This window comes from Cupressus sempervirens, chromosome 9 (assembly GCF_028749045.1).
Source record: "Cupressus sempervirens isolate cs-2001-9-10 chromosome 9, ASM2874904v1, whole genome shotgun sequence".
Taxonomy (NCBI): domain Eukaryota; kingdom Viridiplantae; phylum Streptophyta; class Pinopsida; order Cupressales; family Cupressaceae; genus Cupressus; species Cupressus sempervirens.
The window spans coordinates 821,078,091-821,349,788 of NC_143126.1; the positions used below are offsets into that span (position 1 = coordinate 821,078,091).

A 271,698-nucleotide genomic window follows, 5' to 3' on the forward strand; every position below is an offset into this window, starting at 1 on the left:
ATACTTCAAAGGGGAAAACATTTCACTAGCAGGTAGCATAGACCAAGTCTTATGACAATAGGCAACCATTAGACCAAGTGCCATTTGGCTACATAGCCCTTTGGATAACTTAGGAATAGAGACACATGGTTGAGGATAAATAGGGTAATTCTAAAATAAAATACAATATTTTTTTAGCCTAGGGTGAAGTGGCACATGATTTGGAAGCATAGACCTAGTCATGTGATAAGAGGGAAAAAGAAAATGTAAATAACTCAATAAAGGTAAACTAGAGAAATTAAGTTTAGAAGAATAAGATAAAGTATATTAGCTAAATAAATTGAATAACTTTTTTAGTAATATTAATATTTAATTAATTTCTTGAGTCAATTTTTAATGTATACATTTTTCCCATCTTTGAATAATGCACTTGTCACATTGGTTTTAAGAAAATTATGGCTCAACACCTATCCCCTACCTTGTCTTGTCAACAGAAGGGTTTTTTGGATGAACAATTAATCTTACACAAAAATGAAGCCAATCAAAGGAAAAAAAGGTAAAATATGGCTTATGGAAGTTCCAAGCTTAGAAAAACAACATATATGGTCAAATAGGGCATCATGGGCTATAAAGCCATCAAGAGGGGAGCATTTGTGCATTGTGAATAGTGGAGAGTGGAAAAAGAGAAAGACACTTAAAAGCTAGAGAAAATGTCATTTTTGCTTCACAAACACCACTTTGAAGGTGTTTGATACTTTGAAGTTTGTTTTCATATGTGGAGATGATACGTAGATGTGCTTTCCTATGATTTTTATTAATTTTTTAACCTTGTTCGTCCATAATTGTATACACATACCTTACTAGATTTAGATTTTGGATGCAAAAAAATTGTGCAATTCAAACGTCTAACGATAGGATTTAAACACTAACCCACTAATTAGCTTAAAAAATCCATTGAAAATGATGACTTAATGAAAAATGTAGTAGTAGTTAAAATATGTTTTTTACCTTCATACCTACTTGTATTATGGTAAGTCCTTTTCAATATTGGCCAACTCGTACTCATATATTTGATGGATTCATCTTTCTTTTCTTTATAGAGCCACTAATTTTCATTTTTATCCTTTACATCATCCAATAATGTGGCCCCACTAATAAAAGTGCAATGAAGTGTCTTGAGAGGGATATTTTAATGTTGGTTAAATATACATGATCTTCCATCTGACTTTAGTGAATAAGATAATTTAGTTATGAAAAATGTTTATCTTATAAAATATTCTCCCATGCTTTATTCTTTAATGTCAATATTTATACTAAAGTATAATGATGTGGATGTTATGCTACCAAGGTCAATAGTAGACATGGAGGATGAGACTCTTCTATGGACTACAAGAAACTATGGTGTGGGATTAATTTTGGTAAAATACTAGAATGAATTGTGGGTCCCTTTGATTGTAAACTTCTATCTATTATAGGAGAACTTTAAGCACTAATGATATGTTGATGGTATTTCTTGTGTTTAATGAGTCAATAACTTTCCCAAAATAATATTGTAATGAAAGCTACATGTATAACACTTGGAAAAGGACATATTTGACCATGAGGCCAAGTCTGATTGGTAAGATAACAAAACCTTTGGATTCTCTCCCTTCTTCATCATAGACTTGTATTCAAGATTTCTTCATGAGATAGACTATATTCTTCCAAAAATCCAAAGGAAGGACTAATTTCAAAGTAAATATATTCAAACCAACTTCTCCATCTATAAGGACCCTTTTGATTTTATGGTCTTGAATAAGGACCTCTATATAAAGTGGAACATTTTGAGGCTAGCTTATCGCAAGGTCATCATTGTCAATGAATGATAGATAATGTCAAGTGTTAAGATATCTGACCATACCTTGTAATTTTCACTGGTCAAGTTCTATGGGTACATTATTCCAATAGAATCTTTTCTAGACTGTAGTTATGGGTTGGTGAAAGACATAGACTCTCTAGTATGGAAATTTGGGTTTTTGTTTTCTTCTACTGTTTCAAGATATTATATTGACTTGAGACACTTGATGTAGACTTAGGGACATAAGTAGACTTAATTTGAGAATAAAGATATTTGAAGGATACATCTTGAAGGGTAACTTTACCTTGATTGTGTGTTGTGACATTAACAGGCTATACTCTTATTTTTTCTTAATAATTATCACATTAGATTCTTGAAGCTTGTATATATCTCATTGAATGTATGTTCTTCAACCATTATTTCCACTTTTTTAATTAAAACTTGGATCGCATTTTTTAATCTTTAGCAATCATTGGTCTTGCGTCCCTTACTTCTAGGATAATTTTAATAATAATTGTCTTTCAACCAAGATAGTTTCACCTCAAGTTAACAGTTTTTTACTTTGAAAATGATTTTCTTGGTAATTAGCTTCCACAAAGAAAATTCAAGTTATTCTCCCAAGGTGGTGAATGTTCTTCTTCTTGGAACATATGATTATCTTGAAGGTTAGTCTCATTTTTTGATGGAGGAGTATCGGTCTTAATTTTTAAGTTTAAAGTTGGTTGTACTTGTTTAACATTTTTATTGTCCATAATTCTATCATTGACAATGTTTTAACTTCTTCTTCTTCTTTTTTGTTCCAAAATTTGGCTTTTTCATTGTTTTGATATTGCTATTAAGATTCAACTACGTATTTTTTTGAGTCAAACTCATTGACCCATGTTTCATGAGTAGTGATTCAAGTGAATCCATCTCTCATGATAATGAATGGAACACTTAGCTCTCGTTGGATCTAGGTGATGGTCACGAAGGCAAAGCACCAAGACTTCTTGGGAGGTCACCCATCCTAGTATTACTCTAGCTTGAGAATGCTTAACTACAAACATTCCTTCATAGTTAAGCCCACTCTTGTTACAATCTCATATGTAAGACATTTACCAAGTGTTGTGCCTTATGAACCATTCTTTATAAATTCCCTTAACCTTATCAATTGATAAGTAGGATATATGTTTCTACAACAAGTGAAATTATGATATTGCTATTAGGATTGAAATATGTAATTATTTTAATCAAACTCGTTGACCAATGTTTCATGAGTAGTGGTTCACATGAATCTATCACTCATGAGAATCAACGGAACACTTAGCCCTCATTGGAGTTATACATGGTAACTCATCTCTTTATTTAGATTGTGCACAAACATATCCATTTTCTCTCGTTTATTTTGTGGATATTTGGAAAAGAATTGTCTCCATCTGTTGGCAATTTGGCTAGAAGGACATGTAAAGATGATATAGATTTTCTATTTATGGCAACATATACCTTCTATGAAGAAGGAAAAACATAATACTAAGTTTTGGATACTTGGACTTAGAAAATTGTCTAAGTATAATTCAAGAAAATAATGAACAGTCAAAGTATTTTCTTTTGTGTAGTTTATTAGAGGCACTTGAGCTTATGCACGGTTAAGGGAAGAAAGCACGAGATGTAATATGCACATGGTTAAGAGTGCTTAAGAATATTCATAGTACAAAAAATGAAGGGCTAGGAAAATAAAGGATAGGTGAATGGCTAGGATAGAAAAGCCTCTTATGGATGCATGTTCTCTCAATCCTCTTTCTTCATTGGTTGGTTTGATTTTTTCCATTAGTAGTAGGTGACGAATTCTAGATGTTGGTGTTTTTACACTACCAAGAAACAAAATACTTGATACCAAGATAGTGAAGATCAATTTAGCCTAAGGAGTAGCTATTTCCTATACTCAACTAAGAGGTCTTCAAATTTGGACCCAACTTCAACAAAATCATAAAGATTTTCTACTCTTTAAGCTTTGTAAAACCAAGGCGGGTACACTTGAGGGATAAAAAGATTCAAAACTTGATACTATCCACACAATTCATTCATTCAATGACATTTTATCACAATACTCATCCCTTACAATAGATTTGTCATAATTCTTCTCTGATTTACAAGTAACCTAGGGTACAATAGCTAATTAAAACATAGAAATTATATGCAAAAAACTATTGATCAGCTATGATACTCTTCATACATTTAAAATAAAATTGATTTAGATTTTTTGATTTTTCTTGATGCTTATATATGGTCCCTTCATATGCAAACTGAAATAATTGATCAGTGCCTCATCCATTGGGTTTCAGAGTCTATCCAACTATTTTGACCTAATTGATTGCATTACAATCAATATCATCTACAATTCTCCCTAAAACCCATTCTTATGCATATCCTTATTACTGCTTGGATATCCTATCATATCACTAAAGAAATTACTCAATTCATTGAATCAAAGAAATAGTGAATTGACATACAACCTATCCTAGTTGCATTAAATTGAACAAGATTGGCCCATACAATCTTAGAACAACCAATCAATAAAAATGGAGACAAGATTCAAATAAAAAAGATATGGTGAAATTTTATCTTTGCATTAATTCTCTTTGAAAATATGTAACATTAGAATAGAACTCAAAACAACTCAAGACTAGACAACTGAATCCTTTAAAGCTAATGTATCTTTAAATTTGTAGAGAAAATACATCATATAATTTTCACATCAAAGAAAATTGGACCGAATAAAACTAGCAAGAATAAAAGTTATACAATAGTTTGGACCCTTTCTCTAGCCTTGGAATCTAACTTATATGGTATGAGATGCAACAAGCTTAAAGCCTAGAGAGTACTGAAAATTGTCCTTAAGATAGAAAGATATTTACAAAGTTACTATCATAAAAGATAAAAATTGGTGCAACAGAATTATTTTCATCATGAATATTCTTTTGTGGGACCACTTCTGCTACACTTCTTTGTTGTCGAGGAGTTCATGATTGTATTTTTTGTTGTTGTCATTCCTGAGAGGGTGTAACTATTGGACTTGGATATGATGGGACCTATTCTAATACCAGAAAGTTGAGCTAATCTAGGGGTTCTCCATCCATTTCATCTTGTAATAAAAAATTTATAGGCACATTTGATTGTCCTATTGCCAAGTCATTAGTTTGAACATTTGTATTTGTCTCTATAGTTGGTTGTGTACCTTTGTCTTCTTCTATTCTAACTAAGGCATCTATTGTTTGGGAATCATCTTGCTCTATTTCATCATCATTAGTTTCACCAAGTTCTAACTACTTTGCATGTACAAAATCTGCCATCCACTTTTCAAAAAGTGTGTCATTTGGCCAATTGAAACTCAAAATCTCATGTTTTTTCTTCATCACATACTCTCCCAATTTATCTATTTCAATAAAATATTCTCTTAAAGAATCATAAAATATTTGCATTTTTATGACTTCTTCAATTGTATTTTCCCACCATGTGTTTCCCTTTTCATTTATGACCCTATTCATCCTAAGGAATAATAGATCATATAATTCCTGGGCTTGTTCCTCTGTATTTTTTAATTTATCCTTTTTAGCTAGGGCATGGGGAAATAGTTCAACTTTTTTACTCTTATACTTTACAAGATAGTTAATGATTCTCCCTTGTAATTGAATTCTCTTATTATCAAACTCTGAGAGATTATTAGTCAAGTCAAAAGTATTTTCTATCTGTTCACATGACAAATTGATAACTAAAAAACACAACAGAGTGGCATCCTTGTTGCTATTATTCCATTTATAAACAATTGGCTTTAAGGCTTCCTCATTTTCTTTGAACTCATTCCACATGTTTATTATGTTTTCCAATTATTCATAGAATGTAGGCCAACCAAATATATAATTTCTTTCCTCAACCTATCTTCATATTGAATATCAAGTTCCACATGTAATGCCCATAGTTTTTTTTTCTTGCTCAAACTCCTCTAAAGTATAATATTGAAGTCTTTGTGGTGTGTCTGGAATTTCTATAAGAGGAGTGGATTTAAAAGGCTCTACTGGTGGATGAGGATAAGTAATTCTAGGCCTATTAGGTCATCCTATCATCTTAGTCTCCAGCTCTATTCTTTTTTTGCACTTCCTTATTATAAGCTTCTAGGACCTTCTCATATTTCTCTTGCAATTCTAATTTTTGTAATTTCTCCTTCTTGGCTATGGCTAGGGTGAGGCTAGATGTTTCAACATTTATCTCTGTAGCCTCCTCATTTGGAGTATGCTCAACCCTTTTCACAATTAAGTTTCCAATTATATCAATTATATCAATATCATCAGGCTATGAGGAGTTGGCTATGGATCCTTTTCTCATAGACCAGATGACTAGGACAGCATGATATTCACTAAATTTGGCACCTTTCAACTTATTTTTTCTCTTTTCATCTACATTTAACTTCTTGGTCACAAAGTTAAAAACCATTGCATCTGCAATGTCCCAATTTAGCAAGAGCAAAACCCTAAATGATCTTTATCATTTTTCTTCCTTCTTCAGGGGTCAAGTTCTTAAACTCTTGCATCATTTCCTCTTTTATTTGATTTTTTAAGGATGCCTCTACCATCTCAAGATGCTCTACTTTCATCTTATTACACCTTTCCTCAAATAGTTCAATATTTGTCCTCCATGCAAACTGGTAGAAAGCTCTAGATTTGACTTAGTTGTCACTAGAGGGGAAACTCTTGACTAGCTTGTTCTACCATAGGGTCTAATTCCCTTCCTCTATAATTAGCAATAGTTAAGTCCAAGCTAGGCATGGGAGGCTCTTGAGGATTCCCCTCTTCTAATTTTGAAACAGTGATAAAAACTCCCCATTGGGATCCTAATTGTTCCATTTTCTCCTTGGTGAGTTGTTCATCTCCTATATGCAATGGTGACTAATTGGGTGAGTACTCCTCTATTTGGGGCACCTATTTCTCCTCTATCTTTTGCCTCTTGGGCTTTGGCTCATCAGGCCTATCCTCCATAATAGCACTAGTTGATCCAACTATCTATTTTTTCTTGTCAATTGCATGTGCTTTGTTCTTAATGATATTGTAGCCAAGTCTCCTCTGAATTACCGGCTGCCCTGATCCTACTGTAGGGGTAAAAGATAATTTTTTCATCACCTCTCTGGCCTTTTCAGGATAAGAATTAATAAAGAATATTTTATTTTCATTCATAGCCTCCATGATCTTTGGAAAAGTGATCATAAATTTATTTATTTTATCGGCCTTTGTCTTGGCATCTTTCAGAAGCTTGTAATCTTTATCAAAATAATTAATGAATTCTAGAACCCTAGAGTAAACTCTCCATTTTTCCTTCTTGATATCTTTCTCCTAGAGAGAGAATTCATTTCTTATTATATCTTTAGGGAAGTAGGGTTGATGTCTCTTGGCACTAGTCTTAGCCCTCTATCTGAAAATATCAAACAATCCTTCATTATCATGAGAAACAACCATTTTATATTGGTCTAAAAATTTATATAGAAACAACCAACCACCCTTGATGATTATGAACAGTTGGGCAATAGTACAAGATGGGAAAATTGAACCTCTAGACTGACCAGTTAATTGTGCTTCCTTTAATCCAGCTATCTATCATAGCATTTCATCTATTCCCACCTTCAAAGGTACCTGGTAGGGAAATACATGTGGAGTTCCTTGGAATCCATACAAGGTATGGTATGATATCTGCCCAATTATTGGACACCTTCAAACTAGCAGGGTTATCCATAAGCCTGATGAAATCCAGCAGTGCCTTATGTATTTTGGGATTGTCCCTTAATAAAAGGCTCCTCAACCTAGATTCAAAGTATCTATCAAATCTCACAAAGATGGCCTCTTTTGCATCCCAGGTCATATATGTACTCCATAATTGGACTAGCATATATTCTTCCTCATACTCTCTATTTAATACCATTTCTTTTTTGAATAAAGTAACACCTTTATACAAGAACACATGCATCAATAAGGAATAGAGGCCAAATGTTTTATTCAATTTTTTCCTTTGCAATTCCAGTTAGACCTACATGAATCTCCTCTACTAAATAAGATGAAAAATCAAAAATAATATCCACAAGAAAAGACGAAATCTATGTCATCATATACTTGAACTTTGTTGGCATAAAATCTGGTTCATCTTCACCAAAAATCCTACATAAAATCATGTAAATGTCTATGTCCCTAGTATTGAAAAACTATTTCTTGAAAGGCTCTTTAGTTGATGTTGTAACAAAGGTCAAATTACCAATTGTGGCTAGGTGTCCTCTCATGCACCTTGTCTGATTTGATCTTTTTGAGACAAATGTTCCTTTTCCACCCCTAAAAGTCAATGACCTCATGATATTTTGTGGTTGGCTCCAATGCAAAAACCTCATGAATTTATTCCATAGTGATTTTCAACAAACACTCCCCATCTATTCTTCTCACCATCCTAGTGACTAAGTCATAATTTAGGGCTACAGCTATGAGAAGGTCTAAATCCATGAAAACCCCAGGGACTCCTAGCTTACCTAAATTAAAATTCCAAACATTCCCATGGGGGAAAACAATTTTCTTTATCAGAACCATTTCTTGAATAATTGGAGCCATGTTTTGGAAGTTATGGCATCCCTATTCCAATTCACCTTATCAAACAAACCATCTGCAATCTAGAGCCTAGGGTTTATATGAACTATCTTATTGATTTGGGCTGATTCATTTGTGGATTCACTTAATTGTTCAAGAAAATTGTCATAGATATTCTTACTAGCATATTCTACTTTCCCTGAGAAACCCTTCCTTTGAGGCATATTTGATAATAATGAAGAGAAAACAAAATTCCTTGAGTTATATTCAGATTGAGGTAATTACTTAGCTCTCTTTTTTCTTCTTTCTAAATTCTATAGTGAATCATTGATATAGAAAGTTCTTCACAATTTAACCAGGTGGGAAAATAGATCTTCCATAGGTTATGGCTCTTAAAAAAATAGAAATACATTTGCATGAAGAAATTCTTGACTATCTGCACTATATTCTTGGTTTTATTTTGCACGAGGAGCTTTAACTCTCATAAATAGATTGTAGAGAATAGAGTGTCATCACACGTCAAATTTGAAAACAGGTCATCAATTTTTTGAAAAATTTGGCAATTTAAGAATAAAACATTTTATGACTTGGCTTCAACCTTCCTAATTAGCAGTCAATTTCCAATTGAATCCTTCCACATGAACCTTTTCTTTCACTTCTAGTTACTTACATTGGACCCACTTACACCTCCAGACACTTGTCATGTTCTCGCTATGTCACCAAGGGTAAACTTCAAGAAACCCCCTTTGGCAACAAAGTGATTGTCATTGATCATCCTTGCATCAAATGATAGAGCTTTGTGATTATTTCATTATACATGATGTAGGCCAGTGAGATTTACTTCTGGTCACTATGTCACCAAGGATAAAGTTCTTGCAACTTCCATTAGTGACAAGGTGACCACCGTCGATCTTGATAAGATCAACAACATCGATTAATGTTTCTTTTTCTTCAATGTGAATACCTCATGGCATCTACCAGTCTGAGAAATTTGACAACCTAACAAGTTGTTAATAATATGCAACTTACGATGCCATATTCAAGGGTTGGTCCCACCACATATCCACATGGCAGGCTTTCACTATGTCACCAAGGATAAAAACCTTGTAACTCCTGATGGCGACAAAGTGACCATCATTGATCTTGAGAAGATCTGACGGTGTAGGCCTTTTTTCTTATAACCTCGTTCCTTCATGATTGAGTCCTAGGGATAAGTACTACTTGATCGCTATGTTGCCAAGAATAAATAACAGGTAATTTCCTTTTGTGACAAAGCGACAACCCTTGACCTTAAGGAAGATCAAGGGCTATCATTACTCAATCACTTTTTTCAAATAAAGACATAAACTTGTGGTAAATTAAAATGAAAGCTTAGGTTATGGTTATTTTTAGAGACTTGGGATAATGTTTAGACAACACAAATGAATTTCAAAAGGTACCCAGGAAGAAATAAAAAGAGCATTTAAAAGGCTTTTTCCTGCATAGTTTTCTTTTGAAAAGGCATGCTATGAAACATAATCCAAATCTTTCTAGGGATATATTTAGAAAAAAAATTAGGGTTATTCTAAGGTTATCCAAAATTAAAACACAAAACCCTCATGTTTTACAAAGGGGATGGGAACACTCTCTTGGATATGCATCAAAATAAATTTCATGTTAAAACCAAACCAATAGTGACTCTATCAGGGGACAATGAATATGCATATTCATACGAGGGCTTAAAATCCCTAGAACCAGTAGACCACATACTTGCAAAAAATTTATGACAACTCTAAGAGAGCAACAACATAGGAAGGAAAAGCTATATAGGGATAGACAAAGAATTTACACGGATTTACAAAATATACAAGAAAAAACCCTAAACTACTATTCATGGAACATAAGTATTTTCAGAAAAAATACCTCTTCAAGAACTATCCATGAACTGGAAGTTCAATAATATTGCTTGATAAATATTTTAGAATATAAGAATCTTCTTTCCATGTAGCTTCAACCAGATAAGGACCTAGCCATATGGGATCAAACTTGTCATGCGTCCCTTTATCTTCAGTCCTAGCATTCCAAATGAGAACTAGGTCTTCAATTTCAAACTTCTTACTCACTAGATTTCTATCATATAATATTTTGACTTGTAACTACAATTTTGCATTTCTGAGAGAAACTTCTTTTCTAGTCTCAGTTAATCCTACCAATTCATCCATTATTTCTTTCATATCATCAATGATATCTTCATTATACATCTGAATGTAATTGTATTGGCCTATTAAATCATTTTGGGGAATTCTTGACTGGATTCCATATACAATATAAAAAGATGCTACACCTATTGCTTTCTTTATTGTTACCCTATTAGCCCATATTGCCAACTGTAATTTGGAATCGTATGCCTTTTTGTTATCATCCAGAGTTCTTTTTATAACTTTTAACAAGCTTTTCTTGGTAGATTCAGCTTACCCATTTCCTTGTGGATGATATGGTGAAGATGTTGACCTAATTATGCCATACTTATTGTAAAATTTTATGAATTCTTCTAACCTAAAACACATTGCATTATCGGTTACAATCCTCTGAGGCCATCCAAATCTTATAATGATATTGTTCAAGAGAAAATTGTTCACCACTTTGTTGGTAGCATTTCTTGTGGGAATGGCTTTCACACATTCTATAAAATAATCTGTAGCTACTAAGATCCATGAATAACTAGTACTTGATTTAGGGGAAATTTCACCTATAAAATCCATGCACCATTGCTGGAAAGGTGCCTGAACTTCAACAAGTTTTAGAGGAGTATTTCTAGAAATTTTTGGCTTACCTACAAATCTCTAACATGCATCACATTTCCTAACAAGTAACTATGCATCTTTGAAAAGAGTAGGCCACCAAAATCCAACTCTCATTACCTTATGAGAAGTAGTTTTAGCTATGTAATATCCTCTACATATTCCTAAATGCATTTCATTTAATATCTCCATAGATTTTTCTTGATCAATGCACTTCAGTAATACTCCTCCAAAGTTTCTCTACCACAGACTATTTCTAACAATAATGTATCTTATTACATGCATTTTTGTGCTTCTCTTTTCATTATCTATCAAATGGGGTGGAGCTTCCATGTGTTTCAAATAGTAAATAACATTGGTGTACCATTCACAATGATCCATATCATATAAATCTGACCTCAAATCATCTGCTACCACATTTATTTGATTGGTGTCCAAGTTTGATTGAGCCATGAGTTTTGCTAATCCTTGACCTCTTACTAATTTGGTAATCTAGATGTCAATATTAAACTCCTAAATTCTATTGATCCATTTGCACCTCCTACCAAATACTTCTTGCTAATAAAATATGTCCTTAGCAGCTACATTTGGTACAAATGCTATAACAATGACACCTACAAGGTAACACCTGAAAGATTTGATAGCCTTTACTAAGGCATAAGCCTATTTCTCATTTATCTCATATTTTAGTTCAATAGGTTGAAGGGACATGCTAAAAAATGCAATAGGTTGCTCATACCCTTCTTCATTTTTCTACAATAGAACTACTACTACAATATGAAAAGATGCAAATGAAAATATGTGGATTGGTTTTGTATAATTAGGAGTCTTAAGGATTGGGGCATTTTTTATAGCAGTCTTAATGTCTTGAAAGGCTTCTGAAGGTTCATCATCCCAACTGATATCAACTCCCTTTTTTACCATTTTAGATATTGCTCTACTAATCTCAACAAAAGTAGTAACAAATCTTCTTAAAAAGCTTATCTGCCCAAAAAATGATTATATTCCTTTTACATTCTTTGGCTTGGGAACTTTATCAATGACAAGTACTCTTTCAGGGTCAATTTTTAGACCATCCTTTGACACTATTTGACCTAACAATCTTCCCTTTGTTATTTCAAATGTACATTTCTTTGGGCTCAAGGATACTCCATATTCCAAAGCTTTAATGAAAATTTTCTCCGAATGTTTACAATGGTCTTCAATTTTTTCAGAATATGTTATAAGTTCATCTTGATACACTACCATAAACTTATCAATATACTCATGAAAAGCTACATCCATAGCTCTCTAAAAAGTTGGTCCTGCATTAATTAACCCAAATGGCATTCTTACATAGACATATATGCCTCATAGAGTGGTAAAGGTTTTCCTAAACTATACAAGGACCTAGTTGTAACCTAAAAATCCATCCATCATAGACATCAATTTTGAACTGGTCACTCGTTGCAGCATGGCTTCCATATTGGGCAAACCATAGTTGTCCTTCAAGAAAGCAATATTTAGGTTCTTGAAATCCACACCAAGCCTTATGTCTCCATTTTTCTTTCTAACAGACACTAAGTTTGATACCCAAGTAGAATGAATAATTGGTTTAATTATCCTTCCATCCCTTAGCTTTATTAATTATTCTTGCATTTTAGGAGCTAAGGTGGGGTTTATTGGTCTCTACTTTTGTCTAAAAGGTTTAACATTCTCCATGAGTGGTATGAAATGCTAAAACAAATCTTCTCTATAGGCATTTAGGTCATCATATGACCAAGAAAAACATGTCTATACTTTCTTAATAAATCAATTAGAAGCTTCCTTATTTCAGCAGATAGATTCTAACCAATATAGACCTTCTTTGGGGCTTCAGAGGTACCAAGATTTATCTCTTCAAGTTCTTGTGGTTTGTGATCCCTAACCCTTGATTTCACTCTATCTTGGTTATCAAAAATGCTTTCTAAAACTACCAATCCTTTAGGTACTTTATTATTTTTCAACTATAAAATTTCTTGGCCAAAGATCATCTCCTTGCCATTTTTTGTTTCAATTAGAGCACTGCAATCTAGTCCTTGGCCATGATATTTATCTTCACTTGAAAAGAAGCTTAGAATATCTTTATCATCTTCAAAAACTTTCCAGTGTTCTATATTATTAGGGATTGAGGGCTGGTTTTGTACTTCAATCTATGAAATCCCAAAAAATGATATATCCTTAGGTTTAATAGCCACATTTTCTAAGAGATCAAACATCTTGTTATGACTCCTCTCCATCCAAGAGATACCAAATACATCAAACATTTCAATTTGGTCTCATAAAACATTTATTTATTGCTTCAATCTCTTGTTCTTAGATGCATAAGTTTCTCTCACTTGGGAGATTACTAATTTAGAATCACCAATAACATGTAGCTTTTTTATTCCATGGTTAGTTGCAACTCTTAATCCTAGTAAGAGTGCTTCATATTCAGTTATGTTATTAATATATGAAAAGTTGAGGGTGAATGAATATCTGAAAGTGGTCTTCTTTGGAGATATAAAAACTACTCTTACTCCTGAACCTTCTTTAGAAATTTCCCCATCAAAATACATGGTTAACAAAATTTATGAATCCATGCAACACTCTACCTCATGTGTAATTATACTAGGGAGTTTCTCAACTTCTTGGATAATAAAATTTTCTCTAAATGCATTTACACTAGTATCTAAAAGTCAAGTGGAGTCTTTATCAACATCATCCCCAAAAATATGGTTAACCCTTGGCTCCTTGTCTACCCTAAGAGCCTTATCACCTATTTGAAAAGTGGCATAAGATAATTCACATTGTAGGCTACCTTCCATAGCAACACTCCATTTTCTAGATAGCAACAGTCCATAATGTGGAGGAATATCAACTACAAGGACTAACATTATCAATTCTACATCAGGGTATGCAGCTAATTTGAAAGGTAATACATTGATAGTACTTATAACATGCACTTCCCTAGTAGCCATACCTCTGCATCTACCTTTTTTGGTGTCTACTTGTAAACCTAGGGCTCCCATGACTTTGAAAGGCATAATAGTATTTAAAGTTGCTGAGTCTATCATGTAGTTCTTTAGATTTCTTCCTTTTATAACCAAACTAAGAAAAAATGGGTCATTATTCTACAAATAAGCAATAGATGAATCATCTAAGAACATCTGGAATTTGTGACATAATCCCACTATCTTCAACTACCATTGGGGTTTTTTGTATGATATTTTTTTCAGTAGTATTATTACTATTAGCTATTCCACCCAACCATGATAAAGTTTTACTCTTATGATCATCTATTCTAAATAATTTAGATAAAGGCACTTTTACAGTTGTTTGAGACAATGTAGATATCATGTCAATTGGATCGCATACAATAGATTTTAGAAGAATACCTGGAGCTAAGATCTTTTAAACAGTAGGAACCACTATTTGCTTAGCAACGTTAGATTCTAATTTATTTTCTTGTATATTTGTCTTAATTATCTCATTTGTCTAAAATTGAACCTTCTTTTTGGGCTCCAACTTCTTGGTCTTACTTTCTTTGACCTTTGCTATTTTTGAATTATTTTTCTTACTATCATCATTTATCTTATGAGTAATATCTTTTATGAATATACCATTAGGTTTATCAGCTTCATTGTTAACCATTCTACTTCTCAAGTTATAAATACTATGAACTTGAGAGATCATTTATGTTGTAATTTTTTCAATCTCCTCATTAGAAGGTATTCTCAGATTTATATGACCAACATCCAAGGATATAGTACATACCTTATCTTCATCATAATCTTCATTATCTGAAAATACTTGTTGATGGTGTAATTGGTAAACAGTTCTCTGATCAATAATGTCATTTGCATGCTCTTCTAGATCATAATCTTCATAGTCATCACACATATTGACCATATTATAGCTTAAACCATCATGATTCTTTCCTTCTTCTTCCTCCTCATTCTACACATTCTAATATGCAAAAATTGATTGGGTTACTACACAATATTCTAAGGAGTGAGGTGATTGGCATATGATGCACCATGGCACATCATCATTTATGTTGACAAAAAATTTCAGCAGAGGATTTGGAGTACCCTTGTCTTTCACATTTTGAGTTTGATTAAGAATATATTTACCATCTTTCCATTGAATAGTGTACATGTAGGTTTGCATTCTTGCTTGCCTATTAAAATGATTGTTTTTCACTAGGGCCTTTTCACCACCATTAGATTTGTGTATTAAAAATTAGTGGGTTCATCTTTTTCAATAAATCCAACACATGAACCATTGTATCCTCCTCAAGCTTCTTACCTGCAGGAGATTTATCATTTTCCTTCTTATTGTTCTTAGGGTTGAATAATTTTGAATAATTTTGGGTAGCTTACTGGATGCTTTCCTATTTTTTTTCAATATTCACAGCTATCTTGTAAGCATCCCTTAAGGCTTTGGGATCTTTGTCTCTCAAATGATAAGTCATTTTACTATCAAAGGCATTGAATTATATAGTGAGACATGCATCTTTATTTAACCTCATTACCTAAAATAGCTTATACATTCCCTTATGAAACCTTACATTAAAATCAAAGGTAGATTCATTAGGCTTATTTTTAATGTTGTTGAAATCATTCAACATAAAGCCAACATTAGTGTTATCTCCATACTATTCTTTGAATAACTTCTCCAAATCACTCCATGAACTAACGTTCATCAGGTAGTCTTCTAAACTAGTCCCTTGCATATTCAATTAATGAGTGCACAAAAAACTTCATCAAAACATCCTCATGCTCTACTTCAAAATCATTCAACATGTCTATGAAAATTATAAAATGTTCCTCACTGATAGCAACATTATTCCCTAAAAACTTCACAACCTTTTCTCTTAAGTCAAATGATATTGGATGTGGGAAACTAGGAATGCCTAAGAATGACATTTGTTTGTATTTCTCCATGTATATAGGCTTCTTTTGAAAACCAACAACATTTGATGTGCTTGTTGCATTGTTCTGGTTATGGACAATACTTTGAGATTGTTGTATTTGAACAACATGGATTTGGGTACTAGTAGTAGATGATGAAGCATAGGCAGTTTGAGACATATTTTGGCTAGGGAGTACGGGTCCACAAGCAGGTACAAAAATTGTGGCTTGGGTGGATAGATTAGGCCATGAGGCTAAGGTAGAGTTGGATTTGATGAACTAAATCTTTCTCCTAGTTTCTGTTGCCTAGGCTTCATTTTCAACCTTCTCAAGTTCTTTTGCTAGATCCTCCTTCTCCTTGCTAGCATTTTCTAAATCTAGATCTAACTTAGACATAGGAGGGTTTGTATACTTATTTAGTATAGCTTGAGGTTCATTTATCTAGATCCCTACAACCTTACCCTTTCCTTTATCTATTGGTTTCACAATGGGCTCTACACGGTCTTGTTGAACAGGTTTATAGGGTTGAACTTGAGATATGATGGGTTATTGTATCTGGCTTATATTTTTTTCTTATTCTAGCACCTTGGCTCTCAAGCTATCTACATCTCCAAAAACATCAGCATGAAGAACTGAAGTTCTTTTTTCCAATTTTTTGTTTTGCTCTTTAGGTTGTAATTATTCTAAGCAAATTATCTCTCTCAATGAGAGCATTCAAAGTGGCTTTTTCTCTTTCCTTCTCCAAATGAGCATGTTTGGCTTCTTCTTTTGCAACCCATTTATTTAAGACTCCTATTTTTGAGTATACCTATTTTGGATTTGCAGAAGTTGCTTCTAGATCAGCAGGGTCATCAAGATCTATAAGGTTTATTTCCACATATGGAACTACTCTAAGATTAAAAGGATCTTCTATGACATTCTTATATCCCCACCTATGATTCATTTCTTCTATCACATCTGGTCTACACAATGCATCTCCAATTGAAGACATATTTTTATCTTGATAGGCTCTATCTTCTTGCAATGGGGTACTAAACATCCCTCCTAAGAGTCTTGTGGTTTCTAATTCAGAGCTTAATGAAGAAGATTCTCTCCCTACCACAAGTTGGTATTGAGAATTTACTGATACACTACCCCTTGGTTTCCAAGTAGGATTTAAATCCTACTTTTTGTGTTTTAGTTCTTCCTACCACCTAGGAATAAGTCAATATACAATGGTACTTGTGGATTGGCTCTTATATAAGCTCATGTACTTTTCCTCTTGTCTACCATTTATGGGGATTACTTCTTTGTAAGCACTAGCTTCAAAACCTTGACTAAGTCACCATCATATTATAGGGAAATATAACATGAAATAACTTTTGACTCAGGGAAAATATCACAAAATAATATGAGAAAACTTGACACACAAAGAAACCAATCACAAAAGACATGGGACTGCAACTCTTGCTTGATAGATAAGACACTTTTATAAGGGTTGTATAGACCACTCTGCACTGGTGGTACTGGGGACTTTCTCCTCTTTTAAATTCTCAAGGTTTGTCACTAGAAAAGTCCAAAATAACCACAAGCAATTACTACAAGAGACTAACAAACACATACACAGGCAAGATAAAAAACTGTAGTACTTTTCACACATAAACATATGTTAAACAACTCCCTAGTAGAGTTTCCATTTTGTTGTTGTTTTTACACTACCAAGAAACAAAATACTTGATACCAAGATAGTGAAGAGCAATTTATCCTAAGAAGTAGCTATTTCCTATACTCAACTAAGAGGTCTTCAAATCTAGACCTAATGTCAACAAAATCATAAAGATTTTTCTACTCTTTACGCTCTGTAAAAGCAAGGTGGGTGCACCTAAGGGATAAAAAGATTCAAAACTTGATACTATCTACACAATTCATTCATTCAATGACATTTTATTACAATACTCATCCCTTACAATGGATTGGTCATAATTCTTCTTTGATTTACAAGTAACTCTGGGTACTGTAGACACCTAAATTTGATTACACTGCTTTAGTAATCCTATTTAGTTATCTCTAAAAGAATCATTAATTAAATTTTTATTTAATTAATCCTTTTCCATCCCTAGTTGATTAATTTAATTAATCATCTATAGTTCTAATTGATAAATCAAATAACCTATTATTTATGAATTAAATCCTATTCTTCTATCTAATTTCAAAAATCCTCATTTATTAAATAAATCTATTTGATAAATAAAATCCTCAAATCTAAAAACCCCTAACTTATCCCTAATCTTTCATTTAGCCTAATCCACCCCATCCACCCATGCTAACCTAGCTTAGCCACTAACTCACCCACCCTCATTAATGCCATCCACTTGCACATCTCTAACATCCTTAATCTAATCCTAAACCCAAGCCTAATCCACCCCCTAATGTTGTCACATTTCCTAAACAAGTTTAAGTCTTTCCTAAACCAAACCAAAGTCTCTCCTCAAAAATTCCAACCACCAAGTCATGACTGCTCTTACAAACCATAAAAGACTCTTACAAGCCCACTCATGACTCTTACATCCATCTTCCACACTCTTCCCTCTTCCACACTCATTCCTCTTACATCTCTCTTACATACTCAACCCCACTCATCATGCCTTTAACCAACCCTTTACCCTACCCTCTCACACTCATCCTCTTTGTGACAAGTGTCACCTTCCCATTGGTGCTAAACAAGCACAATCCATGTGCTCTCCTTTGAGTGCATCCTAGCCCTCCTTAACCATCTCCCCATCCTTGCATCTAAGCCCTCCATCCCTGTACCCCTTGGCCTATAAATTGAATCTCATCCCAAGCCATTTCATCAACAATCTTTGAGCTAAAGTTACAATGCTATTTTGAGAACCAAAGCCATCAATCTTACCCTTCTAATGCCAAATTGAGAGCTCACAAAGCTACCGATTTTCCATTACCCACCTCCGTTGAAGCAGCTTTGAGCATCTTGAGAATACATCCACATCAAAGGACACATCTACAAAATCAAGAAAGCAAATGAAGTGCTTCATCCTTTGAGGTTTGCATCTCTTGTTTGTTTTCTTTGTCTAAGCATATATGTGAATTTAGTTTTGGTTTGTGAATGTTTACTTTATTGTTAATATTCTTTGCATACTAGATCTTGTTCTACATTTTGGCACGCCCGGTGGGACCCCGCTATGGGTCATTTTTTCATCTATTTCAATCTATGTGTTGCTTTTAAGAACTAACAATCTAATGGTTTGTTGTTGTTTGAGTTGTTGCAAATTGTGTTTGCTTATTTTTGTAGGTTGAAGGACACACTAAAGAGAAGGACACACCTTTTAAAATCCGAAAATAATCAAAAAAATAAAAAAATTTAAAAAAAACCCGCGCCCGTCGGTTCCCTTCGCGCAATGTCATCTCCGCCTGTCGTCTCTGCAGCTTGGCGTCTCTACCTATTGTCTCTGAAAAATGTCGTCTGTGCAAACTCAACCGTCATCTCCGCAAGCTCAACCGTCGTCTGCGAAAGATAAACTGTCATCTGCACCTGCACAACCGTCGTCTACGCGAGCTCAACCGCTGTCTTCAAAAGCCTAAACTGTTGTCTGCGAATTTTGGCGTCTCTGCCTGGATTCTATCATCTCCGCCTGGAAACTATCGTCTTCGCTGTCGCCAAAAGTCAAACTGTTGTCTCCGCTGTCATAATCTACCAACTATCATCTCCGATGCCACCAGCTACCTTCTTCATCAGACTATCGTCTGCGCATATCATCGTCTGCGTACATCAGCGTCTACGCAAATTGGCGTCTCCGCCTGTTGTATTATTTTCTAAGATTTGTCACCTAGTTTTTGGTTGTCTTGTCCAAGTCATTATCTTTGCATGCTTTCAAAACTCTAACAAATGAACCTATAGTTTTTCAAAAAAAAAAAGTATAAATCAAAATTTGACTTTTAGTGGTTCCGTAGGATTTAGACCATTCTAAGCAATTTTACGCGTAGGAAAAACAGCAAAAAAAATTTTTTTAAATTTCTCATAGTTAAGCTTTCATTTTGGAAGATTTTGGGTAACTAATCAAATTGTTTTTTTGTCTTATTGCAGGTCGGAGCAACGAACTTAATCATGTTTCTTAGGTTTTCTTTGGAATGAACTTGAATGTTTAAGCATTTTTCTTTGAATGAATGTTGTTCAAAAACACACTCTTGAATGCCATGGATAAAAATCAACCTTTTATTGGAATGCATGCTTAAAACAAACAAACTCAATCTTGAATGCAAAGAATCAATGAATCATTGCAATATCTCACACTTCCAATTTGGGCTTAAAACACTCTAACACAATCTTGAATGCCTAACAATCAATGAACATTGCATGGTTTTGACGCATCTCAATGACGCTCGCATTTTTTATGTTGACGATCTCTTAATTTCTATTATGTTGACGACGCTGTCAAGTTGGAATAAACATTGTATGCCATAATCACAAGTGTCTTCAATCATAGCTTACAAAATCTAAATCATCAATTGGAAAAGAACTCTGCTTTTTAGCCCAAGGTCATCCAAGTCTTCTCTCCCCTTGTCGTCTTTCGAGGCCATCTTGGGTGCATAATATTAGGATCCAAAATCTTGTTTCCTTTTTTAGGAGGCCTGCTTGGGGATTTCATCACCCCTTGGGATGACCTCAACTCCAGCGTTCTGACGGAGTATAAGAATTGGGAGGTGAATCGAAAGACACCTCTCTTGGGATCAAGATTTTTTCACTCGGGCTAAGCCTCAAGGAACTTTATACCCTTGAGAAGTGAAAGAGAAGTGGGTTACCGTTCCTCTCGGCTGTGTGACATCTTTTTGATTTCATCTATGGATATGGGCCTCACGTACCTTGCATATATCGAGGACTCCCTAGCTAAACCAAATTTCATCCTTGTAGAAAGCTTCCTAGGATGTTGGTATGTTTGACGTGCTTGCTCCAAAATTTTGTCTACTTGTTTGTTCATAGCCTCTGAATAAATGTTTGCCAACTTTGGTCAAAATCTCAGAAAAGCAAAAATCTTCCAGCTCAAGGCATACTTAGCATAGTCACTACCTCATCAGAAGATCATCCAAGCTCCCTTAGTTCTTTGCTTTAGAACAATCTCAAATCCAAAGTACATCCAAATCATCCCACCCAGCCAGCTAGCAACCCAATCCAAAATCACACCCAAGCCTTTAAAGAGTTGTTGTCACTCTGCTAGAATTTGCTATCCAATCAATCCTACCAATCAACCAATCTCACCAAGGTTATCCCTCTGACAGAGCATTGTCTAGGGTAATCCAGCTTTGTCACTTGTATCCCTCATCACCTCGAGCTAAAGGTTGGGATCCACAACTGGTCAATCTCGTGTCATGTCCATAGGATCATTAATCTATCCTTAAGTTGACACAATCTCCACCAATCCTGCACATAGGAAAGCAAAACCCTCACTTTTTGACAGCATACCCTTGAAAGTCTTCCATTCACAGGAAAGCCAAAAATCCCCAGCCAATCCTCCTTAGGTCTGTCATACAGCTTTGACTCTCCCTAGGAAATCTTTCATCAACCAATCCAAAATCTGAGCTTAATCCAAATCCGACCATGAGCTTCCGTGTTCATCCATATGCAAGACCCCATCCCCATCAAACTCATCGTCAAAGCATGAAGTACCAATCCTATCATGATATATTCGGTCATATTGTCCTTGCTCCTACCACCTCCTATTCCAATGATGATGAAGATCTTGTTGACTATGAAGGGTATCTTGAGAGCCTTAGAAACATTCCACCAACCATCCCCCAAAATCCAAGAGTTATTCCAAACTATCTAGTCATGCCATTTGATATCCCAGCTTCTTCTCCATCACCCAATCAACCAAGCTTCCAATCTTCCACCCCCATCACACTAGCTATTCCTATCAATTCACCTCCACCTTCGACACACAAGTCTCCAAGGAATCTCCCAGAGGAAATACAAGAAAAGTAGCCTCCAACAGTCGATAAGCCATGTCATCTAACCCAACCATGTGAAGTAGTCATTAATGAAGCTTCCCCATCCATAATATCGTCTCCATCTCCCATAGCTATCATCCCCATACAATCCATCAAATTGCTTAAAATCCTTCCACTTCCCACAAGCATCAAAATCCCAAAACCTATCAAATCCCTTCAAATCCTATCCACATCACCTCCAAGCATTTCCCAAATCTTCCGTAATGACCCTTATCCATCCATCTTCTACTCACCCATCTCCACTACCGAATCTCCCATCTATCCATCCGCTGCCTTTGAAGAATCCATCCCTTCACCTCCTATCACATCGTCTACTCCAATCCAATCCTATCAAGATCCTGCCCAAAAGCATGTTGACATCCCCCAAATCATAAACGAAGATATCATCGTACCATGTCTTCCATCCATAGTGCAGTCACCATCCCCTCCATCTCCAAAACCTCAAGCCATACCTCCTCTACTGCAAGATATCTTTGCATCCCATCAGCTAAATCAAGATCCTATCCTACCATCTCCTCTGCTCCATGCTTCCATCTTATCACCTATCCAAGCTATTCCACCATCTATAATCTATCCTCTTGGTTCACTTACGTTCATCCATGGTGGCCTCCTCTTAGCGGAAGAATTAAGAACAGTATCTCCCCATTGCAGTACATCTGATAAAGCACTTCCACCATTTTTCACAAGCAAAAAGTATCCTCAGCTAGTTCAAATGCTCAATCAATGGCATTATCAAGGTCAAGGTTTAGGACCACAAGAGAAAGGAATCAAAATGCCTATTATTGCACAAAAGAATTTGGGATTTCATGGTCTTGGATATGTATCCAAAGGCTCACCCTCTAAAGGTGTTGGTACACCACACCCCCAAAACAAGCCTATCTCCAAACCCACCATACCAGCCTCCCATCACTCCTTCAAGAAATCTTATGCCATCCCCCCTCCACCATCCTTGCAACCCAAAACAACCTACCATATCCCCCCTTCATCCGCTAAATCCATTTTGGGTCCCTATGTCCCAAAATCTACCATCCTCCATCCTCCTATCAGCCATCATTCAAATCCTATTCCATCCATTCCTATGCAAGATCAATAAAGGCACATATCAGGGCACATCATCCATCATCATCCCCCTACATGCTCTTCCATATCCTCTTCATCTCACAAAGCTTCTCCTAACCATCTTCCCAAATCTTACCACAGCAATGTGAATGCCAACTTCAAAATGCATAAAGCTAAAAATCCACATCCTAGGCAATCATATGTCTATTTTAAAAGACATACTCCAAAAAGGAAAAATCCAATCAAAGAATGCAAAACAATGCAAAAGCCTATGAAAAGAAAATCCAAAACCATGTGGATCCCAAAGAAAAAAGTTGAAACCCAATGCATAATGGCATCCACCATTGCTAATCCCCCATCCGGTGACTCATGTCCCCCATCTCCTAACTCCATCTTGGGTGCATATATGCCCAAGTGCGCTTCCACAAATCCTCCATCAAGCCCACATCTACCATCTATCCCCCATATGCTCTTTTCACACCTGTCCCAACATGTGCCAATGTTGATCATGCAAGCATCCCCATCTCATGCTCCTTTCTATCCTTTTCATCCCTCCATCTCCTACCATCAATCCCATCTAACCCAATCTATTGCATAAATCACACATCTGGTGTACCAATAGCTAGCAACAAAATTGAACATTCCAACAGCTAGTGAAAAATCCCAAGGAAAAAGCCAAAAATAGCTAAAGAAAGCCAAAATCATTCCAGCTAAGTCCAAAGTCAAAAAGTCAAAAAAATAAAGAAAAATAAAGCGTCCACTGGTGAAAACTTGGCAATTCAAGCGCCTTGGACAAGTACCATGATGAAAACTTGGCAAACAAGCATCATGCGTAATCCAGCCATCCCCAGCTTAGCCTATCATCCTCATGCTTTTGGTCACATCTTGACATCCAACTCCATCTTCCAATCTATCTATCTATCCTCCACCCTCCAGCTTCCATCTCACACCATCCACTTATCTCCTGCAGCTTCAGCCAACCATCACAGCTATCATCCATCTCTCTAGCGCCTTCAACTTTTCCATCCTAGCTTCAATCCTATCACATCCATTGTAAGGCCTCCTTCCACATGTCATCTTCTAACTAGGGGCATTGTATTCCTTGGAGATCTTGTCTTTTCTATCCTCCCTTGTCATTGGTATCTCGCTCTAGGCTATCCTTATGCAAACCCAATGTCATCTCTTTATATCCATCATAATCCTAGCTATCTACCATCCTATCTAGCCATCTCATCCTACTCCTCTAGCTATCCTTGGTCACAAAATCTCTCATCATCATTGGGATGCATCCTCCCCAAATCCATATCTTCTGCTATCACCTCATCCTTAGCTTCTGCATCTTGCACCAACATCGAACCATCCCACTATCCTATCATCCTGAGCTTTTGCCTACTTGTAACTATCTTGGTTAGCTTCAGCTTGTAAATATCTTGGTTAGCCAGCTTGTACATCCTCTTTAGCTTAGTACCATTGTATCTATCCAGCTTTCGTGTCAATTCATCCTTGGTCAACATCTTGCACACATCGCACAACCCTTGGTTAGCTATTCCAATGCATCCTTTATCTAGATCTCCTGTCACCAAAGTGTTATCCTTCTTAGTTTAGCTTTCCAGACGCATCACTCATCCAAATCCACCAGCTTAGGTGCTCTCCGATAGGTCCTTGCAATCTCCTTGTTCCCTCCTTAAGGTTGCCATGTTCTTCCATATCGTGGTATGTTGCAAATGGGGCAATCAGAGCGTAAGGTCTTGATCATGTCTTTTGCTTGTTTTCTTTTCTGCTTGTGGGTTACCTAGTGTCATTTCCACGCTGCTTCCTCTAGGATTCATGTGTGATATTGGGGCAATCTTTGTGTGTTTGTTTCGAGTTAGTTCGTCAGTCCTCTGGACGGTTGGTGAAAAGGCTTTGATGTTCTTGGTAACCTTGGCAATTAACAAACAGTCCTATAACAAATCTAGTGCTCAACTACATGGTGTTACTTCTCTTTGAAGTATCCCCCTGCTCAAAAAGCTTCAATGGATTTCCTTCATCTCCATTATCCCCCATCCATATCCTGCATATGTCCCTCCTACCCCAGCTTATGCATCAGTATCTCTTTGAATCACTCCTCGCGCTTAGCTTTAGGGATCCACAATCCTAGTCTTAGGGATCCACCAATCAAATCAATCCACCAAGCCTCATCTTTCGAGATCCACAATCCTAGTCCTAGGGATCTCTGAAACCCATCTTCCACCAATCTGACTCTTTGAAATCCTGTTGCATCAGCTTTATCATTCTATCATCCATCTCCCTACCACAGATTCCTTTTATAGTGCTTCGCTCCTCCATCCTCCCCCCCCCAATCCTGGAAAGTCTTAAGCTTGCTTTACTTTTGTGCCTCTGATTTCCCTTTATCATTCTCCCGTAGTGAGAGTTTGAGCTAATTCAGGCCCTTCTCTTCACCAACCTGCGTCTCAGCTCATCTTAATTTCTTGTACTTTTCAAGAAGTCCTCGAGCCTCATTTCTCTCCTCGCCACCTTCTTGAGGGGGCATCATCTAAGTCTAGTCTCTCCTCTTCTTATCTGAGACTGTAGCAAAATCGTCTTCATTCAAACTTCTTTGAAATAGTGTTGTCTCAACACTATGTCAAAGAGGGGCAAAATGTAGACACCTAAATTTGATTACATTGCTTTAGTAATCCTATTTAGTTATCTCTAAAGGCATCATTAATTAAATTTTTATTTAATTAATCCTTTTCCATACCTAGTTGATTAATTTAATTAATCATCTATAGTCCTAATTGATAAATCAAATAACCTATTATTTATCAATTAAATCCTATTCTTCTATCTAATTCCAAAAATCCCCATTTATTAAATAAATCTATTTGATAAATAAAATCCTCAAATCTAAAAACCCCTAACTTATCCCTAATCCTTCATTTAGCCTAATCCACCCCATCCACCCATGCTAACCTAGCTTAGCCACTAACTCACCCACCCTCATTAATGCCATCCACTTGCACATCTCTAACATCCTTAATCTAATCCTAAACCCAAGCCTAATCCACCCCCTAATGTTGTCACATTCCCTAAACAAGTTTAAGACTTTCCTAAACCAAACCAAAGTCTCCCCTCAAAAATCTCAACCACCAAGTCATGAGTGCTCTTAAAAACCATAAAAGACTCTTACAAGCCCACTCATGACTCTTACATCCGTCTTCCACACTCTTCCCTCTTCCACACTCATTCCTCTTACATCTCTCTTACATACTCAACCCCACTCATCATGCCTTTAACCAACCCTTTACCCTACCCTCTCACACTCATCCTCCTTGTGACAAGTGTCACCTTCCCATTGGTGCTAAACAAGCACAATCCATGTGCTCTCCTTTGAGTGCATCCTAGCCCTCCTTAACCATCTCCCCATCCTTGCATCTAAGCCCTCCATCCCTCTACCCCTTGGCCTATAAATTGAATCCCATCCCAAGCCATTTCATCAAAAATCTTTGAGCTAAAGTTACCATGCTATTTTGAGAACCAAAGCCATCAATCTTACCCTTATAATTCCAAATTGAGAGCTCACAAAGCTACCAATTTTCCATTACCCACCTCCATTGAAGCAGCTTTGAGCATCTTGAGCATACATCCACATCAAAGGACACATCTACAAAATCAAGAAAGCAAATGAAGTGCTTCATCCTTTGAGGTTTGCATCTCTTGTTTGTTTTCTTTGTCTAAGCATATATGTGAATTTAGTTTTGGTTTGTGAATGTTTACTTTATTGTTAATGTTCTTTGCATACTAGATCTTGTTCTACAGGTACAACAGCTAACTAGAACACATAAATTATATGCAAACATGTATTGACCAACTATGATACTCTTCATACATTTAAAATAAAATTGATTTAGATTTTAAAATTTAGCTTGATTCTTATCTATGGTCCCTTCATATGCAAATTGAAATAATTGATTAGTACCTCATCCATTGGGATTCACAGTCTATCCAACTATTTTGACCTAACTAATTACATTACAATCAATATCATCTACAATTCTCCCTAAAACCCATTCTTATGTATATCCTTATTACTGCCTGGAGGTCCTATCATATCACTGAAGTCAATTCATTGAATGAAAAAAATAGTGAATTGACATACAACCTATCCTAGTTGCATTAAATTGAACAAGCTTTGCCCATACAATCTCAAAACAACTAGTCAATAACAATGGAGACAATATTCAGCGAAAAAAGATATGGTGACAGTTCATCTTTGCATTAATTTTCTTTGAAAATTAGGTAACATTAGAATAGAACTCAAAACAACTCAAGACTAGACAATCTAATCCTTCAAAGCTAATGTATCTTCAAATTTGTAGAGAAAATACATCATAGAATTTTGACATCAATGAAAACTAGAATGAATAAAACTATCAAAACTAAAAGTTATACAATAGTACAGACCCTTTCTCTAGCCTTGGAATCTCACTTATATAGTGTGAGATGCAACAAGATTTAGGCCTGGAGATTAATAACAACTATCCTTAAGACAAAAAGATATTTACAAAGTTGCTATCATAAAAGACAAAAATTGGTGCAACGGAATGATTTTCATCATGAACGTTCTTTTGTGGGACCACTTCTATTGCACTTCTTTGTTACCAACACATTTGATTATCCTATTGCCAGGTCATCAGTTTTGACATCTGTATTTGTCTCTACAATTGGTTGTGTGCCTTTGTCTTCTTCTATTCTAATCAAGAAATCAATTGTTTGAGAATCATCTTGCTCCATTTCATCATCATCAATTTCACCAAGTTCTAACTACTTTGCATGTATGAAATCTACCATCCACTTGTCAAAAAGTGTGTCATCTAGCCAATTGAAACTCAAAATCTTGTGTTGTTTCTTCATCACATACTCTCCTAATTTATCTATTTCAATAAAATCTTCTCTTAAAGGATCATAAAATATTTACACTTTTATAACTTCTTTAGTTGTATTTTCCCACCATGTGTTTCCCTCTTCATTTATGACCCTATTCATCCTAAGGCATAATAGATCATCTAATTCCTGGGCTCATTCTCTTTATTTTTTAATTTATCCTTTCTATCTAGGGCATGGGGAAATAGTTCAAAGGTTTTACTCTTATACTTTGCAAGATAGTTAATGAATCTTCCTTGTAATGCAATTCTCTTATTATCAAAATCTTAGAGATCATTAGTCATGTCAAAAGTCTTTTCTATCTATTCACATGACAAACTAGTAACTGAAAAACACAACATAGTGACATCCTGGTCCCTATTATTCCATTTATTAACAATTAGTTTTAAGACTTCCTCATTTCCTTTTAACCCATTCCATATGTTTATTACCTCTGCCAATTTTTCATAGAATGGAGGCCAACCAATTTTATCAACCAAATATATAATTGTTTTCCTCAACCTATCCTCATATTGAATATCCAATTCCACATGCAATGCCCACAATTTTCTTTTTTATTCTTCAAAATCCTCTACAGTATAATATTGAGGTCTTTATGGTGTGTCTAGAATTTCTATAAGAGGAGTGGATTTAAAAGGTTCCATTGGTGGACAAAGATAAGTAATTATTGGCCTGCTAGGTGATCCTATCATCATAGTCTCCAGCTCTATTCTTTTTTGCACTCCTTTATTATAAGCTTCTAGGACAATCTCATATTTCTCTTGCAATTCTAATTTTTGTAATTTCTCCTTCCTAGTTGTGGCTAGGGTGAGGCTAGTTGTTTCAACATTTAGCGTTGTGGCCTCCTCATTTGGAGTATCCTCTACCCTTTTCACAATTAAGTTTCCAATTCTACTAATATCATCAGGCTGTGAGGAGTTGGTTCTAGATCCTTTTCTCATAGACCAAATGACTAAGGCAACATGATCTTCTCTAAATTTCACACCTTTCAACTCCTTTTTCATCTTTTCATCTACATTTAACTTCTTGGTCATAGAGTTAAAAACCATTGTGTCTGCAATGTCCTAATTTTGCAAGAGCAGAATCCTAGATGATCTTATCATTTGTCTCCCTTCTTCAGGGGTCAAGTTCTTAAACTCTTACATCATTTCCTCTTTTATTTGATTTTGTAGGGATGCCTCTTCCATCTCAGGATGCTTTTCTTTCATCTTATTACACCTTTCCTCAAAAAGTTCAATATTTGTCCTCTATGCAAATTGGTAGAAAGTTCTAGATTTGACAAAGCTGTCATCAAAAAGAAACTCTTGACTAGCTTTTTCTACAATAGGGTCCAATCCCCTTCCTCTTTAATTAGCAATAGTTAACTCCAAGCTAGGCATGGGAGGCTCTTTAGGATTCCCCTCTTCTAATTCTAAAACAGTGATAAAAACTCCCTCTTGGGATCCTAATTCTTCCATTTTCTCCTTGGTGAGTTGTTCATCTCCTATATGCAATGGGGACTGAGAGGGTGAGTACTCCTCTATTTGGGGCACCTGTTTCCCTTCTATCTTTTGCCTCTTGGGCTTTAGCTCATTAGGCCTCTCCTCCATAATAGCACTGGTTGATCTAACTATATGTTTGCCCTTGTCAACTACATGTGCTTTGTTCTTAATGATATTGTAGCCAAGTCTCCTCTGAATAACCAGCTACCCCAATCCTACTGCAGGGGTAAAATATAATTTTTCCATGACCTCTTTGGCCTTGTCAGGATAAGAATTAATAAAGAATGTTTTCTTTTCATTTATAGCCTCCATGATCTCTAGAAAAGTGATCATCAATTTATTTATTTTATCTACCTCTGCCTTGGCATCTTCCATAGGCTTGTAATCTTTATCAAAACAATTAATAAATTCTAGAACCTTGGAATAAACTCTCCATTTTTCCTTCTTGATCTCTTTCTCTTGGAGAGAGAATTCATTTCTTATTATATCTTTAGGGAAGTAGGGTTGATGTCTCTTAGCACCCATCTTAGCCCTCTATCTGAAAATATCAAAGAATCCTTCACTATCATTGAAGCAATCATGAGAAACATCCATTTTATATTGGTCTAAAAATTTATATAGAAACAACCAACCACCCTTGGTGATTATGAACTGATGGGAAACCATACAAGATGGGAAAATTGAACCTCTAGACCGACCATTTAGTTGTGCTTCTTCTAATCCACCTATCTACCATAGCATTTCAACTATTCCCACCTTCAGAGGTACCTGGTAAGGAAGTACATGTGGATTTCCTTGGAATCCATACACTCTAAATAATGTAAACATAGGGTATGGTATGATATCCACCCAATTATGGGACACCTTCAAACTAGCAGGGTTATCCATAGGCCTAATGAAATCCAACAGTGCCTTAGGTATTTTGGGATTGTTCCTTAATAAAAGGCTCCATAACCTAGATGCAAAGTATCTATCAAATCTCACAAAGCTGGTGTCTTCTGCATCCCATGTCATATTTGCACTACATAATTGGACTAGCAGATATTCTCCCTCATACTCTTTGTTTAATACCATTTCTTTTTCAAACAAAGTAACACCTTTATACAAGAACATATGCATCAATAAGGAATAGTAGCCAAATGTTATTTTCAATTTTGCCCTTTGCAATTCCAATTAGACCTACGTGAATTTCCTTTGCTAAATAAGATGCAAAATCAAAAATAATATCCACACCAAAAGAAGAAATTTGTGTCATCATATACATGAACTTTATTGGCATAAAATATTTTTCATCTTCACCAAAAACCCTACATAAAGTCATGTAAATGTCTATGGCCCTAGTATTGAAAAACTATTTCTTGAAAGGCTCTTTAGTTGATGCTGTAACAAAGGGAAAATTACCAATTATGGCTAGGTCTCCTCTCAATGCACCTTGTCTGATTTGATCTTTTTGATACAAATATTCCTTTTCCAACCCCTGAAATTCAATGACCTCATGATAGTTTATGGTTGGCTCCAATCCAAAAACCTCCTAAATTTCTTCTGCAATGATTTTCATCAAACACTCCCCATCTATTCTTCTCACCATCCTAGTGACTGAGTCATAATTTAGGGCTATAGTTGTGGGTAAGTCTGAATCCATGAAAACCCCAGGGACCACTTGCTTACCTAAATCAAATTTCTAAATATTCCCATGGGGGGCAAACAATTTTCTTTCTAAGAACCATTTCTTGAGCAATTGGAGCTTTGTTTTGGAAGTTATGGCATCCCTAGTCCAATTCCCCTTATCAAACAAACCATCTACAATTCGAAGCCTAGGGTTTACAGGAACTATCTTCTTGATTTGGGCTAATTCATTTGTCGATTCACTTAATTATTTGAGAAAATCATCATGGATATTCCTACTAGCATATTCTACTTTCCCCAAGAAACCCTTCTTTGGAGCCATATTTGATAATAATGAAGAGAAAACAAAATTCCTTGAATTATATTAGAACTGAGGTACTTACTTGGCTCTCTTGTTTCTTCTTTCTGAATCTTGCAGTGAATTGTGGACATAGAAAGTTCTTCACAATTTAACTAGGCGAGAAAATAACTCTTCAGCATGTTCTAGCTCTTAGAAAATCAAAAATACATTTGCATGAAGAAATTCTTGATTGTCTGCACTATATTCTTGGTTTTATTTTGCATGAGGAGCTTTAGCTCTCATAAATGGATCACAAAGAACACACTATCATCACCTTTCAAATTTGAAAACATGTCAATTTTTTAAAAATTCCAACGATTTAAGAATAAAAAAATTTATGACTTGTCTTCAACCTTCCTAATTGTTAGTCAATTTTCAATTGAATCCTTCCACATGAGCCTTTTCTTTCACTGTTGGCCACTTACATTGAACTGACTTACACCTCTAGACACTTTTCATGTTCTCGCTATGTCACCTAGGGTAAACTTTGAGTAACTCCCTTTGGTGAAAAAGTGATCGTCGTTGATCATCCTTGCATCGAATAGTAGAAACTTATAATTATTTCATTATACACAATGTGGGCCCACAGTATTTCCTTCTGGTCACTATGTTGCCAAGGATAAAGTTCTTGCAACTTTTGTTAGTGACAAGGTGACCACTGTCAATCTTGAGAAATCTGATGACGTTGATTAACATTTCTTTTCCTTCAATGTGAATCGCTCATGGCATCTGACACTCTGACAAATCTAACAACCTAACAAGTTGTTAATGACATGGAACTTACGACGCCATCTTCAAGGGTTGGTCTTGCCACATATCCACGTGGTAGGTTGTCGCTATATCACCAAGGGTAAAAACCTTACAACTCCTGATGGTGACAATGCGACCACGGTTGATCTTGAGAAGATTTGACGGTGCAGGCCTTTTGTCTTATAACCTCATCCTTCATGACTAGGTCTCGCGGATAAGTACTACTTGGTCACTATGTCACCAGGAATAAATACAAGGTAATTGCCTTTGGCAATAAAGCAACAACCCTTGATCTTAAGGAAGATCAAGGGTTATCATTACTCAATCACTTTTTTCAAATAAAGACATAAACCTGCAAAAAAATAAAAAGAAAGCTTAGGTTAAGGTTATTTTTAGAGACTTCGAATAATGTTTGACAATACAAACAAATTTTAAAAGGTACTCGAGAAGAAATAATAAGGGCATTTAAAAAGCTTTTTTCCCATGCATTTTTCTTTTGAAAAGGGATGCTATGAAACATAATCCAAAGCTATGTAGGGAAATACTTAGTGAAACGAAAATTAGGGTTATTCTAGGGTTAGCCAAAATTAAAACACAAACCCTAATTTTTTACAAAGGGGATTAGAACACTCACTTAGATATGCATCAGGATAAATTTCAAGTGAAAACAAGACCAACTCTAGGATTTATCAATTCAAACAATGACTTTATTTAGCCATGTATTTGTTTGAAATGGGTCAGGTTTGATTATTTGATTGACCTATATAATTAATTTATTAAATCAATTACATAATGATTTGATTGTTGCATTTAGTTGATCGAGATGACTTAAATTTAATTAATTAATAATTTTACCTTGTCAATTTTAAGGTATATATATTTAATAATCAATATAAATATCTTACCAGCACCAAAATGTTCTACTAAACCACTACTGTATATTTTTGCATTCAAATTCTCTCTCATTGGACTCTTAGGAATACATATAAGCTCACCCTTAAATAATAGTTCTTCTTGGACTACATACAACTACCTTGTACTAGTTTATTTTTAGCACCAATCTGACACAAATGTTTTAGTTTTACTAAACCAATAATTTGAGTTTGCATTTTCATCAACACATTATGTTTTTTGTTGAACACATTTGTAACTCTATTACACTTTCCTCTTATGTACACTTCAATATAAGTAAGTAACTTTGTAGAAATTGACCATTGTCATGCTTTAAACATCAACTTCTTCAGACCAATTAAGTATTACAATTCTACTTCAGTACAAATAAGTAACTTTGTAGAAATTGAGACCATTGACATGTTTTCTACATCAATTTTTTTGGACCAATTAAGCATTACAATTCTTGATGGTTAGCAAGCATTGCCACCATTTCTTTAATGCATGTACAATTGCTTAAATATAGTGATCATGGAATTTAAATTATTTTTTAGATATTATTTAAATTTAAGAGCTATCATATTTGCAAAATTCATTTGAGTGTTGCACAAATAAATTTTTGGATTTTTATTGTGTATATGTTTTAGCATCAATCTTTTGAATCACACTGTGTGATCTATCATCTTACATTTTCCTTATCATGCATTCTCTTTCATCTGGATGATGGATCACAAAGTGTGATATGAAATATTGATGCTAAAAACACATATGCAATCAAAATCAAAAGTCTATTTATGCAAATACTCAAATGGATTGTGGAAATCTAATTAATTTAATCCATATGAATGTTAAGACAATTTTTTAATTTGATCATGTAGAGAATTTTGTATCGTCAACGTTTTGGATCACACTGCATGATCCATCATCAAGATGGAAGAGAGCATGAGGAGAGGGGAAACAAATGTAGATTGCAAACCTAGAGCAAAATAAGTAGAGCCAAGGGGACATGGGAAAGAAAGTAGACCACACACAACACGAGGTTGACGAGACATTGATAATAAAAAATTCTCTACACAATCAATCTAAAAAGTATCTTAACATTATTTAAATTTGCATTCGAATGCCTAATAGATCTTTGTTCTCGACTTATTAAAGCTCTAATTTTATTCCTACTACTTTCGAACATGCTAAAATAAATTATCAAAATTAGAAATAAATCTTTTATCTACCATAATAGTCCATTACAATATACTTTTACCATTCCTCTACATAAATTTCACTTATATCCAATTCTAAAAGTATGCTTACATACTAAATCTAAATAACATATTAACCTTGTTTTTAACATTTATTATTTGGCTTTCCCTCTATACTGACCTAAGTAATGAAATCATCTTAACTAAATGGTTTTTCAGGACAACTAAACTTAGCTATCATTGCACTCCTTTACCCAAGGTGGGTCAGTATTACGATCGCACATGTTTGAATATGATGTCATCCTAATGATAACGAAACGTTACAAGTTTTGATCAAATGCCAATTTTGGCACAAAAATCCTCCATTACGACTTCGACTTGAAAAATACATGCAAAACAAATTTAATTTCCCCTCGTACCATTATTGTATTTCACGACTCATTGAGATGTGACAACAAACAAAGTTGCCTTATCCGATCTCTTCGAAACTGCCCACCACCACACACGTGGCAAGAGTTAACACAATGAAGGAGACATGGTTATAATGGCGTGGGGCTCATTCTTGAGTTGAGGCGCCCATTAAATATGCTTCCAAAACAAAGGGGTCATCAATTTAAAAAAAGGGAAAATAATAAGTATTAATATTATTAAAATGTAATTAATTTTTTTTAAAAATTAAAGATTAGGTTGTGTTGTGATGTGTCACAAAAATTATCAATAATTTGGATTACATTTGAGCATCTATCATCAAGGGTAATTCATATGGATAAATTTCAATTATATTTGTGATCAATTTCAAAAAGCTTACATTGAAAGCAATATTTTATGGAGTGTGAAACATCTTATCGCTTAGGTGACTAACCCTCACCAATTCTATTGTAAATTGAACATTGGAAAAAGTCAAAAGAAGTTTAGGAAGAGTTTTTTTTTACAATTTTAGAAAAGAAAATTTTGAAAAACATTTAATTTTAGAGAGTAATGCCTACAAAGATAACCAAGACAAAATTGTTAATATCTTAATTGCTAGCTCGTGGAATAATTTATTTAGCAAGGAGTGCATTGAGAAGTTGGGGGTCTCTTTTATCATTTTTTATAGGAAAATATTTGATTTATAAAAGTCAATTCGATTGAGTAGGTTGTCACATACGCTATGTTTAGCCTCAAATATTCTTCTTCTTCTTCTTAGAAGTTTTTTTTATCAATATGTTGTCCCAGAGGAATCATTCCTTTTGTTCTCTTCATTTGAATGATGGATTGTAGAATGTGATCCAAAACATTAATTTTAAAATCTTGCACACAATTCAATCTAGAAATTTTAATACCTTGATATCATGAATCATGGAAATTCCTTATCATTGATTATGTATAACTAATTCAAAATAGTATTATGTAAAGAAATATATGTATATGTATATAGATAATTAACAGTATAATTTTGTATTAATTTAGATTTACTTATATATGTATGTATGTACATACACTTCCATGCATTGAACCTTTAATTTATTATTATATGCATATTGCCTCTCTCTCTCTCTCTCTCTCTCTCTCTCTCTCTCTCTCTCTCTCTCTCTCTCTCTCCTTCATTTTCTAATGTAGGAGCATCTAATGTTGTAAGGGCAATCCTATATCACCCAAAAATATGCTTAGTGTTAGTTTCTCTTTAATGTGTTTGTATTTCTAGAGACCCATTGGGCCAAATAGAGACTCCAACTCTCATAGTTCCACTACTAGTTTTATGGGTTAGCATTTTTTAGCACCTCGAGATACACGTTAGTGTGCAAAATGGGTTATATTGTAATTGAGTCATAATTATGATGATTCTATTGGAAATTTGGCTAAGGCAGATATTGAATGTTGTCATTTATTTTAACATATCTTCAATATGAAGAAGATAAACCTTGAAGATGAAGTTATGGCATTCATACTTAGAAAATTGTCTAAGTATCAGTTAGTTTATCTGGTAGAGAGATACAATTTTGATATGCACAGTTGAATGGGGAATTATTGGCACATGCGCAGTTAGGTATGGACAAGACAGAGTGTCAAGATGGCATGTTCAAGTGCGTAAGTCAGTACAATCAGTACAAAAAGAGATATAATTGATCAAAATTGAATTAACATATTCTATTAAATCATATATTTTAATTAATTCATGTCTTTAATTAATTCTAGTGACTTTTCACTTTGGAATTGTCCATTCGATTGAAAATGAAGATGTAGATAAAGCGACCTTTCAACTTCCATGAAGATGTATAAAGAGGGTCAAGTCAAATTCAACAAGGCAAAATGATATGTAGAGACAACTCGTTTGTTGAGGTTGCCAATTTGTATCAATATGGAGTTCATGGGCAAACATCTCAACCACAGGATTGCCCAACTCCTATAGAGTTCATGGGCATACATCTCATGCACGAGATAGCCCAACTTATATTAGCTCAAACACACAACTCCTCCACGAGTTTGTCCAAACTTGATTGATTTGCAGGCATACATCTCACTTACGAGATTGTCCATAATTGCATGAAATTTTATTTTATGAATAAATTGGTTTCTTGATATTGTTTATTATGTATTCACAATACCATTATTTTTTCCTTTGGTATTGTCCTCTAAATTGACAAAATGATTTAGATTAGTGGTATCATTTCCAAATTTAGGTTCCTCTTCTAGCTATAGTTTTCAAATTTGGTTTCCTCCTCCATTCCATAGGTTTCTTTGCCTATGGTCATAACAGATTTCTAAAAATATCAGTATCACTGTCAATTCCAAAAGCATGGTGAACTAAATTAGAGGCCACCTTTAGAAGAGTGTATATCCTTACAACAAGATCGATGACGGTGTCCCCAGGTCTAGTAAATTTTGAAGAAAGGAATTGTCAAATACTGGCATCCCTCTCTGCTCCACCTCTCCACAATATTTGGTCTTTCTTTAAAACCAAATCATGGTGATCCACTTTCTCTTGAATTACATTTCTAGTTGTTGTGTCTAGCGGAAGATGAGGTGGTTAGAGATCATGGTGAAGCTGCCCCTTCAATGAAAGATCTTTGTGTCAGCTTCCTTCTCCACTAGTTTGTCATGCTACTCTACAGAAATTCATTATTCACATTTTTCTTTTCCTCTTTCCACAATTCTATATCCAAGATAGGATGACGCTTTCACTTCATATCCGTCTTGCACTCAGTGTTCAAAGTTTTCCTTTTGTTGTTCTCTTCAAGAACATATATTAAATTGATCTCAATTTCCAAGTTGTCGGACACTCTAAAGGAAGATTTGATATCAGGCACTTGTAGATTTGAAGCATAAACTAAAGGCGAAGGAAAATGTTGGGATTCATTGTTCCCATTTCCATGCAATTTTGGCTTTTGTTTCTTTATACTTTCTCCAGTCTATAAGTACCACAATACATCAGGCTTAGATCAAAATTGGTGGCCAAAAATAGGGTCAATATAATACTTATCCCTTGTCCCTATTGTTGAGCCAATTTCATAGCATTTTATTTCTATCCATCCTTCCGAAAGCCAATTGAGAGAATTGACTATAGTTGCATTACCACTGTGTTTATTGACCTTTGAGAGTCTTTATTAATTTAAATTTGAGGAGTTTTTTGAATCCTTTCCAGGAACTAGATTTAGAGCCTTCTCTTCATGTGGACATCGTTACTTCATTTGGAAGATGATGGGGCAATGCGGCCCATTGCCTCATAAGGAAGGATGAATGATCATAATTGAATTAGCATATTATATTAATTCATATATTTTAACTAATTCTGGTCTTTAATTAATTCTAGTGATTTTTCAATTTGGAATTGTCCATTCAATTTCTAATGAAGATGTAGATAAAGCAACCTTTCAACTTCCATGAAGATGTATAAAGAGGCTCAAGTCAAATTCAACAAGGCAGAATGATATGTAGAGACAACTCATTTGTTGAGGTTGCCAATTTGTATCAATATGGAGTTCATGGGAAGACATCTCAACCATGGGATTTGTCCAACTCCTATAGAGTTCACGGGCATACATCTCATTCATGGGATAGCCCAACTTTTGTGAGCTTGGACACACAACTCCTCCACGAGTTTGTCCAAACTTGATTGATTTACAGGCATACATCTCACTTATGAGATTGTCCACAATTGTATGAAATTTTATTTTATGAATAAATTGGTTTCTTGATATTGTTTATTATGTATTCACAATACCATTATTTCTTCCATTATTTCTTCCTTTGGCATTGTCCTTTGAATTGACAAAATGATTCAGATTAGTGGTATTAGAGCCAGGTTCAAGTTCCTCTTCTAGCTATAGTTTCAAATTTGGTTTCCTCCTACATTCCATATGCTTCTTTGCATACAGTGATAACAGATTTCTAAAAATATCAGTATCACTCTCAACACCAAAAGCATGGTGAACTAAATTAGAGGCCACCTTTAGAAGAGTGCATATCCCTGCAACAAGATTGATGATGGTGTCTCCAGGTCTAGTAAATTTTGAAGAAAGGAATTGTCAAATACTAGCATTCCTCTCTACTCTACCTCTCCACTACATTTGGTCTTCCTTTAAAACAAAATCATGGCGATCCACTTTCTCCTAAATTACATTTGTGGTTGTTGCATCTAGCAAAAGATGAGGTGGTTAGAGATCATGGTGAAGCTTCTCCGTTAATGAAAGCTCTTTGTGTTGACTTCCTTCTCCACCAACTTGTCATGCTACTCTATTGCAATTCATGATTCACATTTTCCTTTTCATCTTTGCACGATTCTATATCCAAGATAGGGTGATGCTTTCACTTCATATCCATCTTGCACTCAATGTTCAAAGTTTTCCTTTAGTTGTTCTCTTCAGGAACATATATTAAATTGATCTCAATTTCCAAGTTTTCGGGCACTCCAAAGGAAGAGTTGATATCAGGCACCTGTAGATTTGAAGCATCAATTGAAGGTAGAGGAAAATGTTGGGATTCACTATTCCCATTTCCATGCAATTTTGACTTTTGTTTCCTTTTAATTTCTCCAGTCGATAAGTACTACAATACATCAATCTTAGATCAAAATCAGTGGCTAGAAATAGGGTCAATATAATACTTATCCATTGTCCCTGCTATTGAGCCAATTTCACAGCATTTCATTTCTGTTATCCATCCTTTCAGAAGCCAATTGGGAGAATTGACTACAGTTGCATCAGCCACTATGTTTTACTAACCTTTGAGGGTCTTTATTAATTTAAATTTGAGGAGAGTTTTTGAATCCTTTCGAAGAACTAGATTCAGAGCCTTCTCTTCATGCAGACATCGTTACTTCATTTGGAAGATGATGGGGCAATGGGGCCCATTGCCTCATAAGGAAGGAGGAATGATCATAATTGAATTAACATATTATATTAAATCATATGTTTTAGTTAATTCTTGTCTTTAATTAATTCTAGTGACTTTTCAATTTGGAATTGTCCATTCAATTTCTAATGAAGATGTAGATAAAGTGACCTTTCAACTTCCATGAAGATGTATAAAGAGGCTCAAGTCAAATTCAACAAGGTAGAATGATATGTAGAGACAACTAGTTTGTTGAGGTTGCCAATTTGTATCAATATGAAGTTCATGGGTAGACATCTCAACCACGAGATTGCCCAACTCCTATAGAGTTCATGGACATACATCTCATTCATGGGATAGCCCAACTTTTATGAGCTCAGACACACAAATCCTCCATGAGTTTGTCCAAACTTGATTTGATTTGCAGGCATTCATCTCACTTATGAGATTTTCCACAATTGTATGAAATTTTATATTATGAATAAATTGGTTTCTTGATATTGTTTATTATGTATTTATAATACCTTTATTTCTTCCTTTGGTATTGTCCTCTGAATTGACAAAATGATTCAGATCAGAGGTATCAGAGCCAAGTTTAGGTTCCTCTTCTAGCTATAGTTTTCAAATTTGGTTTCCTCCTCCATTCCATAGGCTACTTTGCATATGGTTGTAATAGATTTTTAAAAATATCACTATTGCTCTAAATTCAAAAAGCATGGTGAACTAAATTAGAGGTGATGTAGGAGCATCTTGGGTTTACTCGGTGAATACTTTGGAGTTCATGGGAGGAGGCTCTGTAGTTGCTTTGGACGGTTCTTAGATTGGTACTCGGTCGAAGAAGGACTAGTTCTCGGCATGCTCTAGGAGCTTGGAATGGTCTGGGAGCTTGACATGGTCTATGGAGCTTTCCGTGGTCTTGGAGCTCAGCATGGTATGGGAGCTCAGCATGGTCTCTTGATCTTGACATGTATTGGGAGCTCAACAATGCTTGGGAGTTTGCTTTCACTCGATAGTCTGTTGGTGATGACTAGAGTTCTTGGTGCATTTAATGCATGTAGCATATGATTGTGTCATGGATCGATCTGGCAGTTTGTGTGGACCTACTTGTGGTCTTGGTTATCTCTCCTATGTGCATTTAAATCTATATTGTAAACTTGGGGCTTGTCCTAAGTATGTTGTGTGGTTATCGTGTGTTAATGATGGGTTAACACAAGGGTTAAATTTTTTGTATTTATTGTTTGTTGTCAGCCAACTTGTGGCTTAAATATGCATTTAATGCAAGGGGTTTATTTAATTTTTAATTGCTAGGCCAACTTGTGGCTTAGTTGGGTATAAGTAGGGGGTCTTGTGGAGTCTTTTAGTCATTCATTCATGGAGTGATTCATTCGTTTCAGAGGAGTGAGTCTAGAGAGTAGCTTACAAGTGAGTTTTCCTAAGTTTGTGGACAGAGCACTAAATGTGAGGTAGTTTACAGTAGGATTGTGGTGGAGTTGCATGTCTGTGAGAAGAGCTAGTGGTTGTGGTTTAGAAACAAGGGGGTTACTTGGTGGCTTGTGAGCACAAGTTGAGATCTTAGAGGTTTCTACCAGATTGTTGTTATGTTATAGATCTAGACTAGCTGGGTGGATCTTGAGGGATCTTGCATAACTATTATTGTAGTTGTTGTTGTATTTGGCCATAACCTAAAAGGCCTTACAACCGGGCATATTGCATGTAAACAATTATTTTAGAAATAAAGAGTTGTGATTTGGTATCAGATCATGCATTTTTGTTTTCTTGTGTTGTATTACCACAATGTATTTATTTTTTGGGGGCTAGGACATCTCCTTTGGAGATTCTCCTACCTTGTACTATGTCAGGTGGTATCAAAGTGAGGGTTGTTCCTGAGTGTGTAGCCAGATCACCAAAGTTGTGGCAGTTTGCACCAAGACTTGGGTTGGAGAAGTAGATTTGAGAGGATCTTGATCTAGTGGTGGATTTTCTTTTTGGAGTCCTAGATCTCTTGGTTGTGAGGTGGCAGGTTGTGATCTGACTTGAAAACAATTTGGGTTTATCATAAGGAGCATGGGAAGGATTTGTTGTAGAGGGTTTACAAAGATCTTGGAAGATGGATCCAAGAGGGATGGACCCTAGTATGATTGCAAATCTCTGTGATATGGCGAAGAGGAGGTTTTCTAAGATGACTTCTTGGTTTGAAGCTAGCTTAGCTTATCAAGTTAAGGATAGGGTGAGGAAGGAATTCTATAGATGTTTGTGGATTTGGAGTCTACTAATGCATAAGAGAGTTGTCTGGCTAGTTAAGAGACTTTTTTAAGAGAGAAGATGGCATAACAAGGTCGAGGTGAAAGAGTTTGGTTTTGTTGATCAATTTGTGGAGTCTGATACAGAACTTGTAGAATAGCTTGAGGTTGTTGTTGAGGGTATTCCTAACCTTATTGATGTTGGAATGGAGGTTGATTTTCATGATCAGATGGCTAAGTCTAACATGGAGATTGTAGAGCACTCAATCATGGATGATCCAATTGTTGTTGGTGAAGAGTTACATGTTGTAGAGCATCTTGTTGTGAGCAATGAGATTGTTGGTGTTGTGAGTTTGGCATGTGTTGATGGAGATCTACATATTGCTACTAATGTGAAGTTTTTTTTTTTTGGTGTGGATTCACTAGTTAATATTATGGATGAAGATTTGTTGATGAAGCATTATGTTTAGTTTGTTCCTAGGAGTGAGCATGCTGATTGGATGGTTGAGATTCTGGTGTTTGACAGAATGATGCAGATGTGGATGATGTGTAGATTGGTTTTCTTGTCCTTGGTGGAGTGGAAGCCTTTGGCGAAGATGAAGATGCTTGTTTCTCTCTCTTTGGGAATCAAAGTGCAGGACACACTTTTCTATTTACCTAGGGAGTCTGATGCAGGAGCATCTTAGGTTTTCTTGGTGACTACTTTGGAGTTCATGGGTGGAGGCTCAGTAGTTTCTTTGGAGGGTGCTTGGACTAGTATTCAATTAAAGGACTAGTTCTCGACATGCTCTAGGAGCTCGATATGGTTTGGGAGCTTCACATGGTCTTGGATCTCGGCATGGTATGGGAGCTCAGCATGGTTTATTGTGCTCGGCATGTATTGGGAGCTCGGTGATGCTTGGGAGTTTGTTGTCACTCAGTAGTCTATTGGTGCCAACTAGAGTTCTTGGTGCATTTAATGCATGTAGCATATGATCATGTCATGGATCGATCTGGGAGTTTGTGTGGACCTATTTGTGGTCTTGGTTATCTCTCCTATATGCATTTAAATTTGTATTGTAAACTTGGGGCTTGTCTTAAGTATTTTGTGTGGTTATTGTGTGTTAACTACGAGTTAATGCGAGGGTCAACATCTTTGTATTTAATGCTTGTTGTGAGTCAACTTGTGGCTTAAATATGCATTTACTGCAAGGGGTTTATTTAATTTTTAATTGCTAGGCCGAATTGTGTCTTAGTTGGGTATAAGTAGGGGGTATTGTGGAGTCTTTTATTCATTCATTCATGGAGTGATTTGTTCGTTTAAGAGGAGTGAGTCTAGAGAGTAGCTTAAGTGCACATTTTCCAAAGTCTGTGGATAGAGCGTCGAATGCAAGGTAGTTTATAGCAGGATTGTGGTGGAGTTGCACATTTGTGAGAAGAGCTAGTGGTTGCAATCTAGAAACAAGGAGGTTGCTTGGTGGTTTGCGAGCACAAGTTGAGATCTTGAAGGTTTCTACTAGATTATCGTTATGTTATAGATCTGGACTAGTTGGGATTAGTGTTGTGAGTTGGATCTTGAGGGATCTTGCAGAACTATTATTGTAGTTGTTATTGTATTTGGCCATAACTTGGAAGGCCTTACAGTCAGGCATATTGCATGTAAACAGTTATTTAAAAGTAAAGAGTTGTGATTTAATATTAGATCATGCATTGTTGTTTTCTTGTGTTGTGTTTCCGCTATGTGTTTATTTGTTGGGGGCTAGGACATCTCCTTTGGGGATTCTACCACATTCCATTGTGTCAAGAGGCCACCTTTAGAAGAGTTCATATCCCTACAACAAGATCGATGATGGTGTCTCTAGGTTTGGTAAATTTTGAAGAAAGGAATTTTTGAATACTAGCATTCCTCTCTGCTCCACCTCTCTGTGACATTTGGTCTTCCTTTAAAACCAAATTGTGGTGATCCACTTTCTCCTAAATTACACTTTTGGTTGTTGCATCTAGCAGAAGATGAGGTGGTTAGAGATCATGGTGAAGCTTCTCTATCAATGAAATCCCTTTGTGTTGGCTTCCTTCTCCACCAGTTTGTCATGCTACTTTGTCACAATTCATGATTTATGTTTTCCTTTTCCTCTTTACATGATTTTGTATCCAAGATAGGATGATGCTTTCACTTCATATCCATCTTATACTCATTGTTCAATTTTTTCCTTTTTTTGTTCTCTCCAGGAACATATATTAAATTGATCTCAATTTCCAAGTTGTTGGGCACTCCAAAGGAAGAGTTGATATTAGGCACCTAAAGATTTGAAGCATCAACTAAAGGCAGAGGAAAATGTTGGGATTCACTATTCCCATTTTCACGTAATCTTGACTTTTGTTTCTTTGTAATTTTTCCAATCTGTAAGTACCACAATACATCAGGCTTAGATCAAAATCGGTGACCAGAAACAAGGTCAATATAATACTTATCCCTTGTCCCTACTATTGAGCCAATTTCATGGCATTTCATTTCTATTATCCATCCTTTTGGAAGCCAATTGGGAGAATTGACTATAGTTGCATCAGCCATTGTGTTTTATTGACCTTTGAGGGTCTTTATTAATTTAAATTTAAGGAGAGTTTTTGAATCCTTCTAGGAACTAGCTTCAAAGCCTTCTCTTCATGCGGACATCATTACTTCATTTGGAATATGATAGGGCAATGGGGCCCATTACCTCATAAGGAAGGATGAATGATCATAATTGAATTAGCATATTATATTTCATATATTTTAGTTAATTCTTGTCTTTAATTAATTCTAGTGACTTTTCAATTTGGAATTGTCCCTTCAATTTCTAATGAAGATCTAGATAAAGTGACCTTTCAACTTCCATAAAGATGTATAAAGAGGCTCAAGTCAAATTTAAAAATGTAGAATGATATGTAGAGATAGTTTGTTTGCTGAGGTTTCCAATTTGTATCAATACAAAATTCATGGGTAGAAATCTCAACCACGAGATTGCCCAACTCCTATAGAGTTCATGGGCATACATCTCATTCATGGGATAGCCCAACTTTTATGAGCTCAAACACACAAATCTGTTGGAAATAATCTAAACTATGCTAAGTTACTGAGAGGGGAGGGGTGAATCAGTAACTTCTAAAACTTTCACAATTTCAACTCTTAATCCAACAGTCCAATTAGCATTTAATTCTTCACATATAATTTGATCTAATTGCATGCATAAGAAACTAAAAATATGAAAGCATTCATAACACTTTGACACAAAGATTTGGTGACCCAGAAACCTTCCAAATAGAATGTAAAACTAAGGTGGGCATGATACCCACAAGCTTTAGTACTGCAGTATAAATTTGGCATGTTAAGGCTTACATTGATCACTTCTGATGATCTTTCCTGTTAAGAGCAATAATGACTGCTAGGTCCACCTTGTGAAAGGATTTACAAACATACAATGAAGTATGCACTCGGTAAAGAGATTTATAAAAGACTGTTAGGTCTACCTTGTTAAAGGATTTGATTGATCCACCTATTAGGATGAAATAGTAACTGATCTTTGATCTGCAACTTGGTTTTTTTGAATGAGATTCCTTTAAGTGTACAAATCACCTTACTATGATAGATGAATCTTTGCTACTCCTTATACTGTTGTAGCCTTTGTAATTCACACTTTTTACTCTTCTCTAATTATATTCAATTACATTGCATTCATATTCACACACTTGGATATCATACAATTTATTACATATATACCAATCCAATTATACAATTACAAAGTTAGCCACTATACAAGTTTAGACAAATATTACAAAGTCGGTCCAGATGTAGACAATCAGGTTTGAAGACTAACTCAGTGAAGTTCTGATACTTGGCATCCACTGTCAATGCTCAGCATCATCATGCACTCGATAGACGTAGAAGCTCGGTCCATACTGATCACTTTCAAGTAGTCTTGATCTTGGTCTGCATTGTGACTCAATAGATAATATGAAACTCAACATATAAACTAAATCACTTGTTTACCACTACATAGCTCAGTAAATACTATCACCTCGAGCTCGATATAAACTGAGTCACTTGGTTAACACTAAGAAGCTTGGTTAACATTGGACTCACATCACATAAGCTATGAACTCGGTGAACACTGCACAGCTCAGTTTGCATTGGTAAACTTGGCATACACTGAGATGCTCGGTTTACGCTATTGATCTTCACTGTAACTGTAACTACTCGGTAAATACCAGAATTTGTCCAAAGGACTTGGTAGCAACTATAGAACTCGACAACAACTGAAATGCTTGGAAAACACTATTAACTATATGTTAGTGAACAAATTGTCCTCCGAGAAAATACATGCAAATAAAACTCTAAATGCCTAAGTCAGAAGACTAATCAACACTAACAGTTGGACAGGTTATCATTAAATTGATAACCTTCCTCTAAATTTATTGGGTACAACTCCGCATATATGATTTACAATGAATTAAATACAAATGCTTTTAACCAAAAAGCATAAAAGGATTACAAACATCTACCTGTAAACATGAAGTAGACACATAAACTAAGAAACTGAAAAGAAAAGAACAGCAAAGAACAACAAATGACACAAAATTCACTTGCCCAAATGATGCATTACAAAGAAAATGAGATCAAAGAAGTATTTTCCATCCTTTTGAGATAACAAGGAATTAAAGTTTTAGGAAATATCTTGAAGTGATAGCATAATCCGAAAACACTGACAATGAAATGTGTTTCAGAAAAAATTGAAAACAACATAAAGATTGTGATTAGTGGAAGGAAAATGCACCATAATCAAAGTTCGGATACAATTATCCTCTAGTCTCCCTTCTCTGAATGTAAGAGACAACAAAGGTCCTCTTACACATTTACAATAAAAAATCATTATCTAAAAGGAAATCTGAAACTCTTTCTTTAACATTACATTAACAAATCAAAATTTCTCCTATCCCCTAACATACAGTTCAGAAAATAAAGTCTGCCCCCTCTTTCTCACAAGAAAATGGAATAAAACTAGAAACCTCTCCTCTTGTTGTAGCCTACAATCTGCAGTCTGGGGGAGAGAAAAAGTAGAACCCCTTCAACCTTTTCTATCGGCCTATTTATTATCTTCTCATCCCCATGAAAGCCTTTCAGTTTCCCTAACTGAATCTTGAAAAACTTTATGACTTCCCCTTTCTGATGATTCACTTTCAATTTTTTAAATAATTGATTCCCAAGGCATATATTATTAACTTTATCAAACTTAATGTTTCATAATATTAAGGCTCCAAAAAGTCATTCACCAAAGTAAAGGATATGTTTTCCACAATGACATAGAGATGAATTATTATTCTGCTTCCATAATCCATTCCACAAAAGCCCATTGCATCTCACTAAAGTCTCCCAATGTTTCCACAAGTAGGGGTGATGCATATGTGGCATTCCTTGGTGCTCTTTAGCATCATGGCAAAGAGTCAATTATAACTGTGATTGAGCATGTCATTATAAATCAAGTGGTTCAAAAGAAACCAAATAGATGGTAAAGGATAGAAAGAGTAAGATTATGTGCACAATAGATACTATATCCATGAAATCCATTACATTTATCCTTCCTAGCAAGAAGATCATATGCACAACGATTACCATTGCATTCATTCTATCAAATTTCACCTGCACTAAAAAGATATAATGCTGCTCCAACCCAATACATATAGGATACTCCAAGAATACCAAAAGAGAGAATAGGAAATATGATCATTATTCAAATTGATCCAATGGCCTTTGCAACTACAACTTGTTTTAAATATAATCTTCCACATTTTTTAATGACATTTGAGATGCCATCATGCCCAATCCAAGTCCTCATGTGAGCTCATCCTTGACACTTTATTTGTACTCATGGAAGCTTCATAGAATAGTTTGGTCATAAGTTTTGCACTCGATGCCTTTTCCATGTTTCTAGGTCTCAAGCTTTGAGATAATCAAGAACACAAGATTTGCATTGATTCCCTATCTGATACTTCAATGACTTGATCGAAGCTTCAATTGCACACGAGTTTGCAGTATGAACATTATGTATTTTTCGAAAACCTACAACCTTCTCCTTATCTTTTCACATGCTTGGATTAATGGGATGATGCTGTGATGTCAAGCATTCAAAACTGTGGGTTGGTATGATGTTGTGACCTTTGGAGCTCCCAATAGTATTTGACTTCTTGACTTGTAACTTGTATTTTGTATTTTCAATGAGTGCAGTCATGAAGAGTTCGGCATTCCATGTTGAGAGGAAATGTAGGAATGTGGATTTCAAAATCATGTTCATATCGAGCATGACAACTAGCAAAAACATCTACGACAAAGGTAGGTTTCCTTCCAATTTCATAGTCTGTGCACAATTGCCCCTCCATGCTAATTACTCACCATCAGTTGTGAGCTTTATCATTCCTTCAACCAGAGAGGAAAATGGTAGACATTCTCTTATATCATAACAATCCCAATTGTGCATATTGTATTTTCATTAACATCTCTTGGGCCATGGCTCCTTCTTCAATGGGGGCTCATGATCTTTATTAACCTAATATGCTTTCCACTAGGGACCCTATGAGACATGGGTGCCTTTGCACCGATGCTGAATCAATCAACTATATCTTTTAAAGCTCCCATGACTTGATGCCCTTGTGAAGACTTCTACAAGTAGTGTTGAGTAGGGATATGGAGTTCAAGTTTTGAATGATATTAACCCTTGATTTGCCTTCTTTATGATTGTGGCTCATATTTTCTGTTGGGCATGTTTATGCATAATTTTGTTTCTAAGCCCATGGGGGAATCATAGACAAACGATTCATATGAATCTTTCCTACATCAATGTGTGCCTATTGGTAAATGCACTTCATGGGTCCCATGAATTTTAACTTGAAAACATCTCCAAATATTTGCTCTACATCCTATCGAATACATTATGTGTATTATGTGTATTATGAGCTCGCACTATTGCATTCATGTTCAAAGCATTTGATCTTTGTACTTGGACTACAGATCATCTTGGTTCTACATCTTTGAACTTCTTGGAGAAACCATTGACCCCTTTGAATTTCAAAATTCATGCTTATGGATGCAATAGGGGCATTCAAATTTGTATTTCAGGAATTTGAATCTGTGTCTGAAAAGTGACATTTTTAATCCGCCATACAGGAATTGAACTTGGAACTGTTGATATTTAAATTACTAGATTTCCATATTGAACCTGTACCTCCAAGACAAAGAATATTTTTTGAGTCCAAACTTGAACTTCAAGCCTTTTTTCATAGATTTGGAGTGTTTGAAACTGCATGTTGAAACCTTGAATTAAATGATCCCTATCTCTGCCTTGAATTATTGAACTTGACTATTTGAGCCTACGCCTTGATTTTGAATCTACATGTTGAACCATTGAACCACCTTGAACTTATAAACCACTTCGAACCACTTTGAACCAAGTTTGAAGTACTTTAGAGAGGTTCAAAACTTGAAACTGAAAGTTTAAAAATTGGGTCCATATGTGTACTAACAAGCGCTCGAACTGTAGGACTATTTTTGATGCAAAAATAGAGAACTCGAGAAATCTTTGGCAAAGACAAGTGCCTTATCCAATGGGCAATAGAGTCAGCAAGAAAATTAGGAGTTGCTTGTAGAGAGGGCAGAGGGGAGTAGGGAAAAGCAAACAAGCCAAAACACCTAAACTACCAGCAAGCACAAAGCTTGCACATTATTTCAAACTACCACTACGCACAACAAAAACTTATTTACAATATTTAAAAAGGTAGGAAAAGAACCTACCATAAGAACCAGAAGGAAGAAGAAGTTATGTGAATCCATTTACCAGTTGGGAGAAATAGGAGCCTTTCTGAATCAACAAATTCTACCTCAATGGGATAGCTCCAAACCATTGGTTGTTGATGACTCTTTCAATGCCAAACTTCAAACTGATAGCATACACACATATGCTGATCCAACACTCTTTTTCAAACAACCATAACTCATCATAGTACTCTCCTTCACTTGAGAATTGATCTTTCATATTCACAAGTTTAGATTCCACTTCAAACTGAAAAACATAAAATGTAGAACCTCACCAAAAGATGATGTGCAATACCTGGAAATGTTGTCATGAAGATTCAATTCTTGCACATGGTCATGGTCAACTTGTAGCCATAGAGATGCCTCATTCAACATGGGATCAACCCTTGGATATATGTTTTCTCCATTTCTTTCAAGGAACCAGTTGTCATCAAACATGTCAAAAATTCCATCCTTTTCTCTTTCCAAAATGCCATCACATGTTTCAGCATTTCTCCCACAATCCAAATCAGCAAAACTATGCATAGATGGATGAAAAGAAAAATTATCAATGAATGCTTCATTCTAAATTTCATTTGAACAAATACTCGAGACACCATCAAAGAAATGATCTGGCTTGAGTGATGACAAGAATGTGTCTATGATTTCTTCTTCCTCATTAAGAGGAGTGTCTTTCAACATCTCAGTTGAATCACCACTAGATTGGAAGTCAGTTTCATACCTCCTTTCATCAAGAAGAAAATCAATATGAAGATTTTCATTCAAATGCATCTTTACCTTATTTTCACGAAAAATTGGATCATCATCAAATGGGCTGACTTGAGAGAGGTCCTCTGACTGAAGAGATAACAAGAATTCATCAATAATTTCTTCTTCTTGAACAAGTGATGTTCCTCTCCAAGTTTCAGTTGGATAGTTTACAAGCTAAGTATTAATTTCAGCATCTTTATCATGAGAAAGAAGCTTTTCTTCATGCACTTTCACCTTGTCATAATTACATATTTCATCATCAAACTGAACAAATCTTTGCATGGGCTGATTATTGGTTTTCAAGCATGAGGAATCATCTTCGTTTTTCATGAAAATAGGAAATTTATTTTTAGGCTGCATGTTATTCTGAATCCTTTCATCAAGAAGACTTTTCAAAGAAAGATGATCAATATCAAAGGTGAAAGATTGAAATTTCGGCAACAAGTTGTCTACTTTCTCACCTATAGGAACTTCTATTGTTAGGAATAAAGTGTCTCAACCTTGTATAATTCCTATTCTTATTACTTGTTTTGTAAAATGTATTTCTTGCAAATAATGTTGATGTGTCGACATCTTGAATTGTGTGTAAGGAGATCATGACTAAAACGGTTGTGATGGATTCCTATGACACGTAAGAGCTATGTTAGGAAGATTCAATGACAGGTGAAGACATGTGGCAACTAAGATATTTGAGTACTGTACACTCTACCCCAATAGATTCCTATTTTTTCAGAGAATGGTAAAACCCTAATATAGTTTACCTTTTGGGAGTAGCCCTAAAGTGAAGCGCATGTTATAAGTGTTTTTAGGGTTGCGAAGAGATGTGATGCAAAAAAGGTGTATTGTTGGTACTACGAGTAGCTACTGGAGTCTTCTGTTGTTGATGTTGAACTTGCATTGCAAGTGTATTGTAACCTTGTGTTGAAGATAATACATTGTGCAGGTTCTGAAGGGGTGGGGTTGTTTTACCGAAAAGTTTTTCCCCACTGAAAAATCCTTGTGTTATGTGTTCCTTTCTTTGTCTATTTTCTCTATGCATGTTTGGCTACAATATTGTTGTTTACATGATATTGAATCTGTAAGTGTAGAAGATTTTAATAGGATTTGCATCATACTTTCCTTATGAGATTAGTGTAGGAAGTTGTTTCCGCACCAGAGTTTCCTTACATCTATAAGGTATCCTATTACAATATCTTCATAATGAAAAGATTTAGGAATAGGATCTTTTTCAACATTCACATTCAAAGAGCCAATGCTCTCACAATCTCTCATGGCATTTAAAGATTCATTTTTAGACAAAGTATCACTAGAAAGCATTTCAACGAAATCTTCAAGAAAAGAATGATCACCATGATCCTCTACTATAAAACTTTCTACATGAGATGAAGAAAGATCTTGAGACAAGATTTCATCATTATTTTTTACCCTTTCTTCCTTGTTGGCACATATATTCTCATCCATTGAAACTAGATCAACATGAGCCTGGAGTAACTCTAGCTGCACTTCTTGGTCACTCATGACAAGGTGATTGAAATACATGGGTGAGATTAAGATAATGGGAGGTTCGTTATCATCTACCTCCAAATGCTTCTTCAATCGAGCCACTTTCTCTTCAAGATTTTTGCAAGTCTTTCAACTTGTGAAATCTTCCACAAAGGCCTTTCCATAGCAGCCAAGATCTTGCATCATCTTCAAAGCTTGTTTTTTTTGGATACCCTTGGAAATACTTTCTCTAAATCTGTCCACAAAGTCACTTAACACTTTATCGTCAATTTTACAAAGTTCTAGGAGAGAAGGGTCTAGCCTTGGTCTTCTCATGACTTCTATATCTGGCATGGTCTTCGTATAGAGTTGCCAATCTCTTGCACATGGAGATAATCATGAAACTAAGGAAACAAATGGTAGGCACTTGAATCTTCACTTTAGGATCCCTAGTAGAGTCGCTAAAAAAATGTTAGTGAACAAATTTTCCTCTGAGAAAATACATGCAAATAAAACTCTAAATGCCCGAGTGAGAAGACTAATCAACACTAACAGTTGGACGGGTTATCATTAAATTGATAACCTTCCTCTAAATTTATTAGGTACGGCTCCCTATATATGATTTACAATGAATTAAATATGAATGCTTTTAACTGGAAAGCACAAAAGGATTACAAACATCTACCTTTAAACATGAACTAGACGCAAAAACTAAGAAATTGAAAAGAAAAGAACAACAAAGAACAACAGATGACACAAAGTTCACTTGCCCAAATGCTACATTACAAAGCAAACAAGATAAAAGAAGTATTTTCCATCCTTTGGAGATAACAAGGAATCAGAGCTTTAGGAGATATCTTGAAGTGATAGCATAATCCGAAAATAGTGACAATGAAATGTATTTCAGAGAAAACTGAAAACAGCATAAAGATTGCGATCAATGGAAGGAAAATGCATCATAATCAAAATTCTAATACAATTATCCTCCAGTCTCCCTTCTCTGAATGTAAGAAACAACAAAGGTCCTCTTACACATTTACAATGAAAAATCACTATCTAAAAGGAAAACTGTAACTCTTTCTTTAACATTACATTAACAAATCAAAATTTCTCCTATCCCGTAACACACAGTTCAAAAAATAAACTCTGTCCCCTCTCTCTCACAAGAAAATGGAATAAAACTAGAAACCTCTCCTCTTGTTGTAGCCTATAGTCTGTAGTCTCAAGGAGAGAAAAAGTAAAACCTCTTCAACCTTTTCTATCGGCCTATTTATTATCTTCTCATCCCCGTGAAAGCCTTTCAGTTTCCCTAACTGAATCTTGAAAAACTTTATGACTTCTCCTTTCCGATGATTCACTTTTAGTTTTTTTAATAACTAATTCCCAAGGCATATATTATTAACTTTATCAAACTTAATGTTTCATAATATTAAGGCTCCAAAAAGTCATTCACCAAAGTAAAGGATATGTTTTCCACAATGACATAGAGATGAATTATTATTCTGCTTCCATAATCCATTCCAAAAAAGCCCATTGCATCTCACTACAATTTCCCAATGTATCCACAAGTAGGGGTGATGTATATGTGGCATCCCTTGGTGCTCTTCAACATCTTGGCAAAGAGTCAATTATAATTGTGACTACGCATGCCATTATAAATCGAGTGGTTCAAAAGCAACCAAATATATGGTAAAGGATAGAAAGAGTAAGATGATGTGTACAATAGATATTGTATCTATGACATCCATTACATTTATCCTTCCTAAGAAGAAGATCATATGCACAATGATTACTATTGCAGTCATTCTGTTGAATTTCACCTACACTGAAAAGATATAATGCTGCTCCAACCCAATACATATAGGATACTCCAAGAATAGCAGAAGGGAGAATAGGAAATATGATCATTATTCGAATTGATCCAATGGCCTTTGTAGCTACCATTTGTTTTAAATATAATCTTCCACATTTTTTAATGACATTTGAGATGCCATCATGCCCAATCCAAGTTCTCATGTGAGCTCATCCTTGACACTTTATTTGTACCTGTGGCAACTTCATAGAAGAGTCTGGTCATAAGTTTTGCACTCGATGCCTTTGCCATGTTTCCAGGTCTCAAGCTTTGAGATAATCAGGATCACAAGATTTGCATTGATTCCCTATCTGATACTTCAATGACTGGATCGAAGCTTGAATTGAACACGAGTTTGCAGTATGAACATTATATATTTTGCGAAAACCTACAGCCTTCTCCTTATCTTTTCACATGCTTGGATTAATGGGACGATGTTGTGATGTCGAGCATTCAAAACCATGGGTTTTTATGATGTTGTGACCTCTGGAGCTCCCAACAATATTTGAATTCTTGACTTGTAACTTGCATTTTGTATTTTCGATGAGTGCAGTCATGAAGAGTTTGGCATTCCATGCTGAGAGGAAATGTAGGAATGCAGATTCTAAAATCATGTTCATATCAGGCATGATAACTAGCAAAAACATCTACGACAGAGGTAGGTTTCCTTCCAATTTCACGGTCCATGCACAATTGCCCCTCCATACTAATTGCTCACCATCAGTTGTTAGCTTTATAATTCCTTCAACTGGAGAGAAAATGGTAGACATTCTCTTCTATCATAACAGTCCCAATTGCGCATATTGTATTTTCATTAATTTCTTGGATCGCGGCTCCTTCTGGCTCATGATCTTTATTAACCTAATATGTTTTCCACTAGGGACCCTATGAGACATGGGTTCCTTTGTGCCGATGTTGAATCAATCAACTACAGCTTTTAAAGCTCCCATGACTTGACACCCTTGTGAAGACTTCTACGACTAGCACCGAGTGGGGATATGGGGTTCAAGTTTTGAATGATATTAACCCTTGATTTGCCTTCTTTATGATGACGGATCATATCTATTGTTGGGCATGTTTATGCATAATTTTGTTTCTAAGCCCACAGGCGAATCATAGACAAATGATTCATATGAATCTTTCCTACATCAATGTGTGCCAATTGGTAAATGCACTTCACGGGTCCTGCGACTTTTAACTTGAAAACATCTCCAAATATTTGCTATGCATCCTATCGAATACATTATGTGTATTATGTGTATTATGAGCTAGAACTATTGCATTCATGTTCAAAGCATTTGATCTTTGTACTTGGACTACGGATCAACTTGGTTCTACATCTCTGAACTTCTTGGAGCAAACCATTGACCCCTATGAACTTCAAACTTCATGCTTATGGATGCAACAGGGGCATTCAAATTTGTATTTTAGGAATTTGAATCTTAGTCTAAAAACTAACATTTTTAATCTGCCACACAAGAATTGAACTTGGAACTGTTGATCTTCAAATTACTGGATTTCCATGTTGAACCTGTACCTCCAAGACAAAGAATATGTTTTTGAGTCCAAACTTGAACTTCCAGCCTTTTGTCATGGATTAGGAGTGTTTGAAACTGCATGTTGAAACCTTGAATTAAATGATCCCTATATCTCTGCCTTGAATCATTGAACTTGACTATTTGAGCCTGGGCCTTGATTTTGAATCTGCGTGTTGAACCATTGAACCACCTTGAACTTCTGAAACACTTCGAACCACTTTGAACCAAGTTCAAAGCACTTTAGAGAGGTTCAGAACCTGAAACTAAAAGTTTAAAAACTGAATCCATATGTGTACTAATACTATACAATAAGCTTGGTAGCTATTTACAATTTAAATAAGTGTATGTCACTAATAACAAACTTGACTGATATGTCAACAATCTCCCCCTTTAGCATGAGTGACAAAAACACTTATCAGCCAAAACTAAATTCAAAAAGGAGTTTCCTGAATACTTATCCATCACCTTGTGATACTAGCTCAGTAGAGTATACTATTTTTGAGATTTTTCAAAATTGATTTTGTAAGCTATATATCTGTACATGGTAAGATTCTTTCATGCAGTATACTATACATCTTCTTGCTAAATACAACATATACTTACTGTACATATCTTTCTCGCCCATTACTTTTATGACTTATTACATTTTCTCCCCCATAACATATATCTTTCTCCCCCTTTTTGACATTAATGCCAAAGATTTATTCTATTTATTAACATAGTAATTCCAAAATGAGATTAAAAAATCTAAGTGTACCTTGAGTATGATAGCCAAAGTTTTATCTCAATTGTCTTCTAGGACCTTACATGTGTGAAGTGCAATCTGCACTTCTGCTGACAACTCTATCATGTGGTCTGCTATGGAGAAGTTGTTGTCATGGATGAGAGTTTTAGAATGTGCAATATCTTTCCGCAATGCATCCATGTTGGGAAGAATCATGTTCTATATATCTACTAATGTAGATCTGATCCTTGCTTCTTCTCTAAGTAGTTATGCTTGCATGTCTATCAAAAACCTTATCTTCTTGAAGTTTGCAGAACTTGAACTAGGGTCAAGTTGCAACTGTTGAGCTCTTGACTTAAGATATTCATCTATTTTGGACAATTTGTGCTTTATTTCCTTGGTAAAATTAGAAACATCACATAGCTTACCAAAAAGTGATGATACATTTGTAGAAGATTTTTTCAAAGAACCCAAAAGTATAGAGAGTTCTACTTGATAGATAGCAATTTGTTGAGCAATGTGCTCCAACACTTTATTATCAAACTTCCTTTCTGCCTTCTATGGTAATTTATAATGTCCATCTAAGTCTTCATTAAAATTTTGGACTACCTCTACTAATTAATACAAAATTGGTTGTGAAGAATCAACCTCAATTCCTAGGGCCTCTGTCAAAATGTTCTTTGCATCCTCAATAATTTTAAATTCCTTATCTCTTTCCTCTCTTAATCTTTATTGTTTGGCTTTCTTCTACAGGAATTCACCAAATGTCTGCATTTGATCTAGATTAAGCTTGGAAATGTCCCAATTAGGGATTACATTTCCTCATCTAGTTCTATTTCTTCCTCCATCTCTTTTCCTTTACCCAAAAATTTTGTGCTCGGTTGAGCCTTGGTCTCAATTGTTCTTGCACTTATTGCTTGTGTGCCTAGAATAGAAATAATTGTAGACATACTAGGACTAGCTATAAAAACTGATACTACACTTATTGAAGGAATACTAATAGAAATACCTAAAGAATTCCAAATTGATGTGGTAATCACAGATGTGTCCAAAATTGTTGTGCTCAAAACTGATGTAGCCAACTCGGTAGAAGAGGGAAGAGTCTATAGCTTGGTAGCTGAAGTAGAGGTCACTTCAGTCAATGATGTGTTGAGCTGAATTGGAGCAAAGAATGATTGGACGTTTGGGTTGTCACTGGTAGTCACAATCAATCTTGTCAGGGTTGTCTCTGTGCTTGATGTTGTCACTAGTTTGCTTGGAGAGTGAGGAAATGAGGCAATGACTGTTGCAACTATCTTAACTAGATTAGTTTCCTCATCATCTTGTGTTGCTTCCCCGATAGCCTCTTGCTCTTGTTCCTCTTCATCTTCTACGTTATCAAAATGAGTTGCTTCTTCAACATTTTCTTCTTCATCTTTCTCTTCTTTATCATCATCATCATCATCTTTTATATCAATAGGAAAGTCACTTGGTTTATGTAAAAGATAGAGATTTTTCCATGTGTTAGTTGCATTCCTTACAACATGTTCAATATCTTTCATTAGAATCAGACAAATATTGAATTTCAAAGTCAATTTTTCTTCATTTTTCTTTAGTGACTCTTTTACCTCTGCATCCGATATGCTCAATATAAGTTGCCTCAAGGTTTTCCCATAGATGTCTTTGATAGTTTGAATGGAAAATTCCCATCTTGGCTTAATTTTCTTCAAAAAAATCATTAGGAATCTGAGAAGTAAGCTGGTCTAGTGAGTATTTTCATTTACCCATTTTTTTCCATCACTAGACATTCTATCTGCTTCTACTCTTCAGCTATTCTAATTTCATACTTTAATGCCTTAAAGTTTTTTATATCGGCTCTAGCTTCCAGATCTTTCAATCTATCTTGGAAGGTGGGTTGAGGTTTTCTGAATATAATGTCTCCTCCTTCCTTGTCAGTTTTATTCCTAGAGGATCTTCTTGTAAATATTGCAGTGGATGGATTTGGTGGCTTGGTGATAATTACCTTGCCCTTCTTCTTTAATGGTTCTTCTTCCTCAGATTCTTCCTCATCCTCTGCTTCCTCATCCTCACCTTTTCCTTCGGTCAACAAAAGGGTAGAACTTGTTTTCAGTTTAGGAATTCTTTTCTTTCCTTTGTTAACTACCTGAGGGAGCTTTATTTCTAGTTCTATCTTGGCTTTTGCTTCATCATATGTACCAAAATATGTAGCCTTAGCATCAATTGGTTCATTAACAAGTGCCTCAATGATGTCTTTAGTTTCATCAATATTGACCTCATATCCAAGAGCTTTCACCCATGCTATTCTACACCTAATTGCTTGAATGTATACTTTGTCACTATCCACCATGAAACACATGTATCATCCTTATAATCTTCAACAAGTTTCTTGGGGATTCGGTATCTGTTGTTCATTTCTCCTTGAATGCATCAAAATAGTTGTTCATGATACTATTATAGTTCTGACCCATCTCAACAATATACTCATTGATCTGATAAAGCACTGGCACATCTTTTCTCCAGACAACAATGCCTTTTGAAGGGAAGAATTTTTTAACATAAAAGAATAGACATGTTAACAAGGAATCAAACTTACAAGGGTTATTCTTTGATGTCCTAATGCTTTCCTTGTTTTTGTTGAATTGTCTCAACAATAGCTCGGCAAGGTTGAAAGATAGATTTTTCTTTACTACCTTGTATGCAAGGTCAACTGCTTTACATGATACATTGTTTAATCTACTTGAGCTGTAAATCTTATGTGCAATAATATGGATTCCAAATTTCAACTCCATGTCTATGACATTGCTAATCTTCTTTCCTCTATCATCCCATTCTGCTAGGGTTTTCTTTTCAAGTTCATCCCAACCTATGGTTTTGGTTGTTTTAGCTTTAGCTAACATTGGGAGACCAGTGATTCAATGAATCATCTTCTTTGTGTTCAATACTAGTTGCTTCAACCATAACTGCCCATTATGCACCCAAGTAAGGATAAACCTAATCCATTTTACTTGAAATTCATGGGGCATGTGAGGGATGTGAGTTAATCCTTTAGTTTCTAGGTGTTGGTGCTCGAGTTTCAAAACTCCATTTAGACATAGTTTATCTAGGGCATCATGTATTTCCAAAGCACTAATCTCTTGAATAACACATTTAAAGTGAGTGTGAATATCATTGATCAATAGTACCTTTTGAGGGATTTGAGACTACACTCCACTCAAATCTAGGGTTTCAGCGATTGTAGGAGTGAGCTTGAAGTCTAGTGCCTTCCATTCCACTCCATGAACCAACATATCTAATCCTCACTTTGCCTTGTTGTTGCTGGATGCCATCTTCACTCAGTAGGGTTTAAGAGAATTCAAAATCTTTCGCTGACAATTCACTCAAATCGCTTGGATGCTCTAAAGATCGCACTTTGCAAAAGCTCTCAAAATTTTCACAGTAAGAATGACTTCAATTCCATATTTTTTTATTAAAATTTTGCCATAAATGCTTTAGTATGAAAGGTAGATCGATTGACATCATGTTGACAGTCTGTCATCCACTATGCTTACATTGAACACTCGATGAAGTCTTCGTGACTTGGTAACCATATGCATCTTCATTACTCCTGACCTTGCTTGTAATATCCTCCCCTGATTTGAACTTTGACTTGTAGAAATTTAGCTTAAGGAATATTGTCAAACACTTTGTATGCAAACTCATAAAGCTGATTTCCTCAATAAATTGTTTTCCAATGAGTAGATTTACGAACAACTATGAAGTGACATTAAAATGCATAATACACATCATAACATTTTCACAAACACTTGGCACACATTCAACAGTATATGAAAAATCTGGAAACTCTTTCAATCTACTGATAAAGGGTGATTTTTAAATGTAGATGTGCACTTACAGCTGCCTTAAAGGCTGCAACAACTATTCAGACTTGTATTCAACAATTATTATGCAAAGTATCAAAATTTGACAGAAGAAACCTGGAATTAGTTGCTGTAGTATTTTGCAGATGTAGTGGGCAGCCATCCAAACTTCTAATCAGCCGAAAAAATAAGTAAACTTGTTACCAACACTGTTCACGCCGTACTGTAGCAAAATACTGTTTATGCCGACTGTAGCAAAATACTGTTCATGCGACACTATAGCAATAACTAACTTCAGATCTGCATCTCAAACCCTTGTAAATTTCTTTATGCGAACGCCCCAAATGAAACCCAGTGTGTTTCCTGAAGTGAAAACACCCTTGATCCTCCTGACTGTGTCTTCCAACAGCGAAGAGAATGCTAGCAAAGAGGGATTTCGTCCTCCAAGCCCGATAATCAAATATCCAACAACATAACATTAATCTTCATCCAAGCATACAAAAAAAAAAAACTCTTCCATTTCTTTTATAGTGTTCTCACAAGAGCTCAATCCTTCGTTTTCTCAATGTGGGATAAAACATAACTCCCTTTATGTACCTTATGTCTTCAATGTGTTATAAAAATAAAGGGAACTCTTTTAATTTAAATATTTCCCACAAACTATAGTCTATGCATTAATAAAGCTAAATATTTAAATTTAACTTTATAAAATGGCTTTATCAATGCATAACAAATCTTATCAATGATAAATAAGTTTTTCTGTCGATTTTAAACAATTACCATCGACATACCACTATGACTGAATGTCCGGCCATGTCTAAGATGACTTACTATAAATAGTAAGTATGCCCAAAGTTGCCCCAGAACCCCTCAGAAACACCTGCAACTGAAACTGTCTAGGCCAAATGGCCTCTAAGCCCCTTTAATGTCCTAGTTAGCCTATGGGACTGTGGGGAAATAGGCTAACTACAACATCATGCTATGAATGCTAGAAAGGGGACATTACATTGCTCGATAGAATCTTTGACCTAACCTCACTCAGTAGAGAAGGTAACACGATAGACACTAGTACTCTTTTACTTGGTGATCCCTTTGTATCCTAAATACAGAATTGGATCATTTTGTTCTTTCAATATGGAACTATTTTGAATGTTTTCTTTAGTAGCATAGTCCCAATTTATCCTTTGAGAACTTAAGTAGAAATGGTGGACTCACTCAATTCTTGAGTGACTTGATCACCATTGCTTGGACTTGTATTCTCAGTAGACTTTGGAATCTATTGTTGTCTCATCTATTTTTGGATGTTATCAGCTTTTTCCTTCTTCTTATCTTCAATTCTACTAGTATTCATGCAGTTCTTGGCAAGATGACCAAGTTCTGTACAAATGGAACATCTTTTAGTAGTATCTCTTTTCCTAAAATGATGTTTTACACAATTCATTCCAATGTGTTCAAATTCTCTACAATAATGACATCTACACTAGGTGTTGTAGTCCCAACCAAATATGGCTTTCACAATCTATTATGTTGGATTTAATATCTTGGTTTTGAATTATGATGATTTGTGCCCATGCTTCTTGCATTATTGACATTTTCCTTCAAATCTTGTTTTTTCTTTGCATTCATTAGCCTTATGACCATGATGATTGCAATTGTAGCACTTTCCATTGAATTTTGCTTTTCCATTGCTCCAACATCTGTTTGAAGTATGACCTATCTTACCAAAGTGATTGCAAGTAGGTCTTTGATTCTTTTAAGCTCCTTGCTTGGATGATTCACCTTCTTCTGTATATCCAATTCCTACTTTTCCTTTTTGTCTATAGAGATTTTGCTCATTCAATTATTTCATGTTTTCTTGGGATTTTGTCTTTCTTTATTGATTTTTCTTTTAGAGTTTAGATCATTTTGTAATCTTTCATTGATTTTCCTTTTAGAGTTTAGATCATTTCATAATCTTTCATTTTTAGATATTAGGCTCATGATTTCTTTATTTTCATTGGAGAGTTGATCAATGAGGTTTGCTTGCTGAAGGGATTGGTTCTAGATTTCATTGTTCTTTCCATCTATCTCTTCTTTTATCTTGTTCTTCTACTCTGTGACTTCACATAGCCTTACTAACTAAATTTCTTGTTCTCTTCTTAGTTTTCTTACTTCTTGTAGGGAACCATTCTTTTGTAGGAGTTCGTTGATTGCTTCATTGGCTTCATCTTGATTATTTGAATGAAGATCTTCAACCTTTTCTTTAATGTAGAGATGATCATTCATTTGAATTGCAAGTTCTTTTCTTCTTTTCAGGGATTGAGAGAGTTGTTCCTTTGCTTTCTTGAGTTGGTCAATAGCCATTTCCAAATCTAGCTTCTTATTGTCAATAGCTTTGTCAAGTCTAAATATCTCCATGGCCTTGATCTTTGCTCAAGCTATTAAACTTTATCTTAAGAACCACAAAGCTCTAATACCAATTGTTGGAAATATTCTAAACTATTCTAAGTTATTGAGAGGGGAGGGGTGAATCAATAACTTCTAAAACTTTCACAATTTTAACTCTTAATCCAATAGTCTAATTAGCATTTAATTCTTCACATATAATCTGATCTAATTGCATGCATAAGAAACTAAAAATATGAAAGTATTTGTAACACTTTCACATAAAGATTCGATGACCCATAAACCTTCCAAATAGAAAGTAAAACTAAGGTGGGGATGATACCCACTAGCTTTAGTATTGCAGTATAAAGTTGGCCTGTTAAGGCTTACATTGATCAATCTGATGATCTGCCCTGTTAGGAGCAATAAGGACTGCTAGGTCCACCTTGTGAAAGGATATACAAACATACAATGAAGTATGCCCTTGGTAAAGAGATTTATAAAAGACTATTAGGTCTACCTTGTTAAAAGATTTGACTGATCCACTTGTTAGGATGAAACAATAGCTAATCTTTGATCCGCAACTTGGTTTGATGAATGAGATTCTTTTAAGTGTAGAAATCACCTTGTTGTGATAGATGAATCTTTGCTACTCCTTATAGTATTGTAGCCTTTGTAATTCATACTTTCTGCTCTTCTCTGATTATATTCAATTACATTGCATTCACATTCACACACTTGGATATGTTACAATTTATTACATATATACCAATCCAATTATATAATTACAAAGTTGGCCACTATACAAGTTTACACAAATATTACAAAGTTAGCCCAGATGTAGACACTCAGGCTCTAAAGACTGACTCGGTGAAGTTCTGATACTCGGCATCCATTGTCAATGCTCGGCATCATCATGCACTCGATAGATGTAGAAGCTTGGTCCATACTGATCACTTTCAAGTAGTCTTGAACTCAGTCTGCACTGGTGACTCAGTAGATACTATGAAACTCATCATATAAACTAAATGACTTGTTTACCACTATATAGCTCGATAAACACTATCACCTCGAGCTCAGTATAAACTGAGTCACTTGGTTAACACTGAGTAGCTGCAGTGCCTGCCCCTAGTTCGCATTTTGTTATCGTTGCTGAACTCTTTTGGAGCTAGTTTTATGTTGATGGTTAGCAGCATTCTTTTGAGATTATCAAATATTGTGCTATGGATTCAGTTTATTATGTGATGAGATTACTTAGACTTTATATTTCATGTATGTATGATGATTATTTTTAGTGTTCGCAATTATTGATGGTGATTATTACATTTCTTTCAGTTATTAATGATGATTAGTAAGATGATTTATTATATGTGTTTTATTATGGATACTTACCCCATACTTGCATGTGTATGGTGTGTGTGTTTGCTTTGCGTGTTTGCTTCTGTATGGCGTGTCTGATGTGGTTAAGGAAGGGAGTCGTAGTCACCTGCTAGTCGGGATCTACACAATGCACCACTTCCTGCCATTGCCTGTTTAGTTTAATATATATTATGTTTGTACATGCATGGTTTTTATGCAAGTTGCAGGTACCGGGTATCGACATCCCTGAATTGCCAGGATGAGCGTACCCTATCATATTATCTCAATGATAAGAGAGGGGAGATAAATTCGCAAGTCCAAATCCCAACCCTTTAAGCCATTTGTTCTAATTGGAAAATTAGGACAAGTATCCGAGTTGAGTACCCTTCGAATATGTTGGATAACGTAATTCGTGATATAAACTCTTGGTTTGATTTTGTATGTATTTTGGCTATGATGGGTTTTCATATTTTTACCTTGTGAGTCTTTGGAGTATTTTCTATTAATTAAGCCTAATTAAAAGATTTAATTAATGATTTAATTTAATGGAAAATTAATATGATATTTTAATATTTATTTTATTTAATTAATTGAGAAATTAATTAAATAAAATAATTAAATGTGAAGATAAAAGTTAAAAGTTTAAATTTGGAATGTGACAACATTTAATAATAATATATTTGGAGCTCATTTTTAAATAAATGACTAAATAATATTATTATTAAAGCTAATAAATATTTTAGCAATTAAGTTTTGGAAAATAAAAATTTAAAAGTGGAAGATATATTTAAATTAATAAAAGATTCTAAATCTCATGTGATTAAAATATAAATATATTAAAATTGAAAAGTGGAATTATTAAAGTTAGTGCATGAGATTTAATAAATAAATAAATTAAACTAGAAAGAGTAGATTAAATATTATATTAATTAATGTGCATTATTTTATTATTTGCTCACATAGGAATTTGCAAATTCTCGGGAGTTGTCATGTAGATAACATGGAAGTTTGCACTCTAAGAATGCACTAGTTGTCTACACTTAGAAGTTAGCATTTTTATTTGAGCACATGGTGTCTACAACCTTAAGACTTATCTAGAAGGTTGGAGAAGGCCCATGCTTGGTTGTCATGCTTATCTTCTAGTTGTCTCTAGAGACACTCTAGATGCATCTTAGAGGCCTTTAAATAGAGGCTCCCCTAGTGTGTTTGGACAAGCAAAAAATGAAAGCTTAAATGGGAGCTTAATGCAAGCTACAAGCTACAAGTCTTATGGAAGTTACAAGCTTAATGGAAGCTACAAGTTACAAGCTCGTTTCTTCTTCACGCTCATTTATTTTCTATATGCTTCTATGCTTCTTCTAGCTCTTCTAGTCACTTGGAGGTTTCGATTGGCTAGATCATGGAGAAATTGCGAATGATGGAGAGGAAGGGAATCTCTATGGACTTCTGAGGCATGGCAAGTTAGCATCAGTGTCCAGGTGCACTCGTGATTTTCTCATATTCTCTTTGCACAATTTCTCTTCCTGTCTTCATCATGTTTGTTATATGTGTCTGATTATATTCCATGAATGAATTTGCAATTTGAATCAAAATCTAGATATGTATTTATTTGGTTGAGAAGGAAACATTAGAAAACCCTAGATCCAATTAAAGAGACATTAGATCTAAACGGGTTTGGGTTCGAATTTGAATCAGATTGAGAAAGATGATTTTAAAATTTATAGTTAAACCTATTGGATGGATTAATGGATATGTTTAGAAAACAATTATTTAAAAAGAAGAATTCTTGTTTAAGCCTTTAAATCGGAGTATATATTTCCCTTTATAAATTTGCATATAAATAATTATATATATATATATTTTAAATGCAATAATAATTGATAACAAATGTTGTATATATATATATATATATATATATATATATACATACATACATACATATATATATACATACATACATACATATATATATACATACATATATATATATATATATATACGTACATATATATATATATATATATATACATACATATATATATATACATACATATATATATATATATACATACATATATATATACATACATACATACATACATACATATATATATATATATATATATATACATATATATATATATATATATATATATATATATATATATACATACATATACATACATATACGTATATACATATATATACATATATACATATATGTATATATTTGTGTAAATAAGAAACTTTGTTTACAAATTCAAAGTTGCAAACTGAATTAAGAAGAAACGAATGATGAGTCGATTTATATATATATATTGTCGAAACATTTTATAAAAATAAAATAAAGGAGAGGCGGGGAGGGACAAGCCCATACCCCCACCCTCTCTCATGGCAATGAGAGCCGGCAGCCCTACTGCCATAGACACTGCGACAGCAGTGCTGTCGCAGGCCTGCGTCAGCAGGCTGCTTCGGCACTGCCACCAATCCACGGATGGTCGTGGGTATGGAAGTTGCGGGTGGCGGTACAATTTGATTATGATCGTAGGGTACAATGGAAATGATAACTAGCATTTTGTGGTAGTATTATAATGTATAATGTTACCACATGAATTCGGTGGTAATGTTATATGTTATAATATTATTATATGAATTTTATGATATGGTTATATGTTATATCATTTTATATAATGATATTAAGTATTAATAAATTTTAAATGATAATTATTGTATATGATTTAAATATTAATGTTAAATTTTATATATATACATTTGATGATATCTAATGTTATAGATCTAATCTAAATGAACTTAGGGGAATTATATTTTGTTAATATCGAATTCACAATGAGTCTTTCTGAAACACAAGAGGGATATTTTCAAATATGAAATATATTTTTAGAAACATCTCAATATATTGATTTAATGGGGTTAATTTAATATAACTTGTTATTAGTTGTTAACAAGTTAATATTAAACTATTAATTCAAATGTTAACGGAAGTTGATCTTAGATTCAACGAGGCAACGCTAGTTACTGTAAACTATTGCGAGTGATATTATTACAAGAAAAAAAAAAGATATTGAATTATTAATTTGAGTATTGAGGAATTAGAATATGAAGTCTAATGGTTGACTTTTAATGTTAATATATATTAAATAATTATGAGATGGTAATCTATAAAGATGTTTAATGGTGATTATTATGGTAATGTAGATTAAGAGATTTTAAATGATATTGGATTTAATTGACAAAGGTCAAAAATCATTGTTATAATATTTAATAACCTAGTCATGATCTAAATTTGTTAATACGTTATGTATTAAAGAGATCAGATTTCCACAATCGATTGCATAATATATATTTGTTTCTGGATTTGATTGTGTAGAGATTTTTTACCATCAACGTTTCGAATCACACTACGTGATCCATCATCAGGATGAAAATAGAGCAAGAGATGTAAAACAAAATGAGTTGCAGAAGTTGACTGACCCAAAAGATAAAGGAACCAAGAGGAAAAGAGGTTGCACGCTAACCAAGGAGGAAAGAAGGTTGGACAAGGAGCCCACAAGGGCACACTCCACACACAACAAGAAAGAAAGAGCAAAGAAACCAAGGAGGAAAGAAGGTTGGACAAGGAGCCCACAAGGGCACACTCCACACACAACAAGAAAGAAAGAGCAAAGAAACGTTTCTTTGCTCTTTCTTTCTTGTTGTGTGTGGAGTGTGCCCTTGTGGGCTCCTTGTCCAACCTTCTTTCCTCCTTGGTTAGCGTGCAACCTCTTTTCCTCTTGGTTCCTTTATCTTTTGAGTCAGTCAACTTCTGCGACTCATTTTGTTTTACATCTCTTGCTCTATTTTCATCCTGATGATGGATCACGTAGAGTGATTCGAAAAGTTGATGGTAAAAAATCTCTACACAATCAAATCCAGAAACAAATATATATTACGTTATGTATTGATATACCTTAAGGGTTAGTTGAATATTAACTAATGAAGATTATGGAAGGATCCCTAGAACGAGTAAAAATGGTTTTGATGAGCTTATTATTTATTAATGTTTGTTGGGACTAGCAAATTATTAATAAATAATAGTTTAATAATCTAAATGATTATTGATAATGTGGATTAATTAAGGAAGCATTAGTATTCATATAGGAATGACGAATGTAGTCATACGAAATTATTATTAAGATTTCCTATATAGCTGGTTATTAAATAATAACGAGTTATTATTATTGATCTCTGAATATGAATATTTGTGTATGACTTTTAACTTACAAAATTATAGTTAGTTATTAGTCAACTGATATTAATTGGAACGTTGCTATGGTTATGCAATTATTAATTAAATCAATTAATGAGAGTTAATTAAATTTAATTAATAATTAAGTTATGTAATAGAGATTTATTTGATATAATTCTTTTAACAAGATTGTATATTATCTATATTGAAGTTGATAAGTTTTATGATTTGAATTATGACCTTAGATATTATATGGTTGTCAACGATGATAACGATTAAATTAAAAGACTCAAGCTTTAGTAATACTTAATTATGTTTCTAATTGAAGACTATTAGAATGTTAATAGGTCATGGATGGTGTACCTATTGATTTAATTGATCATTTTAATAAAGTTATAATCATCTTATTCGAAGACTAGTAATTGGTTCTTTTATAAATGAATAATGATCTTTGATTTATGTTAAAAGTTGAAGTAACATTAAAGAAGAGTTGATCAATTTGAATATGGATCTTAGTTAAATAAGAGAACAATTTAATTAAAGGTCAATGATGATCAATTTAATGAGTAAATATTTATCCTTAAGTTATTCTTAGGATAATGCTATCGGGGAACAATTGGGTTGACTTGTAGGAAAAATGATGAAACTTAGACACTTGAAGTATACTTGAAATGAAAACTGGAAACCCCTACACTTGAAAATGGAAAATGAAACTCTACACATTATTCAACTATGTGAATTTAGAAAACCAAAACATGTGTTTGCATCGTGTATTCTATATGCTTCTTGTTTTGGGTTTTTGGGTTATCTAGTGATGACCAGTCCTAGGTTGTTACCAGAGGCTCGGGGGTTATGAGATGTGTTGGCATGTTGATCTTATTTGGTTTCGATCTTTATAAGCCCAACCATGGTAATGTGATTGTATGCTCTATGAAATGTTTGTATTTGTTCATCAGTCTTCATGTGTGAAGCTGAGATGTATGTGTATGAGATACCTGAGCTAATCATTTTTGAGTCATCGATCAGTTATCCTTGGATTATTTTTCTAGTCGCCATGATGGGACTATGATGTAGATTTATTTCTTGATAATGTCATGTTTTGACATGTTTGACTCAACCATTTTGGAGTCTTCGATCAGTATGATTTTGAGATATTTGATTAGTATGATTTTGAGATATTATTGGTTGCTTGTTGAAGAACCAATGGATATGGTGATTATTTTGAGATATATTTTGGTTATTGAGAACCAATGGATACTTATGATTATCAGTGATGCCTTCAGTTGCCAATAGAGAACTGTTGTGGTCATGATTTTCTATGGATGTTGCTCATGGAGATTTGATGCTTTTATGCATATTTGATGATTTTATCATGGATATTTGATGATTCTTATTGTGGATATTTGATGATTCTTTCTATGGATTATCTTTTGGATTTTCTTTACAGTCGCTTGTATAGGACTGTGGTGATTATGATTCCATGAGCATTAGGGTAGGTAATCTACTTGTAGTGTCAGGAAGTGGCTTGCAATGGGGGTCGGGGCCCTAAGTGGCTGCCAGGATAACTCATTGTAAGTTTGGTTAATAAGTGATAACATTTACACACTAAATGGGGATTAAATGAACCTAAAAAGATAATTGTTTTTTATGTTCTCGCCCATGCCTTGAGCGCTTGTACAGGCTAGGATGGGAGTAGTGAGACGCATGGTTGCGACCTTGCATTCCATAGTATGCCTCGTCAATATGAGAGGATACTAGTGGCCGCATGAGATCTGTATGGACCCGTGGAGTTTAGCTAACTGCCAGGGTAACTTGTACGAGATAAATGCGATGACACTTTTCCGCTTGCAGAGTAGGTTTCCTACATGTCATTGTTGTGCCTCTGGGAATTAGATGTCGATTTTGTGTGTGATGGAACCTTGAGTTAGTATACTTTTAGGATTCCTGGACTTTAGAGATTTGTGCTATGTGATTTTGATAGCCTGTTTGGGACTTGAGACTATCTCCTCAGCACAGTGGGAGTGGACCACTTAGGTTCCACGCGGTCGGGTGGTAGTTTATTTTCCACTCTTATCATTTGAGATCCATTGTGACACCGTGATTGGAGCATTCTTGGTTGGTATTTATCTTCATTATGTTCTTGGATTATTATGATAGATGAGATACCCTATGATGGATGTATTTACTGGTATGTTCCTTACATTGATGATTTGCATATGTTAGTTGATGATATATTATGCTTTACTTTGCATGTTAGTAGGATGTTTTTAGGAGTGACATTCCTACTATGTTTATAGCCGATGATCTCTTCGGTGCTTGGGAATGTTACGCACGGAGGGATGGCTAGGATCCATGATGGTCTAATGATGCTATTAATGGTTGGGAGGAACCGTGCAATTAGTTAGTTATGTTTGTGATATATGGTTATCTTTTATGATGGATGTCTATATCTTTATGATGATGTTGTATCATGTATGGTTATGGTTTCATTATGTTATTGCATCATGGATTAATATTGGATGATGATGTACTTTATTTACATGGATTTTTATTCTTTTAAGCTTTTCATACCATATGTCATGTATAGTGGATGATTGAGCAATCTAAAATGTACACTTGTATATTGTTTAAGAATATTAGATGTATCATTGTTATTTCATTGTTAAGAATGTGATGTTAGATGGATAGTTAAGATTAGAAGTAATTCAACGTTAAGGGGTCTTTAAAGAATGTAATTTGTTATGTTATGTTATTTTCAGTTGGATGTTACTATTGCTTCCGCAAGTGTTGTGTATGGTTTTACTTTCATGTTTTAAAAAAAAAATGTTGGTAAACTTAGTAAAATTCTTTGGATCCCTTGGCGGGGCATTACAGTAGCTCAGTTAACATTGGACTCACATCATATAAACTACAAACTTGATAAATGTTGCACAACTCAGTTTGCACTGGTAAACTCGACATACACTGAGATGCTCAGTTTACACTATTGATCTTCACTGTAACTATAACTGCTCAGTAAATACTAGAATTTTTCCAAAGGACTCGGTAGTAACTGTAGAACTCGACAACAACTAAAATGCTTGGAAAACATTGTTAACTATGCAATAAGCTCGGTAGCTATTTACAATCTGAATAAGTGTATGTCACTAATAACAAACTTGATTGATATGTCAACAAGCTCCTCCATGAGTTTTTCCAAACTTGATTGATTTGTAGGCATACATCTCACTTACAAGATTGTCCACAATTGTATGAAATTTTATTTTATGAATAAATTGATATCTTGATATTGTTTATTATGTATTCACAATACCATTATTTCTTTCTTTCTTATTGTCCTCTAAATTGACAAAATGATTAAGATCAATAATAGTTTTACCAGTTGCGATAGTATACAGATAGGAATAGTGTGTGATAGGAAATGGGTAATTACAGATTAAAAATAATTACTTAATTAATTAGGGATGACATTCTTGATGTTAACCCTAAGACATCAATTTATGATAATATATTTTGTCAAACGTGTGAAAACTTGAAGGCCAATTGGACAATATTTTGAGAATTACAAAGGTATAAAGGAAAGTTTGTAAATGTGAAGTTAAGTGTGCTTCTAAGGAAGACTATGCGAACTTTATGTGATGTGAATTCTGATATATGATAAGAGGTATGCAAGTTTTGTAAGAGCAGCAAGAGTTATATTAGATATTGAAGATATCAACAACAAGCAAAGAGGTTTTCCTATCTATCTTTTTGTATCAAGGAATTACATTGTATATTGCATGTTAGGGAAGTGGTTTCTTCTTGTATACATTTTGTATTTGTACATAACAACTCCTAACAGGGTTGAGGCTTCTAACAAGGCCTATGTTATCTAACAAGAATCGAGACATTATATGCAAGTAATAGACTCCTAACAAGATCAATATCTTTAACCATATACTTTTGATTAGTGGATCATTTTGTGGGTACCATCCCCACTAGGGGTTTCTCTTGGCCAGTCAAAAAAAATGGTGTTATCAATTCTCTTATTGCATGGTTATGTTAACTATTCAGTATAATTAGTTTTCTTTCACATGGAAGTTATAAGCAAATTAATAATATCCAGTTTTGGACTTATTGGTAAAAAGATTTGTCTTCATATAAAATGCTTACAAAATGACTCGAAGATGCCAAGACTTGAAGATGAAATAAGACCAATAGTTGGATCGTGTTACAATAGAATTATGTAGGGTACAACTCCCTGATTGAATACATGATAAATGAATTTAAAAGATGCTTTTAACTAGAAAGCGAAGGCTTCACTCACTATTCTTAGATAGGGGGATAATCAAATACACTATAGCAAAGTAAATCGAAAGCTTGGTAATCAAAGGAAATTCACAGCTTTCTTATCGATCACCATTCAAAAGAACTATAAAATAAATATATTATTTATTGTATGCATAATATAAGCATTCCGCATCAGAAAGAGGTCTAACAAATCAATCCAAATCATACAATCTTTGTGTGTGCATACATACATACATACATACATACATACATACATACATATATATATATATATGATTTTTTCATCCAAAAACAATCTTGCTCCTACATAATGTTGAAAAGCTAAAACATTTGCATAGCAACTAAAACTAAATCAAAGTTCACAATATGATTTCTATCAAAACTAAAAACCCTATACATTCTACATTCTCCTCCTTCAAAACACACCATCTGCTTCCTTTAGGAAAAAAAGAATCCTCTCCCCCCCAAAGTTTTGATAATAAGTAGGCTTCAAAGAAGACTCTATTCAGTTACCATAACTGAATCTTGGAATAAAAGCCCCCCGTGGTAATCTTTGGTGAAGGTGCTTATAATCTTATAAGCATCCCACCCTCGAGTCACTCACATGGGACCTTATAATTAAATTAAGTTGTTATTGTTTGTATCCATTCCTTATGCTTGCCACACTTATATATATCGAGTTCAATAAATAATCATATTAATTTCATTATAATGGTTTTGGACTTTGAGCTATATGTGTAGCCTCTGCATAATCGAAGGGTCCATCAAGATTATTATCATGACTTGGTGTTTAATTTAGAAATCGTGATTCGTAGATAGTTCATTCAACTTTGAATGCTTTAAACTGTCATGTGGATTCACATGTGACCTGGTATTGAAAACCACTCTGGCCCTTGTCTATCTAATGTCACGGTCGTTGTCGATTGCCACCATTTGTGTCGGGAAATTCCTGAGGACACTGATCGCTTGTGTATCCAATGCAACTTAGCGCATGAAGCCAATTGCAATGATGTCTTACTAATAAAATCTAATATTGAAGATGGTCGATTATTAAAACATATTGCACCTTCAACCCACATGCATGTTACATGTTTAGACGAAAGGAAGACACTTGTATAATCCATGAAATGCGATTACCATTAACATCCCTAACTAAACTTACCAACCAAGCTACGCTAGCATCCTATCGAATGATTTGCGTGTGCATGTAAGTTTCCACAACACCATTTTAATGGGATCACATTTGTTGGCTCGGGTCTGTAATAGACTAGTTAATGGTGACCAAACTTGGCTAGCATTGATAACCATTGTCAAGTTTTGAAATTAGGATGACTCCCTCTGCATGTTTAATAAAAACCCATGCATTCCTTTTCTTTGCCATGGCTTCTCTTGGAAACTACATTATCATGAAATCAATCCATGACATTTGATCAAACAGTTCAGTAAACTACCTCTATTCTCATTGTAGTACCTGAGCTCATGCTCATTTTCGATGAAGAAGTAGCGGGTTGGAGCAACATTGGGATGGTATTAGATTGGCTATGCTCTCACATATCAGAATTATTGCCGTTCTTCCTTGATGTATTCTCGCATTACATTTCCAATCAGTTATAGTAGTCACCGAGGTACTTCGATGAACTTGAAAATCATGCTTCTCTAGCCACTATTGCAGATTCATAAGGATATGAAGATCTCACATTCAAACAAAAAGGAAAACTCAATCTCTTTCCCAATATGAGGGTCGACATATTATCAATAAGCCATTCACTGTCGACCTTTGTACTTCACCACTACTACACAAGAGTCTATACTCTATTAAATATATCGTAGAAGATAGAAGATAGAGTCAAATAAAACTGAGATGTCACCTTTATCTGGCATTGTATCTAAAATTTTCATTCCATCATGTGGATGGTATTGACATTATGTTGAATACATAACATCCATAGTCTCTGCAGATGATGTCATTCCATACTGAGTGGCTTCCCTTGAATTAACAATCACCGTCATCAAGTTGGGAAACGTCATGAATCGGTGAACATGAGATTTTGCATTCTTGTGCACACAAAATACACATCTTCTTCCCAATGACTTGATCATTTTTGTCATCATGCAACTTATATAAGTCTTATCGCACACCAGTTATATGAATTTTAAAGCTTTGAACTAAGGATGCCTTCGTATACAATGTTAGAGAAAAAGGTTAATTTAATTTCATTAATTAGATTACCTTTTCTCCCTTCTTAAGATTTCACTTTATGCACCTTTTACATTCTCATTAATAATTAATTAGAAATTATAACATTACCTTTTAGGTTACCCTTTTCGGGTTTTAATCTCCTACTATAAGGGTGGATCATTTGTAATTAATTTACATCTTTTCTTTTTCTAAGAATACATTTGCATATTTTTTAGAGCAAATCCTTGCCTTCTCTCACAAGTACATTTGAGGCCATTTTTTGACCAATATTGGTTAAAATTTTGACCCAAATTTCAACCAAATTTGACCAAACCATTGGTCACAATTTTTCTCGTTGAAATTTCAACCAACCTTTTGGTTGGGCAAAATTTTGACCAATATGTTGGTCGAAATTTTGACCAATACGTTGGTTGAAATTTTGACCAATACGTTGGCCGAAATCTTTCACAATTGCTGGTGCAATCTCTGCCAAGAATTGGCGAATTTTCAACCAATGCAGGTAGAAGAGTTGATTGAAATTTTGACCAAAGCTTCTTCTACCTAGATTGGTCAAATTTTTGACCATTTCTTGCGGAAGCATTGGTCGAAAACTTTGACAGTTGATGGCCCAATTTGTGCCAAGAATTGGTTAAAATTTTGACCAATGCTTCTATAGATTTAGTTGAAATTTTGACCAATTTTAGTGGAAGCATTGGTCGAAAGTTTGACCAAAGTTGTGGAAGCATTGGTCAAAATTTCGAGCAATGCTTGGTCAAAAAAAAATTAGGCTCACACTTGTTGAGGTCCACTTCAGCGATGGCCCTTCCTGCGAAATTGTTGTCTAAAACCTTTCTAATGGGATAATGTGTTATGAGCTCTTCATCAGTGGGATGGAATGTGAATCCAGGAGGTAGTTGTTCATCACCCATATCATGAATGTAACTAAAGTTAAGAGCCTCTATTATTAAATTCTCTTCCCTATCACCTATATTCATTTCCTTTGATATTCATAATTCCCATGATAAAACAACTACATCCTAGATTCATGTTCCATACTTCTAATGAAGAGCTCATAACACATTATCTCATTAGAAAGGTTTTAGATAGAAATTTCATAGGAAGGGCCATTGCTGAAGTGGACCTCAACAAGTGTGAGCCTCAGGGAGGGTTCAATTCCCTCCTTTATTATTCACTATGTGTATAATCCCACACACCCATTTGATCTCAAATGATGATATGTACTAAATGTTGAGTGTCTATGTTGAGTGCTCCAAAACCATCCATTTCATGCCTTCATCTATACACAATGTCTTTCTAATTTCTTTCTACCCGCATGCCCATTTCATTTCATATGATCATCTAAAAATTGTGTCACTCTAAGCTCTCAATTGTTTCCTCTTGATTGATCATCTCATAACTATTGAATGAGAGCTCTAGGATAAGCTATAGGCATCCATCAAAGCATAACAGATTTTGTTAGATGGTGTAGATGAAGTAATAGCATTTGCCTTGGAAGACCTGCTTGCAAAATGGAAGCATAGATAAGTCATGTGAACTATTTGACAGGATGCATAAACGTAATGTGGTCATCAAAAGCCATGGTTGTTGGATATGCACAAATTGGGCAATGAACATAAGCTGTAGCACATATTATACACTCCATAAATGAAAACTTGTGTTTGGTTAGAACTCTTATTTTGGCCCTCTATAACAAGATAGAGACTGTTATTTTACTTTATGATCTTACTACCTGTGCAACTACTGGGAGGTGGAGCTTAGCCAGTTGTCTACAACTTTCATAATACAAAGATGATATGCAACAAAAATAGATATGTCTTGAGAAACTTTATCAAGAGCATCTTTGACAATATGCTCTGATTCAACATCTATAAATGAAGTGGTCTCAGATCAGGGGCCTTCAGAAGGTAGCCAATTCAAACAACTTCTTTTTACAAACCATTCAATTTAAAATAGTGGATAGGCTTTTTATTGACAAAGCTTATCTCTATTTTCTAATAGATGAGATAATTAACACAAAACTTAAAATTTAAACTATCTCTGTAGCATAACTAACTCAAAATTACATATATATTAGAAAAAAATTAACAAAGATCTTGATTTCAACTGCCTCGGCAGAAACATCAAAATCTTTTCCTCAAATGGTTTGCAAAGCTACTCTAAACTCTTTCTCTTGTCCAACCTTTTCCTACAAGTGAATTATATAATCAATTGGGATTGTAAAATGGATTCTCTAAACTAAAACCACTAAGTAGAATTGTGCTTTGGAATCGTGGATTGAATTTCTCATAGCTTCACTCACTTTGTTAACTACCTACATAAATCTAGTATGGTGTTGCCAGCTAATAAGCATGTAACATATCCAAAATCTGGTTCCTTGCACCAGGCATAAGCTATATTAAAAAAAATATGATTCTAAAAGTACTAGCAATTCACATAAATCAATGACCATGAGAAAATTATTAGGAAAAAAGGCTATTCAATAACCACCTGGGGGACTCTGGAATAAAGAAGAGACCTTCCTGCAAATATCATTCATGACACATATAAGTGGACCAATGTTGAGTTTCCTAAAATGAAAAATAACAATTTCAATACTGTGATTTTTACCAGACATCAACTTGGATGGAGACCATTTAGTATTTATTGTGATATTTTATTTGATGAAAACATGTAAATAACATTACCTATAATAGCAAGTTTGCGTCATGATACCAACATCCCAAGAAGATGTGTTCTTAGAATCCTAGCAGTTATTGAAAACTATAGAGGAGTCAAGTAACAATGAATCTCATATTTATAGATAGTATTACTTACTTTTAAGTACAATGACACTACTTCTAGCATTTAACTAATATGATTATGTTATTAACATCATTTTTATATCTAATGATGAAAATAGCTATTCAATATTTATGAAGTTGTGGTATATATGATTAAAGACATTGACCCAATTTGTATTTGAGTGCTCCTTTAATTCTTCAGACAGACTTCACCTATGTAGATAAGAACATAACCAGGAATTGAAAATAAAAGGAATAAAAATAATTGCAAAAATAAGCATAATCAAAATTCAAAATGCAACACACATCATAAATAAGTCAAGGTTAGCTATACTATACAAATAAAGATGTTGACTCACCCATTTTAATTATAATTCCAGGAAAGGAAATTTTAATCCTACAGCATCAAGATCCTGAACCAAACTGTAACAAGAATTGACCCCACAGCTTAACCTGCCAACATACATAAAGGTAAGTTTGTTGAAAAATTAGGTAGCTGAAACATATCAAGATCTGTTAGTGACATCATCTATAAGATATTATGTATTTGAATTGATGTTCTCAAATAATAATGCACAATGCACCAATATAGAAAATTTAGAATAACAACCCTTGTAATGTAGGAAATTTTGGATGTGACAAGTGAATTTGATAAAACTACAACATAAAAGACTACAAAAACCAAGCCATGTTGGTTTGAATTAAATAGACCACTCTACATCATTGTCAAAAAAATTACTGAAAAGAACAAAATCAATAAACTCTACAAAGAACCTAGGTGACAAAAAAAGCAATTATACACTATCAATGCAAGATATAAAGGACATCTTTCGGGTTTAGATCATCAAACGGGAAAAAAATGATCAATTTGTTACAGTAACATGCCTATTAACACTCTAAACAAAGCATTACAAGTCCAGAGGATTTATGAGGCTCTTCTAATTTTTCCCATTAATGTGTTTAGAAAGAATAACTTACTTCCATTGAAATGATGTACCCCAATCTTTGCAAGCATAACATAGTACTTTATTTCTGATCTATGAAGAGGAGGGTAGTTGTTTGCAATTATAATAAGTTTTCCTACAAACCAATAAAACATACAGTGGTCAGTAACCTGTCATTTACAAAAGAAGTGTACTTAGAAGCCATACTCATTACATCTAAATATCCCATTCTCTTCAACATCTAGACATGTGCAAACATAAATGTAAATCCCATGAACCAGAAGTTCTCAACACTCACCACATAGCTCCTAATATCTAAAAGTACTTAATGTTTAATTCATCTTTCAAAGTACTTAACACCATAGCTTCCACAGTCACTAGATTACATCTTGCACATGATTAGCATAAAATTCATTTTGAGAAATTCATATCCCTAAAGCAATTTCGAGACTAAAGAAATTTTAATATTTGAACATGATTTCGTTAAAAAAAATGTTGTAACATGAATTCAATAAAGTTGTATGATAAAAGCTTAGTATAACCCATGTTGAAAATGTTGAAAATTTTGTGTGCTAAAGAATACTTACAACAATGGAACCCTTGAAAATTTTACACGTATCTGATGTCCGAGCTATAAACAAAAAATTTGGAATAATGGATCCATATAAATAATAAAATATGAATGTAGAGAGCTTACCAAGTCATGGACTGGATCAAAATTTTCCCAGCCAAAAGGGATCATCACTTTCCCAATCAAAAATATCCTCATTTCCATCTCCACCTTGATTAAATAAACCTTGCAATGCTAAGCCTATTTGCTTTGCATCAAAGCAATCAATGAAATCAGATGTGGTTTGTGCTTGAACCTCCACTTCTTTACATCTCTCTCCCAATGTAGAAGCTATTAAATTGTTCTTCTCAATATCACTACATCCTTCTTGATTAGCCATATCATGCCAACCAATCTACGAAATACATTCAATGGGTTTTGCAGTAAATGGCATTGCTGAAACATTGAAAGAAGGAGCTTCATGAAATGGGTTACATCCAGAGATGAAAAATTCATCAACACCAATGTGAGTTGGATATAAATTTTTGCTATTGGAAATAAACTCTCCATTAAAATGAGGTGGGCTTAACATATTGTTTTGATAAGTGAAGATAACTTGATTGCACCTTTTTTTATAAAGAGGATCTTGTGGAGTGCATTCTCTTTTAACACAACTTGTCCCCTCATGTTCTAAATATCCAATTGGGATTTGGTGGAATGAGTTCATATTTTTTCCCTTATTGTGGGAAGAAGTATGAGTGTATGTACGAGCACCCACATTAAATTCTTGTGTACAGATGTGACAAAGAAAGCGAGGATGAATGGATTTGTAGTGCTGCCAATTGTTGAGATAATGGAATGTGAGTTGTGACAAGTATTGTAGAAATGGCAGAGAGGAGGTTTGCAATATCTGAAGCATCAAAAAAGACATAGTCACCTGGGCATGTCCAGGGGCTATTTGGAGGAAGAAGAGGTTTTTGGCAAATGTTCTCAATGGACTCCAGCAACCACCATGCATGGTGCAGGGCACCCTGGCAAAAGCATGAGAGGAGAATCATTTTGACTCATGAAGATCAAAATGATCTTGAAAGATTAAGAGTTAAATGTAATCGGATCTATGATCCATCTTTGTATTTGATGTTTTGATGTAATGAAGCCTAAAACTATAAAGGCAATGTAATAGAGGTAAATGGTATTGAAAGATTAAAATGCACCTAAGGGGTTATTAAGGGTCATTTCATTGATCCTAGCCTAGTTATGGGATTTAAAGACCTATATGGTATTGGACCAATGTAATATGGTCTCTAAAAGCCATTAAATATTGTAAAAGCACTAAAAGTGCTCAAAAGTTGTACTTTGCCATGTTGGCAATTTAGGTCTAGTAAGGCTTGTAAGGAGTTTAGGTGTCTTTGGAAGGGTTAGTGAAGTTATAAAACCTTTGAAAAGGTTAGTGAAATGTATTAAAGGAATATATGATTGTAAGTTGTCAAAGTTGACACTTTGTGTCAACTTAGACAACAAATTTCAATTTATAACTAATTGGTAACAGTTAGATAACTGACTGTTACAGTTAGACAATAGTGGTTATTGGCCTTGTTTGGCTATTTAGTGGAAGGTGGTCAAGTTTTAGAGGCAATAGAGAGCTGGTGTTTGGAATAATAAGACATGTAATAGATTCTGGAAGCAATAAAAACAAGTTTTTTTCCCTATTAACTAGCCACTGTTCCTCGGGTACAGTCATAACCAATACCTTTGAAATGATAGTTGAGTTTGGCTCTCGATTGATCATGATGTAGGAATCTTAAGGAAGTTGTTTCCTATTATTTTCACACATTTTATTCCTTGTTTCATAGTTTTTTAGGTTCAAATGATTGAGCTGGTGTTTGTAAGACAGTGATTGGCAGAGCATAGTCGGGTTTAGATTTGAAGTTTTCTACAATGTGGCAACTCTTCCACCCTCTGTGATCTATGTGATTGGTGGAAGATTGCCACAATATTGTACATACTTGTATATTATTATTTTTCTACAGGAGAATAGAGAATCTTGGTGGAGAAGTAGAGTTGAGTGTTTAGTTGCTAATTGTGAAAGAGCCAGTGCGAGCACCAGTCAACATGAATGGGCTTTCCTTCAAGGATAATGATATTTGGTTAAGGAATATGTATGGGGAGGACATTTATGAAGTGTCGGTGCAGTCCTTTTGTTTTGGTGATGTTGTTAGAGGTCTCATTGAACATGCCATAGTTTAGTGACCCTAGAACCAAGGGTTTGGCGACAAATGAATTGGATGGCTAATAAAACCTTGGATATTTCAAAATATCTTGTTTTATGAGCCCTAGAAAGACTGTTTCAATGTTTGGGGACAAGAGGATAAGTGGAGCTATGAGTTTCTTTGAAAATGAGAGAGAAGTAGGCCTTGTTTAGTGTCACTAGGGGTATTGGATTTTGGGTATGGTCCAAAAGAGTTGATATTGAAACTTAGGGAGGATGCATAGATCCCAAAAGGGTATCTTAATCAGGTTCTAGTTTCCCTAGTTGTTTGGGAAATATTGGAGAAAAATCCAAATTAGTGATTGGGATAAAATGAACCACAGTTATTAAGATGAACCACAATAATCATATCATTCATGGGATAAAATGGGGTTGTAGTATAAATCATCTCTCTTTGCAAAATCTCATGTTTTAATTATTTGACTGGAAAATTGCTCTTACCTGAAAATGCTAAGGAGATGGCTTATTTTTGAATCTCCCATAAACAAAGGCTTCATTCAGGACATCTCAGCTACATAATTAAGAACCAATTTCAAATATCCATGAATCATAAAATTGAAGTGAAATATATAATTTAGGAGCAACAACATATTAATGGATAGAAGATAAAAATTCTTAAGAGAAGTATAAATATGTACAACCCTTAAATTAAAGTAGTAGATTGCAAAAAGCTTACCAAATATGCAACCAACAGACCACATGTCCATAGCTGTGGAGTGAAGGGTGTCTCCCAAAAGCACCTCATGAGCCCTATACCAAAGGGTCATAATTTGCAGCAAGAAGCAAGGTATTAAAACAATGTCAAAATAATAGCTCAAGTTGATTTGAACATAACAGAATTCCCTAGAACCTATGAACATATTTTTATGGTATTATGCCACTACTGATAATGTAGCTAAAGTTAATTAACAGACATAACTAACATCTATAGTTGAACAAAAACTCTATGCATCAAAGTCCAACTAAAAAATAAATTAACTTAAATGAGCCCTAAAACTATGGTACCAGGGCATTACTTCTTAGTTTAATAAGTTTATATATAGTCCATAAAGTTTAGTATGGGCTCATTACCTTTGGCATCTAGATTGAGATTCATGTTACCCTAAGTTAAAGCCATGGTGTCCATGTCTTTGCTAATTTTTTAGTAATTACATATAGACCCTAAAGTATGAAATGATCTCTTCATCTCTATCATCTAGATTGAAATTTGAGATAACATACAGTGGCCTTTATTGCTTCAATTACAATTAATCTTAAATAGTTATTAGTTGGGTAAGAAGAAAATAGAATCTAAAATCAAGATAATTTTTTTAAAAATTGTCCCACTTGATGGGTATATTTCTTAATAGGAATAGTGAATGTTCTTCCGAGCCCAAGATCTGCAATTTTGACCAAACCCCTTTCTTGGTCCACTAGTAGATTGTCGAACTTCAAATCCCTACACATTCTAATTATGTTTCAAATGAAATAGATTGAAAAACAACAAAAATATGCAAAAGAAGTAAAAAATTTACAATCCAAGTTATACAAATGGGAGCACCTATGCATTACACCCCTACTATGGCAGTAAGAAACACCCTTGCATATCTGGTACAAGAAGCTCTGCAATCCAACAATTAACTCACAATCATAGAAAGAATATAACAAATAACAATTAAATTATTGAAACAAAATAAATTTTCTTCATGCAGCATTTGGAATAACCCAATTGAGCAATTACATGAAATCTTGAAAAAATTAACAGCATTCAACAATAGAGCTCCTCGGTTATTGATATAAAATTTTAATCCTTTCTCAATGTGTCATAGTTTAAAAGGCTCCATTTTTTGTGAACATTGTCTATGCATACAAGAAAATTGCATGATGGTTACTTATTGATATAGTTAAATTAAAAGAAATTACCTTGATAATCTGGGGAGACAATTTCTTTTAACATAATCAGATTTCCACAATCCATTAGTATGTGAGCAATTTCTTTTGTCCATGACAATAACCAACAATATATTTCTTGAGATCAAAGTCCATGTATTGAAAAACCAAATACAAAAGGAGCTTATTCTATTTGTGCTTTATATGATTCACGTCCAATAGCCTACAATAAAATACCAATTTATCAATATAGCTATTGAAAATGGAATTTCTTATGAACAAGTAATTTTTTCAAGGGAAGAAAACATTGAACTATGGTTTCCTTTTCACACAAATATACAAATATTTGTCAAAGTCAAAACTTTGGAACATGATTGTCTTTTTAAACATATTTAGAGTTATTTGTTAAAGTTGAAAATATCTGAATATGATTGCTTTTCATACAATCTGATAAAACATCTGACAAAGAATCAATTCGCTGTTAGTGAAGCCCAAAACTTTGATTTTATTTTTCACATACATTCATTTTCCTATTATTCTCTAAAAGTTATATTATATTTTAAATTGAATTGATTAATATTTAAAGTTGTTATGATTAATTATGCATTATAATATAAATGATTAGGTTTTAACAATAAAATAAAATATATTATAATGAATATAAAAGTGTAACAATGAGAGCCTCTTTAGCCATATAAGGGACTGGAAACCTGTGTAAGGTCTGAAAATATTTGCAATATATTATTTCAACACAATGGGAAAAAGTGAGCTTTGCACTTGGTGAAAATATTTACATAGGTAGGTCCTTCTGAACTAGGCCAAAGGATCTTCAATAAATTATTTCTATGGCAAGGTCATCGCTCAGCTTCCAAATTTCCTTCAAATTAAAATTTATGGGTTACCCAAGACTTCTAATGTCTATTTGGATACTTTTTTTTAAATTTAGATTAAGTTGTTTTTGTTATTATTATTATTATTATACCAAGTATTTGTGCAAAAATGACAATTTCGACAATACAACTTATTTACAAATAGAATTCAAAAAATAAATTACATAATGGCTAGCAAACTTAGAGAAAGTTATAATTAATTAAGATCAAGCACTATGATCATAAGTAAATCCTGTTATAAAAAAAAGTATCCTAAATGCATTGGATCTATTCATTACATATTTCTTACAGCCAACCATTTAGAAAAATTTGAGGGGAAAGCACGGTAGGATGGACAGAGACTGATACCTGCAACTTAGCCCTAGAGCAGAACAAATATCCAAGTCTTCAACTCTGTGGCCCACAAGCAAACCAACTCAACGTGGGCTACTTAATTGAGGGAACCAGTACTGTTGTATCTTCCAGAGAATAAAAATAATAATTACGAATCCTAGATGAATTGGTAATCAATTCCTTAAATAATATATTTTTATGATTCTCAAGAAACTTGCTAAATTTATACATGTATATATGTTTATTGCTGGTTACTTTTCAAAATTTCCTAATTCAATGGACAATCCTCTTGATCGATCCTTTATTAATGGTCTAAAGTGCTGATCTTTTCTTATTCCCATTTGATGATTTGCATATTTAACTTCTTATTTGCTTTGATTTTGCTCGATTAATTGGTTCCTTGATGTTTTATGATTCCTCCCCTTTTTATTTTTAGACATTTTGTCATTAATGTCAAGTATATTGTTAGCACAATACAAGAATTGTAGAGGTTTGTAGATTGAAATGGTCGTATGATGAACATTGTTTTTCTCTTGGTTCTTTAAAGAATGCAAAATGCTGACAAAGAACAAAAAAAAAATTTTGGAATAAAAAGAAATACACAAACAAATAAAATTAATACTTTAAATAACAACTATTTGTTCTGTCTATATCTGCATGCTCAGATTAAAGTATTTTGAATAAGACTTGAATGAAACCGCTTGACTCATACTCATGTACCCATATACCTTGAAGCACACATTTGCAATGGGTTTTCTAGGAAGAATGTATCCCATTACGTACTCTATTATTATGTTCAGCCCTGGTGTCTGCACATTAACTAAAATTAGAATCTTCCATGAATTGAATTAGCAAGCATAATTATTTTTCATCAATGTGTTCCAGTTTTACTTGATTAGTAGTGGCAATAATAACATTGGTGGGCAAAGTGAAAAGGGATACTAAAGCACAAGCCAAGATTAGACCCCACCATGGAAGTTGCACCTATCCCTTGTAAAACTCACACAGTGCAAATGAAACAGCCAAAGTAGCTATATAAAACCACCATTGTGGGATGTCTTAATATTTGTGCATCGATTTAGTATGGATATCAGGTGGATTGCTTCTATATGTTGTGGCCCTTTGCCATATTTCCTTGAAGAGAGGACATCAGAACAATACAAACATTTTTTTGTGTCAAAAATAAAAAAGCAAAATAATGGGTACCCTTCAAACACAATCAAAACTCTAGCCTCTTTACCAATACCCTACCTTCCATAGAAGAGAGAAACATGTGTGACTGTGGAAGCTATGGTGTTAAGTACTTTGAAATCTTAGGAGCTATGTGGTGAGTATTGAGAACTTATGGTTCATGGGATTTACATTTATGTTTGTGCATGTCCAGATGTTGAAGAGAATGGGATATTCAGATGTAATGAGTATGGCTTCTAAGTACACTTCTTTTGTAAATGACAAGTTACTAACCAATGTATGTTTTATTGGTTTGCAAGAAATCTTATTATAATTGCAAATAACTGCCCTCCTCTTTGTAGATCAGAAATAGAGTATTATGCTATGCTTGCAAAGATTGGGGTACATCATTTTAATGGAAGTAAGTTATTCTTTCTAAACAAATTAATGGGAAAAATTAGAAGAGCCTCATACATCCTCTGGACCTTTAATGGCTTGTAATGTATCCATGGATTCTTAAATAGTTTAATGGCTTCTTAAAAATTAGAAGAGCCTCATACGTCCTCTGAACCTGCACTAATCCAAAACCCTACCTGGTGTTCCAACTAGTAGATGTACTAACTAGTACAACTGCATGATATCATCCTTTAAACTAGTTCCCCCTATGGTAACCATTATTTGAATTTTCAAATGCTTGACAAGCTCTTTGCATACGTGCAATGTTTGAAGTGCTAACTCTCTTGTCAAAACCAAAAGGAGCACTGCACAAAAAGTTCATACAGCTAATAAATAAAACTAGAAAGCCAATAAATTCCTAAAGATTTGTCTTTGTGCCATTTATGCTATATTACTTTGGCCACCAGTGACCAATTACCTAAATATTACAGGAAGTCATTATGTGCATTGACCTTCGATATAAAGTGACTAAATATGCAAGAACATTTATTTAGATTTTGCATAAAGAGGTAGACTAAGAGTGCATCACACTTGTTATGGTTCTTGGGAATGTAGTTTCTTCATGTGATGCATTGGTCTTAGGGATCAATCTGGGTTGGGTGTCATTGTTGGGATTTCTCAACAAGAAGTAATGGAACTGGTTGGGATTCATTGGAGTGACCTTGAAAGATATAAGGATGAAAGTTTTAGATGTTTAGGTGTCATTCCCCATTTTACCAGTCACTTGGTGTCCCTATTTCATCTAGAGATTGATTGGGACAAGATTCTCAATAAGGATTGGAGCATTGATCAAATTGGTACACTTGAGATTGTTGCTTGGCAATCCTTGGCAAAGGAAGGCTCATTCCTTTAATTGTGAACTTATTGGTTGGTTGCAAACCAGCCACACCACTCTGTGATTTTCCCTAATACTAGAGAGTTGGCAAGTTCTTCTTGGCCAAGGTAGGGAAAGTTCATAGTCTCAAACTCGTGCAGGCTTCTTCTAGCCACTTTTGAGGCAATCTGGACTGAGGCATTACTCAAAATTCATGCTAAGACTATAGGCCACTCCTATGCTTCGAATAGAGTGTTGAAATTGGTGATATCAGAATGTATTTCACAAATTGATGTTATGGGAAGCACTAGTCTTGGATCATTTTAGACCTACCACATGCAAAGTCTCCATTTTATGTTAGTTTGAGCTTCACTTGGTTTCAAGAATACTATAATATTCTCTACTTAACAAGGCCAACCATGTGAAGGTGGAAGTTCATTGGCCTCACCCCTCTCCCTCTAACATCAATTTAAATTACCCATTATCATCTAATTACATACTTCATTCATTCATCCATCCATTTTATGAACTATAACATTCAATCAATACAATCACATAACATTCATTAATATGATATTAAATTCATTAATACACAATACTAATCAAGACTTCATTAACACATAACAATATTCATTAACATAAAATAAAAATCAGTATTAATACACATCATTCATAGATAATTACTTAAAACAAAGTTCTTTCATTATCCAATAAGGTTTATCAAAGAGCATTTTTAAAACATCATTTCTCCTTTTTGTTTTTTTAGCTCTCTTAAGAAAAGTGCTCATAGGAGCATCCATATCTGCATCATTCTCCTCCTGTTCTGGCATGTGTAATGTCAAATTATGATGGCTCCTTCTCTTTGGAGGAGCAGGAGGCTACTAACTAAAGGTGGCTATGTTGCAAGAACAAGTAAATGGGATAAATCGACATACTCTTTTTCTTTTTTTAACTGTTACAAGTCTGTAATTAAGTACTAGTACAACATAACATGAATTTTTCTTACCTGAGAATTCCACATGATGTACATTAAAATTTTGATCCACCACCATGTCAACATGTTGAACACTTGGAACATGCTCCACTCCTTTAGCATGATGTTCAACATGCTCTAAAATATTCAAAAAAAGGATACACGTCAAATTGCAATTGAAGATGTTAAATTGTATTCATAATTGCATAATTAATTTCCAATAGAAAATTAATACCTCCACCACTATAATGCATATCATGGCCTTCATCACGAGCAAGTTGTATGGTAGGATATGAAGGTTGTAGTAAAATGTTATGCACATTGTTATGTAGTCAATTTATGTTCAAAACTAATACCAAAAAAGAATCTTCTCAACTATTTAATTTCATTTACTTTTCATCTGACCAATTTACCTATGAGATATCATTTGGTGCACTAGATTCTTGGGCAAGGCTTTTAGATTCTTCGCATAGGTGCGCAACCATGACTTTTTAGCCTTCCTTCAAGGCAATTCTTCTATCTTCATCTGTGAGCTCCACATTGAATTCTATGCCCTATATTTTTTGCTTAATATCATTAGTTTTCGATGTATGGTCTCATTAAACAAAATTGTTTGCAACATTATATAAAAGAATAAATATGAAATTTTATTGCTCCTACTTACAAGTCGAGATTGGAGATTCATACAGCCGCTAGAGCCAAGTTTGTGTTGGCCAAACTTTTCTAGTCTTGCTTTTGTAGCCACAGATGTGTCTTGCAATCTATGAACAATTTCAAACATCTTAGATTATATATTTACAAATATCAATAATTAGTGCATGATTACAATGTACTTAATACTATCATGACATACCTTTTTTTGCCTTGTGCTGCTTCATTTACTCTATCTTCACATAGCCTTTTCTCCTTTGCATCTTCTATTATTTTATTCCACTCCATCGGTGGAATCATAGGAGGATGGTCATACTTTGGGTTATCCTTAAGAGCCCTTCTATATTGATCACTCACAATCTTTATATGCTTAGCTGCTCTTTTGAGAAGTAGGCCAGTATCAAAAATGTTTTTTCCAAATTTCTCCTCAAAAGATGCAATCAGCTGATTTTTTGATTCCACAACTTGAAAATTCTACCTTTAAAAAAAAAAGATTGTTAGATCAATAACTTTAATATATTACAATAAATAGAAGAAAAGAAAAATTATGTAGCAATGATATGAAACTACATACCTTTTACGTATGGTGGGTCCAAATAGTCCCAATGTCATATGAACAAGATGATCAAAGAAAGCATTATTACCTACAAAAAAATACAGGGTTTTTCAATCCAAAACAAGTAATGTAAAAGTAAACTAAATTTACACTTTAAATAATAACAATATTAAAGCACCTGGAAGCTTTTTTTCTTTTAATGGAAACATAGTTTTCTTGTTTAGAAACAATGTCCCTTCATATGAACCAGTACTAATCACACGGATTGCTCCAAGAAATGGATCAACTTTAGAAATACTGCTCTCTATTGCTCTATCAACTGAAACATCATGACAATTAAAGCAGACACCAAATAAAATGAAAGATAGAGAGACACCACCAGTCACACTTTGTTAATATGACTAATTAATTTGTTGCCTAGAAAAAAATGTAACTTATAATGTTGACCAAGTAGAATAATGTTTCAAATTGGTCATGGCCAACTTAACCTAATATGGTCAACTTTATAAAAGACTTTAATTTACTAACAGACTTGACAGTTGGATTATATATCAATAATCTAGAAAAAGTATCTCAGTACAGCCTGAGTTGGCCTAGTGGTGGAGAACTTGTACTCTTGAAAGAGAGGTCACAAGTTCAAATCCCACTGGGGGGTAGGGTATGTACGCCTCATTTGTAGCACCAAGCGCCTCTCGAAAAAGAGTACGAGGTAGTCCCATATCACTGTCACCATATGTAAACCCAAAAACTATGGCATAGTGTCGTGGACTATAAAACCACCTTACCTTACCTTTTTTTTTTTTTTTTCAAATTGAGTTATTCAGAATGAACAACAATCACATTGCATCAGTAAGACTATCAGTCAAAAAATTGAAACAAATGATTAGAGTGTGTTGTAGAAAAGTTGTTAAGAGAAAAGATACAATAATTATAGAGTTTGTTTGAGGACAGTGATTCGTAGAAAGGAGAAATCTTTTATTATTTCAATGAGGACAATAATGATTATTGTTTTAAATGGTGTGATTCATAACTAAAGAAGCATAATTAAATGTGTTTTGAGATATATTAATATGTATTTAAGAAACAAGTGCGATTAAAGGAAAGGTGACAAAACTAAAAGGCTACGTCCATTTCAAACAAAAAAATTTCTACATGAAGACATGAAGGTATACATGATAATTGAAAATAATTAAGAGAGGAAAAGAGTGTAAGTTCTACAATATATCATCATACAAAATGGGGCAGATATAGAACAGAAGTACATGTGTGGTGTGTGCAATGAGAAATATCTGAGTAAAGAGTAGACATAATGAGGGTAGGTGAAATGGAATATGTGTGTGTCGTGTGATGTAGAGTGGGTGAGTGGTATCCATCTTCTTCATATCAAATAGCAACATCTAATCAACTTTTCAACACTCCTCACTTCCAATGTCCCCTCAAGAACTTCCTTCTAGGCTACCCAAGTGCACTTAATGCTTCCCAAACACCATAACTTCTTCCAAGGCCTCAACCTTCACTCTTCCTTCATAAAACATCTTCTTATGGCTTAACAACCATGTTCCATCCATCCCTTCATTATTGACAACTAATCTCTTACCCAACACTCACATCTAGCCCTTAAAGCTAGTAGCCCTCACCAGTCACTAATTTGGGTTTTCCTCCAACTTTTCCAAACCACCAAGGAAACTAAAATGTGTTTTAGATACCCTTTTGGGATCTACAAATCCTCCCTAAGTTTCAATACCAACTCCTTTGTACCATACCCAAGATCCAATACCCCAAGCCTATCCACACTAGGCCTAATTCCTCACATTTACAAAATAACCCACATCTCCATTCATCTCTATGACTCCAAAGGCTTAAAAAGTCTTTCCTAATGTTTCAAAACTATAGATTCTTAGGTTTTTGTGACTTTATCCCATACCCATTTGCCTAGCCACTAAACCCTTGATTTTAGGGACATACCATGAGGGTTTGATCAAAAGGACTATTCTAGACCACTCCAGGCCAAACTAATTGCATAGACACTTCAATTTATGTCCCAACATGAAGGATTCACCCCCCAAACATCTTCAAACATGAAATGATCCACTTTCTATTAGATTGGTGTCTAATCCGAGCTAAACCTCCATCAGCAATTGCCATCCAACACTGCACTTACACCAAGTTTTCCCACTCTCCTGCACTTGGTTAATATAGTACAAATAAATTATCACAACCTCATTCTCTCCCACCAATAACAATTATTTTAGGTGGTAGGAGAGAATCTACATTGGAAACTTTAGAATAAGTACAGTTGACTGTGCCTAACCAGTCACTGGTTTGAATGCACTAGTCTATTATTCCTTACTCAACCCGCAATGAAAATGAAAAGAATGCATGGAAAATATAACAAAAATAATAAAATGTTCTCGCATTAAATATTAGTCAAAATGCATTTGATACATCATAGGAACTCACTGTTCCATCACTATTCCATGGGACAGAGACTGAATTGCAGAGAATAGGATTATTTTATTGATTAAATGTTTTTCACAATGCCTTGTCTCACCACCCCAACTCTACTTATCCCCCAAATACTTTACAACTCCCTTCTAATTAACCAAACAATAGTAATCAACCATTGTCTAACTGTAATAGTCAGTTATATGACTGTTACCAATTAGTTATAAACTAAAATTTGTTGTCTAAGTTGACACAAAGTGTCAACTTTGACAACTTACAATCATATATGCCTTTAATATATTTCACTAACCTTTTCAAAGGTTTTATAACTTCACTAACCCTTCCAAAGACACCTAAAATCCTTACAAGCTTTACTAGGCCTAAATTGCCAATATGGCAAATTGTAACTTTTGAGCACTTTTAGTGCTTTTACAACTTTTAATTGGCCTTAGAGTCCATATTACATTTGTTTTAGACCTTATAGGCCTTTAGATCCCCAAAAAAATTGACCTTTCAATAGCCTCCTAGGTGCATGTTAACATTACAATGCCCTTAACTTCAATGCTTTCCTTTATAGTTTAGTCTTCAAAACATCAATTACAAAAATGGACCATTGGTCCAATTACATTCAAATTTTGATCTTCCTAGATCATTAAACCAAATGACCCTCTCCACATACCCTTTGCTAGGGTGCCCTACACCATCATGTGTATGATAAAGATATATCATATAAACTAACAAGAGATATTATATGCAGATTTATAATGTCTATGGCAGACTTATAAGAGGAATAAGTGCATATTTGAAAGGATAATAAGGGTAGACATTGAAGGATAAAAAGTGTTGATTTGGGAAAAGGATAAGTGCAAACAAGGTGGATTTATATGAAGAAAATATAAAAAGGCACATATATTAAAAGAGATTATAAAAGGTGGATTTGAGAAGATCATTGAAGAAGCAAAATGCAAGAAGAAAGGTATAAGATTTAAATAGATTATAATGTCCATCATCTGCTAAAGATAGCAACATTGTCAAGGTGAAATTTTAGACTTAAGTGAAGTTGGTTCTTTGCTTTGAGGGGTTGGTGCCTACAAATTGTTGGAGTTGTTGCTTCTAGTGAGTTGGCACACATACACTTAGGAGTTGGTGCCTCTAATAGGTTGGGGCCTACAAACACTATCAAAGAACAAGATATATAGCAATTATTTGTCGCAGTTGTTTGCAACAACTCTTCAAAATTTAGATCTAGGAATGGTTATGGACTTGACATGATGTTTTTGATGAAAATCATAGATAGGAAATATTAGCATTGCTCAGAGAGTTAATTACTTTATTCACATGAGAAGAATTGTAAAAAAATACTACATTATTGTGGAATTGCTGAAAAATAATAGTAGGCTAAGAGAAATTTCTTGACTATATCATGACAACATTGTTACAGCAATATAACATGATGGCATAATAAAAGCAGCAATAAATATATCACGATAGGCAATAGTAGTACAGTAGCAATAGCATCAATCATTATGGTGGTGACATCAACAAACTGTAGTAAAACATAAGTAAAAATTGTGATTTAGATTCACAGTTGATGATATAAGAGTTAACACGACAATAATTTGGATTTATGATCTTACTTTTTAGAAAGGTTTTAGACTTCAAAATTCTTGATATCATTGGAGTTTGTCATTATTCAATTGAAAAAGAAAATAAAGGTGCATTAGCCATACTTTGGTACAGTGTGGTATTGGACGTGAAGTGCAAACAAACAATGTCTTTTTTGGAATGTGGTTGGCATGCGTTCTTCTGTAGACATCATTTAAGCACTAATATGCTAGTTTGTTGTTCATCAACTTGTACAAATACCTCTCTACCTATCTCCATGTCTCTCTATGTGTGGGTATATATATGTATGTATGCGTGGTGTGTGTATGCATGTGTTTGTGTGTATGCAGGCTTCTGTAGACATCATTTAAGCACTGATATGCTACTTCGCTATTCATAAACTTTTAGAAATACATTACAAAATATATCACATTACAAAATATAGAAAAACAAGGTTTTACTAGTCCTAGTGGGCATAGACAAGGATGTTTGCATGGTCCTTGCTGCTGACAATGCACCAAGTAATATTGGACTGGCAACCGAAGGAGGAGTTTGCACTTTATCATGAGCTAAAGAATACAATATTATTAGCAAAGACACTTGTGATGGATAAAGATCAAATGGGATACTAGCTAAAAGTTTCCAAAAAAAAAGATAAGTGTTATAATGTTGATGAAAACAAACAAAGAAAGTGTTACTTACACGAAGTTTGTGCGTGACAACCCTCACCATGTTCACCATATGATGTCGCAACTGGCACATATGCCTATACAAGAACACATAAAATTAGAGATCATGATCCATAAGATACTATAAAATATTAACATCTATTGAACTTCGATTATTTCTTTAGTTGAATTACTGCTTACCTTCAAAGATTGGATTCTATGATCTAATTCTTTTCTTAGTGCCTCTTTCTCCTCGCTTCTATCACCCTCGATGATAATGTTAACAAGTTCATCAATGTATCTTTGTTTGATTTATTGGGTGATGAACATAGGGTCAGCACTTAGGGTGATGCCATGTAGAAATGATGCCCATATTTCAGATCGCATTTGATCAGCAGTCATTCTAGATTTTTCCTATCATTTGTGGCATCAAATATCAGTAAAATTTCATCAAAATAACTCCAAAGACATAAAGAAAAGAGCATAATAATACGACATTTTTTTCTATATTAACATTAAATTTTACAATAATTAATTTTTACTTCTGCTGAAGGTGTCTGAGAAGGTGCATCCATGTCGCCTTGTGAAAAAAATTAGTAAATCTTAGAAATCAGTAGCGAAATTAAAGTAATAGACTTACCAAAAAAAAAAAATCAATAATGAAGTAGATTGTATATGTAAATCATTTGTCTTAAGTTAGCCAAAAATTTGGTGTAACTAATGTGTATATCTAAAAAAATATTTGACACGTTCTACTTAACGTTTATATTTACACGTATTGTTTGGAAAGAAAAATTTGGTCGTACATGACCCCATCATAGTTGACATTGATCCTACCTGGACATTTTATTGATTATCATGATCTTCATCCATGTCATCATCATCATCATCATCACCATCATTGTACTTGTCACTTTGATCCTCGTCATCACCACCACCATCTTCATTGCCATCATCATCGTCTTCATCACCATCATCATCATGACCATCATCACCATGATCATCACCATCTTCATCACCATGATCATGATCGTCATCAGCATTATCATCATCATCATTATCACCATTATCATCAGCATGACCAAAATCATCACCATCTTCTTCGTCTTCATCACTGGGTAATTGTTATTCCTGATAATCGTTTACTTCGTCTTGTGCTTCTTCAATATCTTCTTCTTCCATCACATTATACTTTACCAACCTTCCTCTTGGGTCATGTCTAACAACAAATAACCAACTTGGCTTGTGTGGAACACCAAAGTAAAACACTTGCTCGCATTAGCTTGGAAGAAAATAGGGCTCATCTCCGACTGGCTCAAATGACCTTGTATTACTCATAGTAAATCCACTATCATGTTCAATAACATTCCTATCAATATCATTTTGATTCAGTCATAACCTAAACCATTTGATGACAAATAGAATTATTTTTGAATGAATTAAAGTCACACTCAAGTATATCATCCAAAATACCATAGTATCAATTTTTAGATTGTTGAGGATGTATGTCAGTTCTAGACAAAATATTGGTGACTGTGTAGACAACACTTATCCCAGAATCACACGTTTTCTTCATTTTGTCTTATTTTTTTGTACAAAATTTATAGCCATGTTAGTACATAGCTTTGTGGTGTTTGACCTACAATTATTCAAACATGTCAAGATTATTTGCATCAATCAGTGAGTTGATATTAAACTTATGTCTCATGATTAGTAATCTTATGCGCACCTTTGTATCTCTTAAGACATATATTAGATCAAGCACCATTGGCATAACATTGGGATCTCCATTATGATGAGCTTCTTTAACAAACGATGCAACAGCATCCCATGTTAATGAGCAACCATTTTCTTGAGATTGTTCAATCCATACCTTCATCCAATCAAGATTGTTTGCAATATACAAATGTAGTGCATCCCACTCACAACCAACTATAAAGAAGACAATTACACCAGTTAGAAACAACTTATATATATTGATGATAAATAAGAATTATTAAACTATGAAAAAAAAACTTATAATTACCTCTCACCCTCCTCAATCTACCTTTCCCCGTTAGGTACTCCCCTTCAAATTTGTCATTAGAGTTGGGATCCCAAATGCGATCTACATAGATATCTACTGCAAACTTTGGAAGATATTCACTAATGTACACCATGGTCTGGTATAACATATATCTCTCTATCATAAAATTCTCAGGATGTGCTCTTTTTTGAATCAAGCCCTTTATAAATTTCAAGTGCCTCTCAACCATCCACATTGACCTAGTTTGTATAGGTCCACACAATTCAGTCTCCTCAACTTGATGTATGAGCCTATGAGGTAATGTTCTTGAGCATTGAAAAATGTTGGAGGTAAACACTTTTGCATTTTAGACATAAGCTGTAGAATTTTTCTCTTCCAATATTTTATATCTTTTTTTATCAATTTCTTTAGATGATAACCACCTAAAAGAGATTCAACATGCAAAAACACATAAACAAGATTTGAAATAAAATTATACAATAGATTTGAGATAAAAAGCTACAAATCTAAGAAAAAACACTTCTAACCTCATGTATTTCCCAAGATCATATATAACTTGTTTAATACTGTTGTCAAACTGGTGTGAAAGGCATAAAGGTAGGATGTACTAAAATCATTAAAAATGGATCATTTCAATATATTATTAAATAATGCAATAGGTAGTACATTCAATTTTACAAATATACTATAAATAGAGAACATGATTTACCTTGACAAAGGTATGCCAATCATGTGTTTTCAACCCTAGCCCAAAATCACCTTTCTTTGATAGAAGAGTGCTTATGTTTGCAACAAATTCTATTAGAAATTTTGCTTTTTTTATGACTTCTTTTAATGCATCACTTTGTTACTCCGTTAATAACCAAGGAAGGGCACTTGTATTTATGCAGTCTCCATTGCTATTTGATTCAATGAAAGCTTTTAGTGCATGATTGGATTCATAAATGTTAGTACAAATTTTGGAAATTTGTTTTCTATCATGTCTTCCACCAAAAAAATTTATAGTGTCTCTGTTACATTATTTCCAATATGCAAAGCATCAAACAAATGCACGATGGGGAGATCGTTGTAGTACGGTAACCTACTAAATTGAGTAGGATAACTTTTCATTCCTCTAGGAATTTGGTCAGTGATGCCTTGATGACCTTCATGAGCATCAATTACAGCATTAGTAAATATAAAATAATATCAAAATACAAATTTTAAACTTCGGACGACAAATTGGACATTACCTCGATGATTTAGTTGATCGTATTCCAACTTCTATAGATGAGGTGTTATTCTTCATAGTCTTGATGATGTCTCTTCTTTCCCATTGAAAATATTTTTTTCAGCAATCTGATACCTGTGATTATTGTGGAGAAAGTTCCTAAACTCATCGAACACCTACTTTCCTAAACTTCTTGAATGATGAGATTTCATCTTCGGACCACAAAATAGACATGCGAATTTTCCCTTTGTCTAAAGACCTACAAGATCATGTACAATTTGATTATGTACAATTATCATGTGCAACTTAAGCATACAATAGTAATGTGTAAGTACAATAACAGACTAAAAATATGTGATCTTAACAATATAACATACTGCAAAAACAAGTTAGCCCTGGGGCATCATGTATTGTCCATATAAGCATTGCATGGAATTAAAATTGTCGATGTCCTATTGGTCTAGAGATGTCATATATAGTGACGCCATTCCATAACTTCAACAACTCGTCAATTAGGGGCTCAATATACACGTTCATATCTTTAACTTGGTACTTACCTAGTAATTGAATGAATATAAATATTACATAATTATTATAACCATTTGCATGCACTATTTATAAATTAATTTAGATAATTATAAAATGAAAAAATACCTGGCACAATCATTGACAACATTATGTGCTCCCTCTTTATGGACATCCAAGGAGGAATATTATTGTTAATAACAAAAATAAGACACACTGAGTAAAAAAATCTCATATCTCCATATGGATTGACACCATCTGCTACCAATGAAAGCTTTAGATTACGAGGTTCTTCTTTAAAGTGTGACCATATTTTTTCTATCTCTTTAAATGAAGAACCATGACAGACATTCACATAATGTCATCTTGACTTATATTGCATGCATGGTAATCCATAAATTGTGCCAAGCTAGCGCACCTAAATAATCGTTGAAGACGTGGAATAAAGGGAATGTACCGAAGAACCTTGTGAGGCACCTTTTTTGTTATTTGATTTGACCGATATCTACTAATATGACAATTAGAGCATTCTGTTGCAAATTCATGTTGTTTATGATATAGAATGTGATCATTAGGACATGCATGTATTATCTGATACTTCATTCCAATTTGATTGATAATGTTAGATAGTTCTCGATACAAATAAGGCAAAATGTTTGATAGTGGTAACAAAAACTCACTAATCAACCTATAACAAAAAATATGCATTGTTACTATAATGAATAGTAATTGTATGCTAACATTGAAGATGACAAAAATGGCATACCTTAGCATACATGACATTGCTACATTGGATATACCATTCATAACCTTTAAGTTCACCAACAACACTATAGCTAAGAGTAGAGTTGTTTGGGAGCCTTTGTATAAGGGCTCGTGTGCCTTCTCAAGTAAAAGTATATCAAGACCATCTTCATCATCATTATCAAATTCACTAGTAGCATCATTATGAGCCTCCTCATCACCTACCCCAATACCATCTTCTTCAATTATGTCCTTTGGCACATTATCATCTTATTCCATGGGAGTGTTATCCTCAGCTTGGCTATTCACACCTCCATGTTCCTCTAGTAGGAAATCCATATTCAAAAATGGACAAAAATCGTGGCCACCTTCAATGTGACCATGTTGCCTACAATGACTCTGGGTTGTTGTGATTAGAATTCTTCAATTCTTTAAGCCCTTACATTTTTTGCAACGACAATAACATTTATCAAGTTTTCTTCAAAACTGAGCCCACAATGCAACCATCATCTCATTATTTTGTTCAGGGTTCATATTGTCAAGCATTCTCTTTCTTCACAGGAAAATATATCTACAAATAAATTGGGCATGTTGTAGTGGACATGTTGTAGTTAATGTTTATATTTGCGCATATGGAAATTGTTGATTCATGTTTTCAAATGTAACTAATGTGATCCTATAATTTCTAGAAGGCCTAGATGTTTGCAAAATGTGGAGTTATAGAAAAATGTATCTTAATTATTTGCAAAATGCCTCAAAGAGATGTCACAAGGTGAAAGTTACTTAGGTGCTATCAACAACATGCCTTGACTAATCCTGATACTAATGACTAATGTGATTAATGCATCAAATAATGAAGATGGCTAAAAGATCAAAACATATTAATGTATAACAATTCTTTTCTTGAGGAAATATATGCTCTTCAATAAGAAATAAAAGGAAAAATTGTTTGTTATTTACTTTCAGAATTACTCCATGCTTTATTTTAAAATAGTCAAATGCTTTTCACATAGAACATGTGCAAGTAACCAGCCCAGTATGACTCCTAACTCTCATGTAGCAAAAGATAGAGCTTGTGCAAAGTATAGAAGCTAATCCTCAAATTTTATTTGAAGGATAGATTAGTTGGGTTTTCATAGTGGTAAAATAAAGAAAACTATTTGACAAAATTTCTCAGAGTTCAAGTTACAAAAATTTCAATATGAAACAGCATAGCATCCTATAGTGGTATCAAAGCACAAAACATCCTACTAGCCTATGTGTAATGATTTAGTATTGGAGATGGCTAATACGAGAATAAGTCTTTTAAATAGTTAAGTGCAATAAATTGTTCAAAGATGTTAAATCTGTACCTTCAAATGAGGTTCTTCAAGTGAGTATTGTGCTCTTCTGTTTGGGAACCTAGACACCCTCTACAAAAATAGCTAGTGGTTTTGATCATCCCATAGGAATAGAGGACCAAAGATGTCAGTATGCAGAAAAAGTCTAAAATAATCCCAATTGCATTGCTTTAGTTTGAAGAAAATTAAATTTAGGTTGAGAAATCTACTTACCCCTTGTGTCAATATGACAAAACCTTGAGAACTTTTGTGTAGCCATCCTTTGAGAGGCCTTGTGAGGACAAATACTTTTAACTATCATTCATATGTAAGTGGTAATATATGTGCTCCTCGCAGCCACAAGATCAAGGCCTCTTCAAAACACAAAATTTGCAGCCCTCTTTAAAAAAGATGCTTCAAATCATTGTGTAAGCAACACTTGTAAATCATTAAAATTTAATTTATTTGCTTGGTCATCGTACTTGCATAAAAGAGATTGTGTTCCTAACAATGCAGGAAGGACTTTGTAGCTTACAATGAAGTCTTCTTTCAAGAGTTTGGAGATAGAGTGAAATGTTGGATCACTTTAAATGAACCTTATGCCTATGCGGCTATGGAACCATTGAAACCATGAACCACAAAGCAAAATAGTAATTGATTCCTTTCACTCTCATACTCTGTAGGAACCATTGAAACCATTAAAGTCTGATAGTGAGTTATACTATTTAAACCATACTAAGCCACTATACAAGCATAAATAAATACAAAGTCACATTCAGTAAACATTATTGATAATAAGTATTAACTCTTGGGAAGGTAAAAGCTAATTTACATAATATAGCTTCTATTTAAAAAAAAAGATAGAAGAACATTTAATGATCCCCAGAGAGGTGTACTAGAAAAGGATTAGGTTTAACTAGCTCATTGAAGTTAGGGACAGTTCAAGAGGCAGTTACAATATTCCTCTAGTTTGATTCTCCCTACTTTCAAATGCATTGCATGGGATAAATTTCAAAGAGTTGCATTTATATGTTTCAGTTGCTTTGTTATCTGACAGCATACCTATGTAGATGACTAGTATCAATAGGTCAAGAAATTTGGTAGGCTATACTGATAAAATATAGAACATATGGCAAGCTATAATAATAAAATATATCCATCCCATGACAATTCATATCAAATGGGATAAATTAAATTGCATGTTAAGCTTTGAGTTGACTTTATAATAATGCAACACTCAAATTTGAAAGAAGAATCTTAGTATTGGACCAGCTTACATCGCAATTCCACAAATCCACCGCCACTATTCCTTGAACAATACAATTATACAGACATGATTCCATGAAAGTTGTGAAACTTAATTGAATGGTATCATAAGTGTATAGCCACAAGCCACAAATAAGCCAAGTAGGCATATATACATTAGATGTCTCAGGTTTAGCATCATAGGAAAACTTTGCATCTCATTATCAATTTCAAAACTTTTGTACACAATTTTCCCAAAATTTCATTAGGAAAATGCTTAAGTTATTATAAATAATACATTAACATAAAAATTTGGTAGTGTTAGTGTTATGATATATTATAATAATAATGTCTTAGTGTTCTTAACAGAGTTTTAAGTTTTAGCCTCAAGGAAAATAAAGATTGTTTGACAATAGCAAGAAACAACACAGATGACTTAGAAACAGTCTATCACAATGAAAAACATATTTTGCCCATCATTACACTAGCAGTGCTCTACTGCCTCATTTTTGGTAACACAAACTAGCACAAACATCAACAATAATATCTAAGGACAAGATATGATGAAAAATAAATAAGCATACTAATGCTCTAAGAGTTTAAGGTTGTCAGGTTCTCTTTGGATATTAGCTTGAAATGTAAATGGAAAGATGTGAGAGCATTCACCTCTTCTCACCAGAAAGGACAGGGAGGGGATGCTAATTTAGTAGGGCCTAAATGAACCAAACACATTCAAAATTGGAATTGTTCCCCTTGTCATTGACTGGTTTGGAACACACATGAAATTGATGATAAAGAGACAAATATCTCCAATGTGTAGGCTAGCAATGATCATAGAGATATAATTGAATTGTGGAAATGGATGTTTCAATTAAGTAGAATTCCATAGATCACTGACAATGACTTTAACATGGTTGAGGCTCCTCAAGACAAGATTGGAGGTGACAAATTTGAATGGAAAGGGTGTGAAATGCTCTTTTGGTACAATATGATTAATAAGCATAAACTTTTTGACCTGTTAGCTAGTTGCAAGTATAGTTAATTATTAGGTATGATCTCCCAAAACAAGCTTTTTGTAACTGCCTCATGATTGCCAATTGTAACTCCCTAATTATGAGTTGCCATAGAATCTCACATAAATAAAGATCCCAAATACTTTGAGAGTTACATATTCTCCATTTGTGAATTCGTGTGCCCTGTTTGAGCAATTAAAACTAGTTATGTCCCATTTTTCACATACGCAAAAAAAAATGATAATGGAAGTTAAAAATTAATAGTTATTTGCTTTGTGATTCCCTTTATGTTGTAAGACATTGAAATGAGTTTTTGGTCCACAAGCATAAACAAAATAGGGCATTAAACACACACATAAAGGTTCAAACACAAACACAAAAGGCTTCCACACACACTTATAACTTCATCTAGATTTTCATTTAGAGAGATAGAAACTAAGTAAGATAATCAATAACAAGATAATAAACCTTCAATAATAGTGACAGAAAACTAAACTTTCTGATAATTGCAAGTTCAAGCAGACCTATCCCCAAAAAGTCCAGGGTCACTCATTTGTCATGAGTAATCAGACTTGATAGAATCAACAAGATGGAACATGAAATCAGCTTTCAAATAGTTTGTTAGACATGAGGCAAACTCAACCATCAAGTTGACAACCATCCTTGACCATAGACCATACCAAAATTCTCCCAAAGCATGTCACTGAGAAATTTTCAAAAAAGAAGGTAGAAAAGGAACATAAAAGACAAAAACTTATCAGGGTAGTCCATATTTAGTTTGCTTTACAATTCTATCAATGTTAAGAAAACTATATAGAGAACTAAGTAATATTAATTTCATAAATATTTAAAGAATTAAAAGAAAAATAAATTTACTTTATCAAGTTTTGTTTGAAAATACCTTTAAATGTTTTTTGCAAAAGAGTGAATAAAATGTAGGAGACAAAAAAAAATACCTTTCTTAGATAATTCTTGAATTGCAATTGATGATCGCACTACAAATCTCTGAAATGAATGGTTGCATAGATAGTTCCATTATACGATGTTATTTATGCCTTCAAAGATTCCAAATACTAATATACTGCAAATAAGAAATCAGCAATCTCACAAAAGTAGATCAACTAACTTGATGCCCTTGTTAGGCTCAGAGACTAATTGAGATAATAAAAAACAAGTTGTTTACACAGTTATATTATACCCAATCTTTAAAAAAAAATCTTTCACTAGTTCCACAATTAGAAGTCAACATGACTCACAGATTATTTCATAGTGAAATCCCGTAGGTAACACGATTTCATTTACAATTATGTGTGGGTGCAGATTGCAATCTTCAAAAATAAGTGATGAAAAGGAGTGAGGGGTATGTTATAGATGCCAACATCAACAAGGCATAGATAGGAATATAGCTCAACACAAAAGAAGAAATAGGTGTGGGTGGAGAAATAAGAGGAACAGAGAGTGTGATTAGAATGGAGCTAGATGCAAATCAAACTAATCAAAGAACTAATTGCCTAATGACATAACCCAGTTTACAAACAACAACAGAAGTCTTAAACTTTGATATACGGGATGAGAATATACTGTCCAGGCAAAGAAATCAGGATACAAAACCCAAAGCTATGACATTGGTAGAAATGTGGCCAGTGAATGTACTCCATCAAATCATGGGCAATCTCTGAATACGAAATTGGCCAAAATCCAAATTAGACATCTATTGAAGTGTTTCTTCTTACCTATATTAGGATCATACATAGAAAGAAATTTTTCCTTTGAGGCACTCTATTCTATTGATATGAAAATTAAAAACAAAATTTGAGTACCCATTTTATTGCTGATATTTTTCAAATTGGTAGGGCTTGTTTGAAGAAGGGGGGAAAGATGGATTAGTTTTGAAACTTAACCAGCTAAAAGATGAAGATATTAATACTACTATTAATATTATCAGATGGTTTAATGAAGTGGTGGTGAAGCACCAACCTGCTATTGAGAGATGATCCTAGAACATCAATTGTTGCTAAACCCTTTTTCAGGTAGTGACATAAAGAAAGCCAAGATAAGAGAGGAATGAAATCTGAACTCCAAAAACCTATATAAGGCTAGAGTGCCTACAGAGTAACCTGGTCAATATTGCTACTAAAATAGAGTCTGCGGCCCAGTCCAGAGACTCCTTCTGCAGGTTGCAATATTTCAAGAATCAAGGTGTCAAAACTAGAGCCAAACTTAATTGGATCAGCCATGGTAATAAGGGTGCTAGATACTTCTTCCAGATCCTCAAATCCAAATAAGGTAGAGAGAGGATTGAGTCTATTTGGAATGAAGGGAAATAACTTAACTCCCAAGATGAAATTCTTCTAGCCTTTGCACATTAATATAAGAAACTCTTCATTTCTAAAGATGTTGGATAGGAAATGGAAAATGCTAGGACAAAACTTAGTGGAATCATTCCTCAAAAGGTGCCTACTGAAGAGACAGCTATGCTTGAAAAACCTATATAACTGTGGATGAAAACAATGCTATTCAGAAGTTGAGTGATGAAAAGGCCCCTAGGCTGAATGGAATCCTAGTGGAGCTCTATGGAAACAATAATAGTTGGATGGGAAATGAATTCCTCTAGATTTATACAGAAGCCATTAACATGTCTCTTGGGGTAGACATCAACTCTAGTCTCATCAAACTTATCCCCAAGGAAGGAGATAGAACATTCATCAAAACCTAGAGACCTATTACACCGTTGAATGTATCATACCAAATTTTGGCAAAGATCCTGGCATTAAGGCTACAGAATGTTTTTCCCCATATCATCAACCCTTCCTAGACTAGGTTTGTGAATGGCATATATATCTTGGAAATTCATATCACTTTCTGTAGGCTATGGATTAGGGTAGGGAATCTAATCAGCAGGCCTGCATGTTGCTCCTGGGCTATGAGAAATCATACCACAAAATTGAATGGATGTTTATTTCCATGATGGTCAACAGTTTGGGTTTCCTAACTTCTTCTTTCAGATGGTCCTAACTCTCTTGAATGAAGCTAATGCAAGGGTGCAGGTGAATGAAGTGAGATCTGAAGCTTTTGATCTTTCAAGGTCAATAAGGCAAGGTTTCCCATTTTCACCAACACTTTTTATCATCGTTGCAGATGCTCTATACTATAGACATAGGGACAACTCTCTATCTCCAAGAGTTAAGGGTATAGAGCTTCCTAATGGGGAATATATATCTAATGTCCAATGTGTTGATGACACAACAATTACCATTGAGCTTGCTGAGGATAATCTATGTAACCTAATGAACAAGCTTGACTTATTCTCTGTAATGGACTCAATCTAAAAAGTTGTGACCTGTGCAAGATATAGTGCTATTTACTTGTAGACAAAATCTGAGACATAAACTTGCAGGATTTAGATAAGTATGATTCACACCAAGTAATAAATCAAACCAGAATGAAAGTGTACAATACAGTGGACACAAGTTTGTTCTCCGAAAATTATGCATTTTCATTCAAATCACAAGAGTATTGTTGTCAACATATCCAATAGTGAGTTATAATTACATGAAGAGAAAAGGACTCAATAAAAGCTCTACAAGAAAACCTTCAAGAGATCTAGATACACGAAGAGGAACTAACTCCAAAATGAGTTGAAAAACTCAATAACTACAAACTACCCACAACCTCCTAGGGTAAGATGCAAGAAAATAGCTCCCAAAATAGGACACCCCACTCTTTGAAATGAAGTCTAAAACATAAAAAAGTCCCTCCAAGTCATCGAAACATTTATGACTCCCTACAACCACCCCAAGAAATGCTCCAACTACTCATAAATAACCTCCAAACTCTATGGAAAAGTAAAATTTGACTTCCCTATATTCTCTCTTAATGTCTCCAAATTGGTTAGATTCCAAGAAGTCTTTGAGCTCATGAATACATCTTTTCCATTTAAGAAAATGCATCATTAAAAGACTTTAACAACTATCAATTGATAAACATAACATTTATCAAAATTAGTAACTGTTAAATTACAATATTTGATTTTAAAAGGAAACAAAAATAATGCTTTATTATTATCTTTATTTAATAATATAGTAATATATTATTACTATATTTCACTATACTATTAATTAAGACATGTGAAAGTGAAAAAATCCTACAAAGATATAAAAAGATGTATAATGCCATAAAGTAATGTGATGCATACTAAAGCATGATAACATCAATGCCCTCTAGTGAAATGTCTCTCTATCCTCCGCTAGCTCTTAAACCATCTGAGAAACAAAGAATGAACTTTATTATAGCTTGATTAACCCACAATCCTAAAGACCAAGGTTTAGAATGACATAAAATCCTCAAAATCAAGAGCATTATTAGCATTCCATACACAATGATATAGAAATACATCTCGATTAATATGACAAATGCTAGAAGATGAAGTCATTAGTGACCTCTAGAGTATTGGATACATGTCTGGGTTTTGTGGAGCTTTGAATTCTTTGGGATTATTATATGCAAAGTTGTTTCTGTAGGGGATTATAATTTGTTTGGGTTTTGTGGAGCTTTGAATTCTTGCACTTGTTTTCCAAATCAGTATATATGTGTGCAGTCTCAATTATTTTTAATTCAATTTACAATAACTATTATCTTTATAACTTTGCACTACATCAAAACTCATGATAAACATCTTAACCAACTTCATGAACATTACAGAAAATAACAAATGACTCTGTCGGTGCTCACCACTGACTTGCAAAATATAGCAAGTATAGAACTGGACATAGGGGAGAATGTATCAAGCATATCCCCTCAAGATTCATGGCATGGTCTAATAGTTTCTTGTGAGATCCTTAGCCAGAATGGTATCGGTTTCCTTATAAGGTTCACCTTTTGGGAGAGATCCCCAACTCAACTATAAGTAAGAGTCTATTTGAGATAGTTTATGTATGTCATGCTAGAGGCATTGTGGAGCTCATAGATATAGGAGAAATAGAAGAAATGAGTGCTTTGGGTGAAACATTTGCAAAGAACATAAAATAGATCTATAACTCCAATTAAAGAATGCCTAGAAGATTAAGTTTAGATAAGATGGGTGTCCTACCACAAGCATCATGGAATGGTGGAATATAAATGTTAAGGGAAAGGTGAGTGTTGAAATCATCTCAGGTCATTTTTTTCTAATTGAGTGTATTGATACTCTCCTATAACAGGAGATCCTTCATTGAAATCTACTTTTTCATGAGGGCACTAGTTTTCATTGTATAGATTGGAGCCTTAATTTTAACCCAACGACTTATCAAGAAAACCCAATGTGGGTTAGACTTAATGGCCTCCCAACCAAGTATTGGAATATTGGCTCAAGAAACTCTACAACATAATCCATCAATTTTCTTTTGTAAGTCCCATTTTTCATAGCAACTGTCCAAAGTTAGAAAATTATCTTACATGAAAACTAATGTTGTTGCTAAGTATGGTTTGGGATTTCTAGTTTATCATCCTTATAAATTCCCTCGAGCATTAGGATATAAATTAGTACCATTGCATGCCAAGTAAAAATACCATGGTATAAATGTTGGTGTAAATAAGTATTTACTTATTACACTTACTTAAGTTTACTTAGGTTAATGCATTATTTATTTATTTTACATTATTTTATTTGTGAGACACTTAGGAGTTTGTGCACTCTTGTGAGTTGTCTTGATGACATCACAGAGTCCACACCTCTTTTAAGCACATGTTGTCTACAACACAGGAATCTTCTACACACATATGACACTTAGTCATTCTTATCCATTCATCTAGAATGTTGGATAAAGTGCCTAGTTGTCTTATCTTTTGGTTGTTTCTAGAGACATTCTAGGTGCTTCCTAAGAGGCCTTTATATACAGGCACTCCTAGTGTGTTGAACATCACATTTTGAATAGAGCAATGTATTCAGACATACTTTGATTAATTGATCATATCCATTTTTGGTCTACTATGTGCTTGTGTTTGAGTTATTAGTTCTTAGGTGAATTTTTCCCTTAGGCAAATTCTTACATGGTATCAGAGTAACTTGGAGATTTTCTCATCACATAGCCATTTCGAGACCATCATCATGCTTCATCACCGCAGCCTAACTCTGGAGTATCACAGAAATTGGGAGTGTCCAGCATCAAATCTGACCTCACCATTGCGTCTGGAATGCTAAATCAGTGAAAATTGGCTACAAAGCTACCTACCCTAGGCCAAAGTCAATTGTGAGGCAAATTCTTTTTGCAAATCGGCACTTGAAGGACTGATTTGCAGAATTGATATGATCATTTCAAATCTGTAGATTTAATTTTCAGATCTACATTTTTTTCATCTACATCTCTACTATTTTTTTCGGATCTACATTATTTTTCAAATTTTTTTTGGCCATAGGGCCATAGGAGAGATTTTTCGCAGGTGAAGATTAAAGCTTGCTGGTGCAAATCTGATATTTGTATCACATTTAGAAGGTCCAAAAACCTCCAAATCAGATTTTGTTTCATCCAAATCGGACATCTGAGGCAAAATCTAGAGCCATTTTTTTTTTGGAGGCGCGATGGTAATTCAGAAAAAATAATAGCAGTAGCGATTTTCAAACAGCTATATCTTCCTCATACGGGCTCATTTTTGTGATCAATTTTTTTTTGTTTTGGGGTAGGATTTTGTGATCTACACATTGGTGCAAGTGGTTTGAGATCTCTATTTCTGATTTTTTTTTGCAACTCCAAAATTTTGAATTTTGCCACTTAAAATGCTTGGTACGGGCTCATCTGGACTCCGAATCAGGTTCTGCTTTTTTTGAAAGTGCATTTTTTTAATCTACTTTACAGATCTGCAATCACATTATAGGTTTTGTAGACAAAAATACTACTTTCAAAAATAGGCCCTAAATTAGTAAGTGGTTACCAAGTGCCTAAATCATTCATTAGGAGGGGGTTCTTTGATTCTTTGGGGGTTCATTGATTGATCTCATGGAGTCTTGTCAGATTTGTCAGTTTGGTATTAGACCACAATTGACAACAAGGAACTATTACAAATGGAGGACTTTGATAATTGACCATCTAAGAGAACATCCAGGATTGCTTCCTTATTTCTATTCAATGTCACCACATTTTGATTGGACATATATTATCAAGCTTAATCAATTTCTACGTAAAATTATGAGTAGGGAATCTTTTGGTCCTCTTAGATTGGCACATTTTCCTTGTGATATTTGGTGGTCTATTTGGGAAGCATATGGAGATCCATGTGATCCTCCATCTCCAGTGGACTTTCTACATCCAGTCACTCTAGCTATGGTTTCTTCAACCTTAAATGAGATCACACCTCAAGCTCTTGTTGCTCCTACTGATCCTATTTTAGTTATAGATGCTTCAGAATCAGTGCAACAGGATACTTTATGTCTTCCTACTCTACCTTCATGCAAAGACTTCCTTTCAGACATTGCACAGTTGTTCATGGAGTCTCACATTGAAGATGTGGGAGATATTCTTGATGAAATTCATCTTCTTTTTGAGGTGGATACTTCATCCTTTTTCGTAGTGATAGATTCATGTACTTCAACACTGCAGGGTACTCATGGTCTTCCAAGTGATGATTTCTTACCACACATTTCAGTTCTGTTCTTGGAGTCACACACAGTAAATATGGGAGACTTTTATGATGATTTCTTGCTTCTCTTTGCTGAGGAGTCTTCTATAGTTGTTGTGAGGGCCCACTCTGACCCTCAACTCCATGCTCTACATGATCAATCCTTCCAAATTGGCGTGATTGTGGATTCTTCTTTACAACATCTGCAGGAGATCTCTTTCACATTTGAGAAGACTGTTGGTTTCCTAAAGCAGGTTTTAGAGATACCAGTCATCATAGAGATTCCTTCTCCATCCAGGGGACACATCTCATAGGTACCCTTGCCTTTGTTTCTTCCAAAGGGGAGGAACATCATACAGAGGTCATGGATCGGCTTCTACATAGGAGCATTCTTCACTGATTGGCACACTACTTTTAAGTGGGGGGGGGGGGACTACTTTGTCTCCTTCTTCTCCTTTTTTTTTGGGGGGGGGGGACTTTTTCCCTCATAAGAGGTTTTGTCCTTCTCCATTCTTTCTTGTATATACATGGATGTATGTCATAATGGGGGGGTCTTGATTACTCCATCCATCCATGCATCCATATCTATCTCTCTTTTTGGCGGAGGGTTTTTCCCATGAGGTTTTCTCTCTTACCCCACTTTATGAGAGATTGCATTTTCATTATGTACATGGGTACCTAACATGGCCTAGTAGTCGGGACCCATTATGCATCTACATCCTAGTTCGTAAGCTTAAGGGCATTTCCCTAAGTTGCACTTAAGAGGGGGTGTTGGTGTAAATAAGTATTTACTTATTACACTTACTTAAGTTTACTTAGGTTAATGCATTATTTATTTATTTTACATTATTTTATTTGTGAGACACTTAGGAGTTTGTGCACTCTTGTGAGTTGTCTTGATGACATCACAAGGGTCTGTACCTCTTTTAAGCACATGTTGTCTACAACACAAGAATCTTCTACCCACATATGACACTTAGTCATTCTTATCCATTCATCTAGAATGTTGGATAAGGTGCTTAGTTGTTTTATCTTCTGGTTATTTCTAGAGACATTCTAGGTGCTTCCTAAGAGGCCTTTATATACAGGCACTCCTAGTGTGTTGAACATCACATTTTGAACAGAGCAACGTATTCAGACATACTCTGATTAATTGATCATATCCATTTTTGGTCTACTATGTGCTTGTGTTTGAGTTCTTAGTTCCTGGGTGAATTTTACCCTTAGGAAAATTCTTACAATAACAAATGAATTGAGGCTATTTCCTTTTAAGTAATATTTGAGAAATCACTGCTAGGTTCTAACCCAATTCTACTGAATGAAATTCCTCCTTTATATCTACTATGCGAGAAAATGGAAATTGATATGTGCATGACAATTACTGTTTTGCAAGAACTACTGGAAGAAAAATGGTAAGTAAATTTTTATATTAAAAATAAAATATACTTACCATCTTTTGGCCATAAAATTTGCAAATGCTTAAACACAAACAATTCAAAGATCTCAAAATTAAAACGTAATTTCTAGCAACTATATTTTTATAAAGAAAACAAGATACATAGTAACCCTTTACTATGATGTTTAACCGTATGCAAACAATATTTTAGATTATGAATCATTTTAAAACACAAGGAGGATTTTCAATCCCTACTTAACATGCATATACATATTTTAAATACCCAAGATTTAGATCATATTTTAAAATCTCAAAAAAATCATATCACACTATTAAGCAAAGTATTCTAGGGTTGTATTCACTTGGAAGAGCATAAAGAGCTTGTCACTGAATTGGTTGTTCATGTGAAGAATCCATCTATTGTTTTTCAAAAAAATTTGGTCATTTCCTTTGTCTAAAAAAGAAGGTGCTTTAAGCTACAATGACTTCTGGTCTTGTATATTTAAGCTACAGATTTTATGATAATGTGTGCACTTATGACAAGGAATATCTATCTATTTCTTAGTAGATTTATAAGTAAAGTTAAAAGATGATAGAAAACTTATATGATGAATAAGAGAATTTTAGAATAGATTTTCTATTGGGGAAATTGAAGAAAATTTGTGTTCGGCAGAGATAGTGAACAAGGTAGAAGAATAGTAAGCAGTTGAGATGACCATCAAACAGAAGTATCATCGACAGCTAGAAGAAGATACAAATACTCAGGAGCTGCTTAGACTTGTCTAATCAAATGATTAAGCATTTAAGACATGTCTTTTCTTTTTCAATTGCCTATAAGGTTGGGAACTAACTGGGCTTTATCGCATGGAACAATATCATGTTTTGGATGCTTGAGACAATGGTACTTTATATGTAATGGCTATAACATGCAGGCCCTATTTGTTTTTTATTTGATTCTCTTAATTTATTTTATCTAGTGGGCTTCTAAATCAAAATTTCTAAAAAGGCTGAGTAATGAAAAAATGACATGTACCAAAATTACAAGGTTATATTCATGTTCCTGCTCTGATGCCACTCAAGAAAAAAATATTTACAGCAAAAATTAATAGATTTGAATTATACTTCATGATTGGAATAGAAGTTTTTCCTTGAGATGCTATACTTTGTTATGTTATGTTGAACTTCGATGTATGGATTCCCATGTTCAAGGTATGGATGCGTCTAGTCCCAATGGTACAACATTCAATTATCTTAAGCATTTTCTTTAACAATTTTTTTGTCAAAGAATAATATATATGTGCTGATTGCATTTCTAGATAGATGGAATGGTAATGGATTTTCATGTGCTTAATTTCATCAACAGATGTTGTATGGGATGAAGAAGCTCATAATGAGTGGAATGGTTACTTCTTGTCATAGAATATAGCAGTTGCATACTTTCTTGGACTCCATATTTTGAAATGGAATGAGAACTTAAGCTTGTACAAGGTTCAAAGTTGAAACAGATGTTTTCTGAGATGCGAATAACCCTAATTTGGTAAGGGGCAGCCATATTAGTTTAGTTAAGTCAGCTAAGCTTAAGCAACTCTTAGGCCGTAGGTTATTGTATCCTAGTTTTACTAAGTTATGTGCTATATTTCGGGTCTTATATCATCTTTTAATAAACATTTATGTCATTGTGTTAAGCTAATTACTGGGAGGATGGCTTTTTGAAGTGCTTGGTGATGGCTTGTTCCTTTTCTACTAAAATCTTGTGTATTGAATACACACTTACACTTTTCTATGGTAATGACTGTCAGATTACAGTGTACAATATTTCACATATATCTACCAATGTTATTGCCAACTAGTTGATAGGAAAGTTTAGCTACAGTACTCTGGTTATAATGCATCACTATTTAATTCAAAACTAGATAAATGTATGCCTTGGAGTCTTCTTCATCTACAGTTGCTTTTCAAATTGTCATTGGCAAGCAAACAAATATGATACCAGGTTACCTAAGGTATATGCTCAATGGTCTAACATAGAACCAAGAGATCTGATACATATTTTAGTGGGAAATATTTGACCTTTTCTGTCATATAACTGTTTTAAATTGTGGCAAGCTGGATTATATATGTCATGTTCCCATTGCAAAATTGTCCTAGGAGAAAACTTACATTCTTATAATATCATGAAAGTACACTAACAAAATGTAAATAGATCAAGCCTGTCAAAGATAACTTTAGTCTAAGTGTAGATGTCTTGTAGTTTGATCTAACTATGATCTAGGATCTAGGCAATTATATACTAGTGAGAATGCATAAAGGTGTACAAATACTTAATGTCTAGTGTTTAACTAAAAACACATTAAACATTAAGAATGACATGAACTAGATGAAAGGTAAATACAGAGAAACTGAGTATTTTGAAACCTAATGTGCTAGTGTAGTGCATTAAAACACTAAGCTTTATGCCAATTTACTTAACCACTTCAAATTAGTTCAATGCAGAATAAGAACTTAAATGATAGTTAAGTAAAACTAAAAACACATATAAGCACATGAAGAAGAGAAAGAGGGAGAGAGAACTGATTTGATTTCAGAGTTCATCCGGCTAAGTGGACTACATCTTCGGGTCTAACTCAACTGAGTGACCAATGTATAAATGATGCTCTAAAAGTTGATTACAACATGCTACATTCCATCCACAAAGTTGTTACACAAATCTTGACTCAAAACCGTCTTGTAACAAGCTCCTAAGGCACAAGATCAGTTACTGGAGAGCTAGGAAGACTTTACCTAAAAGGGTTCAAATTTAGACTTAGAACATCAGCATCATGGAGTGGCCCTCAAAAATTCTCTCCAAAAATCTCCTCTAGAATTCTCTCCTCTGGAATTGCTTTGGGATGCTCTGGAAAATTTGGAATGCCCCATAAGAAAAGCCCCCCCCTCTTTTTATATACAAAATTAGCCTAAAATAGGCTAAACAAATTGTTTTAAATATAGGGCTTATAATTAATTAGATTTCATGTTTACCCCCTTTGGCCTTTTACAAAATTGGCCTTAAACCAAACTTAGGGGTCGAAATCCTAACAAAATATCAAATACCCTTATTTTAAAGGGTTGGCAGTTTAATAAAGTTTAAATATAAACTTTGGCCTTCATGTGTTAAGCAACAAATGTGGTGCAGTGGCCACTTAACATTTTATCACCACAAGGATCACAAAGATCATCACAATTGACTAAGAACAAGGATCACACCAAATATATGAGGATCATCACAACAAGGATCACACCAAATATACGAGGATCGTCACAAGAAGGATCACAAAGATCATCACAACTGACTAAGAATATAATTGATCACAACTCTAAACTTTATATATATACTAAAATCAGTAAAGACGGTCTGATTTTTGATCTTCCAAGGGAGGAGAGTATACTCTCTATGTCTTACTGATTCTGTACACACAAATGCAACTTACTTAGACCAAACTTGACTTGCTAAAAGACTTGCAGAGTTTCTTCAAAGATGGACTAAATGATATTTAGATTTGACTTGTCTTGAGCGTGGAGACTGAAACCCTTTTATAGGAGAGGCATTGTCTTAGGCAACTCAAACAAGTTTACAAAAGTTTGGAATCTGTCCATAGGTAGTGGACACACATCCAAGTTCTAGAAGCCTTATCAGAAAGGAATCTCGCACAATAACTCCACTAGCAGAAAAAAGAGTGTGAACAGTAATGCAAGATGACACAACAATTATTACAAACATCTTTTTTGACATGAGAAGGTTAACTTGTGGTTATGTTGTCTATGTAACCTAACCTCCTTTTACCTATGGTTTGGTCCATACCTAATTTTGCTCACTGAGTGTTAGGTAATTCAGATAAGTGACAACCCCACTTATTAGGTATTTTAAGATCCTTTACTATGTGGTGATTTAGCTTCTGAATCATATCCTTCTTCTAAACTAGATACAAACATATGATTTTCTTGCATTATTTATTCTAGGTGATCTTCTATCAATTCTTCTTTCCATAGAATGTTTTGATCTAAATGAACAAATGCAGTAGGTTGGCTAGTTCCTACACTAGCTATTTGTGGCAAAGTTCTATATCATGTGAATATCTAGATGGGCTTCCTTTGAGTGACAAAATGATGCAAATTTTCAAGCTCAATTGTGTCATGTTGTTCAGGAGTTGGTCCATAATTATCAAATATAAATTGATTAATGGGATTAGAAATGTAGGAATGCAAAATTAGTTTATGAAAATAACCAAAATTTACCTTTGCTGGCATAAGAGCATGAGAATGAGGATACAAACCATGAAAGTAGTCTTCAATAGGATTTTCATAGATTAACCACCTTCTCTAATTTGGTAAGTGAGTGCTACTAAGCACATGTACTAGCCATTCAAAAGTAGTGGTACTTGTTGTTGTATGATGAAAATAGATTCTAATCTCTTTGTTTGTGGGTTGACAAGGTTCTTTGTGAATTATCAAATTAGTTAACAATCTTCTAGAAGCAGAAAAATGTTGATTTATCTGTTCTTGATAAAAAAAATTGTGTCATTGACAATCTGTTGACTTCCCAAGGAACATGATTGATAAAAGTATAAACTTCTTCTCTTTCTTGGATCATCCTAACATGATATTCTGGAGCCAGAACATGATTGAACTCATGAAGAAGAACATTATACCTTTCGTTATGAAGACGATCATCATCTTTTGAGGTTTTTGCAAGTTGTTGGAATACTTGATGCAGGAAATCAATAATATGTGTTTGATCACATTTGGCTCCTGTAATAAGATTTGGTTGCTGAACTTCATTTTGTTTAGGATTAGATCTCCTAACTCCACGAACATGATACAATATCCTTTATCTGTGTTCTTCAGTCATTCTTTTCTAAAATTCTTTGCAAAAACCTTTTCAACAAGAGGATGAGAAACATACCGATGAAGGGTCGAATAACCTCTCGATCATCATCTTCTTCTCCTTTGATGGATACGTGCATTTCAGAGAGCTTAGGATTCTCTTCAAATAGTTTCTGGCATTCTTCTTCAAGTTTAACTAAATCAGCCAAAACTCGTTGATGCTGAAATAGATTCAGAAAATAAGCTTTGCAAGACTCAAGTTGTAAGGCTTTTATGGCCAATCGCTGAATTTTTTTTGTAGGAGTGAAATTAAGCCATTGAGGATTACTTTGAGTAAGTGACTGCCCACGACTAGCTTGGTATGGAGATTTCCTAAACATAAAAAAAACAAATTAAATTTCAGAATTAGATGAGGATTCTTTAGGGGAAAAGAATTCCTCTAGACTTTTTTCCTATACAACATGGTGAACTTGCATATCATCTTCATCTTCATCTTCACCAGAGCTTTCAGTAAGAATGATATCCTCAAAGTCTGAAGGTTCTAATATTTTTGTGAGTGGAAGAGAGTCCAATTTTGCTTTTGTTAATGTGCAGACTCTCTTAGAATTCTTCTTACCCTTATTAGGACACTTATTATCATAGTATGTTCCTTTACAGATATGGCATGTTGAACTAAAATTCTTTTTGCGCACTTTTCGTTGATTCCTTAGAAAGACTTTCCTATGTTTAGATTTTTTGAAAGACTTTGAGGAAAATGAATTTTTGTCTAAATAGCTTTTAAACTTTTTGATGGACTTCTGCTTTCCTTTATGTTGAAAAAAACCATCATTGTTTTGATTGTAGTGACACAGTCCTATTTTCAAGTAAGGAAGAACTTCTTTCTTCTTCTTCCTATTCTTTTTTTCACTACACAAGTCATTGTTAATTTCCTTAATCAATTGAACCAACTGAGGAAATGTGACATCATTGATAGTCATGTCAGGGGTGTTTAGAATGCTATTCAAAATCTTCTCCCTATAAAAGGATTGCAACTGAATAGGGAATCTTTCATGAAATGTATTATACATCTAAACATTATTATTTGTTTGCCCTGACTGATAAAAGTTGGTATATGTTCACTATGATAGGCATCAAAATGTCTCATATCATAAATGTAGTTCTCTTTGAATCACTTGTAGGCAGCTCTTTACTCATTATCATGTTGTCCTACGAACATTATATACAAAGCTTCACACACCACATTTACACCACTAGTGATCAAATCTTCTTTATATTCTAGTGATAAGGAATCCCATGTAGAACAGGCTATTCCTGTAAGTGCATTTAAAGCTTTGTGAATGGCATGGTCTTGGGAAATACTGGCAACATAAACAACATTATCTATTCAAGTCCTGAAAGCATCTATGGTAACTTTGTTCTTTGTGGGATTATACTCATCAAAATTGACTAATGGTGGAACATTTTTAGAGAAAACATGTAACTGATCATAGGGGCCACTTGGTTTTTTCTTAACCATATTTACATTCTTCCATTTTCCTATTTTTGGATCAAACTCTTGTAACTTGGGCTTAGGTACATCAAGAGTAAGGGCTTTCCCTTTAAACTAGCTTTGCAGCCTAGCAACATCTTGAGAAGAATCGGGAAAAGCACATTTTGGAACCTATTGTACTTGAGAATTTGTGGCAACAACTTGCTCAATCTTGGTAGTAACTGTGGTTAAAGATTGAGAAAATCCTTGACTATCAGCGAGCTATTGAGAATGGATTTGAGTACTGGTTTGATCTATGTGAGCAGTGGTCTGAACAACAGTTTGCAAATGATGCATTTGGCAACTATTATTGGTCTGGCGGCGAAATAAGCTTTAAATAAAAGTTTGCTATCTTTAGTTTTAACCACCCACCGGCAATGCAACAACCTAGAACATTTTGAAGGCCTGACCGGTCGGGGGTTCAAACCCTGACGACAGCCTTTTTAGAAGGCAATTTCAACGTTTAGAAGCTTAAATACAAACTGTGCATAGATATTGTTGAAGAATGTGGATGGTGTAATGGCCACCGGCAGGAGGCTTCTAACTTGGAGGTTGTAGGTTCCAATTCGAATAGGGTTTTTTGGTGAAATAAATTGTCTCTTCTGCTACATAGGTGCCACATGGCACAAGACTGTTTGCTCCTCTGCCATGTGGACTGCCATGTCACGATGACACGTATCGTCGCCTCAAACTGCCATGTCACCTGGTATGCTAACTATACATGCCATGTCACTTCTAACTATGCACATGCCATGTCACCATGCTGATGTCATCATACAGACATGCCATGTCAATGGTCAACCCTTTTCCTGGGCATCTTTTACCGATCATAACTCCTGCATACAAACTTCATTTTTGATGAAATGAACATTTCCAGAAATATCTCAACAAGACCTTTGCCTTGATGCCATTTCCAACCAATTGGGTGATGGTCAAAATTTCATGCCTATTTTTGGTCAACCCCTAATATGCCTGTTTGACCACGACTTTGATCGGGCATAACTTTTGCATTTGGGCTCTGATTTTGATGAAATGAACATCGTCAGAAAGCTCTTGACAAAAGCTTCAGTTTGATGCCAACTTTGACCAATTCTAAAGAGTTTCAAATTTTTCCTTTTTATGGCCTCTGGTCCAGAGTTTGATCCAACTTTGATTGGCCATAACTTGAGCGTACGAACTCCTTTTGTCACTTGTTCAAGTTATGTTGGGTCCAAAATTTTTGAGGACTTCAATCTAATGCTGATTGCTAGAGTTTTGGGGATACTTCAAATTTTGGTGAAAAATATCCCCCAGATCATAGTTGCAATTATATTCCAAGACTTACTCACCTAGATTACAAAGTAGATAATATGACAAGTGTTTACTAGAATCTCACATCACACAAGTCTTAATGCTCTCAAGGTTTTTGTTGGATAGTTGGATAAATTTGATTAGATTAGTATGGCATGTAGTTCTTAAATATAGCTAAATGCTCCAAACGGTCAGATGATTCCATAATTGCCATGGTAGTTTTTTCATAACCGTAAACAAGAAAAGCCAAAAAATCATTTGTTATGAGTTATTTTGTTTACTTTAATATCTTTCATGCACAATTTATTTATTGTTGTTGAACAGTAGTTGTTGGGGTTGTTGCATGCTTACACATCAATCTCTTGTGTATTCCAACTAATAGTGCATAACCTCTAATCATAGCCCTTAATCTTACAGAATAGGCTCCAAAAAACTAAACATACCTTGGAATAAACAATGTGGAAGCAGTTTAGACCATCCATACACATTTTAAAAAGCTTATCCTCCTGCTACTTAGCATTTAACATATCAAGGAGTAGAACTCATGGCGTCCAATTTATATAATATGTGTATCACAAGCAACTGCCACTGAATATTGCATCAAACCCTAGCTGTGAAGAAAAAGGGGAAATTCCTAGAGGAGAAAAAGATATGTCATGCAACTACTGTGTTAATGCAAGGAAGCCCAAACAATCAAATACGAGTTGAGGAAGGCATATGGAAAAAGATAGCTATGCTTGGGAGCACATTAAACCGAACACATACCCACAGTGATGACCTGAAATGTTGGAACATTTACACTAACACATTCTCTAGTCTGCAAGCATGCCACTTCTCTCACCACTCATGCCCTTTCATTTGCAGACAGTGGTCAAAGCCCCTTTACGTTTCTCTTCACACACGAAATATAACTTTTTTTTATTTTAAGCTAATGAAGCCCATGTTGGTCGAAATTTCGACGGCATGGATTTAAAACGAAAATGTTTTTCCTTGCATATTTCGACCTATTTGACCCCATTTTAATAGATGGTCAAAAAATTTGGTCTAAAAATGGGGTCAAATGTACTAGTGTCTTGTCTTTTTCTTCTTTGTGATAGGTATTTTAATTGCAAGTATTTGTCGGGCTTTATGGATTTGTATTGCTCAAATCCTTCATGGTATTAGAGCCAAATTTATTGTAGCTTGTTCAGTATTTGGAGAAAAAGGGGAACAATGGTTTGACATAATAGATCTGACATTTTTTGGGCATTTTTCTTTGATTTTTGGAGGTGCGATGACAATGATTCAGAAAACTAATTACAGAGGTGATTTTCAAATAGCGATATCTCCCTCATACGAAATCATTTTTTCGAGATTTTTTATTTATTTTTTGTTTTGGGGTAGAATTTTGTGATCTACACATTGGTGCAAGTTGTTTGTGATCTCTCTTTCTGAATGTTTGTAAAAATTAGAATTCCTAATTTTTGCAACTTCAAAGGCTTCGTTCGGGCTCATATGGGCACATATTTCAATGCTATTTAAAAATAAAAAAGTGTGTGATTTATTGTCTACTTTCCACATATGGTATCAATTTGGAGTAATATTGGGTGGAAATAATACTTTTAGCATTTGGTCACATTTTTGGTCTACAAAAAATGGGTATTTGTGATTCATATCTAAAGCTTTTTTGCTCCTCTCATTTACGCATTCCTTCTAGCAGTTGGGGTTCAATTTTTGTATTGTGGGGGGGGGGGGGGGGAGGTGGGGGGGTGTTTTGTATTATTGTTTCTATTATTTATATTAGTAAACCAAAAAAAATTAAACACCTTCTAAAACAATGGCTGAGATCTCTTCTTCTCTAGAACTTTTGACCCCTCATAATTATCACACATGGAAGACCTTGATGACATGACTTCTTCGGTCAAAAGGCTTGTGGTCTTGTTTAGATGTAGTGCAACCAATTTTATAGAGGCCTTTTTAGGTAATGCATCATAGAAACAAGATGGATGAGGCAATAGGATTGATTTCTTTATAGGTCTCAGATAGGCTACAATTTCATCTTGATGGGTGCAATACCCCTCTAGCTATGTGGACCAAGCTTGAAGGCTTGTTTGGTATAGTGAATGAGTTTAGGGCACTTCAGATTGAGGCAGAGCTTACCTCACTAATATTGGATTATTTTCCCTCCATTGAGGACTTCTTGATGGAATTCAAATAACTGAGATCTTTATTGCAAGGTTGTGGGAAAACGAAGACTGACACTAAGTGTATCTACCTAATTCTTTCTAAGCTTCATGGAAACTTTTAGATTTTTTCTTCAACCTTCTATTCCACTAAAGATACTTTGGGTTGTAGATTTACCATGCCATCCTTTGAGGTTTTTTGTGATTGGTTGACTTGAGAGCAAGCTAAGTTCTCTCGGTTGGATTCTCTCACAGGCTCACAAAATCATGCATTGGTAGCTTGGCCATCTTTCGGGATGAAGGAGAAGACTCATAAATCTCATTCTACAAAGTCTCATATTGATTCTAGAACTCATAGTTCATTAGGGCCACCTCCTCCTAAAGGGGATAAATCAAATCCAACAAGACCAAAATGTGCTTATTGTGATAAGCCTAATCATGATGAATCACATTTCTATGAGAAGAAATTAGATGGCCATGCCAAACAAGTTTCAGATTTGATAGCTCTCCTTCAGAAGAGCAACATTGATATTCTTTCCACTTCTCACAGACCTTCTTCATCATCATCATTTTAGTCAAATGGTAAAGGTACAAGAAAGGGTCGTGCACTATGTGCAACCACTAATCCTCATTCTTCTAGATGGTTACTAGATTCAGGTGCTTCACACCATATGGCATCTTCTCATAATTTGGTCTCTTCTCTTGAGGCTTCTCCTACTCCACACATTTTGATGGAGAATAACATTGTTATGACTGTATGTGGGAAAGGTTCTATTGACATTGATGATGATACATTTCATGATGTACTTTGTGTTCCATGTTTGTGGTCTAACCTTCTCTTTATTTATCAGATTACACATAGTGGGACAGGGAAGACAATTGAATTTTCATAGGATTTAGTGCACATCAAAGATAGAGAGACAAGAAATATTATTGCTACAAGGATTGTTGATCATGCTTCTTGCCTATATTCATTCTCACATTTTGGTTCACCATCCCCGCTATTAGAGACTCAATCTCTTTTTTCACGAGAGTCTATTGAGGTGAAGTTAGATCACTTAAAATTATGTGTTGTTCTTGAGACTAGTGTTGTGATTTATACACCTCAACCTCCTGTTCAGATTCTATCTCTTGCATAGGATTACTCTTCAGCATTGCCTACTATTGCAGTTCCAGTCATCGACCCACCTACTATAGTTGTTGAGGATATATTAGAGGACATACATCTCCTCTCAGATGATAGATTCAACACACTTTTTATCCCACCCCCATTAGAGATTCCATTTCAGGATTCTCATGCTTTCTCCTTTGAACATCAGTTAGGACTTCCTATTGCACCTTACATACATGGGTTTTATCATCCTTGTCCACTACCTTTGTTTCCTTCAAATTAGAGCCACATTGGTATGTTCATCGACATAGGAGTTCTACCATTTTGGGGGGGCCATGGAGTCCCAAGCTTCTATCATGGAGGCTTTCATTGTTCTTATGGTCTTGAGAGATTCTCTTGAGATGTTTCATTTGTGCATCTTTTTTCTATCTCTTTTTGGAGTAGAGTTTTTCCCATTGGGTTTTCTTTATTTCTCAGTTTCATAGAGATTTGATTGTGATTGGTTACCTCATCATGCCTTGATGCTAGGACCCAAGTTTGTTTTTAGCATTGTAGTTTCCTTGCATTGTTTGTAGTTGCATTGTTTCTAGGACCCAAGTTTGTTTTCAGCATTATAGTTTCCTTGCATTGTTTGTAGTTGCATTGTTGCTCATCTTAAGGAGGGTGTTAGAGAAAAGGGTTAATTTAATTTCATTAAATAAATTATGTTTTCCCCTTTCTTAAGATTTCACTTTATGCACTTTTTACATTCTCATTTAATAATTAATTAGTAATTATTAAATAACATTTACCTTTTAGGTTACCCTTTTCGGGTTTCGATCTCCTACTATAAGGATAGATCATTTGTAATTATTTTACATTGTTTTTTTTTTGAGAATACATTTGCATATTTTTCAAAGAAAACCCTTTCCTTTTGTTGTCTTTTTCTTCATTGTGATAAGTTTTTTACATGTAGGTATTTGTCGGGTTGTGTGGATTTGTATTGCTCAAATCTTTCACATAGAAGCTTCGTAAGCTACTTAGCTCTTATACATCATGCTGCTCTCTTTGTATTTGATTTTAATAATATGAGAAATATAATGGTTTTTTGAAACATGGGGGGATCCCTAATTTCTTGCTGATGATGTCCATGAAAAATCCATTTTGAGTTCTTTCATTTTTTCCAATTTCATTGTCTTCATAGTATAAACTTGATTACTCTTTACTTATTAAAATCTTGGACTTTGAATTTTGGGCTGAAGAGATGTCACTTCTTTTAGCAATTGAAACATGTAAAATGGGAAATGCAATCTGAGTCATGGATCCTTATGCAATTTCAATTGTGAATTTGAACACAAACCTACACTTCTATATACTGAACCTTGAAACTACACTTTTGCACTTTTGAATTATTACACACAGTCTTGCACAATTTGGAAACATTCCTCTAAACACACCTTTTGTGTCACACCAAACCAATGAACTTGTTTGAAATGCAAATTGAGCCTTCGTAGCTGTCAAAACATTAGAACCCTTTGAACCCTTAAACTTTATTCAATTGGTTCCAAAGTTACAAAGGAAATCTTTGAACTTGTATGCTTGAGCATTGTGGTTCATTGCCATGAAATTTCACTCGAACCCTGACTCACACAATGCAACTTTGTACAACACTTTCATAATAAGTCATAGAATAAAACCGAGATATCAAGGAAAATCCATTAGGAAGACTAGATTTTCAAGTTTAAAATTGGGGTTAGAAATGCCAACTAATAGGGCTAAAGTTTGTACAATATTGATTCACCCCCACCTCTTAGTATTCCCTATTTCTAAAAATTGGTATTAGAGCACAGTTACTCATAAGAGGCTTACCAACTTGAGTAAGATCCCTATGGATATGGAAGAGTTATAGAAGAACCTAGAAGAAGCTCTTGAATAGATTGACATCCTCACTAAAAAAAGAGATAACTTGCAAGAAAGATATGAAGATGAAAAAGACTACATTGATAAGCTAAAAGACAAGATTGATCATCTCAAATTAAAAAAGGAACCTAAAGATTAGACAAAATATAGTGATGAAGTATCAAAATTGAAGAAAGAAAATGAGATCCTAAAACATGAGTTGAAGATCATTGAACTAAAGTTAAGTTTAAAGAAAAATGATAGAAAAATTGAATCATATGTAAAATCTAAGAATGTAGATCTAAGATCCCATCTTACAAAAGTTACATCCAAACTTGAATCCACCAAGTTAGAATATGTAGAACTTGTGAAATACAATAATATTATGAAAGGAGAGTTAACCCAGATTGAGCAACAATTAGAGAAGTTATATTCTAGAAGTGATAAAATTGATGAGCAATTATATTTTCAGAGACCTTCCTATGAAAAGACTGGTCTTGGATATTGTATTGGACAAAAGTCGGCTAAGAAACTTGAAGTAAGAAAGGAACCAAATCTAGTTGTTGAGCATCATGGACATAAGAAATATGAACATAATAAGATTGAATCAAGCCAATTTGAAGATGTGTCAAAAGAAGTTGAGCAAGCAAATGAAAATAAGAAAATTCATGAATCTAAGCAAACTAAGCAAGATGAATCACCGATTCTTTGCATGTAATAAAATTGGTCATATGAAAAGAGAATGCACAGGTAATCCATTTAAACATGTCACTAATTTTTATTTTTATAATTGTCGTGTTTTTTGTCACAGAGCAATTGATTGTAAGAATCCTAAATTTGATAGTAATTATAGAAATAGTAGAGTGTTTAGAGGTATTGACCCTGCAGGAGAAATAAGGAGATCCAATGAAGGAACTAATGAAGCAAGGAGCAATATTGTGTGTTACAAATGTAACAACTTTGGACTCATTGCCAAAAATTGCATAGCACCGATTAACCAACCTGGACCTAACTACATAAACAATGCACTTGTATGTTAGCTATGCAATAACTTCTCTCATATAGCAAGATTTTGTAGAATTGATATAAGGAACATCAATAGGAACCCAAATTTTAGAAGGAACACCAATGCAAATGTCAGAAGGAATGATCACATCAATAACAGTTAGATTTATGAGTTGAGAAAGCACGTGGAAGAATTCAAAGAAGTATTTGGCAAAGAAAAAGATCCATCAAGTTCACATGTAGTATTGAAAGAATAGTCATTTGATAAATCTGAAGGAAGATTGAAGTCAAAAATTGTATGTGATCCATCTTATTTGAATTAAGCATCATTTATGGCTAAAATAAGCATAAAAAGGAAAAAAAAGTAGCAAATAGAAAATTAAGACTTGTGTAGTTGGTATGAGGTATTTCACGATCAACTAAAGCTATGGTTAAGAGCAGAGGTGATTTGGAGATCATTTGTGTGTACTCAAAAGAAAACAAGAGTAGCGGTAATTAAAATATATTTTTTCATGAATTGCGTACTTCCACAATTAATGAAGAGATTGATTTGGTAAGATTTAAAGGATGAGAATGAGATCTTATGTATCATTTGATGGTGTAAAGAGTTAATGAGTAGTAAAGAGTGAATTAAAGACAAGTTGAAAGAGTTTTCTAAAGAAAATTGTAGAAAGCCCTAGCTACGTGTAATTGAGGTATTTATCATACATGCAATTGAAATTCTAAGGTTTTAATCTGAAACAATGACTACATCAACAGTCTATGATGTTAATGAATGCCTTAGGTACAAATTTAAAAAACACCCTTATGTGTCTTTGGAAGATGATCCATTAGGAGCATTTTTACAAGTTCCCTCAAATGTATTGTACGTAGAATATATTAGAGCCTACATTCATTATAAGTTTGAAAGCATTGGTGATAGTGACATTCATAAGGAGATGAACTTAGTATGAAACAATGACCTATCGGTGAAACAAGGCTTTGAGCACCTAGATGAGATAAATATCATCAGACATCTTTTTTATACTAAATTTGATAATTATGAGCTAAATCCATGAGGAAATGTTTCGGGTAGGAGACATCCCTATGATGATAGACTATGATATGATTCATAAGATGAAAGGTCTAAGTAATGAAGGATGCAACCCTATTAATGAGAAAAACATCAAGAAGTTAGTATAGACCACTCTAAAAACCAAATTAGATAACAATAACATGAGATTAGATCTAATTAAGGAAATATATGTCAGATTATTGAGTAAAATCATTGGATACAATTTGAGTTACAATTCTAGGATAAACTTTGTGCTTGTTAGATTTATATATGCAATATATCTTATGTTAGTAAAGATAGAGAAAGTGAACATGTGTGAGATTCTAAATCAATAGATTTGGATAATATTGAGAAGATTAAGAAGAACAAAAATGTAGTATTTAGACTTGAATCCCTTGTCACACATTTATGTTTTTGAGTTATGAGAAAATTTCTAGGAATGTCTGATTATGAATGTAATGAAAACAATTGCACAATGAACCTGATCACACATCATTACAGAAGAAATTTTGAAGAAATAATAACGGAGGATATTACAAGAATGATTAAACATTTCCAGTCTGAGATGAAATAGAGATATAAAATTCCACCATATTTAGTGGAAAAGTAAAAACATGATATTTGTTTTATGGTAGAAACTGATGTAACATGCATGGAAGCAGTAGAAGCTAGAGTCAAATTCATTGACCCTATGGGCTATGAGATGATAGAAGGATATGCGAGGAAAATCCTTGAATCTAAAAGAGATGAAGAGTGTCCTAGATGGGGGACATAAATGAACAAAAGACGAAAGAAGTGCATAGTAAGATATATAGTAAAGACATCAAGAAGATAGTTGATAAGAAATTTGAAGCCATTCTAAAAGAAATAGGTATGAAAAAAGAGGAACTTAGGGGATCTATGGATATTTCCAAAGAATTAAAGGCAAGTGGTCAATTAGACATTTTGGCTATCATACCATTGGTAGTAGTAGAAGCAATAGAAGGAGTGACAATGACATGACCCCCATCACAGATTCCTAGTGCACCATATGCCACAGTCTCATAGGTACAACCTATTGTTGTATAGACAACACAAAAGAAGAATGATAAAGAGGATGTGAGCATTGTAAAAGTACAGTCAACCACTCCTCCTAGAACCAAAAATTCCACAAGACTAATAGAGGTTAAGAAGGAGAAAATAGAACCTCCAAATCAGTAGAAGAGAGTCAAGCAGATGGTTACAGGACCTGAAAAGAAAAGAAAAACTCTTATTCCCAGAAGAAAGACACAGATAGTTGTGTCTAAATCAGAGTCATCACATGAGGAAACAAAGGTGAAGGAAGTTGAAGAGTGAAAGGTAGAAACCAAGATACCTATAGGTATAAAGGCGTGGAAGCCAAGAATTGAGACCCTAAATGATTTCATCATCAAAAAAGGAAATTTTGCACAACTTAACAAGTTTTATGATTTGTATAGTTGTTTTGAAAGATTTCAGTTAGAAAATGTTGTAATAAGACATTTAATTCTTAATGATAAGAATTTTACAAATATATAATGAAATGTCCCCTTTTCTGATTTTGATATGAAATTTCTAACCTTTAATCAGATCTTTAAGATCAAACAACTAATATCACAAAGATCCTCCAAATTTCTCAAGAAACCCCAAATCGGGTATGCCAGAAATTGTGCCAAAAGCTTCACAGCTTCACCAATTATTAATAAATCTGAAAGTGGACATTTTTACAAAAATTTCAGCAGCATAACAGCCTAAAAAATGACATTTCCAGATCTGTATAACCTTTACACAACAGTTCTCAAATGTAGGACAAAAACTATGCTCATCGGGCTCCCGAAATTAACACAAAAATGCCCGGAAACACCACACAACACTAATAAACTATCTCAAAAGTTTAATCACGTCCCAATACATATATTCAGCTCTATTTTAACAGCTTAAAGTCTAAAATACAGTAGCAACCAAAACTGATATGAAATGCTCAACTGAAAACACCAAACTCATGCAAAAAAACACAACCGAAAACCCACAAATCTGCACTGTTCAGCACAAAGGCAAACTCTGTATGAGCATGCACATGGAATGGCTTCAAACTCCCATCCTTAGCCTTCCTGGAAACCTACAAAATCCCGTTCTTGGGTCTCCCTGGAAACCTACAAACTCCCGTTCTTGGGTCTCCTTCTCCACAGGTTTGGCAGCCTTTGAAGAATAACAGAGAATTCCCCAAAATCAAGTTCTGGAATGAGCCCAAAATGCCTCCAAAACCCCTTAAAAGAGGGCATAACTGTAACTCACATCCAAGAGAGGTTAATGAAACATATTTTAATAATAATTTTCATTTATTAGTCCAACGGTTTCCAAAGATTAACCCCCTTTTTTCTAAACTTCACTTTCTTGGGCCTGCTTGCCTTAGCAAAGATTATTATTTTTTTATTATTTGAAAAGGGGACATGACAAGTCCTCCCCTCCCAAACATTGCTTGTCCTCAAGTAATGGTTGAACAATAAACCAATCAATCCACCTGGATCCCAAATGTAGTCATGAACTATACTACTACCAATTAACACAGGCTCCTGCAATATCCTCTGCAATATGACCAAGAGGAATCCATAATCAAACTGACAATTATAGCTCAACCAAACTCCAAAATCACCACCACCATAGTCAAAAACCCATGAGACACAAACTCTTAGAACATCAAAACCCAAGTAAAGTGGACAAATCCCACTACCAACACAGTAAATACCATCAACGCATCCCACTGGCCTATACGGAATGTACAATCCAACTTTGCAACAATGGTGAACGCTCTCGAATGAAACTGTACTAAGCATGGAGAATCCACACATTGTACAACTCCTGCAGTCAACATAACTCTGCAAATCACCGGCCACTATCTCATAACCATAACTCCCATGCACTGCTGATGGTGAAAAGACATTACAAGATAAAGAGTAAGAAATGGAATCCAAACCAAATTTTCCTGCCATCAACTCCTCAAAACAAGGATCAAATGCTAACTGATGTACATACCCTGCAATATAATGTTGATTAAAAAAACCAACCTCAGTCAACAGCTCACCATGAACAAGTGATACAACCCACTGTGACTGATCACTAGCTAAGTCAAGAGATGTCATAGCCAAAGGAGTAGAATCAATAACAACACCCACTGAAGCATCACTCGCAAACTCCTGCTCTAAGTCACATATTATCAAGCTGTCAACTGCAGAACCTATCACCATGTCATGCCCATCACAACTCTCATCTTGAGGCATCAAATTGTCCCATAACTGATGATAAGCACTAGGAACCAAAGTACATCTCTGTATCATTATCTCATCAACATGGTCATCAAAGGTAAATTGATGAGCGTACCTCACAGTGTAATGCCGATAGAATGCACCAATCTCAGTCAGTGGCTCAGACTGTAATCCAGATGAAACTAACTGCAATTGATCATTAACCATGTTGGAACTAACTACTACCTCCGAAGATATCACCAAGGGAGTAGTGTTACTAGTAGTAACCATGCCAACTGCTGACTCACCAACATCACACATGATCTTTGATAAATCTCTAGTCTTTGTGCCATCAATACTAGAGGCTACCACCATGTCAGGCATACAACAATCTGCTACAACACCCAACTCAACTGAACCTAACTCTAGTGGGAATGAACCTGATATTCCAATGTTAGTATCAAGAATGGATGCATCCCCATCTCCATTGTCTCTGACAATCTCGGCCATGGACATCCTCGGATCAACAAAACACCACTGCTTGTGACTGTATAGAATCAGGTGAAGACTGTAGTCACTCTAACTCCATGGTCACCTTAGCCAAATGAAACTGTGACTCCTTGAAAGCCAACTGTGTACTCTCAAGAATCTCAGAAGTCACCACAAGCTGCTCAGTAAGCTCACTCACCTCATCTTCCTTGGCCAACAATGCATCATATGCTGTACTGCCCCACTTCATAAGATAATCTCTGTCGGCTACCAACTGCATATAATCTTGTATCAGAATCTGGATAGCCTCCCATAAAGAGTGGAACTCTGTCAAGGAAAGATAACTGCCTTCCTGCTCATCACTAGTAGGAGAACCCCATCCATAAACTGCTAACAACTGATGAGCAGCATCGAAATGCTGGCAAGTGATAGCAATGTCTTGGTCACTAACTCTCAACTGATTAGACACATGATGGCACTGGCTTGACTGTCTCCTACAAACCTCCTCTGATGCACTGTCTAAAGGAGTATCCTCAAAGTTACTAGTCTCTAGAGTATTACCATCCATATCCTGTGAATCAAATCTAAAACTCATATCAACATACGAAGTATCAAACACATTAGCATTGCTGTCCAACTCCTCTATACCCAAGGAAACTAAGTTTTCAAAATTGCCCACTGCATCCTCCTGGATGTCATCAATGCCAATATGATCCTGGGACTCATCTATACACACTACCAAATATGAAATATCATCAACACATTCTAGCAAGTATGGTCGACTGGATATATGAACAAAGCCCAACATTGGTGTATAAAAACTAATACCAACATTGGACAAGCTGCTAGCACAAGAAAAGACAACACCGTGCAATCTGCTAATCAAATCCATGATAGCACCCAAAGAAACACTGCTACCAAAAAGTGGTAAAGATCTCCTGTCAACTGAATCCCAAATGCCAATATAAAAATCTTGAGTCCATATCTGTAAACTAGAATCAGCTGGTAACTCAAGCAAAATCCTCACTTGAGTAATATGACCAATACCAACTAACTCCACATACCTATCATGATGAGATAATGAAGTCAAAATACTATCTTCACTCACCTTCAGCTGGCGGGATAAATCATGTGAAGTACTACCTGCCTCAACCTCATGTGATGAAGCATCTAACTGTGCCTGGTACTCTTTCTCAGCAAATTCATGAATGCTCAATGTTTGCTCATCTCTACCAGGTATCTCACCATCCTGCACAACAAAATCCTCATAATCATCATCTGAACCCACTACACTGTAGTCACTGCCTGTTGTAACTATACCATCCTGAATACCTGTGGCATCACCCTTTGACAACTTGTAAACAATTGTCTCAATTTGAGTATCAAGTTGATCGTTACTATCAATCTGTGTAATATCCTTTCCCACCACCTCCTATGGCAGAGTAGAATCTGAGACCTCTACCTGGCTATCAGCTAGTTTCTCAAACTCCTCGTGCAAGTTCTTGGGAATTGTGTCATCTGTCTTGTGAGAAAATCTGCCAAATAGAAATCCAGTCAACTTATCCACCTTAGCTGGGTCAGATAACATGTCATTCATTATACGGTGGTGCTCAACCAACTGTTTAGACATGTCATGGCTTATTTTCATAAGTTTATCTCGAATGTCTAAATAACCATCCTTTCTACTATTTTGACTCTGGCTATCAATTTTCCAAGATCGTTCCCTCTGAGACTCTGTACTATACCTGTCCATTCTGGATAAAGTAGAGTGTAACCCCAATAGGATATAACTTCTTCAAACACCAAGAACTAACATGCAAATGATTAGAAGTAGCATGCAACCATAGATTTGGACATGCAACTGATTAGAAACAACATGAAACCACCAAATTATGACATGCAAGATCTGGGTAGTTGTCAAAATTGACATGCAAGATTTGGGTAGTTGTCAAAACTGACATGCAAACTTCTACAACCACCAAATTCACCAAGAACTAACATGAAAATGATTAGAAGTAGCATGAAACCATAGATTTGGACATGAAACTGATTAGAAGGAACATGCAACCACCAAATTATGACATGCAAGATCTGGGTAGTTGTCAAAACTGACATGCAAGATCTGGGTACTTGTCAAAACTGAAATGCAAACTTCTACAACCACCAAATTCACCAAGAACTAACATGAAAATGATTAGAAGTAGCATGCAACCATAAATTTTGACATGCAGCTGATTAGAAGCAAGATGCAATCATAAATTATGACATGCAAGATTTCGGTAGTTCTCAAAACTGAAATGCAAGATCTGGGTAGTTGTCAAAACTGACCTGCAAACTTCTACAAACCCTCAGGCTGGCAAGATCATGGCTCTGATACCACTGAAATGTCCCCTTTTCTGATTTTGATATGAAATTTCCAACCTTTAATCAGATCTTTAAGATCAAACAACTAATATCACAAAGATCCTCCAAATTTCTCAAGAAACCCCAAATCGGGTATGCCAGAAATTGTGCCAAAAGCTTCACAGCTTCACCAATTATTAATAAATCTGAAAGTGGACATTTTTACAGAAATTTCAGCAGCATAAAAGCCTACAAAATGACATTTCCAGATCCGTATAACCTTTACACAATAGTTCTCAAATGTAGGACAAAAACTATGCTCATCGGGCTCCCGAAATTAACACAAAAATGCCCGGAAACACCACACAACACTAATAAACTATCTCAAAAGTTTAATCACGTCCCAATACATATATTCAGCTCTATTTTAACAGCTTAAAGTCTGAAATACAGCAGCAACCAAAACTGATATGAAATGCTCAACTGAAAACACCAAACTCATGCAAAAAAACACAACCGAAAACCCACAAATCTGCACTGTTCAGCACAAAGGCAAACTCTGTATGAGCATGCACATGGAATGGCTTCAAACTCCCATCCTTAGCCTTCATGGAAACCTACAAACTCCCATTCTTGGGTCTCCCTGGAAACCTGCAAACTCCCGTTCTTGGGTCTCCTTCTCCACAGGTTTGGCAGCCTTTGAAGAATAACAGAGAATTCCCCAAAATCAAGTTCTGGAATGAGCCCAAAATGCCTCCAAAACCCCTTAAAAGAGGGCATAACTGTAACTCACGTCCAAGAGAGGTTAATGAAACATATTTTAATAATAATTTTCATTTATTAGTCCAACGGTTTCCAAAGATTAACCCCCTTTTTTCGAAACTTCACTTTCTTGGGCCTGCCTGCCTTAGCAAAGATTTTTTTTTTTAATTATTTGAAAAGGGGACATGACATATAAGCTCTCATTTCAATAGACCTGTATAAAATACTTTTAAACAAAAAAGAGAGAGTTGTGGAAGAAGACAAAAAGATAAGAGAGAATCACCTTAGAAAACTTTGTGAAGTTAAAGATGAAAATCACTTGCAAGTTTTGTTGAGTAACCTTGCACCTTGAAAAATAAGACAAGGACCATACTCATCGTGGGAAGAAATTATGAAGAAGTGAACAAGGAAATAGAGGCAACAATTCTAAAAATAATGATAGTTCAAGAGAAAGCTAATCAACAAGAAGAGAAGAAGGATACAAAGGAACCTACAAGAAAGGATATAGTCATGGAAGAGGCATCTCTTACTCCACAGATAACAATTTCCATAGATACTATGCATATTGATAGCACCAAGGTAATAATCAATACATCAGAAGATCTTTTTAAGGATTATTGCACAAATTTTGGCAATTTAACTAGTTCCACTAGCTCTGACAATGAAGAAAGAAATAAGAAGAGAAGAAGAGAAAAAGAAGGAAGAAGGAAGAAGAGAAAAGAAAGAAACAAGAAGAGAAAAAGAGGAAGGAGGAAGAAGAAGAAGAAGAAGAAAAAGAAGGAAGAAGAAAAGAAGATGAAATAGAAAGAAGAAGAGGAAAAGAAAAGTCAAGAAAAGAAGGCAAAATAAGTAGCAATAGTGTCAGATGATGATGCTGATCAGAAAGGACTTATGCCATCTTTGAATAAGCTACTAAAGAAGAACAAGAGAGTGCACAGTTTGGAAAAGACTCTAACATAAGTGTTGAACAAAATGCATAATACAGTTCCATCACAAGTGATAGGACAATATTTGTAGCTAGAGCCAAGGAATTAGTGAAATCCTTTGATGCAAAGTTCACTACCTTTCTAACAGTTCAAGCATAATGCGCAAATGTTTGACATTATTTGTCAAAAATACTAAAAATGACTTGGGAGCTCTTGATGTGTGTATAAAAGATATAGGGAAATGTTAACAGGAAGGAAATGCACTATGCAAAGTGTCTATTATCATTCAAGTTCACTAAGGACAATGATGACGAGATGACGAAGAAGCATGAAGAAATCTAAAAACTAGTAAATCAACTTCAACAACCTGATAAAAGGGTAGAAGATATTGAGGCAAATATTGGGAAGACTTATGATGAAATAAGTCTTATTGAGATGAACAAAGAGAGAATTGCAAAAATATTCTCACTTCTTCGAGAGAACCTATCTTTGAAGATAACAACCCTTGAGCAAAAAGGAGAGGAATGTCTGCAAGAAAAGACATCCTTTGATAAATCTGTCTATTCAGATTTGAATGTAGTAGAAATTGCATCCTATGGGCTACGTGTTATTCTCACTATATTAGAGGGAGTTGATGACTCATGAAAAAATAACTTAGAGAGTCTAAAGATAAGTTTTGATGATTTTATTACCCGATTATCTACCTAATGTAGAGGTATAGATCCAAATTTTGAACTGTATATAAGTTTTGACACCTTTGCCATTGATGTCAAAGGGGCAGTAATATAGGAAAATTGTATGATGTGTGTAGTAGTAATAATGTAAAGTATTATAGTCAAAGGGGGAGCTACAATGTAATAGGAGATATAAGGAAATATGGTTATGCAAATATAATGATCTACAAATTTTGAAGTTTTGTAAATTTTCTCAAGGCCGATATTTTTGTAAAGTTTTGATCAACATTTTGGGACTTAGCCAATTTTCCCATATGTTCCCATCAATGTTAAAGGGGGGAATTTTTGGAAATTTGGCTTAGGTAGATATTAAATGTTGTCATTTATGACAACATATCTTTAGTTTGAAGAATGCAAACCTTGAAGATGAAGTTGTGTCATTCATACTTATACAATTGTCTAAGTATTAGTTAGTTTATTTGGTAGAGAAAATGTAATTTTGAAATGCATAGTTGACTAAAGAATTATTGGCACATGTGTAGTTAGGTATGTACATGAAAAAGTGTTAGGATGACGTGTTCAAGTATGTGAGTCAGTACAAAAAGAGATATAACAATTTTACCAATTGTGAAAGTATACACACCCGAACAAAGTATGATAGGAAATGGGTAATTATGGATTAATAATTATTTTGTTTAGAAAATAATTACTTAATTATTTAGGGATGACATTCTAGATCTTTACCCTGAGACAAAAATTTATAATAATATAATTTGCCAAACGTGTTAAAGCTTAAAGGCTTACTCGACAGTATTTTGAGAATTACAAAGGTATAAAGGAAAGTTTGTAAATGCAAAGTTAAGTGTGCTTCTATGGAAGACTATGAAAACTTTATGTGATGAAAATTCTAATGTATGATTAGAGGTATGCAATTTTTGAAAGAGCAACAAGAGTTATATTTGATATTGAAGATATCAACAACAAGCGAAGATTTTTTTTGTATCTATATTTTTGTATCAAGGAATTACATTGTATATTGAATGTTAGGGTATTGGGATCTTCTTGCATAGATTTAGTATTTGTATGTAACAAATCCTAATAGGGCTAAGGCTTCTAAAAAGGCCTAAGTCCTCTAACAAGGAACGAGACACTATATGCATGTAATAGACTCCTAATAGGGTCAATATCTTTAGCCAAATACTTTTGATTAGTGGATCATTTTGTGGGTACCATCCTCACCAAGGTTTTCCCTTAGTGAGGGTTTCCCTAGTTAAAAAAAATTATGGTGTTATGAGTTCTCTTATTGCATGGTTATATTTACTATTTAGTATAATTAGTTTGCTTTCATATGCAAGTTAAAGGCAATTGATAATATCCAATTTTGACCTAAAGTTTGTAGAATCCTTATTCACACCCCCCCTTAGTATTCCCCATTTCTAATGAATTCAGAGGGTTCAATTTAGAGGGATGATTTTACTTGTAGTTTCAAGCACTCTAGAAAAAAAATAGGTCAAAAGGCTTTACAATTTGAAAGTTATTGTAGTTTTAAGTTGCCTAGAGACCTCCTAAGAATACTTCAAAATCAGATTTGACACACTAAATGTCCTTTTACAAGCCCAAAAAATGGGGTATGAGTGAAACTTGTCCATAGTCATATAGAGTGGTCAAAGAGCTTTTTGAAAATGTAAATGGTTCATCAGTTAGAGTCTCAAATCAAAAGTTATGCCTCCTAGAAGTTGGACTACCATTTCTGGATTATTCTAATTTTGCACCGACCTTTGATGTGTCTTCTAGAACCTTCTACTTTGGGGGTGGATGAAAAATGGAATATTCTTAAATTTATCCTAACCTTAAACCTAATTTGGGTTACTTAAGGTCATTTCCTACATTGTAAAGGCGATTTTTGTGGAGTTTGGGAGAAGATATTGTGAGAAGGGTTTTTCTCCAGAATCCTATTATGTTGTAAGCCCATAGAGCATATAGTTGAGTATGTTTTTGCTGTAATGAATGTAGTGGCATATCATTTCTGATAATAAAAAACTCCTTTCTTCTTGTGTTCATTTTTTCTTGGTTTGTGCGCTCATCATATTCTATTTTCATCATCTATCGTTGATCTCCTTGTTTGTCTCACATTTTTGTTTGCTTTCAATTTTATTAGTAATATCATAATCTTCATTTATGTGTTTTACTTTAGTTTTGTCTTTCATTTTTACTATAGGAGTTTCTCATTTTATTCTTTTCATGAATAGGCTTTTTCATTAAAGTTTATAACTAGCTTAGGCATGAGCCTAAAATGCTTTGTAAAATTGTGAACCTCTTATCTGGGAGGTCTTGGGTTCAAATCTACTTGAACTTAATAAATAATAATAATTAATAAAACACATAATAATAATAATTAATGTTGACTTTGGCCTCTTATCGATCAAAAAATTAGAAAAATATATTTAGCCTTACATTACTTTTACAAATAGAATTAGACAACAAATAGGAATGTACATCTCTCTCTCTCTCTCTCTCTCTCTCTCTCTCTCTCTCTCTCTCTTTCTCTCTCCCCCCCCCCTGCATGAAGTGCATGCTAAAAAATGGGTGAATCTAATTATTTGGTAAGGTGTTTGACTTGAAATTTCATTATTTGATTGAATGTGAAGGTTTTTTAATGATTTGGCTCTTGATATAGCTATGACTATTAAGCCTTGTATCTTTTTTCTTCAAATGTTGATTGTTTCTTGGTAGTGTTAGACCCTAGAATTTATGAATTGTTATAGCCCATGCCATGGTCATTGGTTTTTTCCTTCAATTGCTTAGTCATGCGGGAATAATCAATACAATATTGGGGCAATCCTCATTAAATGGTAGATTGTGTTAGTTTTCAAATCCTCACTCCAGTATATGTGAGAACATTTGGTGGGTAGATCCATGGTTGTAAATTATTTGAACTATTTTGTAGAGAGCTCCATTTGCCATCCTTGACTGCGTCCATATGTTTGTTGTTACCATGATGCATTGGCCTTTACAAAGAAGGATCTTCTTCTCAAGTTGTTCACCGCTAGTGACATTTTCTATTGTGCTTATGATGTTTTTTGCAACACTTACTACAACTAGATAGTTTAGGAATTTTAACATTTTCCTATTATGTCGTTTGACCAAATTGTTAGTCAAAGTAAGGTGCATAAGTTTTTCAAATTATTTTTCTTTATTTGATGTCAATTGTGTGTCTATGTGTTTCATCAAAAGTTCCCAATTATTATTTCTTAGTTTGTCTTCTCAAATATTTTTTAAAACTACCAAAATTGTGCCTATTTTGAAGTTTCATCTTTTTTCAATATATAGTCTTTAAGGTGACTACTATTGTAAATTGTCCCCATAATGTTCTTGCAATTGACTATGATTCATAAATAGGCTTTTCTTGTATTAATGGTAATTATGTTAAGTCATTGACAAGGATTCTAGTTACCCCCCAAAGAACATGTGTCTATTGTGAGGGATTACTTGCCTCAATTTGCTATCATTTTTAACAATGGTTTTATCCCTATGAAGCTTAGTTAATCTATTCGAATGTATCTTATGTCCATTAATTCTTCTAGTAATGTTTTGAATGCTTGACCCTGCAATGCTTGCATTTCTTTAATAGGAATTATAAGGGCTAAATGTATAGTTTTCGCTTTTTATGTTGAATGTAGAAACACATATAGGGCCAGTGTGAGGATTTTCATTTTCCCCATAAAATCTTATTATTTAGTGCATTTCTTATGCAACTTATCAAGTAAGACTTTCTTGTAACTTTTTCTCCTCGGATGATTATGTAGAATGGCCAGGAAAAGAAACAAGTACTATGGGTTGTAACTATTGTGAATGTGTCCTCTTGTTCTTGTGACATTTTATATTGTGACATGTCAAGGGAATGTAAGATGATCCCATCATTCCTATTTTTCTTTGTTATATTTATTAATTGGGTGGTTGTAGCATGTAAATGCTTAGGTATCACATTTTCCCCATCTATTTGTCTTGTCAAACTCACACCTTCCAAGCATTTCAAGTCCATCTAGGTTAATACTACTTGAGGGCCCCATTTGTGAAAACAATTATCACTCATTTATCTCCATCATTTATCTCATATCTTTATCATTCCCACTCTCATATTCTAAGATTGATTCCTCTTAGGTAACATGACCAACATGAGATAATTCATATCTACTTGCATCTATCTGCTTCTAGTTTTCAATTATTGAATCCAAAAGTTAAGACCAATCCAAGTCTCTATGTTATAAAATTGCTTGTATAAAAGTTAGTCACTCCAACTGAATAACTCACATTGGTCTGATTTCTCATCTAGGATATTGTAATACTTTGGATAGACATTGATAATGTATTTTAATTGTATCTCTTTCCACTTGTATTGTTTGTGCTTTGTTGATGTTGTCATGCTTTGCATTACACCTTTGTTGATCTCCTTTTGTACACCTTTTGAAAGTTTAACCCCTAAAGTCCTAAAAAATAAGGTCTTTCTCTTAGGAGTTCATCTTGGTTCAAATGGGTCCAAAGGAGTTCATCATAGTTCATTCCTTTGAAAATTGGGTTTGTAGTGGTTCATGAAGTTCATAGAGTTCATATATGTCAACTCCTCACTTAGTGCTTGTCATCTTTTCAAAATTGTTAAGTTTGCAATAAAATTTGGTGAACCTCTTTGATCCCAGTGAACCCCTTTGAATTGAGATGAATAGAGTTGAACCATTTATACTCAAGGTTCAATATAGTTCATTAATCTTTAAAGTTCAAATACTTATGGCTTTAGCAACCAGTCACATCAGCCCGTGTTGACATGATTTCTACAGTTTTGTTATTTCAAAATGTGCATACTTATTGGAGGAGAGTATGAACCTATATGAATTACTTTTAAAATGGTTCAAGTGAGTTCATTTGGTAAAAGGTGGTACATATTATTTGAAAGGGGTGATATTTACGAGGATTTTGTAAAAGGTATTGTCTATTTAAGAGGAATATTCTCACAACCTTTAGGTAATTATAAACTAGTGAGCTGGTAGGAGTGGATGCAATCATTGGAAGGTAAGATTATGTCATGAGGTGATGGGTATTAAATTTTCATGCTGCCAAGATGTCACATCATGATCAATCATCACGAGTTAAGAGATAGTGTAATTAATCCCCAAGATTTCATCTAGTATGAGTATTTAGAATGGAAAAGATTAATTATTTAATTATAGTCACTAATTTGAGGTGAAGTGGTAAAGGCAAATATTGGTTTTACATTCACAAAAGTTGCAGGTGCTTTCTGCTTGAAAGGCAAGTTTCAAAAACTTTCTATTATCAACAATTTGCATTTATTAAGGCATTTAAAAGAAATTTTATCTCCCTATTGAGCTAGAGAAATATTGTGATTATGAAGTATGCTTTACATATTTTTGATAATGTAACTAGATTAGTCTGAAAAACCCCTACATTAAGAGATACAATCCTCATGTAATTTGACCTAGAGGATTTTAAAGAAAGATTGATAAAATAGGCAGAAAAACCCCTTTATGGAACAAATTGTAGAGAGTGACCTAGTTGAAGTTTCTATATTTCCTCCTATCATTTTATGCCAAGAAATTATTAGAGAATGTGTTAATACATATAATATTAAACACTAATGCATTCAAAAGGATGATGGGGGAATTCTATTGTCAATAGATAGAGAATATATACCTTGTATCTATATTCAAAATACATGAGAAAAATATTTGTTCAAAATTCACTACTTCCCTTTCTATTTCTAGGTTTGATGAGTGCACAAGTAAACACAAAAGTGTTATAGATAGAAATTGGTTACTTGAGTTTCAAGAAGGTGGTTCCAGGTTGCAAAAAAAATTCAGTAGGGAATACATGAAACATTACATGAGGTATTTGGTGGCGTTATTGCATAGGGGAAAAGAAGCTTCTCAACAATATCGCTTTGCAGTGCAAACATATTCGTCAAGATTTAAAAATTGACACACTAATAATATTTTTAGAGTAGAAAATAGTGGGACAATCCATTTGGATCAAATAATAATGGATTCAAAGTTATAACATCCCGAACAGGGCTACTGATCAATCTACAAATTCTGATACCGGTAAAAACTTTAGAAATTGCATTTGGAATTGTGTTTGAAAACTAGTCAAATAGATTCATCATAGGCTCAAATTTGGAACATAGCATGCCTCTAACCCCTATAATGTAATGTAAAATGAATTCTTCAATAGGTTCAACTGAGTCAAAGTTATAACTGGTCAAATAGGGCTTCCCAGAATTCTAAGCAATATGCATCGTTATGACAACAGTAAACAACCAACTTTGAGTGATTCAAAACCTAGGCAAAACATATTGAAACAACTTGAATTATGAAACATAGGCTCTTTGGTATGCATAATAAACACACCCAAAGTGGTGAGTCATGAAACTTAACCAAGTGCAAGATATTCAATTGCAAACTAGGATTCCTATCGTTGTTTAACACTTGGGCAAAAATACAAATTTGAGTAATGCTCAAAATGACGCTTCATGGAATGATTCATAATGAAAACTTATCAACATAGGACACATGCATTTACTAAATGAAAGATGTTAAACACTTGAAACAAATCATAGGCCTCAAAATGATAGCCAGGTACATATGCATGAAAAGCTCTTATATGGGCTCAATTAGGCTTAGCTTTCAGAACGATACTCAAAATCAATGCTTCAATTTTGAGTTCCAACATAAGATACCATTGTCGAGGTTCTTGCTTCAATCCATATAAATGCTTTTTCAATCTGCACACTAAATTATCCTTACCTTTGACCTCAAATCCCTGTGGTTGTGCCATATATATCTCTTCACCCAAATCACCATGAAGAAATGTTGTTTTAACATCAAGCTTCTCCAAATGAAAATCATTAGTAGCCATAATACTTAAAAATATATGAATAAAAGTCATTTTAATAATAGGAGAAAATATCTCATCAAAGTTAATTCCCTTTTTTTGTGCAAATCCTTTTACCACTAACCTAGGTTTAAATCTTTTTGTACGTCCATCATCTTATTTCAACCTGTAAACCCATTTATTTAGTTAAGCCCTTTTATGTACAGGTAACTTACATAAATCCCAACTTTGATTTACTAGCAAGGAGTTCATTTCCTCTATCACTACAAACTCCCACTGAAGCTTTGTATCCACTTGCATAGCTTCATAATAATATTTAGGTTCACCAACATCTATTAATAAAATAGAATAAAAAGAGGCAAAAAATCTTTCTATAGGTCTACTTAGCCTTGTTGACCATCTAACATTCACTGGAGTGTGTGGTATTTTTTGTTGCTACAACAGATTGTTGTATAACACTTTCTCATTGAATATGACACCCCTATTTCTTACAATTTTATGCTTTTCAAAATCCCAAAACCTATAACCAAATTCATCAATAACATGTCCAACAAATACACTTTTTTTTTTACTTAGCTTCTAGCTTGGTTCTATTTTAATAATCTATATTTGTAAATGTTATACAACCAAAGGTTTTGAGAAAAGAATAACTCACTTTCTTACCAGTCCATGTTTTCTCTAGAATACCACAACCCAAAGGAGTAGAGTGACCTCTATTAATCAAATATACAATAGTATTGGTAGCATTTGCCCACATGTTTAAGGGTAGTGCAACATGCAACCTCATGCTCCCTGCACACTCAATTATTGTATTGTTCATGCATTAAACCACTCCATTCTCTTGTGGAGTCCTTGGAATAGTTTTATGCCTACCAATACCATTAGTGGAATAATAATCCTCGAATTCATTTCTATAATACTCACCACCATTATCGGATCTAAGACATTTTAATCTTTTATTAGTCTCATTCTCAACTAAGCATTTCCATTTTTTAAAAGTTTGAAATACATCATATTTTTGTCTAAGGAAATAAACCCATACTTTCCTAGTCACATCATCAATGAATGTAATAGAATAATGAGAACCACCAAGGGAAGACACCTGAACTAGTCCCTATATATCTATATGAAAAAACTCTAATTTCTCATATTTCTTTTCCTTCTCACTCTTCACAAAACTCACTCTCTTTTTCTTTCCATACAAACAAATTTCATAGAAATCCATATTGACATATTTCAAACTTAGTAAAAATTTCTTTCAATGAATTAATTTCATACCTTTCTCACTCATGTGCCCAAGTTGGTTGTGCCATAGTGTTGTATCAGAATTTACAACATCTGTTTGTTCTCCTTGCTCAACTACAACAATTGTTCCTGAACATTCATTTTTCTCTAAAATAATTAAAGTAGAAGGAACAATATGACTTGTATAAAGATACAAGGTGTCTACTTTCACTCCTTTTTCTACTACAAAGGATCCTTTTGAAATCTTCCAATGTTTATCATTAAAAGTAACTATGAAACCCTCATTACCTAGCTGCCCTACTAAAATTAAATTCCTACTTAGCCTTGGAACATGCCTTACCTCTTGTAGTAGCCAATGATTCCTATTGTACAATTTAATCTTAATTTTTCCCTTTCCAAAAATCTAATAGGGTTCATTATCCCCAAAATAAACAAGCTCAAAATTCCCTTGGATATAATAAAAAAAAAACCTCTATGGGGAGTCATATGAAATGAAGCCCCTAAATCTAAAACCCATGAATCATCAACACTTTCTAAAGAATGAAGTAAAGCATCCTCTTCAAATTTATTACTTACCACATTTACCTCCTTACTTCTATCTTGTTTGTATCCTTCATTACTCTTTCGAGTCCATCAATATTTCTTCTTATGCCCTAGTTTTCGACAATACCAACAATCTCTTGATCCTCTAGATTGGAAAAACACTAAAAACATACAACGAAAACTGTAGGATAATCATGGAAACACTAAGTGAATGATAAATAACGAGATATTTTTACTTTGTGAGTCCTCTCCTCAAATGCAAAAGAACAACAAGGTTGTGCAAAATGGGAGAGACGAAGACAATAGACAGAGTTGGCAGGAGCTCTACGATTGACTTGTAGATGACAAAAATAAACCAGTTTAGGATAAATCAACCTTTGTAAATGGGTTAATTGTAGGTGGTAATGTGGCTATTTGCAAATGTAGTACATGTCACTATGCACAATAATATGGTCATTTGTGGTTAAGTTAGGGTCACGACGGGGGTGTAATAACATGAGGTTTTGATTTCGTCTAGGGACAATGCGTTTTGACCACATCACCACTTTTTTTACCAAGTGGGCAGGTTCATAGTATAAAGCGAACATTCATTGACACAAAAACAATTGGTTATTAGATTAATGGGTGAATTTTTTTAACCTAAAAGGGAATGGGTAATTGGTGGGTTATAGCGGCGGGTTTTGGGAGAACACTTTTTTGGCCACTTTTAGACCATCTTGCACTCTACAGATTCTACAAAGAGTTCCATAAATGTGGGATTACTAAAAGGTTAGTTTTAAGTTCTTCACTCACCTAGGGAGCTTCATCGAAAAAATTGGCAAATTTTGATGTACGATTTAGGAATTTTAGGTGCACGAAGTTAGCCCGGGAAACTACTAGGTCGTTTCCCCTACTCATGAAATATAGGTCAATGAGTTTAACTCAAAAACTACACAACTAAATCATGATAACAATATCACAATTTGATTAACTGTAGAAAGTAGAAAGTATCTCTTATTTATCAATCCATACTTGTTTACTAAATTTATAGTTTTCTAAATTTACTTGAATTTTCCTTGCCTTTATTATATTGCTCTATTCTTTTTCACTTCATTTCATATTTTTGTTTGAATATTTTAAAATTGGTTATTAATAATCCAATGCTACACCCAAAACAAATTATTTTTCACCACCATGACTAAAAAGATCATTCCTCACTCTACTTCCAAACTCCACTATTTTAATTTTTTTGCACTACACCATAAGAACAAGAGATACATTGCGTCAAAGTTCTTGCCAATAGTTAAGAAAGAAGGAAATTAGAGAGTAAATGATGAAGGTACGCTCTGATACCATTGATGACGATACACTCTGATACCACTTGATGATGGGCCACACTACCCTTACCAACTCACAACCAAGAATGCAACAATATGAAGACAATTTTATTATACTTGAAAATCCAATAGTAATTACAATAACATTTTTAGGCAAGATCTCTCAAGATCCAATCCAAACCCAAGCTAGTCCAAATCCACACTCTGGTAGAAACTTCCAAGATCTCAACTTGTGCTCGCAAGCCACCAAGCAACCTCCTTGTTTCTAAACCGCAGTCACTAGCTCTTCTCCAACCTTATCCAAGATCTAAGTGTAAACTACCTCACATTCGACGCTCTGTCTACACTCACAAGTCCATCACAATCCTGTTGTAAACTGCCTCACATTCGACGCTCTGTCCACAGACTCAGGAAAACTCACTCTTCACTTCCTCCTTCTTTTTCACACCTTGAAGCCTTCACACCTTCCAACTTTCCTTCTAGCTTTCACCTTTCACAACTTTCACCTTTCCAAGCTTTCCTTCCAAAGCTTCTACTTCTCGAGCTTCTCCTTCTCAAGCTTCTACTCCTCGAGCTTCTCCTTCTCAAGCTTCTACTCCTTGAGCTTCTACTCCTCGAGCTTGATTAGAAATGCTCATATGCCTTGCTTAAATAGGCACTTACCACCCAATGCATGACTTATCTACAACCTTCTAGAATTCCACTTACACAATATCCACAACTTTCTACAATATTCATAACTTTCTAGAATTCTACCCACACACCTCGATAAATGGAATGACAACCATTTATTTTTATTTTTTAATTTATTTTTTATTATGCCACATATGCAACTCGAAAATATAAATCCCCTTTTCCTTTGTTTTCTCCTTTTTTCCCTTTTTTATTTTTTTATTATTTCTCCTCTAATTTTCGTCACTTTCTTCCCTCCTCCAATTATTTTCTTTTTTTTTTCCAATTTTTTTTTTTTTTTTCAATAATTTTCCCATGCAAGATGCTCCTGCATCAGACTTCCCCGGTAGATAGAAAAGTGTGTCCCACACTTTGGCACCAAAAAGAAAGATCTTCAACCATCTTCATCTTCACCAAAGGTTTCCACCTCAACAGGGACAACAACACCACCATGCAAATCTTCCACATCTGCATTACTCTATCAAACAACCGAATCTCAACCATCCAATCAGCATGCTCACCCTTAGAAACAAACTAAACATAATACTTCATTAGCAAACTCCCATTCACATCAACAACTAGTGAGTCCATACCAGCAATAACAAACTCCACATCAGCAACCACATGTAGATCTCCATCAACACATGCCAAACTCTCAACACCAACAACCTCATTGCTCACAACAAGATGCTCTGCAAGATACAAGTCACCACCAACAATTGGATCATCCATGACCGAGTGCTCCACAATCTCCATGTCAGACTCAACCAACTGATCATGAGAACCAATCTCCATTCCAACATCAATAAAGTTAGGAATATCTTTAGCAACAACCTCTAGTTGCTCTGCAGGTTCTACATCAGACTCCACAAACTGATCAGCAAAACCAACCTCTTCCACCTTGACCTTCTTAGCTTGATTAGCCAATCTAGCATCCAACCGAGAAAACATCTTAGAAAAATTCCTTTCCACTATATCATGGATTTTTGCAATCATCTTAGGGTCCAATCCTCTTGGAGCCATCTCCCAAGATCTTCGTAATCCCTCTGCAACAAATCCTTCCCACGCTCCTTGTGACAACCAAATTGTTTGCAAGTCAGATCGCAACCTGCCACCTTGCACGAACAATCAAGAACCACATCACAAGTCTAGGACAATGGATTTGCAATCCACCAACTCTCCACAATCATGCCTCAACAAGTTTAGTCTTCCATCTCTGCATCCATCAATCAATCTGAATGTCCTCCCAAGGTCCTGGTGCAAACTGCCTCAACTTCGACGATCTGTTTACATGCTCAAGAACCCCCACTTTGATAAACTTCACCCAACCAAGGTCTTGGTACAAACTGCCTCACACTTCGGTGATCTGCTTATACACTCAGGAACTCCTGCTCTGATAAATTTCACCCAACCAAGGTCCTGGTACAAACTGCCTCACACTTCGACGATCTACTTGTACACTCAAGAACTCCTGCTCTGATAAACTTCACCCAACCAAGGTCCTGGTACAAATTGCCTCACACTTCGGCGATCTGCTTGTACACTTAGGAACTCCTGCTCTGATACCACTAATGAAGGTACACTCTGATACCACTTGATGACGGGCCACATTAACCTTACCAACTCACAACCAAGAATGCAACAATATGAAGACAATTTTATTATACTTAAAAATCCAATAGTAATTACAATAACATTTTTGGCAAGATCTCTCAAGATCCAATCCAAACCCAAGCTAGTCCAGATCCACACTCTGGTAGAAACCTCCAAGATCTCAACTTGTGCTCGCAAGCCACCAATCAACCTCCTTGTTTCTAAACCGCAATCACTAGCTCTTCTCCAACCTTATCCAAGATCCAAGTGTAAACTACCTCACATTCGATGCTTTGTCTACACTCACAAGTCCATCACAATCCTGTTGTAAACTGCCTCACATTCGGTGCTCTATCCACAGACTCAGAAAAACTCACTCTTCACTTCCTCCTTCTCTTTCACACCTTGAAGCCTTCCTTCTAGCTTTCACCTTTCACAACTTTCACCTTTCCAAGTTTTCCTTCCAAAGCTTTTACTTCCTGAGCTTCTCCTTCTCAAGCTTCTACTCCTCGAGCTTCTCCTTCTCAAGCTTCTACTCCTCGAGTTTGATTAGAAATGCTCATATGCCTTGCTTAAATAGACACTTACCACCCATGCATGACTTATCTACAACCTTCTAGAATTCCACTTACATAATATCCACAACTTTCTACAATATTCATAACTTTCTAGAATTCTACCCACACACCTCGATAAATGGAATGACAACCATTTATTTTTATTTATTTATTTATTTTTTATTATGTCACCTATGCACCTCAAAAATAGAAATCCCCTTTTCCTTTCTTTTCTCCTTTTTTCCCTTTTTTATTTTTTTATTATTTCTCCTCTAATTTTCGTCACTTTCTTCCCTCCTCCAATTTTTTTTCTTTTTCAATAATTTTCCCATGCAAGATGCTCTTGCATCAATAAAATATATGAAGAGAGAGTTAAAAGAGATATATTTGTCATAATAGTTAGAAAAGAAGGAAAATGGAGATTTATATATATGAAGACAGATTGAAAAGAGAGATAATGGTAATACAGATTTATAAATAGAAATGAAGGATACGAAGGATATGAAGAGATCTAAACGAGAGAGAATGACATGTTATTATAGGGACACTAAATAGAGATAGTTGGAAAATAATTAACAAAAAGATTAAGAATTAAAAAAATTTAAGGATTATGTTATTTTAAGAAATATTTAAATAACAATTATAAAATTGAGTTAAATTAATGAAGTATTCGTTTCTACCTTTTCCAATATAAATTCAAATATTAAATTTTAAAAAATAAATTGTTCACTACTTGATCCAAACCAACAAAAGAGTTAGTAAGTTTGAAGAATAATATTAGTTTTACAAATTTTAAAATGCAAAAAAGAATTAAAACAAGACTGTAAAATATAGCTAGTTAAACATAGTGTGAAAAAGGTTAGACAATGTAAAACTAATAAATATATTTAAAATAGAAAATATAAAACATTAAAAACTAAATTTAAATTTTTTTTGTAACAAAATTTATAAATATTTTTAGTAAAAATTTATCAAATAATTATATTCTTAAAAATATTATTTTGTTATTTATTAATGCAATTATAATTTAGAATAAAAAATAATTTTAAAACTAGGCAAGAGCTTACAACACAATGGTAAATTGTGAGCTTCTTGTTGAAGAGGTTTTGGGTTCAAATCTACCTGTACTTAATAATTAATAATAATACATAATAATTAATCTTCACTTTAGCCATCGATAAAAATAAAAAAAAACATTTAAAATTAGAATAAAATAATTTTAAATTATTGTGAAAAAAAATTAAATAAATGTATTGTAAAATGATATGATAATTAGTTTTTAAGTAAGATTTTAAATAAACTTAAAAAAATAGATTGATATATTTACAACCTTTGGTAAAAAAAAAAAAAATTTAATTATTATTTTTTATTAGACATGCATTTAAGATAATTAGGTTGAAGATAAAATAATTACTTTTTGGAAACTCTAATGAATTTGTCACAATTGTGAAAAATATAAAGCTATCATTAATATATGACATTATTGTTGTTGGGAATAATATGTAAATTTTTGTTAAAGAAAATTGATTTTTCTCCCTACCAAAAATAGTACGGACCAATAGAATGAGCACAAAAAATGAAAAATAGATATACACATTATAAGTTGCATATAAACTTTAAATAGTATGGACCAATAGAATGAGCACAAAAAATGAAAAATAGATATACACATTATAAGTTGCATTTAAAATTCTTTGATTTGATTGCATATTAGCACTAACAGGAATGCATAAGTATTCCTCCGTGACAGAGGTATGTTATAAAGCACATTAATTTAATTAAAAGATTGTGACATGTGCCTTTGACGTCGACATGACTTTAATTTAAGTAAAACACAAAGCCAAGAGTCATGAAAGGGTCATATTTCTTTCCCATGCCCTCCTCTTGAATGGAAGGAAAGGAGCAATTGCATTGAAGTGAATTATTTACAGCTACTGACAAAACAAGAAAACGAGTATGGACATCAGAGAGACCAAGATGAATTTCCGCACGCTTGCCACTTGGCTGCCGACGCACGGCTCTCTGCAAAACACTGTAATATTTACAACAGAAAGTCCCGCAGAAGACCAGGAATTCGATTCTTGCCCGTTGTTACTGACGCCTTTGCCAGAATCCTCTTCTCCCTGCGAAATTACGCGTAAGCTTTTCTCCTCTTTCCTATTCTACCTTAAGTTAACTATTCATTTGTATAGGTTTCAATTTTGATTTCTTAATTTTAGGACTGGTTTTGATGAATTGTGACCTTAAATTAATTATTCTTGTTGTGGATTTAAAATTCAATTTTTATTTATATATTTATTTTATAGTTTATTTTTGCTAAATCACTTGCTGGCTTGATTCCGTGCCGGGAAAGTCAATTCATATTGTGGATTTTGAAAATTCGGATATTTTCTTTTTAGTACTTCAATTTGGGAAACTGTATTTACCCGGTCAATCTCTGTGTAGATTCCCCGACTAAAATTGACTTTTTTCTTGTGCATTTCAATCTCAGTTTCTAATTTTTATAACTTAGAATGCATTTTCTTTTATTTGGTAAATTCCGCTTTCTGCATAACATTCCATTTAGATACCACAATCAAGGATTGTCTCATCACGGATTGGCGCACGGTTTACTTAATTATGGTTGTAAAATTCATTATTTTGTTTGATTTTGTTGAATCCCCTTTGCATGACCCAACCTTCAAGGAGTTGCTAGTTGAAATTTTGATTTGCACACGGTTCAGGTCTTTTCCATTCGCATAGGGTAACATTTCGCGAGTTGGATGTGACGCTACTGACACAAGCTAGATTTGGATTTAGACGTAACTATCTCTTCTTTGATTTAGGGTAATTACTTTTGTGCAACATAACTTTCTTCTCACATGGCATGAGCAACAAGTATTTTACTTGCTTGCGATCTTGTCAGTTAGTGTGGGTATTTGTCCAACTAGTTTGATATTGTGCTTTTTTTGATATGTGAATTGAGGAACTCCCAGCCCCCTCTCCTGTTTATATTATGATATCATAAAATTGAAAGTAATGTCCCCTCATAGAAGGCTGCCAATTTCCAATGATTAATAAACAACACTATGCATTTAAATCAGATTAAACTAAGTGACAATTAAGAATTCATAATTACATTTGACAGTGAACAAACTTAAGCCCCAATTTCTTACTTCTTTTATAATCACTAACCCTAAGGAGGATACAGATTTTGATAAGTAGGAGATAATTTCCACAGCTTGCAAATGGGGTTGCAAGCTTTGGGTTTAACTATGGAGGAAACTCTGTAATTAAGCTCGCTCAGGCTGGAGTAGTACTGGGATGGGTGACCTCCCGGGAAGTCCCGGTGCTTCACCCCTGTGAGCATCACCTAGATCCAATGAGTGCTAAGTGTTCCATTTATTCTCGTGAGAGATGGATTCATGTTGAATCACTACTCATGAAATATGGGTCATCGAGTTTGACTCAAAATACAGATACAGATACAGGATACAGATTTACTTGTCGTAGGGCACTTGACACCAATCTACAAGTAGACACCCTCAAGGCTTTAGGACCCCATCCATATTCCATCTTGGGATTCACCTACCTTGTGAGGATTTACTTTGCCTCTCCCCATGCAACAACACCCTATCGTTTAAGGGGCAATAATGAGTGATTAAAGAATTCTCTTGGAGTGTACCAACATCAAATGGATTATGAATTGATCTGAAGACACATGTATAAATGTCTTATCTATCTATAAGTATGCATGTATATATGCATGAGTGTGTATTTGATTTCACTATCATAAATTACTAATTAGTATTAAAGCTACAAAATATGTATACTGGACCATATATTGGTCTCTTATTCTTAATAGTATTCAGATGTAATATTATGTAATTTGGTATTATTATATAGATCTTTTACAGCATACTAGCTCTCTATTACACCTTGTTGCTAGCCAATAACTGTGCATTTATTGATCTGATGAATACAATCTGTAATCCCTGATTCGATGATCTGTAGTTGAATGGTGGGACTAATTGATGAGTGTTTTATGAGCACGCCAACACAGAATGTAGTGCCAAAGGACACTTTATAGACTTTTGAGCAAAGACACTGATGAAACTCTAAAATTTCTAAAATTTTGGAGATTTTTAGAGTCCTAAGCACCGTGGGCAAGAGAGAGTTTTCAGATCTTACCCACTTTGGTGTTCAAATAATTGTTGGAAACTTGTGATTAAAAATTGCAACTAATGAGCCAGATCACACAGGTGTCAGCATTAATATCAACAGGAAGGCTAGAAAAGATGCAGTTCTTGTATCGCAATGGAGGATTCATGTTATTCAAGTTTTTCGAAGGGTGGTCTATTTAAACATACCTATCATCGATCATCCACCATAATTCTGGAATACCGATTCTCAAGGTTTAATTATAAATTTACATTTGCTGTGAAGGTCAATGAAGGATTTAAAGTTTACCAGTCTGTTACTCATTTGGTAATCTAGATTGAACGTATTCTTGAGCAGAAGCAAGGCTTCGATCCCTGTACAATGAACATCGGAAGTACCCCGACTTACTTATTTTTGCAAAAAAGTCTCAAGTCATGGGTATTCAGGGATTAAGTTGTTTCCATGCATGATGAGGATGTATAAATATGATCAGTGTAATAAACATCTCATCACAAATAGAGTTCGGATATCAAATAAAAATTTGGCAACCAAGTATTGTTTACCAGACTTTGGATAAACCTTCTGAACGGATTTGCATAAATATGTGAAATTGGATGGCATTCTTACATAAACTAAATGTTTTCATGCTATATTGCATATCGAAGACATACATAATTTTCTGATGTTAACAGGAAGGTTCCGATAAATATGTGTGTAAAATCTAACTGGAAATTGTGATTCTGTCTCAAGTAGTGATGTAGCTTGAGTGAGCAGCGAATCCAGTTGTTCAGGTTGTGCAATTTTATCCTGGCAGAGAATCTCCTCTAACCGTAACAGCACAGACCATATGTATAAGTTTCAGTTTTCAATTAATAAATGATATTGGATTTGAATATTCAACATATAGATGCGTTAAGCATGATAAGAAGTACTTTAACCGAGAAATTACAAGATGTCCAAAACATTTGTGATTGACTTTGACAACAATACACATAAATTTTAAATTTTAGATTATTTTGAGATTCTAAGGAAGTGCCAGTCAGAGTTCATGTGAGCAGATGAAGTGATCAGAGACAAAAATAATGTTTCCAGAATTAAGAAAGATGACGATCTTTTGTATAGTCGTTATTTTGGAAGTTCACCCGCAAACTCACCACAATGTCTTCAGCTGCTCCCGATACATCATCACAGAGGAACTCATCATGTAGGAAGACTCGATGTTGAAGAACATGGGATTTTCAAATGGAGGAAAACATGATTGTATCCTTCGTAAACAAAGGAAGCAAGAAACGATACGAAGAGGCACAGAGGCGTGGATATATTTCGTGAAGGAGATAGGAACTATGATTTCATTTTTTATTTTTGTATCTAATAATGCTTTTTATTGTCTTACGTAGGTATAAAGGATGCCGTCTGTGTGGATAAGAGGCATGAATGCATGAACGGAGAGGAGTCCTGGAGCGGTTTCCGTAAGCATAAAGTCCATGATATGATGCTAGGAAGGAAGATACACCACCAGCCGAAGGATACAATTTCAAAAGCCAACAATGGATTCGCAGCATGAAGGTTTGCAGAAGAATCAGGAGATCGAAGTGAGAAGATGCGTCTGCAGGAAATGAAGAAGATAATTTTTGGCTTTATAAATTATCAAATGCATCAACTTATCGATTAATGCCAGAAAACAAATAAAATCAAAATTGGTTAGTTTTATTTATGAAGGGTTGCAATGTTTGGTTAAGCAACCAACACCCTTCAGCCTCTATAAATATGTGTAAAGGCAAATCAAACAGAACCATCAACCATTCATATTGCTCTTAAAAACAAGAACTTTGCATATTCTGAGGCATACATGTAATTAAATCTCTTCAAAGGGAGATTCTGAAGTTTAAACCAAGCAAGTGGAGATTGAAATTTTTTGAGCATAAACCTTGATATTGTCTGAGATCAAGTTGTGTTGAATAGAGCATCAACAATCTGAGTGTCTTCAATACAAACTTTTCAACGATAAATTCAGTAAGAGTTTTATTTGTTCTAGAGTTAAAATTTAAATGATTTGTCCTTTGTGATCATCTTATTATTTATTTGTTTATAATTCATTATTACAATAAGTGGATCAAATTGTTTGCTCCTGTTTAAATCTGATAAATACAAATGTTGCAAATATTATTGTTTTCTTTATTTGTATCTATTTTGTCCATTAAATAGTTAAAACATTATAGACTGATTTAAATAAGTGAAAAAGCAAAACAATTTAAGGCATTGTAATAGCTGAATCATTTACAAATATTATATAACCAGTATCATAAAGTTGCATGTGAGAAATATGTATTTGACTCTATTACCCAATTAAAATTTGACACCGATCATTAATTTGCTCATGATTTTCAATCCATATGCTGGCAACACTTTAACCTCTTTCCTTTAATAGTTTGATCTTATTTGTCGTGGTAATTCGTTTTAAAATTTTCCTTTTAGCAACGCACAATTCTAATAAAGTAATCAAAGTTCGAAGAATAATAATTATTAATCATAATCCAAAAGGTTTCCTTGAATACTTGCCACTTGAGGAATTCATTTTTGTGTTATAATCCGCTGTAAATTATCTTGGATCCAAGTTTTGCTATCCAGGATTCGGGTGAACAGGCCTTGCTTTAGTGGAGCCAAAAGCGCAAAGGATTTGAATCAATTCGATTGATCTAGTCAAGTTGGCCAAAATCGATTAGATACCCAGCATCGAATAGGCAAGGCTCATAGGTTTCTAATCAACGATTTTGATAACCAACAGACACCACACATGCTGAGATTGCAAAAAGATCATAGAGGTGATTCCAAGGTTCCTTTTTGCATACATGCAACTTTATGTTGGATATGAGCTCATTTGGCTTGATGTATGTTTGTAATCCAAGGGGCTTATGCTATTCACTCTATGTTTTTCAACTTTTTGTGCAAATAATATAGCAAAGAAAGCACTTGATTGTATTCTAACAAAGCCTTTGAAATAAATTGCAAAGAGAGTAAGGGTTAAGGTCCTATTCTAATCCTAGAATGCAAGAGTTAATGAATGGGTTTATGAATTCTACTAGGTTCAACTTTGCCATCAACTTCCACCAAGTTAACACAATTTTCTGAGGTAAACCATAGATATTCAAATCATTATCAACACCATCAATTAGATGCATATCAATTTGAAAGCAACTATTGAAGTTAATTTTATATTCAAATTCCAATTGACCATACAAAGCAGTTTGCAATCAACAAATTATAAGTAGCATGGATTAGTTGAATTCCTAAAAGTTTCATCCAAGATATCTTTTTATAGGTGAAGGTAATTCCTCAGTTGCTTAGCTTATTTATCTAGCTTGTCTATCCACTCCCTTGATCTAGCTTCATCATGTAGATTTAGATAAATCATCTGCAGACATTTGGGATAATTTAAATAAGCTCTTTGGCTCGAAAGCTGTCAATGCAAAGTTTTCCCGCGAACTTTAATTGTTTAGATTTACAATGGAAAATGGAATCACAATGTCAAACCATATAAGTAATTTGAGGTCTCTCATTAGACAACTTGCAGAGGTTAAGGCTCTCGTTGTTGATGATGATGATGCTAAAGCCATTTTGCTAAATAGCTTATCTTCAAAATATAGTAATGTTGTCTTTACACTCAGCCAAATCACTTCACATAGTTTAGAGGATATGATTTTAGCCCATCTGGCAGAAGAAAAGAGGACAAAGGAAGTTATAGAAGAAGATCATCTAATAAACAAGGCATTATACTTTTGAAGTACTAAAAAATGGGCCAACAGAAACAAAAGAGACAATAAATGTTTTTATTGTAAGAGAAAGGTCCATACAACATGGATTTGCAGAACTAGAGCTAGTGATGTTCTTAAAGGAAAATTGAAAGAACAATCTGATGAAGAGGGAAATGTTGCTTGCATTGAAGATGCGAATACATTAGATGATGGAGAAATTGTTAATAATTCTCCTATCAATCCTAGTTTTGGGTTTTGAACCTTCATATATGGAGGTTGGCCACATCGGAGGATGAAGGAACTTCCATCATCTCAATTCAGCTTCTCACTTTGAGATGGTGCTTTGCATGAGAAGCATTTTCGGAGTTTTTGGTTTTCTATTTTGTTTTTCTTTCTAATGTTGACAAATTTGAACACATTTTTTCATACAACCTAATTTTGGAGACAGGTTTGGGACTTGATATCGTGCTCAATATGGATTGTTGTCGGTGAGCTTCAGTGTATATGATCACCCTTTTGAGGTTATTAGACAATGATAGAGATCAGTCGCATCTCTTAGCGATCATTGTTGAATAATTGAAGACTTTGTGTTTAGGAATGAGAGATTACGTACATAACTCGAAGCTACACCTTTTTGAGGGTCACAAGACAACTTGATGGAGCCTTGCATAGTTTTGGGTCTGCTACTTCAGAAGAACATTTTCTCAAATATGTATTCAAATTATGTAATCAACATTTTTTTTATGTAAAACTTAAGGGGGGGTCTACAAGGTAAGGTGGATTTGACATCTCTAGTTAAATGAACTGCACATTTCCCAGATTCGGGAAAGCAAATGATTGAATTCAGTTCGCGTTTTAGTAATAGACCAATTTCCCTCTACCCTATAGATAGTAGGGCATTGGTTTAATAAATTTGTAGGTGTACATGATCATCGAAAATTATCCAATATACATCCTATAGGTATGTGTATTTGCAGATCAACTCGTGCAAATCATCATGGTCCAAATGAACATGCATTTGTTTCTGCTCTCATTTCATCAGTGGGCAGAAGAAGCCGAATTGAAATCATTTCCGAACCCCCAACTGGGCCAGTGACTAGGGTTCATCTATTTTTGTAATGATTCTAACAAATCCCTTAAGGATGAGTTGTACGCCTGCCTAACAAACACATGAAAGTCAAACGTGTGATGCTTTAGGCAAAAGGACGGGCAAAAGAACCAACCGATCCCTCCCTGCAACAATACCAGATCTGCTTGAGTGGGATTTTCGCCGGAAGGTGGGAATTTTACCTACTTTGGCCCTTACACATTACAAGCCAATTTCCCTTTAATGCCAACATTCATTCTTTCCTAAATTCATTAAGGCGGGGGGGGGATGTTGGCATAATTATCATACATTGATATGTAACTATTTGTTTGTTATGCAGTGATCAAACCGCTTGTTATGTAGTTATCGAATTGTGAGTATACGTTCGATATATTGTAACCCCTACATGTTGAATAATGCATCAAATCATTCACTCTTTGCTTTTAATCTATCCATTACTTGTCTCATCAGGATGTTCAAATTTGTTAGCTTCTTTACTTGTGATCTATCAGGTGATGAAATGAACTTGTCCTCTTGTTGATATTGAGGGTGCATCTGATTTCCATTATCTTTTACTTGATCAACAATGGGGAAGATATTTCTTTTCCTCATGAAGTCTATGAACATCCTAAACCACATCTTTATCCTTACTCTATATTCATACTAACCTTGTTTTGTTTCTTACCACTTCTCCTTGCTCATTCATCTTGTTTCTGAATAGCCACTTTGTGCCAGTAACATTCTTATCTTTAGGTCTAGGGACCAATTCCCATGTCTTGTTCTTTTCAATTTGCTCAAGTTCCTCTTTTATAGCCTTTATCCAAGATTCATCTTTACAAGCTTCATCTGCAGTCTTAGGTTCAACTTGAGATATCAAACATAATTCTTCATTCACCTCATTTCTTGTCGTCACTCCTTTGCTTGCACGTCTAGTGATCTAATTCATAGGGTGATTCTTTGCAACACATCTATTAGGTGTTCCTTGCTTTGTTTAGACTTCTACTCTAGGTTTTGATCTAGGTTCTTCTCTTTGTATTTCTGTTTGCAAGTCTGTATCAGTCGCATAAAATAATTCCTGCTCAACATTCTGATTGTTAGTCCTTTGAATAGTATTTTCATTAGAATCACAATCAAGTATTCTTTCTTGAAATGTGAACTTCTCATCAACTTTCACATTAATGCTTTCAACAATAGTTTTCAATCTCTGATTAAAACATCTAAATGCCTTGCTCTTCAATGAATATCCAAGGAAGATTCCTCATCACTTCTAGAGTCAAATTTGCCAATATCATCATCTCTTTTGATATAACACTTACTTCCAAAGATTCTAAAGTATTTTGCAGAGGTGTCTGTTCGAACCATAGTTCATAGGGTGCCTCACCGATACCTTGCCTGATCTGTACTCGGTTCATTGTGTTTTGCGGTGCTCACTGCTTCTCTCCAAAAGGTATGTGAAACATTATTCTCAAACTTCATTGCTCTAGCTACCTCTCCAATTGATCTGTTCCTCCTTTCTGCTATTCCATTTTGTTGTGGCATCTTAGGGGCTGAAAGTTGTCTCTTGATTCCATTATCCTTACAAAAGATGTTGAACTCATTTGAAATGAATTCTCCTCCTCTATCTGATCTTAAAAACTTAATCTTCAATCCAACTTCATTCTCTACTCTATTCTTAAATAACTTGAACTTCTCAAAAGCTTCAGACCTTGTTCTAAGTAATGCTACCCACACCATCCTTGTAAAATCATCAATAAAAAGCATGAAGTACCTTTCACCATAGAATGCTCTGGTTCTTGTGGGATTGCTCAAATCTGTGTGCACAATCTCCAACTTCACTGTAGTAGTAAACATCTTGCTTGGAAATGAACTCTTCTTCTGTTTTTCCATCACACATTTGTAGAATGGAAATACAACTAAAGTTCACAGAGTAATGCAAATGATACAGAATAATGCAATTGATATACACATAAAGCACAACATAGAATGTACCTTAATACCATAGTACCGATTGGCAAGAAAATGGTTTATTTATTCATACCAAAAACATTGTGAGTACATTGACAATATTCCATGTACTTATAGAAGGATTGGTTGGTTGGGAGAACCAACCGACGCATTCCCTCACCTCCTAACTACCCAGCCCGATTAAGCTCTAACAAGTACTAACCACATTAGTTACTTTATTTTGACTACAACATTACCTACAAACCATGTTAGATAGTTTCACAATCTTAGGCAGATCTCTAATTGCATGTGTAGTACTTATCTTCACTATGTTATTAAAGTTAATGTGACAAAATCTCTTATGCCATAACCAACTGTCATCAACTTTTGCTACCAAACATGTCATCTCAGTAGGATTCAATTGAAAAATGTTACCTCTTGTCGCTGTACCTGTACAATGAACTTACCATCTTTGACCTTGATTATTCAAGTCTTCTCTATGAATTGCAACAAATATCCCTTATCCACAGGTTGTCCAACACTCAAAAGATTATGTTTCAAATTCAAACCATCAACAAAGTAAAAATCGTTTGTGTTAGTTTTTTCATCAACTATAATAGATCCTTTTCCTTTAATCTAACAAGGTGCATTATTTCCAAGTCTAACTCCTCCATCATAATTGTTAACAAATTTAGTCATATCTCTTGTCATATGATGATAGCAACCACTAATTAAAATCCAATCAGACTATTTGTTTTCAACATGTGATACTAAGGCTTTCTCTTTTATTACCTCTTCTTTCACTTCTTTTTCAAGAATCTCTTCTTTAATAGCAACAAATCCAAGTTCATCATTCTCATCATCACTCTCTAAGAAATTTATCACCTTAAAATTGAATTCATCGTCTTCATCAACATAGAAGCAATCTTGTGTAAACTTTGACTTATAAGGCTTCCTAGGTTTTGTCTTCTTTTCTCTTTTAGGACAATTAGATGAAAAATGACCAAGTTCTTTGCAAGTCCAACAAGCAAAAAATTTCTTATCATTAGGTTCCCTTTTCATGAGCAATGCAAGACCTTCATATCTTGTCATCTTCTTTTTGTTTGACTGTCCATTCTCTATCATAATCTCCGTTTGTGCTCGCACTCCTTGCAAGTTTAGCTTTATCTTTCTGTACACTAAAAGCAGTCTCTGTCCTAGTCACTCCTTGGTTCTGCTTTAAGTTCTGTTCAAATGCTTGCAACTTCCCAAGTAATGTTTCTGAGGTAAAATTCAGTGTCACATAAATAATTTCTTCAATGATCTCAACTTTGTGTGCATATTTAAGGGTTAAAGATTTCAATATCTTCTGTAGCACTTCATCTTTTGTCATAGTCCCTTTACAACTCTTGATTCTTGTAACAATCTTAGATATTCTACCAAAATATGCTCTAATAGATTCATCTTCCATCATCTTTGCATTATCCAACATATAATTCCAATTCTGAAGTCTAGATTTCTTTGCAAATTTATCACCTTCAAATAAATTTGGTAACTTAATCCAAATTTCATGTGCAAGGTATATACCTTTTACTTCAACATACTCTGATTCCAAAAGAGCTGACAACAATGCTTCTATAGCATACCTATTGTACATGAATAGATCTTTGTCCTATGGAGGGCATGATTCCAAATCCTTTTCTTCTATCACTGCCTTGCTTTCCCTTGTAACCAACCAGTAATCTGCTCCCATGCATAGCAAGCGAGTCTTCATCCTACTCTTCCAGTTGTCATAGTTCACTTCTTCATTTTTCAGATTTTCTTTGCTGAATGTAGCCATGGATCTCCTTAAGCTGTTAAAGTTTCTCGTCAAGTACCTGATGCTTTGATATCAATTTTTAGAAGTGAAGTCCGCCAATATAACTGGGGGGGGGGGGGGGGGGTAGGGGGCGAATCAGTTATGCACTTTAAATAATCTTTATCAACTTTAATAGAACTGAAACAGATAACCAAAAGATATAATAACCATAACCATGCAAAGTGACACAAGATTGGGTAACTAGGGAAACCCTTGATGAGAGGGAAAACCCCAGTGGGAATGATGCCCACAAGAGGATGTACTAATATAAAAGTTACTTGTGTAAGGATGTGATTTTGTTAAGAGCCAAATAAATACAATCAGTACACATGAGTCCCTGTTAGGAGACGTTGAATATCTGTCAAAAGATGCCAACCCTATTAGGAGCTGTTCCAACCTTGTTAGGAGTTGTTACAGTCTTGTTAGGAGCTGATAAAAAGTCAACTAAACCCACTGCCCAAATTGCTCCAGAATTGTCTTCACTAAACAATTCAGGATAACATATCCAAGAACATGAATTGACAAAAGCACAACTCATCTTTCCAATACAGTTCCTTTGAAGTTCTAAAACATCACCATCATCTATCTCTTTTTTGACCTCAACAAAATTCACATCCAACTTTGTACACAATAACATTACATTACATTTGACCGCATATGATGATTTGTAACCAAGGAAACATCACTCCTTTATGCCAAGCCCTAACGACTAATTTAGTTGGCCTTAAGGCTTCTCCAATGTACAATGAATAATATAGGACTATCATAAGATATTGCAATTAAGTTCCACACGCTACAATACAAGTTACATCAATTACATAACATAATCAACCTCCAAGGAAATAACCCACACGTTATCCTTCACAAGTCTTCACAAACTGAAAACCAAATTCTGCCATCTTGAACATAGCATCTCAAACATATCTATGACCAAAATCCAAGCTTGTTGAATAGGCTTTAACTCCATTAAAAAGATACAACTCGAACAACAACATACATTTTCTTGTACACTAGTCTGCAACCAGTCCTTTGCAAAACTTCTTTAACTCATGTAAAACTCCATAACTCTTTCCGCGAACATAGACATAGCATCAATACACATGCAAAAACATATTGCTAACCCTGCTGAATGTAACTCTGTATTCACGAACCATGCGGAACAAAAGTGTCTCTATTACCTTGTCTGAACTGTCTAGAAAGTTGATATGTTGACATCAATGACAAACTAAGTCATGAATGCAACACATAAGCACTCAATCATCTCCCAAAGCATACTAGCAATCTCTCTAAGGCATTCATGCCAACATACCAAGGACCTCCCTACTAGCCTACTACTAGTGAAGCTTTAGCTCTGAATTCTTTCAATGCAGATTTGCAAGTTTGATTGGCTTAGATTAGACACCATAAATAAATTGCACGTAATTATTTTGCTAGAGGAGCTCAAGTCAAAGCTAGACTCCATTGGTTGAAGGCGGGTAACAAAGCTTCAAAGGAAATTTTTGCAGCTCTGAGAGCTCATCATACCTTTGCGGGGATTAAGAGAATTAAGGAAGGTCAATCAGTTCTCACTAAGCTTCTTGACATTCTTCAAGCTTTTCTCGTACTTGAGAAGAAGGGTTTCACTACGTAGGGAAGTTCTCTTGTCAGAGACCAAGCTTCGAAGGTTTGCTTAGCAGTTGTTCCCAAAAGGCTTTTCAAGGGTCAACAAATCTTTTGTAATAAGATTCTTATCATTGTGGACCTCAAGGAAATAGTATATTCCACGGTGGATGACAAGGCCCTTGGTTGTGATGACTTTCCTCGTGAATTCTACAAGGCGCTTTGGTCTTGTGTTGGCCTTGACCTTCATAAGGTCTATCTTGAAGCCTCACTCCGAGTCTTTAGGATGTATTATTTACAAGGGGAACATGAAGTTCGTTTTTAAGGTTGGAGACCTAGATGATATTTGTATTTGGAGGCCCATTACCTTGCAAACCTTGTGTTAGTACCCAATGTGGACATGGTTTTAAAACTTTCAGTTTCAGGTTTTGAACCTCTCTGAAGTACTTTGAACTCAGTTCAAAGCAGTTCAAAGTGGTTCGATAGTTCAAAGTGGTTCGAGATGCAGATTTGTTAGTCCAAAAGGGTTCAGAATCTTGTCTCAGTCCATACTTCAGTTCCAGATTCTGTTAGTTTAATGATTCCAAGAAAGTGCAGAATGGTTCATTCAGAAGAGTTCATAATCAGATACCATCAGTTCAAAGTAGTTCAAAACGGTTCAGCAGTTCAAATGAATCATTATGCAGGTTCAACATAAGCAGAATTCAAAATGATCCTAAGAGTTCAAAGTGTAATAATTCAGATGCTCGAAGTTCAACACCATGAAAACAGCTCCCAGTTGAAAGGTATGAAGTTTCAAAGTCGCAATTTCGAATTTGTGCTTCGAGTTTTATCAAGCCAAACATCATTCCCAATGTTCAAGATAGAATTTGAAGCTCAATGTTGAAAATTTGAATCAATTTGAAAGTAAAGGTTCGACAAGTTCAGAATTTAAGATGTAGGTTCAAGAGTTCATTCATACCCCAAGTTCATAGTACGGATTGATGATTCAGCTATTAAGAATATATATAACATTTAATAAGTGTGGAGCTTTAGAACTGGATCATCTAACGACATTTCAAAGTGTACTAGTTTTCAAAGGTGACATTATGCTGAATCTTGTGGATGGGCCGAGACATATCTTTGAATCTGGACCCATAAATTTGCAAGAGGTGTTTGCATTTTTCGTTATAATCAATTCTTATCCTTTCGGAAGGATGATGTTTGCCCATTCATGATTCTAGTGAGTCGGAGGAAAATGAACATTGGCAGCATTAAACACACATTCCACCGTGAGAGTAAAGGAACAGGTTGTTCACTACGAGCAAATTGGTGAAAACATATCAAAGCAACAAAAGTGGAAGTTGTGTATTTATAGGTCACGATGCCTTCATCAAATAAAAATATGTAAATGTAGTCAAAGTTACTCCTGGCACCAATCTACTTGGTAGTCCGTGACTCTTCATTAAGGCTATATATCAATATTGTTTGGGGTTGCCGTAAATTAGTGATATGTATACGCATGATAAATGCAGTGGTCATAAATCCAGAAGTCCGCCATCTATCCGACATAGTGGTGATGTAGAAAGAGGAAAGATCAAAATGAAGGTCGCGGGTATAGCCTCCAACTCTCAGTTGGATATGTGAAAGCACATGTAAGCTTTCTAATTGTTTGATAAATGTCTTTGCACACATAAATGTCTAAGGCAGATTATCAATGAGGATAGCCGCGGGGATATATCTCCATTGCCCAAACTTCTTGAGGTTGACGCTTCAAGAATTATGCAAATGAGATTCTATCATTTAAGCATGTGATGAAACACAGTCATGCGAAACATCCGATTGATTAGCATGATGAAATAGTAGTCTAGCCAATCGGAGGAGTCCTGGTACCTCTGTCCAAGGAAAATTAGTTTGGTGTGACGTCCCCAATTTGCAAGGTGTCATTAAACTAGAAATATGAAAATGAACATCGTGCCTAAAGGGAAGGAATGATACTTAGAGTGTTGGGAAGAATCGCATGGAATCACTTGTGCGTAGGCCAGTACGTGGCAAAGGGCACCGAATGTAAAACCTTTTTGCAGATTGTTCTATGAAAGTGCTGCAGATGAATAGTCGGATCACAGACCCGCAATCTCTCTTGCAACAACAGTTTTTCATTAGAATATTGATCAAGTACATCCACATGCTTGGGTTTGTCAACATTCTAAGCCTCGAAGTCAGGAAACGACACCAGCTGTGAGATAAGTTGCCTGATCGAACCCGATAAAAGAATAGAGAGCCATAGGTTTCACAACTCACGGCATTCTCCATATGCAGAAATATAATAACCAACGGGTACCGGTGGAAATAATTTGTTCTTCATGAATAACATAGAGGTCAGCATTGACAAAGCACATGAACTATTTGATAAATTGCCTATCCGAGTTTGTTTCCTATTAAGCTTTGAATAGAGGAACGACAGTAGGATCATCCAGAAATTCCACGGGAAGATAAGGGGTCGATATATGTTAACCTGTCAAGTGAAAATAGTGGGACCCGCGGCAATTTGAAGAAGTTATTATTGCAAGGATCCCTTGTGCTCAGTTTTCTTTTCATCGTAATAAGAAAAGGCTTCAACATTTCTCATAGCACTAGGGATATGAATTTAATATTGATGCTCACTTCCAAACTTATAAACATCATGTGGATTTTTATGAAAAGTTTGAGTAACTTTTATAAATATTGAACTCCCAAGAATCAGTTATTTAAACTGTCGGGAAACCGAAAAGGCAGGGGGAAGCTTATTTATTGAAGATTTTCACATTACCATAGGGTTCCAGTTTTTCTGAGTTTTGGCTGAGAGACTTTGGGCTACAGCAGAACAGAGGCTGTGAATACAGTGATAGGGGGAAGATTGGATTTCTCTGAGACTTTGTGCTATAGGGGGTCCCATTCTTTTTCCTGTTCCATTTGGGCTTCTTCCAAGCTGTAGACTTTGGGCTTCAGGCAGAGAGGAGATCTTCCAAAAAACCATTCTATTTCCTTGGGAGACAGGGAAAGGCAGAGTAGGAGAAATTTTCTTTCTTTTTAGAACTGTGTGTTTGAAATGAAGATTAAATTTTGGTGTTTAAAGTAATATTGTAGGAAAAGTTTATGTTTCCTTTGAATAATGACCAGATTGTAATGCGTGAAGGAGGCTTTGTAATCTTTTACAGTCAGGGAAGGGAGGCTGAAGGTTAAACATATTATACTTTGGTGATAATGTATTTTTCCTTCCACTGAATTTGGACTTTGAGTCAATTCCAGTTTTCTCTGAAATTGCAGTCTGTTGTCATTGTTTCTTTATTACATTGACATTCCAAATATTCTGCAAGGTTCTGATTTTAATTCTCTCAGGGAGATAAATGACACTGTTTCATCCTTATCACATAATGCAATGACCAGCAAATGAACTTTGCGTCATCTACTGTTCTTTGCTTTCTTTTCATGCTGTAGTATAGATTTCCACATCTACGTTGTATTTATAGGTAGATGTTTGATATTCTTTTGTGCTTTCTAGTTAAAAGCATCCACATTTGATTCATTAAATATCTTATACGGGGAGTTGTACTCGATAAAAATTCAGAGGAAGGTTATCAATCCCATGATAACCTATCCAACTGTTGGTGTTAGCTTGTCCTTCCACTTGGGCATTCAGGGTCAGATTTGCACATATTCTCTCGAAGGACAATCTGTTCACTAACACCTTGCAAAATGTTTTCCTGTACAATCATTAACCAAGCTTTGGCTCTCAAAATTCGTCATATCCTGCCTATTATTGTTAGGCCAACGAAGAATATATTTATCAAATCTAGGTTCATTCTTGACAACATTATTGCTGTCTGGGAAGGTACGGATTGGGCTAGATGCTCCAAGCCCAGTGTGGTATTTGTCAAGATTGATTGTGCTAAGCTCTATGATTGCATTGAGAGGCCTTTCATCCTTGCCATGCTCAAGGTCCTGGGTTTTGGATCTAGATTCCTCCAGTCTATCCAAATTTATTTTGGGGATGCTTCTCTTTACATCACCATCAATAGCCGGCAATCTAATCTTTTGGCTTTTTCAGATCCATTCACCAAGGTTGTCCTTTGGCTCCTTCCTTATATGGTTTTGTTGCTGAAGGCCTTGGGTACTTGCTTGCTAACTCAATCTATGTTGGTTGTGTTAGAGGAACATCTCTACTTGGGTCACCTACTCAACTTGTCAATGGTCATTTTGCAGATGACTCCTTTCTCACTCTCATTGAGGAAGAAAATAGTTAGTCAACCCTTAAGTGTCTTGACACTGTTTGTTTAGCCTCTGGTTCAGGTATTCTATGGCACAAAACTTTGATGGAAATATTGTCATTGATGTCCAAGGTTAAAATACACTTCAAAGAGTGAAGTGTAAAGAGTGTTTGGAATTGATGGTGGGAAACAATTTAAGGACACTTTAATAAACAATTTATACTAGATTATCATGAAGGAATGACTAGACCAATTCAGCCAAGGTATCTACTATTTGAGTGGACATACAACCTATAAAGATATGAAATATGCACCTTGATGACTAAGCTAGACTAATTATACAAGACACATTATGCAAGCATTAAAAGACTATAGATTCGATTGGTAATTTAACATAGTATAATTAATAGTGTATACACCTTTGCCAAGACTTGCGACGAACAAGGTATTTGTAGCAACATATCATATTCAATAAATATATAAGACGAAAGCAATGGCTACACGATACAAATAAAGGAGACATCAATAGAAGTTAAAGACAAATTGAGACAAGTACGAAAATACCATCAACTCAAAACGACGACATGAACGGGGATATCAATACCAATTAATAAATTGAAAATTGCGGGAAACTGCATACAAGAAGCAAAGGTGAATAAAATATCAGTGACATAACAATGAATGGTAAGACATTGATTATCCATGTATGTGCAGCAGCGAGTAATAAGACTTAATGAAGAAAAGCTGCCGAGGATTCTGGAAGACATTTGAACCATATATTAAAGGATAAGTAGTGATAGTATTTGTATGAACAACAATCATATAAACATCTATTGAAGACATATGTGGCAGCGACGGTATATAATCAAATACTAATTACAGTCCTTGATATGAACCATATCATCCATATTTGCTGCCAGGAATTAAGAAAATGGGTCAGCCAGTGATGCACCTTTCCAACTCACATAGTATTTAGTGCGTAGATTAAAACGATGACACTAGAGGGGCAAATTATAGTGCGACATCGAATACAGTAGAAAATATCAGGTCAACACAATAATGAGAATGTTGAGAATTTAAGTATTGTTGTTAGAGTTTTCAAAGCCATGCAGAGCACATAATCTAAGATTTACGACAAACACAAAGGTTCCATTGTCTTTGGGAAGACAAGTAATTCTTGCTAAGATAAAAGAGCAAATTACATGGTGTGATGGAGATTTACGACTGCAGTCAGAATATGTAGACATCGTCAACAACACAAGAACATGGACATGCGGAAATACAAAAATGTCATAGGAGTTCGATATATTAAAAGATTGATTCGCTGACAAGCCTAACAATGAAGATTACTGTTCAAAGCAAGCAAAGGTGCGGTTCCCAAAAGGATCCTTTTATTGAACTTCTGTAAATTTTAATTAAAATGATAGATTTTCCTTTGTTTTACTTGTGGTCTAAGAGAATTAGACAGAAGTTGCAGAAAGATTGTTTCTTTCTTTTTTTGTATTTTCTAGATATAAGTAAAACAATATTTAACAACACCAAATAATATAATATTTAGTCAACCAGAATAGCTACAAATTGTACCAGACAAGATATGTAATCAGTATGTCAGCAAAGGTGTTTACAAACAAGGAATGAAGACGCCAATTGCAAGAATGGACCAGCCACACACCAAAAGGGTAGAGATGGCTGATGTAAGCCAACCATCAAATCATGTGTCAGCCGTACAGCTGCTATAGTCATGCCAAAATAGGAAGAAGATCCCAACGTGCCAAACAAGAACCTTAGCATGCAATGTACCCAAGCACCCCCAAACGTTGAACTTAGCAATCTTTGTCAACTACTGAAACAATACTGTAGAATGCTGTTGAAACCATCTATAGGGGTTTGCGTCCCAATAGCCAGGCTCTAGGGTTCACGTCTCAGTCCTCTAGAATCACTCTTCAAAGAAAATTGCAAATACCAAGATTGAAGATGTAAAAGATAATCAAAGAATGAGCTAGCATCTCCTTTTATCTCTCTCTCAGAATATGCCTTCCCTTAATTATAAAATGACATCTTCTCAATTAAAAGGTCTTTATGTATAGGAAAAACACCCCTTAAATAACATAACTCTAGGTGCCCGAAGGTTTCGAGATGATAAAAATAAGTTATAATAATTCAAGACCTTTCCAACGAACTATAACACATAGGCCTGCTTGACCATATTAAGCCAAAATCCCCTTATTACTCCAATTAGCTATATAAATAGCTTTATCTTAATTTATTTAAATGCAAACTTAGGAAATATTAAAAATATTTCCTTTTATTCAATTGGAAAGCCAAACCAACCAAATAATAAGTGAACTAGTCCTGTCACCTGCCTGTGACTGATGTTGGGCAATGTGGGCCAATTGGCAGTCCCATCTCTAAAAACTAGGGATGCTCCTAGAAACTAGGGAATATACCCTATCACCTTGAAACTGAAACCGTATACTGGTCTTGAGGAGCCTCAAATCTAATCACTGCCACAACCTCCTAAATTTTAGGAAAATCCCTAAAATTATGGAACCGCCCCTACTGGCTCTCAAACTGACTGTAGAACCAACTTTGGTCACAGAGTATCTAGTATGAGTCTCTATCCACCACTGCTAGCCTACGAGACTCCAACAATAGAGCAACTCTCATGACTTTGCTAGTCAAACTAGAGAGGGGACATGACAGTCCTCCCCTCTTGGAGATGCTTGCCCACAAGCAACTGCAATGCTGGATGCTGCAAAATGGACTCACCCTCCCAGGTGGGTCCTCAATGGGTAGACCTATCCAACTTACCAAGTACTCCTAAATCACCCTACTTCTCAATCGTCTCTCCCTAACCTCTAGAATCTCCTCAGGGACCAAAGTCAATTTACCCTCTTCATCCAAAGGAGGTAAATTGTGTGATGCTGTAATATGCTGCCCCAGTGCCTTCTTCAGGCATGACACATGAAACACATTATGAACCCTACTATCTGATGGTAAATCTCATAGGTCCCTGTTTAAGGGTGCTCTGTCTGTAAGGCTGTAGACGAAGGAAAATCATGTCACCCACCTCAAATGCTCTCTTTGTCTTGTGCCGACCAGCATACATCTTCTACCAATTCCTAGCATGCTGCAAGTTATCCTTGAGAGATTTCATGATATCTTGGTTCTCTTGCAACCAATCCTGTGCCAAGGGAACTTTAATGTCATTGAAAGCCAAATCAACAAAAGATAATGCGTCATAGCCATAAGGAGCTTTGAAGGGAGTCATGTCAATAGACATGTGGTGTGTAGTATTATAACAATGTTCGCCCAAATACAACCAACACACCCATGCCTTCTGCTGCCCTGACACATAGTTGCGCAGATATCCCTCCACCCACTTATTAACTACCTTAGTTTGTCCATCCGTCTGAGGATGGTAGCCAGTGCTGGGGGTCAACTCTGTGCCTGCTAGCCTAAAAAGTTCGTGCCAGAAGGATCTCATGAACTTGTTGTCCCTATCACTCACTATGGTCTTGGGGAGACCATGGAGTCTAAATATCTCTCTAAAAAACAACTCTGCTACTTGTGAAACTATGAAGTCTGTTGTAATAGGAAAGAAGTGGGCATACTTAGTCAACATGTCCAACACAACATAAATACAGTCCTTCCCTTGAACTTGAGGAAGACCTGTAATGAAGTCCATAGATATCCCTGTCCACTTCTGCTCCGGTATAGGCAGAGGCTGCAACAATCCAGTCAGAAAAGTATGCTTTGACTTGTTTTGTTGACAAGTCATGCATTCATGAACATGGCATAAGACATCATCCTTGAGACCCTTCCAAGAGAATCTCTCCCATACTGCCCTATAGGTCTTACCATAACCTTGATGTCCTGCTATAGGAGTATCATGGTAAGCATGCAAAACATGCTCCTTCAACTGTGATTCAGGAACAAGGTAGACCTTGCTCTTGTAGTAGATGACATCATCCACTACACTATATCCGTCATCCTATGTCAACCCATCCATGATCTCACAAGCATGCTGATTTTTGGAATACTTAACTATCATACGCCTGCACCGTGCTAACCAACTTTTGTTGCCTATCATTAAGCTCTGTCTGATCAAGGAAATATTTCAGACTATTATGGTCCCTCCTCACCACAAATTTGCTTCCAACAAGATACTGTTTGAATTTGGCTAATGCATGCATGACAACCAACATTTCCTTGTCATATGTGGAATACAACCTCTCATTATCTTGTAGGCAATGGGTTGTCTGTTTTGCATTAATATCATCCCTATGCCTTCACCTAAAGCATCACACTCAAGTACAAATGGCTACGAGAAATCAGGGAGTGCCAAAACTGGACAAGTGCTCATAACCTCCTTGAGTCTCTCAAAGATTCCTTGTGCCGGCTCTGTGCATCTGAAGGCTCCCTTCTTCGTGAGATCTGTTAAAGGTGATGCTAATTGAGAGAATCCCCTTACAAACTTCCTATAATAGGCACATAAACCAAGGAACCCATGCAACTTAGTAATGTTCTTGGGAGAGGGCCAATCGCGAATCGCCTGAATCTTCTCATGCACTTTCACTCCCTCTATGCTGATCACGTGACCCAAGTACAAAATCTAAGCTCAAATTCACATTTGGACAACTTAACAAATAGAGACTAACTCTCTCCATGATGCTAAACACCTCCTCAATGTGTCTGAGATGGTCCTCCCATGTCCGATTGTAAATCAATATGTCATCAAAAAATACCAGAACCGATTTGCTCAACTGCTTGTTGAAGATGAGGTTCATACAGGATTGAAAGGTGGCAGTTGCATTAGTGAGGCCAAAAGGCATCACCAGAAGCTCATAGTGACAAAGAAAGCAATTTTGTGCATGTCCTCATCCTGCATACGAATCTGATGATGGCCTGAATGGTGATCAATCTTTGAGAAGTAGATAGCTCCATGTAACTCATCTAACAACTCATCAATGCATGGAGTGGGGTATCTATTCTTGATTGCCTTTTTATTCAAGGCTCTATAGTCAATACACATCCACAAAGTCCCATCCTTAACAAGCACCACAGAAGAAGCAAAATAGCTAGAGCTAGGGCAAATGAATCCCATATCTAGTAACTCATGGATGGTCCTCTCAATCTCATCCTTGTATGCTCTAGGATGACAATATGGGGTAGTAATCATGTGCTTAGCCCCATCCTCCATCTTTATCCCATGCTCGAATCCTCAATTAGGAGGTACACCAGAAGTTATGTCACCAAAGACACGACCATGCCAGTCCATCACTGACTGTATGTCTACATGAAAGGCCCTACCATCCCGAGGTGTAGGTGTTTTGGACTTCACAAAACGTGTAGCCCAAAGTATGTCATCATGACAAATGATAGTCTCCATCCTGCGGGAAGTTACCTCCTTAGGACCATCGTTTGAAGCCGCCCTCAAGATAGTCTTCTTCCTTCCAGAAAGAAACTCCATTTGCATGTAGTGGTGGTCAATGGTGTATCGTCCAATACCTTGTAAGCATTGCATGCCCAAAACTACATCATAATCCTCCAATGGTAGCACATAAAAATCATCCGTCAGAGTATAGTCCCCCATTTGGATGCTAAGTTGAGGAATCCTCCAAGTACAGCTCAAAACGACACCATTTACAACCTTCACTCCAAAACCAACAAACTCCTCGGACTAGAACCCACGCCTGTCAATTAGCTTCTAGTCATAAAGTTGTGCATGGCACTTGTGTCTACTAAGCTCATAACCCATTGGTCTCTCAATGTACCTTTCAAACAAAAGAGAAATTTGGGATAATTGGAGAGAGTAGCTATAGTCACTTTAGCTAAAGCCAAAGGCTCCGGAATGTCTAGCTCTAACTGTGGGTGCTCCTGCTCAACCTCCCCCAGACTATCCTGAGTATCATTATCAGGTATCTCCTCATCGCCTATCTTAGATGTCACTTATATCAAATTAACCTTGCCTTTACCAAGGCAACGATGTCCAGGCTCCCATGGCTCCTTATAGGAGAAGCATAATTTCTTCCTCCTCAATTCATTCCTCTTCTCCTGGTCCATCTTGGGTGGTCTAGAAGGTTGCTCCCCTCTGCCTTGGAAGTGTTGGCCTTTTGGGGAGGCCGAGAATTCCTAAAAGGTTTCTTATCTTCCTGGTAAGGAATAGGAGGGGTGTCCAATCTAAATGTAACATCAATGGCCTCCTTGAGGATGGCTGGCATGAATGCTCGTACTAGTCCCTTCAGCCTGTCTTGCAAACCCTCTATGAATAGTGTCACACAATGACTATGAGACATGTTCGAAACCATGACTGCAATATGTTGGAACTCATTCACAAAAGACCCCATGTTCCCTGTTTGCCTAATATGCACCAACTCCTAGTAGTAAAGCTCTGTGTCTTTACGATCAAACCTAGCAATGAGCCGCTCAGTGAATTCAGCATAGGAGTGAACCATAGCATGATCCTGGGTGACCAATCCATGGTGCCACCAATCATAGGCAACCCCGTCTAAATGCAAAACCACAAACTGTATAGCCTCTCTCTCAAGCATAGGTCTCAATGATAAATAGATATCCAGCTTGTGCACCCAAGCTCGTGCACTTGTATCACCGTTGCCATCATAGGTAGCTAGTGTGATCTTTCCAATGGCTCTATTGAGGTTGTTGTTCTATTGTAGTTTGTAGCCCTTGTCTCCTCTGAACCTGGTGTTATCCCTATGCTGTGCACAATAGTGTGGAAAAGGAAAAACATCCCTAAACTCTGGGGGTAGGGTTCTCCACTCAGCTATAGCTGCCATGAGTTAGTCCTGGAATCCAACCTCAGGTGGCTCCACCTATGCTGGCTACTCAACTTGCCCAAATTGAGGTAATAATGGTCTATCCAGAGCAGGAATACATGGATGTTCTTGCCTATGGGAATGAAGGGAGCTCTCTCCTTAGACATGGGATCGATGATTGCGTTGGCTTCCTACTTGACTTGCTCTTTCCCTGTCTTTCCTGTCTACCTCCACGCCTATCCAATTCCATCTGTACCAGGGTATTCTGTAGTCTGTCCAGTGTTTGGACTATCTTGGGCTGCAAAATAATCAGAGTTCTCATGAACTCTCTCCTTTGCCTCTATAGGCATGTCGTCACCAACAACACCCCGTGCCTCACCCATAGCTGGTGCCTTTGCATCTCTGGCGGCCTTTGCTCGCCACTGGTTTCTACTACGCTCATAAAACCTATGTATTTCTCCACCAAGATGCGTAGAAGATAGATAAAAATAGATGCCAAATGCTGAAATGAATTATTAAACCCTTTTCTGTAACCTGTTGTGATAATTTCACTGAAACCCTACAGGCTGGTAGGATTTAGGCTTTGATACCACTGGAAGATCCCAAAAGGATCCTTTCACTGAACTTCTGTATATTTTAATTAAAATAATAGATTTTCCTATGCTTTCCTTGTGGTCTTAGAGAATTAGACAGAAGTTGCTGAAAGATTATTTTTTTTTTAGTATTTTTTAGATATAAGTAAAACAATAATTAACAACAACAACAAATAATATAATATTCAGTCAACCAGAATAGCTACAAATCATACCAGGCAAGATATGTAATCAATATGCCAGCAAAGGTGTTTTCAAACAAGGAATGAAGATGCACTAGTGCAAGAATGGACCAACTACGCACCAAAAGGGTAGAGATGGCTGACGCAAGGCAACCAACAAATCATGTGCCAGCTGAAAGGCAGCCGTATGGCTGCATAGTCACGCCAAGGCAGCAAGAAGATCCCAACGTGCCAAACATGACCCTCAGTGTGCAATGCACACAAGCACCCCGAAACACTAAACTTATCAATCTTTGTCAACTACTAAAACAATACTGTAGAATGATGTTGACATGTAATGTCCCCATTTTGGAGGAGTTAATTATTTATTAAGTTATCAATTAAAAAATATATTTCAAGGTAACTTTATATTTAATTAATTTAATAAAGTGATATATTTTATAAAGTCATTAAATCAAATAATGTTCTAGAGGTTGCTGGAAGAAGTGGAGAAAAAATTAAAAAAAAGGAGGTCAACCTATCGAGGAAAAAAGAATAAATAGGCATTGAGGGCTCATTGCCTATCATCGAGATTTATTATTGATATTTGCTGATGTGCGTTGTGGAGCTTAGGGTTTCTGCAAATAGTCACAATTGGCCATTGAGAATGAAAACTCTCAATTGGTATGCAATTTTGAGGGTGTGAAAGATCACCTGAATTATTGCAGCTGTGGGAAGGATATTTTAGTCCTTTCACTTGTGCTTAATTGCTGGTTTGGAGTTTCAATTGGAGTTGCACTTTCATCATATCATCTTCAGCATTCAGTCTCTAGCATTTGATCAATCCAGTGGCCTGTTGGTAAAGGGTCATTACAGTGGTATCAGAGTTGTTTCTTGCCAACCTGATCGGGTTTATGCAACCAATTTAGTTTACAAAAGTAAAAAAAACAAAAGGGCTGTATTTACATAGGGAACCAACATAACTGAGAATATGGTTGAGAGACATTCTCAAAGCCCACCCAGAATTATGCGAGATGATGAGACTTTATAGCATTAGGAGAGGCTTCTACAGTCAATAGAGGCAAGTGCACAGGCAATGATGTTTATGATGCAACATTTGATTGGGGAAAATAAGAGAAATAATCATAATAATGACCAGGATGACAGGGGCATAGCAGGATCACAACATAGGACACGGTCTAGAATAGCTGACAGACCCACATGTCCTACATTCAGGGAAGAAACTCCAACACGCACACCTGATGCTATGGTAACAGATATTGTAGATGAACTCCGACAAGCGAGGAATGAGTGGGATTCATTACCAACATATGTATAGGATGGATGAACATTTGACAGGTACCTGAACTACAGAGCTGCTAGGCAGAAGCAAACAGATAAACATAGTGAGCTGCAACAGGTCACCAACAAGTTGGTATTACCCACATTTGATGGCAGTGGAAAAATGACTGCTCGTGCTTGGATTCATAAGGTGGATACTTTCCTATCTCTGAAGACTATGACAGAATTTGAAGCACTCAAGTGTGCCACTTTACACTTAGATGGGGCAGCACATGATTGGTGGACACATAGCATGATCACATTGCAACACAATCAGATAACCACTTATTAGGAGCTCGTGGATAGATTGATAGAAAGGTTTGATAAAAAAAATCCTGAAGTTTATTTCTGGGAGTTAGCCCAGTTGAGACAGTCAGGAGGCTTAGAACAATTTATCAATGACTTCTAGAAGCTTGCAGTGATGGTGCCTAACATTTCAGAATGGAGGCTAGTCATTTTATTCACAGAGGGATTAACAGAACCACTCAGGGGGTGGGTAAAGGCCTTTGATCCTCCTACATTATAGGAAGCCATGAAGAAAGCCCGTAGTATGGAACTTGCAGCTCCAGCAAACCGGTTTAGTTCAAAGGGTTCTTCATCATTTAGAGATAACAAAAGGGAATTCAACAAGGGTAAAGAGAAGGTTAGTGACTCAAAAGGTAAGTCAGCTGCACCTTTGGATAATGAAACACTTAATGACCTACGTAGGAAGAAGCTATGCTTCTTTTGCAAAGGTCCCTATGAGTTTGGTCATGATTGTCCTATGAGGCCTAAGGGGAAGGCTAACCGGGCGATGTGGGCTTATTACGAGGGTTCGGATTTAGATAGCTCAGAGCACCATGATGAGGATCCTGATGAGGTAGAGGGTGACTAGGAGGTAGATAGTGTTGAGAAAAAAGAGGCTCCAGAGCTACATTTACAGGAGGCACGTCTGTCTAGTATTCAAAGAGAGGGATCTTTCAGACTCCGGGGAGTCTTGGCAAGATAGAAGGTTATTACTCTATTGGATGCAGGTGCCACACATAATTTCATTGATGCACGATTTGTGGAGAGATGTGGACTCATTACTGAGGAGTTCGAAGGATTGAGAGTCAAGGTAGCTGATGGATATAATCTTCGCTGTGATAGGATGGTGCGAGATCTACCTTTGCGCTTGAACAACTATGAGTTCAAGGCGGACTATCATGTGGTCAACATAGGTGACATGGACATAGTACTTGGGATGCAGTGGCTACATTCTTTGAAGGAGGTTACCCTAAGACTGGAGGATATGGAGATACAATTCGAGGTGGATGGCAGGACTCATGTGTTGAAGGCTATTCGTAATGGTGATGTCAAGACTATCTCATTTAGGCTATTGGAGAGATTAGCCAGGCATAATAATATAGAGTGGGCGGCAATATGTGCCTTGATGCCTACCCAAGAGGAGCAACATAAGACTGAATATCATCCATATATTCAAAAATTGAGAATCAAGTATGAGAAGGTATTCAGTGAGATTCCACCAAGCAAGCCACCAGACAGAGGCATTGAGCACATTATCGAGCTAGAGGAAGGCACTAAGCTTGTCATGATCACAGCATACCAGCACCCAAAACGACTCAAAGATGAGATCGAGAGGACCATCAAGGAATTGCTAGCAATGGGACACATCAGATCAAGTAAGTCACCTTTTGCATCTTCTGTTGTTTTGGTAAAAAAGGATGGTACTCTATGAATGTGTATTGATTACAGGGTGTTGAATAAGAGAACTATAAAGAACAGGTATCCCATCCCACGCATCGATGAGTTGATAGAGGAATTGCATGGGGCTTGTTATTTCACAAAAATTGATTTGAGATCAGGCTATCACTAGATTAGAGTTCGACAGTAGGATATTGAGAAAACTGCTTTCAGATGTCATTGTGGGCACTTCAAGTTTGTAGTCATGCCTTTGAACAAGGTCTTCCACCATCAGTTGAGGAAATTTGTGCTAGTGTTCTTTGATGATATTTTGATCTATAGCAGGACATGGCAGGAACATTTAGAGCACTTGGAGATAGTATTGAGCATTTTACAGAGGGAGTCCTTGTATGCTAAGGAGTCCAAATGTGATTTGGGGATGACAGAACTGTTGTATCTTGGACACATCATTAGTGCAGAAGGAGTGCGAATGGACCCTGAAAAGATCTGCGCTATTGTTGATCTGCCACCACCAGAGAACCTTACACAGTTAAGGGTGTTCCTTGGTCTATGTGGATTCTATCGCAGGTTTGCCAGTGGCTACTCACGGCATGCAGCACCCATGACAGATTTGCTGAAGAAAGGGGGATTTGTGTGGACTCGGGAGACACAAGACTGTTTTATGCGGTTCAAGGAAATAATGACTACATTCCCAGTATTAGCATTGCCTGATTTCACGAAGCCATTTGAGCTTCAATGTAATGCTTCTGGAGAGGGAGTTGGTGCTGTACTCATGCAGGACAAGCTTCCTATAGCTTATGAGAGTAGGAAACTCAGAGGGCCCGAGAGATCATTCAACATATATGATAAGGAGATGTTGGCCATCATGCATGCCTTGGCCAAATTCAGACAGTATCTTGTGGGCAGCAAATTTTGTATTAAAATTGATCATAATAGTTTGAGGCACTTTTTGGGACAATGGGACTTGAATGATCGTCAACAGAAGTGGGTGAGTAAGTTGCAGGCCTATGATTTTGATATCACATATGTTAAGGGGACATAGAATATTGTTGCAGATGCTTTATCCCATAGGCCACACCTCACTTCTATGATTCAGATATCAGAGTATTGGCGACACTAGATTATAGCAGAATATGCCAGAGACACATGGGCCTCTGATATAGTGGAGGGAACAACGATCGACACCAGTTACACTCTCATAGATGATTTGATCATTTACAAGAACAGGATTTACTTAGTTCTAGGATTGAAAGTGAAGCAGTTGATTTTGAGAGCATTCCATAATTCACCTATAGCAGGCCATCTTGGGTATTTCAAGACTTACAGGTTAGTACGGGAGCAGTTCACTTGGAAGGGACTTAAGGCTGATGTTTTGTAGTATGTGCGTGAATGTCATGTTTGCTAGCAGAACAAACAAGGGCACACTAATTTAGCAGGACTCCTACAACCACTTCGTATTCCTGAGAGGAAGTGGGAGTGCATCTCTATGGATTTTATCACGGGCTTGCCCAGGGCCCAAGGGTGTGATTGTATCTATGTGGTGGTGGATAGGCTGACAAAATATGCTCACTTCTTCCCTATCGCTACTACATACTCAACAACTCAGGTGGCAGAGGTCTTCTTTAGGGAGGTTTTCAGATTACATGGTTTGCCTCTGAGCATTGTGAGTGATAGGGACAGCCGCTTCATGAGTCACTTTTGGCAGGAGGTATTTCGGTTGTGTGGCACTGAGCTTACACCTAGCACCAGTTATCACCCACAGATCGATGGTCAAACGGAGATTGTAAACAAATGGGTGGAAGGGTATTTGAGGAATTATGTGGCAAATCAACAGCGAGCTTGGGTCAGATGGATATATCTTTGTAAGTATTGTTACAATACTACATACCATATGACTATACAAATGACACCCTTCATGGCACTTTATGGTTATGAGGCACCTAGTTTCTTAGATTTGTTGTTGGGAGACAGTCGAGTACCCCGTGTAGGTGAACTATTACAGGAAAGTAAGGATATAGTTGCTACTCTCAGAGACAACATTGCTAGAGCTTAGAACCAGCAAAAGCAGTATGCAGACAAGAAGAGGAATGAGCGTAGTTTTGAGGTAAATGATATGGTTTACCTCATGTTGCAGCCATATAAGCAGTCCACTCTCAAGAAGACTGGTGCAGAGAAACTCAAGCCACGCTATTATGGACCATTCAAGATCATCAGGCGAGTTGGTGAGGTGGCTTATGAGTTGGAGCTTCCCGCAGACAGTAGAGTGCACAATGTGTTTCATGTATCACGCCTCAAAAAGGCATTGGGTCAGAATGTGATGCCTTTTGCAGTATTACCTCCCTTGGATGATGAGGGGAAATTGATCTTAGTGCCAAAATCTATTCTGGATAGTAGAGAGAAGCAGCTTCACAGGAGAGTAATCAGAGAGTATCTAGTTGAGTGGAAAGATTCACCTGTTGAAGATGCTACTTGGGAGGGAGAAGTGATTTTGCCGCATCCAGCATTTAGATTGCTTGAGGCCAAGCAATTTTAGGAGGGGCGGACCTGTAATGTCCCCGTTTTGGAGGATTTAATTATTTATAAAGTTACAATTAAAAAATATATTTCAAGGTAACTTTATATTTAATTAATTTAATAAAGTGATATATTTATAAAGTCATTAAATAAAATAATGTTCTAGAGGTTGCTGGAAGAAGTGGAGAAAAAATTAAAAAAAGGAGGCCGACCTATCGAGGAAAAAAGAATAAATAGGCATTGAGGGCTCATTACCTATCATCAAGATTTATTATTGATATTTGCTGATGTGCGTTGTGGAGCTTAGGGTTTCTGCAAGTAGTCACAATTGGCCATTGAGAACAAAAACTCTCAATTGGTACGCAATTTTGAGGGTGTGAAAGATCACCTGAATTATTGCAGTTGTGGGAAGGATATTCTAGTCCTTCACTTGTGCTTAATTGCTGGTTTGGAGTTTCAACTGGAGTTGCACTTTCATCATATCATCTTCAGCATTCAGTCTCCAACATTTGATCAATCTAGTGGCCTGTTGGTAAAGGGTCATTACATGACACCATCTCTTGGGGTTTGCATCCCAATAGCAGGGTCTAGGGTTTGCATCTTAGTCCTCTAGAATCGCTTTTCAGAGCAAAATCACAAATACCAAGATTGAAGATGTAAAAGATAATCAAAGAATGAGCCAACATCTCCTTTTATCTCCCTCTCAAAGCCAATTGAACCCTAAATGGAGAATATGCCTTTCCCTTTATTATAAAATGACATCTTCTCAATTAAAAGGCCTTTATGTATGAGAAAAACATCTCTTTCCTCAAATAACATAACTCTAGGTGCCCGAAGGTCTTGAGATGATAAAACTAAGTTATAATAATTCAAGACCTTTCCAACAAGCTCTAACACATAGGCCTGCCTGACCAGATTAAGCCAAAATCCCCTTATTACTCCAATTAGCTATATAAATAGTTTAATTTTAATTTTAATTTTAATTTATTTAAATGCAAACTTAGAAAAATATTTCCTTTTTTTCAATTAGAAAGCCAAATTCAACTGGAAAGCCAAACTAACCAAATAATCAGTGAATGGGTCCTGTCACCTGCTTGTGATTGATGCTAGGCAATGTGGGCCAACTGGCAGTCCCATCCCTAAAAACTAGGGATGCTCCTAGGAACTAGGGAATATGACCTGTCACCTTGAAACTGAAACCGTATACTGGTGGTCCCAAGGAGCCTCAAATTTGATCACTGCCACAACCTCCTAAATTTTAGGGAAATCCCTAAAATTATGGAACTGCCCCAACTGGCTCTCAAATTGACTGTAGAACCAATTTTGGTCACTGAGTATCCAGTATGAGTCTCTATCCACCACTACAAGCCCATGAGACTCCAATAATAGGCCAACTCTCATGACTCTGCTAGATAGACTAGAGAGGGGACATGCCAAGTAAGCAATGGAAATACAGTGTCCTATCACGGTGTTATTAGTGAGTTAGAGAGCTTATATAGGAGCCAGGGTATGCAGAGACATCATATGACCTGATAGGGTATGCATAGATGTCATATGACCAGACAATTGAAGATGAGTGATAGTGGCATCTTTTCAGCTCTTGAGCATTATTCTATCCGATAGATGGTAGTTGTATTTGATTGGGGTTCTATGTCAAATGAGCACGGTGGTAGTTGTTTTTCCCTAGCAAAGATTCATTCATTTTGAGAGGCTATCAAGATCTTGAAGCGTAATTATTTACAATTGGTAGCTGACAGGGATTACCTTCTTGAGTGGGGTAGCACTTGTTATGAGGCATTATTAGGGAAAGAGGAGGAGGTGGTTGAGCTCACCCATGAGTTTGAGGTGACTGTGGACTCTTTTTTGTATACTCTGTTGGCTTTGCAGGAGTCATAATCACATTTGGATGAGGTTACCATAGAGTTAGAGCTTGTACAATTGACACTAGCCCTAGATCCGATTCATCTACACATAGTGGTGGTCAATGATGAGTTGATATCCATGAGCTATGCTTGTGAGAAGGTTGAGAATGTGGCCACATATATCCCAGTTACAATTGCAAATGATACAGTTGGGATGAGTGCATTTGTAGAGAGCAACGAGAACCCACATGTTATACCAGGTTCTCCCGTGGTTACATAACTGTAGATGTTGTTGGTGATGAGCTAGATGACAATGATTAAAGTTAGAGCTATGATAGTCAACATTTGGCCTAGGTGGGAGCTTTTTATCATGATTGCATAGGGAGGAGTATTCATCACGACTTCTCATATCCACACACAAAGGATCTGATGATGCATTAGTGTGGATTGGTTTTGCAAGTGTACCATCCTTTTTTTTGGGGGGGGGAGAGGGGTGGGGGGTGAGTATTTGCCATCTGCAGTAGCTGAGATCTGTGGTTGCAAGTTGGATTACTTGCAAAGTGAGCACATTCATGGGAGGCTTGTAGAGGATGGAGATGGTGCTAGTGATACAACCACCTTTAGATGTTCTAATCTCCATGGTATAGATGGATGTGCATTCAATGTGCCTTGAGTCCCTAGTGCTGATGTGGTTAGGACTGAAGTTAGCTTGGGTCTTGTTGATTGGCTTCACCACCTTGGGCTTGGTGAAGTTGAGTTTAGAGTTGAGGAACAGATATTAGAGGATGTTCTTCTTGGCGGGCTTTTGTTTAGTGTTTGGGATCCTTCTAGTACATCAAGAGTTCAGATAGGGCCCGCAGAGAATTTTTGGGATGTGTACATAGTGTCGAGCACATATGGTTTTACTTTTGACTCTCATGTGCATGATTTTTTCAGGTGCACAATTCAATTGTGTTTGTGTTAAATAGTGTGTATGGCAGCTCACTTTGCGCAGTTCGGGGAGGCAAGCTTTGTCGTCTTTCTGAGTTGCTTCTCTATGAGATATTCACTCCTGCGACATCTACAATCAGATTCTTTTCAGTTTGGGAAGTTCTGTCAGTTATATTAGTTATGATGCTACAAGAGCTAGTTTGTGATCCTAAGGACCCTACACGAGTCTACCCTTGGGACCTGGGTGGACTGATGTGTTATTTGTTTCTAAGATTGCTTGGGGACAAGCAATTGGTGAACTGTAATGTTCCCATTTTTGCCTGCATCAAAGTTTCAGGGATTGGCCTATTATTGTGATCCTTGTAGGCTAATTATTGTGGATAAAGGGTCTTCTAAGGCAGAGACTGGGATGTGGGAGGGTCTTGTCGTCTTCACAATTCACTATGTTTTGGTTTGGTCTTCATTTGACTCAGATTGGACATTGTTTGGGCTTAGTTTCATGCCCTTGCTATTTATGTCAAGTTTGGTGATGATTGAGAGGGACCCTTTCTATTTTAGGAAAGTGCATTTAGTCACATGGGGAAATAATAGGTGTGACTCCTGATTCACACGACATATTTAAAGAATAAGTATTTAGGCAGTTATTATTATTTAGAGGTCAAATTATTATTAAATTATGAAAAAAGGTGTATTGATGAAGTCTCTTTAATGAAAAGTGTGAGGAAGAAGCCAAATTGCATTATAAAAGAGACTTCATGGAGATAAAAGAATTCATTCTTATCTATTGCTTTTTAATTACTTGTGAAGTTGCTTGAGGGTTTGATCATGGTTTTGTGAGAGGATTGATTCCTCCAAAATTGATTTGCACTTTGAGCCATTGAAACACATGGTGAATTGTGCCTGATTTCTGAGGTTGAATTGCACTATTCAAGTCTGGAATCTTGGTGTTGTTGTATACGAAGATTTGTTTTTCATTCGCAGCAAATTGTTATATTCAATTGGGTGTTTGGAATTTTCAGTCTTTCATACTGTGGCTATTGTGACTGGAAGCATCAGCTGGTGACATTTCTGTTAGGTGGTTGGTATTGTGATTGGGTGCCTAAAACCCCAATTGTTTTCTTGTTTATTGGATGCCAAGAGGGGTGTTTGAGTGTGTTTTATTCTCACGTCACTGGGCATAGGTGTTTCCTACTGCCATTTATTATTACAGATGTTGTGGCAATCCTCCTAGCAACCGAAAACTGTTTCAGGGAGATTGGTGTTTCCTTGTTTGGGCAACATCTAACATCTACATATTTGAGATCTGCACAAAGGTGGGAAAAACAAACAATTTTTCATGGTCATCATCATTGCTCTGCTGCAAATTGATCTCTACAATAGTTATATACAGTTTCTTTAATTTAATTGTAATTTCAATAAAGACGGTACAATGAATTGCATTATTCAAATTTGATAATTGACATTGTTTACTTCAGTATTATTAGTGTTCATTGTAAATAGTTGGTATTGGAAAGAGGAGTTATAAGATTGCACCACAACTATTTGACAAAATGTCAAGTTGTAGTTATGTGTCTCAGTTATTAATATGCGTGCCAAGTGTTCATAGATATGTCTACTGGCCGTAGATGCACATTTCACATGTAGTAATCATATGTATGCACTTGAATGGTTGAAAAATGATTGCATCTATGCTTCAGCTCTTTGCTTGGATATCTAATAACCCTTTGCAAGTGTCTAAACTAAATTCTAAACCATTTCAAGCAAGCATAAGTAATCTGAAAATAAAGAACAGCGAGATAGAGTTTTCATGCAAACCCAAATGTGAAGTAATTTGATGTTTGTTGGAGTTAGAAACGGTTGAGGTTCTTTACATTTACCTCAAACAAGAAGGAAGTGAGCATTAGTTCTAGCAATGCTACCAAACCATTCAAGATTACACAAGTGGCACTTCCACTTTCTATTGCCCCTAGCTGCCCCAGGCTTTGGTGGTACCTTAGATGCAAATTTTTTTAAAGGTGATTTTGGAACAAAGGGGCTTTGGCCCCATATTTTGAGGATTTGAGAAGGCACCCATAATTTTGACTCCAAATAGAACTTGCTTCTGTTTGAGTAATAAACAGACAACCCCACTTCTATGCTAAGTTCATTAGATGATCCATTTTGACTTTGAATTTCTACTTCAACCTCATGATCTTCATTTTCATTCATGCAGTGAGAACTGATTATGATAATGATGCTGCATGAAACAATGTTTAAAAAACTCAAAAAACCTATATGCTGTTTTTCTGAACAATTTTGAACTAAACAACGAACATAAAAGTTTTAAACAATGAATTTGAGTGCAAATGTGCATTATTCAAGCAGATAACAATGAATTTAAGTGCATTATTGTAGGGTTTTACATTTCATTGGTTCAAGAATTAAAATTTGCTTTCAAAATTTCAGTCATTTATTCATTTATATATTTAAATGAAAAATGAACAATGTGAATGAAACGTTGAAAATTAAACAAGAAATAGTTTGAATCAGATTGTCTACCTTGAATCTTCCTGCCCGCTATGGAATTCAGAGAACCAAAAAAAATCATATATTTTGTTAATTGACACACTAACAGTCCATTACATAAAGAGGATTTTCATTTACAATATTCTAGGAAACCTCTTGTAACAACTCTCTTTTTATAGACGAATTGTTCTGACACAATATTGACCTACATATAATAATTATTCTAGTTAACCGCGTGATTAGTAATAAATTGTTTTTGAACTTAATGTTATGACACTTATTTATTTACAATACCAAATCTCTTTGAAAAGCCTCAGATATTTGTTCCGATGCATTCCGAATCCGAATTCCTCCTAGATTTTGGTAGGGTTCTAGAATGGAATCATTATGACACTTATTTATCTACGATACCTATTTCCTTTGAAAAGCCTTCTGATTTTTGTTTCAGTGGTATTTAGATCTGGATTCCTCCTAGATTTTGGCAAGGTTCTATAATGGAATCTAGAATTTTTGTTGATTCCTCTTCCTCAACAAGGAATTCACAACCACAAAGATTACAGAGCTCTATCAAGATCCCATGGGAATCCAAATGTTTGGGCAAGAAAAAAGAGGGCCCCACTTTGAGTTTTAAAAAAATTTGATTTGAAACTCATCCCTAAAATGACCCATCTAAATCCTAATTCGACCAATAATTATGCTTCGTCCGTCCTTAATGAGTCTTCGAATTCTTTAATGCAAAAAATAGACATCTATATCACCTAGTGAATTTGAGCTCTCTGCAAGTGATCTTTAATCAATTGATTCTCTAGAGTGTTAGGACAATCAAACCACCACTTCCTATAGTCAAGGCCATTTAAACCTTCAAAAGTGATTGTCTGCGCCATCACAGGATCCTTTGAAGTATTTGCCGATGCCATCTTTGGTCTCACTTTTTGTTTCTTCCCTCCTACAACTCGCATACTTGAGGACAAAGTTTGAGCGTGCTTATTTGCATTCACTTTGGCTACTTGAATTGTCTGCCTGCAACTGTGCTTTCCAATGACTCTTACCGACATACTCCATAACAGTTTTTGTTTTCTATTTAATAGGAGAAGAGAAAATGGTTAGGGCTTAACCTTCATCATACAGCTGTAATCCTTGTTGTCGCCTATAGTCTCTTTGCGCCTTGTCTTCGTACTGCAACCCTTGTAATTGTGGTATCTTCAATGTATCCCGTGGTTTATATCCGTTGCCTTTGTCATGTTCATGCTTGTGTGTTGTAGTGCGTTCCCATCGTGGGTGTCAAATGTCGTCATTCTAGCCCTTCATTCATCTATGCTTGTCTTTCATATGGTGTGTCCTCCAATTCTCATGTTCCTCCTTCCTGCCCTTTTGTTATTACATATGTTGATCGCCTTATAATATATGCTTGTGAGCTCACCGTGTGCCATACGATGTCAATCTGTTTCAGGCCATATGTTAATGGTGTACTGTGGTGTCTGCTCATACGTTGTATGCAATCTCCTTTGTCCGCCCAGTGTCTCTTTGTCTTGCCATGCAGTATGAAGGTCATACTGTGAATTTCCCTTCTTGAATATGTTGGAGGGATGTGTTCAGTGGCATAGGTATATACCCCAAGCTGTTGTACGGTGTGCTTCTTTTCCATACCCTTCATCGCTCAATGTTTTGGTGATATATGAATGCTGCACGATTTGTGTCGTCCCCTTGGTAGATGTATGGTAGTTTTATCTCTCTTATCGCTGTGGTGTTTCCTTGCTCCCCACCCAATTACCTCAATACGTTATTTTGCAGTCATACGATATCGAATGTTTGCCTTTGGCTCGTCGTATCATGTGTTATGAACTATAAATCTTCATTGTGCTTCCATGGTTGTACGACGATTTAGAATGTCCTCTACATTTCCATACAATGTCATCTATGTCTCCAAATTTTGTTGTACGCTTTTCAATATTGTCGTGCAATCCTTTGACATTATCGTATGATGTTCATATATGTGGCCGTACAGACTCAGTTTACTTGCAATTTAGTTTTTTTTTCTTTTAAATTAATTCCTAAGTCTAAGTTATTTCTTTGCCTTGTGCGTGAACCATTATCCCTCTGTCTTTTATGCCTTTGACAGTAAATCTTTAGTTTCGAGCCGTTCATGACGTTAGGGATTTCTCTGTCATCAAGTGTCCACAGTTTGATGGATCCATTAGCTTCGACCTCCTAAACTTTAAAGGGGCCTAGCCATTTTACATTGAATTTACCAGGCTTGATTTTGTTCTTCTTGTTAAACTTTAAGACCAATTGGCTCGATTGAAACCTCATCCGTCAGAGATGTTTGTCATGCCAAAATTTCCTCCGTTGTGTGGCATCGGTTGCCCATCGAGCCATTGCCCTCTTCTCATCTAATTTGTTCAAGGCATAGAGCCTCTCCCTCAGACTACCCATATCACTGAGCTTATTATCAATAGCTATCCGCATACTTGGCACCATAAATTCTGCAAGTACTATTGCTTCTTGCACGTACATTAGTTGGAAGGGCATGTGTTTGGTAGTCACTTTGTAGGAAGTGTTGTAGGTCCATGGTACCAAGGATAGTCTTTCCTCTCAATCTTTACCCTTAACTCTGCATTACTTATAAATGACCTCGACCAAAATCTTATTAGTTGCCTTGGCCTGGCGATTTACTTGAGGATAATATAGGCTTGACAACGTGTAGAAAATCTTAAATTCAGTGGTAAGCAACTTGATAACATGTTTCACAAAATGTCTACCCCTGTTACTGGTCAATTGAATTAGAATTCCATACCTTGTTATGATTTGTTCATAAATGAACTTGGTTGTGCTCAATGCAGAGTTATCTGGCAGTGCTCGTGCTCCTACCCATTTTGTCAAGTATTCGGTAGCCACTACTATGTATCGACATCTTTGGGCATGACTAACCCATAGGGTTCCAACGAAGCCTAGCCTCCATTGTTCAAATAGTTCCTATGCATGTGAAGGATTGAGTGGCATGAAGTCGTGTTTGAGGGGCTTGCCTACTCGCTGACAAGTGTCGCACCCCACAACCCATTCTCTTGCATCATTATGTAGTGTCGGCCACCATAAGCCGGCTAGAAGCACCTTTCTTATTGTCGTGTTAGGTCCCATGTGTCCACCCACTAGTCCTTTGTGGGCTTCCCGAAGTACTCTTGGTACTTCTTCCATCACGCATCGTCTAAGTACTTGGTCTGCCCCCATTTTATAATGTAATCCGTTGATTAATTGAAAAGTCTCTACAACACCAACTTTCTCCATACTCCTGGAGGCATCTCTCGTGGAAATTGGGTCATGGACAAATATTCCCCTATAGTGGTATACCATGGAGAGAGTATGACAATCTAAAACAGGTGTGCATCCAGAAAGCCATCATTCACTCCAACGGGTGGCTTGCTGGACTTGATATGCGATGGTCGGCAATCACGTGATTGTGTCCTGTATTGCAATTTTGAATGTGAATTCTTGTAGTAATAGAAGCCATTGACCGATTTGCCCTTGGATAATGGGCTTATTGACTAAGTACATGAGATCTTGGTGATCTACATAAAATGTAAATAGGTTAGCCAATATTTAGTGCTGAAACTTTTGAACAGAATAAACCATTGTTGGTAAACAGATTTGTTCTTTCTAATTATAACTCTTAAATGCCCAAACTTGGAACAATATTTGATTACGAACAGTTGAAAAGCCACTTATGGATGAATTGGCTTTTCTTTGAATCGATAGGTACAACTCCCTAGGATAGATTTGCAATGAATTATGTTTTTCTTCTAAACTAATACTGGGTATGTTCTTGACCTGAGAACAGAAGAGGTAGAACCAAGCTAGACCTAAACAGAATCGAACTCAGGCAATAAAAATTTCTGAATATCTAAACAAGTTTATGAATCCAAACATCTTATGAATTCACAAAGCTTAACTGAGTGATAACTAGTACGGAGCTAAGTTAGAGCTAGGTTAATATGAATCTGAACTGCAATTAACAAATGAAGAGTGCTGAAGGGATCTCTCTTTGAATGAACAATGACACTACTTATCACATTCATTCGTTGTTTTGAAACAGGGGAATGAAACTTTGTTCTTTCCTCTCTTCAATTCAAACAAAAGAGAAAACATAAGACTAAATCTAATAGAACTGGAACAGAAAATAATTGATATAAAATACCATTCAGTTGTCTCTACAACATAAAGTATTTCACACCAAAAATTCGCCAACCTTTTATTAATCTTTCAATTTCATACATATACAATTTCGAGATGACCGTTATAATGGAAGTTCAATCGGTTCATCTTCTCAAGATTGACAAATGGCAAGGCACCAATTTGTCACATTTCAATAATTACAAAAGAAAACAAAAGAAAAGGTAGAATGTGAATCATTTCGACTTCTTCCCCTTTTCTGCTTTTGCTTTGTAGGCCTTGGCAGCAACTATGATTGGGATGAGCTCTTCATGCCTAGGCACATGGATATTGGTATACCTTAAGAGCCATTTGGAATGTTCTTTGGCTAATTCCTTTACAACATTTAGTTGAATTGGTAGTTCCTTTGTGGCCACGTGTATGCATTCGCCAAGTGCTTGGAGTTCAGCAAACCTGTTTTGACTACAGGAAGATATATCAGACAAACTATCCAGAAATTTGGAAAAGTTCGCCTTCATGACATTGATCCCAATAAGTGCTTTTCCTTGGCCACTAGTTTGGGAATTTGTATGTAGTCCCGTCATAAATTCAAATCCTTTGTTTTGTGTCTTCTTCACTTTATCCTCTGTTTCTTTAAGCCCTTTCGCTACTGACTGGATCATCTCAGTCTTAAACTGCATGCTTTAAAGCCACTCGAACAGAGGTTCGTCTCCCTTTTGGCAAGATTTTTGCTTCAACCGCTTCCTTAGCCTTCATCTGGATGATCATCTTCAAGAGGGAGATGCAATCATCACACTTCACCCTTTCTCCAGCCAGAGTATTGCTATTTGATAGGATGTTATCTTTTTCTGTTTCCAACCTTAAGATAACATTAGGAATTTGCTCTACAATAGTGGCTCCTTCTAATTTGAGCTTTTCAATCCATTCTTTACCAATCTGACCAAAATGCCTATCTTCTTGGAGTTGAGAGATGAGGGTCTAAACTTCAAGGGCAGTAGGATTTTTGGTCACTGGTACTCCAGAGATGGCTGTCAATGGAGTGACTAGCTGTCTAATTGAACTTATTCAATTCTTCTATTTTAGCCTTCATTTTGGTCTTGGATAACTTTAGACTTTCTAATTGCCCCTCGATCACCACGTTGGTTGACTTCCACAAGCCAACTTTGGTGTCATGCCTAGCTTCTCCAAGATCCACAGAGTGCAGAGTAAAATCATTGGCAGTCATGTCCTCAATCCTCCCTCCTTTGTTGGGCTTGGCGATCTCCATTGTCAAGTGACCTGTTTCTGGATCTTGCCCAAGTATGGACAGGGTTTTCTGCTTATTTACTCTTGTCAATGCAGATCCAGAACGGATTACGAGAGATACAATATCTTTAGAAGAAGTGCTCTCATCTTTCCTTTTCCTTTTTCTCTCTAGAGTATCCTCCAACCAGGAGTCAGTACTTGTCACCTTGGAGGCCGTCCCGAGTGATTCTAAACGTCTTCCTCTTAGCTGGAGTGGTTGTCACAGCAGTCAAAGAGAAAGGATTCTTTGGATCTCGGGAGATGAGCTTAGAAGAACTCTGACCTTTATCTACTTTTGGAGTTTTATTTTCTGCTTCATTAGACTCACTACTACTGCTCTTTCCATCCCCTAAGTCTACTATTTGTATTGAAGAGCCTCTTGGTTGTAGAAGTGTAGCACTTGCTGGCAGAATGGGACTATGATGAGGAGAGGGAACTGGAGTAGTATGGGGAGAAGGAATTGGAGAAACATGAGGTGATGGAATTGGTGTGACATGGGGGGATGGAATTGAGGCGATCGTGTTATCCTTTGGCTCCTCCATCTTCTTTTCTTCAGTACCAGTCTGGGTTCCAGTGACTGGTAGGGAACCATCATGATAGGTCTTGGCTATGGGGACATTCTTGTCTAGAGGTTGATCACCTCCACCTGAAGGTTGAACTGGCCCTTGAATGGCAGCTATTGTTATGCTTGGTGTAGCACTCTGAGATGAAGAAGGTGTTGCAGCTGTTGGGGAAGCTTGAGTGGCTCCACCTTTGCTCCGGCTCCTCTTGGTTGTCCATTCAACCCATTTCCCTGTTCTTTTGATGATTCTGGCCATCATGAAATCAAAATTCTCCTCAACATCTACATAGGTTCTGAACTGATAGGAATCCCCCTTAACTAAGTTAAATATGTATTACTATACATATTTTGGCCATCGTCTTCCAAGCCTTCTACATCAAAGTTGATACCATACGTTTTAATTTGCTCCACTATGAGCCTAGCGAAAGCACGATCTCTACTTTTGAGCACATCTCTATAGTCCGCCCAATAGTCTTTGATAGTGGTAACATGTTTAATCACGATCCCAATTTGCAACACATCTCTTGCATACCCATTCGGGTCGAACATAGGTCTCACAACCTCATTTGCCTCCAATTGATATATAGTCTCGAATGCTTTGAGCATATTTTTCGCATTAGATTGAGACTCGCAACTGTAAGCTCCAATCTTCATAGGGAATTCATACCCTTTCTTCTTTAGGCTTGCGCTCAGCACGTTCACCTGGATTGGTTGCCTTATGATCTCTATCAACACGATCATATTGCTCGGATACCTGGGCAGCTTCAAGGGAAATCCATTGAAAGCTGCAAGATGCAAATATGAGGAGGAGAACTAGATAAAATAGCTACCAAACTGACTAATAGCTGCCATTGCCTCCGGGTTGAACCTCCTCTCCGGGCATCCTTGAAGTTCCTTGCAAATTCTCATCGTAAATGCATCATTGACCTTGATATATTCTGCATAACTATTCTGCAATTGCAAACATGGATAGAACTCATAGCTTTTCACATCATTAGGAAAGCTCTCTATTATGGGAGGGCTTGGCCACAATTGTAGAGAAGCTAGCATATAAATCAGAAAAGAAGACATATAAAAAATGTTGTAAAACTTCGCGGCACTAAGGGCTCTAGACAAATGTCACTTACCTCATAGGCCCAATCAACATACTATGTATTTGAATAGATAATTTGTACTAGAAAGAAATACTGTTCAACAAAATTAAGTGCTTCCACCTCATCTTTCAATCTGTGCAAGAGAATCAGAATATCTACGATCTCAGGCTTGAGATTAGTGCCGAATAGAGTTTTAGGAACCTTACTCTTGGCGCCCCACGGCTTTTGAAACCAGGATCTCATAATTCCTTTTCTCCAGACCATTTTCTTCAAGAACTCAGAGATTGCTCCTCCTACTGTCAACTCAGAAAACTCTTCCCGTTCTGGAACTCGGAGGTAATTTACTACAGTTTGCCTATCAATAGAGATTAGAACTGTATGATCAGGTAGCAGAATTTGTCTGGTGTCCGGATTGTAGTGATTTATGCATTCAACAATCAACTCAGGAGCTTGAATTGCCACCGGAAACCCAGTTGCCTCCACTAGCCCACTTCATCGGAGCTTCTCGGTTATAGGATGAATTGGCTCCGACCTCAGCCTCCTTAGAAAATCTTGCATGTCATAGAAATGGAGTGAGGTATCTCTGAAACTCTACAATGTGGATTTGATCCCATTAAGTCCGTCAAACCTAGCAAATTTGGTTGCCATTTTATCTGAGGTAGAAGTGAATCGAAACTTTGAACTTGAAGGAAGCGCAGAGGATAAAATTTATAAGTATAAGAGACTCGAAAACGTTGTGCAATTCAACAGCATAACAGTTCAAGAAAAAACAGTAATTTGAAAAACTGTTATGTTTCCCTCTATATAGAAATCCTAATTCACCTGTTAATCTTCAAGACCCACGCCACACGAACGAATTAAAGGATAAATTCGTTGGATTAGTAAATGTGGGAGTCTCTAATGGACATTTCGGTGTCTTTTCACTATTTCCGTTGGCTCAACGGTAACTTTCCTTCCGTTCATATTTACTTTCCCATTTTCCATTCAATTTCGAAAAATTAAGAATAGAGTACTTTGTAAGGAAATATCCGCTCATCCAGATTTTTTCTAGTATACCTTTCCAAGAGCTGTTAAATTGTTTCTATTAACATATTGAGATGCCTAATGTGTAATTTGCGGACCCAATCTGTTTAAAAAGTTGATCTCTTTGTAAATGTGGAAAATTGCCCTCATGGGTTGAAAACCCGCCGAGGAGAAGGTGATCTTCAATTTTCCGCTCAAGCTTTATTTACCTTCCAACTCTTGACTTAACCTTTTCCTTGGGTTCGGAAAATCACAAAAGGACTGCGAAAGTCGAAAGAGGGCCCACTTCTTCGCTTCTTTCCTTCACAGTTGCTTTCAGCGGAAAACAGACTTCATGGGTCGCAAACCTGTCGAGGAGAATTCAAAATTCAATTTTCTGCAAGTATCATTCTTTCATGGGAAAAAGTAAGACAAGCCGTGAACAAGTCCAGTTTTGTGAACAACTTCATGAAACGCAAGAATCTCCATCGAATTAGGTACTAAGCTACTCATACGAAATCAAGGAGGAACCCACCCGACCGTGAAATGTTAGAGAAGGAAAGATGGGAAATCCGATGGAGAATCTTTTCACCTAAGGAGGAAAGGCTAGACTTAGACATACCTAGACCAAATTAAAACATCTTCCACTTTTGCAAAATGGGTATAGGATGAAAAGTGGGGCAACAACCATCTCGAAGGCTTCTCTTTCCGTGGTACTATAATTCTTCTTTGAATTGGAGAACAACCGGCTTGCAAAGTATATCGGGTGATTTAATCCATGTGCCCCTTCCTGAGCCAAGGTAGCCCTAATGGTAGTTCGATGCATCTGCATGAACATTAAACTTTTTATCGCAGTTAGGGAATGTCAAAATGGGAGCACCCAAAAATTGTCTTTTATTTTTTGGAAGGTTTCTCACTGTGCTTCACAATACCCCCTTCCGTGTGAGCTTATCCAATGGATATGATATTTGTGCAAAGTTCTTGATAAATCTACAATAATATCCAATATGACCAAGGAAGGATTTAACTCCAATCATATCAGTAGGGACCTCTATCTCCACTATCATTCATACTTTGTCTGGGTTTTTTTTTAGTCCAGCTTTATAGACTATGTGCCCAAGCAACTTGCCTTGTGGCATCATAAAGAACTTCTTCGAGTTAACGGCGAGGCGAGCTTGCCGACATCGCTCCATGCATTCACCCAAAGCTGCAATATGCTTGTCTTATCCACTGAATATTGACCAATCATCCAAGAATGCTACAAAGTTCCCTATTGACGTCTTGTCAAAGATGTGTAGGATGATTCGCTAAAAAGTAGCTAGTGCATTGTAGAGGCCGAAGGGCATATGGTTGTATGCGTATACACCGTCTTCCACTACGAAGGTTGTTTTTAATTTGTCTTCCTCTGCAATGGATATCTAGTTATAACTGAAAAATCCATCCATGAATGAATAAATTTCATAGCTTGCTACCTCCAAAATGCTGTTAGTGAACGGAATAGGGAACGAGTCCTTGATGATGATTGCATTAAGGCACCAAAAATCCACACAGAGGCTGATCGGTTTGCTTTCTTCTTCACAGAAATGACTATGAGAGAGACCCATTCACTAGTCTCAATTTTGAAGATGATGCTCACCTTGAGCATGCGTTTAATCTCTGTGCTCACTCTTGCGGCTAATTCATGTTCATTCTATACAGCCTCTTGCACACATGTTGGGCTTCGAGAACCAAAGGGATTTGGTGTATGCATAGTTCTGGGGGTACATCCTTCAAGCCCTTATATGTCCACACAAACACATCCTTGTACTCCACAAATATTTTAAATGTAGCGGTCTTCAGTACATGATCCCAGTCATCCCCTATTAGGATGGTTTTTGGGTTCTTCTCATCCCCTAGGTTTAATTCTTGCAACTTGGCTTCTTGGTGCTTGATGGGCTCATCCTTAGGGAATTGGTGGTTAGGACTATCCTTAACCTTAGTCTCCCCTTGTATCTATGTATTTTGGAGGAATTCGTTCTGTTCCTTGTCAATTTCCAATACATTGTAGGATGGTGTGAATAGTTCATAGTCACCCATTTGCTAGTGAAATAGGTCATCCATGGAGTTTGCATCATCTAAGTACTCTCTCAATTCCAATACCCCTTTGTCATTGGGTTCCATGTCTTTTCTTCCTTCGTCCGCTCTGTTTTTGGTTCAAAATTTGAACAGGATGCCATCTCCTCTCCAACCATTTGGGTCCTCAAATCAATTACGAACTTCCTTCCACCCTTTTCGAAGGATAAAATGTTCCTTTTCCAATCATGGTTTGCCTTGGCCATCACTAACCATCCTCGCCCCAAGATGGCATCATATCTCTTACCTTGAAGAGGGATTACTCATTACCACAAATTCTAGGGTAGACGGTTGTGTGCCAATTGATTTTTTGTGCCATTAGAGTCCCCAAGGGCTTGATACCATGTTGGTTGGGTCCCAAGAGATTGAAGGTTGGTGGCCACAATGTTAGCTTCCCAAGGCTCTTCCAAGTCTCTTCGGACAAAACATTCACTCCTGATCCGACATCCACAATTGCATCAGTGAGGATGGTGCCTAGAATGCCCATCTCCACCATGGTAGGGTATTGTCCACTGTTCACCGTAAGTATAATGGGATTTGTTGTTGAACTATCAAGAGCCTCATTTCTTTCTAGGGTACTCGTTGTGGTCGTTGGAGTGTTTAGGAGGATTGTGCAGAGGTGAGGCATAGTCTCTAGGAGGTACTTGACCTTTACTGGTACTTCTAGTTGCGTCATCTACCTTAGAATATTTTGTTCAGCCATTACTCTGGTGAGGGTACCCGTTGTATCCCTTAACTCTTTACAGGCCAACAATTCTTTCTCAATTTCAGCCTTTACCTCCAATGACTCTGTTTCTTTGTACAAGGGTCAGGAATGACTGCCTTCTTAGCTTGTCCATGTGTGTGCCATAACATCTTCCTCCTCGTTTCTCCCTTCAACATCAAGGAAGTTGATGCCAAGCTTCGGGCAGTTGGCATCTTCATGATTGTTGGGTCTACATCACCTACACAGCTTCTCTAGTCTCTCTTCCTTCTAGCAATCTTGGGCATAGCGTTCTCATTGATTGCAATTTCTGCATGGTATCATTGGTCCCTCTTTAACATCGTACTGGATATGGGTACGATTATTGTTGTGGTTCTCTCAGCCTCCTCACCAATTATTCCTGTAGCCACTAGAAGTCGCATTACTGTTATTTTGTTGGGTACCTGTCCTAGATGGAGGGTTGTTCTTTTGTGAACAATACTTGTTGGTTTCTGACCCTCATCTCGTAGGGACATTCTTTAGTGGAATGTCCTAGAATCTGGCAGATGTTGCAAAAAGACTTCTTAGGACAAGAACCCTTTGTGTGTCCGTCTTCTTTGCAGTCCGTACACCATATTTCGCCTTTCTCGTTTTGCTTGACCCTCCCTTACTTGCCTTTAGTTCCTTCATCATGCGCTAAAGATCCTTCTATAGGGCATGCACTTTTTTGCTTGAGCCCTCATTACTACTTCCTTATGATGATTTGTTCGCCCTCTTGGAGGTCTTGTACTCGATTTCCAAATCCATGGCATGATTGTAGGTGTTCTTGTATGAAGTGGGAGGTACAATCTTCATTTTGCTTCGGAGAGATGTTCTAAGTCTCTCAACAAACCATCTCTTCTTGAGTTCATCCGCCAATGCACACTCCATCTTACCCAATAACTCCTTTAGTCGTTGTCCATAGGCTCTAAGGAACTCTCTCTTCCCTTGCTTGGTACCATAGATTTGTGCTTGTATCTCATTGTCATCTCGAAGTGACTTGAACTCTTTTTTGAACTCCTATGCATCCCATGTCGTCAAGCTGGTCTTATCTACACCAGAATACCAATCAATGGGTCCTTCTATGAGTGTAGCGGGAAATCGCTTAACCCATTCATCCTTGTCAACAACTCCATTTGTGGTCCAAATGGTGTCGCATGTTCGACAGTGGTAGATCGGATCTTCCTTCCCCTAGCCCATAAATTTGGGCAATTTCTACATGTTTGTTGCCATGATGGTTAGTCGTTATACTTATTGTACCACTGGTTGAACTACTAGTTGTGTTGGTTATGCCCTGTGTGGGGTTTGGGTTTGTGCCTGCGCTTGCGCTTTGGCGTTGCATTGTGGTGTGGCAGGTTTTGAAAATAGGGTTTGGTGACCAAATTGTACTCACTTGTTCCGTCTGTAAGGAACAAACTGAGTGTCTCATTTGCCCCCATGCTCGTGCTGCTTTAGCACTTCTAACCACACTGGTTCCCTCTTCACTCCTGCACCAGTTCACCAGTGGTGCACAAGACAAATTTATGAGCTCTCTCGTTTCTTCAATCCAACTTAGCCTTTGTCGTGTTTCTTCTGTGAATTGCTTTCCCCTTCGGTCCCTATACCTCCCGTGGTACCAATGTGGTCACCCTTTGTGGCTCCCTTCGGTGAGTTGCTTGAACTTCCATCTTCGCTCGGCTTGCTTTACGAGAATTAGGGCTTGGTGTGTGGCATGTGCGACATCATTTGGATCCTTCTTATTTCTATCCTTAATAGATTGGGCATTTATTCTAAGAAAACATCATAAATAACAAACAAACATAACAATTTTTATTTATTTATCTCCGTACAAGACAAGTGGGTTGACTATGCAACCTTTGCCATTACAAATTTACAAGTGTTCTTTGCCACCCCCACGGCTTAAAGCCCATGGGTTGGTCGTGCGTGGCGATGATTGCGGTTCTTTCCATCTAGACAATTGCTTTTGACAAAGTTCCAAAGGATCTGTTGTAGTCACTGTTCACACTTGACTTTTTCTTGTCGGTTACGTTGTACAATAAATGCTTGTGCCAATAAACAAGGCAATTGGTGCAAAAGCCTATCTGACGTGGTGTTCAGGTACGAATTGCTACCTAGTTCGGCTACATTTCACTACCTAGTCCGGTCAAGGTTCAAAATTTGGGACTCAAGTTCAAACTTGTGGCATTGATAGATGGACTTGAGCGAACTTGGCTTCCCAGATTGAACCAAGGTCGAACATGGTCGAGCTGGTCCTCGCAAACAGCAAAAAATTGCAAATTTTATAATGTTTTTACATCCTTAATCGTAAAACGTGTAAGTGAAAGGCTTATATTGGCGTCTAACTCTCATTTGTTGTGTGCAAGTAGGTTATTTTGTCTTGGGCAAGAGCAAATAGGTGGTTGAACAAGAGTTTGGTTGTGCAAGGAGTTGGAAGATTGGTTTGTAAGCTATCTTGAAGTGCTTGTGCCTCATTCCTACACATTTGCAAGCTTACAATGAGTGGAAGAGGTAAGTCCTTGTTCCATCTTCTTTTTGTTTTATTTTATCTTTTTATTTTTTTCATTTATCTTTCATTGCCAATAAGATCTAGTCATTGTTTTCCCTAAAATTTAATTTTGAACATGTATACAATTTCTTGCCATAGGAAAAGGAAATACAATGGGATCTACCTCTTCCTTAGTAGGCAATAACCAACAAAGAATAGAATCCCATTTTGATTCTCCTTTGTGGAAGTATGTGGATATTGTATGTCATCTTCCAAGAGGTGGTTCTTTCCATTTGAAATGTCGAGGTGTTGATGTAGAAAGTAATAGTTCATATTTTCGTGTGGTGGACCAAATTGTGTGGATACCCTAGAAGAGGACTCAAGAAATGCCCTAGAGAAAAATGCACTTGCGCCAAATGTAATAGTATTAAAATATATTCAAGAGCATGAGGAAGTAGAAGAGAGAGAAGAACGTAGGCAAAATACCATTGATGTCAGTAGCAATAAAACTTAAAAAAAAATAAAGGGAATGAAATCCACCACAAATGTTGTGATAGAAGATCAGCCCTTGTATACTACCTCAGCTACCCTTGACTCTCAAAATGAAGCACCCCTTGCACACAAAAGAAAAGGACCACTAGAAAATACATTTCAAAATTAGAGTAGGGAGATTGGCGACATTGATGCGGCAAGATGCTTGTATGCAAATGGATTGTCTTTTAATTTTGTTCGGTTTCCATATTAGAAGATGATATCGAGAAGTGTTAATGAAGCTCCTGTAGGGTATTTAGGGCCCGGTTTTGAGAGTGTGAACCGCTTTGTTGGATCAAGAGGTCAAGTTGATTGATGAGCAATTAAAGTCCATAAAAGGATTCATGGATTGAGACACAGGCAACAATTGTATCAAATAGGTGGAAAGATGCTAGAAATCGTTCATTGATCAATGTTTTGGCGGTGTCCCCTAAAGGGGCAATGTTTATGAAATCAGTGGATTGTGAGGGGCAAGTAAAAGATTTGGCATTCATTGCTAATATTCTCATCTCTGTCATTGAAGAAGTGGGTGTTAGAAACATTTTCCAAATTGTAACAAACAAAGCAAAGAATTGGAGAGCTATTGGTTTGTTGGTTGAAGAGAGATATATCAACATATTTTTTGGACATTTTGTGTGGTTGATTCACTTAATCTTATGCTACAAAAGATTGAGGGGAGTATTGAATGGATCAAAGAGGTCTATGTAGAAGCTGAGGATATCCAGATGTTCATCACAAACCACCATATGATTCAAGGAATATTCACAATGTTCTCACGTTTGGAGTTAGTGAAGGTAATTGAATATTAATTCAAGTATCTTACAATTTAATTTTTAAAAATGGTATCTTACAATTTCTGATTTTTTGATTGTGTAATGTGCATTCTTTTCTAAAGTATGTATCTAATAGTTGTATTGTTTTTGCTTAATTTTATGTTACAAGTTACTGAGACACATTTTGCATCAAATTTAATTGTCTTGAGATGACTTATGCAAGTGAAAGAGGTGCTTTCTAATATGGTAATCAGCAACAATTGTGCTATATGGAGGCAAAACAACGGTGAGAGGGCATCCAAAATAAAGCTTAGGATATTGGATGACTTATGGTGGGAACGTGTGGAATATCTCACTAAGCTCACCGAGCCCATTACGATCATGCTTAGGTACATTGACATGGATAGGCCTTGCCTTGGAGAGATCTATGATGGTATAGATTCAATGTTTGAGAAGATCAATTAAATTGTAAATGAAAAAGTGCAAGATCCTCAAGAGACCTTAAAACAATTGTAAGCATTTGTTGTAGAAGGATGGAACAAAATGACTACTCTATATTTGCTTACCTATGCATTGACTCCTAAATATTGTAACACCCAATATACTGATCTACCAAGAAGGCTACCACCCTATAGAGTTTTATAAGTGTCTTACGGATACAAGGCAGCATTTGAAATACTTTTTCTTGATGATATGTGAGATTTGATTACAGACGAGTTTATACAATTTGTGGATGTAAAATCTCTAAATAACGATTCTCTTCGTCATTGGCTTAGGAAGGATGCTCATAGTTGGTGGTACCTCCATGGCCAAAGATTCCAAATGTTAACCATATATTGGTATGCATACCTGTGCAACTATGATAAGAAATTATAAATTGACATATATATATATATATATATATATATGTATGTATGTATGTATGTATGTATGTATGTATGTATTAAATACTAAAATTTTGCATGACATAAATCCAAGCGACTTAGTTGCAAGTGGTGGTTTGCATTATAATGTCTTTATAGAGTCTCATTGAACACTGTGACTTTAGTCATGTCTGTAAAAGTAGAGACCCGTCCACGAATGGACGAACCTCCCACATGGAAGACACATCCATTTATGGACAGGTGTAATGTCCCCTTTTTGACAGGCACCAGCTACTTATTTTATTTTAGCTTTTATTTTCCGTGGAGGCCAAAAAGGAAGAAATAAGGGGGAAAAGATATATTAAATTAATTACTTATAAGGTTACTAAACAATGAAATATTAAAAAGTAATTTTATATTTCATTGATTTAATATTAAAGTGACTAACATAATAAAATATCAAAAAGTCACTTAAAAGAATAAAGTGCTGGATTCCTCTATGAAGCTTCTTGGAGTTGCTTGTGAAATCTTTATAAGGAGCATTTGGGGGGTCATTTTACACATCTTGAGTTGCATATTCATCTATTGTGCTGAAAGCTTTAGCGCTTGCATACTTGCCTTAGGGTTTGAAGACTCTAAGGTGCCAATTTCGGTTGTGAGATAACAACCCTAGTTGGGAGTGGAGGAATTGGAATTCAGCCAATTCATTTGTGATTAATTGAGAGATAATATTTAGTGATTTTTGTTCAGCTCGTGCATCTAATTTTTGACATCAGTTAGCAAGGAGAAAGGTTTCAGTTTTCACAGTGGATCCGAAAAAGCAAAGCGAAAAAGTAGAGCCGAAAAAACAGATCCGAAAAAGTAGTTCGAAAAAGCAAAGCGAAAAAGCAGAGCTGAAAAAACAGATCCGAAAAAGAAAATCCGAAGAAAGCAAAGCCAAAAAGCATGTCATTTCAGCTACTTATTCTAGGTTCTTTTGGTATTTACATTTGGCAATTGTAGATGGATACATTTGACGAGTAATATATGTCATTTTGTTACCAAAGTATTCAGTCATTGTGAACATTGAAGTATTGAAGGGAAATCAACTTAATTCAGCTGTTCAGTTTGTATGCCAAATGTTTGTAAAAACGTCTCATTGCATAGTCAAAGGATGCATACCAAGTGTTTGTGAAAATACCTCTTGGCTGTAGGTGTACATTTTACATCAGAATTTCATGTACTTGCATTTGGAAAATAATAAAAAGAAGTTGCATATCACTTTGATTTCCAATTAGTTATTTTGCAATCATTTGTATTCATCTATATCATTGGCATTCAAAAATCATAGGAAAACAACAAACATCAGCTAACTGAGGCTGCAAGGGAAGTGTTTGACAAAATTCCTAAGGCAGAAAAACAAGGATAAAACTTCAAAAATTGTCAAGGCACTTTACAACGGGTCTCCCTATCCCATTTAAATTCCTATGTAAATGAAACTGCCATGCGGTATGCAAAACACCATGAACAAATTGTTGGTTAACAGTTTGTCCCTCTTAGGTTTTGGTTTATACCTCGACTCTTTGAATACCCAATGCGTGGAGGGACAAAGATTGTAACTAACGGATTGGTCAGTGTAAATGTTATATCACTGCCCTTTGAGTTGAAAGGTACAACTCCCTTAAGTTGCAAAGATTTTCAATAAGCTCTGTCTTTAGTAGATCAGGGGTTTGGGGTATGCTCTTAACCAAAGAGCAATAAAGGTAATAACCAGACCACTTGTAGACACAAGCAACCTAGGTGAATAGAAAGATTTGGACAACCCAGAACACCCATAGAGATGACTGATATGAGCTATCTTGCAACTCTTCTTTATTATTTCTAACTTATACTCTATCTTTACTCCTACTACTACTAGATGCAAGGAGTGCACATTGAAATTAGAGCATTTATGGCCCTTAGTGGCTCTCTGACCAGACAAAGTTTCTCAACAACAACTTCCCAACTCACTTTAACTCTAATCTCACAGTACACCATGCATGACTACACTATCAAAGCAACAACAACCAAGAGGAAAACAACTCAATGATACAGCGATATAAAGCTCATCGTGTCGAGTTATAGCAACTCAAAGTTTGCCCCTAACTTGAATAGATTCTCACTAAATAAACCCACTCCCAGCCACTAGAATGAACATGCAACTACTATGAAATGCAAAGCAACCCCCAAGAAAAGAAACATAATTGCACATGAAAAGAAATACCAAGACTAGTACTACACTAACACTCAGATTATTAAGAAATTAACATCACATACAATTGTCTTTTGATTCCAAGGAAAAACTAGTCTTACATGAAATGCATGACAAATATTCACAGTAAATTAGGTAGACAAAACTACAAAGCCAATTCACACTGAAAATTTTCTGATTTGTATTCATCTTTAAAGGTTACATCTATAGGTCCCTTATAGAGATCTAGCCAATTACATTTTATCATTACAATTCAGACTAGTTCGAATGGGATAACCCAAAATAGGATTGACTGACAATCATCCATTACTAAAACTTATACATGAGAGAAGAATTTCCATGTATGGCTACAATAAGCATAGAGAGAGAGAGAGAGAGAGAGAGAGAGAGAGAGAGAGAGAGATGTCAAAATTCATACTAAAGAAGAAAAAGTTCATGTCAATTCTTCTTCTTGGGTGTTATGGACTTGGCCTTATGTGCTTTAATGGCAACAACAATTGTCTTTAGCTTCTTGGCACCTAGAATGAAGATGTTATTAGTTCTGACCACCCAATAGTCATGATCTCATGTCAATTCCTCCACTGTGGAGATCTTGGATTGGAGCTTATGTGATGCCGTCCTCAGAGTATTGTCAATTACGATGAGCTTTTGAATCTTCGAATCTTGGAAGTTGGCGGAAACGATGGTTTCCTCAATGAATTCAAGGAATTTTGACTTCATTCGCTCAATATCCACTAGCAGCTTTTTTGGAGCCACCTGGGATTCAGTTTGCAAATCTTCCAGGTACATGTATACTTTTGCAATCACCTTTGTTACTGATCTGTGTATGGTGTTTAGTTCATGCTTTGATTTTTTGAAACTTTCTTTCTTGAATTCCATTGATTGTTTCTAGTGGTGCAATGGCTCTTTTCCTAACCTTAAGATGTCATGATTGGTGGCAACATCAGTCTTCATATCGAGCACCTCTTTGTAATATTCCACCTTGAATATTTAAAGAAAGAAATGGAATTTCTTACCAAGGTATTGTACCAAACAGTTGGTGTACATGAGACTGTTGTTTATTAAAGACCCATTGTAGTTGGTTTCCTTTTTAAAACAATCATAATCTAATCAGGTCATCATTGTCTAACATATTTAGTTTAATATTTGCAATGTTCAAAATATTGTTATGTGAAGTACATCAAATCCCATGATAAGCAACGACAAGGTAATTGCACAAACTTTATTAAAAAACCAAGATACAATCAAATTTAATATGCCTGGAATCTCATAGGGAACCAGCTCTGATGTTAAGATGTATGTGGAAACATAACATTCATACTGGCGTTAACAATGAGACACTGTCTATATTAGAATTGAAACAATGTGCAATACCAAAATGTGAAATAGGTGGCAAGTTAAAAGACGCGTGAATGATAATGAAAGCCGGTGAGGCACACTGGTATGTAATGGGACTCATACAGTCTTCAACATCCAATGTCAAGTTAACTTGCTGCCTATCACTCCCGTGACTTGGGAATAGGAAAAATGGTCTTCTTCTATGCCGTATGCAGTCCTGTGAAAACTGTCTTGATCTCAAACATTTTACCAAACACGCTAACACTACATTGTTTCCTGTTGACATCCATATTCTGCCCGATTGCAAGGATACTCTGCCTCTGTTACTTGTCTACTATGTAGCTGTCGATTACCTTATCAGCTGTAAGTACCCAACATTGGCAATATCCTGTAAGTGCTCGATATTTATTTGATTTGATACCTAAACTTGCTGTTTGCCTTGGAGTTCCAAAATTCTGACTCAACTATTGTATCTGAAACATATAATGTGAACACTAGGTTTTCATCTAGCTTCACTCATTTCCAGTCACATTTAAGCAACCTTTTGGATTTTGTAGTAGATATCAAATATTCGTTGTGTCTCAATCCCAATGAAAAGCTTTCTTTTATCACCACGAAGCAAGTGGAGAACAAATCTCTTAGCAATGTGGGATAAAGACTTATTTCGTCTTTTAGTCACTTAGTCATTTTGTCCTGAGGTGACTTTAAACAATAAAGTATTTTACACCTCAACTTAATAAAATAAAGTGACCTTAACCTTGGGATTTCCCATTTAAAATTCTCTTCAACTGAAACCAAACACCTGTGACTGCGTGGCATCCTAAATCACATGCCGTTAGCCAATCCAAATGGGAAGATAGACCAACTAGGCACCATTAATGCTAGCACGGAGAAGGGGACATTACAGTCCTCCCTTCTCGGGATTGCTTGCCCTCAAGCAATCTCAACGCTGGATGCTATAAAATTGACTCGCTTTCCCAAGTAAAGGGATTGCTTGCCCTCAAGCAATCTCAATGCCAGATGCTGTAAAATTGACTCGCTTTCCCAAGTAGCATCCTCATAAAGTAAATCCTTCCAACGAATCAGATATTCCTTGATGGCTTTGTTACGCAGCTTTATCACCTTGACCTCTATCACCTCTGCTAGAACTAGTACAAGCTTCCCTTCCTCATCGAGCAGAGGCAACTCCATGGATGGTACTGTATGCTGGCCAATCGCTTTCTTGAGGTGTGAAACGTGGAATACGTTATGAATTCTACTGCCCTTAGGTAAATCTAGCTCATAGGCGACCTCACCAACCCTCCTAGTAATGTGATATGGACCAGAAAATCTGGGTTGAAGTTTTTGAGACCCACTCTTCTTCAAGGAACTCTGCCTGTATGGTTGGAGACAGAGATATGGAGATGGAGATAAACCATGTCACCCAACTCAAAACTCCACTTATTCTGATGGCGATCAACATATATCTTTTGCTGATTCTGGGCTTGTAAAATGTTCTCCGAAGAGATCGAAGGATATCCTGTTGACACTGTATCCAATCCCCTGCTAGAGGTGCCCTGCTGTCCTGCAAAGCCAGGTCTACAAATGACAGGGGTTTGCTGCCATAGAGAGTACGAAATGGAGACATCTAAATGGACATGTGGTAGGAAGAGTTGTAACAATACTCTCCTAAATACAACCACTTAACCTAGGCTCTCTGCTGTCTTGCTACATAGCTCCGGAGATAACCTTCCACCCATTTGTTAACTATGTCAGTTTGTCCATCCGTCTGGGGGTGATAACTCATGCTGGGTGTCAATTCCGTACTGGTTAGTCTAAACAGTTCTTGCCAGAAAGTGCTAAGGAACTTGCTATCTCTGTTGCTCACAATGGTGCGAGGAAGACTGTGCAAACGAGATACCTCCCGAAAGAATAATTCAGCTACTTGTGAGGCTGACCAATCTGCAGCTATGACAAAGAAGTGAGCAAACTTCATTAATCTATCCACCACCACAAAAATAGAATCCCTGCCCTGCACCCTGGGCAACCCTGTACTAAAATCCATGGAAATACTCTCCCATTTTTGTGTTGGAATGGGGAGAGGCTATAATAACCCGGCTGAAAATTCATGCTCTGACTTGTTCTGCTGACAAGTGTGACACTCCTTGATATGTTGGAGGACGTCATCCTTGATGCCCTTCCATGAAAATCTTTCCTTGACCTGTTTGTAGGTTTTGAAGAACCCTGAGTAACTGGCTGATCGCGCGTCATGTAGAGTTTCCATAATTTTTCCTTTGAGTTTAGACCCTGGTACGAGGTAAATCCGATTCTTGTAGAAAATCACATCATCTATTACCTTATACTTGCTGTCTTGAAGCTGTCCATCCATAATCTAGCTTGCTTGAGTATTCTTAGAATACTTAACCAACAATTGAGACTTCCAATCTGCTGAAATCTCATATATAACATAGTATTCCGCTACTGAGGGTCTCCTAAAAAGTGCATTAGCAACTACATTGTTCTTACCTTTTACGTACTCAATGTCAAAATCATATGCCTAAATCTTACTGATCCACTTTTGTTGTCTCTCATTAAGATCCTTCTGTTCTAGGAAGTAGCGCGAACTATGGTGATCCTTCTGTTCTAGGAAGTAGCGCGAACTATGGTGATCTGTCTGTACTGTGAATTTGCCCCCCTCTAGTTTTTGTCTGAACTTGGCTAGAGCATGCATAATAGCCAACATTTCCTTATCATTAGTGGAGTACAATCTCTCACCATCCTTGAGCTTCTTGCTCTCATAAGCAATCACATGCCTATCCTGCATGAGCACCGTGCCAATACCACTCCCTAAAGCATCACACTCCAGAACAAATGGTCGAGAGAAATCCGGTAGTTCCAAGACTGGGCATGTGCTCATCACCTGTTTGAGCCTATCAAAGGTCCTCTCTGCCTCAACTGTCCATTTGAAAGCCCCTTTTTGTGCAAGGTCAGTGAGGGGGGCTGCTATCTCAGAGAAACCTCTAGCGAACCTCCTATAGTAAGAGCAAAGACCCATGAAGCCTCTCAAGTTAGATACATTCCTTGGTGGTGGCCAATCTAGGATTGCCTGAATCTTTTCTTGATGTACCTTCACCCCATCTATCCCAATCACATGACCAAGGTAGAGGATATTAGTCAATCCAAACTCACATTTGGACTCTTTTGCAAATAAAGAGTGCTCCATGATAATGAGTACCTCATCTAGGTGTTGCAAGTGCTCTTCCCAAGTTCTGCTGAAAATCAATATGTCATAAAAAAATACTAATACGCTCTTTTGCAACTGTTTATGAAAAATGTGGTTCATACATGATTGAAATGTAGTTGGGGCATTAGTGAGTCCGAATGGCATAACCAAGAACTTGTAGTGACCATAATGACATCGGAAGGCTGTCTTATGCACATCCTCCTCGCAAACCCATATCTAATGGTACTCCGATGTGAGATCTATCTTTGAATAGTAAACCGCTCCATGTAACTCACCTAGTAGCTCATCAATGCGAGAGATTGGGTACTTGTTCTTGATGGTCCTCTTGTTGAGAGCACAGTAATCAACACACATGCATAGAGTGCCATCCTCCTTCACCAATACAACTGAAGAAGCAAAGGGGCTAGAGCTAGGCCTGATGTGTCCCATGTCTAGAAACTCCTTAATCGTCTTTTCTATTTCCTCCTTATAATGCTTGAGATGACAATAAGGTGTCGTGATGACAAGTTTGGCACCCTCCTCCAACTCAATGATATGCTCGAACCCTTTGTCTGGGGGAATACCTGGAGGTATGTCCTTAGAAACCCTTTGGTGCTTATCAAGCACTGGCTGAATGTCGATGTGAAGCTGTTGTCCTGAGTCTAAGGTAGCCTTAGAGGAAATGAAATAGTGTGCTGCCCACTCCATGTCATCATGCCTCATAATGGCCTCCATCCTATGGGCTGAAATCAACTTGGGCTCCCCTTCTGGCATAGCCTTGAGGATCACTTGTCGGCCATCCTGTAAGAATTCCAAGTGCATCTTCTTGTGATCAGTCGTATATCAGTCTACGGTTTGTAACCATTGTCTCCCCAACATGGCATCTAGTCCATCTAAATCCACCACATAAAAATCTGCCTCAAGAAGGAAATCATCAAAATGAATCAGAAGTCCTGACACCTCTGTGCATTTCAATCTCTCACCTCCTACCACCCTAACCTCAAACTCAAGTATGTCATCAATCTGTACCCTCCTCTTGGTAACCCATTGTGAGCTTATGAAGTTAGGCGAGGCACCTGTATCTAGGAGACATAATACGCTGTCCAATAATAGTTCCTTTCAAACGAAAGGGGTGTCCCATGGGATCACTAGAAAGTGATGCTATGATAGGAAGCTTCTCCTAGGTACCTTCCTTCTTCCCTCTACGTGGTCGATCCTCCTTCTCCTCCTCATCATTGCCATCAACATCACTACCCTCCTGCTGCTTTTCCTCTTCCTCTGAAAGCACCTCTACATAATGTATCTTGCCTTTGCCAAGGCATCTATGATCCGGTGTCCATGGCTCTTTGCAAGTGAAGCATAGCTTCTTCCTCCTTAGTTCATTTCATGTCTCAAAGTCCATCCTAGGAGGTGTAGGCTTATGTTAGTTTTTGTTCATTTGAAAAGAAGTGGTCCCCTTATATGTCTTCTTAGGAGGCTGTAATATTAAAGAGGGCGACTCTAGATCGTGGGCGATCTTAATAGCATCATCCAGAGTGTTTGGTTTAAGTACTTTAACCAAACTTCTATATCTATCTTGTAAACCCTCGGTGAACAACATTATCTTACACTGTTTTGTCATGTCAGGAACCATCACCGAAATCCGTTGAAACTCGTCAATGAAATCATCTAGAGATCTGCCCTATCGTAACTGTGCCAAATCCCTATAATAGACCTCTATAGCTTTCCTGTCAAAGCGAATAATCAGCTTAGAGTTGAAAGTCTCATATGATGTAATGAGACCATGATCCTGGGTAACCAACCCGTGGTGCCACCAATCATATGTCACTCCTTCTAAGTGCATCATAGCAAATCCAATGGCTTCCATCTCTAATATAGGTTTAAGTGTTAGGTATGTGTCTAGCTTGTGAATCCAAGCTCTCACAATGTCTTATTGCTGCCATGAAAAGTAGGGAGAGATAATTTGTTCATAGCATGCTTTAAGTCTCCGTTTGGTGCTCTAGGCCTCCTATCCTGCTATTGTCTATCTAACTCCCTTTTCTGATTTAGATATTGGACAAAGGACATATTTTGTTTAATAGGATCAGGAAACAAATCTCATTCATCATACATTGTCATAACATTGTCTAGAAGTAAATTTGGTGATGCTACCTCTTCCTCTGCATTAAAAACTGGCATTAAAGGTCTATCAGTGTTTTGTGTGGGAGCCCTAACAGCTGAAGGTGATCCAGCTACACTATTACCTCTACTGTGATGGCTCAAAGCTCTCCTATTAATAGGGGCTAATTGTTGTATATTAACTGCAAGTTGTTGAAGCATATCAGCTATGTTATTCTACCCATCTCTAATAGCCCACAATGTTTCCCTTACTTCCCTGTCTTGTTCAATTTCATTACGTGCCATTTGAATGTTGCTTACTAGTTGTGCATGTTCAAACTGAGCAACTTGTTTAGCAATTCCTCATCCACTAAGTAACTATCCTCAATATCATTTTGTTTAGAAGACCCTGCTTGTTCTGGTGCGAGGTGAAGACCTTGCTTGTTCTGGTGCGAGGTGAGTATAATTATAAAGTTTTTTTCTCATACCCAGCTGTCATTTTTATCTTGTTTAACTCACAAGATGGAAGGACCTGTAGTTTTGATACCACTGTAATATTCCACCTTGAATATTAAAGAAAGAAATGGAATTTCTTACCAAGGTATTTTACCAAATGATTGGCATGTATGAGACTGTTGTTTATTAAAGACTTATTGTAGTTGGTTTCCTTTTTAAAATAATCATAATCCAATAAGGTCATCATTGTCTAGCATATTTAGTTTAATGTTTGCAAGGTTCAAAATATTGTTATGTGAAGTACATCAAATCCCATGATAAGCAATGACAAGGTAATCATGCACAAATTTTATTAAAAAACCAAGATATAGTCAAATTTAATATGCTTGGAATCTCATAGGGAACCAACTCTGACATTAAGATGTATGTGGAAACATAACATTCATACTGGCGTTAACAATGAGACACTGCCTATATTAGAATTGAAACAATGTGCAATACCAAAATGCGAAATAGGTGGCGAGTTAACAGATGCGTGAATGATAATGAAAGCCAGTGAGGCACACTGGTATGTAATGGGACTCGTACAGTCTTCAACATCCAACGTCAACTTGCTGCCTATCACTCCTGTGACCTAGGGATAGGAAAAATGGTCTTCTTCTATGCCGTATGCAGTCTCATGAAAACTCTGTCTTGATCTTAGACGTTTTACCAAACATGCTAACACTACATTGTTTCCTATTGATGTCCATATTCTACCCGATTGCAAGGATACTCTGCCTCTGTTACTTGTCTACTATGGAGCTGTCGATCACCTTATCAACTGTAAGTACCCAAAGTTGGCAATATCTTGTAAGTGCTCGATATTTATTTGATTTGATACCTAAACTTGCTATTTTTCGTGGAGTTCCAAAATTTTTAATATCATGCCTTAACTCAACTATTGTATTTGAAACATATAATATGAACACTAGGTTTTCGTCTATTTTCACTCATTTCCTAAAGGTTTTTCGTCCTTCGGAAAATTCTAGTCACATTTAAGCAACCTTTTGGATTTTGTAGAAGATATCAAATATTATTTGTCTCAATCCCAAAAAAGCTTTCTTTTATCACCTCAAAGTGAGTGGAGAACAAATCTCTTAGCATTGTGGGATAAAGACTTATTTCATCTTTTAGTCACTTAGTCATTTTGTCCCGAAGTGACTTTAAACAATAAAGTATTCTACACCTCAACTTAATAAAATAAAGTGACTTTTAACTTTTGGATTTCCCATTTAAAATTCTCTTCAATTGAAACCAAACACCTATGACTGGCTGGCATCCTAAATCACATGCCATTAGCCAATCCAGATGGGAAGATAGATCAACTAGGTGCCATTAATGCTAGTGTGGGGAAGGGGACATTACACTCTTGTAATAGGGACAACTCCTGTGTTAAGTTCTCAGCTTCTACTTGCATTGAGGCTCTGTGCTAAGATATAGCCTCTTTCAACTTATTTGCATCTAGTACCAAATCTCCAAGGTTCTCAATCATGGGAGGACCTCGGGTCTTCAAATCTTCAATCTAGGCATGGTCGATTTGTCCAAGGTGCCTCTTTGATTGTAGCTTCACTAGCACATTCTTATTCTCCTTTGCCTCGGGATCAAAGGTACTCATAGTAGCACTGTCCCCTAGTACAATTGAAAGTGGTCCAAGTACTGCTTTGATATCTTAGTTAATTCCTTGTTGGTGGCCTTCAATGTTGTTGTTGCCAACTTCAAATATTCTAATTTGTCTTCATTTTTCTTGTTGATTTCCATTTATTAACCATAGAGTCATGCTTTAGTTGCCCTATGTCATCTATCTTCATCTAGAAATCACCTGGAGTTAATTCTTGAATCTTTACCTCCTTTTGTGGCTCAACAATCTCCACAACCATATGTTCGTTATTTGCATCAGTGTTGAAGGTCGCAAGTGTCTTTTACTTCTTCAATTTAGGGCATGGAGTAGGTTATTGCATGGCTTGTGCAATCAGGTCCTTTGGTGGAGCACCATCTTCTATCCTCCTCTTCTTTCTATAAATAGTTTCCTCCAACCATGACTTTGTTGTGAGGACATTTAATGCAGAGTGGAGTGTTGAAGGATCAAACAACTTCCTTACAATCGGGATTGTCTCCTTTTTTCTACTAGAGAAAGGAAAAATTACAGTTTTAGTTACAGAAAATACGGGTTGATTACCTTGGTCATTACTCCTTCCTATTGTTGTTGTTGAGGAGTCTCCTACACTTGTCCATCTCCACCCTCTCCATCACTTGGGTGATTTCTATCTCCATCAAGATTGATTATCAGGATGGTCAAGGAGTCTTTTCTAACCGATTGATCTTTCTCCTCCTTTTCCTTATCTTTCTCCGTCTCTGTATCTCCAACTTTACAAGTATCAGGCAGAGAACCTCCTTCACAAGTAGGAGGGACTTGAACATTCTTTTTTGGAGGTTCATCTCCTCCCCCACCAACACGCCTATTGATGAGCCTGTAGCACCCATCCACTTCCTTTTGGCTCTTGTCCACTCTACCCACTTATCAGTCTGCTTAATGATGTGGTCCATTAGAACATCCATCTTATCTACCGTGGGACCTTTGGGTGGGGTTGACACTATGGGAGTTGTTAGAATATATGGTACACTAATATAACTGAGAGGGCGGGGGGGGGGGGGGGGGGGGGGGGTGGGCGGGTAAATCAATTATCCAATTATTATCATAATTATCAACCTTAAACAAACTTAACCATATGAGTAATATAAACGGAAACCACAACATGATACTCATGCACAATAACAACAGATTTGTTAACTAGGGAAAACCCTGGTGGGATGATACCCACAAGATGATGTACTAATATAAATGTTCCTTGTTAGAGGATGGACCCTGTTAGGAGTCTGTGAATACATTTAGTACATATGAGTCTCTGTTAGGAGACTTTGAATCCCTATTAGGAGATTCCAACCCTGTTACAAGTTGTGGAAGATAGCTAGACCCACTGCCCAAACAAATTCAAGGGCAAGATCAATGGACCCATTGCCTAAATGATCTCAATATTATCCCTTGTAGAATAATAGAATTGCATTGTACTGCCCCTTCCTCTTTCTCTATCTTGTCAACCAGACTCCTGCTCCTTCTGATCTTGTAACTAGATCACAAATCTTGTATCCAATAATCTCTTGGATCGCTGACACACATTCAGTAAACATTCTGTTCTTTCTGCATTTCTCACTTCTTGCAACAATGGATACACATTATAATCAAGGAAAACATCTTTCCTTTATACATATCTTCATAATAATTCCTTGAGTCGGCCTTGAGCCTTTCCCAATTAATTATAATAAGATAATTAATTAATTACAATTACAATAGCACTGTCGGCTCACAATCTATACAAAACTTCACATGTGCGATACTAGGGCTTGCGCACTTGCTAACGTCATCAGCTGATTGTCCTCATGTCACTGCGTGACTGTGCATCTTCTCACTGCATCTCAGAGGCAATCTAGCAAACAAACATCAGGAACTGCTTTCCCAATACTTTGTCTCTGAATTGCTCTTTGTAAATCAGGTACAACTTTTGTATGTCTTCGACTCAAACTCTGCGCAGTTAACTACGTCATCAGGACACTGTGTTGAACATGTTCGTAACTGTGCGTTACTAGAGAATCAAGCCATTGTCCGTACCATTAAGAACTTTGTCTGCTACTCAGCCAATCTTTATAGAAACCATGCTATGTTGACATCAATGACAAACACAGTCATGAATGCAATATGTCAATACTCTCCAATGCTTAGGATACTGTCCCAATGTACTATCATCAGCATTCATGCTAACAATCTTCCCCTTTGGCATTGATGGCAACATAGATGAAAAACATCTAAGTTCCACGAATACCAAGTAATACTCTGTTGCTACTGCTGTTCTCATCTTCTCAAATCCTCTCCATCAAGTTTGAAATCCTTTGGATTTTAGGACCGGCATCAGCTGTTCACACGCTAAAAAGAATCTCAACACAACAAGTGCATACTCCTCCTTAGACATCAATTGTTTACTTCACACTAAACAATTCACAACACATTAGGTGCATATTCATGCTTCCTTTCATGAATCTTTCTAAATCTCTCTAAAGAGATATCTCTCCTTTATGCATATTCACTCCCCATGCCTTGGGAGATACTTTCCCCCATGCCTAAGGAGATGTTTTTTCATGCATACGTCCCCCATTGACATCAATGTCAAGGACCTCAATCTCAATGTTATTACATACCAATTGATAAATACCAATTGTTAATATGCTGCACCAAATCTTCAACCAGCTCAAGTGTCCAAAGACACTATTCAATACCAAATACTCCCCCACACAGGAAGCATCAGCATTCAATCCAGGCTAACAATAGTGCTCTGTACCATTGGACTTATGCACTCTTTGCATCATTTAGTCAGAAGTAGGCAGGGGCATAACCCCAAGCATACCTCTCAAGTACTCATGTATCTTTAGGCAAAGGCTTCGTAAAGATATCTGCAATATGATCTTTAGTACTCACTTACTCCAATCTGATCTCCTTTTGTGCTACTTTCTCTCTCAGCACATGATACTTAATAGATATATGCTTAGTCTTAGAATGTAATACAGGATTCTTAGACATACTCACTGTACTTGTGTTATCACAGTAAATGATAATAGGTTCTTCAAACTCAATTTTGATATCCTTCTGCATTTGCTTCATCCACATAACTTGATTACAATTATTTGTTGTTACAACATATTATGCCTCAGCAGTACTCTGCAAATACAATCTTGCTTCTTGCTTAACCAAGAAACCAATCTTTCTCCAAGAAAGAATGCTCCACCACTGGTGCTCTTTCTATCATTCATATTGCTTGCCCAATTTGCATCAGTATATGCACATAGAGTGAAATCACTTGATTAGTCATATCAAATTCTATAGTTAGATGTCCCTTTCAAATATCTAAATATTCTCTTCACAATTGCAGAATGATATTCCATAGGATCAGCTTGAAATCTAGCTACAATCCCAACTGCATTTGCTATATCTGGTCTAGTGTGAGTCACATATTGCAAACCTCCAATCATGGATTTGTACTTCTTTTGCTCTAGTGCAGGTGTCATATCTTTGTTGGATAACTTGTCACTAGTTATCATAGGTGTAGCAACGGGTTTACAACTTTCCAAACCAAACCTTTTCAACAAATCATATAAGTTTTTAGCTTGTGAAATAAAAATACCATCACTGTTCTGTATAATCTACAATCCTATGAAAACCTTCATTTCTCCTATCATGCTCATTTCAAACTCATTCTTCATCTTTTCAGCAAATTTATCACTTGCTTCATCATTACCTCCAAAATTGATGTCATCAATGAATATTACAATAATTAGCAAACCGTTTTCAACTTCTTTCAAATACAAGTTACTGTTTGCCATACCTTTAGCAAATCCAAGCTTTGCCAAATAATTGTCCAACCTTGCATACCAGCTTTTAGGTGCTTGCTTTAGATCATATAAAACTTTCTTTAGTTTGCATACCATGTCTTTGTCTTTTGATAAAGGAATACCTTCAGGCTGCTCAATAGATAGCTCTTCTTCAAGTTCTCCATTTAGAAAGGCTCATTTAACATCCATCTGATAAACCTTGAACTTCTTATTTGCTGCATAAGCCAAGAACATCCTTACTGCTTCCATTCTAGCTACAAGTGCATATGTCACCTCATAGTCTATGCCTTCTTGTTGTGAATATCCCTAGCATACAAGTCTAGCCTTGTTCCTCACAACTTCGCCTTGTTTATTCATCTTGTTTCTGAATACCCATTTGGTTCCTATCACATTCTTGTCTTTTGGTCTAGGAACTAACTCCCATGTATCATTCTTTACAATCTGATCTAATTCTTCCTTCATTGCTTGAATCTAATGATCATCTTTACATGCTTCCTCTATGCTCTTAGGCTTAACTTGAGGTATCAAACATATCTCCTCATTTACTTTGTTCCTTGTCATCACCCTTTGTCTTTGCTTCCAATCATCTGCTCAGGAGGGTGATTCTTTGTCAGATTCCTGTTAGAGGTAGGAGTTGACATATCAACTCTCATCACTTCTCTAGATTCAAATCTCTGCTCTCCTCTTTGCTCAACAATTAGCACATCATTTTGCAAATCATTGTTAGTCTCAAAGAAAACTTCAGCATTCTGTCTAACAATTCCAGAATTATCTTCTTCTTCATCTGAATTATAATCTACCATCTTTTGCTTAGTTCCAAACTTTTCAACAATTCTTACATTTGCGCATTCAACTATTGTCTTAGTTCTATAGTTAAAACATCTGTATGCCTTGCATTTCAATAAATAACCAAGAAACATACCTTCATCACTTCTTGGATCAAACTTACCAATATCATCTTTCTTAATGTAACATTTGCTCCCGAATATTCTGAAATACTTAATTGATGGTGAATAACAAATCATAGTTCATAAGGTGTCCTGTTCATACCTTTTTTGATCTGTACTTTGTTTAGAGCATATACTGCTATATTGATTGCTTATCTCCAAAATATTTTAGAAATATCATTCTCGAATAACATCGCTCTTGCTACTTCTGCTACTGACTTATTCCTTCTTTCAGCAATCCCATTTTGCTCAGGTGTTCTAGGTGAAGATAGCTGCCTTTTGATTCCATTCTCTTCACAAAATATGTTAAACTCTCTAGAGGTGAATTCTTCTCCTTTATCAGACCTCAAACACTTTATCTCAACACCAGATTCATTCTCAACTCAATTCTTAAATATCTTAAACTTCTCAAAAGCTTCAGATTTCTCTTTAAGAAATGCTATCCACATCATTCTAGTGAAATCATCAACAAAAATCATAAAATACCTTTCGCCATAGAATCCTCTTGTTTTAGAGGGACCAGTTAGATTTGTGTGAACGATCTCCAGCTTCTCTATGGTAGTGAACTTTGCTAGGAAATGATACTTTCTTCTGCTTAGCCAAATACATTCTTTACACACAACATTAGTAGGCTTTGTAATCTTAGGCAAGTCTCTGACTACAAAAGTGCTACTAGCTTTCACAATATTATCAAAGTTTATGTGATAGAATCTTCTATGCCATCTATGCCACAATCAATTGTTATCCACTTTAGCTACCAAACATGTCATTTCAATGGAATTCAATTGAAATACATTACCTCTGGATCCTATTATATGACAGGCTGCATATTTACCAACTCTAACAATACCTTCATTATGATTCTTGAACTTAACAAACTTGTTCATATCACTAGTCATGTGATGTGAACAACCACTGTCAATTATCCAATTAGATTTCTTTTCCACTTGGAAAATTAAACCTCTTTCTTCTGTAATTTCTCTATCAAGATCATCTTCCTTGATAACCACAAATCCTAATTCATCATCACTCTCATTTTGAGCTTTCTCATCAGATTCTTCATCATCATTTGCATATAAACAACTTCTATCTCCACCTTTTCTAGGCTTAAAATTTTCCCTTATACTTTTTCTCTCTTTTAGGACATTTAGATGCATAATGACCAAATTCATCACAAGCCCAACACTTAAAGATTTTCTTACCATCTTTTTCTCTTCTCAAAAGAAGGGTTATTCTTTCCTCAATCTTCTTGTCTTTGTCATATCTGCTACTACCAACAAAATCTCCACATGTGCTTGCACTCTTTGTCAGATTAGGTTGAATGTTCAGGGCACTGAAAGCTTTCTCGACTCTTGCTAGATCTCCAAATTGTCTTAGATCTACTTCTGTAGATTCTAATATTCTAGGCAATGTTTCCTTTGTGAAATCCTTAGTACAGGGCATTACTAGCTAAATCATCTGAGCTACTTGTTTGAATGGCGGTGTCAAAATTTTCAAGATCTTCCATATAACTTCATCTTCTTCCTTGGTTCCACCATGAGACCGAATTCCTGCAACAATTTTTGATATTTTGCCAGTATAACTTCTTACAGATTCATCTTCCATCATTGTAGCATCTTGAAGTGCACATATCCAATTTTGTAATCTCATTCTCTTTGCATGATCATCACCTTCAAAAGTAGATTCTAATGCTTTCCAAATTTCATAAGATGTTTCAAGTGACTTTACTTGACTGTATTCATTCTCTGGAAGAGCTGGTAGTAGAGCTTCTCTTGCTCTCATGTTACACATGAATAGATCTCTTTCATCTTCACTGCATCTTTCTAGCTTTTCTTCTTCAACGATTGTTTTCTTACTCTTTGTCAAGATCCAATATCCCAGACCCATGCACAACATATGAGTCTTCATCTTCTTCTTCCAACTATCATAGTTGGCCCCATCAAATCTAGGACTATCCTTTCTGAAAAGATTCGCCATCGATCTTCCAAAGTTGTTAAGCTTATCCTTCAAGGACTTGATGCTCTGATACCAATTGTTAGAATATATAGTCCACTGATATAACTGGGGGGAAAGGGGGGGGTAGGTGAATTAGTTATCTAACTATTATCACAATTATCAACCTTAAACAAACTTAACCATATGAGTAATATAAACTAAAACCACAACAAGAGACTCACTCATATACAATAACACTAGATATGTTAACTAGGGAAACCCTAGATCAGAGGGAAAACACCGATGGGGATGGTACCCACAAGATGATGAACTAATATAAATGTTCCTTGTTAGAGGATGGACCCTGTTAGGAGTCTATGAATACATTCAGTACATATGAGTCCTTGTTAGGAGACTTTGAATCCCTATTAGGAGATTCCAACTCTTTTAGGAGTTGTGCCAACCCTATTAGGAGTTGTGGAAGACAATTGGACCCACTACCCAAACAACTTCAAGGGCAAGACTAATGAACTCACTGTCCTAATGATCTTTGTATTATCCCTTGCGGAATAACATAAGATATAAAAAAGCAATCTGCCAATAGAGCACTCATAACATTTTTTTTTTTTACGATCTTTATAGTTGAACTCACTGTCCAAATGATCTTTGTATTATCCCTTGCAGAATAATAGAATTGTATTGCACCATCCCTTCCTCTTTCTCTGTCCTATCAATCAGACTTATCCTCCTTTTGATCTTGTAACTAGAGCACAAATCTTACATCCAATAATTCCTTGGATCGCTTACATGCATTTAGTAAGCACTCCGCTTCTTTCTGCACTTCTCACTTCTTGCAACAATGGATACACATCACAATCAAGGAAAACATCTTTCCTTTATACAATATCTTCATAATAATTCCTTGAGTCGGCGTTGAGCCTTTCCCAATTAATTATAATAAGATAATTAATTAATTACAATTACAATAACACTGTTGGCTCACAATTTATACAAAATTTCATACGTGCGATACTAGGGCTTGCGCACTCGTTGACGTCATCAGTTGACTATCCTCTGTCACTGCCTGACTGCGCATCTTTTCACTTCATCTTAGATGTAATCTAGCGAACAAGCATTAGGAACTGCTTTCCCTATACTGTCTCTGAACTGCTCTCTGTAAATTAGGTACAACTTTTGTACATCTTCGACTTAGACTTTGCGCACTTAACCACGTCATTAGGACACTGTGCCAAACATGTCCATAACTGTGCATTACTGGACAATCAAACCGTTGTCCGTACCATTAAGATCTCTGTCTGCTACCCAACCAGTCTTTACAGAAACCATGCTATGTTGACATCAATGACAAACACAGTCATAAATGCAACATCTCGAGACTCTCCAATGCTTAGGATACTCCCCCAATATAGTATCATCAGCATTAATGCTAACAGTAGTGTCCTTGATTTCTTTCACATAGGTAGGGGACCTCAAGTGGTGATCATTGTTCTCTACATATTCACTAACATTGATGCTCACATTGTCCAATTTAATCTCCCCTATAGTGAGCCTAGATCAAAACTCCTCTTTGGTCTAAACCTTAGTATAGCAATCGACCTAGTAATCCTCAATATCAGATATATGCTTGTAGTTGGAGCTGAGTTGTACATAATTCTTGACATAGTTCATTGGATCATATTGTGGCCTAATGACTTACGAGTCTTCCAATTTGATTTTGCCTTCAAAGGCCTTAATTAAATTCCTTGCATCTGACCTAGATGCACAAGAGTATAGTCCTACAACGATTGGTAAAGGGATTCCTGCCTTATTAATAGCTGAGCACAAGGTATTTACTTCTACAACTTGTCTACATAACTCAATTAACACTACCTTGTCTTTAGGGTACATGGGCAACCTATTTGGAAAGCCATCGAATGCACCAATTCGGATGTAGGAGAACATGGGGAATTAAATAAAGCAGCACCCGAAGGAGAAATCTGAGTAACACCCCATTTACTTAGATTTCTCCTTTATGGTGCAACAATCAAATTGGCATTTAATTCAATTGGCTAACGAGTCCATTTCATATCAAATCCATCATTTATGGGAGGTTGTATAGTAGGTTTTAACCTTTAAGCTCTGGCGTAGCAGAAACTAGATTTTTCAATTCTCCCTCCTTTGTAATGGCTTTGGAGAAGTGGTTGCGAGAAGGTGAGAATCTGCCTTAAAGAGGAATGCCCTTTAATTCATTGAATCGGGGGAAATCTCTCCCTCTTCTTTCCTTGAAACCCGCTTTTAGTTCTTTCGGGAAAGTAGGCCTTTCACTGCTTCTGCAAAAAGCTTAAAATCAGTTCGTTTTCTCTTTGTTGAGATCGTACCTGTTTAAGTGCACTTCCGCAAGTGGGGAAGCCAATACTTCACTTTTTCGCAACCTTAATATTCAGGCTTCCACTTTACCTCAGGCGCTTTAGGAAGCACATCAAGAGCATCTTCATTTGAATATTCTATTTTATACCCCAGGGCTCTTTTAAAAGCATCTTTTAATATGGTGTGTTGAAGAAGTGGCATCTGAAGTGCCCCTCCAGCGTACGAGCAACTGAACTGGTGGAACTCCGACACAGCAAGAGTTTACTTGAAGCTCACTGATCTTAATGCATATTTGACTTTAACATCATTTGATCATCTCTTGAGAATGTATTCTTGGTGTTGACCCTTGATGTGCATGCTCCAACTTGTTTCTTCAAAAAATTGGAATAGCAGCTACCGCAGTGCATTGCAAATGGTCATTTTCTGCCTTGGCTTTTCCTGTGATCAGGGCACTGCAAGAATGTAATAACCCAAGCTGGTCATAACCTTGACAAACACTAATATTCTTTGCTAATCAGTTGTTTGACATTTTGTCAAACAATTTGCAAGCCAGCTCTTAAACAAGACAATTAATGGTTGCGATTTTAAGCTTTGTAGTTGCCAAATGAAACAGTTTCTTAATTGTAAATAATTTTCAAAAGGAAGAGCCAACTATATGTCTAATGAAAAATCAGCTCAATGTATTTTAAATTTCAACTTCACTTATTTCTCAAAACTGTCAACACTTTTTACATTCACAAATTTTAATGCTTTATCTGAAGCACAAGTATCAACACTGGAATAACAATTGGAACCTGATTTAAGCAATTGAATAACTTGACTTAGTGTTATGAATTCCACCTTGAATCGATCAGCAACCTCTCTTTAGTCTGATCACAACCCTTCTACATCCACGTTGGCCAATGTTTGCAGAATGATAGCTGGAGATACACTTGGCAATCTTAGATTTAAGACAACTCCCCCCAAAAGTACAGATGCTGATATCCAGGCTCAGCTGCCCACCTCTAAATCCCAAACACAGGGCTGCTGTCATTCACGTGCAAGCTTGAATGTGGTTCGCAGGCCAAAAAGAAATGGTGCAGGCGTATTTGGAGTGATCGCAGGCCACTATCAATGCCCAGCGCTGCCTTAAATGATCAACAAAAATTATTTTTCCAGATCGCAGGCCAAGAGTGGGATTTGGGCATTTAATTCCACCAAATTCTAGCTTCAGATTTATCAAATGAAATCAGAACTTCTTACAACAGATCCAATACAAACTTCAGTAAATGACTCCTTAGTCACAGTAGATACAGTAAGAGAGAGAAACTCATAAACCACTTAAAAATCCCAGCCACAATAAAAACAGAACGGAAAAGAACAACTGCAATATCTCAGCTGCAGATGAAATACTGACCCTTATACTTCAGCGAGGGCACAAAAAATTAGAACTCAGAAAAAACCACAAAGGCGTCATAAGCAAAAAAAAATATCCAAGCATGTTTTCTCAACAAATGAGCTTGTATTTATAACCTTTAGATGCCCTTTTTGTTGCCAAAATGTAACTTCACTCAGGAAGCTTCACTGCACAACATTAATTAGAAGCTTCCATTATATTCTTTCACTTGACTTGGCGTCACTAATTAATAAATGGCTCTTTCCAACGATAACTCAACTCTCAACTCAAGTGAAATTTTAAGTTTATAATAAGCCATTTAATAAATTAATTATAATTTGGCCACAAAAAATATAATAACTCCCAAAATACTCATACGTCGTCTGAAATAGGAGTCATACCTATTTTTCTCAATGTGACCAAATGCAGTTTCCAAAAATACAAAAGGTCCATCTCTATCAACACCCAACTTACCACAACTTACCACAAATAGTAAGTACACAAAATTAAGCCCAAACGAAGTCGAATCTAAGCCAAACGAAGACCAACTTGTAGTTTACTGAATTGTCGAGAAGATAAGACCCTCCCAAGCCAAGCCACTGCCACAGAAGACCCTCTATTCACAATAATTAGCCTACGAGGATCACAATAATAGGCTAATCTCTCAAACTCCAATGCTGACAAAAATGGGGACATTAAAAAGAATTGCTCTTCCTTGTTTAGAATGCCATCAAATATCCGTAGAATAATAGCTCTATAAATTGGGTTCACGAAATGAGCAATCTTGCACTTTTAGAAAAGTACTTTCCAGGGTGTGCTCCTCAAGGAGTAACCGAAGTGGTGGAACTCCGATGCCATATAAAACTAAGAGACTTCATCTTTTTTGTTGCAATCTAGGGACTCATTAGTTTAGGTACATTTATTTGAGCATCTCCATATTTCACTTCTTTGATACTATGCAGCTGGAAGTTGTCTACCTTCGTGCGTTGGAAACTCACTTGGTGAGCTTCTTTTTCGTTGGAGGAGTAAGCAAACATAAGAAACTCCGAAACTAGCGTCCTTGGGCAATCTCGTGCTGATCCAACAACTTTTGGGCCTTCTTCTCATCAAGGGATGATGCTCAACAACAATCCCACCCGTGCTAGTCACCTAAGATCAGTATAGACTGATTTTGCATGATTCCCATAAAAAGGCTCGAGGGAGAAGGCAGAGTAGGGAAATCCCGAAAGGACAAATGGTGAGAAGGAAAGCCATCTATATCAACCTAGATTTGGACACTTAGATACCATTGCATTTGACTTGATTTGAAGCTAGTAGCTTTAAATGGGGGGGATTGAAAGTCTAGCAACACAAATAAACTAAGTCTTTAGGCTGTATTTAATCGGTTGCATTAATAACTTTTTGCATACCATTATTTATGTTGTGCAAGTCAAAGATATCAACCATAATTACTATATAATACAAAGTCTTCAGAGCATTGACTATATAGATGACGGGTAGAATTGTATCCGAAAGGGCGCGTGATGGTTGAGTCACCCCTTTGGGAAAGTATATGTACATAGTCCGAATGGACTATTAGAGCATCATTATCATTGTAATTTTTGTAATTGGAATTGCATACTGCTTATATGAATAAAGTATCATGTTGTGCATTACATTCTAATACCTTAATGCGATAAGTATTTGTTTACTTTGTCTGTAAACATTTGGTGCCGTTGCTAGTCGAACCTGGTATACAAGATATGTTAAGAAGATTAATGCCGAATCTGCTTAATAAAGATAGGAATAAAATAAAAGACAAGGATGATATACACACAGCACAGGAAGCATTCATTTTAACACAACTGGCGGAGCACAGACAAAAGTTTCAGTAGCTTACCAACAGACATCAAGGGGGTGAAGGAGCAGTGACGGAGGGAGTGCATTCATCTAGTAGACCGAGGAGTTCTGAGGACTTGCTCGAAGAAACACGCCAGAGATTGAATTTGGTGGAAGAGACAAGGGAGGAGTTCCCAAACTTGTATACGCCAAGGGTCGAGAGTCTAAATGGAAGGGAAGGAACCCACATGACTCGAAGTGTTGAAGGAGCACAAGCATGGGGTGAACTCTTCGTTCTCGATACACTTGTTGAATGGGTACAGGTAGAGAATATAACTTCGCTTGAAGATTTCTTTACACCAAACAATGCCCTTCTCCACAGTACAGTTGTCTGAAGTAGCGCAGTTGTCCAGAACAATGCGGATACTCAGAACAATGCGGGTACATAGAACAAGGCGGGTATGCAGCAGGTACCATAGATTTAGAAGAAATTAACGATGGCAAAACCTAAGGAAAAATTACCAAAGTTTAATGGTGATGGGATAGCCGATCCAGTCAACCACTGTAAGACATGTGAAACAATCTGGACGATGAACAACGTAACAGACTAGGATGATTGGGTCCGACAATTTCTGGCAACTCTACGAGGTGTAGTGATTGATTGGTTTTCAGATGCTAATCTCCAAAAATTAACTACAAGAAAGAATTCATAGCAGAATTTTGACTACTGAGGGATGATAATGAAATAGTAGTGGAAATATACAATACGAAACAGGGAATGAACGAAACAATCTGTGTATATGCAAGAAGGCTGAAGGAGCTGGCGAGGAAAATGGAAAGCCAACCAGCTGATTGGTTAAAGAAAAGGTGATTTGTTGAAGGGTTACAACCAACATTGAAGAAACAGATGAAAATTGTACCTCCAACATCATACATAGATGCATATAATTGGGTGATGGATCTTGAGAGAGCAGAAAATGAGCAAAAAAAAAGAAAAAATTCATCGGACTTAGATGATTCATCTTTTGAAAGCAGCAGCGGCAAAGAGTCAAGTAAGAAGGTTCGAGCATTGTAGAATGACATGTTACGAATGATGGAGTTCAAAAATTTGAAGAAGAATCTTGACTCAACGAAAGAAGGGGAATTGTGGTGTACGGATTGTACGGAGGAACATACAAAGGGCTCCTATCCGAAGAAACAGTTTTGCGATATCTGCCAAATTGCGGGACATTACACCAAGGAATGCCTATTCCATACGAAGACGAAGGGACACCAACAAGTATTGCTAACACAGGAAGTGTCCACCTCAACAGTAGGAACAAACATGAAAAATGACGTAACCTCAAGAGGATATCGTAACAATAACTGGTGAAGACAGGGTACCGTAATAATAACAATAATGGGGGCCGAAGTCGGATACACTACAACTCAAGTGGATGACCGATGATACAATGCCAAGTGTGCAACCTCTAGGGACACTTAGCCAAAGATTGTACCATGAAGGAAACACCATAGTTGTTGTGCAAAGGCTGTGATCCAGGAGACCACAAGGATTCGAAATGCCCTAAGCAAGGGGTGAACTTGTTAAGTATAGAAAATGTGAGGAGGAGACATTAACCATCACTCGCAAACAAGAAAAAAAGGCAATGTACTGATAGTATTTTGGAAGAAGTTGCAGGGTACGAAATGTAATGCCCCACCCGGAGATCTTTGGAACAAGGATGAAATACAAGCCAAGATTTTTTTTTAAAAACAAGTATGAGTGCACACTGCATACAACATACGAGGATCACAAAGATTGCAACGGAAGACTAACCAAACATCCTGACACCAATGGATCTCCAAACGCCACTATTGACCAAAACGATTGACAATGAAAGACGCATAATTGAATTTGAATCAAAACAATCTAAATTCAAAATGCGACACGAAGGGATTGAAGAGCACCTAAGAGAGTACCCCAAACATTTCTCGAAAAGTTCAGTTCTTACCTAAAAGTGTCCACTGTTTGCCTGAACAGGTTTTCACAAATACCAAGAGTTACTTTAAATCAGCACTGCACGATACTTTCCAGTATTGTGCGACAATTCTAAAGAAGTAGGGCGACACTTTCAGGGATAGGGTGATACTTCTCTTAAGGGCGTGCGATACTTTTCAAGTATCGTATGACACTTATTCAAAAGGGGTGCGATAGTGGAAAGTATCGCACGACATTCCTATAAGAGGCATGGGACACAATTAAGGAACGCACGACAGAATCCTAATGGGCATGCGACATAAAATTGTATTGCTCCATGCTGACACATGGTCGCCTAGGAAAAGCAAGAAAAACACTTAAGGACAACGAAAAGGTTAAAACTAAGTGTAGGACCTCCACACCGAGGAGTTCCGGATCCACAATTCGAGGCGTGAACACTCGAACACACTACTGAAAGACATAAACTACATCTAAACATCTAAACAAGCAGTGAAGGGAAAGTACAAAAGGAAACATTGCGGTGTACTAAAGCATCGCAATAACAAAAATAACATCGCAATGTACAGTACAACCAAACTAAGTACGCGGTTCCTCCCAACCATAATAGCATCATAAGAGCATCGTGGGCCCTAGCCATCCCCCGCTCGTAACATTCCAAGCTACCAAACGGATCATTGGTACTATCATAAGGACATCACTACTAAAACATACTACCACATAAGCATAAGGAAATCTAATATGCTAAATACAAGCATAAGATAATCCTACAAAACAAATGACATCATCTATCATATGCTGATCATCCTAATAAGGAAATGTGTCAATAACTAACATCATCTAAACATGATATACAAGCATCTCAATGAAAGCATAAATCACAAGAGAGCATACTCCGGAACCCGAAGTACCAAGTGAGACATCCAACAACCGTTGCGCTAGGACAAGAAATCGTCTCTGTACACCAGTCCCCTAGCAGTGGTATGGGTAGCTACGCCTCCCAACCACGTGGCACCTATAGATCCACTCCCACCGTGCTGATGGAGATAGTGATCCCCACAAACACGCTCAAAGAAAGCGTTCATGGCTAACACACACGCCAGATAGTATGATGACTGAAACCAAGACAAAGACAATGCATAAACTATAGGTCCTGGTTAGACACTCAAAGGGCTACTAAGTAGGGGCTGACATCATGGAGAGTCGCTTGGCATCGACAAGACCAAGCTAGTATTGGCAGCTGAACTCCCCAACGAGAAACACACACTTCGGGCAAAAGCTCTTCCCAACAGGAGGTGCACAAACCCAACCTTTTAATTATCTTATATTTTATTACCACTTAGTGTTTTATTTAGTTATCACTTGTAGAAAACTTCCTCTACCAACTGGGAAATGGTCACCAGGCTGCGAGATAGAAGCCCCTCCATATGCTACCCTACCCTACCCATGCTCATCCATCGATGAGTGCCTGTAAACATGCAAATTCCCAACCCAACCGCAATGATCTTATTTCCAGAAGTACCACAGAATATTAGGACTCACAAGTCACTCGATAAATGTATGGGCACGTACTCGTGTGTGGCGCACCACCATCACGAAGATCATAACACAAGGACTGGATGAGAACACAAGCAGAAAGTTAGTTAACTAAAAACAGACTCGGGAGGATGGATGTGACACGCATCCCAATGCAGAAAAGGTCCGACCGTCATCCAAACAAATAATCCAGGTCCATGACCAAACTCATGCCAAGAAAACTCGAGAAACCAGGACAGCACACAAAATGAGGTAAAAACCCCAAAAATTGGAAAACATTGAAATTAAAACCCATTTGACCTTTGGGTACAAAAACTCCGAAAATCCAATAATATTTGGGTTCGGACACCGTATGCAAAAACGACCAGCATAACAGTGTGAAACCCCAAACCCCCATACCAAATATCGAAAAAATGTTCATACTCGACCAACCGGGCAGAACCAACAAACAAAAACGGAGGGGAACACTAATTCTCAGCCTCCAGCCAAACGGCTACCAAAAACAGACCCTGAAACGAAGCAGAAGCAATAAAACGGAAAAGCCCTACCTGACAGCAAGAGGGGTAAAAATTGAAACCCGCACAATAAAATAAAATGCCCGCCGAAGTTGCTGAAAATCACGGCAAAGTAAGGTCTACCTGAGCCGGATCCAACAAGACTGTCCTCGCAAAGATCCCATGTTCATAGCTCTCGGAACGAGCAGAAAACCAATCCTTTAGAAGGAGGATTTTAGAAAAACTCTCAAATTTCTATTTTCAAAAAGTGAGAAGTGAATAATAAAATTCCTTTTTCAATACTTACACACTTTTTGAGTGAATAGCCAATTAGGGCAAATAGCCAGTTAGACTAGCTAGACTCCAAATCAACCCAAACGGAAATAGATTATTCCTCGCAATGGGAATTCACCTAAAGCGAAGTTGGCAGAAATTAAATTCGAGAAGATTTAAAGCCCAAAAATCCAAAATCACAAAAATCTCTAAACAACTTTCGCGACAATGTGAACCTCTAAATGCATAGACATGCTCACTAGTCTAATCACAAAATGCAGATGAGTCCGGATTTACTAATCACCGAAAGGTTTTAATTTAAACAATTAAATAAGGATACGTTGACTATACAAGGACGACATTGGTAAATATGAATAGCTGAATCACCAACTCCATGTGCCACTACCAAGGATATAATTCCTACACACTAAAACACACAACCAAGTGCAACTGCATATAATATCATAGCAGAAGCAATAATGCATTAAATACTTAATTAATCCATTTACATCACTCATGTTCGCATAAAGCTTAAAGAGACAGAATGATGTATGTCACCATAGCATAAAATCCATCACATAACATAATCAGATAATATGTCCAACTACCAGATAATCGGATATCCTCATAGATCAACTGCCATCTTAAAATGGCATCAACATGCAAATATGGTAAACTGAACAACATAGTAGTAAAGCATCTATGGTATTGAATCAAAGTATAACATTCGACCCTCAGGTCATCTCAAAGTACATAAATTAAGAGTATCAAGTATCTCTCAAATCAAAATAGATAAGGTACAGATTGCAAACACGAGAGGCATTACACAAAATCTATTCATTTATGGATGGATTCTCTAGATACAACCAGATATCCATTGCGGAAGAAGATAGATAGACTTAAAACAACCTTCATAGTTGAAGATGGAGAATATGCCTACAATAGGATGTTGTTTGGACTGTGTAATAATGCTTCGGCAACATTTCAGAGAATTATTTTGCACATATTCGATAAGATGTCAGTCGGGAATTTCAAGGCATTTTTGGCCGATTGGTCAATTTTTAGTACAGAGGACAAGCATATGACCGCACTCAGAGAATGCATGGAAAGATGCAGATGGGCAATACTGGCACTGAATTGAAGAAGTGCAGATTCATGGTACCATAGGGGAAGCTATTAGGGAAAATAGTATGCAAAATAGGATTAAAGATGGATCCTGACAAAGTTCGGGTGGTCTTGGAAATACCACCTTCGACGGATGTAGGAGGCAAAATCATTCTTGGGGCATATTGGAGATTACTGAAGGTTCGTTAAGGGCTTTGCAAAAATATCCTACCCACTGGACAAACCAACCTGCAAGGGAGAACTGTACAAATGGGATCCAAAGCAGATTGAAGCCTTCGAAGGACTGAAAACAAGAGTAGCTACAACGCCTATCCTGGCTTATCTGAAATGGGATAAGGAGTTTCATGTTCATGTCGACGCGTCAAACTATGTAATTGGAGAAATGTTGGCACAAACAGGTGATCACGGATTGGATCATCCAGTGTACTTTGCGAGTAGGCTATAGTAGGTGGCAGCGGAGAAGGAGATGAAACTTGGAGAAATTGTTGGAATGATGCTAAAAGCCTTGGAGATTTAGATAGATGCTGAAGCAGATTTCAAGGTATGGACAGGGCCAATGCATGAGCTATGAGCAGAGTTGGACAAGCTTAGAGCACAGACGTCTACTATACCAGGTCACATCCCTCTTCTTAGTGTGTAAATCTTGATGTAAGTAGTTGTTTGGGTTTGAGTTTTGTTGTCTCTATTTTGTCGTTTGGAGACGACTTTACTTTTTGGGGGGATGATGTTGTTGGTGAAAAGTATTATAGCCGACGAGTAGAGTTGTATCCAAAGGGGCACATGACGGTTGAGTCACCCCTTTGGGAAAGTATATGTACATCGACCGAATGGACTATTGGAGCATCATTATCATTGTAATTGTTATAATTGGAACTGCATGCTGCTTCTATGAGTAAAGTATCTTGTTCTGCGTTACATTCTAATACCTTAATGCGATAAGTATCTGTTTACCTTCTCGGTAAACAGTGCTCTCCATTGACCATCAGTTGCAGACTATTATCTTCATTCAAGTACAAGAGCACATGCATTTACAATATACATTGAGAGTTGTAAATTGCAGAATCACCGTGTATGATAAGGATATTGGAGAGTGTGTATATATATTAAAGCTTAGAAGCATTTCATAATCTTCATAACAAACCTGATTGTATTCTAACAATAAGCACCACCTTCATCAGTGTCATGCTCTTCAATGTTTTTAGATGTGACCAATGCTTTGGTATTGAGCTTCCTATCTACCAAGTCATTAGCCCATGGAAAATAGTTGATTTCAATAATGACCATTTTTGTAACAATAGTAACATGTACAGTGGTCTTCGGATGAGGATTCTACCTTTACTATTGATGTGTTGACTTTGTTTGATGGCTGTTATTGAATCAGTGACCCTTGAATGGAGCTGCAAAGGTGCTTTCTATGTCTTGCAAATGAAAACCTTCAACTTGCATCCATCTTCTTTCCTTGTGCAGAAGTAAAGATAACACTTTGTCAAAGTTAAGTGTCAGAGTTTCTGCAATCAAGGACAATGGTTCAACAAAATTTCCATAAGATGCATGATATAGTTTTAAACTGAACATCCTTCCTACAACTGAGAGGAGTATAGCTGATTCTTAAAAGAAAATGATCTCGATGCTTCTGAAGCCTGATACTTATCAAACAACTTGGTCCACAAACCTGCAACGGATTCTTAATTGCAGACTTCAGGAGTCAAGTCATCTCCAAGAGACAACTTGAGGATCAACAAGGCTTTGTTATGATGTCTGACTGAGTAGAAATTTGCAAGGTTCCTGTACTAACAAAAAAAGCAGACTAGAAAATGCAATGCAAATTTTGAGTAAACATAGAGTGTGTCTGAGGATGTCACTATATTCTGGAAAACAATATGATTATAGAAAAATAAAACATTGTCGTTTAATCCTTGTAATCTTTTTGTGGAACATGAATATTGTTGTCTAGGACAAAAAATATAAATATGCTCAGGACATTTGTCAAGTGTTCCTATGTTTGGAACCATTATCTTTGTGGGATGATAGACAACTGTATGCTGCTATATCATACTATATAAAAAGGATTTGCAAATCATATATAAAATCATGAAGAGTAACCAGATGTGCCAGTTGACAAGGGGATTAGCTAAATGAAATTCACCCAAGATGCTAGTGTTTTACTTTTAACCGACCTTCTTCTGTATGCTATTATATAACATTTCATCATTTCTAATTATTCTTTCTATTAGATCTAATCAAGCTCAAGTGAATTATAGCAGGTATACACTTCCGCTTACAGACATTGACATTATTCATGGCCTTAAAGGAGTGAAATTTGGAATGCAGAAGCTTATATGTAAGAATATAGGTTCTTTTGCTGTTCCACTAATAAAACTATAGTTGAAAGGTGGAAACAGACTCTCTTCATTAGATTGCAGAAACAAATATGCATATAGTTGAAATTAAGAACAGCCAACTGATTCTGTGGTTTTGATTACTCGTTTTTAACTCAGAATACTTTGTTCTTATTAAAAGTGATTCTAAATTGTCATGTTTTTCCGAATGCAGTCAAGTTTGAAGGATCATCATGTGAGGTTTCCAGTGTGTATGTACGGAGCACTGCTCGAATATTTGAATTATACAGTCAGTCAGAGATCAGCTCTGACAATGAATATATATGCACTGCCCGTGGTGAGCTGGCTATGCAGAATGATGATCCTACTGATGTTGGAGAAACCATTAATAAGATTGATAGTTCTTCATTTGGCAGAGACAATTCTGCTGATAATATTTCTGGGACTTTTTTGCATTCTCTGATTGAGAATGGGACTGAACCATTTTTGAATGTGGATAATTGTGACAAAGAATCTCACAATTATCCAAGTCAACCAGGTAGTATTGATGGGAATGCAGATGAAACCTCACAAGTGCTGCATGAAAGCATTAGAGTTTCAGAGGAAATTGGAAAAAGAGAGTCTCAGAGTAGTGACGAAGATAGCTGGGTTGAAGTTGGACTGTCAGGATCACTCGTTGTGGATTCTCTGGGTAAGCCTGGAGAAATGTGTCACCTTCAGTCCAAAGGCTACTTAGATTATTCTGAAGATAAAGCTGCACAGAAATCAGATGTGCTAGCTGAACATGATTGTAAACTTCCAGTGGACAGTTGCACAGAATCAGGCCAGCACAATGATAAATCTTCAGAGGATGTACCTTTTCTTTATCATGCCAAAGAAGAAAATTTGTCAAATATAGGAGTATCCAACCCACTGATAGCAACCAATATGGGCATTAAAGCCAGAGCCAATGAGAACATTGTGAGTTCGTCCACAAGTAAGGTGTCAAAAGCAGCTCTTTATGAAGCAACTGTTGAGATAGTCAATGCTAAACCTTGTGTTTCCCTTACCATCCGTCTACTATCATTGCAAGATAAGTCGTTTGTAGAGATTGATACAATTTATATATGTGGCCTATGTGCTTCTGATGTTAAAGATGCAGCTGAAACCTCTAGTTTGGTCACCTCTAGTCTTCCGGGTAGTCCATTTGGGGGCTCTTTACTGGCAATGCTTCTACCAAGTATGCTCCAAATGTCAAGAGGTGGTTTGACTCAGTACCAGAGTGATTTGTCAAACAACGTCCAGAGAGATAAGAGGATGCCACAAATAGAGTCTTCTGAAACAGAACTTTCTAGATGTAGTCACTCCTCTTTTGTCAGCTCGCCTATCCCAGTAAAAGACACTGAAACTTCAACTGGAGATAAGTTATCTTCTGAGACAATACCAGGAAAGGAAGTTTCACCTGATCAGTCACTGCTTCAAGAGAAACATTTCCCACATCTGGATAAAGTTGGGGAAAATAATGAACAACCTAAAAAAAATCTAAAATCTACTCTGCAAAATACGCTGCCTTGTATGGGAACTACAGATGACATAAAGGGAAGGCAGAAAGTATTAGGAGGTGAAAATTCATTTATGGGAGTAATGGCTGGTACCAATGAAAGTATTTCTGTTCAAATGGATGGGCCGGACAATGAAGAATCCAATAAACATTACATTTCTGAAGAGTTGGAAAGCCATAAGACTGATAAGAGCTTATTCAGAGAAAATAATGAAGAAAACATGTTGGAGCATATATGCAAGCGCATGGATAGATTAGAGGTTGTGTGCTTGCGTATTGAGGATTATGTACACAGGTCCTTTGAGAAGCTAGAAAGGAGGCTGGAGTTTGTCGAGTCATGTCAGATGCAGCAGAATCATTCCCTGGTGACAAAAATAGAGAGTAATAATGTTTGTTTAGATTTGCCTGTTGTACCAAACACATATTCAGAAAATTCTGTTTCTGGCCTGGATACAACAAACAATGGTATTTGGAAGCACATTGCTGAGGTGGACATACGAAATCTATTAAATGCCAAAGTTCCATCAATTTGTAAGCCAAGGGCTTGTTCAGCATCATCTCCAGAACTTTCTCCTTTTGCTATCGAAAGTCCCACAACCTTCCCTCCAGATGCTTCATGTGTGGATAATTCCAAGGAATTGCATTCAGAGAATACAGATTTAGTACGATGTAATAAGGAGACATCAAATGCCAGTCTTGACACATCCCCAAAGCTTGAACTGGATTATTCAGGATCCAGGAGTTTGGATCGACAAGATTTATCGAAGGAAGAACATCTGGGAGATAAGGATTCCCAGAGTGCAGAGTCTATAGGAGTATGTGGAGGTTCTGAGGTTTCAAGCAACGCAATTAATGATCATCAGATTACTCCTAACGAGACAAAACTGTGTCTAGAGGAAGTTTTAGCTTCACAGCTTTCAGCATTTTCAGTTTCTGCTCGTCCAGTTCAAGTAGAAACAAGATTAATCTTGACAGAAATTCCACCTGATTCATCACAAATAGAAAATGCAGATGACAAGGAGGGCAGTGACCATGAGGGGCTCAGCTCATTTCATTCTTCCCAAGTGGAAATAACAGGATTATGCACTGGAGTACCTTGTCACTCATCGGAAGTAGATAATTCGGACGAGGAGGAGGCTTGTTACAATGACAATACCCTTTTAAATGCACTTGAAGAAGTGCGATACATAAGTCAAGAAAATATGTATTCAGTTCCATACTGTTCTTCCCACAGAAATGAGGATGCCAGACAGACTGTATATAGAGGGAGAAATATCAGTGATGTCCAGGGTAGTCTTGCTCTCACAGTCGAGCAGTCCTGCAAACCAGGTACCAAAATTGTAAGTGACCATGAGAAGAAAATTGAGCTGTTGGAGGATGAAAATGAACAGAAACTGAATGTCAGTGAAATAAAATCAGCTGAAAATGTTTTTTGCCCAATTCATGTTAACCAGACTACAAGCACAAATATGGTCCATGATTGCCTTGGAAAACTTCACCATTTGCATGGATATAATGAGTTTGAACCTTTTAGATTGTGCCCAAAGCCTCCCAAGATTATCATTGAGAAGGATAAAAATGTGGATGAAGAGAAATATGCTTCATGTAATCATCTTTCTGGAAATAATGAAAGTCATGTAGCAGATGTCGAAAGAACGATTAGAAGGCTGGAAGAAAAGCAAGGTGAAGTAAATAGAGGATTAGAGAGTCCAACAGAAGCTCCCGACAAGTTTGATTCAAGACAGTCAAATATTGATACATCCTCTTTATTGGATGTCTCATTTACAATTTCCGATACTTCACAAATAAAAATGTCTTTGGAATCTCTTTTGGGTGATAATGGCCCTGAGCATGGTGGAGAAACTGCTCCTCTTCAGCAAACTATTGAAGCAGAAGCCTCGGATTTTTCTGAATCAAAGCGTCCACATGGGTTGTTCTTTGTTGAAGATGAAGGCCTTGGGGAGTTTATTATACCTGGCACATCAACTTTTCTTTGCTCAGTTAGCACAGGAAACGCTTCAAATGAAGGGATAGTATCAGGAATATCTCCTGTTTTTGAAAGCCTACTGTAAGAGGTTTACTTATTTTCAGTTGTTTCTGTTTGTCCATGTCAATTCGATTGCAGTGAATATATTTTTATTTCTCACCTGTGGTGGAAGGATATTCGATAGCACTGGTTTCTGCAAAGTTCCATTTTGGATGCCAATTCAATGGGTATGGTTTTATATTACCTTTAAGGCTGTTTCTTCAAGGACCAATTCATGATGTCCACTGAAGGATAGAAGCTCATGGGGATCATAAAAAATACTGTAAAAAAACACTCAAGACTTCCTATTGTATAGTGATTGAAGGTACGGAGTGCGTAAATCACTTCCATGAAATAAGATGCTATGTATTAAAGTAAATTCTTTTATATTTAAATCTGGGTGTGTATGCAGATACATAGCCCACTGAGAAAGATGAGCTATACTTGCTGAAATCCCTCTGAAAATTTTCTGATGCATCCTTTGTGATACTATTATGTTCATTTACTTGTTAACCCTGACTTTCATAATTAAGGAACAATGGACTTTAAGACTTCATAAATTGGAAGCAATTATGAATACATGCTAAAATCATCTATGATCATATTATGTTACCTAGTTTCCGTAATTGTAGTGCAACAAAAAAAAAATTCTTTGTAAGAACAAAGGGAAAGTGCATGATTATTTGAGATTTTGTGGACCCTTATTAAGCACAAAGGATTGATAACATGCAATCTTCTTTACAGGAGCTGTTACTAGAGCAATGCTTCAACTAATTTAATTTTAAGATATGGTATTTCCCTTGAAAACATTGTAATTCAAAGATGTTAATGCAGCACAGTGTTCTTATGTCTGGTGAAATTCGTGAAACAAAGCTTGTCACAGAAAATAATAAAGAGCTACTTGCCTACAGGACACGTTCATTGTGGCATGAAATGGAAATTAGTATAGTTTCCAGATTTATGTCAGGATAACCAAATCAATTCAGGAATGTCTTTTGAACAAACTACATTGCTTGCTTTACAAGCCCCTATTTCTTTTTAACCGCTGCTTGATTTTATTTGTAGTTTTTAATTTTTGGAACAAAATAATAAAATGCTTAAATTGTTTTCAACTTAGATTGTATCTGAGGCTTGTTTCTAGTGTTTGTGGTAGTAGGTGGAGGCAGCATCCTTTGTGATTTTATATACAACTCACCCATGCAATTTGTGTTATTTTAAAACTGAAAAGTTTCACATTTGAAACGAAGAATAACCTTGGGACACAAAGCATTATTTGTTTTATTGTAAATGGCCTCCATTGATTTGAGTAGAAACTCCAGAGGTACTTAGCCAATGTTTATCTAGACTGCATAATCATTCAAGCATCTTTCCTGCATCAACTTGGTTTTTCTTGCATATAGGCGACTGCTAAAAAAGAAATATTGCTTGGACGAGTAAATAAACTAATATGTTATAGCTGATCAACTGTACGAGTAAACCCATTTCTAGTCAAATGGTCATTAATAAGCATAATAGACAAATCATAGTAAGAAACTTTCTTGGACGAGTAAATAAACTTACATCATATAACTGTTCAAACGTATCAGTAATTTCACTTCTAGTTAAATGGTCATTAATAAGTGATGAATAAAGGTGCAGGACCATCCATCAGGTTTGAAGGGAAAGGTTCGTACACTGAAAGAAATGATCCCTAGCACGTCACACGTCAATAAAAATTTGTCTGTTTCTTAGAAAATAGTAATGTTCACTAAAAGAGGGGTAAAAAATTTATTGAATACCAAAGAGAGCAGAACAACACAAGAAATAAAGAGAACTACAAAGCTTTATCTTGGTCCACAAGTTGAACCAGCATTTGAGATAAATCAATGGGAAGATGATCAATAATGTTTCAATTCGGCCCATTTAGCTAGACAGTCAGCCACACCATTCCACTTACGAGGGATATGCATAAGACACAGAATCCAAAGAAATGCATCATTGAATGATTTACTAAATAATCAGAGCCAAATGTCAATCCACATGCACAAGGTTCCTTCTATTCAATAAATTCACAACCACCTGGGAGTTAGTCTCACATATAATTCTCTTCCAACCATGTTGGTAGCACTGTTCCACTGCAATCAAGATAGCCAGGGTTTCTATGAGGTTATTAGCCCTTGTATATAGAAAATAGAAACTGAATATCACTAGAACTATCACGCCCAATTCCCCCAATACCAGCCGGACCAAGATTTCCCCAAGAAGAACCATCAATGTTGATTTTAAGAATGCCCACCTCAGGAGGAGACCAATGCCCCTCACAATTAACATGTTGAGAGTGTTGCCTAGCTCTACTCCCAAAGCAGTTGTGGGGGACCGAGGGAGTGCTACCCTAAAGAGGAAAGGAAAGGCGTGAGTAAATACCAACATCTCTAGGATCCAAACCTCCACCAATATCACATTTAGCTAGGAGTGTTTCGTGAAGAGAATTAACAATTTTCCCCCATAGGTGCTTGATCTCAAACTGCACATCATGAAAGATCCTCCTATTCCTCCCAAGCCAAACATGCCATAATATAAGGACAGGGCCAACAGTCGAAGCAACCTAAAGAAAAGAAGTCTTGGAAGGGGGATGACCCAAATGGTCCTAGAATTTAGACAAAAAGGAAACATGCTAGCACGTGCATTCCCACACACTCCACCATAAGTGCCAAATCTGTTTGGCAAAGGGACACTGGAAAAAAGGGTGAGAAATAGTCTCTTCACTTTTGTGGCATAAAACACAAGTGGAAGGTGCCTGGAAGCCTCACTTGCAGAGATTCTCCCAAGTAAGACAACGATTGTAAACCAGAATCCAGAGGAAAAAGTTACACTTAGGCCATGAAAAACTTCCAAACTTTCTTCCACCAAGAGACCTCCACCTCACCAAAAAGTTGCTTCGTCAGTGCAAGGTACCTTGAAGAAATAGAATACTTGCCAGAAGAAGCATCTCCCCAAGCCAAAACATCAGGTTCCTGCAGAGAGCTGCACTCCCTAGAAGCCAATATCTGAGAAAGTTCCAACTAATCCCCTAGAGAGCCACCCAGCGGCCAATCAGAAGAATTCTTCCATCTGTAACCCACAACAAGGCCTAGGTTATAAGCCTCTTTATAATGAGCCACATTATTCCATCCAGTATAAAGGAAAAAATCAGAAAGAGACTACAAGTGTGGATGAGAGGATAAGAGAGGAGGATGCCCACTCCAAGAATCACTCCAAAATAGAGCCTCAGTGCCTCTGTTACAGATCCAAAATAAACTTCTCTTCACTAGGTGAGCACCAATCTTGAGGGTATTCCACACCATGGAGCCTCTTCCCTCAAGAGAAAACCTGGAAATATTTGAAGGTTCAACACCAGGTAAATACTTGTGTGATAGGATACAGGCCCAAAGCTGAGATTGACAAGAACACCAATGCCAATAGAGCTTGGCAGTAAGAGCTTGACTGCACAAGATAGAAGATCGAAGGCCGAGGCCTCCTTCCTTTTTTGGCTTGCAAACGATATCCCAATTGATGAGGCTCCATATGGTATTTTGTAAATTGTCACTCCAAAGAAATTGGCGAGAGAGAGCATCAAATTCCCTGAGAAAATACACCTGGGCAGCTTGAACCATGCTTTTGTATATGGGAAGGACTTGAATCATATATTGAAGAAGTGTCACCCTACCGGTAGTAGAGAGCCACCTTTTAGTCCAAAGATTGACTTTTTGTCAAAGTTTGTTGAGCAAGCTTTGCCAGAAAATCCTAGGTTGTCTACCCACCACAATAGTGACCTCAAGTAAGTCAAAGGGAGAGACTTAATCTAAAATCTCAGGATATTACCAATCCTCCATTGGATAGGCTCAAGAGTGTTGACGAAAAAAATAGAGGACCTGTGGTCATTAATTTTTTGCCCAAAGGCAGCCAAATAAGTATCCAAGGTGAGCCGAAAGGCTTTAGCTTCCTGAATCCAAGCTCTCCCAGTAATGTTGGTTATTTCAATGTTATTACGATAATTTTGTTCAGAGGTAGCAGTACGAAACAATTTTATCATTTTCTTGAAAGCTAATACTCATTACAATCAACGAATTCAAAAATGTCTATCTATGTTTTCATTAGCTTTGCACCTCTTCCACAAGTTTTGTGGGGTTGCATCCTTTGCTCGTCTGAGTATCCCTCTACAACATGCAATTGCACTTCGTAATGATCTATAGCATGATCACATCTTCTTGGACCCTGTAGTCCTTGAAGATTTTCATCAGACTACAAGCTGGCCATCCACCTACTGTGATAGATATTGCTTTGAACTTATAAAACACAAATATGGTTTGATAAGTTTATCATCTTGTACATGTGTGCCATCTTTCAAGCACTGAAAAGGCATGCAAAATGTGTTATGGCTCTAAATGTCCTAAAGAGTTTAGCAAGTAATAAAGCACAAGACATTGATGGTTTATAACTTTATAGGCTGAATTCTTGAAATGGGGAATGGAGCTGCTTGGCACTCACCTTCAAAAGATTTTCAATAGTGTCACTGGGGAATGGAGCTGCTTGGTACTCACATTCGAAAGATTTTCAATAGTGTCACTCAAAACAGTTTTTTGGTAGAATGGACTACTAGTGTGGTTATCCCTTCCTATAAGAGTGGAGATCTTAATAACACTTTCAATTACTGCACTATCATGGTAAGTACACTTCTTGGTAAACAATTTGGGAGCATGATAGACCACAAAATCAGTAGTTGGGCAGATAAAGAAGGAAAATGAGTGATTGGGCAGACTGTGTTTAGACCAAAACCCTCTACCATCGATTATTGCATCACTCTTAGGCACATTTATGAAAGGGTTGGCATCTCCAAGGTAGGGAATCTTTTGGTTGTTTTGTAGATTTCAAAAAAGCTTTCGACACTATGCCCAAAGAAAAACTTTGGAAAAGAATAGAGGAACTCCACTTTATAAATAGGTTAGAGCTAGAAGAAGAATTAAAGAAGTAATGTTGGAATGCTTTGGAAACGATATTAGGGTAAAATAGGGATGTCCACTCTCACCTACTTTAACTAGCTTGTATGTTGATAAACTTAAAGATTGGTTAAATAACACGATTGGGGAAGGTGTCCAATTCCCTAGTTATATGGTGAAGTTGCTTCTTATGCATATGATCTCATTCTAATGGTACAATCTACCCAGGATTATAGAGGACATTTGAAAGCTATAGAGAGTTTTTGTGAAGAGGTGAGAATGTAGGTGGACACTAGCAAAACCAAGATAATGTTTTTTTTTCTCTAAAGAGGAATAATCAAGATAACTTCATCTTTGACAGAAGTTTGCTAGAGATTGTGGAGGAATACAAATACCTAGGAATTGATTTCCACAACAAACTCAAAGTGAAATATGTAGAACTAAATGGATATAAGAGGATTGGAAAGCTTCTTTCTTGCTGCAAGAGTGATTAAGTAGACTATGTTTATACCAAAACACTCTATCATCGATCACCACATCACTCTTAGGCACATTATTGAAAAAGATTGGGATCTCCAAGGTAGGGAAACTTTTTGTTATTTTGTAGATTTCAAAAAATACTTTGACACTATGCCCAAAGACAAACTTTCGAAATGAATGGAGGAACTCAAGGCTCCAAATGAACTTGGAGAAGCATCACATTGACTTTATGAATTGGTTAGAGCTCAAAGCAGAATTTAAGAAGGAAGGTCAGAATACTTCAGGAGATGATATTGGGGTAAAAAATGGACGTCCACTCTCATCCACTTTATTTGACTTGTATATTGATAAAGTTGAAGATTGGTCAAACAAAACTATTGGGGAGGGCATCCAGCTTGCTAGTTGTGGTGAACTTGCTTCTTTATGCAGATGATCTCACTCTAATTGCCCAAGATTTGAGAGAATATTTGAAAGAACTAGAGATTTTTTCTCAAGAGGTAGTTATGCAAGTCAACACTATCAAAACCAAGATCATGATTTTCTCTCTAAAGAGTAAGGAACAACAACATAACTTCATTTTTTAAGGAAGTTTGTTAGAGATTGTGAAGGAATACAAATACCTAAGAATTGATTTCCACAATAGGCTTAGTTGGGGTACATGTGGAAGTGAACATATACAAAGGGTTTGGAAAAGTTTCTTTTTTGCTATAAAACATGAGTAGCTGAACGAAAAAATGAGATTGGAATACTAAGAAAACTCTCTTTTGATTGTTGGTAAGTCTAATTGTGCCCTATGGTTGTGAACGTAAGGGAGTAGCCCTTCAAATCACAAATGGAAGCAAATAGAAAAAAAATTCAAAAGTATACTTTCACTAGCAACCTCAAAGTCAGCTCAATGGTTCCATACGAGATTCTTATTGTGGAAGTAGGCATATTTCTAATGAAGATTTCAACGATAATTCATTTATCAAGTTATCTAAATAAAGTTAAAATTTTGGATAATCATCGCTGGCCCAAATTGGTGGTTGAGGAGAAGCTAGTCTGTAGAAAGAAACTATGGATACTACAAAACAAGAAATGGTTGAACAAATGGGTCATTGAAGTGCAAGAATGTCCCAACAATAATGAAGAGATACAAAGATATGTGCTAGAAAAATTTAGGGTTGTCATGTGAATAGTCGAAATAGGGGGAAAAAAGCCCATTGCATAAATGAGTTTAATCCCACTTGGGAGTCTATCAAAAAAGATTACTTGTGGGTGGCAGTTAGTGACAAAGCTAGATTGCTAGTGGTGCAATTAAGAATTAGATCACATCATCTAAGGTGCAAGATAAAGATAGGTAGATGGGTGATTCCAAAGAGGCTTGGGAAGAGAGTTTGTGTACTCTTTGCAACAAAGGGGTTATAGAAACAAAAAGACACTTAATCTTTGAATGTACTACATACTGAGATATTCATGGTCAATATGAGAACAACCTGAAAGAAGGTTGCCAAAATCAACTTTTTGAAGAAGCAAATGTTTACAAAGCTATTGGTTTTCTGATAAAGATTCACAATTGAAGATTTGACATTATAAAGAACATGAAGATAATTTTGGATTACATTTTTTGTTCTATAGGCCCTTGGTTTGTGGACGTCATTAAAATTTCTCATTCTTTCATTCATCTTTGTTGCACGTGATGTCCCCTTTTCTAAGACTAAATTTAATAAATAATGTTAATAAACAAATATATGATGTATAATCACAAATAACTAAATGGAATGTTACTATGAATGAAAAATATATGAAAGGACAAAAGCATATAACAAGGCCATGACTATATTTGGTAATGTGGAAAACAATGATTAAGAATGATTTGTAATGAAGTAACAATGTTTAGGTGTGATTATTGATTTTAGTTAAGAGATGAAAACATTAAGATATCCCTTCATAAAATGGGGCACAAAAGAAGTGATTGCAATCATCATAGTAACCAACAAACAAATAAAATAACTTGTAACATGTGTGTGTAAAAAGTGTCACACTTTTATAAGCCATTACACTTGAGAGAACCCATGGAAGTAGGAGTCTCAAGAAGCGGCTTATAGCTTCCTATCTATGACGTGCAAGAACTATGAGATGGGGGCTCTCAAAGGAACTTTGCTAAAGCAACTCTTGCAAGGTGCACCCTAGAATGGAAGTTCAAAGGAGTAGAGGCAAAAATTCCAATATCCAAGAATCAATGAACTGTAATGCAAATGCAAGCTATCCTAAATGAAATGCAAGAGTAATCTAATAAGCATGAAGAGTTACAATACCACCTAGTTAAGCTATGTAATCTAAGCTAGAGCATAAAAAAAAAGACTAAGCTAATGCAAGTACGAGGATACAAATACAAATGAGTGCAAAGTGAGTGCTCCAAGTGCTGCAAAACCACCAAGAAAATCTGCAGCATAACAATAGCATACGTGTGTAAGAGACGAGAGAGTGAGGAGAGAGTTTCATTTTAAAGATAAATAGGTCGTAGAGATTAAGAGGCAAAATCAAGGGTGGAGAATGATCCTTGAGTGATCATGTGCACAAGAATCTCACCTAAGCAAGATCAATGGATATTTAAGAGGCAAAGATTTGTGGAGGAGAATTGAAGTTATTTTGAAAATAAAGATTCCTCTCACATAGAAAAGTGTGCCCCTCATGTGTAGAAAAAAATAAAATCTTTTATTTTATATTTAGAATAAGAATAATGTTTTTCCATGTGCACACTTGAGATTTTGGAGATTTTATTTAAATAAAAGGGAGCAAGTTCTTTTAATTAAATAAAAGACTTAGAATAAAATGGTCAAACATGGGTTATAATCGAATAAATAGAAAAGAGATGATTAGGTCAAGAATAAGTGATGAATAAATTATACAAAAATGCTAGAAAGGGGGCTCATAGTCTAAATGACCATTTTTGGGTGATTAAATTTGTCTCCCTTGGACTAATGTGTGGTTGATGTGGGAAAAAATTAATTCAAAGAATAGAGATGCCAAGCTGATAGAGAAATTTGACTCTAAAGATTGAAGCACAAAGAGATAGTTGATCCTAAATGCACAGTCGATAAGTAGTGGGATTGAACTTTAGAAGAGAGATAGGTACAGAGAAAATTGAAAGGTCAAGCATATGTCCTAGAGAGATAGCTAGATCAAGAGAAAATGGAAAAGCCAATCATATGCTCTTGAAAAATAGCTAAATCAAGAGCGAACAAAAAAGGTCAATCATATGCTCATGAAAAATAGATATATCAGAATCAATTTGTAGTGATGAAAAATAAATGATAGTATTCTTGCTCCATTAGGATCGAAATCAAAATGAGGTAGAGGAGATGTAGAAATGAGTTAGATTTGATCAAATTGAGATAAGCCAAAGTCCATGGTGACAAATAAGATATTAAGACAAAAGAATGACCACCAAGTAATGAAGATATGACCTAGTTTAACTAGATTTGACCAAAAAGATAAAGCATCAAAATTAGGTCAAAACAAGAAGAGAGGTGAAATGAAATGAAACAAAGTGAATAAGAAGAGTAGAAGAGAGTAGAAATGAAGAGATGATGATTGCCTTAGAAAGATTCAAAGATTAAACCAGGACTAGTCAACTACCTAGGAGGAGAAATTTAAAACATGATTTTGACCATCAAGATGGACCTGAATTTTGATTTCAATCCCAAAATTGGATCCAGGACATTGAAATTTGGTAATGGTGTAGTTTTTGCGCAAATTCAAGGAGTTCAAAGATTAGGTCAAAATTAGGTGAAAAGGGCCCAGAAGGGTAGATAGATGTGATGATAAGATTAACTCTTTTAATGATAGAAAAAGAAAAGATGATGAGATGGAAATATCAGAATAAGATGAAGATGTGATGGAGAGGAGCCAAGAGGATGAACATAGTTGACCAACGCATCCAAGAAAGATGAAAGAGACTCTCTCAAAGCTCAAATGCAAAACTAAGCTAGAATGAACCCTAGAATGCAAGCTAGTATGAAAAGTGCAATTGCATGGGTTATATAAGTAGGTCCTAGTTTTTATCATCAAGCCTAATTAGGAACATCGAAAGATCGTACAATCATCGCTACTATTAACTATGAGGATATGAATATGATCTATATCATATAGAAATGTGAGAATCCAATCAATACATCAAAGACATAAAGGTCAAGATGACGATGCAGATAGATTTCCTAAGTTAAGTGTAGCAATATTATGCTCCCATTGAGACACAAAATGTCACGTTGGTGATAAGCATTCACTTGTGAAAAATAGATTGTGACATATTCACTTGCGAAAAATAGACAGTGACATAACGTTGAAGATCCTAAGTGTCAAGTGGGTCAAGCAAGAAGCTCAAGTCACCGAAGATCTACAAAGCACACTTGCAAACAAAAATTAAAAAAAAGACATTTCTCATGCCCCTAGTCTTCAAGTTTGTGACACCTTTGAGAGACTATTAGGGAGGGAACACTCAACAAAGAAATCATCATAGACAACACAAAGAAAATAAGCGAACAAGTCTCAACCAGTTTTTAGTTTAAGTGCATGTGTGAAAGCCACATGACTATCTTCCTAGGACTTTAAGTCTGCCAATGTGAAATATTGCAACATCCTAGACTATAGCCAAGAGTTAGTTGTGGGTTAGGTAAGGCAATAAAATATGAGATGAGTAGTTCAAAGTGCAAAGAAAGATGCTGATAGACATAAGTGTAAGGGTCTCAAGTAGCGCCTATTTCCAGGTTTTCACCATTTGACAAGAGTTTTCTTTTAAAGAATTCTAATTATTTTTGTTTTGTTTTTGAGATATTTGATTTTTTTGGTGATACATCAAAGCACCTATGGCTAGGTTTTCATTAAGATGATCATTTTTTCAAGATATTTTCTTTTTTTTTTTTTGGTTTTTTCAGCATTATATATGATTTTTTGGCATTTTTTTCAAGATCATAAAGTATGTATAGTGCTAAACAATGAGAGCACTAAGCATAGAATTTTTTTAGATGTATGTTTATGGGCTTGGGGAGTTGTTCTTCCTTAGATGTAGAGTGTTGATAGGTGCTAGAGCCAAATGCAAAAATGATAATATAAGGACCCAACCAGTTTGGGTCAAACTTGCCCTTTAATTCTCTATTTTGTTGATTTCTTGGATTCTCTCTAAGGACAAGGTCCCCAACTTGAAACTCCCTAGTATTAGCCTTCTTAAGTAGCTAGTAGACATTGATTTATGATATGCTATCTTGTGGTCAAAATCAACCTTGCAGCTTTCATCTAGAAGTTCAAGCTCTTGTATTCTCATAGCTCTATATTCCTCATCAGTAATCAACCCTTTCAAGGAAACGTGCAAGGAGGGAATCTCAACATCTAATGGTAGAACAACCTCAAAACTATAGACTAGAGAAAAAGGTGTAGCCCAATATGCCTATGTATGCTAGTCCTATAATCCCATAGTGCATGATTAATCTGTAGATGTCAATCTCTCCTAGACTTATGTATAGTTCTATGCAAGATTTTGAGAAAGGTCTTATTAGAAGCTTCAGGTTGACCATTTCTTTGGGGATAATAAATAGAGGGTCAATGTTATTCAATCTTGAATTTCTTGCAAAGTTGTCTAAGGTCCTTATTCTTAAATTGCCCCCCATTATCAGTGACAATAGAAGAGGAAATGCCATAGAAAAAAATGATGTGATTTAGGATGAAGAGAGTAATATGATTGCTTGTAGCAACATAGAGAGGAACAACATACTTCAACCCATTCAATGAAATACTCAATAGTTGTAATGATAAACTTGTGTTCACTAGAAGAATTAGGATGTATCTTGCCAACTAAGTCAGAGATCCACTACTAAAAAGGCCAATGTGTGATAGATGGAATCAACTCATGTCTAAGAGTGTGAATCAGGTTACCATGGAGTTGACACTTCTTGCAGGACTTAGCATACTTCATGACATCAAATTGCATAGTAGGCCAATAGTAATCAGCCCTAAGAAATTTTCAAGAAAGCACAAGGCCATTAGAGTGAGACCCAAAAATGTTGTCATGGATTTCAGCTAATGCTCATTCAGATTCATCATTCTCTAAGCACCTAAGTAGCATTTCATCTAGACCCTTCTCATATAATTCATCGAAGACGAGGATATAGTGAGAGGCATTGTGAACAAGTTGGCAAATTTCATTGCGGGTTAGATTATTGGGAATGATTTGGTCATGCAAGTGAGAATAGATAGTGGTATAGCGAGAGGAATTATGACCAACACAAGTACAAATGACTCTATTATCGAGGGAATCATGGCTTGGGTAGCATAGCTCTTCCACCAGGAATTCAAACCTAGACTTATGTTCTTGTAATTGTAGACTGGATGCTAAGGTAGCCATAGCATCAATATCCTTATTTCTCAGCTTGAGGAATTTCTTGGAAAGTGACAAAGGTGAAATAGTTCCTCAAAGCATCAATCCACTTCTTGTAGGGAAAAAACTTGTCATCCTTAGTTTGATAGTCATTGTTGATTTGATTTATAACAAGTTGGGAGTCTCCAAAGATATGAGGTCAGTGATTCTCCATTCGATAGCCAACTTGATACAATTTGTGAGAGCCTCATATTTTGTTATGCTATTTGTGCATGTGAACAATAGCTTGTAGGACTTAGGAATAGTGTTGCCTTTAGGTGTAAAAAGAAAAATTCTAGCACTAGCACCGTTCCGAGTATGAGATTCATCAAAGAATATCTTTCATATCCTTTTAGTGACATACATAATAGATGAATTTGGAAAATCTATTTTCATGGGAGCATTATCTTGAAGTGGAAAATCAACAAGTTAATCTGTAATAGCTTGTCCTTTATGGCTTTATGTTCAATAGACTAAATATTAAATTTGGAAAGAATCATCATCCATTTGGCAAGTTGATCGGTCAGTGTAGCTTTACTTAGGAGGTACTTAAGAGGACCGATTTTGGCAACCAAGTGTGTAGTATGAGCTAGCATATATTTTCGAAGCTTTTGGGATTCAAACACTACAATGAGACAAGCTTTCTCAATATTGTTGTAGTTAACCTCATAAGCAACTAGAGTTCTGTTGATATAATAAATAGCTCACTCCTTTTCATTTTCATCATGTTTTGCTAGTTATGCCCCTAGGGAATTTGTTGTAGCTAAGATGTACAAATTAAGGGCTTTCTTGGAATAGGAGGCATAAGAGTAGGAGGCTTGGCCAAATATTCCTTGCTCTAATTAAAGCTCTTGTTACATTCTTCATTCCAAACACATGTAGATCCCTTATACAAATTTTTGTTGAAGGGTTGTGATCTATTAGCCAGTTGAGAAATAAACCTTCTTATAGATTGATGAGCCCTTGAAGGCTTCTTAATTGACTAAAATTATGAGGAGGTGTCATTTACATGATTGCTTGTACTAAAATTATGAGGAAGTGTCATTTACATGATTGCTTGTACTTTTTAAAGATCAACTTCAATGCTCGTAGCATATATAATGTAGCCTAGTGGTTACTAGAAGTGACACCAAAGACACATTTCTTAGGATTGAGCCTAAGCTGAAATTGTTCCATACGGTCCAATATCAAACTGAAGTCATTCAAGTGAGTGCTTCTTCTCTTAGAGTTATCCAAAGTGTCATCTACATAGTTCTCTATGTTTTAATGCATCATGTCATGGAAAATTGTTATCATATTCCTTTGATATCTAATACCAACATTTTAAAGCCCAAATGGCATGACATTCTAGCAAGGGTACCCCATGCACAAGTGAAAGTGATCTTTTCTTAGTCTTTAGGAGCTTATTATATCCTAGGAACCCATCCATTAAGGAGTACATCTCATAGCCTGCACTCATGTCCATTATCATATCAATATTAGGGAGTGGAAAACCATCCTTAGGACAAGCTTTATTTGGGTCTCAGAAGTCAATGCACACTCAAATGGACTTGTCATGTTTTGAAATAGGTCCAATATTTGAGATCCATTTTGCATACTCTATAACACTTATGAATTTGGCACTCAATAGCTTTTATTATTCAACTTTCACTAAGAGGGAAATATGTGGATGCATTTTTCTCAAATTTTCCTTAACGAGCTTGACACTAGGAGCTATAGAGAGATTGTGCATGATAAGGTCAATGTCAAGACCATGCATATCTACATATGTCCAAGAAAAGTTGATCTTCTCACAAAAGAACTAAATGAAATGTTCTTTTTCTTCAACTAACAAAGATTGAGTTAGGTGAATAATTTTTGGAGACTCTTATATACCAAGATTGATAGGTTGTATGGGTTTAATCAATACTGATGATCTATCTTGAAAATAACTAGGAAAACTACAAAGTACCTCATCCTCTGGCACCTCAAAGAGGTTTTGATCCTTAGATACGTCTTTATTTTTATTATCTTTAGGCTCTGACATCACCACAAATTGATTTTCACCATCAGGGTACCTATTTTCATGTTTATTTTTATTTTGTGTTGAAGGCACTTTATATATAAATTTGTCATGTTGATAGTAGGTTCATTGGTGGAAGATACTATAGGCTCAATGGAATTAAGGTAGCAAGCAATGTGATGGTCATTTTGAAAGGATAGAAACTCAGGTTGTTGATTTTGTATAGACCAATCAATGAGATCAGGGTGCATGAGTGATAGTGCGATGGAGGATTTTGTATTGTTAATGCAAAGGGAATCATCTCTAGTGACATGAAATTTAGAATCTATTAAGAATTCTTCAAAGGTACCTAGATTGGGGTAAGGCTTAGGAGAATAAGTGTGGTCCACTAAAGAAAGTTGAGAGTTGAACTCATTAAACCCTATGAATGACTCATCAACTATGTTGGTTTTCTTAGCATAGGCATGTATAACATCTACCCCCAACTCATGAGATGCAACTAAAAGAGAATCCCACTCATATTCATTAGATTCAGTGCTTTGATCATGTGCTATAAGGTGAGAAATGTTCCTTCTAATTTGACCTCTATTAGGATCCTCAACATCTGACTCATGAAACTCTAGATGTCTAAAAGTGGAAGCCTCGTCAATATGATCATTGTTTAGTTCATCTTTTCCCCAAAGAATGGAGGTAGGAGCTACAAAATCTTCATCTTCAAGATGAGTCATAGAAATAGGTTGAATTTCAACTTTTGAATTACTAGTAGTGGAAGGTTCTTGATCATAGATAGGTGGATTGTCATCAACATCATAACCCAAACTAGTATTGTCCTTACTTTTGTGTCGATTTGTGTAACTCATAGGTTCAGTAAGAGCATATTTACTATTAGTCAAAGGTCCACAACTTGAATAACCCATCTTTCTAAGGAACTCATAGCCTTTTCTATCATATCTCCTATCAGAAATAGGAGTTGTGAGTGTGACTTCATCAAATGTCTCTTCTTGTCTTTAAATCCTATCCCCAATAGCTTGATCTTCCTTTTCATCTTCTAGAGGAACTGAAGACTGGACAAAAGTGTTGTAAATAGTCATAGTCGAAGATGAAGGTTTCATATTTTTAGACAATTTCCCATATGAATGAGGGGAAACTAGAAGTGCAACAATGGATTCAAGAATATATTCCTCCATACCATTATTCATCATCTTAAGTTTCCTTTCACAATAAACAAGCATGTTTCTATCCTCATTAATAACTTTATTGTTTGTAACCAAGGATTCAATAACAATAAGCATATTTATTGACATAGCATTATTCCAAGGAATAGAAACTTTAGCATTTTAGAAAAGGAATTTGATACATTGGTGATAAGTAGATGGGAGTGCCTGCATGTCATGTATCCACGGCCTCCCTAGCAAGATGTTATATGCAAGCGAGATATCAAGAACTTAGAATACCCCATATTTTTCAATAGGACCAACTTGAATGGATAACACAATGAAACCTTTGGAGGAGTGCTCAACTTCATTGTAAACCTTGATAGTAATCTTTCATCTAAGGTTAATAGAAATTTCAAAGAGACACCCAATTGTTGCACAACATTGAGATAATGATATTCAACTCGCACCATTGTCTATCAACACACATTTGACTCAGGTACGATATATTTGAACATCAATATGGAGTGCAAAGTTATGCGGATGGCTAAGCACTTTATCATCTTCTTTGAAAAATACTAGGTAATGTGGAGTGGAGATGTGGTTGACCAAAGCTTGGAACTTATCCACATCAACGCCAGTAGGGACACGAGTTGTTTGTAACACTTTCTCTAAGATCTCCTTATGCAAAGGGGATAACTCTAACAAATCAAAGATGGAAATTTATACAGGGGTATGTTTCAATTGATCTACAAGGTCATAAGTGGACTTAGTGGTAGTAGATGTTTTCTTAGGAGAGGAATATCCCCTTTGTTTAGCATGAGGTTGTTTGGAAGTATTTGCAACTTTAAGGATAACCTTGGCTTGACTCCTTGTAACAACATTTAGTATTTCATCATGAGAAGAAGAGGTGGGACGAACGACTCTCAAGATAACCTCAGGTCTTTCATCATTCATGTCATAGTTGGGCTCCTCATCATACTTGGGTCTCATAATGTAAATGCCCTTAGTAACAGGTTTAAGCATGTGAATAACATTGTTAGCATTGGTGTAAGTATAATTGATCTAAGCATCACAATTTTTCTTGTTTGCATTTGATGTCTCCCCTTGTTTATACTTAGGGAGAGGTTCCTTGAAATCCTTATGGTCAAAGTTTTTAACTATCCCATCAATACCAACCTTTACTTCCTCAAAACGATCTTGTGTAACATCCTTAAACTAGAGACATTTATTAGTATTGTGGCCATTGTTTGTATGATAGTTGCAATAGTGATCGTCTCTCCACCAAGGAGGCTTAACAATGAGATCATAAGGTCTTGAATTTTTTGGCAACATAATGATCTTATTAGCAAGCAATGTTTTTAGGATCACCTCATGGGAATAAGCCAAGGTAGTGATTTGACACTTAGGCTTAGATGAGTGTGTAAACTCAGGCTTGTTGGAATCATTTCTTTGCAGCCTCTTGTGTTTAGTAGCTAGAATAGTATTAGCCAAGTTGAAGATAGGTTGTTTGGTTTTAGGGACATCAACTACCCCATCATTAACAACATAATTATTTTTGTTCCAAGGCTTTCCTTTGTCCTTACCATTTCCATTGCCATTAGTTTTTTCCTTGCTAAAGATTGTCTCCCCCTTCTTAACAACAACGTCCTCTATACAATACAACTCTCAATTATGTCATTAAAATTAAGAAACACTTTTTTTCTAATATCATAATGTAGCGCGGGTATAGGAGTGCTAACAAAGATGTCAATTTTCTCATTTTTGGGAATTTCTCGAGGATATCTAGTATGAAACTTCTTCCATATTTGCAAGTAAGTGACAAAAGGCTCTCCTTGTTTTTGTTTGATGTTGCATAAATCTAGCATAGTAACTAGATGTTATATCCTTGTCATAGCATGAGCAATGATTTCTCTCAGTGGGTGCCAAAAATGTGTCCTAAAAATGTGTCACACTTCTATAAACCCTTATTCTTGAGAATACCCATGAAGAAGAGCATCTCAAGAGGTAGCTTATAGCTTCCTATCTATGATGTGCAAAGGCTATGAGATGATGGCTCTCACATTAACCTAGCTTATGCAACCCTTGCAAGGTGCACCATAGAATGAAAGATTCAAAGATAAGAGAAAGAATTCTAGGATCCAAGATGAAAGCTAAACTAAATGAGATGCATGATGCAAACTAACAAGTATAAAAGATTACAAAGCCTCCTATTTAGACTAGGTGATCTAAGCTATGAGCATAAAAGAAATATAAACTAAGAGTGTCACGATGCAAGTATGAAAAATAAAATATGAGATGCAAATGCAAGAGTACTCAAAAGTCCTTTAAAGCTCCAAAGAACCTAGAAATCCTATAGCATAACGTAAGTAAAAAGCATAAGGTTGGAGAATGAGGAGAGAGTCATCTCTTTAAAGAAAAATGGACGAGTGAGAGGCTTAATGAAGCGTGGAGGATCCAGCTTGATTGATCCACGTGCACATTTATATCACCTAATCAAGATCAATGGTGGAGTTCAAAAGGGTGAGATATGTATGTAGGAGAATGAAGATTACACCCACCTTGGAAAGTGTGCACCTCATGTGAGACAAAAAAGTATTTTCTTTTATTTTTAAAATGGGAATAATGCTTTATGTGTGCACAATTAGGATAAGTGACAAGTGGGGATTTTTATTTAATTAAATGAGAGAAATTTCTTTTAATTAAATAGGAAAATTAGGATAAAGTGGTCAAAACATAGGTTACAATCGAATAAATACATTTTTGAGGATTTGGTCAAAGATAAGCAATAGATAAATTAAGTGAAAATGCGAGAAAGGGGGCTTATAGTCTACATGACTTTTTTTGGGAGATTAAATTAATCCAACTTTGATTAATGTGTGATTGATTTGGAAACACATAATGTCAAAGAATGAAGAAGCCAAGCAAGCAACCGATAGATAGATTTGACTCCAACGACCAAAGTGCAGAGAAATAGAAAATTTTGAATGCACAATCAGTGAGCAGTGAAACTGAGCATTACGAGAGAGTAATAGACAATAAAAATACTCGAGATGAGTACTAATATGTCAAGACAAGTATCCAAAGAAAGTAGATGAATCAAAAGCAAATAGATAGCCATAGTAGGAAAAAAAATTGCAACAATGATAGAATATTCTTGTCCCCTTGGGATCATAATCAAAATGAGATAGAGGAGATGCAAAAATGAGTTGAACATGATCAAATTGAGATAAGATATAGAAACCAAAGAGATTCTACCAAGCAATGGTATTATGCCCCAATTTGACAAAATTTGACTAAGAAGGTAAAGCGTGAGCATTAGATCAAAGCATGAAGAAAGGTGAAATGAAATGAAATGGAATGAATAAGAAGAGTGGAAGGGAGTAGAAATGATGAAGGAATGAAGAAATGATGGTTATCCCAACAAGATTCAAAGATTAGGCCTCAAAATTTTAGCCAACTGCATAGATAGAGGAATAATTTTAAAACACAATTTTTTTACCCTCAAGATGAACTTAGATTTTGATATTCGCTAGGGGTACAATTTTTGTGCAAATATGAGGAGTTTAAAAAATTAGGTCAAAAGATTATATAAAGGGCCTCAGGGGTCATTTTCAATGTTAGAATTTTTAGAATAACTGAGAGAGGGGCAGGGGGGGTAATCAGTTATGCTTGATTCTAGGTGTATAAATCAACTTTTAACAACTCCAATAAACTTATTCAAACATGTGAATAACATAACAAATTAAATTGTTTATCACCATTCAACTTATTCATTCCATCTTGCATTATGTTCAGTAAATGTCGAGTAGTAGAATAATATCAAAATTAACAATAAACATAAAACTTAAAATAGTAACTAGCATAAACACATAACAAACATCTACACAAATGTTTGAAACCAATATTAAATGTAGAAACCCAATTTGGGAAAAACCATTGAGTAAAATGCTACCACTTTTTACTCTTTTGAAGTGAGCTCTATTAAGAGCCAACCCTGTTAAAGGTTATAAAACACACTGTTAGGTGTGACCATGTTAAAGAATTTAATTACCTTGTTAGGAGTGGCCTTGTTAGAGAACTTTAGAACATTCCCTTAGAATGTCACCTTGTTAAAGGATTTACAAATGACTGTTAGGTTAACCTTAATCAAAGGGATTTTTCTAATGCCACAATGATTAAAAGGTAGCACCTAGGCTTAATCTCATAACATAAAAATCACTTTGCAAATTCAAATCTCCATTCAACTCAATACTAGTTGATTGAATGGACTCCATTTCTCTCAACAACTCAAATCTTCTTGGCAACTCTTCAAGTAGTCTCCCACATACAAATTTCACACTTCTTCTTTGCAAGTTTGTTTTCCACTTGATCTAACAAATTCTATTCCAAAAACCCTCAAAACATCCTATACGCTTTCTTAAATAGGTAGGCTAGATCTTTTTCCACTGAAACATAATCATAGATCTTAGAGTTACAATTAGATTCAATAGATTCAATAATCTAGCCATCTTCTGTTCTTTTTTTCCCTTTTTGACATTTCTAGAAGTTTCCCTCAAATCTTAGCCTTTGATTGTACAACTAATCATTTTCATGTATTAAATAATCCAACCCATCAATCCTTATCATCAACATATTTTGATTACTTCACGCATTCAATTGTGTGACCACAAATCTTGATTCTTTCTTAAACCATTAGTTTGTTGAAACTCAGTCATAACTATGTTTTGTTTCTCGGTCATCACTAATTTTTCTTTCATGGTTCACACTATGCAACTTGGTCATTATTGTCACTTGACATTCTATGTCACTTAGCCAACACTAATTCTCAGACAACTTTGTTATGATTGACAATGCTTAAGCTCCTTAATCTTTTTCTTCATATACTCGGATCCTGAATTTGATCTTTCTTCCTTGCTTATTATAACATGAATAAACAACACATTATATTTTTAAGTACTAACTGATCAAGTTCCCATTGTAATTCTTTCACACCATCACATCTCAACTCAACCTTTCACTAGGTCATTGCATGATCTCTTCTTTTTAGATCCTCTTTATCAATTAAAGGATATGACATTCTACAGAATTAGTGAATGTATTACCAATAAGGTTAGGTATCAATGACAACATAATAATTTTTCTATAATTTAAGTTCCAATATTTCAAATCATTTGTCTTATTTAATCTTGAGATCTTTAGAGTAGAGAGAGAGAGAGAGAGAGAGAGAGAGAGAGAGAGAGAGAGAGAGAGAGAGAGAGAGAGCACTATGGCCCAAAGGAGAGTTCCGACTGAGAGACACCATTTCTTATTATGGCCCCATGATGGGCACTAAAATGTGTGCTAAAAATGTGGCACACTCCTATAAAATCTTATTCCCAAAAAATATCATGGAGAGAGAGAGAGAGAGAGAGAGAGAGAGAGAGAGAGAGAGAGAGAGAGAGAGATACTTGAGAGGTAGCTTATAGCTCTCTATCTATGATGTGCAAATGTGCAAAATGGTAGTGTAGTGGCTCTCAAATGAACCAAGCTATGCAACCTTTGCAAGGTACATTATAGAATGAGAGATTCAAAGATGGGAGCAAGAATGTTAGCACTGAAGAATCACTATATAATGCAATTCAAGATGAAAGATAAACTAGATGAGAGTAGAGCCTGTACTTCCCATTCTTTTCTTTCTCACCCTGGTCCACTCCACCCATTTGTTCTTCCTTTTAATGATCCCATGCATTAGGACCTCCATTGTATCGATAATAGGACCTTCAAGCGGGGTTGACACAATGGGAGTTCCCTTGATCTACTCAAAGGATGAATGATGCATATAGGAGCCATCATCTGCAATATCAAAAACATAAATAGAGTCATTATATAGCTTAATTTCATCAATTGTTATCCTCGACGAATACCTCTCCCTAGTTTGGTATTTGTTATGACATCCAACCTAGTAATCTTCAATGTCTAGAACATGTCTATAAGAATATCCTTGCTTCAAATGATCTCTTACAAAATTCACCATGTTATATTGAGGCTTGAGTACCTCATAATCCACCAGTTTGATCTTGCTCTCAAAATTTTTAACTAGATTCTAGGCATCAGATCTACAAGCATAGGAATAGGGTCCAACTACTATTGGGAAGGAGAGTTTGGCTATTTTCTTTACATTAGAACACAAGGTTTTCACTTCTAGTATTTTTTGACATAATTCAACCAGAACAACCTTGTCCTTAGGGTACCTAGGGAGCCTTTTAGGAAACCCATCAAAAGCACTGATCTATAGGTAGGAGAAGCTCAAGAATTGGATGAAAGAGTATCCAAACTGGGCTATAGATGAAATAGCTTCCGGTGAAAATCTTCGTTATGGGTAGCCTTACAATTCCTGGCACAATCTCCTAGTGAAGGCATCATTCACTTTCACATACTCTTTGAAGCTCCTCTGCAGCTGAAGGTGAGGGTGGAACTCGTACACCCTCATACTATCATCATAGTCTTTGATTCTAGGAAGACCCAACCACATGTGATGTGTGGCAAAGGCATATATTAAATATGAGGATATAGAGAATTGTTTGAATGCCTTAGCTGAATTTAACCATTTGGCATGCTCATCACATATGATTTGACCCAGTCAATTAGTAGTCCTTCGACACATACGGCTTGCACCAAGAAGAAGTGATGCCCAATGTAATCCAAAAATTCTTCCTTTCCTTTCAATCTCAGTAATAGTGCTAGGATGTCGACGATTTCTCTTTTCAAATTGGTTTCGAAAAGAGTTTTTGACATTTTACTCTTCTTGGAATGAGGTGTTTGGAACCAAGTTCTCTGCATACCCTCTCTTCTTAAAGTTTTTTTTTATTGAACATAAATGTAGAGGACCCAAAATTGATGTCGCAATATTCTTCCTTCACTTGCACACTGAATGCAGATTACATCAAAACCTTATTTATCGAGAGAAGGATAGACTGATCAGGAAGTAGGATTTTCTTTGTTTCTAGATTATATCTCTCAATACACTCTCTTACTAATTCTGGAGCCTGCACAACCATGGGAAATCCAGTGGCTTCCACTAGTTCACTTTCCTTCAATTTTTGGGTGATCCAGTGGATAGGCTGAGAGTTAAGCCTTCTATGGGGATCACCTAAGTCATAGAATTTGAATAAAGTATCAGCAAGATCTTTCAATTCATTTTCCAATCCTAGGATTCAATCATAAATTGTTTCTCTAATTGCCATTTTCTTATGATTTCAAAGAGGGGGGAACCTTCTCAATAAATAGTTGTTAAAATAATTAGGAAGCAAGTTTGAGGCAAGTCTGATCAAATAAATACAAAAATTTGATCGTTGGCACCTGATGAATGAAATTAAACACAACCAATGATCATAACAATAGGATTTGCAATAAATTTGATAATTACTGGCTATTTAAAAACTTTTTGTTTCTATGTATGTAAGGATCCATGAACCTGGAAAATATATTACTCTCTTAAAGTGATATAGTAGCTTGAAAAGCCACTTACTGAACCAAGGGATTTTAGTTTAGTGGTAATTCCCTCTTTTACTTTAGAATTCAGAAGAAGGATTCACATGATAAATCTTTATAAACTGTAAGCTTATCTTTCCTTTGATTCGGGATTGTAGTGCGAGAAATAATCCTCCAATACCTCGGGCACCTCGTCTTGTTATTCTTTGCATCAAGTATCTAAATACTTGATATCCTTTATATCAGAAATGCACCTTTACAACTAACTTTACTAGAAGCATCTTTTTCGCATCTCCATGGAATAATCTCATAGTATACTTGCGTAGTTAGTAATTCATCTTTCTAGTCTTTTAGAGAAGTAGCCTTTATATTTTTGAAGGATGTAAAACTCCTCTGAGACTAACACTTTTTGGGGGAAGAACCACTTTAAAGAATTTTCCCTTGTTTTGGTTAGTTACCTTGTATATCCTCGAGATGAAATTTTGAACATGGATTCACCATCACAGGTTCAAATTTATTCATTTTTAGTATCAATCCTAGGTCCCATTGATGCATAAAATCTTTGAATGGAGCACAAGCCTTGTTGGCTTTGGAAACAGAACTGAACAATTTCATTTCCATTGGGTGAGCAACAGAAAGCATGCAGACCTGTTTCTCTGCACAGAAGTAGATTTTGACCTTGAAAATTTGACTCGAGACTTTCTTAGTTATAGCTTTCACTTCTCTAGATCCTTTCATCATAAGTCAAGTAGGTGTACATCTATGAATGCTATCATGACTTTAATCTTTGGGTACTTGCTTGATGAAGTTCGCCAAGGTAGATAGCTAGCTGGATGATTCAGAATCCAAAGGGAAAGAGAGCACTGGAGCAAGAGAAATTTCACAAAAATAAGGACTCACTTCTCATGGGGAAGATGCTCAAACCATATCCCAACCAAACCTAAATCGCGTAATCCCCAATGCAAATAATGACAAGAATCCCGCATGGAGAAAAAGGAAAAGTGAAGCAAGGGAGTCCTAGAAAAGACACAAAGTGGGAGTCTTGGACACTTGAAAAGAAGTGAGTCACCTAAGGGCTATGTCAACAATCAACTAGACAAAATTGCAATGAATTCCAACAACTACAAACTTAAAAGGGATAGACTAAAAGTTGGCAACAACCTACTAATCACTCTCACTGCATGTGCAATACTTGGCCTAGTGCATACCATAACATACATCAAGCTCCATACAACTAAAACATAAGGTGCCTTGAAAATTTTATCCTCCTCTTCTTGTGTCTTTAGGCACATCTCCTTAGTCAATTTCAAATGATTATGAAAATGAGTGCTGATAGCTTTAGCATTCTCCATAGAGAAATGTCGAACTACCTTCTCAATATAATCATTCTAAGATAGTGTCAATTTTTTGTTCTTCCTATCTATACAAATTTTTATACCAAGCATTTGTTTTTGTACCCCCAAACCCTGCATAGAAAATGAATTTTCTCACTTTTGTTTTATCCTTTTACTGTGATCCATGTTAGACCCATCTACAATCATATCATCAACATATAAACATAAATTAAAGTAGATATCATCACACAACCTCTTAAAATAAACACAATGATCTAAATGACACCTAGTGTATCCATGCTCATGCATAAAACTGTCAAATTCAAGATACCATCCCTGAGGTGCTTGCTTCAAACCATATAAACTATTCTTCAATTTGGATACTAAGTTCTCCTTACCTTTGACTACAAAACCCTGTGGATGTTCCATATATATTTCTTCATCCAAATTACCATGAAGAAAAGTTTTTTTAATGTCAAGATGCTCCAAATGTCAATCTTCAGTAGCCACAATACTTAAAATAGTGTGAATAGAAATCATTTTAACAATAGGAGAAAATATCTTATCAAAATTAATGCCCTTTTTCTATGCAAATATTTTTTTAAATAACTTGGCTTTAAATCTTTTTCTTACATCCATCCACTTCTTTCAACCTATAAATCCACTTATTTTGTAAAGCCATTTTACCTGTAAGAAACTTATATAATTCCCAAGTCTAATTTTTCAGTAAGGAATCCATTTCTTTAATCATTGTAGACTCCCATTAAAGCTTTGTATCCACTTGCACAACTTCATCATAACATTTAGGTTTCTCAACATTTGTTAGTAAAATAGAATACAAAGAGGGAGAAAATATTTCTAGAGGTCTACTTAGCCTTATTGGCCATCTAAGATTCCCTAGGGTATGTGGTCATTTTTGTTGCAGAGCATGAGGGATGGTTGGAATATCATCCATTTGTGTATCATCTAGTACTACACAATCAATTTATTTCTTCTCATTTTGTTGTAACATATCTTTGTATAAAACTTTCTCATTGAATATGACACCCATGTTTCTTACAATTTTATGATCTTCAAAATTCCAAAGCCTATAACCAAATTCATCAATACCATATCCAACAAATACATATTTCTTTAACTTAGCTTCCATATTGCTTCTATTTTCAGAATCTATATGTGCAAATGTTTCACAACCGAACATTTTAAGAAAAGAATAACTCGCCTTCTTACTAGTTCATGCTTTCTCTAGAATACCACAATCCAAAGGAGTAGAGGGAAATCTATTAATCAAATATACAACAATATTGATAGCCTCCTCCCACATGTTTAAGGGTAGTTCAACATGCAACCTCATGCTCCTTGCACACTCCATTATTGTATTGTAAATGTATTCAACCACCCATGGAGTCCTTGGAACATTTTTTGCCTGCAAATACCATTAGTGGAACAATAATCTTCAAATCATTTACTGCAATACTCAACACTGATGGGCCTCTAAAAGGCCATCTTTCTTAGTTCTTTTTATCTCCTTTCAAATAATTATTTTTTAAGAAGACATGAATTTATGTTTTTCAAACATATGAACTTATGGTATGTATATATATATATATGTTTGTGTGTGAAGACATGAAATAGAAATATGGATAGTTTAATGACATGGTATTTGCTTGAATTCATGAATAGGAATGGTATAATGTAGCAGTTATACATGTTGATAAATGTTTCCTTGCTTATGTTATGTTTTGGGTAGTCTTCCTTCCGTAGCCATAGGACTTGCAAGAGTGATAATTGGAACTTTATACCTTTTTCCTAATATTGATGATAAGTATATATATGTATATGGAAGGTTGTGTGCACATTGATTATTTTGTAAGTGTTTATTATGGGCATTCAAGGACTAACATTGTGGCACTAGAATAGTCAAAGCCAACCATGGATTGCAAGACCTTTGCAAGCAGGGCAAACCAATTATTACATTCTGTTGCATGCAACGCATGGATGTAGTTCCCTCAACATGCTATATTCCTAGAGGATTTATTCATGTTTAATGTTGTTTTTGTTCTAAAACTTTATGAATCTATAATTGATCCTCATTTATGGAGTGATCTTAGACTTAGGAGTTACTTGTAAGTTTTTCTTCAAATAAATGATTGTTGCAACTTTTTAGAAGTTAAGTCGAATGAGTTGATTTTCATAACATAACTATTGTGATATTGTTTTTCAATCAAGTGTAGTCTTTATCCATGAATGAATAGAATGCATAGTTCTAGTTCATATCTTATATCTTGATTGTATTTTCTGTTCACTCATCCAAGGGGGGCCACTTGGTGAGTGAATTGTTTTGTTAGAGTAGAATTCATTTTCGTGTTCATTTCTAATTAAGGTTGAACTCTGCTACTCTTGCAGCCATTGATAAAAGAATTGGTAGATTGCTCATGCAGTATAGGCGGTTAGACTAACTCCTACCTATAATTACATACTTTGTTAGAGTAAATTCGTTTACTAGTTTTAGCATAGTTTTCCTAAAGCTCAAGGCATTTGAATTCTATATGTTAGTCTTAAGATTGAGAGAAGTTTGAAGCATATACTTTGTGAATGTCATTCCAAGTTTATGTCCTTGGTCGATAACTAAATGAGACTAAATAATTCATTTAGAAACCAATTAGGGTGTCCAATCCTAACTAGGTAGTCCATTGTTGTGGGTTTCTGATACCGTTATTTGGCCAAATTTTTTTGTTGCCATTATCAGGGATGGTGTTAATTTAAACTTATCTTAGTAGTTGTGTTTCTAATTCTAATAATCTAGAGCTTAGTCTTAAGCAAGCATTTTATGCATAGAAGGAGAGACCTCCTTGGGATATTTCTTCCTCATAATGATCAAGAAGAACCATTAGATATTTTTAATCCTAAGCCTGAAGAACCTCATAGTGAGAATGAAGAAGAAGAACCCTTTGAAAATCCATTTGTTGATGCTCAAGAATGAATACTCTCGTCCTCTAAAGAATCATTGCATGAATGACCTTTTTAATAAACCTAAATACCAAAACAACCCACTTTCCCTTGTTATCTATCAATTAACACCACTAGGTCCTCCTCCAAGAATGGCTCAACCTCAACCTATATCTCCTTACCTAAATTCTATGGGTTCATCATAGAAGACCCTAAGACATTCCTCTTTGAGTCTGACATCCTTTGTAGGAGTTACGATTATACAACTAATGCCCAAAAGCTAAAGTTGTTTCCATCCACTCTGAAGGAAGATGCTCTAAGATGGTTCATGGGGTTGGGTGCCAATGTTGTAGCAGATTGGCCTACAATGAGCAGTATGTTCCTTTAAAAATATAAATTGTATTGTAGGGGAAGATATTTGAAAGGAGATGACATTTTCAAAATGTCCCGAAAGGAAGAAGAAACATTGGAGGTTTATGTCTCAAGGTTCATGTTCAACTTGCAGCGTAATACACATCACTAGTTTAACGAAGAATCACACAAACATTAGTTTCTAAAAGGTGTAACTAATGGAAGTATTGAGGCCCTAGACCTTATGGCGGGAGGAAATATTACTCAAAAAAATTGGGCTAACATAAAGAATATATTTCTGAATTATTCAAGAGCTACTATGAAGGTAAAGGTAGGGGACTTAGAGACCTACCACATAAGTCCAATGGTGGTTTAGGAGTATCTAAGATGGAGTTATCCAATCTTCTCTTTGACTTCAAGAAAGACATCATCAATGATGTCACCACTCAATTGGATAGTATGCAAGCTAGAAGGAAGAAGGAGGAGGCAAATGCCATGTTGGCCAAATTGTACTCTCATTGCAGAGAAAATAAGAGAAATTGTAAGTGAAAGATAGTTGCATCTGTGGACATTAATGCAATGCCCACTAAGTTTAAAGCCATAAATGAGGATAATGGAGAAGTTTTCTATTTTTTTCAAAGCTGTCCATGGGCTCAGAGACAAGGTATTCCTCCAGACCCTTTGAATACTTTTGGTTATAATAATAATAGTAGTCAATGGCCAAGCCATAACCCTCAAAATTTTGCCCCTCAAGGATGAAATTGGAATAATAACTAGTCTAACCAACAGTCACATTATAACCAAGCCTACCAGCAACAACTGCCATTTAACCCATACCAATAGTAGTTTAACTCCTATCAGTAGCCACAGCAAAATAATCAATGGAAACTGCATGGTAACTGGCAGCAACAACCTTAGTGGGGACCTAACCAACCTAGTTAGCAACAAGCTCTCATGCCTCCACCTCAACAACAAGATCTTATGCCTCCACCTTCTATACCCAATAATAACCCTCAAAAGCCAACACAACTTCCTATGCAACCAACTCCAAATCCTAACAACAAGTAGTAAGCTTATTCCCTGCAAGTAAAATGATATCCATCTCAGATCAGGAACTACATTGCCTGGACCCAAAGAGCCTATAATAACTGAAGTTGTTGATATTGAGGAAATACCTATGAACCAACATATTGTTGCTCTACCTATTCCTCAATCTGCACCAATATTTACAAATCACCCTTATCCATAAAGATTGGCTCCCACCCAAAGAAAATCCTATAGTAGCGGATCTAATAGATCAACTCAAGCAAATGATAGTGTGAATTCCCTCGTTGGATGCCCTTAAAGAAGTCACAATTTATAACAAAGCTATTAAAGAAGCTTGTATTAAGTAGTCCAAAAGGAAGAAAAAAGACCTTGACATTGTCCATGTTTTGGGACAACTTTTTGATCTCATGCTGAGCAAAGTCTCAATGCCCAAGTACTCTAATCTAGGGATTCCAGTAGTCACTATTCATATTAATGGCATCCAAATATAAAATGTCCTAATTGACCTAGGGACATCAATCAATGTCATGACTAGGGAAGTTTTGTTGAGGCTTAACATTATTGGTTTGTAAGATACATGTACAATACTACAATTATTTGATAATTCCACTCTTAAGCTAGATGACATGGTTGAAGATGTTGTTGTGACATTGGATTCATTAGATTACCCTTCAGATTTTAGTCTTGTCACCCAAAGCCACTCTAGGAGGATATCAATTAATCCTAGGATGACCTTGGTTAGCCACATCTGATGGTTGCATTGCATGTCACTAAGGAAAAATGACCATATCAAATGGGATAAATACCAAGAAGTTAACTCTATATTCTCCAGTGAAACTCCAAGTAGAGCTTAACTAAGTTGACTAGCCAGATTTAGATGATGCTGCCCTTGAAGAAAACTTAGTGCAACAACTCATGGTCATTGAAAGAAATTCATTTTTGGTGTCACAAGAAGAAGATGATATACTAGTAGCAATCCTCACCAACCAATATGGTTCTAAAAAATCTTCTTTTTGTGTCCTTAATTGTTCCCTCCAAACAATATTTCCCAAGCAAACCTCACCTCAGTCTCCTACAACATTTGATTATCTCCACATCTTGTTGCCTCATGAAATAAAGTCACCATCACTTGCAAAAATTTTGATGTTGGATTAGGTCAAAAGATTCAAAATTTCCTTAGGGAAAGAGTTGAATGTTAATAAGAAACTCACTACATCTCAGATGTCTAGTCTTCTCAAACTTTTGCAAGAAATTCAGCAAGCCTTTGCATGGGACTACACTAATATGAAGGGGTTAGACCCTAAAATTTACACCCATAGAATCTATATAAGCCCTAAGTGCAAGCCAATAAGACAAGCCCAAAGGATAATTAATCTGGCTTTGAGAGATATAGTGAAGACAAAGTTGTATAAGCTCCTTAGTGCAAGTTTTATTTATCCTATTTCTGACAGCCAATGGGTTTCACCTCTAGTAATTGTCCCAAAGAAAGGGGGGAAATGGAGAGTTTGTGTGGACTATAAGGAGCTCAATAAAGCCAGTAGAAGGATCACTTTCCACTACCTTTCATTGACCAAATGCTTGATAATCTTGCTGGTAAACAATATTTTTCATTTCTAGATGGCTTTAGTGGATATAACCATATCCAAATATCACCAGAAGATTAGGATAAAACAATGTTCATCTATCCCTGGGGAACATTTTCTTACTTAGTATTACCATTTAGATTATGCAACATACCTACTACTTTCTAGAGAGTAGTGCTTGGTATTTTCTCTGACATTATTGCTGACTGTGTTGAAATATGTGTGGATGACTTCACTACTCATGGAACCACATTTGAGGAGGCACAAGCTAACATGGAGAAGGTTCTTAAGAGATGCCAGGAATATAACCTCTCCCTTAATAGTGAGAAGTGTTACATGATGATGGAAGAAGGAGTTTTCTTGTGACACTAGCTTTGATCTTTTGGAATCCAGGTAGACCCTGTATAAATTGCAATCATCAACACACTCCCCACACTGGTCAAGTAGAAAGATGTCAAGAGTTTTCTTGGTCATGATGGTTACTATAGAAGATTCATAAAGGATTTTAGCCAACTTGCCACTCCTTTGTACAACTTACTCAAAAAGGAGGCTAAGTTTGAATGGATAAAAGACTATGAAGAAGCATTTCAGCAACTAAAAGGTGTTTTGACAAAAACATCTGTTCTTAGAGGACCCGATTGGAAGTTGTCATTACAAATCCACATTGATGCATTTGACTATGCCATTGGAGAAATCCTAGGATAGAAGTAAGGTATTGTTGAACATGTTATTTACTATATTAGTAAAAACTTGCAAGGTGTTGAGCTAAATTATGTTGTTACCGAAAAAGAGTTGTTAGTAGTCATATATGCACTAAACAAATTTAGGCATTACATCACAAGTTATGAAGTATTTGTTTACACTGATCATTCTGTCATCAAATACTTGATGAACAAACCTATCATTAGTAGTAGATTAGCATGTTGGTTACTCCTCATATAGGAATTTGATGTGTAGATAATTGACAAACCAAGCAAAGCTAATGTGGTGGCCAATTTTTTGTCAAGATTACAAGTGTCAGATGATCTTGCAATAGTTGATGACAATTTCCCTTATGAGAACCTTTTTTCTATTGATTCTTTCAATCCATGGTATGTAGACATAGCCAACTACCTTGCTATAGGAAGAACATCACCTCAATTCTTGCTTAAGAAACACCCACTTTTGGTTGAGAAGAGTTTTAACTTCTCATGGATCTTAGGATTTATGTTCTATATAGGTCTAGACCATGTCATTCAAAGATGTGTTTGGGAGGACAAGACTTATGACAAATTACAAACATGTCATGATGAGCCACGTGGAGGTCATTTTGCAGTGAAGAGGACAACCTGTAAAATTATGACAACTAGATACTACTAGCCTACTTTGAATAAAGATGCATCAAAACATAGCAGGAACTATGATAGATGCCAACGTGTGGGGCGCCCAACAAAGCCTAATGAAATGCCCTTGCAACCTCAGATAGTGGTCACGCCATTTGAGAAGTGGGGTATCAACTTTGTTGAACCCATTGAACCATCTTCTCATGGGAAGTCATATATCTTAGTATTTACTGACTATGCCACAAAGTGAGTCAAAGCTAAAGCAATGAGACATGCCAAGGATCATAAAGTTGTTGAATTCCTCTATGAATGTATATTCACTAGATTTGGAGTACCATGAGAGATAGTCAAGGGTCAAGGAGCACAATTTACCTCAAATATTATCTTAGCATTGATGCAAGAATACATGGTGTGCCATGGTAACTCTTCACCATATCACCCTCAAGCCAATGGCCAGGCCGAGATAACCAACTAAGAGATAGAATCCATTTTAACAAAGATAGTTGTTGTTCACAAAAAAGACCGGACTACCCATCTTCCTAAAGCCATTTGGGCTTACCATACCACATGGAAAAACAAAAGCTGGGTTTACCCCTTTTTGAGCTGGTGTATGGAAAATCAACATCCATGCCTATTGAGTTTTAGCATAAGATGCTAAAAACAACTTGAGCCCTAGACATTGATTTTACTAGAGCTCAAAGAAGACCAATTATTACAATTGAATGGGTTAGATGAATACAAGAAATATGCACTCCACAACACTGAATTGATCTAGTAGCAGAGAAAAAAAATGGCATCACAAATTCATCCACAAGAAGAATTTTTTTGTGGGAGATTGGGCACTGTTGTATGATCCCTGATACCAGCACACGCCAGTCAAATTTTTAAGTTGATGGCTTGGGCCCTATGACATAATCTCAGTATTTGATAATGGTGCAGTTCAAATTTTCACCATTTATCTTGTATAATTCAAGCTACTTGTCAACAACCATAGACTCACACTCTACAACAAACTAGTCAGTCACGAGCATTTCCTACAATAGTTCCAAGACAATGAAGATACATTTGTTCCTGCAACCGAAGTGTTTGGGTCTCCTACCCAAACTTCTAAGGATTCTTGATTCCATTCAAGATCTCCATAATAAACATTTCACATTCTATGAAATTATTTTTGCGTAATAAACTACACCTCACCTTCTCTCTTAACCATCTTTCCATACCATTCTATTAGTCCACCAATGCAGGTGATATTTTTCAAAGCACTCTTCCTGCAAGACTTGCTAGGTTCATGCCACAAACCATCATGCATATTTTATTTTATTTATTAATTATTAGGAATTCATATCATTTAAATTTTATACTATTACATGTCTTGGTCTTGTGGGACCGATTCTCTTAGTTGGGAGGATAATATTCTATTTTCAAAAATTTCAAATTAGCATGTAAACATTAAGTTTCTTGTGTTTATGAGATGGTTGTCATCATATGCTTGTTGATCTGACCTTCCTAAATTGCATCACAATATCTGTAAGGAAATTGAGGATATTAAAGAAAAAATTTAACTTCTAATGATATATTAGTGACGTGTTTGGGGTGGTAGGCCTTGACACAAATGAACTATTATGAGATTTGATGCAAGTGAAGATATCATTAGATTTCATGCACTAAACTCTTTCAATTCCATGAAGCAAGTAGCATTTGGTACGTCGCCTTTTTTGTATGCAATGTCCTGTGCCATAACACTATGAATTCTATTCATTTACCATTGTTGTGCTTTGTGAAAATACCAAGTTTTTGCAAAAAAATAATTTTTTTGTTCATAACAATGAGAGAAGACCTTCGAAGACATGAGTCGGTCGATCACGGGGTTTTGTTGGGTGATGCATCCAGTTGTGAAATATTCAGAAGGAAAGGGTGGTTGGACTACTACTTGAGTTTTAAGGGGTTCGATGAAGGATTTTCTCTACAATTTCTATGTACTTTGAAGGATGGATTTGCAGTGGTCAAAGGCTTAAAAATTGAATTTACAAAGGATATTGTGGCTAAAGTAACTAATTTTCCACAAGAAGGTGAAAACTAGGCAAAGGATCTTGAGTTGCATTCGGCTAGGGCTCAATTCACTTTGCATGATAACCCTTCGCTAGATGTAGATAAGAAGAAAGGCACTTCCAAAGTATCATTGCCCTTGGAATTCATTTAGCCAACTGCATTCATCATCCAATATTTCACTTGTGAAGGGTGCTACATGTATTTGCATGGCCTATGTTTCAAAATTTTGAGTCATCTTCGGCATGACAATAGATCGCTAAATCTTCCCAACTTTCTATTCAATATTTTGAAAAAGCAAGCTTCCTTAAATCAATTAGGAAAAGACCAGTCTATTTCACATCATTATTTGATAAAGTTAATTGTAGAGAGAGAATTAAATAAACAATTAATTGGTACATGGGAAGAATTTATACAAATGAATGAGGTAGAACCTAGGATGGTCAGCCCTAGAGACCAAGGTGTTGGGTGTAGAGAACAAAATCCATTAGATTTCACAAAATCATCCAAAGGACAAAAATGTTCCTAAAGCTTCTCCCTTCAATTCTAGACCATCTAGGAAAATAATTTGCAAAATTTGTGTCAACATCTAAAAGGAAGAGAAGTAAAAATAAAGAAACTGCTAATGTCCCTAAAACCCCACTATCCATAAAGACCAAGTCCATGACTAGAGGAGACAAGGGTAAAACTGTGGAACCAAAAGAGTGAAAATTAGAGAAATAACCTGGAGTGGTAATGATAATGTTGATAAAACCTTACCTTTGCATGGGGAAGAAACTTCAGAGAAACATCTTGAAACAACTATAGAGGAAATGACTACTAGCAGGAGGAAATGAAAGAGTCCTCTATGCTCTTACACACCTCCTACAAGAAGTGTAAGGCTTTTTGAAAGTAATAGGGATGTTGAGTCTTCTATTCCAATTGTTAACCTAGATTCCTCTAAATTTGTGGAGAGGCCCTCTTCAAAGGAAGTGTTTCAACAAAATGTAGCCAATGACACTTAATTCAAAAACCAGAATCCATAAACAAAAGTTAACCCTAGTGTTAAATATATACTTATTAACAGTGATGAGGATTATGAGGAGTTTGAAGGGTTTGAAGACAAATTTTTTATGCAAGACATTTGTAGGGATTCAAAAGAATCTCCTTCTAAAGAATACCCTTATATTGTTGAGGAAGTGTTAGGAAAACTTATTTAGGATCAATTAGAGATGTTGGCTAAGGCAATAGCTGAGTCTAGTGAGGAGGGAAATGTAGTGACAACCCTTGATCTATGGAAGGGAGAATCTCCATGCCACAAAGCACAATAAAAACTCCTCACCTAGCACTTGATTGGGTAGATACTCTCAGTCAAGAACCCTTGCCATTGCTTGATTTATCTACACCCCTAGCTGCATGGATAAATTTATATCAACAATTGTTGTGGGAAAAGGGCATAGTGCAAATTAGAAAAAGAAAAATTGAAATGTTTCATTAATGAGCAAGGCCATCAACTAGAGAAGAAATCAGACCAAATTGAGGTTTTGAAGAGACAGATTAATCAAATCATAGGGTTGATTCCTGAGCTTATGGCATGCAAGTCATCGTCTCCAATGTATGCATTATTCCTTAGGAAACAACTTGTTAATTTTAAATTGACAAGAGTTGTAGGAGGACTCAATCCCTCTATTTCAACCCCTCATGAATTCTATGATGCATTCTAGTTTGTTCCAATGACCCTAATTTTTTTTTTGTGTGAACTATACGTACATAACTTGGTAGTGCCAGATGATATAGAATGGAACTCACTTCTTTATGTAGGAGATGTGAAATTAAGAGCAGTTATGTCCTAGATTCATAATAAAATAAGCAGGGAACACCAAGTTGCACCATATAGAGATAATGAGATGACAACTCCCTTGCTTATGAGGCCTGAAGTTCAACATTCCTAGTGAATATTTTTAGACTGGCTTTCTATTACAAGAAAACTTGGTGGAACTAATAAGGTGTGTTGAGTAAGAGAGAAAGCTTTTACAAATTGGGATCAACATTCATCTCATTATATTGCAAGAATAATCAATGCCTCAAGACAAAGATGGATGTAGATGTCACATGATCTGAAGACAAGGGAACATCACTCTCCACAGAATCTAACTCTTTCCACTAGAAGAGTCCCATGGTACGTCAAATTGGGGAGGAGTCTACATAATTACTAGCTTTCATTAAGGTTTTAGCCTCATGTATTCCTACAACCATTGCTAGTAATGAATGACAATGCATAAGATCATGATATGTCTATAGAAGTCCACCGATGGAAAAGGCTCAAAGAAAATCATGGGTATTTTGATTATGTTAAGAATGAACCTAGTGAAAAGATGGTTGGTGACTTGAGACTTTGTGCCAGAATCCAAAATTTTATGGTTGTTGGGGACCAGAAATAGTTTAGTTGGGGGGAATAATGGGCCTCCAAAAGGCCATCTTTCTTAGTTCTTTTTATCTCCTTTCAAACAATTATTTTTCAAGCAGACATGAATTTATGGTTTTCAAGCAAATGAACTTATGGTTTTTATGTATATGTATATAAATGTGAAGACATGAAATAGAAATATGGATAATTTATAGACATGATATTTGCTTGAATTCATGAACAAGAATGGTATAATGCAATAGCTATACATGTTCATAAATGTTTCCCTCCCCATGTTATTTTTTGGGTAGTCTTTCTCCTGTAGCCATAGGACTTGCAAGAGTGTTAATTGGAAGTTTATACTTTTTTGCTAATATTGATGATACGAATATATATGTATATGGAAGGTTGTGTGTACATTGATGATTTTGCAGGTGTTTGCCATGGGCATTCAAGGACCAACATTGTAGCACTGGAATAGTCAAAGCTAATTGTGGATTGCAAGACCGTCACAAGTAGGGTATATCAATTATTACATTCTATTGCATGCAACGTGCGGATGTAGTTCCCTCAACATGTTATATTCTTGGAGCATTTATTCATCTTTAATGTTGTTTCTATTCTAAAACTTTATGAATCTATAATTGATTCTCATTTATGGAATGATCTTAGATTTAGGAGGTAATTGTAAGTTTTTCTTAAAATAAATGACTATTGTAACTTTTTAGAAGTTAATTCGAATGACTTGATTTTCATAACAGAACTATTGTGATATTGTTTTTCAATCAAGTGTAATCTTTCTCCATGAATGAAAAGAATGCACAATTCAAGTTTATATCTTTTATCTTGATTGTATTTTATATTCACTCATCCAAGGGGGGCTACTTGGTGAGTGAATTGTTCTATTAGAGTAGAATTCATTTTCATGTTCATTTCTAAGTAAGGTAGAACTCTACTATTCCTGCAACCATTGATAATAGAATTGGTAGACTGTTCCTGCAGCATAGGCAGTTAGAGTAACTCCTACCCATGATTACATGCTTTGTTAGAGTAAATTCATTTACTGGTTTTAGCATAGTTTTCCTAAAGCTCAAAGAATTTTAATTTCATAGGTTAGTCTTAAGATTGAGAGAAGTTTGAAGCATATACTTTGTGAATGCCATTCCAAGTTTACGTCCTTGGTCAATAATTAAATGAGACTGAATAATTCATTTACAAACCAATTAGGGTATCCAATCCTGAATAGGTAGTCCATTTTTGCGGGTTTCTGATACCATTATTTGGCCAAGCAAGCAACATTATCAAATCTAAGACATTTAAGTTTTTAACTAGCTTCATTCTGCACCAAACATTTCCATTTCTTAAAAGTTTTACATACATAATATTTTTGTCTAAGGAAATAAACCCATACCTTTTAGTTGCATCATCAATAAATGTAACATAATAATGAGAGTCACCAAGGGAAGTTTCCTAAGTTGGTTCCCATACATTTGTATGCACAAGTTCTAATTTCTCATTTTTCTTTTCCTTCCCACTCTTCACAAAACTAACTCTCATTTGTTCTTCATACACAAAAATTCACAAAAATCCATATTGACACATTTCAGACTTCGTAAAACTTTCTTTGAATGAAGTAAGTTCATAACTTTCTCACTCATGTGGTCAAGTCTATGGTACCATAGTTCTATATTAGAATCCCCAAAAACTATTTTTTCTCCCTGCTAAACTGCAACAATTGTTCCTAAATATTCATTTCCTCTGAAACAATTAAAGTAGAAAGAACAATATGACCTATAGAAATATATAAGGTGCCTACTTCCACACCTTTTTCTACTATAAGAGAACCATTTGAAACCTTCCAATTTTTATCATTAAAAGTAATTGTGCAACCCTCATCACCTAGTTACCCTGTTGAAATCAAATTCTTACTTGTCCTTGGAAAATGTCTTACCTCTTGTAGTAGCTAATGATTCTCATTCTACAACTTAATCTTAATTTTTTCTTTTCCAAAAATCTGATAGGGTTCATTATCCTCCAAACAAACAAGCCCAAAATCCTCTTGGACATAATTAATAAAATAACCTCTACAGGGAGTAGCATGAAAGTAAGCCCCTAAATCTAAAACCCATGAATCATCAATAGTTTGTAAAGAAAGAAGCAAAGCATCCTCTTCAGATTTGTTACGTACCACATTTTCCTCCTTATTTCCATCTTATTTTTCTCTTTCATTGTTCTTTTGAGTCTAAGAATCTTTCTTCTTATGCCCTAACTTTCCACAGTACCAACAGTCACTTGGTCCTTTAGATTGAGACCTCTTTCCCTTTGACTTTTCTCTTAATTTTCCATAATTTTTGTAATTGTTTCCTCTCTCATTCATTCTTCTTCTACTTTGCGCATTTAAAATACTTCTTGATGTAGGTCCACCTGAGGCTTTCCTATGATTTTCTTCACTCAAAATAACACTAATCACATCTTCAAAATTTAGGGTATTAGATCTAGAAACATAATTACTCACAGTCATTACCAAGTCATTCCATCATTTA

General features: G+C 35.9%; 1 protein-coding gene across 1 annotated transcript; it reads left to right on the plus strand.

The window, feature by feature from the left end:
- The first annotated feature begins 66,060 nt into the window (after positions 1-66,060).
- LOC149541214 (uncharacterized) lies at positions 66,061-234,135 on the plus strand. The gene is made up of 4 exons (XM_089802795.1): positions 66,061-66,207; positions 148,519-148,724; positions 230,042-230,118; positions 230,331-234,135. Exons 1-4 carry the CDS (start codon positions 66,061-66,063, stop codon positions 233,726-233,728), a joined length of 3,828 nt encoding a protein of 1,275 aa, XP_089658921.1. The 3' UTR covers positions 233,729-234,135.
- Positions 234,136-271,698: the final 37,563 nt, after the last annotated feature.

Excerpts from the sequence above, each read along its gene's own strand:
- LOC149541214 (XM_089802795.1), top strand. The coding sequence starts at position 66,061 with ATGAGAGCCGGCAGCCCTACTGCCATAGACACTGCGACAGCAGTGCTG. Across the intron at positions 66,208-148,518 it reads GGTACAATTTGATTATGATC|CTACTGACAAAACAAGAAAA; the intron begins GTAGGGTACAAT and ends AATTATTTACAG. Across the intron at positions 230,119-230,330 it reads TGGAATGCAGAAGCTTATAT|TCAAGTTTGAAGGATCATCA; the intron begins GTAAGAATATAG and ends TTCCGAATGCAG.